This window comes from Neovison vison, chromosome 7 (genome assembly GCF_020171115.1).
Source record: "Neovison vison isolate M4711 chromosome 7, ASM_NN_V1, whole genome shotgun sequence".
NCBI lineage: Eukaryota > Metazoa > Chordata > Mammalia > Carnivora > Mustelidae > Neogale > Neogale vison.
In genome coordinates, this window is record NC_058097.1 from 16201026 (window position 1) to 16466735 (window position 265710).

At 39.5% G+C, this 265710-nt stretch overlaps 2 protein-coding genes, 1 long non-coding RNA gene, 1 other non-coding gene and 1 pseudogene across 7 annotated transcripts; 1 reads left to right on the plus strand and 4 right to left on the minus strand.

The window, feature by feature from the left end:
* Positions 1 to 1658: 1658 nt before the first annotated feature.
* NFAT5 (nuclear factor of activated T cells 5) lies at positions 1659 to 116910 on the minus strand. Of its 4 annotated transcripts, XM_044255823.1 has the most exons (15): positions 116560 to 116910; positions 114765 to 114818; positions 68142 to 68267; positions 52547 to 53105; positions 46982 to 47174; positions 43557 to 43747; positions 41082 to 41254; positions 33057 to 33191; positions 32879 to 32931; positions 25645 to 25777; positions 19919 to 20002; positions 14248 to 14396; positions 10978 to 13480; positions 10078 to 10321; positions 1659 to 9394 (listed from the first exon to the last, which is right to left on the minus strand). In XM_044255823.1, the coding sequence occupies exons 1-14, from the start codon at positions 116630 to 116632 to the stop codon at positions 10086 to 10088; spliced, it is 4662 nt and encodes a 1553-aa protein (XP_044111758.1). In that variant the 5' UTR covers positions 116633 to 116910; the 3' UTR covers positions 1659 to 9394; positions 10078 to 10085. The 4 variants fall into 4 exon arrangements, with proteins under 4 accessions (XP_044111758.1, XP_044111759.1, XP_044111761.1 ...); XM_044255824.1 differs by lacking the exon at positions 114765 to 114818; XM_044255826.1 differs by lacking the exons at positions 114765 to 114818; positions 116560 to 116910 and adding an exon at positions 53557 to 53618 and having other exon boundaries at positions 68142 to 68203.
* Positions 116911 to 181391: 64481 nt separating this feature from the next.
* On the minus strand, positions 181392 to 185584 carry LOC122913756. The gene is made up of 4 exons (XR_006385734.1): positions 185289 to 185584; positions 185041 to 185132; positions 183438 to 183535; positions 181392 to 181460 (listed from the first exon to the last, which is right to left on the minus strand). It is a non-coding gene; the product is annotated as an uncharacterized LOC122913756 (long non-coding RNA).
* A 17688-nt stretch (positions 185585 to 203272) lies between these two features.
* Positions 203273 to 244378, minus strand: LOC122911293 (cytochrome b5 type B). Its single transcript, XM_044255828.1, has 5 exons — positions 244115 to 244378; positions 221720 to 221848; positions 221170 to 221199; positions 211221 to 211249; positions 203273 to 206948 (listed from the first exon to the last, which is right to left on the minus strand). The coding sequence occupies exons 1-5, from the start codon at positions 244274 to 244276 to the stop codon at positions 206858 to 206860; spliced, it is 441 nt and encodes a 146-aa protein (XP_044111763.1). The 5' UTR covers positions 244277 to 244378; the 3' UTR covers positions 203273 to 206857.
* Positions 221948 to 227008, plus strand: LOC122914613 (annotated as a pseudogene).
* LOC122914896 lies at positions 235765 to 235879 on the minus strand. Its single transcript, XR_006385959.1, has one exon. It is a non-coding gene; the product is annotated as a small nucleolar RNA SNORA17 (small nucleolar RNA).
* Positions 244379 to 265710: the final 21332 nt, after the last annotated feature.

The window sequence follows — 265710 nt, forward strand, 5'->3', positions numbered from 1 at the left end:
GTCCTGGGATCGAGTCCCACGTCGGACTCTCTGCTCAGCAGGGAGCCTGCTTCCCTTCCTCTCTCTCTCTGCCTGCCTCTCTGCCTACTTGTGATCTCTCTCTCTCTGTCAAATAAATAAATAAATAAATAAATCTTAAAAAAAAAAAAAAACAAACAAGGGGGCACAAAAGGATCTGGGATCTAGCAAACAAGGGCAGAATAGCTAAGTAGTATCAGGACTAGTAAGGTTAACAAGGTTAACACTTATTAGGCACTTACTGTGTGCCAGGAACTAAGTAGTTTTTACATGGATTAATTTACTTTGTTCTTGCAATAACCCTAAGGGTTTTATTTTTGTTTCTGCTTTATAAGTAAGGAGATGGAGGAATGGAGAGGTTAAATAACATGTGCAGGGGCCAGAACTCCACTGAGGTGGGCAAACTCAAGAGCCTCTGCTTTTAAGTACTACACTGTATTGCCTCAGCTGAAGCAGGGACAATGGTACCATGAAAGAGAGCACAAGAGTAGCTACCAATACTGTTCTTTTTTTAAAAGATTTTATTTATTTATTTATTTGACAGACAAAGATCACAAGTAGGCAGAGAGGCAGGCAGAGAGAGAGGAGGAAGCAGGCTCCCTGCTGAGCAGAGAGCCCGATGCAGGGCTCGATCCCAGGACCCTGGGATCATGACCTGAGCCGAAGGCAGAGGCTTTAACCCACTGAGCCACCCAGACGCCCCCCCCCGCCAATTTTTTAATTAAAATTTTAGGTCACTAACATACAGTGCAATATTGGTTTATGGAGTAGAATTCAGTGGTTCCTAACTTACATACAACACCCAGTGCCCACCATAACAAGTGCCCTCCTTGATACCCATTACCCATCTAACCCACCTGCCACCCTTTTTGATATTTATACTTACTGAATTTCATTTCATTATCACTCCTTTCCAGTGCTGTTGAAGTCAATAAATACCAAAAGAAAACTTTTAAACACATTTAAAACAATGGTAGCATTATTGAAATATATATAGTCTCCTAAAATGACAAGTTGTGTTTATATACATCTGGGTATGTTGAAAATTCAGTCACTTTCATAGAATCAACAGACACAGTCTGTATTTGGTAAGAAGGTATAAACATATGATTTAAAGCACTGCTTCTGAAGTTTCATATATTTTTTATTTATATATCATATTTTTATTTATATATCATACTCATATCTATGTATCATCTGTATCTGTGTTTAATATCAATTACATTTCTCCATAGTCTAGTAGGTGCATATAGATTTTTTTTCTCATTTCAAATACTGCTAGTGGTATGTTATATATACACCACATTTGGTAAACACCAATTTATATATTTGGAAACAACTGACAGAAGAATGACAAAAAGAGATTATTGCCTCTGGATATTTGACTGAGGGCTGGAGAGATTTCATTTTTAGCAAAATTACCTTTGTGGTACATGATCTGCTACCACACTAAGTCACTTTGTATTGCTGGCAAAACTACTCGGCACAAAGTAAATGCTCAAAATTAGATCTGTATTTCTTACCTTTTTCCAAATGATTTTATAACTTCAGCCACATACTCATGTTGCTCAAAACTGACAGTCATGGATAAGAATTCATTCACAAAGTTTGAGGAAAAAAGACAGTTACCCACTGCAAAATGAAAACTTTCAATGTTTTATTTTTGACTGCAGCTGTTTACAGAAATATAGTTGCGAGTATACAAATGTTCCAATAGAAGCAAAATATCTTTTTAATATTTAACAAGTTATCACAGATAGCTAAAAACATAGATGCAAATGAAATTCCCCCACAGAACAAACTGAAAATATCTGGTGTCAGTGCTCTGAAATCCCAACTATGAAAGCCATATACACAAAAATGTAATCCTTATATCATTGCAGGACAATGGAAGAAGGCAGTTCAGTGGTTGACCAGTGTGCTCAAGCAAAATAAAATAAAAGTAAAAAATTTAAATGGCAGAATGGTAGCTAAAGCACTTGAGAACAGGTTCATGAAATATCTGCACTATGTTAATTAAAAGACTACGTAAAAGAAGTGCATAAAACTCAGTAAAATTTGACCAAAAAAAGTAGCCACTACTTGGAGCTTATCACTTAGAAGGGAGCAAGGTGAGCAGATACATTCATTAGCTCAAAAGAAATTAGCTCAATGTCACTGGAATCAGTTTAGTAGCTACTAAAGTCATAAACACTTCAGTGCAGGACAGTTCTTTATTGGACACATTAGTCTGATTCCAAAGCCACACTCAAACATCTGAGATGGGGGTGTGTGTGTGTGTGTGTGTGTGTGTGTGTGTGTGTGTTGTCCTGAGGTTCATTAGCTAAAATAAGAAGCAACCCCTATAAACTATAAACCAAATTACTTCCGGGGAAAAAAAGAGAGCAAGGATGATATGGTTAAACACAGGTCTTTTAGAAGAGATATTACGAGTTGGAGTCAAATAGAATTGTGGTAGAATTCTTTGGATATAGGAATATATTATGCAATAAAGTGGGGTAGAGGGGAAAGGGAATAAGAAAGAAGGAATGTACCTAGAGCATCTCCCCACAGTTTGCCTATGTATTGCCAGCACCAAGGTTTGTAGAGTAAGCCACTTATATTTCCACTGCTAGTATTAAGCAAAGACAGCAGTGGTGATATTTATAAAGTGAGTATACAATTATTTTTATTTTGAATGTGCATTTTTCTTCCGTGAGTTAATTAATTGGGTGATTTGTAAACAGTGGAAGGAAGATTACAGCAATAATTATGGAGGTACTGAATACACATGGAGATTAAAATGACTAGATAAATCTACTTATCTTGTTACTTTATATTTACCAGAGGCATACAACTGAGAAAGGAGAAATGCCCAGATTATATAATGCACTGTCTTGTCCAATATTTATTTTAGTAAATAATGCTTGTCTGAAACGTTAAGTTCCAAGAATAGCTATATCTGTACTGCATCGGTTCTCATACAAACCAAGCTACTTTTAAATAAGTTTTATCTATTTAAAAAAGAAATTAAATAAGGTGCTTTGTTGACCTGGCCAGTTATCTTGTTTAATATCTCAGATACAAATATAAATACAAGGAATGATATTCTGAGAGTTGGTCTAGCCAGACCAAAATTGTGGTCTGCTGGTAAAGAAAGAGGCAATGAAAAGAAAGCTTATATTATCACTGCCCACAATGTACCCATTTCATGGATAAACAGGAGACTTTAGCACCCGTCAATTGTTTTAGCTACTTAAATATCATAACAATTAAAAGAAATATATAAGATTGCACCTATATATTTAAATCAGTCATTTAATGTAAACTTTTTAGTAAATGGTAGTAGAATGCTAAACTAAGTTAACTGAATTATCAAGAACTAAACTGTTTATGTACATAAAACATACTATATTTCTATAGGCAGTACTGAGAATAAATTATCATTGCCAATAAATGATTATGGATAACCAGGTTAAGCTGAATGTATATAAAGAACAATATACAACTATTTGTATGACTAGGAGGGAACCTTTCTAGATCTTACTGTATAACATTTACCCCAGTGGTTTTCCAATGAGCATACATTAGAATCACCTGGAGGGCTTGTTAAAACACAGAATGCTAGGTCCCATGCAAGAGTTTCTGATTCAATATGTCTGTGACAGGGCCCAAGATCTGCATTTCTAACTAGCTCCCAAGAGATACAGATGTTGGCTGGTGGGCTGAGGACCATACTTTGAAAACCACTGGTTTATACTTTTTATGTAGAAAACTCTATACTACAAGGTTCTTATAAACATGACACAAAATATACTGGAAGAGACCTGGTTTTAATTAAGTCTCAAACATATAAATTAGTAAGCTGAACATTTAATATTTCTAAAATGATTTGCTGAAGTGTAATCATTTCCTCATATAGTCAATTACATTTCAAAGTCTTAAGTAATACTATACAGTCATTTTAGAAAATATTCACATAATACTTATACCAAGCTGGCTATCCAAAATAAAAGGGACATAAAGAGTTAAGATGTATTCATTAAGAAGGAATCATCACTATACAGCATTCTTGACTTCTTTGGAATGATTAAAGTGCATAATTCTTTTGGGTACTAAGAATATTGCATAAAGGTTTGTAGTCTTCAGAGCCACTAAGTCAAAAAAATACTCACATGGGGAAAGCAGCTCTATCCCAAAGCTACTGTTATCCTGCCCTCTCGTTAGGCACCACCACTGCAATAAGGAGCTAGAACAGAGGCAAAATTAACAAAAACCAGAGGGACACTCAAATCAACTGTATTCTGTTGAAAGGAATCATTACCTTAGTTCTAGAGGGATTTCAATATAACTTCTTTATTTCCTTTGACACAATTTTTCATAAAGATTATGAAGGTTCTGACAGGAAAAAGGTGCACTACGATGAATTACATGGCCTTAACTAGTTAGAAAAGTTGATGTGACCAGCTTTTACCTAAACTATGTGTAGTGATTTATTTTCATCCATCTGAGTAAGATCAGAGAAGATGCTTTAAATACTTCCTTCCTGAAATTTATCTACAATCATTTGTGTACATGGAGTCTCAAAGATAATAAAATTTTCATTAGCATTCAGGTAAGACCTATCATTAGTTGATCAAGATGAAGATAAATTTAGATAATTTATATAAAGCTGAAACAGTGTAATTCTATATTACTTACCATCCCTCAAAGGAACAATTCTAGCAATGTATCTTCTCTGTTACTCTTAGGCCAAAGGGAGAAATTTATGAAGTTGTTTTCTACAGTAATCAAAAAATGGAGAAAAGAATGGCTAAATGGAAAAATTGAAGTTGGAGCTATGAAATCATTTGTGTATTTGTTTTTGGCAATAGTGAAAAATGAAAATACAAGAAAGGGGCACTATCATGGCAAAAAGGCACTTTTTCCATAAGCATTTGATTTAGATATAAAATATTAATTAAAAAAAATTTCCTGAAAGTGGAGTAAAAATAGAATTTTATTAATAAATGAGGCTAGAATGGCATGGGAAAAAATGGGATTAAAGAAGTAATTAGAGCACTGGGACAATTCACAAGTGACACTATGTTACTTTGATATTTACTGCATTCTGCATTATGAACATTATGTCCATGATTTAGTTTTAGTGACACAAATAGGCAGAGGAGAAAACCTCTTTTTAATATGTTATGAGATTCTACTAACCTAACTTACTAGTGCATGAACTCTGAGCTATTCTTCTAATAAAGCTGCCAAACTATATAGTTTCTGTCTCCACAGAGTCCCTCCTTATAACCAAAGCTGTGCAGATACAACACGGCTGCACTGAGCAGGGATGAAGCCTGTGGTCATGAAATCGAGTAAAGCTAACAGGCCTCATATAGTTTTTAATTAATTAGAAAAAAAATCAACTAGGAAACAGGTATTAGAGTTAGAATTAATTGTTCAAAAGGATTATTATCTTCGTTCTAGATGGGTTCAGATATAATTTCTCTCTCATTTCCTTTGACAATATTTTTCCTAGGCAGATTAACTGAAGTTGTGATGGACAAGAAATGCACTATAATGAAATTCTCAACTACAGCATATACAATATTACCAAAAAAGAAAAGGAAGGAAGATCTTTCACTAATTCCGCTTTTACAATAAAGCCCTTCAAAAACCTGTTCTAGGGAGACTGGTAAAAACAGATATGCACTAAATAACAGTACAATACTCTAATTACAAAGGTAACATGATAAAGCTCTGAAGCAAATATGACTTCTACTTATCTTCTCCCATGTTGGTGTGGATATATAATGGAATGACAATAAGGAACAACACACACACACACATACACATGCACACGCACACATGCACACGCACACACACAGACACAGATAAGCTCCAAGCATTAAGGTGAGCTGCTAAAAGCAAGAGGAGTTGAATGTAACAATATAAAGGAATAAAAAAGGTTCATAGTTTATTTAGGTCCTTCTGCCATAAATAAATTTAATAAATTGTTGCTTCCAAGGCCCAGGCTAGCTCTTGGAATCTCTCCCATTTGTAACAGTAATCTGGAAATTGTATTATTAGCACAAGTATCAACCACTGACCACTGAGCTAACTCTTCAGTAAGAAGAGAAATGCTTTCTGAAACCAAATATTCAGAATGCTGTACTTAACATTGACCTTTAGGGGTAAGGAACATTAAACAATGTTAAAAAAAATTATCATTATTGAATAAGAATATGGTAGCATAGCACAGCCCTTGTATAAATAACCACAAAATTTATGAAAATAAAAATAGGGTTTTCTGCCTCCATCCAATCAAGCCACTATACAGTTCAGGTGTATGTTCTGTTCTAAACTTAGATACTATTAAACAGAAAATTGGTCCCTGGTGACTTGGCATTGGCAATCAGCATTTTACAATGATAAGCCTCTTGCTAAACAACAGAACAGAAGTCAGCACACAAGCCAGTCTTCTTGCCACCACTTCATCCACAGAGCAGTGTTAACAAACATTTTAATTGGAACTTGGTGAACAAATAGACTTCCTGAGTCTCCTGTGTAATCTCTTAGAAAAAAAGTCAGAAAACTCAGAAATAAACTTACAGTATTTTATTTCTACTTCTTATTTTTATACCTGCCGGGTAAGCTACCTCTTTATAACTCTGCAATTAGAGTTTTACATTTTAAAACTGAAGCACTGGATTGTGTGGCTGTCCTTATAACCTGAACTATATTGGGTAATTTTTCCTGGGGTGGGGAGAGATGATATATTGAGGAAAATGCTTTTGGTTCAGAGAATTTATAAAGTAGCTCTGGATATTACAAGATGGGGAAAATGTTATTAAAATTACAAACATGGGATTTTTTTTTAGTGTCATTATAAATAAAAGGCATAGAATACAGAAAGCCAATTAATAACAGTAACAACAATAAAATATTAAATATATAGTGAGCAAGGGCTGAATGGCTCATTCTTGTGAAACACCATTTGACATAACTGCCTAGATGGGTCTCCTTACTCTTAACATTTTGCTGAGTGAAAGATCCAGCAAACACACAGTAAGCTGCCTTTAGCCCACTAATAACATCAAGGAACTGCCTGATGGAATGGCCACAGATGAACAGGTCATATGTTTCAGAAGATACTTAAATACTCAATAAAGACATAACAAACCCCCCCCCCCACTGTTATCAGACGCCACGTTGTGGTAGAACATCAGACAAACTCACAAATTTAACCACAAAAATGTGTGGCAAAAAAAGAATAGTTTATATATATGTATATATATAAATTTCTATATTTATGCCAATGTACTCACTCAGTACAAATAGCAAAATAGTATACCATTTCCTAAATACAAAATATAGCTTTCCAAAAAAATGAAACACACATTAGATATAAACCATCCAAAACTTGAACGATTGAAAACTGTATTCAAAAGTAAATGACCCAGAGTAGGTCTCTTTCTGAAAAGTTCCCTTCATATCGGCAAGAAGCCTGTACTACTGAAAACGTAATTCAATGCCTCTCAATCAGAGAGAGAAAGAAAGAAAGGGTTGGGGGTGGAGGAAAGAATATATAAGAACAAAGAGAAAAAACAGTGCTCGCTTCGGCATCACATATACTAAAACAAAGAGGAAAAAACAGATTAGAAGAGCACATTCAAAGAACTAAGGAAGACCACAAAAAGGGGGAAAAATCTGGCTGTATAAACAAAACCAACACCACAATTCCACAAAGGTCAACTAAATGTATAGGATAGAAAAAAATTAAAAACAAACAGAAAAGTAGCCTTCAACAAACAATTAACAGGCTATTTTTTTGTACACTTAAAAAAATAAATGAAACGGACATGAATACCAAAACATCTTATCTACATATAGAAGCCACACATAATTTGGCCTTAAACTGTATTAACAGCTTTCTACATGCCAAAAGGAAAAAAAGACATAAGCATGTGTCCAGACAACAGGTTGTAGTGAGAAGAGAAGTGGGCATCCCATGGGTGGCAAGAACACCCAGAACCGTATAACTAATGCTACAACTGCAAATTCTGGAGTGTGTAATTTTGCTCTCTATAGATGTAACACAAGTTAATTCTTCATTTTAAGTCAATGATATGACCCTGTAAAGCCCAAGGCTTGTGGGAACCATCAGATAAGTGACCACTTCAAACCATAAAGCACTGAGGTGACAAGTGAATTACACTCACTGCAGTTCAGGGAGAAGTGATGTTTCAAGAAATTTTAGTTTGTCTTTTTTTTTTTTTAAATTAAAATGTACACTGTTTCCTATTAGAGGGAAATTTTGAAGACTTCAGATCAGCACCGTTCATGGAAAAAAATGCATTGTTTCTCAGGAATCAGCTCCCCTCATGCCTGAAAGGGTAGCCCCCAGCCCCAACTGTGCTGCAGGAGTTGCTGGGTTACCCCACACCAAAGTGGCCTTTTCCTTTAAGTTGTTACAGGGTCACAAAGCTAACAGTATATTACTAATTGTCTAAAAAAAAGTGAAGAAGAGGGGGAGAAGAATATAAATGAATATAAAAAGGGAACATCGGTCCACGACTGGGATAAGAAGAAAGCAGACTCAAATTGCTATGTCAGTTTTAACTGCTGTAGGAGGATATCAGAACATAATTTACCACATATTATCCTCTTCATTTTTTGATAGAGCAAGATAATTATTATTCTATGCACAGTTATGGCTAAACCCTTTAAGAGAAACACAGAGAATTAACAACTCTCTGAAAAATAAAATCAATAACATTCGGTTTGTGTGTTGTCTGCCTTTGTGATAAAGAAGCCTCTTATCTGTGTAGAGCTCTTAATACAGCTTACTTATCAGAATGTTACCCCTTCAGTTTCTGTAAAAGCTGAAAAAATATTCCTTCACTTTGGCCAATAGCTGTGCTTTTTATATTGAAAAATCACAGCCTTAGTTTTAGTTACTACTTGAACTTTCCTTTTTTTAAAAGCCATTACTTGACTAAAACAATGCAGGAAATAAAAAATGAAAAAAGAATGAAAGTAAACATGACATTATGAATTACTTTCTAATAGCAATAATAACTGAGCAGTCCAGCTTTCGGATTTAAAGTGTACTTTTAAAGAAACAGTGCCTAGGAAAATAGCAACAATTAATTCTGTCAGCTGGAAACTCAAATAGATTCTCAGTCATCACTGTTATTAGGAATATAAAATATGAAGACGTTACCAACGGTGGCTAATCACTGCAACAGGCAGCACTGATGTGCTCTTTTGCAGTAAGAGTAAAATCTACCCATTTACTCAATCACAGTTTTTCATACTTTGTTTTGTTTTTAAAGTAACAGTTCAAAAATCCTCATGGAATCACATGATCTCAGGACATCTTGGAATCAGAATTTTCTTCATGGAATTTCTAAAAAAGAAGGAGAAGTTGAATATAACTCACTAGTGAGTGAAATCATTTAGAAATTTCCCATTACCCTGGATGTCCCCAAAGTATATTATAGTACTATAAATGATACTCCATTATATTTATACTTCCACAGACTTTTCTAACTCAGTCTATATTTCTTGAGGAAGGGAGAAATGAGATGTAATTATATCCAATATATAGTACATTCGGTGGATGTTCGTTGGATATTCTGTCATTCCACAGCAAAGAAACTTAGCAAGAGAAGGATAGCCTAGTACTAACAATACAACTACGAGCTATCATTCAGAGTAACTTATGCAGATCAAAAAAAGTGCCATCTTGGGACCTGGGTAGCTCAGTTGGTTAAGCCTCTGCCTTAGGCTCAGGTCATGATCTCGGGGTCCTGGGATCGAGCCCTACATCAGGCTCTCTGCTCAGCGGGGAGCCTGCTTCCCCCTCTTTTTCTGCCTGCCTCTCTGCCTACTTGTGATTTCTCTATCAAATAAATAAATAAATAAATAATTTTTGGGGGGAAAAGTGCCATCTTGTGAGAAAGTCGTATTTCAAAAGAGGAGGGTCTAAAATGTGTTATTATGTAAACCCAAATCTGATACAGTTTATATAAGAATAATACAATCTATCAATGCTTTTCAATAAAAAAAAAGCCAAAATGCAATACTTACTCATCCAGTTAAAAGGTGCCAGTCAAGTTGTTCCCTTGGTTTTGCAATGAAACAAGCAAATCAATCTTTTCAATGTTCTGGTTGGCGTTTATAGAGGATGCTAGTGAAGAATTTTCTGGTATTTGCTGAGAAAGAAGTGTTGTCACAGGTGGCTGGCCCTCATTCTGGGGTTGGCCTGGCTGACTTATGGCCATCAACTGATCTGGCAAGGTAGCTGGTCCAGAAGTTAAAAGCTGACTACAGTCTGCAGAGACATTTAAAATAGAGAAGCTACCTGATTAGTTACTTTCTGTTAGGATTCATAAGAAGCTATTTATTAGTTGCCGGAGCAAATTCATAATTGTGCTTATTCAAAAAAGAACCAAAAGGGAGGCACGTGACAGCCCCCCAAAAAGGTTTTCACCAAACGGTACTGGAATTCATCCCAGGTCTCCTCTAAGTGATATAAAATACAACTTTGCTTCGTTAATCTTAAGGTCTACACATTTTCCTTGGTATATAAACATTAAAGATGAGTTTCTACCTCCTTGGAAACTACTTGCTTTAAATGGCAGAGACATTTTGTCATTCTTACTTCATTTTCCTTTCAAGTTTATAGATTAAAATGGCAAACACATTCATTTACATTCATGACCACATTTTGTCCTCCCAATATCCTTTTTGAGTAAGTACATAATATTATCACCATTTAAGATATGGAAACTGAAGCTTTTGCAGGTCACATAACTTGTCCACGATCTCATAGTATATAAGTGGTATAGCTGGGACTTGACTCAGTTTTAAGTATAATCTGTGCTCTTAAGACCCCTGTGTTTTGCTTCCTTTTAATAAAAATAATAATGATCTGACCATTTCAACTAGTAACATTTAAGAAATAAGAAATCAGAAAGAGTTTCTTACTATTTTGAATGCCAAATAAGAACATTCCGGAAGTCTGTTGAGATGAGCCAGGAGAATTCTGTAGTTGGTTCATTGTGCCTCCAGTAGTGTTGTGAAACAAAGTTGCCTGTGGCTGAGGTGAAGATGTGGCTCCCTGGATTCCAGGCATGTTGTTCTGAGGGGAATAAAGAGGAGACTGCTGCATGTCTTGTTGGTTCATACTAGTCTGCAAAGCAGACATGGATGCTGGAGAGAGGAACAGTGTTACTTGCTGTTCTTGAGAACTGGGTGACCCTTGGACCAACTGAATCTGAGGAGAGGTATGGAATAAGGAGGTTTGTGGCGACTCAGACTGGGTAGGACCTGGGTTCTGAAGAGAGGAAACTGGAGGCTGGTTCTGAAATTGCATGGGCTGCTGCTCTTGATTCATTGGAGCCATATTATTTTGTTGGTGAAAGATGGATTGGTTCTGTTGCTCCTGATTAGCCATTGGATTCTGACTTGGGTTGAACATCATGTTTGGTGGTGGCTGCTTTTGAGATGCCATCGTGGCCATGGTGTTCTGATTACTGAACAAAATGCTCTGCTGCTGTTGCTGCTGCTGCTGCTGCTGTTGCTGCTGCTGCTGCTGCTGCTGCTGCTCCTGGGACGGGGAGTTACTCTGGATAGCGACTATCGAGTGCTGAGACTGGAAGATTGTTCCTTGTTGGTTCTGAGGCATTGGATTAGGAGGCAGGGAGCCCAGCGACACTTGAGGTTGGAACATACCTTGCTGGGAGGGTTGTGCCTGTTCCTGGGAAAGCATAGGGGTCTGGATGTGTGATATTGGAGCCTGCTGTTGGAAACCAGCTTGCTGCTCAGTGTTAGATGTTGACTGAAGTGGAGAAATGGAGTTCTGAGCTGCAAAAAATGAAATCTGTTCTTCTTGGGCTACTGTGTTACTCTGAAGATTATTCATTGGACTTTGGGAAAGAAACAGGTTGGCCGACTGCTGGTCTTGAGGAACAGAAGAGCCCTGGAGCACAGCCATGGTACTCTGAGAGTGAAACATTGGAGGCTGCATTTGTTCAGAGGACGTTGTAGAAGTCTGACTATGGACAATAGGACTTGGGCTGTGGAAAATAGAACCTTGAGTTTCCTGGGAAAGGTTCTGAGCATCAGCAATAGGATTTTGAGGATGAAAAAGTGGAGCCTGTGAATGAGAAGACTGCTGCAAAAAATTCCCAGACTGGAGTGACATCATCTCATTACCTTGCTGGAATAAACCATTACCTTGCTGCTGAGTACCATTATTCTGTACACTCATCATACTTTTCGTAGATGAAAAAAGGTTAACTTGAGATTGACTGTCCCCACTATGTTGCATTTGGACCATGGTCTGAAAGACACTGTTCTGAATCTGCTTTGCTTGTGCTCCAGGTTCTTCTCCATCTCCTGAACTTGATGTCTGGAACATGGTCGTGCCAGGGGTTGCAACCTGTTGTGTGGTGGTTGTAGTAGTTTCATTTCCAGAAACTGCAGGTGGAGAAGAAAACAATTCACACTGCATTTGCATGTCCTCATTAGTAGATAACGCACTCATGATGTGAGACGTCTGCTGGTAAACTGGAGATTGCTGAAGGTTCCCATTTGCTGACGCAGGGGAAGGAAATAGCTCGGACTGGATCTGGGCAGCCGCCTGACAAATACTCTGCTGCATCTCCATCACCATCGCAGCTGATGATTCCATCACTTGTTGCTGTTGCTGTTGCTGCTGCTGACTGGATAATGTGTTTTCAGTCGGTGGATGAACACTTTCAGCTCTTCCAGCTATTAAATTATCTGGTCTAGTATGGACTGCTGGTTCTGTTGAGGAAAACATTCCAGGGCTTACACTATTTTGAATTTGACTGACTTGTTGAAAAATGTCTGCACTAAGCTGTTCTTGAACATTCTCATTACCATCTGGAGCAGAAAATAAAACTGAAGATAACTGTTGTTGTGCCTCTAAAACTTGTTGGACCAAGTCAACATTCCCACTGCTGCCACTGGCAGTACTGCCTGTAAAACTTCCGGCTTGCAAATGCTGAATCGTATTCTGTAGTTGACTCACGCTATTCGGTGATGGGAAAATATTGGATGAAATCTGCTGCTGTAAAGTCTGTGCTTGTTCTTGCAGTGGTGACTGCTGCTGTGGCTGGGATGATTCAGTCAGGTGTGACAAATTAACCACTGTACCATCTGACTGTAGCACTTCTCTAGACTGGGTTTCTCTGGTCTGAAACTGGGTTGCCTGCTGCAGTAGTGCATCACTGGTGGGCAACTGACTAGAAGCAGAAACTGCTGGAAAGGTACCAGGCTGTGAAATGTCCTGTGTCTGGATAGTTGTCAGGGTCTCTGGGTTGTATGTCTTAGGCTGAATCTGCTGCTGCTTTTCATTTTCAGAAGGTAAGTGGGAAGAGGATGACGATGAAAAAGACCCATTTCCTGCTATGTTAGAGATATTTTCTAATGTTTGTTGAGTTGATCCAACTGTCTTTGTAGTCTAAAAAATAAAAATCCCCAAATAATATGTCTATATAAATATTAAATTAACTCATAAGATACTTCAAAAATTATTTTTCTAAAAACATATGTTTATGCAGGACCAATTTTCCACTCTACCTTATTTTTTCAGAAAACAGGTTAAGACTAGGATCCTCTGATGATACCATGATATCTGACTGTCATTAGGATATCTTTCTAATATATGTTATAAGTACAGATAGCCAAACAAAAACTAATCAGTTTTGACTAAATCAGTTTTGACTAAAAACTAATCAGTTAGACTAAACTAACAGTCAAACAAAAAATAATCAGTTATTGATGTGCTTAGGACAGGAAGAACACATTAATTCTATTGTTCATGAATTAATAGTAAATTTAAAAATACTTCCATTTTGTGGATCAATGGTAACATTTTGGAGGGAAAAGAATAAGTGAAAAAGGAAAGGGAGTTACAGAAAAAGACTGGGGGGGGGAATGTCTCCAATTCCGAAAATACTACACCTACACTTTCATTAATACCCCATACCCCACAAGTCTAGCTAATATTAATTCTTCCCTTTCCAAGGTATATTGGAAGTCACTTTGCAGGCTATTTTAATAGCATGTTAAATCACTCTGAAAAGCAAAACTCATTACCTGCATCTAAATAGAAACACATGTGAAATAAACAGGAAAAGTAGAAAGCACAAACATGGAGAGAAGAAATCAAACTAGCAATTTTTATAACTGAGATGAAGATGTGGAGTACTAAACAATGTAACTCACCTTAAAAATAGGGGAAGATCTTTTTTCTGCTGTTACTTCCATTGGAGTAACATCTTCACTCTTAATCATACTGCTTGATATGAGTGGAGTGATCAGAGCATTAGGAAGAATATTTACCTTATCTAAATTACAACCAGTAGTTTTCATTGCTGTACACAAACACACACACAAAAAGAAAGAAAAGTTTAAAATCACTAACATCATCAACTATTTCATTCTATGATATGCTGATGCTTTGTCATGATTTAAATGTCTACTTTTTGATGCTATGCTGGCAGCATGAGATATAAAACTGGTGTATCAAAATGTGTCCTCCCTTTTTTGAAGCAGTAGAGGCTTGACGACTTCTGATAGGAGCCTGAATGAGACTGGGTTAAGTATCAACAAACCTACATAGTTCAATTATCAAGCTATATTCCTTAGGGTCCTTTCAAAGTACCATGAATTACATTAATCAACATTTCCACAATATATTAGAGGATACAGCTTAGAAATACCCAAGGTAAAGCTACTCAACTACAACTCTCCTCTTAGCATACGGTTGCCTGGCCACATAAAGTCAAAAACATTTTAAGAGCTACAGGATTGTCTGAACATTTCTCTCCTCTACAGAACTCAAGTGCCTCATTAGAATATGCCACCAAGTAACCAGACAGATTTGCTTTTCTAGCTTAATGTCTTAGAAAACTTGTATACGCTAAGTTGACATAAGTACATTTCCCTTTCATTTTTATTTTTTAAAAATATTTTATTAATTTATTAGAGAGAGAGAGAGCACACACGAAAGAAAGAGAACGAGAGAGTGAAGATGAGCAGGGGAAGGGGGAAGGGCAGTAGTGAGGGAAAAGCAGGCTTCCCGCTGAGCAGGGAGCCCAAGCCCCAGCCTGACACTGGGTTCAATCCCAAGACCCTGGGATCACAACCTGAGCCAAAGGCAGAAGATTAAACCTACTGAGCCACCCAGGTATCCCAGCACATTTCCCTTTTAGACAGGACTTAAATTATTTTTTCATTTCAGAAATTTAAAACTATTTTAGGTTTATCAATTAAATTTCCAAAGCAAAACCAGCAAGTATTTTCTACTTTCTTCTACTCCAGTTTGCAGAAATAGTTACAGATTTACACTAAGGACAGGTAATCCATAGCAGATAAGGTGGGTTCTACTATTTCATTATATTTATTTTTTGTCCTTGATTCCTTTTCTTTGACTTCTTTTTTGTCTAACATCTGTGCGACTGGCACTTAGTGCAGCCTACTAGTATCACTAATGATAGTCTTCTGAACAGAACACCTAGCCAAATTCTGACCTAAGAGTTTACCACTACTTTGAAACCCTATAAAGAAAAACACAAATTCCCCAGAAGGCATAGCTGTTAAACTTCTTAATTTAATACTGAGAAGAAATATTGGCTCTAAAGAGGACTTTATTTATTTATTTATTTTTAAAAATATTTTATTTTATTTATTTGACAGAGAGAGATAGATCACAAGCAGTCAGAGCAGCAGGCAGAAAGAGAGGGAAGCAGGCTCCCTGCTGAGCAGAGAGCCTGATGCAGGGCTCGATCCCAGGACCCTGAGACCATGACCCGAGCTGAAGGCAATGGCTTTAACCCACTGAGCCACCCAGGCACCCCCAAAGAGTACTTTAAAATGGCACATGGTGTATGAACAGGATAGCTATCTTTGTAATAACTTGATTTTAAAATATTTGAATTCTGGTCTTCAATTTGTCTTACAGCTAACTGGCTAAAAACAACTCCTGTGGGAACTGATTATCTTCAGGGAGAGGGAAGTGCTCACTTAACTTCTGATATTCTATACTTTATTACTTTGAAAAATGGTTCATTTACTCAGGAGTTTTCAGGCCTATTTTCACCTAGATTCAAAGCAACTCACAATCCAATTTTGACTGAGAAAAAATTTCAGATCATGTATACAAGGCAGGTATTTAAAAGTATTTTAGAGGGGTGCCTGGGTGGCTCAGTGGGTTAGGCCTCTGCCTTTGGCTCAAGTCCTGATCTCAGGGTCCTGGGATCGAGCCCTGCCATCAGGCTCTTTGCTAGCAGGGAACCTGCTTCCCCTGCTCTCTCTGCCTGCCTCTCTGCTTACTTGTGATCTCTCTCTCTCTCTGTCAAATAAATAAAATCTTTAAGAAAAAAAAAGTTGTTTTTTTTTTTTTTTTGGTGTGATACAAGACAGACTGATCTGTTAGTTCTGGTTTATGCAAAACCTGTATTGGGCCCTCTTTGGTTTTACTGTTAGTACATCAGGCTCACGGCTACTTGGCAGTTGTGGGGCATGCAGTGGGTTACCGTATCAAGTTCTGCTATTGCTACTACACATGTGGGTGAGGGATGAGTCAGCCCCCAGATTTTGCTAGTGGATCAGCTGCTGTCACTAGGTATAAGTCATGCCACCAAGACTCTGCCAGTCTTTGCTTTTCCTAGTTTTCAAGAGCAGGCTATTCATGCTTATTTATTGATTTATTCTTGTTCTCTGCGCCTGTTGCCAGTTCTGGGCCACAGACTTCTCTGGTGCCCAATTCGGAAAAAAGGTCGATTAAAGAAAAGCCAGGAAACTCACTTGGTGTCAATCTTCAAGTTCTATGGTCCCTAGCCAGTCCACTTTCTTCTCTCTATATTTCAAAGTGCTTTTATGATTGCTCAATTATTTCCCAGGTAATTTGGTAGATTTAGACCGGAGGGACAGGGAAAAATAAATCTATACTATTATGTCCCAAAACCCACAACTATATCTTTAATGGATGTGTAAACAATATTAAATGGCTTGAGAGAGTTCATCCTATCTTTCCTTCCTACATTCTCATTATATATTTATGATCCTTTACAAAGTATCAGGCACCGTTTCAGGTTCCAGTGATGATTAAGATGGATAAAGTACTACTGCCTGGAAATTACATTTTAGTGAAGGAGGGGAAAAAAACTCCAAACATGTGAAGTGTGTATTATTTAAGGGCTAGGGAAGAACTTTTAAGCAAATTCAGAAAATCTACAAGGTAAATAAGATAGACATATTTAATCATCCAAATAGCAAACTGAATTTGTGAAGAATAATGGTACTGATAGTTTATGCCAAACAAATTATTTATTTATAAATAAATAAATAAACTTTTATTTTTATTTATTTACTTATTTTTAAAGATTTTATTTATTTATTTGAGAGAGAGAGAGAGAGAAAGCATGAGAAGGGAGAGGTCAGAGAGAGAAGCAGACTCCCCATGGAGCTGGGAGCCTGATGTGGGACTCAATCCCAGGGCTCCAGGATCATGACCTGAGCCGAAGGCAGTTGCTTAACCAACTGAGCCACCCAGGCACCGCCAAACAACTTTCAAATAGTGTTGACTTCCATTCATGCCAAATAATCTTTGAAACTTAGAACAGTCTTTACTATAAATTAAATGACAAGTGAAAAATTTAAACCAATGTTTAGTACTCAATTTAATTTTTTTAATTTAATTTTTTATCTTCAAAAAATTAATCATGATTTTAATTGATAAAACTGTCAAATAAGGTTTGAATTGTGAAAAATAACATGTGTGTTTCTTTCTCTTTAACTTAAAAAAAAATTTTTTTTACTTGTGTGTTTCTTATCCATTTTTTTAGCCTTTTAAGATTTTGACCAAATGACTAAATCATTTATTACTGAAAATTAAACATGACATTTAAAACCTTCCAACCAGGGCACCTGTGTGGCTCAGTTGGTTGAGCTACTGCCTTCAGCTCAGGTCATGATCCTGGAGTCCTGGGATTGAGTCCTGCATTGGGCTCCCCGCTCTGCGGGGAGTTTGCTTCTCCCGCTGACCTCTCTCCTCTCGTGCTCTCTCTCATTCTCTCTTTCTCTCTCAAATAAAAATATAAAATCTTTAAAATAAATAAATAAATGAACCCCTTCCAACCTTCAACTCATTATCTTGTATGAGAAATTTCACATTGTATTAGATTAGTTACCCTTCAGTCTGATACTCTATGTAAGTACCATCAAAAATTTTTGGAGGGGCGCCTGGGTGGCTCAGTGTGTTAAAGCCTCTGCCTTCAGCTCTGGTCATGGTCCCAGGGTCCTGGGATCGAGCCCCACATTGGGCTCTCCGCTCAGCGGGGAGCCTGCTTCCTCCTCTCTCTTTGCCTGCCTCTCTGTCTACTTGTGATCTCTGTCAAATAAATAAAATCTTTGAAAAAAAAATTTCTTTGGGGGAGAAAAAAAAAATTGGAGAAAAGCAGGGATGATGAAGTTGGCAAAAAAAAAAAAAAACCCACAAATATCCTTAACTTTCTTTAATGATTCATTATTTATAGATTTATTCATCTAATAAACATGCTTAAATTATTTTTGCTTAGATGTGTTACCTTATGCACAAGAGCTCAACCTATCCATTTTTAACACTAGGTAAGTCACCTTAGGCAAATTATTTAACCTCTCTGGCTGGAACTTTGGTTTCTTCATCTGTGAAATGAGAATAATAAATTATCTACCTCATAGAATTTGGAAGATTAAATGAGATAGTTCCAGTAAAGAGTATGGCATATTGCCTAGCACTTTAAAATACATTCGATAAATGCAATGGTTATCCATTACACAGATTTGTAAATTTTCCTATAGTTGAATCAGATACATTTTGCGGTTTACTTACTACTGCATAATTCCTCACCAATCTACTCTGGAAGTGTTCATGGTCAGAAATTAAAATGATAAGCTATACTGAACATGTTATATATACAAATGCTGAATTTTACTACTGACAATATAAAAAAAATCCATTGTATTTGATTAAGTATTTTTAATTTTAAAATTTAATTTGATTTAACCCATGAATTTCATGGCAGTAAAAGATAAATAATGGCTAGAATTATAATAAATCAATGGCCAGTATGTAATTGACATCTTCATATGTAATGGCAAAAAAGCATCACCGGTGAGTATCTAGTTGTGTTAGAAATCTCTTAAGAAAAAAATTTAATCCCTTCTGGCTCCTCTGCCACCTGAGGTATCATAGGCTGGGCACAGTGTGGTTTGCATGCTGGAAAAAAAAGAAAAGAAAAGAAAAGAAAAGAGAGGAAGAGAGAGAAAAAGAGAGGATGAGAGAGAAAAAGAGAAGAAGGGAGAGAGGAAGGAAGGGATGGAGAAAGGGAGGAAGAAAGACAGACCTAATCTCTTTTACATTAAAACATCCTGAAGATATCTTCATTGTTTCTTGGGACTGGAAGGGAGTAAATAAAGATGTCAGAAGGAAGAATATTAACTAAAAAAACTAAAGAAACTTTGCAAATACTGAATTCTTTCAAAACAGTTTAAATTTTGGTCTCTTCAATTTCAAAATTCCAATGTCAAGTACTAATTTTGGTAGCAAGAAGCTTTATAGACTCTATTTTACATAAATTATTTTATTTTATATTTTAACGTTTTTAACATTGGAGAATAAAAAACAAAACAAAAAAACCTCCTCTACTCCAACATATACTTTAAAACAATTTGTTCATATGGTGAATAAAGGGGAAATACGAGTTGGGAAACAAGTTTCTGCATTCAGTAAAGTTAAACAAATATTTATTTTGTGATATAGAAGATACCCTAAGTGTTCCCAGTACACAAAAGAAAACATAATGGTAAGAGTTGCTAGACAAAATAGCATTTTTGGAAAGAAACGAGTTGGTACCTTTCATGGCCTCTTCAAAAGAGCAAGGTCTTGAAGGACTAGATATTTCTTTCTTCACATTTACATTCAAAGCACCAGCTGTTGCTATTAAAGCAAAACAAAACAAAAAGATTGATATATTTATTTAAGCTTTTCTTAAAAAAATATGTATCTTAAAAATCTTTAATTGAAATACTTCCCATAAAACATTATTATTTTTTAACAAAAAATCTAAGCAGAAATGAGTCATTTTTTTTTGTTTGTTTTATTGTTTTTCAGATTTTATTTATTTGTCAGAGGGGGGTGGGGGGGGCCCACAAGCTGGGGGAGCAGCAGGCAGAGGGAAAAGCAGACTCCCCGCTAAGCAAAGAGCCCAATGTGGGGCTCAATCCCAGAATCCTGGAATCATGACCTGAGCCAAAGGTAGACACTTAACGACTGAGCCACCCAGGCACCCCCAAGAAACGAGTTCTTATAACCACCAATCTATGCCCTAAAATTCAGCAACCAAATGGGCAGTAGCACATGCTCACTTATGAAAACAAAAGCAACAGCAACTTAAAAAAAATTCTCCTTATAACAGTATTCATGTTGATATGTGATGAGCAGAACACTGTTATGAAACTTTTGTTTTTCTTTAAGTAGGCTACATGCCAGCATGGAGCCCAATGCTAGGCTTGAACTCATGACCCTGAGATCAAGACCTGAGCTGAGATCAAGAGTCGGATGCTTGTTTAATTGAATGAGCCACCCAGGCACCCCGAAACTGACACAAAACTTTTATGTATTAATTAACTTATTTATTTATTTGACAGAGCGATCACAAGTAGGCAGAGAGGCAGGTGGGGGTGGGGGGGAAGCAGGTTCCCCACTGAGCAGACAGCCCAAAGCGGGGCTTGATCCCAGGACCCTGAGATCATGACCTGAGCCGAAGGCAGAGGCTTTAACCCACTGATCCACCCAGGTGCCCTGACACGAAACTTTAAAAAATTATCAAATATAGTGTAATACCAGATAACAAAAATTCACCATTCATCTACATAATTTACTTTAAAAAACTAATTGAGAAACATGTCAACTAACTGAACTAAATTTGAAAAAAGCTGATGAACATAGAGAATATGTAACATTACAATTATTCCTTTTGTAAAGCCTTGGAAAAAATAATCTTTGTATATTATTAATGGAGAATCGCTGGACTATTACATCTAGTCATATCAACTACAGCTACTATGGCAACTTAAAATTTAATGGGCCTAAGAATAGGGTTTAGTTCTGAAATGATAAAGTTAAATAAATTCCAAGTTTTTGCTTAAAATGCTTATATAGTAATTTTTAAAAAGTATTTTAATTTCTATTTTTCAATGAATTTATTTTATATTCCCTAACTTATTCAGAATGGGAAATGAGTCAACTTACTTTCAATTTCTTTTAAATTTTTACTTTTATTGACTTATTTTTAAGTAAACTGTATACCCAATGTGGGCCTTGAACTAATAACCCTGAGATCAAGTGTGGTATGTGCTACTGACTAAACCAGCCAGGGGCCCCACCTTATTTTCTAATTTCTTATTTTCGACATGACAATGTGAAATGATATTTATAAAGAGACTATAAAGAGCTAATTAATTGTGAATAAAAAGACAAAATGTGCACATCTAAGAATGAAGTTAAATAACTTATCTTAGTGTGCTACATAGGTGGTCCAACAAACGACATACAGAGAATTGAATGGAAAAGAAATTCACAGACAATTTTATTTTATTTATTATTATTTTTTTATTAAGTTTTTTTTTTTTTTAATTTGACAGAGAGAGAGAGAGAGAGATCACAAGTAGGTAGAGAGGCAGACAGAGGGGGGAAGCAGGTGCTCCCTGCCGAATAGAGAGCCCAACGTGGGGCTTGATCCCAGAACCCTGAGATTATGACCTGATCTGAAGGCAGAGGCTTAACCCACTGAGCCACCCAGGCACCCCCACAATTTTAAACCATAACATTAATTCTAGCAATTACAAATTTTATGTATGTATGTATGTATGTATTTAGAGAAAGTGCATGTGTGAGCGGGGTGGGAGGGGCAGAGGGAGAGAGAATCTCAAGCAGGCTCCATGCCTAGTGTGGAGCCTGACTCCGGCTTGATCCCATGACCCTGAGATCATAAACAGAGATGAAATCAAGAGTTGGACAGTTAACCAACTGAGCCACCTAGGTGCCCCAACAATTACAGATTTTAAAACAGAAAATAATCTTTGAAAACACTTCAAATTTTCACTTTTAAAATCAAGTTTTAGTCAGTTGTTGGTCACAGCAACAACAACAAAAAGCATAAATTTTACATCCCTCATTTCTTATAGAAATCACCACTGCTGAGTCACTACAAAAAAGAGCTAATGTGATTTGTGTGTCTTAACAGAAGGAAGTAAAAGCTTTGGTGACTAACTAGCAATGAAAGAAAGTTTTACGACCCTCTAAAGTATCTAAATGCTTGAGAACATGCACATGCAATGTGTTTTTTCAGAGTACTAGACTCAGAGGGCTTTAGAGAGGCTCATGTCTGACAGTGTGCGCAGAGCCAGTTTATGTTCACTTGAACCACTGCCCTAATCCTACTTTTAGACCATGTACAAGGACCCAAGATCCCCAAATTTTCTGCATAACTATTTTAGCCTATGTGTATAGTCTTGGGCCTATAGAGTGAACAGAGCTTGGAAACACTGGTTGGTACACAAAGGCACCCTAGGGATAGAATGAAGCTAAGAAAGGGAAAAGAAGAGGGCACCTGGGTGGCTCAGTCGGTTGGGAGACTGCTTTTGGCTCAGGTCATGATCCTGGAGTCCCAGTGTCAAGTGCCGTATCAGGCTCTGATTCTCCCTCTAACCGACCCTCCCTCCTCTCATTCTCTCACTCTCAAAAAAACAAAAATTAAAAAAAAAAAAAAAGAGATGTGCGCCTGGGTGGCTTAGCTGGTTGGGCATCTGCCTTTGGCTCCAGTCATGATCCCAGGGTCCTGAGACAGAGTCCCACATCGGGCTCCTTGCTCAGAGGGGAGCCTGGCTCTCACTCACTCTGTCCTCGGCTCCCCCTGCTTGTGCACTCTTTCTCTATCTGACAAATAAATAAAAATCTTTAAAAAAAATAAAAAAAAAAAGTGGGGGGGGGGAGAAGACTGGCAGGCTGGGGAATCCTTTTTCTTCATGTTGCCATATTTGGTCTAGAACTCCCAAGCATTCTGATAACCCTAAATTCAAATCTTGCCTTCCAGGTTGATATGAAAGTATCTTAGCCAAATCATAACTTTTAAATATTGAGACAAATAGTATAATGGTTGCCATTTCTACACTGACTTGTGCATATTAGGGTAAGCCTAGTTTTTGCTGTTAAATTCTACACAACTGAATATTCAAATGTTTAACTACAGTCCCAAATGAATCACAACAGCAATTAGTTTATCATAATGAAATGGTGCAAATTTTCTATAACCACGTTTTCCCAAAATCATATTCTCTATCATGTATACCTCTAATGATTATATTTTATAAAACACAAAAAAGTGAAATTATAGGAAGACTCTTTAATTAGCTATAACATAAAGGCAGAAACTGAAGCATAAGGTCTTATTACAAAGCTTGCATACTATGTATTTATTTAAGAGCTTCTGATACCAAATGTTATATTGAATATAAAATATGAAAGGAAAAACTTAAAATGTGGCCAAAGATAGCCAATTAGTATATGTTGTAAAGCAGAAGACTTAAAAGTTGTTTAATCTGACAATTTTCAACGGGGGATTTCTTTTATTTTTTCTTTTTAAAGATTTTATTTATTTATTTGAGAAAGAGACAGTGAGAAAGAGCATGAGCGAGGAGAAGGTCAGAGAGAGAAGCAGAATGCCCATGGAGCTGGGAGCCTGATGCGAGACTCGATCCTGGGACTCCGGGATCATGACCTGAGCTGAAGGCAGTCGTCCAACCAACTGAGCCACCCAGGCGTCCCTCAACGGGGGATTTCTAATCATCAGCATGTATTACTAATAAATGAGGATTCTTAGTGTTAATACTAAGTCCTGATGTTCTTCATAATTGATTAATAAAAAAAAACAAATAGCCATAAAACCTCAGTATTCTCAGGACTGTAAAATCTTTTAAGGCTATTCCTCGACCACACATATAAACTTCCCTCTTCCCTTCCACACAGATGATAGAGAAGCTCATTAGGAAAAATGTTTTTCTGTATCAATTATGCCAGCTTTCCCCCAACATGAATAAGCTCCTCATCACAAAATATATTAAATGCCACTATTTAAGTAATTAGCAGGTACTAAAATGCTTTAGGGCGCCTGGGTGGCTCAGTGGGTTAAGCTGCTGCCTTCGGCTCAGGTCATGATCTCGGGGTCCCGAGATCGAGTCCCACATCAGGCTCTCTGCTCAGCAGGGAGCCTGCTTCCTCCTCTCTCTCTTTCTGCCTGCCTCTCTGCCTACTTGTGATCTCTGTCTGTCAAATAAATAATACAATCTTTAAAAAATAAATAAATAAAATAAAATGCTTTAAATACCATTAGTTTAAAGCCAAACTTCCTTGGATTTTTGAAACCTTCCTAGAAAGAAAACAGCCAAATATTTGATCTTTGAGTATCTACTCTTTCCTATTTTTACTGAAACTATTACTTCTAAACTTTGCCTTTTCTGTCTGAAAATTTTACTGCTAATCTTTTATTCTGAAACAAATATTAATTTCATTAATGCTATATACTGTGGCATACTTTTGTAGCAAAATAGTGAATAAGCAAATGCTGTGAAATTCAGACATGATTTTTTAAAAAGGGGAGAGGTGAGTGATAGAAAGTAATTGGTAAGACTAGATTAACTGTCCCAGCTACTGTTTCCATCACTTTCTCTTGCCAGGACTCTTTTTCCCCTGCCACCTTTATTCACTTTGGACTTCACTGACTCCTGAAACTATTTGGGAATAACATAAATGATAAGCTTACAAATATGGAAGAACTGCTAATTCTGAAGTGTGCCCGAGACTGGAATGAACTGAACCAATGGTAAACATGGCAGAAACCAAGCCTAGGTCAATGGAACTTGTGAAGAGTTTCATTTTCCAAAATGTTCTCCCCACTTTTGCCAGGAGAAGGCTTTCCTTCTCTAGACAACTAAATGAATGTAGGCAAAAAATTCTTGCGATACTTCTTACCCAGAGATCTTCTAAACTTATAAACATTTCAATTGTTCTAAATGCTTGAAATTATATTTAAAATACTCATCAACCAGCAGTCTTTTGATATTTTTGACTACACAAATTAGAAATTATTACGTGCATGTAACTCTTTGTGATTTTATCATTTATCATTCCAAACTTATCTCTCACTTCTCCCAAAATACATCCTATAAGCCAGACACAGACCGAAGTATTATTTCCCAAGGTTGTCACTTTGAACTTTCCGCATGTAAGAGCTACTTAATGAATGATAATTCTTAGTAAGAAGTAATCTACATGATATAATTTTGAAGATATAATTCTTTAAAGCGTTTCTAGTTTTTCTTTTTTACTATTAGAGCATAGGCAGAAAAAACACCTAAGAGTAAAAACATTATTTGGTGGCCATCTTCTTCAGAAATAATGCCCTTAGTATCAGTTCATCTCAGCACACAACTTTTTCTTTTTGGGTTGCTGGTACTCATATGCTTCCAAAGAACTAGAAATTAATTATTGATTTTAGTTCAGAATTTTTTATTTTGACATACCTGGGTCTGGAGTGTAAGTGAATGGCTGAACATCATGAGATCTTCCAGCATTGGTCACTACATATATTCCCACTGATACCGGCAAAGTTATATGTTGGTCATGATATGGGGGAACCTTCACAATAAGATGATTCTAAATTTAAAGGAAATACCAAGAGTTAAAAAAAAAGCAGCAATATTTAAATTAAAATTTTGAAATAATTATAATTAAATACATTTCTTGTTAGCTATAAAGTATAAAAACTCTGACTGGGAAAAAAAATGCAACTTAAAGCTCAGGTTCACAAGCATCAGGACATTAACCTTAAAATTGCTTTTAATGTTTTACAATGGCTTACAAGGTGCTTCTCCTGTCAACTTTATCTTTTTTCAATTCCCCCCCAGGCTTATTATACTCTGACCACACTGACCTTCTCAGTCCATTCTTTTAACACACTAAATTCATTTTTTTTTTTTTAAACCCCACAGTCATTACAACTTGCCGCTTTCTCCCATTGAAATATTCTTTCACCTCTTCAAAGGCTAGTTCCTTACTCATTTTCAGGTCTTATTCAAAATCTTACCTCCACAGAGAGGCTTTCATTCTATTTAAAGTAGCACCCCTTCCCAATCTGGTCACATAATCTTGTTTATTTCTAAAATAGCATTTATCACCACTTGAAATTACTGTGATTATTTGTTTGTTTTTTGTCTCTCTCCAATCACAAGAATTTAAGCTCCATAAGAACCTAGGGTGTTTTGTTCTTTGTTCTATATCCACTGTTAAGCACTTTACACCAAATACACTCAAATGTATTTGTTGAATAAAAGAATGAATAAATTTTGAGAAAAAAATATGTCCACCAAGCACAATGTCAGTTATCATATGTTTTGTAAAACATTAATTGTGAGATGTACTTTGCAATGCAATTCACAACTGCTTCCTAACCACTTTAATTCTCATTTAAAGTCAAATAGATGGGGCCCTTGGGTGGCTCAGTGGGTTAAAGCCTCTGCCTTTGGCTCAGGTCGTGATCCCAGGGTCCTGTGATCAAGCCCTGCATTGGGCTCTCTGCTCAGTGGGGAGTCCGCTTCCTCCTCTCTCTCTGCTTGCCTCTCTGCCTACTTGTGATCTCTCTGTCAAATAAATAAATTTTTTAAAAATCTAAAAAAAAAAAAAGTCAAATAGAGTTCAGTGTACCCAAACTCTAGCAAATCAAAGTTATTTTTTGTTGGATTAGTGGCAGAAGAATCCTCATAACATTCATAAGTCCTTCATCAGCACTCATTCAAGGAGACTCCACCTTCTTGAAGGAGACCATGAACCATATATGAGTTTTGCTCTTCTTCCCTAGTGTATTACAGTAATGGGAAGGAATATTAAGGGGCAGTGATTATGTTTTCTTACTGATGATGTGATATGCAAGAGACCAACGTTGACAAATGAAAATGACAAGAGTTTGATGACATTTTTTTTTAAAAAAAGATTATTTATTTATTTGACACAGAGAGAGAGAGAGAGATCACAAGTAGGCAGAAAGGCAGGCAGCAGCAGGCTCCCCGCCGAGCAGAGAGCCCGAGGTGGGGCTCGATCCCAGGACCCCGAGACCACGATTGGAGCCGAAGGCAGAAGCTCAACCCACTGAGCCACCCAGGCGCCCCGATGACATTTTTTATTTAGCTAGACTCGAGTAGGTGGACTCGGCAGACAGATCAAATGACAAGTGGGGTCAAGGTCAAGGTTTCCATTTCTGTGCGCTTAATTTGTTTCTATGCCATCTTAAAACACTCTCTGAAATAATCACATTACAAATAAAGAAACAGCTTCTCATTTATGGCATTATGCGTCCTAAGCCCAATTAGCTATTTCCAAAAAAAAAAAAATCATTTTTAAGACAGGTGAGAAAACATATATTTATGTGTGTATCCATAGATATTGAGGAACAAAAGTCTGAAAGTACATATTCAAATGCACCTGAGGTCATCAAAAAACGTATCTGCACTGATCCAACTTCTAATAAACAGTTGTAAAATCCCGTGTACTCTTAGTGTTACTCTTTAGTTTAAACACTGTAACTATGTCACCTACAGTTAAAGAGATGGCTGAATGGATGGACTTGTGAGGTATCTTTCTAGTCTTAAAATTATTTGGCAAATTCTGTAATTGAAATTATTATTTTGAGTAAGATCTTGTTTCTTGGTAATCAGTAATGGAATTAGTATCTAAAAGTCAGATGCATATTTTATTTAAAAACTTTTATTCCACTTGCTTTGGAGAGCATACTTAAACAAACCTAATTTGAAACCTTTAAAAAAACAAATGAACCTATTTTGATACTATTCCTTTGTACTCCCTCAATCTGATTCTAGAAATCCTATAAGTGATTTGAATTAAAAACTAAATCATGAATAGTGATAAGTTGTTTTTAAATACTACTTTAAGAAATTAAGAGCAATTAACTATCATTAAGCTAGCAGCACTATACAGATAAAACATACAAAGGGTTGGGAGGCCCTTGGAGCAGGTTCAATGTTCTCTAGGGTAAAAACAGAAGCAATCCTGGGGCACCTGGATGGCACAGTAGGTTAAGCCTCTGCCTTCAGCTCAGATCATGATCTCAGGGTCCTGGGATCAAGTCCTGCATCAGTCTCTCTGCACAGCGGGGAGCCTGCTTCCTCCCCCCCCATCCTTTGCCTGCCTCTCTGCCTACCTGTGATCTCTGTCTGTCAAATAAAGAAAGAAAAATCTTTGTAAAAAATTATGAAAAACAGAAGTAATCCCAATTTTAATTTCTTAGAAAAATCTGCTTGGATACAAAATAACAATTTTCTTCCTCTCAGCAGATAATCTTTTTTAGAACTTGTAAGCAATGGTGTTATATATTTTTCATTCTCCTAAATGATAATTTATCACTGCCACATTCATTTTGCAGTTGGAGATATATATACCTATATATAATTAAAGACACGTAACAAAACAAAATTCCAAATAAAATCATTTGAAAATATATAACCTCTAAATTCTCAAGCCTTTGTTTCGTCTAGATGTTCCCCAAATTTCTGAGGATTTCTTTTGACATTTCTTTCAAGAACTGTCTTTCCAGGGTGCCTGGGTGGCTCAGTGGGTTAAGCCACTGCCTTCGGCTCAGGTCATGATCTCAGGGTCCTGGGATCGAGTCCCGCATCGGGCTCTCTGCTCAGCGGGGAGCCTGCTTCCTCCTCTCTCTCTCTCTGCCTGCCTCTCTGCCTACTTGTGGTCTCTCTCTGTCAAATAAATAAATAAAATCTTTAAAAAAAAAAAAAAAGAACTGTCTTTCCATATTTATACTAAAAAATCCATCTTCTCCAAAACTCCCAAGTTTCTCCTTATTTTTTAATTCTCTCCTTCTAAAGAATATAATAGAACTCAGAAAACTAAGGGTTGAGAAATAACAGTCTACACACCTGTGTTTTTGAAACACTAATGCCTGTTTTACATTTTACAAAACAAGTTATTCTTCGAATTGTATACTTCTTGGTTTTTAATAAGACCATATCTAGCTCCTAGTTCCCGTCTTTAAATCATCTCTGTATTTCAAGCCGTGAGACTCTCCTGCTTTCTTTCAAAACCAACTTATCTTTAAGACTGTATACACACACACACACATACACACACAGTCTTAATATGTGTGTAGTCTTATATACACACACACACACACATAGAGACTATATATATATCTAAATATATGTAAAATATATGTGAAAGAGATCTCTTAGAGATTAATCTTTAAGATACATATCTTTTTGTATATATTTAACAGGCAATTTCTACAGAATTTATCTGAAATTATTAAAATGGGAATAGATATAATGACCCTGTGCCTACCACATTTGGTATACATGTGCCTGAGACATATTATGGCTTTGCATAGAAGAGTCAGATATTAAACAAATAAGTGTTTTCCCAGACTTCATTAATCTCAAATTTTAAGTCTGTTTTTAAAGTTTTATTCATTCTTAATCTTTACACACAACATGCAGCTTGAACTCACAACCCTGAGATCAAGATTCACAAAACCCTCTGAGCCAGTCAGGCACCTTTTAATTTTTAAATTTAAATAATAAAAAAGTTTAATGTCTGAGGAGTTGATTTTGGAGTTATAAATGAATAGTTATCACAATTATTCATAATGGCAATCTGCAAGGTTCTTTAAATGGTCTTTTCTACTATACCATCTTCTGGTCATGTTTTAATAACACAGAGGTCCTTTCAGCTTTTCTGTATGGGCCTGGTATTTCTTTACTGACTACAATTTTCTCTTCTTTTGTTTTCTGAGTACCCTTCCCTCTAAATGTTTAATTTTTTAAAATTTTATTTTTCTAAGCAATCTCCACACAGAGGCTCAAACCCACAATCCTTAGATCAAGAGTCACATGCTCCCTAACTGAGCCAGATAGGCACCCCTAAATGTTTAATTTTTTTTTCTTTAATATAATCCATTGGATCAAATTCTTTTTATCTTCACTGTGATCCCATTCTAAAACATATCCCAGAAAGTCCCTTAGGAAAAAAAAGACAGCTTGCTGAAAAAAATTAAAATTTAAAAATGAACAGCACAACCACAGAATTAATGGAAGATCATATTATGTTTTAGTTTGTTATACATACTTGCTTGCAAAAACCCCAGGACCTCTAGATATAGCCACCAAATAAGGACATTAATTCCTTTCCATTCCACCATGTCTTATTTTTATGATTATTCTTCTTTAATCTATTGTAGCTGGCATAACTACCCTGAAAAAAAGTGTTTTAAGAATATTAACTATCCCATGCCTCAAAGGTAAAGAAGGAAGGAAGGAAAGAAGGAGAGGGGAAGAGAGAGAGGAAGAGTTAGAGGATGAAGAGGAAGAGGAAGATGTGGAAGAGGAAGAAGATGAGGAGGAGAAGAAACAAAGATTTCTTACCATTAGGTTCTACATGAGACAGCAAGTTAAGACTATAATTTGTTGGGGCTATCTTATCAATATTTTGTATAATTTATAGGGCAAGTTTCTCAGTCTCTAGAACTAGCTATAGGATAAGGTAAGGAAGAGAAATTGTAACAGAGCATTACAAGTAAAGGAGTTTACATTAATTTAACCAACTCATCAAAAAACAAAACATGTTTATGGCACACACAGAAGTATTGCATGGAAAAATTAAGCTTCAGTCAAGACCAAAACTATAGGCATGTAAGAGCCTGGTTGAAATTAGGGTTTGAAGTACCCTCAAAAAGAATAAGGAACCTCAGACCCGAGTCCTCATTTTCTTCAAAGTGAATAAAATGAACCAGCAAGCTTTTCATGAGTATCTGTTGAGTGCTTAATAGTATGAGGAACACGTAAGAGTCATAATACATTGTCCCTAACTTCTGGGAGTCCTCGAAAGGAAGCCACTCTTGGTTCATGGGAAGTGAGAATGGTCTGTTCAAATAAGTTATATAAGAAATCATAAAATGTCAGAGTTAGAGGGAACCTCTTAAATAATTTAGTAAAAATTCATAGATTAGGAAACTGGGGCACAAAAGTGACTTGTCTTATTGAGGTAACCAAGATTGCTAGTGACAAAGCAAGTGCTATAACTTCAGTTAAGACAGAGATTGCCCAACAGTGTATGTGACAAAGGAATGACTGTTACATCCTATTATCTCCCTGTCGCAGCATGTAGTAGCATAAAGACAGAGGAAAACTTTCTACATAGCATCTGTCTAGGTATGTAAGAAGCTCCACTTTAATAGGATACTATTTTGTGAAGAATTAACTTTACCCTATAGTTTAGTTTTTGCCCCTGGCTACTGAAAGGTAATCTCTAAGACCTTAGAAACTCCTGCCTGATAGGAGTATTTCTGACAGGGGACTTTGATCACTGGACAGTCCAACAATGTGATTTATGAAGGGGACTTTGCAATGTCATATCAGTTCCAACCTCTGGTGGAACTGGAGACTAAAGATTAGCTGCATGGACAGTATGTGACCGAGCCCTAATAAAAACCTAATAAAAACACCAATGGCTTGGGTGAGCTTCCTTACTGTTAATACTCTGCATATTATCACACATGGATGTGCTGAGTGTAAGGCATCCTGAGGACAACAAAAGCTTCACCTTTGGGACCTTCCCAGACCTTGCTCTATGTTTCTTTCCCTTTGGCTGGTTCTGATTAGTGTCCTTTTGCTATAATAAAGCTAAAATTAAATATAATGTTTCCTGTGTACCGTGAATTATTCTAGCAAATCTAAGTGGGGAGTGGGAAACCCTAAGTTTGAAGCCAACTGTTCAAAAATGAGAGTGGTAAAAAAAAAAAAAAAAAAAAAAAGAGAGTGGTCAGAAGACCCCTGAACTTGTGGCTGGTTAGTATCTGAAATGAGGGAACACTGTGCCCTTAGCTTTGAGTATGGCAATGTATTTTACTGGATACATATTTTAAAATTTATTAAAAAAAAAATACAAAGGAATAAAAAAATTTAAAAATTAAAGATTAATCTGTTTTGATAAATTGGCCAGTCTCTAATTTTTGCCTCTTCCATCTCTCTACTTGTTTTCATGTGCTCTTTTCTACTCCTATCAACATTTTACGGTAAATTTTAGGCTTTAGGTACTTTACACATTAGTTTATTCCTGCTCTGCTGTTCTCTGTCTGTGATCCACACCTATATACGCTACTCTTCTGCATATGCGTTCTATCTAATTTGTTAAAAAATTTGTCCTTTTCTGCGAGTCTCAATTTCTGTAAGTTTGGTCCTATTTGTTCTACATTCTAATTCTTCAATCAGTTTTTTATCCTTGTTTTTAAGCTCTTTTTCCTCATCATTTTGAAAACAATACAGGGTGAGGTCCTACAATACAGACTCTTTTGTTGTAAATTTAACAAACAATGCCTCTGTGAAAAGGTAACTAACAAACATAAAACCCCTGACATAAATAAGTTTCCCTTTGATAAACTAAATATTAGGCTAGGATAATCCAAATCCTCAGAAAAAACAAATATTAGGAAATAAATGTTTCATTTATTAACAATTATTTACTAATGCTTCAAACTTTTTAAAAAATAGAGAACTGTCATTTATTTCTAGCATTAGTATAGTTTTCAGCTACAGAAATTCAAGAAAGAATGTTAAATGATTTATATAAACCACACATAAAGAAGAAATTTAATCTGTTTGATTCAGGAAAATTTCAGAACAAAACTGAATTTCTCAGAGAGTAAATAATTAAATGACAAAAAGGCTTAAATAATACCTGATGAAATAATTCCATGTCAATTTCAGCTTCTGACTTCCAAGAGTTTTCATCTGATTGAAATAAAAGCAGTAATTTATTAAAATTTTTAAACTTTTTTTATTTTGTAGCTATTATTATATCTTTAAAACAAAGCAGAACGTGCAACAATCTTCATACCAGCGTTATGCCTACTTACCAGAAACATTTTCTTGGAAAATAACTTTAGTTCCTTTCAGAAAGTTCTTGCCAATTAAAAATACTTCTTCCTCTCCTTTCACTGAACAGCTATGCAAGCTTTTCTTTAAGATTTCTGGCACTCCTGCTGGCTGAGCTGTGGGTACACATAAGCATTCCATAAAAAGAACCACCAACACTTATTTCTTTTCTAAAATCAGTTCCTGAAATTGTCTTTGTTGACCCTTGAATTTAACTTCCTTTACTCTGCAACTTAACTTTCACTCTAACAGAAAAAAAAACAGGAAAATCCATACTAATTTTTAATAACTCTGGTAAGACTTTGTAGGGATGGACTAATGCCTAAGATGAGGTTTTATATGTCATCTTTGTTTTATCGTTATGTGAATAACAAACAAGTTTTAAGATGTGCACTAGTCTTAATATTTTTAAATTTTTTTGTCTCAATATTTTTTAAAAATTCTATTTAAAACAAGCTTTTCCCACAATCCTAACCTCAAAAATGTCAGCTATGTTTTTGCCATTACAAGACTTCTGAGGCAGTATCTGCCTCTAGGTGGTACTGAGGGCTTCTTTAAGGATCTACACCCAGGATTCAGGCCCCACACCAAAAGAACACCTAGAAACTGACTGAATCCAATTCAGAATAGTTTTTTCTACCAGAGGATCTCCCTGAACTAGGATAATCTGAGGTTAAAAAATAAAACAATTGAAAAACTAGTGCATAAAGACTAAGTAACCACTATTAAAATAAACAAAAGAATTGTAAAGTACTGAGGGCACAGATCTAATGAATAAATTACAATTAGCCTACCAACTTTCTCATGCCAGGATTTCCTTAAGAAAATTTAATAGGTATTAATTAGCGTAACAGTTTCCTAAGTTAAGTAAATCTAGGAAAATACTGGGTTAAAGCAAAGCTAAATGAACAAAAGGATTTCTCCAAGTATTTAATATTCTGATAAACACTATAAATATCCAATAACGAACATAGTATATAGGTTCCCCAATATATTTGACTCCAAAAACATTCTTCCTTTCAAGTGCCTGGGTGAGCATCTGCCTTCAGGTCAGGTTGTGATCCCAAGGTCCTGGGATCAAGTCCCACATTGGGCTCCCTGTTCTATGGTGAGTCTGCTTCTCATCCTGCCCCTCTGCTCGTTCTCTTAATCCCTCTCTCTCTCTCAAATAAACAAAATCTTAAAAAAAAAAAAAAAATTCTTCCTTATTGACACTTAAGGACTAGTTTTCTACCAAAATACTCTGAAATGCTGGCATATGCAAATAAATACCTTTTAAGTATCCAAAAAAACTGTTCCCCAGGAGGTTAAGCTCTTTCACATAGATTATTACACTATCTGTTGTTTTAGTAAACCCTCACAACATAAGCACTGCAAAGGTAAACTAAATTTGGCCTTGTATAACTCACCATCTTCTAAATTAATTAGAGTCCACTGCACTACACTTTAGGAAAAGTTTAACTTTTTTCTCTTAGACACTTACATATTTTAATAGTTAATTTTATCCTTTTAATAATATCATATGGGAAATTTTTATTGTCAAACTATTCACTGCCCCTCTTTCTCTTGGTCCTTCCTTGTGGAAAGGCTATAATTCTTGTGCCACTCAGGTCAGGACTGGCCATGTGACTTGTTTGTATAATGAAATGTGAACTGAAATAATATGCCAGTTCCAAGGAAGAGCTTTTATAACCTTACATGGTTCCATTTTTTCCTTTTTCCCCTCTACTACGAAAATGTCAGAGAGAGGGAGGGAGGGAGGAGCAGAGGGAGAGGGAGAAAAATGTAGATAAGGGCAGCTTCTTCAGCCTGGATCCTGCAGTGAAGAGAATGGCCCTGCTTCCAAACCATAGCCAGTATTATCATAAAGTGAGAGAGAAACAGAACTGTTGTTGAGTGCCACTGAGTTTTTTGTTGTTGATGTTACTGCAGCATCATTTAGCCTCATATACTGGTACAAACAAGTAAGTATCCTGTGCTTATTAAATATTTAGATGGCAAATGATACTTTCAGCAATGTCTAAGAGTTTAAAAGAAATTGTGAATGTATATCCATATATACTGGTTAGAAACTGTTACTGGTCAAATACCGGCAATTATATGCCCTCTGTAAATGAAGAATTAACTGAATTTATTTACAGCTTTTTAGAGTAAGAGTGGAACTCAAGAGTTGTTTTTATTTTTTTTTATTTTTAAAGATTTTTTATTTATTTATTTGAGAGAGAGAGACAGTGAGAGAGAGCATGAGCGAGGAGAAGGTCAGAGAGCGAAGCAGACTCCCCATGGAGCTGGGAGCCTGATGTGGGACTCGATCCCGGGACTCCAGGATCACGCCCTGAGCCGAAGGCAGTCGTCCAACCAACTGAGCCACCCAGGCGTCCCTCAAGAGTTGTTTTTAAAGGACATTCAAGAAAAACATAGTAAATTTTTTTGGAAAGATTTTTTTAAAGTAATCTCTACCTTCAACATGGGGCTTGAATTCACAACCCCAAGATCAAGAGTTGCCATGTTCCACTCACTGAGCCAGCCAGGTACCCCAGTAAATATTATTTTGATTAGAAAACAATAAGAGATGAAAATTATATGGCTATATTGTATTAACGAAATGAATGGAAAGTATACAACCTTTCCCCCCATTTTCAAGTACTATGTGGAAATTCCACTCCACTGATGCTTATCAAAGCTTTTATTTTTTCCTATCTCATTTTTTCCTATCTCATTTTTTCCTTTTATGTATTATAGGCATATGATGGCCAAATGAGGCTCCTTGGAGGATACATGATGTATATATCTTCTATATATTTGTATTTACATTACACAAAGAACTAGTCTGTCATCTGTCACTGTTCAAGATAATTTAACTTTCAACCTCTGACCTTAGAAGGTCTTTTCTACTAAAAAGTTTAATGGTTACCTAACAGCCCCATACTAAACAGAACCAAACATACTAAACAGAACTAAACTACCATACTAAACAGAACCAAAGTCAGTGTTATTTAAGCATTAACTATTTTATTTTATCTTTAAGTAATTACTAAGCCAGCTCTTGAAAGTGATCGTACTGCTTAAAAAACTGTAACACAAAAAAATCAGCCAATTAAAAAAATAAAAATAGCAGCCAATTCTCTGGTACTATAAAAACAATGTGCTTCTAGATGCTTTTCAAATAATAGCCTCAAAAATAAAGCTGAAAAAAATTAATGAATATATGAATATATGTAGGAAAAATAAAAGCAAATATTTCAACATGCCAAAAGAATTAGTAAATCTTTTTAATAATATCTCTGAAGAGAAGGAAAGTTTACTCAAGGATATTATCCTTTTCCTAAAGTTGTGGGATACAGAGAAATAAGGGAAGTAGAAACTTATGAAATTCAGTCAGATTTAATTCAATATATATTATTGTGAAGAAAGCCTAATTAATTTTGTTAGATCTTAAAAATTAGCATAGGAGGGAAGATACTAAAAAAGTATGGAAATTGATATTCTTTTTTTTTTTTAAAGATTTTATTTATTTATTTGACAGACAGAGATTACAAATAGGCAGAGAGGCAGGCAGAGAGAGAGAGAGAGAGGAGGAAGCAGGCTCCCTGCTGAGCAGAGAGCCCGATGCGGGGCCCGATCCCAGGACCCTGGGATCATGACCTGAGCTGAAGGCAGAAGCTTTAACCCACTGAGCCACCCAGGCGCCCCGGAAATTGATATTCTTAATTTGATATAGTATCACCACATAATGCACACAATATAAAAAAAAAATGTATACTTGTATTGTCTAGAGAAATAGAAATAGGTCAAGAAAATAAAAGGGGATAATTCTTCTATCCCCTTAAAAACAAACAAACAAAAAAAACAGGTAGTGGATCTAATGGTCATTGTGTGCTCGCTTCGGCAGCACATATACTAAAATTGGATCTAATGGTCATTGTTAAACCAGCAAGTAAAAGCAGACCTTCTTTTTCAATGTCACAAAGCACAACATGAATTCTGGCAATAGGCCTTCTTTCCACGGAGTGTCTCTAGCTGGAAGATCAAATGTCTGCTTCCTCTCCTCCCTTCCACCTCTATCACCTTTTGGCCCCTATTCCTCTTCTACCTCCCTCTCATCTTCCTGTTTCCCTCTACCTCCCATTCCAATTCTAACCCTTCTTACTAACCTATTTCCTTTTCACCTCTCTTTCTATTCCATTTGCTTAAACCTATCAAAAAGGTTATATTCATGGAAATAAACATAAACCAGGAACCCATAATGGAAATTCTTTTGTAAAATTTTTTAAATAAAAGGATTCTGGGGGACCTTTCGCTGTGTATTATTTTTATGTTTACTTTTTCTCTTCCCTCATATGCCCCCCTCTAAAGTCTAAGTGTAGGCCTCAGGCTTCCTAAAGTGGACAGGTTAAAATATTAAATTCTTTAGCTCAACACACAAGTTCCTATAAAACAAATCTTGCCTAGCTCTACTACCTTCAAATCTTGCCACTTCTTCATAATACACACACACACACACACACACACACATTTAGAGAGGGAGAGACAAAGGGAATAGCAGATGGGGAGGGAAAGAGGGACAGAGGGAGGGAGGAGCAGAGGGAGAGGGAGAAGCAGAATTCCTGCTAAGCAGGGAGCCCAGGACCTGAGCCGAAGGCAGCCGCTCAACCAACTAAGTCACCCAGGGCCCCTATTGGAAATGTCCAGAGTAGGCAAATCCAGCAGAATCCAGTAGAAAGTAGAATAGTGGTTTCCAGGGTCTGGGATAACAGGGGAATGAAGAGTGACTGCTAAGAGGTACAGGATTTCTTTTTTTGGTGACAGTAAAAATGTTCTAAAATTAGATAATGGTCACAGTCATACAACTTTGTGAATATGATAAAACTGTATATGTTAAAAGGCTCAACTGCATGGTATGCAAATTATATCTCAGTAAACTATTATAAAAGAAAAAAGAGGGGCGCCTGGGTGGCTCAGTGGGTTAAAGCCTCTGCCTTCGGCTCAGGTCATGATCCCGGGGTCCTGTGACCTCTGTCTGGCAAATAAATAAATAAAATCTTTAAAAAAAAAAGAAAAGAAAAGAAAAAAGAAAACTATTATGGGAAAGCATGAACCTAACTATATGCGAATTTAAGATACTAAATGCCTATATACTGAACCTTAATTATAAGCTATACAACTTAAAATGTATATCCACTATTATGTTAAAGTTGATAAAAATTAATTCTTTCCTATATATATATTTTTAAAAGATTTTATTTATTTAGTTGACAGACAGAGGTCACAAGTAGGCAGAGAGGCAGGCAGAGAGAGAGAGAGGAGGAAGCAGGCTCTCTGAAGGGTAGAGAGCCCGATGTGGGGCTCGATCCCAGAACCCTGGGATCATGACCTGAGCCGAAGGCAGAGGCTTTAACCCAACAAGCCACCCAGGCGCCCCTCTTTCCTATATTTTATGGGAGCTATCAGCTCAAAACAATGAACAACAAAAAAATCAGATTTTCTCTTATTTACCATTTCCTACTCTCAACAGTTTTATCCCTATTCTATTACATAAAAAATGAAAAGAATCATTTCTATTTTATTAATAACAGAGTTGTTTTCAAGATCAAATAGGATAATGTAGTACTCTTATTTTAGGAAACTCCATTAGATTAATACTCACTAGAGAGGAAAAATGACTTAACTACAGTGGATTTGGAACCAGGGCTTAGGCATGATTAGCCCAGTCTTCTTTCCTCCCTCTTCTGCAACTGCCTACATGCACAAAGCATACATTTTATTTAAACTTTTTAAAAAATATTTTATTTACTTATTTGACAGAAAGAGAGAGAGAGTACAAGCAAAGGGAGTGGCAGGGATAAGGAGAGGCAGGCTCTTGCTGAGAGCCTTGTCTTGGGGCTCCATCCCAGGACCCTATGATCATGACCTGAGCAGCTGCTCAACCAAATGAGCCACCCAGGTGACCCAAAGCAGACATTTTAGATGGTTTGTACCAGTTGGTAAGAGGCCTACAACTATAGAAGGCTAAGAAGCCTACAACTGCTCTGACTGGATTGATAGATATACCCTACTCTGGGATGAAAAAGTCCTCTTCCTAACAGTTTTATCAGTAGTGAAATTGGCATTATCATCTCAATTTCTCAACTCCCAAGTGTCTAACTCCAATTATAAGGTAAACATTTATTAATTTCCTAAGACCTCAGCATATATGAAAGTGCTTTAAAAACCACAGAGTAGGGGCGCCTCATTGCTCATAGGGTTAAGCCTCTGCCTTTGGATCAGGTCATGATCTCAGCGTCCTGGGATGGAGCCCCACACTGGGCTCTCTGCTCAGCAGGGAGCCTGCTCCACAACCCCCCCCCACCCCGCCCCCGTCTCTCTGACTACTTGTGATCTCTGTCTGTCAAATAAATAAAATAAAATCTTTAAAATATATATATAGGGCGCCTGGGTGGCTCAGTGGGTTAAGCCACTGCCTTTGGCTCGGGTCATGATCTCGGGGTCCTGGGATCGAGTCCCGCATCGGGCTCTCTGCTCAGCAGGGAGCCTGCTTCCTCCTCCTTCTCTCTCTGCCTGCCTCTCTGCCTACTTGTGATCTCTCTCTGTCAAATAAATAAATAAAATCTTTTAAAAAAATTAAAAAATTAAAAAAATTTTATATATATATATATATATATATATATATATATGCCACAGAGTATAAGAGAGAGAGAAAATAAAACTGTGAAAAGTAATATTGACATTAACACTGTAGATTCATCTGTGTTGTCACGAATGGCAAGACCACATCCTTTTTGGTACTCCTTTCTTTCAAAGAAAGTATTGTTCATGTTATTGAATCCAGTTTCTCTAAGCAGATGAAGAGTGACAAATAGTCAACTAGAGGAATAAAAATAAATATTCTACACCTCCATAATAAATGACTTCTACAAAAAGAAATGGAAGGGACAATTTAGGTATTCAAGGAAAATCCCCCAATATGAACTGAGATCTATATTAATTCATAAAAAATCTAAACTACACCAATAAATCTCCTAGGTAGGGGACATGGTTCATTAACATAATCTCTTTCTTTAACCATAGTCTTAACCATAACCCAGAGGCTATGGTTAGGATGAAATGAATTGTTTAAACTTGGTTTCAGCATTGCCATTCTAAGTGATTATAATGACAAAAGAGCATAGTGGTTAAAAGCAGAGGCTTTGAATCCTAGTCTTACTATTTGCTAGCTGTATGACCTTGAAGGAGTTATTTAACCTCTATAAGTCTCAGTTTCATCAACTATAGAATGGAATCCATACAAGGTAAGCCAAGTTGAGCAAAGTAAGAATCTTATTTCCCACTTCCCAACACTGTAATTTAATGCCATAATTTGTAATCAGAACTCCCACTACTGTATATTCATTCACAAAGTTCTGCTTACCTTAGTGTTTCTTATGTTCTAATAGAAAATAGACTTAGGATCACAGCAATTTACCACACAATAAAGATACACAAAAAAAATCCTTTGGATTTATAATTTACTTCAAGTAAACCATTCAGAGTACATTTTCTTAAGCATGGAGCCCAACAACGGGGCTTGAACTCATGACCGTGAGGATCAAGACCTGAGCTGTTATCAAGAATTGGAAGCTTAACCAACTGTGCCACCCAGGTGCCCCTAAAGTACTTTAAAAAAAAAAAAAAAAATTCTAAGCGGGCTCCATATCCAGTGTGGGGGGCTTGAATTCATGACCCCGAGATCAAGAGTGACACTCTCCAGCAAATGAGCCAGCCAGGCGTCCCCTCAAATTACTTTTAAAATTAGTATGGGATAATAGGGAACTATAAAATACTATACACCTTTAGAATTTTATTTGATATTATCCACATTTTAGTCTAGAAAATTTAACTACAGCTTTTTAAAATGTTTCAAGTTTTGCAAGATCACAAGCTAGAACATATGATACATCTGAAATTTAGAGATGTCTGCAAATTAACAGAAAACAAAAAAAAATTTCAATACATATTTTCTTACTTACTACATAAAATCGGAGAAGAGGGTGTTTGCAGTGTCAAAGTGGAGCCATCTTTCCTCGTGATATTAACTCTAAAAACCAATCTGGCACGAGTGCTTTTTTTCTTGGAACCAGCAATTCCTATTCTGGCTTCAACATCAGCATTCCTCAATTTCAATATCCCTACGCAGTCCACCCTAACACACAAAGAAAAAGACATTAACTGATATTTTCTGTTTTATAAACAGTACAATACTCTTAACCAAATATGCCTCTTTTTTGGCGGGGGAGGAGCAGGGAGGGGAGAGAGGGGAGGAGAGCGAGAGCGAGAGCAAGAGTGAGAGAATGAATCTTTTTTTTTTTTTTTTTGGAGAATGAATCTTCTTAAGCAGGTTTCACGCATAGTGTGGAGCCTGACACAGGGGCTCAGCCATAAAACCCTAAGATCAGGACCTGAGCTGAAATCAAGAGTCGGATGCTTTACTAACTGAGCCACCCATGTGCCCCAAATAAGTTTCTTTAAAAAAAATTTTTTTTAATTTAATTATTAATTTTTTGAAAATGTAATACAATCATAAATTTCCAAATTTAAAAAGCATGGAAGGATGAATTCTGAATATTCATAATTCTTGCTGAATTTTCATTCATAATAATAGTGGAAAAATAGTAAAGCAAAATCACTATTTCAAAATCTGAACATAAGGGTTTATAAGAGATACTTTGACCATTTAAAATTTTTAATTTATTTTTTCTATTTTTTTTTAAGATTGTATTTATTTATTGGAGATAGAATAAGCAGGGGAGAGGCAGAAAGAGAGGGAGAGTCACAATCCCCATTGAGCAGGGGCTCAATCCCAGGACCCTGGGATCATGCCCTGAGCTGAAGGCAGACACTTAACTGGCTGAACCACCCAGGTGCCCCTTAATTTATTTTTTTTAAAGCATGCTCTATACCCAGTGTGGGGCTCAAATTCGCAATGCTGACATTAAGAGCCAGTCTGGCACCCGGACTGCCATTCAAAAAAAAATAAGTGCATCCTCTATTTTTGCAAATTCATATATTAAAATAAAAGGAATGAATTTTACTAAAAAAACAAAAACCAAAAAACAAAACACACACAAACACAAAACTAGCAATTGTCTCCAAAAGAAGAGAACACTATATAGCCATTAAAATATATGCTATTAAAAAAATATGCTATAAGATAATATTTACTATATGGAATATGCTGATGGTAAGTGAAAGCAAGGTTACAAAACAATGGGTACAGTATTATTTCAATGTTACCAGAAAAAAAGAATGGAAAGATACATATCAAAATAGTGGTTACTGGGCACTTGGGTGGCTCAGTTCGTTAAGCGGCTGCCTTTGGCTCAGGTCATGATCCCAGGACCCTAGGATAGAGCCCTATATTCGGCTCTCTGCTCAGAGGGAAGCCTGTTTCTCCCTCTCCCTCTGCCCCTCCTCCAGCTTGTGTTCCCTCTCTTGTTGGCTTACTCTGTCTCTCAAAAAAAAAAAAAAAAAGTAGTTATTTCTGGGAAGTTGGCTTTTGAGAGGTATGTTTTTAGTTTTTTCTTATTCATTTTTCTTTATTATTTTTTATTGTTCTGTATTTGACTTATAGTGAATAAGCACTATTTTTATAACCAGTAACTTCCTTCCTTTCTTCCACTACATATGTTTATTTTTACAATTTTCAAAAGTTAAAAAATAAGTCTTTACTAAATATTTTTCAAAATTTTCCTTTCCAATTAACCTCTTACTAACCTATTCAAAATGGCTTTCAAAAGGAAACTCAGAATTAAATACAGAAATGTCATTGGCTATCTAATACAAATAATTACAATATAAGTGTACCCCTTTTCAATATATCTGCTGCTGTTATGGTTCAACTTTAGAATTAAAAGACCTTAGCAAAAGGCTTAAGGGAAAAATTTTTTAAATTTAAATCATTAACACTTTTAATATTTTTTTCGGCAATGAAAATCCATAAGATGAAAAAACATACTCTTTTTTAATATAAGAAAATAAACACAGAAGGTGAAATAAACACAATATGCTTTTTCACATCAAGATGGGTCAAGGTACCACAAATGGTCTATCAAAGTTTCTAATGCAAACACTAAGAAAGCAGAATTTAGGGGGGGAGAAAAGGCAGAATTTAGGAGAGCAAATCAAATTGTCTGTAATTTTTATTTTTTAACGTTACTTTTATTAATTCCAAAAAGTAAGTCCATATTATTTTTTAAAAAGTCAGCATTCCACCTGGCTTTTATTTCCTTGCCTTTCATCATGGGAATTCCACGGCAAAGGGCAAAAGAGTCCATTTTAACCTATTACCATTCTGCAATAATCTATTTCTGTATTTGTAAATGTTTAAAACATTTTAATAAAATATTCAAAGTCTTATTTTTTTTTACACTAAAAACTAAAATTTTTTTGAGCCCCCTGCAAAAGTGTAATGTATACTGAAACATTTTTTTATAGTAAGTACTTACGCCAGTGTCATGTTGTTGCTTGGATCAAGACCAACTTCTATAACAGTAGTGCCTTCAATGTCCACTTCTTTACAGGGAGTTGTATTTCGCCCAGTAACCCTGCAGGCCTGATAAAATCCATGTGGTTTCACTCGACCAGAGTCATTACCCACAAACACTTGCAACACTACGGGCTCATTATGGCCTTCCAGCTGGAGTGAGATAACATGGAACATAAATTAGCCTTTCAAATAATCTAACTGTCCAATCAAACACTTAAGACCAAGTCCTATAACTGGATAACAATAAGGAAATAATTTAAATCCTCAAGAAAAACAAAAGTACATTTTCATAAAAAGGAGAGTTGGCTAAGTTTCTGTAGGAAATCGTAAGTTTTAATTCTGAAATAATCATACTTTGAGGAAAATTTATATGTTTAATAATAAATTACCATTTATAATTAATTTGTACAACTAGATGCAAATGAATACAGTCCTTTAGGTATTTATAAATTTATGGACTGCCAAAGCATGTGGGTTATTTAAAATTCACCACCATCACTAATGGAAAATTCACTAAATTGTTTTACTGGCATCATTAATATTACCATCAAATGAATATACATACTGAATTTTTTAAGTCTTTTAATAGTAAATAGGAAAGTGTCTGAAGTGCTCCTATATAAATAAAAGGGAAATGGGGCTCATCTGCATAGATTAGCAACACACACACCCCATCATGAAATCATGGGCCAAAACATTATAGTTTGGGGGTGCCTGCGTGGCTCAGTAGGTTAAGCCTTCAGCTCAGGTCATGATCTCAGGGTCCTGGGATCAAGCCTCACATGGGGCTCTCTGCTCAGTGGGGACCCTGCTTCTAGCCCCTGCCCCTCTGCCTGCCCCTCTGCCTACTTGTGATCTCTCTGTCAAATAAATAAATAAAATCTTAAAAAAAATTATGGTTTGAAAACTGTTAGTTTAGACCAGGATCTATGGGTCCTTTCAGGTCTCTAACAAGCCTTCATAAATTATAATTTGTATGGTGAAGAATAAATAAATATTTAAAACATCATTTGGGGAAAAATGTTTCCAATGCAGATTTTTGTTCATGTTTATATAGTTAAACACTGGAAGAGCTAATACAGAATGCATAAAGTCACAAAATAACCTGTATACCAAAAGGCTTTAAAAAATTCATACATCTTTTCTAACCCAGTATGGCTCTATCTCTGTGAAAAGATATCAAAATGACGGAAATAAGCAGATAAATAATCTACTCAAACCACTAACAGTACCTAGAACAGTGTCTGGCACATAAAGGGGTGCATATTTGTTGAATGAAAGAATAAATAAACTTTTGAGGTCGGGCAATTCACTCCCTATCACAGACAATCTAATAATACTTCTTTTTTTTTTTTAAAGATTTTATTTATTTATTTGACAGAGAGAGAGATCACAAGTAGGCAGAGAGGCAGGCAGAGAGAGAGGAGGAAGCAGGCTCCCCACTGAGCAGAGAGCCCGATGTGGGGCTCGATCCCAGAACCCTGGGATCATGACCTGAGCCAAAAGCAGAGGCTTTAACCCACTGAGCCACCCAGGCGCCCTCTAATAATACTTCTGACCAGAGAGTACTTAAAGCATAAAGTCAGAGCAATTGGGTTAAAAATACTCACCAAACTATCAACACTTCTCGTTAAGACAAATATTTACAGAAAGCATAACTGAAATTTCTTATTCACCTATTATTTGTCCTGACTATGAGGGACTAAGTATGGGTTGGTGTGAAGAGTAGCAGAGGGATAAAGAATGATGTTGTTGAATATTAACCAACCTTATAAATGGCCACGGACAGGTTTCCTGACCCCAAGATTCTACCATATTTTATTAAAATTTAAAATGAAAGGCAGTCCAACTGAATACTGTTCAACTAACATTTTCACAAACTGCATTTAACATGAATTTACTATGCCAAAATTCCTCCCTGTTTAATGTTTTATAAGAAACAGAAACACTTATTAAATATTCCCCACCCAACTACTTTTTGGTTTGTCTTCAAAGAGAAATATTCTAACAAAGTTTCCCAGGTGCTGAAATTTAAGCTTCTTTTTTTCTTTCAGTCTAAATTCTGAAAAGATGAAGATCCAGTTGATATCCTATTTTTTTTTAAAGATTTTATTTATTTATTCATGACAGACACAGAGAGAGAGAGGCAGAGGAGAAGCAGTCTCCCTACTGAGCAGGGAGCCCAATGTGGGACTCAACTGCAGAACCCTAGGATCATGACCTGAGCCGAAGGCAGATGCTTAACCATCAGAGCCACCCATGCACCAATGATATCCTAATCCTTTCTTTAAAACATAGATTTTAGGGGCACCTGGGTGGCTCAGTGGATTAAGCCACTGCCTTCGGCTCGGGTCGTGATCTCAGTGTCCTGGGATCAAGTCCCGCATCGGGCTCTCTGCTCAGCAGGGAGTCTGCTTCCTCCTCTCTCTCTCTGCCTGCCTCTCTGCCTATTTGTGATCTCTCTCTGTCGAATAAATAATAAAATCTTTAAAAAAAAAAAAACAAAAAAACATAGATTTTATTTATTTATTTGACAGAGTAAGAGAGTACAAGCAGGCAGAGAAGCAGAGGGAGAGGGAGAAGTAGGCTCCCCACTGAGCAGAGAGCCTGATGTGGGGCTCGATCCCAGGGCCCTGGGATCATGATCTGAGCTGAAGGCAGATCATGCTTAACCAACTGAGCCACCCAGGTGCCCCAATATCCTAACTCTTAAACGAAGACTTAAATTATTTTCTTTCTTTCTTTTTTTTTTTAAATATTTGTTTTGTTTTGTTTTGTTTTAAGATTTTTTATTTGTTTTTTATTTGACAGACAGAGAGGCAGGCAGAGAGAGAGAGAGAGAGGGAAGCAGGCTCCCTGCTGAGCAGAGAGCCCGATGCTGGACTCGATCCCAGTACCCTGAGATCATGACCTGAGCCGAAGGCAGCGGCTTAACCCACTGAGCCACCCAGGCACCCTGACTTAAATTATTTTCAACCAATTCTTTTCTGAGATTAACAGTCCTGATTTCTTTAGCCATCTCAAAACCTTATTTTCCAAGCTCATAATAATTTCTACAATATTTCTTTGAATCCACTTTAAAATATCTTCTTAAATATTAAGTTTGGGAAGAAGTGAATACAGGTGCTACCAATGTCAAATGTAAGGAGAACTTAATTCATGATTTTCCAATATTTATCAGAATACATTCTTACTTCCTCTTGGATCTAAGCTAAAATTCAAATGAAATAAAAATAACAATATTGGGCTTACAATCTAGTTAGACTTTTGTTTTAATTTCCATTATATATATCTAATAATTCTACTATTCTATTGTAGGCAGCTTTTGCTGGTTAAAAACAAAACTGGAGAAATTCTTTGTATACTGAAAAATAAAATAAGTACCTTTACTGTAGGAAAGCCTTGCTGTGTTCTGTCCTTTACTGAGCCACGGCTACCCTCAGTCAGGTACCGAGCTCGGTGCTGGGTCTCAGGCTGTACAACTATCTTCAGCTCCTTTCCTTCACTTTTAACAGGATACTGTCCACACAACATAGGGCTCTTCTTTACTCCACTTGCTTTTTGGTTTTCCAGTGTTCTGAGAAGTCAAAGCACAACATGGAAAAAGTATCAAAATGAGTTTTTTCTACAAAAGTCATCTAAGATAAAGGAAGAAACAGAATAGGCAGTGACATTAAAAGCAATTAATTATCTTACTGACAATACAGCCTAAAGGAAGATACATTCCATAAGCAAAGTATCTCTTAAAAGTTTTAAATAAAATTTAACTATACAAGGCCAAAATAAAAAATGCATATGTGTGATGGGAAGGAAGACTGAATGTAATAAGCCAGGACTAACAGGTAAGAGAATAGCTGATGTCATTATAACCTTTCACATGGCACTTCAATCAAAACAAATTTTAAAGCTACAAGATTAACTATCATTATTTTCTAATCAGACTTGCAAGGCAAAAGATATGTGGGGGTAAAAAAAAAAAAAAAGATATGTGGGGGTAGCAAAAAGAAATAAACAGAAGGCCTTAATAAAACAAAACTACATGTAGCATACATATTCTTTTGGAGCTCTTTCTCAGTAATTTTTCTGAAAAAATTATAAAATATCAGTAACCCAATTTGTATTGGGAAACTAGATTTACTCTAAACTATCTTTCTTAGAAGTGTAATTTTTCAGAGTATTTATATTTGTGATTAAATAATTAAAGACCTTAGCATATAAAATCTTTATAACTGGGCTTTACAGATAGGAAATCTATTCTTTAAAACTGTATTTCTTTAAAACTGTATTTAAAACTGTATTTCAGGCATTTGCTAGTGGAACGTATGTTCAAAGAAAAATATTTCAAACAGTGGTTAGGGCTTTAGGTCAATACATTTAATCTGAAGCACTGCAAATATGACAAATACAAAACAATACTATTAGTTCTAAAATAGACTTAAAATTATCCATGTACATTTTTTTTAAAGATGTTATTCATTTACTTGAGAGAGAGTGAGTAAGAGAGAGAGAGAGAGAGAGCATAAGCAGGGGGAGGGGCAGAGGGAGAGAGAGAAGCAGACTCCTGGCTGAGCAGGGAGCGGGGAACCCGAGATGGGGCTCAAACCCAGGACCCTGGGATCATGACCTGAGCCAAAAGCAGACAGTTAACTGACTGAACCACCCAGGCACCCCTATCCAAGGGTATTTTAAAATAGAGTCAGGGGGGCTCCTGGGTGGTTCAGTCAGTTAAGGTTGGACTTGGTTTGGGCTCAGGTCTCAGGTTCCTGAGATCAACTCTGTATCGGGCTCTGTGCTCAGCAGGTAGTCTGTTTCAGATTCTCTCCCTCTTCTCTGCACCCCCCCCCAAATGAATAGATAAATCTTTAAAATAAAATAAAATAAAATGTCATGGCCTATAACACTTTCTGTATGACTCACATTGAAAATACAGGAGCCAAGAGATGACTATGGACAAAAATATCCAAAAACAAATAGGTCCCAGGAGGAACATTATGAATCAAACAAAGAAGAGCAATGGTGGCTAAGAAGCCTTAAAAATGGCCCTAATGTTTAACCCTTCATCTCTAACCAAGTTGTTGCCTCTATTATCAATAACTAAAGGAGGAAATACCATATTCTCAATGGAACTAGGGACTGGGGTGAAACTCATGGCTAGGAAAGGGAAAGAAGAATGGAGAAAAGAAGGAATGCAAAGGAATGCACTAACACTGACAAGGTAAGTAGGAGAGTTCTGAGGGCTAGTACTGTGCTCCACCATCTTCATATTCCCTGAACCTTGCACAATTCCTAAAACCAAAGGTGCCAAGAAAATAGTCGTTATTGAAAGCAAATAGGAAAAAACAAGGAACAAAGAAAGGAAAGGAGAAGAAAAAAAGATAAAAGAGTATCTATTATAATATTAAGATGAGAAAGACTGGATCCTAACTGGCCAAGGAATACCATATTCGTTTAAGTTTGACAGACATAAGTCAAAGATTACCTGTGTAAGTCATTTAAAAGGCCCTAGAAGAATACATTCTACGAATCAAAGAGTTGAAACTGGAACAATGGGCAACAAATCCTATTTTCATCATTCTGGGTAGAAATTCAAACATTTGCTTTCAATACAATGTGCTCTCAATACATTTGCTCTTATCTATGAAAACCTACAATGATATCATTTTTTACCTATTTTTAAATCAAAGCAAAAATATTCACTTACAGAAACTATGTAAAAATACTCCCCAAATATTCGTTAAAAAGAAAATATAGCAAAATGCTAAAAGCAGTTCTATAGAGTGACTAGATTATGGCTGATTTATCCTCTCCTATTTTTCTGCATTTTTCCAAGTGTTTGTAATTAATACCTATTAATCTTATAATAAGAAAAGGGAACACTTAGTTTGAAATACAAGGAAAATTTAGCATATGTCAATGAACTACAAGATATAGTTTTTATATTCACTTATTCTAGCCAAGCTAATATTTATGAGGATAAACAGATGAAAATGAGTTTTACTATTTCAGTAAAACAAAATATTTCATTTGGGATGAAGACTGCTAAGTGAGCTGACAAGTATACATATTCTTAAAGAACAGTCCATGTAACCAAACAACTTCTGAAATGAAACTTTGAAAAGCCCTCAAAACTATCCTTATCCTCTAAGGCTCAAATGTAAAGATGGAATATATATATATATATATATATTTATATATATATATACACACACATATATATAGATATAGATCTTTAGACACATAAAAACAAAGAAAATGTCAACTAATTCTTGGAAAAGTAGTCAATGAAATTACTAATTTTTAAGGCATGATGTTTGAAGAACAAACAAGAGAGGAGCAGTTAATTGGGAATTTTACTTTTAAATGGATTTAACGGGATTTTACTTTTAAATGACATCTAAAAGGTAAATCCACTGTTTTGGCCTACTCTTCAGAAGTCTCAAGATGACATTCTAATTCCTTTGGGTTACATATCCTTCTGGTTGTCTATGTCACAAAAAAATAACTTCCATTACGAAGTGCCTAACGAGGATGACATAATGTCTTAATTTCTAGAAATATCTATAAAGAGATATAGGGCTACTGATTCTCAGGATGTTTAGTTGAAGAATTTAAGAATGACATGGCTAGAAATGTTTAAATACTAAGTAGCTCCTTTTCAAATGATTTTGTTTTCTTTTTTTTTTTTAAAGTTTTTTTTTTTTAAGATTTTATTTATTTGACAGAGAGAAATCACAAGTAGATGGAGAGGCAGGCAGAGAGAGAGAGAGGGAAGCAGGCTCCCTGCTGAGCAGAGAGCCCGATGCGGAACTCGATCCCAGGACCCTGAGATCATGACCTGAGCTGAAGGCAGCGGCTTAACCCACTGAGCCACCCAGGTGCCCTGATTTTGTTTTCTTAACAAACTCTTTTATATAACATTTTAACTATACAAAAGTTGTATTTTCATCTTGAAAATCAACAAACTGCTGTTACAACATATTTTGAGACTGTATTTCCTATAGTGTAGCATTATACAAATTATAAATTTATGACACATTAGATCTAAGGCTAAATATACCTTATTCCTGAAAAGATTTATAAATTTCTTTCATGTTTCTAACACTTTTCATTTTGAAGAATATAGGATGTTAGTTTGAGATCCTCTTAATAACTGTTTTGAAAAGATACATTTATTTAAGGTTTTATCCTCTCCTTGATATAGTTCTTACAAATTCAAAATGAAAACTTCTTCCATCATTTCTATTTGCTAGTGCCAAATATTTTTCCATTACCTAAGAAGCTGGACATTTCTTCTGCTGCTTGATGAGTTTCTGTTCCATGAATTATTTCATGAGAGATTTTGTCTTGACAAATGTTATTATACCTTCCCTGGGTAACCTCAAATCATTTCTAAGATATATCTATCATACAAAAGCAGAAGCAGAAAAGATGTAGGTCAAGATATTCTCTTTAATAGGAACTGCAAACCATGTGTGTTGACTAACCCTATTGTCAAAATTTTGTTTGTTCTTTATTTGGACCGTTAACATTTATTTCAATATAAAAATGAAAATCTCTCTTCTGGAACTTAAAAAATTTTTTCTGCATTGAAGCCCAAAAAATACCCATATTTAATGACTGATATACATGAGCCTTTTAAATCTGTGCTACTATGTTTCAGAGCATTATTTTAAAGGTACTATGTTCTAGAATTGACTCTGCTAATGGCAACATTTTAGGAAAGGGAATATCTTGTTGTTTGCTTTTTTTAAGATAATTTCCTAATCTGGACTTTCTAAAAAGAAAAAACATTTAAATGTTTATTTTTATTTAACTATATCACTCCAAAGGAGTTCTAAATGAGAGGAGAAAACAGTATAGAATAATTATGCTTACATGTTAGGTAAATAGTAGATAAATGACGTAAAAAATGTACTGACAGACTAAGAACAAGTTTAATATACATTAAAAATATTCTCTATAATACTCAACCAGATATCTAACTGAAAAGGTAAGAATGAAGTCATGAAGTAGCAAACCAACCTACAGCTTCTCCATCACTCTTTGTAACAAACTGAAATTGTAGGAGGTTCTGGATCAACTAAAGAACCATATTCTGCCTCCCAAAAAAGTAATCTCTCAAAATCCACTGAATTAAATTTTATCAAATTATGTTGAATGTATTACAGGAAAATCTAATTTAAAAAGTGTAGGAATTAAATATAATAAAAGTACTAAAGGAATTAAAGTTAAAAATAAGTCACAGTACCCTATACTATAGCCACTGAAATATATTTATTTTCAGATATATTTATAGTGAGTGTTGTGAACTGGCACAGATGAATGAAAACTCAAACATGTACCATGATCTGTTCTATCACCCTTCTAATACATAAACCCAGAAAAAGAGGAAAAACAATTAGTGATATACATTTTTTTTAAATGTCAGCACAATGTATCAAAGAAAAAGCTTAAAATAAATACATGAAACTAAATGATAGGAATCAAACCATCAATTTAGTTTTTTCTTGTTTTCATCAAAAGAAAAAAAGTCTAAAATCCTCATAGAAATGGAAATGGGTTGAACCAAATCAGGAGACAACATGAGAGAACACAAATTAGCCCTTTTCAAATGTTTTGAGTCAACTAGGGCCATTTCACTCAAGCTATTTGTCTGAGTAAAAATATTTTTAAATCCATTTGAAATTTAAAGGTTATTTCAAAACAGATTATTTTCTACTAATCATACCCAGAACAAGATACCTATTGCTAAAATCTATTAATATGTTTTCCTCTAGTGAAACTTGGTAATTTTAAGTTTGAATTTTCATGTATTTCAATGATAAAATCAGTATCTTTGGTTTATATGCACACTTGGGTTGAACAACTATAAAAACTGGGAATAATTTATTTATTTTTTGTTTTGTTTTGCACAATGGTGATAGAACTTTAAAAAATGTGAATACCAACCCATTTCCTGCTTTTGAGTTGCCTTTGTTGTCCGTGGTAAGCTGAGAAAGCACATAGTGAGGTGCTTTGGCACTGTCGGCATCAAATATATCCATATTAGATTCTTCACAATCTCGTCGTTTGACCCCCGGCCTCTGCTTTGGATTTCGTTTTCGTGATTTACGAGGTACCTCAGTGTTATCATTGTAGGAACTGGTGCTCATGTTACTGAAGTTGGAGGGGGAATCCTCCATCCACATACTGCAGCTCTGCTCTGATTCCAATCCACACCCCTCATCCTGGCAGGACATCCGACTGTTATCCAGCAAGTCCTCAGGTGGTGGTGAGATGTACAAGACTGTGTGCCTCTTCGGTGTTGATGGATGCTGCTGAACTGTGTTACTGGTTAACTGCTTTTCACTTACCCCTCTGTTACTTACCCCCAAGGCTGAGGAGCAGCTCTCCACTTGCATAGCCTTGCTGTCGGTGACTGAGGTAGAATAAATGGTAGGGCTGGAAGAGGTGGTAAAGGAGCTGCAAGCACCGCCCATGGAGGAAGAGGAGGGAGCTGAAGAAGCATCTGCGGTGTACAATTTAAGAGTAAATACACTATACATATTTTCACCTATGCTGGCTAGCAGTCCCATTGAAAATGTGATTCGTGAACTGATTGTTTTTCCCCAAAATGAATAGTTGGAATTTGGTTAAGTTTTAGAATATAAAGGCTTCAAGCAATACAAGGCCTAAAAAATGCAATTTTAAAAAATGCCCAAATAGTAATATTTTACTTTTGTTATAATTGATAGATTTTTAAAAATCTAATTTAATGTTTTAAGTTGTAAAGCAAGAATAAAGCTTTTATTGCCTCAGCTGGATGTTCTTGTTGAATTTTAATCATTTAAAATAATAAAGAAAACCCCAATATGAAATATATGCTTGTGGTCCACATTCAATGCCAATTAAATAATCCATTATAGAATTTGAAAAGTGGGACTGTGCTTAGCCACAAAATATTAAAATAAGTTTCTAACCTATGAAGCAGAGAACTACAGGTCATTTTTAATGCAGACACTCCCTGCTTCAGAGGCAAATCCTGGAATAAAAATATGAGAAAATAAATGAGAAAAGAGCTGCTGATTGATTATTCCAGATATCAATTATAAAATGAGAAATAAATAGAAAAAATATATAATCAACTGAATTGGAGGCAAAATGGAACTGGTACCGTCACTATGATTGTTGTAAAATCTAGAATAAAAGTGAAAAAGTTTGATTTGGACTATGCTGGGCAGTGGAAGATAGGGAAGTCAACCACTAAGGGTATCCAGAAGTTAGAAATGGCCGTTCAAAACCATAATACCTAAAATAAATAAATCCATCCTTAATGGCAGAATGAAAAGTAGAGTAAGGACTGATTACTGGATGGATTTCTTTCACAAAGTACTTGGTACACACTCGGCAATTGGCTCCCCTATTCATTTCCTCTCTCTTTAAAGGGCCTGCTTGATTTTAACTATTAAGGGAATTTCTTAATACAAGTAACAGTAACTTTTATTGACTGAAGCCTAACAGAAAATTTTAAACAAAAAATTCTAGTGCTGAGGAAGCACTAGAATCAGTTTATATAAAAAGGTCTCTTACAAAGCCATTTATTTGTTATGCCTAGCAAAAAAAGAATTAAGTAGATCTTTATAAAACATGTGGCAACTGGCAGAACAGCTTGTTGAAAAATACTAGTACTTTAATCCTTTATGGCACAACCTTAAACACACACTAATAATGTTAAGGTTGGAAGTTGTCAGTTCTAAAATTTTAGAAATACCGTTTGATCTTGTATGAGATATGGAAAGGTTCATAATCATACACACACAAAACTAAAAATAGGTTAACATGTGACAGAGAACTAACAGATATGTTTAAATCTAAAATTAGTTTTTATCTATAGCCAAGTGTGCCACTGTGTTAAAGTGGCAGGAAAAAACTTAAAACCAATGTACAGTCATTGGAATTGCAATATTCTTGTCAATTATACTGCAAACAGTGAATGTAAGAACACCAGTGTTCAGATAATCAAAAGCCAAGTGCCAAAGATCTATTTTTAAATTAAAAACATGTACCAGAACACTTAAGTCATTTGAAGAGCTAAATTCACCAATAATTTTTCACTGCTGTCAAGGCTGAAGAGCACAGTAATTAATATCAGCCATTAATGATGTGATCTACATAATGTCATATGGAAATATTATTCCAAGCTACCAAAAGTCAAAGAACCTAGAGCAATTAGATGATACCAGTTCCATTTTCCAGTCTGTATCCTTGTCAAATGCAGTAGCTGAAATTGGAAAATTCAGTCACTTTAAACTGCATTCCAATTTAAAGAAAAATTTATCAATTTCATATCATGCATTAATGCAATGTTTTCTTAGTAAATAAATATTTTAAAAGATTTGTAAGAACTACAAAATCTAGATGCTAATGTCAGTGACAGTTTAGGAGCTGATTTGTAGCCACTTTGGGTTTAAACAACAAGTTTTTTCCTTGTTTTTTTGAAAAATACTATAAAAATTATTTTTAAAAAATAGAAAAGGTATTATATATAACATTCCTCCATCTGTTCCAACTATTGGCAAATATGAAACTAAATTTTTGTGTGTATATAAGCCTATGTTCTTTATCCTCAGAGAAATAAAAGTATGCAGCATGCAGTCTTTGCAGTAGTACACACAAAACATGCAGCATGAATGCTGTGAACGTGTATTTCTATAAAGCAGCTTTCCCCCACCCACACTTTTTGAATCTAAGTATCATGCACATGAGAATGCAGAATATGAACATCTCAGGGATCCCTGTCCATGACAGATGGAAAGTACTGGTGAAAAGCAATCATGAACTCAAAAGTAAGTTATGTGATATTCATGAATTTAATATGCAAGACATAGCCTAGCATTGCTCTTCAAGGTATATATGATTTTATCTTGCAAATCTTATCAAAGCAATCATGGTTATAAAACCCAATTGGTATAATCAAACATAAATGTCTGTTCTGGGACAGGTATGCCAAACTGTGATCTCATACCCTACAAAAATTAAAATATTCTATACATTTTACTTGGAGACCTAACATAACAATTTTTATATTTTACCTGCAGTTTCCTGGATATACTTACTAAATAAAAAAGTTCATTAGCACAAAACTATGAAACTGAAAACATAAACTCTGTCAGAAGACAGTAGTAAGCATCTTTTAATTAAAAAATATTACTTTGAAAAGCCTATCTCAGTTTGAGCCTAAATTATAAAAGATCTTACTCATTTTAAGACTGTAACAAGTAAGACAATTTTTTAAAACTATAAAACTCTTTACAACAACATCACTGTTATGTTGATAATGACGATAATGATATATAAAATCCTTCACATAATATTTTATATTCTGGTTAGCAAGACATCACCTAAGTGAAATAATAATGCCAAGTGAGGTGAAGTATAACATGAGAACTATGGGCCCTTTCTTTGATCTTTCTTAGACCCTCCCAACACCTAAAACAGTACCTTGCATGTAGTAAAAATTTAAATTTCTTATTAAATTGATTTACTGGAAGCCACTATTTGATAACTATGTTGAATTATATTAAAGTTATATTGGTCAAAAAATGTACCCACATGCCCATGATGAACACATCAGGTTTAAAAAAAAGGATTTACTACTCAAAGTGCTTAAAATACACCTCACTATAATAGCGCTATCTGATACAGGGAAGGGTTTAGAAGTAACAAGAGTTTAGAGTTAACTATTTGCTACTTCTACAAAGAGTGTGCTAATAACTTTCTTTCTTGAAACTATAAGCCAAATTATTACTTGTGTGTTAATCCATAAATTTACTAAGAATAAAAAATCCTTAATATTATCTATTAAAAATACATTGAATTATATCAAAAACATTTTAGATTTCTAAACACAAATTTCTTATTCCCAAGCAATTCCAGAAAAACACTCAAGAACATTACTGGGAATACTGTAAATGTACTTCAAATATCTACAAAGACCTTTCAGTCACTGTATCATTAAATATCAAGAAACAGCTTAACTGACTTTCTACAGAACTAAAATGCTAATGTAATCCTGCCTCATCTATATATTCTTTTTTAAGTTGTTATAAACTTTGTTATAAACAAAGTATGTTAACTACTGTTCCCCCATTTTTTGGTTTTGAGTCTCCATTTTTATGTTAAAAATGTATACACTATATTTCATTTCTGCATATTAAAAGTACAAAAACTCCTAAAATTTTTTTAATAATTGATTTTCTAAGCAGATTAGTTGTAATGTATTTCTATTTTAGAGCTTTATAATTTTAATGTTTTGATTTTCTTTTTTTAATTCAAATTCAATTACTTGACATATAATATATTATGTTTCAGGGGTATATAGATCTCTGAGTCATCAGTCTATTTGTTCTTTTAAATCCTTTATCAATCCTTTGCAAAGCTCTAAGTTTTTCTTAAAATGTTTTCTTAAAATTATTCTCTTATCCATGAATAAGTAACACATGAATAAATTTTTCATATTTTTCTTTTATGAAAAAATTATCTTTGAACCTATAAGAATTTTTATTTTTCTTTGACTAGAGAGCATGGTGAACCAAAGGGAAACCATTCTACATTTATTAATGAAAATTTACAATTTCAAAAGAATACATGAATTTTAAAATGTGTAAGTGAAAGGAAGTATCACATCTATAGTGTTCTATGTCTAAGTCTAATAATTCTATTATTAGCAGTAGCCAATAACTAGAACAAATGCCTGTAATGCTGGTGAATATAAGTTGTATATTATATTCTCTTAAGAACTGATGTAATCACTAAGGTTCACTACGAATATTCAAAGTAGCTGGGATAAGGAGAGCGGCAGATAATGCCTACATCTGTATCTTAAAATTTCCAAGTATTAATTTGATTAGAAAGATGAAAATGGACTTTTAAATGATACCACATATAGAAACTTGTGTAGATTTTATATATTCCTTACCTAAACTATATTTTAAAATTAAGAACTATTATAGTTCTAGTTTTGTGAACCAGAAATTATTAGTTTTGTGAACCAGAAACTATTTTAATTACCACATCATTTTGGTGCTTAAAATACCATTTTAAAAAAGGGATAACACTTTACATGGAACTAACTAAACTTTTTATGGAAAGCTTTGAAATTGGAAACATTCTTTAAAGTCCTCAAAAGAAACAAACACCTTCACATAATTTAAAATATGTGACAGAAATGGTATTTAACTGAATTTCCGAGATAAAAATGTGATCCCTAGCATTTAAATATGCAAATATATTTCATAACTTTCCAACATCAGGGCAAAATCAGTTGAGCTTCCTAACAAAGTCATTAAAACAAAAGCCATAATTATTTTTTTCAAATTTTAACATTTTGTAAGTGTGCTTAAGTGAACCAATAGTGGAACGGAGAAGGAGTAAACCATTGACTGTTCAGAAAATAATCTTAAAAAACAATCCAGATATTTGGAAACATTTCTGGTCTAAAACACTATTCAACCTTAATTATCCTTTTTAAGTATTTCATTTTCTTTCTGGTAACAATGACTTCACATCTAAAGATCTTGCCTGATAAAAGTCACCAGATACAAGGACATAATTTTAGATCAAAGAAGAAAGATATTGAGAGAAAAAAATTATAAGGCCAACATTCATGTTGCTAAGGGACTGAAAAATCTAGAACACACAAAGTGGCTGCAAACCTGCTTTGTCAACACCTTACATGCCAACCTTCGTTTTCTACTTTCTTCTTCTTCTTATAGTATTAACGTAAAGTTTAAAACTTTACAAAAAGTTTTTAGTTTCAATCAGTATCAATCCACTATTTAGAAATAAAATAAGGAAGGAAGGAAGGAAGGAAGGAAGGAATGAAGAAAGAAAGAAAGAAAGAAAGAAAGAAAGAAAGAAAGAAAGGACGGACTTATGAAGAAGTCTGAAAACGAGACCGACCTATACCCTGGGTGAGATTGGATGGGTTAAGTGTCTCTGGCACTATTTGTCTTCACTATTGACAGACACTGTCACACAACCCACCACACGATGCCTGTCTCTGAATGGCGAAGCTAGAATGCAAGTTAAGTGTATTAATAGAAAAAACAACTAGCATCCCAGCATATAAAATAAGCAATCCAGATTACTTTACCAAAAACAAAAACAAAAAAAAAATTGTAGGATTGATCATTTAATTTACATGTTTAACAATTTCAATTTCCATTTGTACTCTTCCCACCCAACATAAGCTTACATGCCATAATAAGCAATGTTTTAAAACAAACTTTAAAAAAATAAAATTATCAATATCCAAATAAATGCATGTGGAAAATTTCTTACCCAAAATTTTTGTTAACTCATATTCACCAATTTGTTGTCCTGTTCACTAATGCAATCTAATCCATAAGCCAGAATGCCCTCTCTCAGGTGTTTTTAGGTTGTGCCTTTACCCAAATTCCTTTAAAAAGTAGAAGAGAATATACTCTGACCAAAACACTCAAGCAGAAAGAGGTATCTGTATTTTATTTTATTTTTTTAAAGATTTTATTTATTTATGAGAGAGAGAGTGCACGCGTCTATGCAAGTGCACTCAAGCATGAGCAGGGGGGTAGAAGGAGACACACAGACTCCCTGCTGAGCAGGGAGGCCTATGCAGGGTTCAATCCCAGGACCTGGGAACCTGAGTCTAAGGCAGCTGCTTAATTGACTGAGCCACCCAGGCACACCAGAAATACCTGCATTTCAGCAGCAAAAGAATCTTTTCATTTCTCAGGCCAACTTCCACATATATCCTCATACCCCTCAAAAAAAGTTACCACTTTTTCACTTTCAGATTAGATATGTACATAAAACGTTTGATCCTAGAGGGTCTATTTTAAAAAATAATTAGCACTGTTGCTGAAGCTGAAAAGCATGTTATTACCGATTTATTGGAAACCATCTTTTTCTTCCTCAGTCCATCAAACTGCCAATCAGCATTCTAATATTACACAATTATTCTCCCATTTTTAATCTAAATTCTCCTAAAATAATTATTTTTACCTTGTGAGAGTACGGGGAGGGGAAGAGGTAAAGGGAGAGAGAGAATCTTAAGCAGGCTCGATGCCCAGCACAAAGCCCAATGCAGGGCTTGAGCTCACGACCCTAATATCATGATCTGAGCCGAAATCAAGAGTCAGATGCTTAACCAAATGAGCCACCCAGGCACCCCTATTCACAGGATATTTGTTAAAGAATGTGTCCTAAATAATAAAATGCTCACAAAATTTGTCAGTGTCCTGATATTTATAGCAATTATTTAAATATACCTTTTGTCCTCTTCAATCCTAAGTATTTAAGCACAGTGTAAAATATGTACTAGGTATATATTATGCAATTTGTGGTTTTTTTTAATTTTTTTAAATTTTTTTTTCAATTTGGGGTTTTTTTAATTATTATTTTTTTTAAGATTTTATTTATTTACTTGACAGAGAGAGACACAATGAGAGAGGGAACACAAGTAGGGGGAGTGGGAGAATGAGAAGCAGGCTTCCCCCTGAGCTGGGAGTCTGATGTGAGGCTCGATCCCGGGACCCTAGGATCATGACCTGAGCTGAAGGCAGATGCTTAAACCAATGAGTCACCCATGCACCCCTTAAATCCTTTCCTGTTGGAAAAGGAAGGTGTTTTCTACCATCCAGTGATTTAAATACTACTGGATGGCATCACTGGTCAATACTGGATGACGACACTGAAGCTCAGAAAGAATCCTTTACCTCAGAGAGATTAAACATAAAAGGGAATAATTATACTAGGTGATAACTATATTTATTACATTGTCAAAGAGCCCAAGTACAGGTTGAAGAAGAAAAAAAAAAACTATTTAACTATTTTACTCCTTGAAAGGGAATGTTATGTTAAGACAAAAGCAGAGATTATCATTATATTAACTTAGATATGAATTAGAGAAAAACAGTTCTGAACAATGCTATTTGGAGGTCACCTCAATGCTTTATCATGTAATACATTCTAATATACTTAGATTAAATAATAAAGGTATTTCTGTCAACTCTAGTCCAATGCCTTCTCATTTTTTTAAGAGGAGACCAAAAAGGGAAAAAAAATACTATTTGTATCATTAAAATCTAGTAATTTAATTACTTGGGTTCTACACCTGTGCCTGGATTAGAACAGATATTAGGATCCAACTGTAGACAAAACAAAGTGTCAAAAAAAAACAAAAAACAAAAAACAAAGTGTCTCAGCAAAAATCAGAAGATAAGTTATATATGACTCTATCAGAAGTTTTAATACCTGATCGTGCAAAAGTATCACTTCATTAAAAAAAAAAGGTGGTAAAAGAATTCTAGGAACTAGAACTCTTCAATAGTCAGCTTTTAGAATCATCCCTTTGGGATATGTCTGTTCTCCCCATGACTCACCATCTTCTATCAATGTCTCTTTTATATACAACGACTCCTATTAAGAGAGTGTCAACATGAAAGAATAAGTCAGAATGTAAATATTATGGCCCATGTGCGGCTCTACCTTGGCTGACAGGCAGAATTTCAAAGGTAAAAAACAGAGTAGGTGAGAATGAAAACAAACAGGCAAAATAAGGTTAAAAACTTATTTTTATTAAAATAAGACCTACTTTTTAATTTTTTTTAAAGATTTTATTTATTTGACAGAGAGAGATCACAAGCAGGCAGAGAGGCAGGCAGAGAGAGAGAGAAGGAAGCAGGCTCCTGGCTGAGCAGAGAGCCCAGTGTGGGGCTCGATCCCAGGACCCTGGGATCATGACCTGAGCCGAAGGCAGCAGCTTAACCCACTGAGCCACCCAGGCGCCCCAAGACCTACTTTTTAAAACCTTACAAATGAGAGGAGAAACTCATGTGGGAGGAAAGTCAATGCTTACTGAATAACCACTAATTATCAGGTAATGTTAAGTATTTTATATATCTAACTTTATAACCTTAAAAAAAGTTGGTATTAGTGTCTAGTTATAGAGGTAATTTTATAAATTTATTTAATCTCCACAAAATTCCATCTATATGATAGAAATGATATGACAGCAATCAGAATCAAGTTAGAATCTTATGATTCCAAAAATCCATACTAATTTTATTATATTTTATTTGTGGGAAAAATAAATAAATAGAAATAAAACAATAATACATATGTGGGAGGATTATATCTAGATTATGCCCACACAGGCTTGGCACTTTGAGGTGACTTCTCAGTTATTTTTAATTTAATTGACAATAACACCTTTTTATGAAGAAATGACATGCGGGAAATGAATTTTACCTCAGTGGACTATAAATACATACTACTGATGAACACCTACTTGAATTTATTGATGAAAAGGTAATGTACCCTTCACTTATGCCAAAAATAAATTCATCAAGTGTCTAATACATCTCATGTCTTTATTACTTTTTTTAAAGATTTTATTTATTTATTTGACAGAGATCATGAGTAGAGAAGCAGGCAGAGAGAGGAGGAAGCAGGCTCCCTGCTGAGCAGAGAGCCTGATGCGGGGGCTCGATCCCTGGACCCTGAGGTCAGAACCTGAGCCAAAGGCAAGGCTTTAACCCACTGAGCCACCCACGTGTCCCCCTTTATTACTTCTTAAGAGCATAGTTCATTGAATATTTTGACTTATTTTAATCATCTGCCAACATGGTGTTTTTAAAAATTATGAAATATTTAAAACACCCATGTTTCCTCTACTCACATTTTAGCCAATGCTAACATTTTACTACATGATTTTATTTATTCATTTTTTTAAGATTTTATTTATTTACTTATTTGGGAGAGAGACAGAGCATGAGATGGGGGAGGGTAAGAGGGAGAAGCAGACTCCCTGCAGAGCAGGAAGCCCGGATGTGGGACTCACTCCTGGTACTCCAGGATCATGACCTGAGCCGAAGTAGTAGCTTAACCAACTGAGCCACCCAGATGCCCTTATTTTATTTTTTAAGATTTTATTTATTCCACAGAGAGAGCAAGAGAGGACATACAGAGGTGAGTAGCAGTGGGAGAAGCAGGATCCCCACTGGGCAAGAAGCCCGATGCAGGGCTCAACCCTGGGACCCCGGGATCAAGACCTGAGCTGAAGGCAGCCGCTTACCCAACTGAGCCACCCAGGCACCCGATTTTATTTTTAAGAGAAGAAATGTTAACAGAAACAGGTGAAATCTTTTGCTGTGCCCTATCCTAATCCATTCTCCTCACTTCTGCCCCAGCTGGACTAATATTTATATAACTTCACTGTATTATTTTATAAAACTAATTGGTTTTTTTCTTTAAGATTTTATTTTTATTTATTTGAGAAAGAGAGAGCACAAGCAGGGGAGGGAAAGGAAGAAGCACACTCCCCTACTGAGCATGGAGCATGATACAGGGCCCAATCGATCACAGAACTCTGAGATCAGAACCTGAGTTGAAGCCAAACACTTAACCTTAACAGACTGAACCACCCAGACACCTCTATACAACTGTTATAAAACAATTACTTATGGCAATCGGTATGGCCACACCTTTTACTTATGATATTATCTTACTGGTGATATAAGAAAGTAAGCCCACTTCTATCCAATAATTTATTAATGTGAAATTGTACAAAACACATAAAAATAGAAACTATTTTGTGTATGTATTTTGTCCATTGAAAGTTGAGAACCACTGAGTGGTTTTAAAATGCTAATCTACAGACTCAGGTAATAAAAAATGTACTTTTTCCATCAGAAACAGAATAAATCAAAATATTTATAAAGTTGTTCTAAAAATGATCACAAGGACAATAGAAAGGCAAACATTTAAGGAATAAATCAACAGGCATGTGTACTTTTTGTCAATGGTAAATTATAATATAGATAGCCTCCTGTATTCTTACTTGTTTCTGAATTTAATCATTATGTCCCAAGTTTGCTAATGCTTTTCATTTTAATAATGTGATGTTAACATAAATCTATGTATACATACATACATATTTCTATATGTATAAATGTATACCTTTGGATTAACAATATAATTTCAGTAGAAGACAGAATGAGGAGTAGAATTTTTAAATCTACTTGCAACTTTTTTGTAACTAGAATCTGACTTCCCTCTGGAAGTGGTCCAGTTTTCTAGGAAAAATAGAAATAGCCAAATGGAATAACCAAGATCAACTCGGATTTTAGCTCACAATATCAATACACAGGTTACATAGGTGAATCACCTTTCCTGCTAATGAGCTTTGGGTTTAATTTTAGGAGTAGTATATTACATAAATGGCCAAAATTCTGAAATATGTTTACATAGTTAACTTAGGACAGCAATCAAAAGTAAATTTGCTCCTCAAAATGTATCCAACTCAAAAAAATACAAATTACATAACTGTAAATACTTTCTAGCACTAGTAAATAAATTATAATTCAATGGACTATGTCATTCTGTTGCTATGAATCACTGTTATTAAAACTTAATGTTCTCCTAGAAATCATATTCCAATTTTATAGATCTTGAAACTTCCAGAATTAAAGGGGTAGATGGCTTTTCCAACTCAATATCTTACACACGGCTTTGTCCAGGAACTACTGTTATCTAAGTGAAATAATAGCATACAATCCCCTGAAGTATAATGGCAAGAAGAAAATCTTAGACCCCAGCAGGAAAGAAGAAACGTCTCTCATGCCTGGAAGAACTGAGATATGATGATATGCGAACTGTCTAGCCCAATTTCTATTACGCAGTAGGAACTCAAAAATGGTAACTTACATTTTCTTCAACTCATTTTTTTGTACTGCTCTGTTGTTATGGATGGTTTAGAAATTCTTATGATTTTATTAGATGTCTAAAACAAATGAAAGCATAACTGTTCTTTGATAACAGGACATTAATGTAGCTCTCTTGGATCCTCTCCTCCAATAGAAATAAGACTCAATTAAGTTCTTTCAGTATAGACAATACCTGTTAGCTACTTGTGATTTACTAACTGCTGTGGCATAAAATTCAAAGCACTATTTAATAGGTTTCTCTCTTCCAATGGAAAAATTTATTAAATGGATCACTTCACAGATGGTTATAAACTAAAATTACAGCCTTTAAAAACCTCCAGTGATCTAAATAGTGGAGATATTCAACAGGTATTTCTATTATACATGCTTGATCTGTGTGTATACCTGTACAGGTTAAAAAGTGCACAAGGATCAGTATCCTGAGACTGATTTATTTGACAGAGAGAGAGATCACAAGTAGGCAGAGAGATAGGCGGAGGTGGGGGTCAGGGAGCAGGCTCCCTGCTGAGCAGACAGCCTGATGTGGGGCTGGATTCTAGGACCTTGAGATCATGACCTGAGCCTAAGGCAGAGACTTTAACCCACTGAGCCACCGAGGCGCCCCAATAAGTAAATTTTTAAAAATACGTGATTGGTTATACAAGCTATTTATCAATAAAGCTGTTATTTAAGAAAAATGCCTGCCATATCTCTTTACAGAAACTCCCTAAACTCTGGTGTAACTGTTTGTGTTAGTTCTTCTAAATTATACTTGTATTTTAGTTCTTTTAACCTAAACTATATGATTCCCCCCCAAAAAAAAACAAACAAAAAGAATCCTTTCACAAGACACATTTCTTGAGCAACTCCTTATTTTGCCAAAAATGCCATTAATTCATTTGGATAACTTTCTTGTGTTAGGAAAATGGCCCCTTTCTTAACTACAAAGAACCTACAATACTGTTCTGAAAGTCTGTGCTTCTAAAACTTATTCATTCACATACCAAACCTCAAACTCTTAACTACCTTTCTAAACCTCAAACTTTTAACTACCCTTCTAATGGGACAAAAGCAGAGGTCTTCAAAAAATGAGAAGGAGTACAAATTTCAGACTGGTGATTCTCAACTGTATCTCCCACATTTTGACACTTGGCCTGTGGAGAGGGGAGGAGTTGTGTAGAAGTAAGCCCTCTTTCCCCCAGCCCCAACCTGGAACTTACCCGATAAAATGATGTTACTGATGGGAGTATGAAAAAGTGTGAATAGTGCAGAGGCAGAAAAAGGTTTGAGATACTCTTTTATCCAATATTCTGAATTGTGGATTAGCAGCATCATGTTTACTCATTCCCTTAGTAATATGTGAAGGGAAAAAAATCTAGATTGGTGAATCTGAGAAACACATTTTAAATAATTAATAAAGACTGTACATGAAAACCTATATGCCCAGCCTCTAAATTTTCAAATTTAAATTGATTTAGAACTTGTGAAACACAAACCTTTATAGCAGAACTAGAAGTCTGTTCCCACCAGGCCCTCATACCTGATAGCAGCCAATCCGGCTCCTTCAAAACTCTGAAGAATTAACTACATCAAGAGTCATCATTTTTATACATTTCATATTTAAACAGCAAATGTATAGATTAAGAATAAAACTCATAGAAGTCTAAATTAATGTGCCTTTCCCTAGACATCACGTCTTTTGGCCAGGAAACACTGAATAACTGGCAATTTACTCCAAAACCTTTCGATAGTTATGTCACTGAAGATATTCAAATGTCAAATAAAAAAGCAATACTATTAAGATACCTACTAACTGATTTCCCTATAATATTCTGAAATTTAAACTCTCTTACCTATAATGTTATATGACAAACACTATTCTACTAATAAGACAGAATCCTAGAATAAGATTATATTGGTTACTAAAAGTAAAAAAAATTACAAATGACTTGGTTTTAGATCACAGAAACTTTCTGTATGTGAATATAAGAAAGCTGTCAATGTTACCTCCTTACACTCTTCACCTTCTTTAGAATGTCAATAACTTCTCAATCTAGTCAGAATTAATTACTTCAGAATACTTCCTTTGGTCAATTCTCTTATTTTCATGATTTTTCAACTCATGCCTTTCAATCTAATTTATCTGGAGAGAATTTTCTCAAATAGAGGGAAGGAGGGAGGATCAACATTCTATTAGTGACCCAAATTCAAGAACTTTCAATATCTATATATACAAACTTGAAATTGAGTTTGGTATTATTTTAAAAGGAAGTGCCCTTTTCCAAACCTCGTTGACATTTTTTCAGCTTTTAAAAGGAACTGGATCTACTGTCAACAGATGTTAAAAAGCACAGAAGAAACAGACTTTTAGTTCTATATAGATTCAATAAGTCTACAAAAAATAATCTCAAAAGATACAAAAGAAATCAGTTAGTCAATTTCTACTTGTGGATTTAAAGTGAAATATTTCATTAAAAATCTTTTTTTTCTTATTTTATCATTTGATACAATTTTTAAATAATATTTAAAATTTTAAATTCCAGAAAAAATATTCAGGGACATTTTAGAACCCAGTGGATATAAAGTAAAACCAGGTCTTCTTACCAATTTGATTACTAAAAAGATCACAGTTAAATCCACAGAATCTGTTAGAAAATGTCTGGCAACACATGAACAGTGAGCAGGGCTGATAAGTTTCTTTGCTATGTTTAAAGTTTTCCTGCCCTCAATCAGGAAGGCTGCACACTGAGTACATAGCTCAGGGAAAAGATCTGTACACAAGGTTAATGGTACATTGGTTAATGCATACAAGAAAAATATATGAAGTTCTAGTACAGTACCAAATCCTTATTTAAACCACAACCTTCCACTTCACTGTTCTTTTTGAAATAAAATGAATTTACTGAAAACAACACTGTGATGGATTTTAAGTACCATTTAAAAGATGAGAGGTATCACTGGATAAGAAACCTCTACTTAGAGGTATAAAACTTCAGAGTATAATTTTTGTCCTTTTCTTTTTTAAACCGAACATACTTAGCAGTGTTTAAAACCCAACTAAAAAAATAAATACAGTTGGGCAATCTAATATTATTGAATGCACTCATTAATTTATCAATAATCAAGACTTTTTTCTATTTGTTTATCCATCAATCTGTTATTCTGGTTCATTAAAAAATGGAACCAATTTTATACAAAGTGTATGATTTGAGAGCTGAGCAAAAATTAACTTGATAAACTTCAAACATTATTTTCCATACTTTTCCACTGATATTACAAAATGTCTTTACATAAATATTACATTTGAATCTTCCATTACTTTCAAATGAATTTAAAAGAAATCTAGAGTCACATGTTTTTAAATGTAGGGAAAAGGTTATATTACCACACTACAAACAGAAAAGAGACTTGAGTACTTGAGTCCTTTTTCGGATTGTACAAAATAAAGCATTTTTCTCTTTCAGCAAATTTTTTAAAAATAATAATTAAATAGGGACTCAATGTAATTTTCTATCCATAGCTTGGTATGTAACTTTTTTATATGCAGTCAACAAAAGAGCTTCAAGCTTATTTCCACAGTTGAAGATAAGCTCCTAGAAAATAAATGGCACTAATAGTTGTGCCAATGTGAAATTGTAAAAAATAAGAATTATATCAGGAAGTGTACACTGAAATATTTTAAGGTTAAAAGTGTATTTTTAAACCTCTTAAAAAAAACCCTCAAATCACACTCTTTTTGATATGAACTTTGCCAGCACTGTTCATGTTGGCCAGATAATACACTAGTTTTCTTTAATAAAATAAAATGAAATGCATACCAGCAGCAACTACAGCTGGAGGAGGCGAGCCTGCCTCACCACCACTTGTCTGACTCATTGATGCTACAGATGTTTCTCTAGATGGAGGCAACTGTAACTCCTTTGGGAGAAGATCATAGACAGATTCTGTAGGAGGAAGGAGAAAAAGGTTTTAAAAGAGTGTAAGTCAATAACCTAATACATGAACATGAAATTAATAGGTCTTTTCACTCAGGAAGAAAACTATATTATTCACACACACACATAAAAAGAACTCCATATAACTACTGTTGTAAAGAATTATTAGCAAATTTTTTTTATTATTCAGTTTCACTGAAGAGTGAATTTTCCATTAGTTCTGTCCCCTGTTTTCTTCTTGGTCTCTTCCTTTATATTAAAGATGCTAAGGCTATTGGGGCGCCTGGGTGGCTCAGTGGGTTAAAGCTTCTGCCTTCAGTTCAGGTCATGATCCTGGGGTCCTGGGATCGAGCCCCGCATCGGGCTCTCTGCTCAGCGGGGAGCCTGCTTCTCCTTCTCTCTCTGCCTACTTGTGATCTGTGTCTGTCATATAAATAATAAAAATAAAATCTTAAAAAAAAATTAAAAAATAAAGATGCTAAGGCTATTAAATTTTAGAACTGAATAAACTCAGATAAAATATAAGAAAGTCAAATAACACAAAATGGTACAAACTCTTTCTTTGTAATAATAAGAGTGTAACTTATCATACTCTTACCAGCTTTAAAATGGCTTCTCCAATGAGACCACTAGTCTAGCTTTACTCTTCTACCCAGCACCTTATAGCAAATACTTTAATTCACTATCATAATGCATTTTTCTCTCCCCCAAAAAGCTAAACAAGGAATGTCATAGCTCAAGGAAATAATATATTTTTATTCTGAGCTATCTCCAAACTCTAGAAAGGTACAAGTATAGGATACTCTTAAATCAGAAAGGATAAATGCCTAAATTAGACTATAATTACTTCTTTTTTTTTAAGACTATAATTACTTCTATGTTTGTTTTTTTAAGATTTTGTTTGTTTGTCAGAGAGAAAGAGAGAGAGAGAAAGGAGAGAAAGCGCAAGCAGGGGGAGTTTCAGGCAATGGGAGAAGCAGGCTCCCAGCTGAGCAAGGAGCCCAATGCAGTAAGATGGATACCTCTATCCAAGGACCCTGGGATCATGACCTGAGTGGAAGGCAGACGCTTAACCGATTGTGCCACCCAGGCATCCCTATCTTTTATTGTGTTCATATATCTTTTTAAGGTACTTTATAATCACTGTCCATAAATTTACGTTTATATCTACTATTTTAAAAATTCTTTTATAATTATTATTGTATGGTTTGGGGCACAAATTAATTCTCAAAATAACTTTTAAAGGTAGTAGAATCAATGTTGGAAGGAACTTCTAATGACCACTTAGAATCATATGCTCATTTTCAAAAGAACAGAGACATAGAGTTTAAGGAACTTGCCCAGTATTCCAAGAAATCCAACATTCCAACAAATAAAAAAGACTATTTATTAATCATTTGCATGAGGGATTAAAAAACAAAGGTAGCTCTCTAAGACATTTTATCCTTGATAACAAACAATACTTTTAGTTTACTGATCACTGAATATATATATACTTTGATCCTTCCAATTAATCTTTGAATTACATATACCAACTTTGACATGGATAGGTGTAAGGAAGAATGGCCTGAAAGAAAGCTAAAACTAGAAGTTTTACAATTAAATTATCTTTATTCGCAACACAGAATCAACTGAAAATTGTATTTTGAAAAACTCTAATACCTAACACTTGGAGAACCTAATTAAAACAGAAAGTCCACTATCATAGGATATTGGCTTTAAAACAATAATCTTTCTCAATACATGCCGAGAATAAGACTTCCTTATGCATAAAAGAGAAACATACTCAAGTCCTTCCTTTTTGTCCAAACAAACCAAAAGGAAATATGAAAATAAAAACAGCTTAGATAAAAAGAGAAAGGATCTATCAAAATGTATTTCCATCAGGAAAAAAAAAAAAAAGTCCTATTAATAGTCCATCACCAATAGCACTTTACTAGTTTAGTAAGTATTTCTCCACTTCTTTAATTATTAAATAAGTCAAAACAAAACAAAACTGTGTGAGTTGAAACACTTTACCTTTCCCAAATAAGTGTATAAAATTGAATCTATATGAGAGGTATAAATGCAATGTTAATAAAAATACACTGTAAAGTAATTAAATATTAAGTAATTAAATATAAAGTAATTAAATACTTATTATATCTTAGCTCTCCGCACAATCTACCCCCTAAAACAAACAAAGTAACATGCAAGGTAAATTAGAAGGAAGCATGGACTCATTCCTTCATCAAAGGTATTTTCTGATTAACTGACTCAAGTGTTCGGAAATTAAAGAAGTCAGAAATTTTATCATATCTACCCAAGGGAAGTAACATTTAATACAGTCATTACCATTATAGGCTCTGATTTCACACATAACTGGGTTGGCTCTGTTACTCCAAACAATCTCTCTAAGACTTAAATCCTCATTTAAATTTTTCTTTTGCCCCATTATCTTGAATAAACTCTCCCCACGCTATAATTGTACAACCCAACCACATATACTGGCCTTACTCTTAAATCTGCTTCCCATAAGACATAAAAAGATTATAGGAATGTAAATTATGCTGTTAATACTGAAGTCATTTACTCCTAAATTCAATCCAAATTACAGTTTTACAGAATGAAAGATCTCCTGAACAAGACCATAGATACTTTAAAATACATGAAATTGAGGGGTGCCTAGGTGGCTCAGTCATTAAGTGTCTGCCTTCAGCTCAGATCATGATCCCAGGGCCCTGGGATCGAGTCCTACATCGGGCTCCCTGTTCAGTGGGAAGCCTGCTTCTCCCTCCCCCACTTCCCCTGCTTCTGTTCCCTCTCTCGCTGTGTGTCTCTCTGTCAAATAAATAAATAAAATAAAAAAATAAATCCACGAAATTGAAAAATAGTCCTAAGTTGGTACTAACCACTTCATGTTAAGACATTTTATCTATTTTCCTTGTGTTATCTTTTAAACTAGTTAAATAAGGAAGGAATGAAATTCTAGGTTTATAAGCACATACTATGAAGACCAAGACCAGGAAATCCATAATGAAAAGGCAGTTTCTTGAGGAAAGACTTCATTAGAAAACAAAAGTAAAATCACTTCTAGATTTCTTTCTTTCTTTTTTTTTTTAAAGAAGAGAGTGAGAATGGACACAAGCTTTCTTTTTGGGATGGTAAAAATGTTCTAAAATTGAATTAAGGTAACAGTTACACAACTCTGTAAATAAACTAACCACTACTGAATTTGTATATTTTAAATGAGTTAATTTCATGATATGTAAATTATACATCGGTAAAGATGTTTCCAGAAAGAAAGAGAGAAAGAGAAAGAAATAGAACAAGTACAAGTGAAATTGCACAAGAGCAAGATATGTCTCTCACTGTTCCTAATAAACCTCTGGATAAAAATATCTCTTCACATAGCTTCTATTTGTGAAAAGTGAAATTATGAAGGCCAAGCTGTACACTAATCTAATTTGCTTTTTTAAGGCTCTTCTATTAGAGGTCAGGAAAATGCCACAGATATAGTTATCCTAAATTCAGTAAAATATCTGACGAAAATCTTACAAAGTTCTCATAACCACGATGAAGAAAGGTAGGCTTAATAAAACAGATGGCTCTGAGCAACAGCACCCAAAAATGTATGGGTTCAACCTGGAAGGAGGTGGTTACTACATCAAATTTGCGAATAACATAGGCTTAAGAGATCAAATTTGCGAATAACATAGGCTTAAGAGAGATATATTGTGCTTCATAATTCATCAGACTATACCACACCGCAATATCTACCCAAAGGAATAAGTGAAATTTAGTTACGATTAATTTAACAGTTGGTAAAAATTGTTCCTGTACAATGTACTGAAAGGCACTTTCTCTTTTTTTTAAATTGAGAAATAATTTTGCTTTTGTTTTCTTTTTTCTTTTCTTTTTCTTATTTTAAATAGGCTCCATACTGGGTGTGGAGCCCAATGTGGGGCTTGAACTCATGACTGTGAGATCAAGACCTGAACCAAGATCAAGAGTTAGATGCTCAACTAAGTGACCCAGGTGCCCCTTTATTTTAAGTAAACTCTATGCCCAGCATGGGGCTTGAACTCACAACAAGGGTCCCATGCTCCACCAACTAAGCCAGCCAGGCACTGTTTTCTAAGGAATTCTTTCCCTGGTCGACCAGGATTGAAGTGACTATTGTCTTATCTATGTTTTCTATTTATGTTGCTAATAATTTATGCATTAATGTTTAACCAACTCACTTAACGGTTCATTATGAATTTCAGTTGACCAAAACCCCAAGTAAGTGCACTGCTTAAATATCTTTGTAGTAGAATTAGGACAGGTATGAAATAACTTTATGAATAAATAAACAACTTTGTTATCTGTAACAATACAAATAACTTTGTTATTAGTAACTTTTGTTATTCGTTACTTGTAACAAATAACTTTATTAAGAGAAAAAAATTTTTTGAAGATTTTATTTATTTATTTGACAGAGATCACAAGTAGGCAGAGAGGCAGGGAGAGAGGAGGAAACAGGCTCCCTGCTGAGCAGAGAGTCCAATGCCAGGTTCAATCCCAGGACCCTGAGATCAGACCTGAGCCGAAGGCACAGGCTTTAGCCCACTGAGCCACCCAGGTGCCCCTGTTAACAGAAATTATTAACATAAGTATATAAAAAAGTGTATGAAAACTAGGCAGAAAGGGAAACAAGCTCAAGCTCAGAAGATCAAGAGTGTCTTACGTGGGCGCAATACTGTAGAGCCTAGGGCTATTAGGAAGAAGGAAGAAATGGAGGAATTAAATGATTTTCAGATTCTGAAAGCAAACCAGTGTTTCCCAGTGTTGGGTGGAAAGGAGAACAATGTAAAAATGGGCTGACTGGCTGGTTTGTTTGCTTGGTCATTCAGTAAACTCTAATTGATCCATTTATGTCACTGATTATTTTCTGGGTCAATTTGGTCTTTTAAATTCTTCAACACCAGCTATGAGTTGTTTCACTATACTGCGTCAAACTCAAAGTAGACAGAAATCGTATCCTGAGGGCACAATGCAGTGAAAGAGAAGGGAAAAGTTGGTAACTTAATGGCGCAGCTTTTTTTTTTTTTAATTTTCTCAGTTGGGAAAAATGTTCCCTAACTACTGATAATCCAAATTCCATTCTCTACTGTATCGTTCTATAAATTCTTCAGTCCCAAGAAAAGGTGAAAAGACCTCAAACCCTCACACCCTCTCATTTTCCCCAGAAAGGATCTAGGGAGACAAAACATAGGAAACACTTGAAAAAAGGCATGCTTTTCTTGCTCTCTCTCAGCAAAATAATATTAATAATACAATTACCATTTATTAACTTTTTGGGAATGGCTCTGGCACTGTGGAAAGCTCATTATATACATTTTAACTTAATTGCAAAACAATCCTGTGAGGTAGGTTTTACAAATAAAGACTCTGAACACTGTGCAACAGTAAAAAATGAAAAACAAACATGATACAAAAAAAGAAAGGAACGATAAATGTAAAGTTCATTAGGACAAAGGTTTCCTTTGATGGGGAGAAAGGAGACAGGACAGAAGAGGAACTGAAATAAACTGGGCTGGACAGTGGCTCACAGATGTTCTTTTACGAAAAATACAAGAAATCAGTAAATACAAAAAAAATTAAGATTATGCATGGATAGTGTGTAGCTTCAAAGACTTGCTATAAGATGATCTGCTAAAAAGAACTCTGCAACTTATCAGTCCTTTGTTGGAATTTGTGTCCTTACCTAACCCTCTTGACCTGCCAGCTAGCATTCAATGTTCAACTGCATTAGGGTTAGAAACTAAAGAACAAATTTGTCAGAGAGCCCACTTACTTTTTATGACTTTTCTGAAAGCTTTCTTACTACTTATGGGTAACAAAATAAATAAAAGTTGTACACAACTAATACTACAGACTTAACTGCATGCAGAGATAAATGCTAAAAAGATAGGAAAGGAAATAAATTAGAAATAAATTGTTTCTTTTTAACTATCGCAGAGATAAATGCTAAAAAGATAGGAGGAAAGGAAATAAATTAGAAATAAATTGTTTCTTTTTAACTATCAAGCAAGCAGCCATAAGTGAAAATACCTGTGGTAAAAAGGGTATTACTTTGTTCTGGGAATGCTTTAAAATTTCACAAAAAATAAACTAATGATTCAGCAGAGATACTAGTTATTGAAATAATGACTGCTTCCTATAACAGATGCAAATACTATAATACTGAAAAATCCATTTATAAACATTTGTACCTTATTTTAAAAATTGGGTAAATACAAAGCTAGTATAGCACCTCAGAATTAAAATTTGACTTTCAAAAACTCCTTGCAAATGGTTTGGGAACTACTTGCCTTACCCTTCCATCCCTCTATTAACTATCTCAAAAAGCCAGTGAATCCCACAGCTATGGTTTCATGTCAGACATTCTATAACAAAATGCCTGGCACCTCCACTGTGCCAACACAGTTCTGCATTGAAGAGAGACAACATTCATTCTGTTATAAACACTTCAGGCTTGACAGTCATCATACTTGGCATCTCCACTGGAAAAATGTACGGGCAGCGGGTCTACTGGATATTTGGTTTCTAAAAGATTATAAAGTTATGAATAGCTAGTAGGTGATGCTCTTTTTTAATGAATTTTTCTCATCTAAGTTCAAGTCAATTAATAGTTTGCTGTCACGTATTTACTTAATCATATCACTTCTTCCTGAATATATTTTATTACTGTTTTCCTAAAACAATCTGGTATTTTAATGTATTTTAAATTTATACAGCAGTACAAATTATATCAATTGTGAAATAAGACTAATTTGAATTCCACAATCATTTCAATATAACACATATTTTTCTAGTACGTATTACTTTTCACCTAAAAACTTCACAATTATTTTCATAGTAATTTCTAAACATTTATGAACAGAATGGAGGATGCTTGGGTGGCTCAGCCAGTTAAGCAATTGCCTTCCACTCAGGTCATAATCTCAGGGTCCTGGGATCCAGTCCCACATCAGGCTCCTTGCTCACCAGGGAGCTTGCTTCTACATCTCCCTCTGCCTGCTGGTTCCCTTGCTTGTGCTCTCTCTCTCTCTCAAATAATAAAACCTTAAAAAAAAAGAAAAGAAAAGAAATACAGAATGGAATATACTATTCAACTAACCATTTTGGTTATCTAGATTCTGAATTTACTGAAACTATGAGTAAAGTCTGTCCTAGAAGAAATAAGACTTTAAATGTCATATCTATGACATAAACTATTGAGTAAAACATTTATGGCTATTTACAATTTCAAAGATCTTATAAGAATGCTTTTTCAATAGAGCTTTAAGAACTGTGGAGTTTGGACAGAGTCCCAAGGAGGGATATGAGGAGGATCCAGGGCTGGTGTCAGAACCCTACTTGGGTGAGGAGGCTATCTAAGGGGATATTGGGGGAAGTGGGTAGCATGGGGTTTCAGAGCTAAAACAGGGTGAAGAAAACATTAATGGAGAGGGGAAGAGAGAGAGAGAAGAGATAGCCAAGTGCAGAGTCTAAGAAACGTAAGGAAATTATCTGCAGCCTAGTGTGTGCTATCAGAGCCATACGCTGTAATGTACATACACTTAAAATTGAACTGAATGTTTACAAAACCAAAACTGAATAAACATCTCTTTCACTGCCTAACAGCTAACCATATCATATAACCTTATATTTTAGTTATTCCTTTTTAAACTAAAATAACCATGTACTTATCAATGCATATAATAATCTATCATCAAAAGGAAATAAGTAGAATTAATATATTATTTTATCTATATTGTGTTTTTAATTCTGAAAAGACAGTTAATAAATGATTTGCTTGCTTATTTATTTATTTGTTTTTTTGTTTATAAAATTTTATGTATTTAACAGAGAAAGACACTGTGAGAGAGGGACTACAAGCATGGGGAGTGGGAGAGAGACAAGCAGGCTTCCTGCCAAGCAGGAAGCCTGACACAGGGCTCGATCCCAGGACCCTGGGATCAGGACCTGAGCTGAAGGCAGCCACTTAGTGACTAAGCCACCCAGGCACTGCCCCCCCCAAAAGCTCATTTATTAAGCACAGTATATTCTTTTAATTAAGCACAGTATTGAAATGCCAATTATGTGCCAGGCATGGTAACATAGTAAACAGAGTTCCTAACATCAGTGTTATTTCTGCATAGAAATAACACTGCATAGACCTTGCATTACGAAGTAGTTCAGAAGTTTTTAAAAAAAGAAAAACCCAATTTTGTCACTACTAATTCATTTTGTGTTCATTGGCACAGACACTAAAGTGACCCGTGTCTGCTTTCAAATAGCTTATAGTCCAGTGAGGTAGACTGCAAGTACATAAATAACCAATCAGTACCAGACATAGGTATTGTATGTGAAAAAAGGAGAGATTAAATAAAAAGAGAGCTGGCCAAGAATGGTATGAAATGAATGAATGAATATAGTTTTGTGAGATTAACCTAAAATTCACATAAAAAGCACAGAACATTAGAGGTAGAAGTGATGAAAATATTCAGCATAACCCTCAGTTTTTACAGAGAAGAAATTATATTTCTATTAGGTTATGACATGATTAGTATAGCTAAGATTGGTTTAAGGTAGATCTTCAACAGAATAGCTGGCTGAAAAGAGAAATCCTTTCCCCAGAATTTCTTTTCTTTTTTTAAAGATTATTTATTTATTTGACAGAGAGAGAGCACAAGTAGGCAGACTGGCAGGCAGAGGGAGCCAGAGAAGCAGGCTCTCCGCTGAATAGGGAGCCCAATGTGGGACTTGATCCCAGGACCCCGGGATCATGACTTGAGCTGAAGCCAACCACATAACTGACTGAGCCACCCAGGCACCCCTCCCCAGCATTTCTGTCTATGTAATTAGAATAAAGGAATGAATATTGTGAACGAATGAGCAAATCATCTATTTTGACTGATTCTACCCAATCATATGATTTTTTTATATGTTTTTAATTTATTTGCAGAGAGAAAGGAGAGATCACAAGCAGGCAGAAAGCCAGGCAGAGAGAGATGGGGAAGCAGTTTCCCTGATGAGCAGAGAGCCTGATTCGGGGCCTGATCCCAGGACCCTGAGATCATGACCCGAGCTGAAGGCAGAGGCAACCCAGGTGTCCCCAATCACATGATATTAATTCTTGTTTCTATCCCCAAAATCTCAGTGAGGGAAAACAAAACAAAAATCTATCTAATTTTCCTTGTTATCACTACCAGAATGTTGTACCACTTTAACTAAAAGTCATATTTTCTGCAATATTTTCTACTCCAAATACCCTATTTCCCCTTATTTCATCTTCTAGTTTCTACCCTATGATCACCTAAACTACCATTTTCTTTCTTTCTTTTTTTTTAAACTACCATTTTCTTAATGAACAGATTAAAAACTATTTTCCATATTTTAGGGTCCTCATTTTCAGTGACTTAAAAAAAGTTATTTCCTATCAAGTTTCTTCTTCTGTATTCATGTAACATGAATTTTTTTCCTCCCTCAAGCCAATATTAAATAAATCAACAAGGCTCACTTTTTCCTCTCTACTCCACACAAGGATTATCAACAAACAAAATATCCAGACCTCATACTTTTAGAAGTAAGCTGATTGTTTAGAGATCAAAAATATCTGTCTGTCATTAGTGGCAAAAAACAAATGAGCAAGTTCATTACTTCTGCCTCTTAATTTGAGACAGTGGTAACAACAAGGAATATCAGAACTGCATTTGGATAGACGTATTCTTTTTCTCCTGAATGAAGATGCCCTGGGATTCCATCGCAGACTTACTGTATAAGGGTTTACAGTCGGCAGGATCATACAATGTGCATTTTTTATAAAAGATTTTATTCATTTATTTGACAGAGATCACAAGTAGGCAGAGGCAGGCAGGGGGGTGGGGGAAGCAGGCTCCCCACTGAGCAGAGAGCCCGATGCGGGGCTCAATCCTAGGACCCCAAGATCATGACCTGAGCTGAAGGCAGAGGCTTTAACCCACTGAGCCACTAAGGCGCCCACAATGTGCATTTTTATAGAGTTCCACAATTGATTCTGGCAAAGAGCTATTACTTTAAAGCATGAAATTTCACCTCAAATATTCAGGCATGAATTTTGCTATTTATTTTTTTCCCCTAAACAGTAGAAAAGAATACTAACAAAGACCTGAATGATCCTCTACAGATTAAATTTTAAACTTTAAAGAGAAAACAATTATATTTATCTATCAAGAAAAGGAAATGAGTGTTATCTATCCTTCCTGACTAAAATGACAACTGCTATTTCACTTGGCAGTAGATAATTTTAGATATTTGATACTTATATTTGATACAGGCAGACCTGAACAATACATAAAATAATAAAGCAAATTAGCACAGTTCTTATTATTTTGGACCTGACAGATATTAACTAGAATTACCTCTTATGGACAAAACCCAAAGATTCTCAATGAGTAACATTTTGACGGCATATGGTAGTCTTCCAGATCATCTACCTCCTGGCTACTCTCTAAATACAAATAACATTTGTTATAACATGAAAGTTCAATACTTTGTTTCTTGCAAATAAAGAATAGCCTGATTTTGATGTAGTAACTAGATGTCACTTTACTGATACATAAAGACACTTTTTATTAATTGTGATAATCATCTTCAGTTATCATTTACAACAGCAAATGAAAGGGTAGTTCACGCAATCTTTCCTGCCATGATGTGGTCCACAGACAAAAGTAGAGAAAGAGCTCTAGAAAATTGAAAACTGCTCTAAAAATAAACTACATTTGATAACATTACAATTTAGAAATTATAAAATACTTTTACATTTATAATCATAGTATTGATATATGTGAAAAGTGTCTTGACCATAAAGTTATGTATAAATAAAACAATTATTCCTTGGGCGCCTGGGTGGCTCAGTGGGTTAAGCCTCTGCCTTCAGCTCAGGTCATGATCTCAGGGTCCTGGGATAGAGCTCTGTATCAGGCTCTCTCCTCAGCAGGGAGCCTGCTTCCCCCTCTTTCTCTGCCTGGCTCTCTGCCTACTTGTGATTTCTTTCTCTCTGTCAAATAAATAAATAAAGTCTTTTAAAAAAACCCTTTAAAAAAACCCATAATTGGGGCGCCTGGGTGGCTCAGTGGGTTGAGCCGCTGCCTTCAGCTCAGATCATGATCTCAGGGTCCTGGGATCGAGTCCCACGTCGGGCTCTCTGCTCAGCAGGGGGCCTGCTTCCCTTCCCCTCTCTCTGCCTGCCTCTCTGCCTACTGTGATCTCTCTCTGTCAAATAAATAAATAAAATCTTTTAAAAAAAAATAAAAAATAAATTAAAAACCCATAATTATTCTTACTGAAAACTGCTCTAAAAATAAACTACATTTCATAACATTACAATTTAGAAATTAAAAAGTACTTTATATTTATAATCATAGTATTGATTATATGTGAAAAGTGTCCTGACCATAAAGTATGTATAATAAAACATAATTATTAGAATCTTATAGATCATAATTTCAGAATAGATTGTTTTTCAGTGTTTTAACTTTTTATTAAAGCATAATACATACATATAGTGAAGTAGATATAACTTAACTCTTGAGTTTGAAGAAATTTAAAAAGTGAACACAACACATCATAACTACCACCCAGCTGATTAAGCATCTTTCATGCTTTGTCTCAGGTACCAGCCCTAGAACTAATCAATCTTCTAACTTCTATTACCATAGATTATAGTTTTGCCTATTTTTAAACTTTATATAATAAAAGAATCATAAAGGAGATATCCTTTTGTGCCTAGCTCCTCTCACTCAGCATTGTCTGGTGTTTATTGATACAGCTTACAGCAGTTCATTCTTCTGCATTGCTATGTATTATTCTGTCTTTTGAATATTCTATAGTTAATTCATTCTGCTGTTAAATGACTGAGTTGTTCATAGTTTCTACCTATTACAAAAATACTGCTATGAACCTTCTCACGTGCACATATATGTACTTCCCTCGGATACGTACTTAGAGATAAAATTGCCAGGTCATAAGGTATGTGTACACTCAACTTTAGTAGATACTGCTAAATAGTTTCCCTAAGAGGTAGCATCAATACTCTCATCATCAATGTATGAAGTTTGGCTACTCTACAAGCTCAGTCATAAAGAAGAGTTTTTATAATTTTTTTATAAGCCATCTTATAGAGATGGAGTGATACCACACTGTGGTTTTAACTTGATAACTAACGTTTTTGAGCACCTTTACAAATGTGTATTGGCCATGTGGTTCTTTTCTTTTTTTTTAAGATTTTATTTATTTATTTGACAGACAGAGATCACAAGTAGGCAGAGAGGCAGAGAGAGAGAGAGAGAAGGGGAAGCAGGCTCCCCATTGAGCAGAGCGCCTGACGTGGGGCTCAATCCCAGCACCCTGAGATCATGACCCAAACCAAAGGCAGAGGCTTAACCCACTGAGCCACCCAGGCGCCCCAGTTATCTTCTTTTTTGAAACAGCTGTTCAAGTCCAAATCTTATACCCGTATTTTAATTGGGTTGTCTTTGTTTTGTTTTGTTTTTTTGAGAGAGTGAGAGAGAAAGCCCAAGCATGAGCTGGCAGTGGGGGTTGGGGGGGAGGGGTGTAGAGGGAGAAAGAGATATTCAAGCTGTGTTCAGCAACGATTCCTTGCTGAACACAGAGCCCAACATGGCCCAATCCCATGACCCCAAGATTATCACCTGTGCTGAAATCAAGAGTCAATTAAGGGGCCCCTGGGTTGTCCTTTTTTTTTTAAAGAAATTAATTTATGAGTATGTTATATATTCTAAATACAGACCATATGTCAAATATACATATTGTAAATATCTTCTCCCATATGTGCCTTGCCTTTCCACCCTCTTAACGGTATCTTTAATAAACAAAAGTTCTTAATTTTAATGAGGTTCAGTCTATCAATGTTTTCACTTGTGGTTAATGATTTTTATGTTCCACTCAAGAAATCTTTGCATATATCCCAAGAACATGAAGATATTCTATATTTTCTTCTAGCTTTTTTTTTTTTTTGCTTTACCTTTCATATTTATATCCAACCAGAATTGGTTTTGCTGTATTATGAGGCTGAAGTCAAAGCTCACTGTCTTCCATATGGATATCAATTGATTCACCAAGGAATGTTTGTTTTCACTCCAAAAATGAAGTCTCAGAGACATTCTCTATTGGAAAGATGGGAGTAGACACAGTTTTCTCTACTCCTCCAAGTTCAGCTAAAAGCCTGGACATTACATACATTTTTAAAGAACACACATAAGAAGACTGAAAAATGGAGAAAAGAAGGCAGACCAGCTATGGATGGTGGGACCCAGGAATGATAGAGCAGTGGATGCCTAGGTTTTCTTTTTGCCTCATGGATGTTGGAGAGGCCAATAACCTGGGTGCAAACAACAGAATGGGTGCAATGACAATGGTCAAACAACAGAGACCACCAGTCATTTCTGGATCAGTTCTGACTTACTGATTTTTCTCACTATGAACTGTAATTTTCTGCTTCTTTCCATGACTAGTACTCTTCTATAAAATAAAACAAAATTTCAGAGTACCATGGCAATTTCTGATTGGATGCCAGACATTGAGAACTTTACCTTACTGTGGGCTGGATGTTTTTACATTCTTATAAATATTCTTGAGCTTTTGGGAGGGATATGATTAAGTTACTTGGAAACAGTTTGATCCTTTTAGTTCTTGCTTTTTTAAGCTTTGTTAGACATGACCAGAGCCTGCCTGTTCAGTCCAGGGTTCATTTTTCTTTACTACTGAAACAAGACCCTTCTTAACACTACCTAATGTTCCCTGAATTAAAAGGTTTTCTAGTCTGTTTCTACTTTGTATTAGTACAAATGGGCATTATATCCAGACTTTTTCTGAGTTCTGAGCACTGTTCTAATCCCTCAGTTTTTCCTCAATCTTGCATAGTTTTTGCGAACACAGGTAATAATCACTACTCAAATGAATATTCAAAGGAGACCTTCTGCTGATCTTGAGAATTCTATGTTCATTTCCCTCCCTTCCAGTACTCCACCTGAGAACTGTAGGTATCTCGGCTTTCCCAGTCTCCTAGCTTTACCTCAACTCAGGAGACCGGTGAGCTCTACCTGGATTGCCCCTTTCTGCATCACCAGAGCCTAGAAACTATCTTCAAGGAGTAAGGGCACTTGTAGGGCTCATCTCATTTGCCCTTCACCCCCTTTCATTGTCACTGTCTTTCACTGTCTAAAGGTACATGTAAAGAGAACCAATATTTCATACATTTTATCTCTATTTAGTTGCTTCAGGCAGGAGGGTAAATCTAGCCCCTATTACTCTATCTTGGCTAAAAGAAGCGATGCCATTGTAATTTTAACCGATATCAATATGTTCTTTGCTCAGAGAAGAAGAATAACAAATATCACCATGTTCTTGACAACCTTCAATAAATTTGAAGATGTTTCAGATTACTTAAGTAAATATTTGACAAAAATTATATGTGCCCTATGTAAAAGACACTGAGTTAAGCCCTTTGAAGTTTAAAGTACACGATTTGAGTTTTAATCTTGTAAACATATAAACTTTGCACATAGAGACACATATAAATATACCTTTTGTATTTTTTTTCTTTTCAGCGTAACAGTATTTATTGTTTTTGCACCACACCCAGTGCTCCATGCAATCCGTGCCCTAATATCCACCACCTGGTTCCCCCAACCTCCCACCCCCCGCCCCTTCAAAACCCTCAGATTGTTTTTCAGAGTCCATAGTATCTCATGGTTCACCTCCCCTTCCAACTTCCCTCAAGACCCTTCTCCTCTCCATCTCCCCTTGTCCTCCAGGCTATTTGTTATGCTCCACAAATAGGTGAAACCATATGATAATTGACTCTCTGCTTGACTTATTTCACTCAGCATAATCTCTTCCAGTCTCGTCCATGTTGCTACAAAAGTTGGGTATTCATCCTTTCTGATGGAGGCATAATACTCCTTAGCGTATATGGACCACATCTTCCTTATCCATTCGTCTGCTGAAGGGCATCTTGGTTCTTTCCACAGTTTGGCGACCGTGGCCATTGCTGCTATAAACATTGGAGTACAGATGGCCCTTCTTTTCACTACATCTGTATCTTTGGAGTAAATACCCAGTAGTGCAATTGCAGGGTCATAGGGAAGCTCTATTTTATACCTTTTGTATTCTAACACAAGTGAAGATGTCAAAGAAATTAGACACAGTGGGCACCTGGGTGGCTCAGTTGGTTAAGAAGCTGCCTTCAGCTCAGGTCAGGATTCCAGGGTCCTCGGATTGAGCCCTGCATCGGGCTCCCTGCTTATCCCTGCTTAGCAGAGAACCTGCTTCTCTCTCTCCCTCTGCCTGCTACTCTGCTTACTTGTGCTCTCTATCTCTCTGTCAAATAAATAAATAAAATCTTAAAAAAAAAAAAAAGAAAGAAATTAGACACAGTAGTCTATGCCCTCAAAGAACTGAAAATCTAGTTAGAGGGGGACCTGGGTGGCTCAGTGGGTTAAAGCCTCTGCTTTTGGCTCAGGTCATGATCCCAGGGTCCTGGGATCGAGCCCCGCATTGGGCTCTATGCTCTGTGGGGAGCCTGCTTCCTTCTCTCTCTCTGCCTGCCTCTCTGCCTATTTGTGATTTTTGCCTGTCAAATAAGTAAATAAAATCTTAAAAAAAGAAAATCTAGTTAGAGTAAGGCCATATATATATAAAACATTTAGAGAATAGGAATAGATTATACATTAATGGCAATGATTATAATTTAAAATCAGAGACAGGTGGCCAAAATCTTGAATAATCAATAAAAGTCTTGAAACATTCTGAGTCAGATCTAGTAATATAACTAGTACAAACCCATGGTAACACCAGTCTACAGCAGTAATCAATGATCATACATTCAGCCTCCAAAATCTAGTTTTGGTTGTTCATAGCAGCAGGAGTGAAAACTAGGCTATTAAAATGTATACTTATGTTGTGGTGCCTGACTGGCTCACTTTGTGAACTATGACTTTTTATATTGAGGTTGTAAATTTGAGCCTCATGTTGGGTGTAGAGATTACTTAAAAATAAAAGCTTTTAAAAAATGTATACTTGGGCACCTGGGTGGCTCAGTGGGTTAAAGCCTCTGCCTTCGGCTCAGGTCATGATCCCAGGACCCTGGGATTGAGTCCCACATCGGGCTCTCTGCTCAGCAGGGAGCCTGCTTCCTCCTCTCTCTCTGCCTGCCTCTCTGTCTACCTGTGATCTCTGTCAAATAAATAAATAATCTTTTTTAAAAAAAATGTATACTTATATGATAGTACACCTATAAAGTAAGACAACGGAGCACTAAATATTTGTTGAATAAATAGTAATGAGTGCCTATTTTATAACCCTTCAACTTTACCACTCCTCATTCTCCTCTTTCCCTCTACACCCTCAGGACACAATGATCTTCAATTCTTCAGCCAAACACTTCTTGACTTTTATTTCTTTGCAAATGCTATTGCTTCTCCCTCAGACACTTACCTTACCAAAGCCCCTTTCAACAGTTACTTCTTCCCAAAAAGCTTTTCCTGACCATTCCAGTCTTAATTAAGTGCCCCTTCCAATATTTCCGTTACCAGAATATTTATCATACACTGTTCCACAATTGCCAGCTAATCTACATGTATTTCCTATTAGACTATTTACATAACAAGGACAGTGGCTGTGTGAGTCCTCACTCTCAGCAATAGCACAGTGCATGGCACAAACAGACATCATTTGATGAGTGCATGAATGAACAAGAAAATAGAAGGAGTGGGAATATATAAGATTAATCCATATAAAAAATGACCATATAAAAAATGAAAAGGCAGAAGGATCAGAACAAGAAAAGAAGCCAGGCAAGAAGCTACAGTCAGAGAAGAGTCTGACGAGTGCAGTGTCAAAAAAAGAACAGTCTTGGGAGTGGATTGCCAAAAATGAAAATGCCTCATTCAGTTCAAGTAAGGAAAAACTCAGAAGAATGCATTTATTTGATGTGGCAAAAGGTATTTCTTGATACTTTTGCCAAAGAAGTATCAAGGGAGTGATGGGGAGAGAAGCCAGAAGGCAAAAGACTTGAAGACCAAATGGAAGTGAGGAAGTAAATGCAGTGTAAGCAGAAATACAGACTATTATTTTACAAAGTCCTTCCAAAGACAAGGAAAAAAATACTTAAGGGGACAGGACCAAATAAACGGTTTACTTTATTTTATTATGTGGAAGAAGAAACTGTGTATGTTTGATAGTGTAAGGGAAATGGCCAGGCATAAGGAAAGTCCTGAAGATCTGAGAGGACATACAGAAGAGATTTAATTAAGAAAAATGCCATTAGGGAAAAAAAAAAAGAAAAAAAGAAAAATGCCATTAGGGTTTGACAATTGTAAAATCCTCACTGGATCTCCTAGAAAATGCTTGCATGCTAACAAAGGGTTAAGGAACAACTGGGTGGTGAAGAAACTGAGATCAGTATAACAATGACTAAATAAAACTTTTTTCCAGGGCATTTTTATAGGATTATACTACCATAAGGAATTCATTTTCTTTTTTAAGTACAATTTTTAAAAATTTTATCATGTAGAGGTACCTCCATAGAGCTCAAAGTTTAAAAGTTTGACAACTACTGTCACAAGTAAACAGAAACATGGAAAAAAATAATGAAAAAGAAGAGATGGAAAATATTAAAATGAAGTAACTGTCATGGAATTAAGTCCAAGAAGTTGGGGGAGCCTTAGAAAAAGACTGGACATTTCTTCCACTGACAGAGAAAAATAAAGTAGAACATGAGAAAACTCCCCAAAATTTTTGAGAGGAAGAGGTAAAAAGTTGAGGGACTTCAGTGGCATGGTTTCAAAATGCTGTAGAAGAGAATTCAATTATTCCTGTTTGCCAGTGGCTGTGCTACAGAAGCAGATGCTTAAGAGACATGTAACAAATCCTTCTATACGTATTCATGTTTAAATAGCTAATTATATCATATAGAAAAATTAAGAGGTTAAGACTCAGGGGAAGTAAGTTCTAATACAAAAGAGTATCAATATTATTATTTCTTGATCATAAGGATTGGTAATTTTCTTGATCCCTTTCCAGTGGCAATTTTTTAAAAAGATTTTAAAAGCCACTGGGTGGCTTGGTACCCAGTACTGCTGAGTACAGAGCCTGATCTCGCAGCCATAACCCTGGGGAAAACCCAGAGTCAGAAGCTCAACCAACTGAGCCACCCAGGCACCTCTCAGAATACTATTTTTAATTGATTATTTACTAGTCTATCTCCCCAACTAGAAGATAAGCTCAATCAGGATAGGAATCACTTTTTTGTCTTTTACCATTATATTTGTAGTCAGTCAGCAAATGATCATGGCAGAGATTAAAGAAAAAAAGGAATGGATCAGAAGTCGGAATACTTTTTTTTTTTTCTAACCCAGCTCTCCAAATGATGAACAGGGTCAACATGGGCAAGTCTCTTTATCATTTGGGGTTCTGGTGTATTTTATTTTATATTTTTAAAGACTTGATTTCTGGGGGTGCCTGGGTGACTCAGTTATTAGGGTGCTGGGATTGAGCCCCACATTGGACTCCCTGCTCAGCAGGAAGCCTGCTTCTTCCTCTCCCACTCCCCCTGCTTGTGTTCCCTCTCTTGCTGTGTCTTTCTCTGTCAAATAAATAAATAAAATCTTAAAAAAAAATAAAAGATTTGATTTTTCAAGAAATCTCTATCCCCCTACTGAGGCTCAAATTAACCACCCAAGATCAAGAGTTGCATGCTCCACCAACAGAACCAGCCAAGGCACCCCTGGTTTTATTATATAATATGGCGATGATAACAATACCTTCCAGTTGTCAAAAATATTAAATAACATAGTGTGTATCAATGCACTCTACAAAGTTATGTGCAAAGTATGATACAACACTAGTGTAAGCTATTTACTTGAGCACTCTCCTATAATGTATATAATCCTACTTTTATTTATCATGACATAAGGCCAGTCTATTAAAGTTATACTTTTCTTAAAATGAATTCAAATTTGTAAGATATACTAGAAGCAGAATAGTTCCAACTGCAGGTCTTAACCGTTTCAACTAACAAGTAGCCAATTTTTCTGAACTTTAAAATTAAAGTAGTCAAGAGCTAATAGGTTAATGAACAACTAGGAAGACTGGGATACATTCAGCCCACTAACAGCTGTAGCTGAAAACAGTATCTGGGGACAGAAAGTTCTAACATGAAAACAGGTTATAATACAAGTTTTCATGTTTTAAAAAAATTCTGATAATCTTTTATGCTTATACTGTACACAAAATGACATAGTTTCTTATAATAATAAACTTAAAACTTTAATTTACCACTGCCTTCCTTTAATTTGCTTCCCTTCCTCATCCTATTCCATATACCTACCAGTTTGGGGATTACACCGTTTTAATCTATATGCTCCAAATCACTTTGTTAAAAACGCCACCGTGCTACAGTACTAGAAGTGAATTAAAGTTATTCCACTGGCAAATGCCATTGCCAATTTGCTTCTTAGATGTTTAGTGAAACTAGAATATCTTCTGGAAAGATACAGGAACTGAGTAAAAGTCACATTTTATAAACCTGGTCAGTGAAAACAAAATTCTGACTAAGCCTCTGTTGTTTAATTCATTTATTTATATTTAGTAAGAGTATTGAGTACTACAGGGCTGCAGTATTCAAAACACTACGGAAACCTAAAACTAGTTTATTCATTTGGGGAACCAATATAACTATTTTTTTTTAAAGATTTTATTTATTTATTTGACAGAGATCACAAGTAGGCAGAGAGGCAGGCAGAGAGAGAGGAGGAAGCAGGCTCCCCGCTGAGCAGAGAGCCCGACGCAGGACTCGATCCCAGGACCCTGAGATCATGACCTGAGCCGAAGGCAGCGGCTTAACCCACTTAGCCACCCAGGCGCCCCGGGAACCAATATAACTAGAAAAAATGTTTTTAAACCTGGCATTTTGAGACACCTGGGTGGCTCAGTGGGTTAAGCATCTGCCTTCATCTTAGGTCATGATCCCAGGGTCCTGGGATACAGCCCTGCATCAGGCTCCATACGCAGGGGGAGCCTGTTTCTCCCTCTCTCTCTCTCTGCAGTTCCTCCTGCTTGTATTCTCTCTCTCTCTCTCAAATAAAGAAATAAATAAAATCTTACAAACATAAATAAATAAACCTGGCATTTTGGGGTGCCTGGGTGGCTCAGTCAGTTACGCATTTGCTTTGGGCTCAGGTCATGATTGCAGGGTCCTGGGATGGAGATCCACATCAGGATCCTTGCTCATCAGATCCTCTCCCTCTGACTGCTGCTTCCCCTGCTTGCGCTCTCTATCACATAAACAAAATCTTTTTTTTTTTTAAGATTTTATTTATTTGACCGACAGAAATCATAAGTAGGCAGGAAGGCAGGCAGAGAGAGAGGGAAGCAGGCTCCCTGCTGAGCAGAGAGCCTGATGCGGGGCTCGATCCCAGGACCCTGGAATCATTATCTAAGCCAAAGGCAGAGGCTTTCACCCCCTGAGCCACTCAGTCGCCCCTAAATAAACAAAATCTTAAAAAAAAAAAAAAAAAAACCCTGGCATTTCATGAATCATCACAAAAAATAAAATTGCCATTAGTTTTGAAATTTTAAAAAGGTTTACATCTCTAAATTACCCAGGCAGGAAAAGGATGTGACTCCATTCCCATACCCGTGCCTTTTTGCCCAGCTTCCAAATCCCAAGTATAAACACTACTACATTCCAAAAGTAAATTATTCCACTCCATTCAGAGACAAACCTAAGTAATTGGTTGAGTAATTGATGGCAATGATGGCATATCCATATCAAGAAATATAATATGGCCATTAAAAATAAAGATAAAGGGGCACCTGGGTGGCCCAGTGGGTTAAAGCCTCTGTCTTTGGCTCTGGTCATGATCCCAGGGTCTTGGGATGGAGGCCCACATCGGGCTCTCCGCTCAGTGGGGAGCCTGCTCCCTGCCCCCTGCCGCCTGCTGCCTGCCTCTCTGCCTACTTCTGATCTCTATCTGTCAAATAAATAAATAAAATCTTTAAAAAAAAAGATAAAGAGGGGACCTGGGTGGCTCAGTGGGTTAAAGCCTCTGCCTTCGGCTTAGGTCATAATCCCAAGGGTCCTGGGATGGAGGATGAGGCTCTCTGCTCAGCAGGGAACCTGCATCCCCCCTCACTATCCGCCTGCCTCTCTGCCTACGTGTGATCTCTGTCTGTCAAATAAATAAATCTTTTTTAAAAATTTTTAAAAATAAAAATAAAAATAAAGATCTACTCAGACCATAGAAAATATACCGTTGAGTAAAGCAGGCTCTAAGTAATATAAAACCAAATGAAAATAATCTCACTTATGTAAAAAATATGTATGTATAAAAATATAATAGTGGTTGTCTAAGAGATGAGAATTTTTGTGATTTTTACTCTATATTTCTACATTATTTAAGTTTTGCAATAAAAAAATAAAGTATGTTACACTTCATTTATTAACCTAGAATGGTGTTCAAAATATACTAAAAGATAAAAACAGGTTATAAAATTCATAATATGATCCTATTTTATTTTATTATTATTTTTAAAAATATTTTATTTAATGACTTGTCCTTAAAAACTTTCTTTCAAATATATATATCTGATTTTTTTCTCAAAATATCTTGAGCAAATTGGAGATTCACATTCAAATGTTTAAAAGAACCAGCATAGTGAAAAACCTTATTTCATATAAACTTCATAATAACCCTGTTAAAGAGGAAATAAGGATAAAAGGATGAAATGAAATACAATTAGCAAAACGTAAAACTGATATTTAAATACGTTTCCTGACTATCAATTCTGTACTTTTTCCACTACCAAACAGGTAACTCTAGATTAACAGAACTACAAATAAGATACAACTGGAAATAATTTTTCCATGGCGGCCAGTCTGGAACCAACTATCTAACGCTTTTCCACTTCATCTAATCCACTTAGGAAAAAAAAAAAAATTAAGCCTTAAAAGACAGACATCCTAAATTGTACAATCCTTAATAAAGAAGAGAGGCTGGCAGTATTAGTTTCTCTTACACTGGCACAAATCCTTGTTTTCAAACCCAAAGAAACTTTGGCACTGTTATTATTCCTACAATCAGATAAATCAAGAAACTACCCTAAAAAAAATGGCCACAAAGAATGCCAAAATGACCAAAACTGATGTTTATTCTCCTTTATTCGAAATGTGATGTTTTCTACTTTTTTCTTTGGCACTAATAATGACCTTTTAATAAAAGTATGGTTTTTATCCTTTCAAAAAAAGATAACGCAGCAACGGTATTCCAATAATAATAATTATTATTATTTTAATTATAATTATTATTATTGCAGCAACTTACATTGCTTATGCTAGGCACTACTCTAAGCACTTTACTTACATTAACTTATTTAATTCTTGCAACTCTATGATGAAAGCTCTGTTATCAACAGCATTTTACAGATAAGAAAATTGAGGCAGAGAAGTTAATGAACTTGTCCAAGCTGTCACACCTAGTGAACAATATAACCAGAACCTGAACCCAGCAGTTCTGCTTCAAGGCCCACATCTTTAACCACTATACCCACTGTCTTCTCCAAGTTATTATTATCATGGGAGAGAATATAATAAACATATAAGAGAAGTTTTTCCAAACTGCCTTAAAATTCTATGTGGCCAGAGCATAAGAATGTTGGTGTTAAACAAGAACACTGTCCCCCTGAAGTGAAATGTTAAACATTCCTATGAAGTTGGACATCAGATCTTGGAATTGGACCTGCTGTAAAGCAGAGAATAGGGTCCCACAACATAACTTCTGTGTGACCCTTGTTTTTAAGGAGAAACTGAGTAAGGCAAAAGTCTACAGTTATTTAGGTAAGTTGTTAGAAAACACAACTTTGAGACAATGAGAGACTCAATGTCTGTTTACCCTTACCTTAAAGGCAGCCATAAACATAAAAAGTATGTTTAAAAAACTGAAAAAAACAATTATATGGGACAAACCTTCTTATCCTGTCAGGGTAAGGAATTAAAAAAGCCAGGAAAAGATACAGAACATAAACTATAGAACATTTAACTTAAAATATGAATTTGTCTAAACCACTTTAGAATTTATTTTTTTCTTATAATTTTCTAACCTGAGACAAAGTAACTGTTATTACAATTTTCCACAATTTACAAACTGAAATTCAACTAAGTTTTATTTTAACAATACAAAGAAGAGTACTGTTCAGTATTGTGAAACACCTCTCCCTGAAAAATCCTGAACTTTTCCTAACACAGTTTTTCAAAGATTTATTTATTTATTTGACAGAGAGAGATCACAAGTGGGCAGAGAGGCAGGCAGAGAGAGAGAGGAGGAAGCAGGCTCCCCGCCGAGCAGAGAGCCCGAGATCATGACCCGAGCCGAAGGCAGCGGCCCAACCCACTGAGCCACCCAGGCAATGCTCAAACCTCAACTTATTAGGAAACCATTTTGTTTCCTTTGTATACCACAGCCTAACTGCCTGAAACAAGATTTGTCAGTTTATTGTTTCATTCGGAATAGTTGTATCTAGTCACCTGTCACTTAGCACTCATTAAAATCTGTACCAAGAAGATTTACAAAAGCCAAAGAAGAAGGTTTTTAGATACCTAGAGTATCCAAGAATCACCTATGTGCGTGTGGTGGGGGCTCTAACTGCACTTTTGGTCTCCTTGCTCCAGGGGCCCCACGAGGCCCAGGGTGGCCACCTGCCCCCAGAAACCTGTGTGCTGACCAGGCCAGGTGGCGAGGCCTTGGCTTGCTTGTTTGCAGGACAGCGAGAGCACTTCTGTCGTCTTAAAGGTTTTTCTGATTGAAGCTTCAATGGAGCGTTATTTATTTATCAAGGCCTCTTTGGCAAGCTTGGGGCACCAGCAAAGGGTAGGAGGGATGTGGGACCGATGCCCCAACCCCTTATGCCCCTGAGCGGGGCAGGGGTCCCTGAGCTATTCTTAGCCCTACTCCGAAGGAGCTGAGGCCCGAGCGGTTTATTTATTGGGAAAGTGAGGGAGGGAGACAGACTGACTGACTGACTGACTGACAGCCATGGGTGGATCAAGGGGGTGGTCCCTCCCCAGGGGGTCACTGCAGGGCCCCAACTTCCCCCCAGGATGGATGTGAGATGGGAAAGGTGAGTAGGGGACCTTCACTGACAGGGTGGGCAGAAGGGGTGGGTGAAGGGTGCCACTAGCCCAGACCACGGGGTCCCTCTGCCCCACTTGTTGCTCTGCCCCCTCAATTTGCACTTTGATTTGCCTTCCTAACCGCTCTGTTCCCTCCTGCTTTGGTTTTAATAAATATTTTGATGGTGAAAAAAAAAAAAAAGACAAAATATACAGGGAACACAAAGTAACAAAACAAAGTATCAAGGATAATAACTTTGTGCAGCTGAGAGAGAAAGATAGGGATAGAAAAACAGAAAGTGAGAGACTTCTCCTTTAATTCCTGGAAATGGAGAATTCAAGAGCCTTACCTTAAAGACTCAATGGAGTGATCTGAATCTTCTGAGATACAGACTCTGCAAACTACATTTCTATTCAATCTTAAATACCAAAATTAGGGATATTGCTTTTTACTGTCTATTCCAAGTATTTTTTTTTAAGATTTTATTTTATTTATTTGACAGGTAGAGAGATCACAAGTAGGCAGAGGCAGGCAGAAAGAGAGGGGGGAAGCAGGTTCCCCGCTAAGCAGAAAGCCCAACGCAGGGCTCAATCCCAGGACCTGAGCCAAAGGCAGAGGCTCAACCCACTGAGCCATCCAGGTGCCCCCTATTCCTAGCTATTTTAACTGATAAAACTTTAACTCTTATTTTTTCAAAGATTTATTTGAGGGGCACCTGGGTGGCTCAGTCAGTTAAGCATCTGCCTTCAGGTCCTGGGATGAGCCCCAAATCCAGGTCTCCGCTCAGTGGGAGTCTATTTCTCTCTCTCTTCCCTGCTCATTCTATCTCACTCTCTCTCTCCGCCAAATAAAAAAAAAAAGTCTTTTTAAAAAAATGTAATCTCATTTTTTTAAAAAAGGTTAAAAAATACATACACAAACACATACATACATACATACATACATACTTTTAAAAGAAGATTTGCAAGAAAGCATGCACCTACTCAAGAGAGTGGTGGGGAGGGGGCAGAGGTAGAGAATCTTCAAGGAGACTTCGGGCTGAGTGCAGAGCCCACTATGGGGCTCAATCCCAAGACCCATGAGATCATGACCTGAACAGAAACCAAGAGTCAGATGTTCAACCAACTAAGCCATCCAGGAGCCCCCTTTTTACTCTTATTTTTATTAAATGTTATCCTCTGAATTTCTCACCTGAATTTTATCTATGTTTAAGGATTTTAGTAATCCAAATGTAGATATGCCACTAGGACAGATAAGCACATCCACATTTGGATCACTAATATGGTATTTTTCTCACAGGACACACCATCCAGTCCCTTTATAAAGAGCTATGTTTACTGCAATCCATTATCGCTGCAAAATACAATCAATAGTCAAGTAGATGAACACTGTCTTACTTAAAAGGAAAAAGGAAAAGGAGAGGTCTAACACACTGAGAAAGACCTTCCATATAGTGCTCTGGTATATCTTTGTTCAAGAACCAGGTAGAGGTGAATATTCAAATAGTTCTTAGTGGAAGAAGGCCTCATATTTTTTCTCTACTAATTTCCCTCTAATTTGGCATTTCCAAATGGACGGGTTTTCTTTTCTGGGCAATATTTAGGGTTCAGCCTAAAATGATTTTTCCAAAACAGTTTACTTCTCATAGTTCCCTTTTTCTGTTTCATTTTGCTCATTCAATAAAGAACAGCTAAATTTCACTTCTAAGTCTGTTTGATTTGGGATATTCCGAAATACAACTGGCTTCCGTGCAGGTTGACAGTTGATGTTTCTGCAAAGGTCTAACAAGCTGAAGAAAGACTTCCTGGTATAAATGTATAAGAAAACAAAACTCATGTAAATTTAAGGGAAAACATACTTTTGGATTTATACACAAACAAGCAAAAAAGTATGGTGAGAACACAATTACTCAGTAGCTATCTTTCAGTTCTAGTTTACCTTTCTGTTTTTAGAATTTGACACCATATCCCTCCTGAAGCTCGCTACCACAAGCAACCCATTATAACTCTACCAACTGCGTATAGGCAACCAACCCTGATTATAGAATTTTCTTCAGAGTAAGTTTGTTTCTATAATTAGGGGGAAATACTAAGCTTATAGGTCAGTCAGGGTATCCATCAATTAAGTTTTCACTGGTAAAAGCACCATTCATTTTACAAAAATTATTATGAATTACCAGAGTGCCTAATTTATACCTAAAACATTATTTACTCATAAAACCTACTTGTGCACTTATTAATACCTGTTTACCACTAAACACAAATACTGATCAAGATTAATTTACTACATTTAATCCTGTTCATATTCTCTCATTTATTCTCAAACGAAAACCTGAACTATACCAATAATCTAAGAAAACATTTTAATATAGAAAGCATTTTCATAGTTAAGGACAAATAATAAATCAAATTAAAGAAAAGGAAATTAAATACTTCAATTTTCACACAAAATAAATACTAAACTACCCAACAATGCCTCTTACCCAGGCCTCTGATTAATACAATTATACCTATATTTAACCTAGCAGTTATCTAGGGTCCTCATTAACCTCTACTAATGTCTAATTAATAGTACAAATACAAAGAGAATACCTTTTTGAGACTTAGTAGGGTTTATAGTTTCCATAGCTACAGAAATGTGTCTCACTTCACTAATGCAGCTCTTCTTCTTCCTGGCTTTCTGCCACAATTCTGTGACATTTATTGGAAAACTGCAATCTACTTGCTACTATTAAATATAAACATTTGCTTTCCAGAAATCAACAAAATGAATCAACGACGCATATTAATAGTAAAAATTTTTCAATCTAAACAATTGTGTCTACTTCATGAATTTTTCACAGTCATCTGTAGTCTAGATTGGCTCATCAAAATTTTGTTTTTGATCATTCAAGATATAGCACAATCAGTGATGTTCTAGGTCATCCCACTCATATTTTAAGCTAAAGACTTTGGGTCCCATATAGAAAGCAAGAAAAATTCACATTTTATGAAAACAAAAGGAAGAAAATCATAAATGATTTAGACAACAAAAATACACTCTGTTAAATGGGAAAAAGTCTTTTTTCCACATGCCACTACACAATCACCTCTGTTTCAGTAACTTCACTGAAAAAGTTACTATATCTCAGGCTCCTAAAATTACTTTTTTCATATATATATATATGGTAAAATAAATATAACATAAAATTTACCACTGCATTTTTTTCAAAAGATTTTTTTTTTAATTTTAGAGAGAGACAGAGAGCCCATGTGAGTGTGAGCAGGTGGGAGGGCAAGAAGGAAAGGCAGAGGGAGAGAAGCGTACTCTCCACTGAGTGTGGAGCTCAATGTGAGACTTGATCCCATGACTGAGATCATGACCTGAGCTGAAATCAAGAGTTGGACATTTAACTGACTGAGTCACCCAGGTGCCCCTTATCAGTGCATTTTTTTAAGGGTACAACTCAATGCTATTAAGTTCACTCACAATGTTGTGCAACCATCACCACTACCCATTTCCAGAACTTTTTCATCATCTCAAATATAAACTCTGTACCCATTAAATAGTAACTCACTACTGCCGTCTCACCATAGTCCCTAGTGACCACTATTCATATACTTTCTGTCTCTATTCTAGATACTTCATGAAATCATACAATATATGTCCCTTTTGTATCTGGCTTATTTCTTTATCTCACATGTTTTTGAAGTGCATCCATACTGTAAGATATATCAAAATTTCATTCCTTTTTAAGGGGAAATAAAATTCCATTATCTGTACAACACCATACTTTATTTATCCATTTATCTGTTGACGGACACTTTAGTTTATTCACAAAATTGTGCAACCATCACCACAATCAATCTTATAACACTTTTAATCACCCTTCCAAAAGAAACCCCAAACCCTTTAACTATCATCCCCTATCCTCGACTTCCACTCCTAGGAACCACTAATGTATCTTCTGTCCCTATGGATCTGTCCCTTCTGCTCAGTGCAGAAGATATGACTATTCTGTACATTTTTTTTAAGATCGTATTTATTTATTTGACAGACAGAGATCACAAGTAGGCAGAGAGCCCAATGCGGGGCTCAATCCCAGGACCCTGGGACCATGACCTGAGCTGAAGGCAGAGGCTTAACCCACTGAGCTACCTAGGCGCCCCTTCTGTACATTTTCTATAAATGGAATCCAAAAATATGTGGTATTTTGTGATTGGCTTCTTTCACTTAACATGCTTTCAAGATTCACCTACATGGCTCTGTTGCTTAAGCGTCTGCCTTTGGCTCAGGTCATGATCCCAGGGTCCTGCTCAGCAGGGAATCTGCTTCTTCTTCTCCCTCTGCCTGCCACTCCCCCTGCTTGTGTGCTCTCTCTCTCTCTGTGTGTCAAATAAATAAATTAACTAAATATTTTTTAAAAAGATCCATCCATGTTGCAGCATGTATCAGTAATACATTCCTTCTTATGCCAAATACTATTCCATTAAATGGATAATGTTTTGTTTATTCATCCATTGTTCAGTTGATGGACATCTTGGTGGTTTCTACATTTTGGCTATTAAGAATAATGCTGCTATGGGCATTTGTGTACAAGTTTTTATGTGTACAGATGTTTTCATTTCTGTTGTGAATATATCTAGAAGTGAGATGCTGGATTATATGGTACTCTACGTTTAATTTTTTGAGGAATTACCAGATTATTTTTTAAAGTGGCTGCACCATTTACATTTCCACCAGCAGTATATGAGGTGATTTGTCCACATCCTTGCCACAACTGTTATTATCTTTTTGATTATAGCCATCCTAGTGGGTATAAAGTAGCAGTATCTCACTGTGGTTTAAATTTGCATTTCTCTAATGACTAATAATGCTGAAAATCTTTTCATGTGTTTATTGGTATAGTTTGTATTTTTATTGTATCAGTGCTTTTATATTAAAACATTTATACAGGGGCACCTGGGTGGCTCAGTCGGCTAAGCATCTGCCTCTGGCTCAGGTCATGATCTCAGGGTCCTGGGATCAAGCCCCACATGGGACTCCCTTTTCAATGGGAAGCCTGCTTCTCCCTCTTCCTCTGCTGCTCCCCCTGCTCATGCTTTCTCTATCTCAAATAAATACATAAAGTCCTTAATAAATAACACATTTATACATTTAGCAATATTTATCATTCCTTCCTTCCACATAATATTTTTTAAAAATCTGTCTATAGGGATGTCTGAGTAGCTCAGTTGTTAAGCCTCTGCCTTTGGCTAAGGTCATGATCCCAGGGTCTTGGGATCAAGCCCTGCATTGGGCTCCCTGCTCAGCTAGAAGCCTTCTTCTTCTGTTCCTGCTTGTGTTCCCTCTCTCTGTATAAAATAAACAAACAAAATCTTAAAAAAAAAAAAAGTCTATAAATAATATTACTAAGTCTTACTTCTCATTCACTTACATTTATATTTATGTTTAAGGTGAAGTTTACTCCTAGAATATAAGTTAAAAATTATAAGATTAATTTAATAGTCGCTGAGGACCAGGGTTTGACAGAAGTGATTTCACACATGCCCATATACATATTCCACTTCACTCTACTAAATTCCCAGGAAAACTGGGGCACCTGGGTGGCTCAGTTGGTTGAGTGTGACACTCTCGGGTTTCAGCTCAGGTCATGATTTCATGATCGTGGGATGGAGCCCCACGTTGGGCTCCATGCTCAATGCAGTCTGCTTCAGATTCCTTCTCCCTCTCCCACCTCCCTGCCCCTCCCCACTCAAACTTTCTCTCTCTCTAAAATAAAATCTTTTTTTTTTTTAAATAAAGTTTTGTTTTGTTTTTTAATTTGACAGAGATCACAAGCAGGCAGAGAGGCAGGCAGAGAAGCAGGCTCCCTGCTGAGCAAAGAGCCTGGGCTTGATCCCAGGACCTGGGGATCATGACCCGAGCTGAAGGCAGAGGCTTTAAGCCATTGAGCCACCCAGGTGCCCCTAAAATAAATAAAATCTTTTAAAAAAAATTCCAGGAAATCCATGCCAATACAAGTGAGAAAGCTAGGTTATGTAGAGCTGATGTGGAGTAAAAAGGTCTACTTCCAATTCTACAAAATCACCTCACATCAACTGGTTACTCTGTTCCATGGGGCATAGAATTTCAAAATAAAATAACCCTCCCAAACAAAGAGAAAAAAGTAATGTTGGGAAAAATTATATTTTTCTTTTACATTTTCTGATAAAGGTAACAGACATTTTCTTGCCATAAAATTAAGATCACATCTCTAGCTTTCTCAATTATCCATGATGGTCAACCTATTATCTATTTATTTAACTAACCATTCTAGATTCTATTTTTTTTTTCAGTTGTAACATGTAAAAGGTCCACTAAGAAAACTTCTACCCATTATATATATTACATAGTTATACATTTTGTCCTAAACCTATTCCATTCAAACTTCAGGAGAACTTTCTTGAGTATTTTAGATTCAGAGAACAAACCTCCATTTTCATCTTTATTATCTAAGTTCTTGTCTTTACAGATTAAATAGCTACAAGTCTACAGTTTTCTATTTGTTGTAATTTTAATGTAATTGTTATTCCAATTAAAGCTTTCTACATGGCTGTGTATAACTAGAACACAATCCTCTCAGACTTCCAATATCATTCCTTCCTTCTTTTCTGGATATAGTTCTCATTCACTCAATATTTATCAAGTACCTTTTAGATTATAAAGCACTTGTGTCAGATGCTCTGAGAATTCAAGGTATAATTGCTGGCCTTGAGAAAATTACCACCGAGTACAACTTTTTAAACAAAAGTGGACTTTACTATATGTCGTTTATGGTTTACTACAGCTTTAATTCTATGACTGACTAATATTTTACAGTCAATTATTTCATCATAGTTTGGGTATCTTTTTCTGAATAGATACATAATCTAGTACTTCAATAAATACTAAAGCTCTCCTAAGTTTTAAGAGACCATTCCTCAAATCATTTCCAATTTGCTAACACTTAAAAATGATTAAAAAGCAAACACTTGGGACACCTGGGTGGCTCAGAGGGCTAAGCCTCTGCCTTCGGCTCAGGTCATGATCTCAGGGTCCTGGGATCGAGCCCCGCATCGGACTCTTTGCTCAGCAGGGAGCCTGCTCCCCACGCCCCCGCTCTCTGCCTGCCTCTCTTCCTACTTGTGATCTCTGTCAAATAAATAAATAAAGTCTTTAAAAAAAAAAGCAAGCAAAACACTTAAAAATAAATGTTTAAGAAGATATGTAAAACTTATACCTTGAGAACTACAAAACACTGTTGAAAGAAACTGAAGGGACATCTAAATAAAAGGAAAGATATCCCATGTTCATAGAGAGGTAGGTTTAATATTATTAAGATGGCAATACTCCACAAACAATATTCCTCAAAATAGATTCAATGCAATCCCTATTAAAATCATAGCTCACTTTTTGCAGAAGTTGACAAGCTATTCTTAAAATTCAAATGGAGGGGAGATGGGGTGGCTCAGTCAGTTAAGCATCTGCCTTCTGCTCAAGTCGTGATCTCAGGGTCCTGGGATGGAGAACTAGCTCCGGGTCCCTGCACAGCAGGAAGTCTGCTTTTCCCTCTCCCTCTGCCCCTTTTCCCTGCTCCCGCTCTCTCTCTCAAAGAAATACATTTTAAAGATTTAAAATTAAAATGGAAATTTAAGGGACTTTGAATAACCAAAACAATCTTGTAAAAGAAGAACAAAATTGGAAGACTCACCCTTCTCAATTTCAAAATATATTTCAAAGTTACAGTAATCAAGACAGTATGGTACTGACATAAGGACAGACAGAAAGATGAATGGAAAAGAATTGAGACTCCAGATATAAGTTAACTCAAAATGGATGAAAGATCAAAATGTAAGAACCAAAACTATAACATTCTCAGATGAAAATATAGGTGTAAATCTCTGTAGCCCTAAGCTAGGCAACAGTTTCTTAAATATGACACAAACCATGAGTAACAACAACAAAAACAGATAAATTGCAGACTTAAACAAAATTTAAAATGTTTGTGCATCAAAAGACACTATCAAGAAAGTGAAGGGATGCTTGGGTGGCTCACTTAGTTAAGCATCTGCCTTCCACTAAGGTTGTGATCTTGGGGTCCTAGGATGGAGGTGGGAATCCCTGCTCAGTGGGGAGTCTGCTCCTCCCTCTTACTTTGCCCCTCCCCCTCCCATATACGCCCCCTCTCTCTTTTTCTCTCTCTCAAATAAAATCTTAAAAAAAAAAAAAAGTAAAAAGACAACCCACAGAGAGGGAGAAAATTTCTGCAAATCGCCAGCTGATAATGGATTTGTATACAGAAATATAAAGAACTCTTACAACTCAACAATAAGAAGACAAGTGATTCAATTTAACAATGGGCAAAAGTCTTAAGTAGGCGTTTTCCCAAAGAAGACATACTAATAGACAATAAACAAATGAAAAGATGCTCAAAAGTATTAGTCATTAGAGAAATATAAATCAAAACCACAAGAGACTTCATACCCACTATGACATCTTTAATCAAAAAGAGATAATAACAAGTGTTGACAAGGCTATGAAGAAATCAGAACCCTCATACACTGCTGCTGAAAACATAAAATGATGTAGCCACTGTGGAAAGCAGTTTGGCAATTTCTGAAAAAGTTAAAAACAGAGTTATAGTATGACCCAGCAATTCCACTCCTGAGTATATACCCAAAAGAAAAAAAATCTGCACACAGGAAAACTTGTACACAAATGTTCATAGCAACACTGTTCATAATAGCTAAAATAACCCAAATGCCCATGAACTAATGAATGAAGAGTCCAAAAATATTCTTCCATAAAAAGGAATGAATTACTGATACATGCTATAAAATGCATGAACCTTGAAAATATAATGTTAAGTGACACAAAGAAGTCACAAAAGACTATACATGATCACTCTAATACGAAATGTCTAGGAATAGATAAATCCAAACACAAAAAGTAGAGAGGGCTGCCACGGGCTGGAGGAAGGAGAACTGAGAAGTGACTGCTAAATGAGTAAAGTGTTTCTTTTGAGGGGAATGAAAATGTTCCAGAATTATATACTGGTGCTAGTTGTATAACATTTTGAATGCACTAAAACCACCAAATTACATACTTTAAAATGGTTAAAATGAAAAACTTTATGATATATTAATTACCTCAATTAAAAAAAAAGATAATCAGGAGCCAGGTCTTTAAGAATTTTGCATCTTTTTTTTTTAAGATTTTATTTATCTATTTGACAGAGAGAGAGAGAGAGAGAGAGATCACAAGGCAGAGAGGCAGGCAGAGAAAGGGGGAAGCAGGCTCTCCGCCAAGCAGAGAGCCCGATGTGGGGCTCGATCCCAGGGCCCTGGGATCATGACCTGAGCTGAAGGCAGAGGCTTAACCCACTGAGCCACCCAGGTGCCCCAAGAATTTTGCACCTTTTTTGTGTGTGTGTGAATTTTGCATCTTTATTAAAGGATTTTAAAGCAAGCAATATGATTAGATTTATATTTTAGGAAGACAAATCCTGTACCACATTGTGCTATGAATGCCTAAATCTTAGTATATAAATGTAGCAACATCTGATTTGGGTGCTCAGAAGCTTATGCTAAGGGACGCCTGGGTGGCTCAGTTGGTTAAGCGGCTGCCTTCAGCTCAGGTCATGATCCCAGCGTCCTGGGATCGAGTCCCACATTGGGCTCCTTGCTCGGCAGAGAGCCTGCTTCTCCCTCTGCCTCTGCCTGCCACTCTGTCTGCCTGTGCTCGCTCTCTCTCCTTTCTCTCTGACAAATAAATAAATAAAAATCTTAAAAAAAAAAAAAAAAGAAGCTTATGCTAATAAACTCCTGGTTCTTTGCTACATTATGGGTAAATATGTTTGTCAAGTAATTTATTTCTAGATATGAATTTTTATTATATTTGTTTATTTTACAAATACTTACATAGTGCTTACTGTATGCCAAATACTATTTCAAGTACTTTAGAAATATTAACTCATCTAGTCTTCATAAGAAATCTAACAGTCTATTATCACCACTTTGTAGAACTGAGTCACAGAAAGGTTAACTAACTTGCCTAAAATCACACAGCTATTAAGTAATGCATGGTTCTGAAACTGGGTTTTTATTCACAAGCCTGATAAACAGATAGAACTCTGATTTTTCTACTTATTATCTTTACCATTATTTTTTTTTAATTTTAGTTATTTGTCAAGAGAGAGCACAAGCAGGGGGAGCGGCAGGCAGAGGGAGAAGCAGGCTCCCTGCTAAGCAAGGAGCCCAATGCAGGACTCAATCCCAGGACCCCAGGATCGTAACACTACCTGAAGGCAGATGATTAACCAACTGAGCCACCAAAAGGTACTGTACCATTTTTAATTCCTATGAAAACACTTCTTCAAATTCAACTTCCAACTCTTCTGTTCATGTGTTCTCAGTTAAGTTTGAACTGAGTTTTTTTCTGTGCAGAATTTTTTGTAATGGATTCTATCCATTCTTACTAAGTTCACCGAAAAACATTTTCAAGAAAGTTATTTTTTAGGGGCGCCTGGGTGGCTCAGTGGGTTAAAGCCTCTGCCTTTGGCTCAGGTCATGATCCCAGGGTCTTGGGATCGAGCCCCGTGTCAGGCTCTCTGCTCAGCAGGGAGCCTGCTTCCCTCTCTTTCTGCCTGCCTCTCTGCCTACTTGTGATCTCTGCCTGTCAAATAAATAATAAATAAAATCTTAAAAAAAAAGAAAGTTATTTTTTAGTTTTTACTTACTATATTTTACAGTATAAATGTACCATTTGTGTTTACTGTAATAGACCAGTAAGTTAGCTAACTAGTGACATTCTGTTCTTCAACTACTTCATTACCCCATTTAAAAACAAAAAAGCAACAATGGAGCTTATTAAAGGAATTAAGTAGTCATTTTATCCAACGTATCTGTTATTCAGGTAAAAATAAACTAAGAAAATGAAATGCTCTTCAAAAATAATTATAGGGGTGCCTGGGTGGTTCAGTCAGTTGAATGACTGCCTTTGGCTCAGGTCATGATCTCTGGGGTCCTGGGACTGAGCCCCACATTGGGCTCCCTGCTCGATGGGGAGCCTGCTTCTTCCTCTCTCTCTGCCCTAGCCCTGCTCGTGCTTGCTCTCCCTCACTGTCTCTCAAATAAATAATCTTTAAAAATTATTATTATTATAAAATTCAAGCGATATGTTTACATTTTACATTCATTTACTCTACTTTAGCCTAATATTCTAGAGAATATGGTTTAACAATACATAGTAAAAGGATATAGAAAAAGTTAGAGTTCACAAAACAATTTTATAAAAATTTACTCCAGTAAAATTTTAATTTATAATTTCTAAAGTCCTAGGTACTTACAAATTAAATATTTAACTTATTAACACTAATTTATTATTATTAATTCCACTTTACAGTGATATTTTTCAAGTAAAATCTTCGTTTCAGACTGAAAACCTAATAAGAAAGTTACTACTTGGAAACTGGAAAAAAGAGACACTACAAAATCTTAAAGACTTCTAATTACAACTTTATTATGAAGAATAGCTACTTGTTAGCTTAAACTTACATTTGGATGCTTCATTGCTATTACATACTTTTAAACCCGAGGCATTTTAGTGACTTACCTAAACAACTGTAATGAAAACTTAATTCAAACAAATACTTAAGTTGTGTAACCAGGTCCCATCAACAAACATTTAATTGTTCCATTATGTTGCTAACAAAGGTATTTTATTATTATTATTTTTTAAAGATTTTTATTTATTTATTTGTCAGACAGAGGGAGAGCACAAGCAGGCAGAGGCAGAGAGAGAAGCAGATTCCCTGCTAAGCAAGGAGCCGGATGCAGGACTTGATCCCAGGACTCTGGGATCGTGACCTGAGGTGAAGGCAGCCCCTTAACCAACTGAGCCAGCCAGGCATCCCAACAAAAGTATTTTAATGTCTAAGGTCCAAACTAGCAGTATGGTATATAGTAAAAATGATTACTGGGCAACTTGAATTTTATTCAAAATACAGTAGAGTTAAGCACAAGATAGTACTCACTTTATATGTGACAGAAAGCTCATTTTGATTTTGTCCGTTACACTTAACCTACAGTATTGCATACCCACTACGTACTCTTCAACTATATACCTCTCTCCAGACTTAAACTATTTTACAAAGAAATTTTAAAGCTCTAAACTTCGATTTTTAATTATCTGGTATGGGGCAAACTATATGCTCTGGTATAAGTTGCACAGAAGTTTTTTCCTATGAGCAAATAAAAGTTAAAAGTCAAGCATATTAGGTGCCTGGGTATCTCAGTCAGTAGGCAGCTGACTATGGTTCAGGTCATGATTCCAGGATCCTGGGATGGAGCCCCACATCAGGCTCCCTGCTCAGCGGCAAGCCTGCTTCTCCCTCACTCTCTTCCCCTACTTGTGTTCCCTCTCTCGCTGTGTCCCTCTCTGTCAAATTAAATAAATAAAAATCTTTTTTAAAAAAGTCAAGCATATTAATTTCATTTTCTAATCTAGACTGTATTACAAAACCCTTTAAAACATTGTTTATTCACATACAATATCTTCTAATGAGCTATAAACTATATGTGGCCAAGATCCATGTGCAAATTCATTTTTTTTAAGATTTTTTTTTTTAATTTGTTTGACAGACAGAGATCACAAGTAGGCAGAGAGGCAGGCAGAGAGAGAGGAAGCAGGCTCCCTCTTGAGCAGAGAGCCCGATGCGGAGATGTGGGGATGCGGGGCTCAATCCCAGGACCCTAAGATCATGACCTGAATTGAAGGCAGAGGCTTTAACCCACTGAGCCACCCAGGTGCCCCTGCAAATTCATTTTAAGTGAGTGAATAAATATAAATATCATGACTAAGTAACCTATACTTGCACATAAACATGAAAAGTCATCCCTAGAAAATTACACTTGGCTACATTATAAAATACAGTAATGTAAAACAGAATAAAAAATTTCATTATTTTTAGGTCCTTTGAAAAAATAGTTTTCCATTTTAGAACGTTACAGTGGTTGAACAAACAAAAGTTGAAGAGAAAAGAGCATATAGTGTATAAATCCATTAATATGAAATTCTAAAAAAGACAAAACTGATTTATTTTAAGAAAAAACAGACAAGTAGTTGCCTGAGGGCAACTTGCCAGTTGGGCAAGACTGACTACAAAACAGCAAGAGGTAACCTACCTAACAGGGTGACTGAGATGTTCTGTATCTCATCTATGGTGATTACACTGATGTGTACACTTGTTAAAAATTCATGGAACACCCTAAATTGGTAAACCTCTGTGCTTCTATATAAAGACGATCTGTTATTTAAAAAGAGAGAGAGAGAGAGAATACAAGGACTAATCGCAAAAACCAACAAGCAAATGTAGAAAGTACCATGAGAAAATGGAGATATGAGTAGAACAAGATTTTAGAAAGAGGGACAGTGCAAAGAAACTAAGTAAATTAATAGGGCCCAATGCAGAGTATCACTACTGATACAGACATTTTATAATTTCGTCCTCTAACATTGTGTCAGTTATTTTTTCCTCTTAACTCTTAGGTAAGCAAAACAGCTATTAAAGTCTCTACCGAAGAAAAGGAATGCTTACACAATTTTCCACAGGGTCTCAAACAAAACTAGAACTAAAATCCATATTTTCTAATGCCTAACACAAAATTTTCAGGAAATTCATGAACAATGACCAACCACAGCATGAAAAGAACTAACTCCAAGAGCTCTATTAGTACTGTATTCTCTGTTGCTCATCTCCTTTCAAATTTAGCTAAGCTCTGAAACACATTAGCAGAAATAAGGTGCAATGATTCCAGGCTTCCATAAAACTAATGCCAAAGAAATGATGAGTCCCATGGCATCCTCCATTTCTCAAGTAATTCTCCTTTGGTGATGGTGTGCTTAGCCTTCCCCTACTTTTCACTTCTGAGTACCACCATCTGTCAACACAGAGGTGGTACAATCTTAAAGACACTCACCCAAGTCAGGCCATGATTTGCTAATTTCCAGTGTTAATATATTTCCCCAAAAGGGTCATCATTGTATTCTTAACTGATTTCTATCTGTGGCTTATAGAATTTCTTACTTTATGGAGGCTGTTTAGCTGAAGAACCCTATACAAAGCACTCTTTTTACACCATATGAACAGTGGTGTAATTTTAGTAGGGCCCAAAGTGTAAATACCAATTATCAAATGTTTATACTAAAGAGAGTCAGGATAAGCTCAATACTCTGTGGTAAAATAGTGAAAGTTTCAAATTCCAGCCTCCCCGATTAACTACACGACCTTGGGAAAATAAGCGAATCCCTCTGTACCTCAGTTCGCTCATTTATGAAATACAGATACGGACACTATCTCAGAGGATTTTTTCTGAGGACTAAATGTGAAAAATATCTGTAAAATTCTGGCACACATAAATTGCTCAAAAAATGTTTCCAATTACTAGCACTGAATTTATTAATCTTTCTTTACCAACACTGTTTCTTTTATCATGCCCTACAAATGTTATTTTAAGTAGATGTCTTAAAACTAAAACTAAAACTAAAACTACAACAACAACAAAAAAACCCACTAAACTAAAGCTAAATTTATAAAGGTAAGAGTAATCAACAACTTAGGTCACTCTTAGAAACTTTTTCTGTTCTTGCCTCATCTTCAAAAGAAGATACCAGAAAAAACCCAAAAAACAAAAGACACAACCAATACCAATACCAAATTTACTAAAAAACTAATTGTAACATTTCTGAATGGGGAAAAAAAAAGATTAAACATTTATGGCTGGGCAGCACTAATTCTCATCACCTATTTATCAAGTAAGTATTAAGAGAAAAAAAATTATTTTTCAATAGTTATTAAGAATAAGTAAACTGAAAATGTCCACGTAGCACATCTTTAGTTTCAAATCATCAAAAATATAGATCCTTTATCACAGCACCAGGTTTTATTTACACTTGGAAGCTAGAATCATTATCTATAGTTAAACCATAAAGAAAATTTCTACCTTTTCACTCAAGTACAGGTTTGTAATTAGTGTATTATACAGTTAGTTTTTTTAACCTTGATTTTTATTAAGACAACAGCAAATAAAAGACACATGAATCTCTTTTATGTAATTTGAAATAAAATCTTTGCAACAAGACAATAACATAAATTAATAAGCAACATTTCTACTGAAGAATGTCTTACAACTTAGAGCTAACAGGACTATCTTCTCTCACTATACAATAAGGTCCAAATGACACCTCAGATTACTTTGATCTTTTATTTTTTCTAATCACCTATTATTCGTTATGGACTATATAATCTTTTTTTTTTAAGATTTTATTTATTTCAGAGAGAGGGAGAGGGGAAGGGGCAGAGGGAGAAGCAGACTCCTGGCTAAGCGGGGCGTCCACAGTGAGGCTTGAGGCTAAAGGCTTGTTACCAGGCCCCTAGCATCATGACCTGAGAGGAAGGTAGACACCTACCTGACTGAGCCACCCACCCACCCGAGCCACCCAGGTGCTCCTATGGACAATACAATCTGAGTCAATCTTTTCTAATATAAAGTGGCTATTTTTTATAAATAATATTAATCGCAATAAGAAATGTTTTTCTATAAAATCACTTTCAAGTTTTAGGGGACTCTGGGAATAATTACAGTAGTGTCAAGAGTGAATTAAGAGCAAGCCAAGAACCATCTGATTAAATATGAATTTCTATCCTCTTGCTGTAATAAGCAGCAGAATCTAGTACTGAATGAAAATAACAAAAACAGAGTTTAGAAAGAGACACAAAAACAAATAGGAGGAAATCAGGGAGATGGACAGAACCAAGAAGTGAGGATGAACTAGGTATGGATGACTTACAATGTTTGGACTTCATTTCCATAATGACATTTTTAGTTACTGGGTAAGGATCTATGGATATTAATAGATACTAAACAAGAAAAGAATCCAACAGATTATTTTTAATACTAAATATTTTCAAAAAATCCTTTCCATTAAGATACCTTCATACATTTCATCATTTGAGAATTAACGGCTTAACTACCCTACTTACACCAGCTCTATGAAGAGAAATAAATCAGGCTTAATGGCAATCCTGAAATATTCCACAAAGTCAGTAAAACAGTTACTATTTTTAGGATTTTCATTTTGTGAATTACAAAGTATAATTATGCATAGTACCATATCAAATGGTGTGACAACAGTAACAAAAAAAAGTAGTTTATGGTCCCTAACTCATTGTAATATTTCACATTTTCTTTTAAAAATCCTCCTTTCAGGGGCGCCTGGGTGGCTCAGTGGGTTAATCTGCTGCCTTCAGCTCAGGTCATGATCTCAGGATCCTGGGATCGAGCCCCACATCGGGCTCTCTGCTCAGCGGGGAGCCTGCTTCCCCTCTCTCTCTGCCTGTCTCTGCCTACTTGTGATCTCTCTCTCTGTATCAAATAAATAAATAAAATCTTCTTTAAAAAAAAAAAAAAATCCTCCTTTCAGGGGCGTCTAGGTGGCTCAGTGGGTTAAAGCCTCTGCCTTCAGCTCAGGTCATTATCCCAGGGTCCCGGGATGGAGACCCGTGTAGGGCTCTCTGCTCAGTGGGGGGCCTGCTTCCCCTTCCCCCCTTCCCCACTCCCCCACCACAGGCCCTGCCTGCCTCTCTGCCTACTTGTGATCTCTATCAGTTAAACAAATAAACTCTTTAAAAATTTTTAAAAAATAAATCTTCCAGTTTCAAATACTTAATATTAAGACTGCCTCACATTGGTGTTTAACTCTTATTTAATCAGTTTTTAATTTAGTCCATCATATGTAATCTCTTAACACCTGCTTTTAAAAACATTTAAAAATTTTAACCTATTATTTTTATTACTCTATTTTTTACCAACTTGCTTATGTTATTTTTCCTGTTTTATCTGATTTTCTACCATCTTATCTTACATCTCTGTATTTCCAGAATGACCTGTTACTCGTATTCATTTACTTTAGTTTAATTTTTATATCAGTTTTTTATATGGCAAATAATACATGCCAAAATCAGTATTTTTCAATACAGAGCGTTAAGAAATGACAATTTTTCTCTGTAGTTCAACTTTTTCTCTAGACACTCCAAAGATTCCTAGCCTTCAAATTTGAACACACTAACTGTAAACCATTTTATTTTTTGTTCACTATATATAAACTTACTTCTTTATTTTTTTTCCTTTTTTTTTTTTTTTAAAGATTTTATTTATTAGACAGAGATCACAAGTAGGCAGAGAGCAAGCAGAGACAGAGAGGGAGAAACAGACTCCCTGCTGAGCAGAGAGCCCGATGTGGGGCTCGATCCCAGGACCCCGAGATCATGACCCGAGCTGAAGGCAGAGGCTTTAACCCACTGAGCCACCCAAGCGCCCCTAAACTTACTTCTTTAAAGAAAGCAGGAAAAATGAGGGGCACCTGGGTGGTTCGGTGGGTTAATGCCTCTGCCTTTGGGTCAAGTCATGATCCCAGGGTCCTGGGATGGAGCCCTGCATGGGGCTCTCTGCTTAGCGGTGAGCCTGCTTCCCACCCCCCTCTCTGCCTACTTGTGATCTTTGTCTATCAAATAAATAAATAAATAAATAATCTTTTTTAAAAAAAAGGTATCAGGGAAAATGCAAAAATAGAATAAAAAATAAAATCTTACAGTATATACATTTGTACAGGACTTTTTCTATGTAAGTTACTTTTAACATAATTGCAACAGTACCTCTTTTATTTACTTATTTCATTAAGAGTCTCCCATGTAATTATGGTGTCATCAGAAACATTATTTGTATTATTGCATTAAATAAATGGACCCTTTTCCCATTGTTAGGCAATTACCACATTAAATAAAAAGGTAGTAGCAGAACCACATACGGTGACAGATTTTATTTTTAAGATTTTTTACTTATTTATCTGACAGAGAGAGAGATCACAAGTAGGCAAAGAGACAGGCAGAGAGAGGGGGAAACGGGCTCCCCACCGAGCAGAAAGCCCAATGGGGCACTCAATCCCAGGGCCCTGAGACCATGACCTGAGCTGAAGGCAGAGGCTTAACCCTCTGAGCCACCCAGGCACTCCTATAGATGTTAATTAGATTTACTGTGGTAGTCACTTCCCAATATATACAAATAATGAATCATTACATTGTGAAACTGAATTATGTCAACTTCCTATTCTTTAAAACACACACACACACACACACACACACACACAGTAGCAGGAAGAACCAGCATTGATATGTAGGATAAAAGCAAACTTAACTGAATGGTAAACAGATTTTTATTTCTTTGAGAGAGACAGACAGAGATAGAGAGAGCATGAGTGGGGAGGATAAGGAGAAGTAGACTCCCACCAAGTAGGAAGCCCAATTCAGGGCTCTATCCCAGGACCCTGAGATCATGACCTGAGCCAAAGGCAGACACTCAATGTACAGAGCCACTCAGGCGCCCCTTGAATCTATTTTTAAAATTTTAAAGCTCCATAACACTCAACTGCAAGTTTTCCAACCTTGTTTCCTAAAGAGAGACCTTACATTTGGAAAAAATACGTCCTTCAAAAAATTTAACAAATTATATAGGATAGTAATCAAATTCCCCTTACTCTGGGTTGAGTTTACTACTAAATGGAAATCTAGACTACTGACAGAAAGTATACACACATATTACTAGAAAATACTTCTCAGGACGCCTGTATGGCTCAATCAGTTAAGCGTCTGCCTTCAGCTCAGGTCATGATGCTTGGGGTCCTGGGATGGAGCCCCACATGGGACTCTGCTCAGCGGGAAGCCTGCTTTTCCCTCTCCCACTCCCCCTGCTTGTGTTCCCTCTCTCATGGTCGCTGTCTCTGTGTCAAATAAATAACTAAAATCTTTAAAAAGAAAAAAGAAAATACTTCTTATTATATAACAGGGAGTCAATATAATACAATACAGTAGTTAATGAGCATAGACTACAGTGAGACTACCTGTGTTGAAATCTTGGCTACAACTTACCAGCTATGTGACTCTGGGTAAGTTACTAAACCTCCCCATGCCTTAGCACCCTCACCTGTAAAATGGGATAATAATAACCATCGCATGGTTGTTAAGAGAATTCAGTGAGTTCATATTTATAAAGTTCTTGGCATACAGTAAATGCCATGTAAGTGGTTGTTCAGAATTTTTAATTAAGCTAACATTTATTGAGCACTTACTATGTGTTAGGTTAAATGCTATAGGCATGAATTTGCCTCAGATAATCTTCACAGCAGCCCATGATGAAGATACTACGATTATCCCCATTTAAAGATGAGGAAATTGAAGCACAAAAAGATCACATGACTAAGCCAAGGTCAAGCACAAACGCTGAAACAAGGATTTGAACTCAAGTCTGATGCATGACCTATAATTTTAACATAGATTACAAGGTACACTATACATTAGAAGCAGTAGCCTCCAGCTGTGCTTTAACTTAAAAAGAGGGCAAGGAGAGGAGAGACTTTACTGAAATAAATCAGAATATGTATTTCCTGGAATAAAGTAGGGTATTTTAAAAATTAATAAAGAAAGATCACTATAATACAAAAGCATGTATATATAAAGTAACATGATGTCTGATATTTGTCTTAAAATAAAATAGCTTCAGGAAAAGGTGAGGATAAAAGAAACAAGATCAGACATGCATTGATAATTGTTAAAAGCTTGGTGATAGGAATACGGTGGCTCATTATTTTATTCTCTCTACTTTTGTAAATTCTAAATAGAAGTAGGGTGCACAGATTATAAATACTTTCATTACACAAGCAAACAACTTTCTTATGATTCCCTGTATCAAAGCCATAAAACGATACTTGATATTTATACATTTTACAATGTATAGATAATCTGTGAAAGGATGGTCTCACTTCAAAAAACTGAGGATCTTCTCAACCAAAATAAAAATTTAATAAAAGTATTTAAGCACATACATATAAATATGCATATTAAATGGCTATCTGCATTTCCATCAACTTGTTAAAAATATTTGCTGGACTAATTAACACTTTCTTTTTTCGTGTCTTGCTTCTGCCTGATAATCTCTATGATTATGATACTCTCTGGTCTGTTGCCCAGAAAACGGATGGGTTTGTGACAAAGAGGAATCTATAACATGGTCATAACTGGACAATATGAATAAAAAACAGAAATCTGCTTCAGTAAGAAACATTTACAGGGGCACCTGGGTGGCTCAGTGGGTTAAGTCTCTGCCTTGGGCTCCAGTCATGATGTCAGGGTCCTGGGATCGAGCCCCGATCCCCACATTGGGCTCTCTGCTCAGCGGGGAGCCTGCTTCCCCTTTCTCTCTCTGCCTGCCTCTGCCGACTTGTGAACTCTCTCTCTCTGTGTCAAATAAATAAATAAAATCTTAAAAAAAAAAAAAAAAAAAGAAACACATAAAATGTCTTGCCTCAAATTGTAGTTGATTTTTTAAGAGTTGTAATTGGAGGGCACCTGGGTGGCTGAGTGGGTTAAGCCTCAGCCTTTGGCTTGGGTCATAATCTCAAGGTCCAGGGATCCAGCCCCACATCAGGCTCTCTGCTGGGCAGGGAGCCTGCTTCCCCCTCTCTCTACCTGCCTCTCTGCCTGTGATCTCTCTGTCAAATAAATAAATAAAAATCTTAAAAATAAAATATAATTTAAAAAATTTTTAAAAAGTTGTAATTTGTTTTTATACTAATAGATATCAGTGGGCTTCTGTTAAATATAAATATAATTAATAATTAAAGAACATTCTATATGCTCTAAATTATAGTCAAAAAAGCTAGCTGATACTAAAAGGAAAACTCAACATTTATTAAGCCAGACACTATACTAGGCATTTTCATACACATTACCTCTGTAAACTTAAGAGATTATATACATTTTTATAGAAAGAATATTAAAGTTTAGAGAGGTGAAATAACCTGCCCAAGGCCACAGAGTTTATTAGCAACTAAATTGCTATTCCAACTCAACCTCAATTACAAAATCCATTCTTCCCACCACTGTATCAGACTATACCATATGGGAGGCAAACATCTAAACTCAAAAAAACTTAAACATTTATGGCCTTTTTTTAAAAAGATTTTATTTATTTATTAGAGAGAGAGCATGAACAGGGGAGGGACAGAGGGAGAAACAGGCTCCCCACTAAGCAGGGAGTCCCAAATAGGCCTCCAACCCAGGACCTAGGGATCATGATAGGAGCCAAAGGCAGATGGAAGGCAGATGTATAACTGACTGAGCCACCAGGCACCCCTTTATGGCCTTTTTAAAGTGGACCACAAAATGTTTAAGTTACCGGTTACGTATTTATTTTACAGTGGCAGCTTGGGTTTAGGTAATGAACTACAGCTAAAACAAAAAAGCATTATGTTTGTTATTGTGTGACTCTTTTCCCCCAAGTCTCTTAATTCCAGCCTCAGGTTACTCATCTCTATAATGGGGAAATTAATATCCTTACTGTCCAACTACAGGATTACAAAATTCAAAGAGGATATGGAAAACAATTTCAAAAACTACAAAATAGAGGGGCTCCTGGTTGGCTCAGTCAAAAGGCATGTGATTCTTGATCTGGGGGCTCCTTAAACTTGAGCCCCACATTGGGTGTAGAGATTACTAAAAATAAATAAGCTTTTTAAAAAATTACGTTAGAAACCCTACAAAACACAAATAGAGTCTTTTTTTTTTGGCCTTAAAATGCTGAAAACAACAGTGTTTCTTTTTTTCAATGTAAAGTTTTCTAAAATAATTGTCAGCTATTTAAATTCTACACCTTCTATTAACATTTCCAGAATATGTCTCAAACTTTTTTTCTAAGCATATTCCAATCATCTCTTTCTTTGGCTTTCCTTAACCTTTAAAATAATGCAACAGTAAAGATACAATGCTTTTGAAATAAATAATTAACATTCTGTTTCAAAATGCTCAACATATAAAAGTTCTAAATTCTGAATTTTCAAACAAAATATGTGTTTGGTGTCACTCTTTTAGTTATACTTATGATTATGATGATTGAGCCTTTTCATATTCAGTTTATGTATAAGAAGATAGAATTAAGATCTGGAATTCCAAAGCAGAACACCCAACACATAATTTTTCGTGATTTTGTGGGGGGGTTTTCAAGGCTTCTCAAAGCAGATACAATAAGCTAACAAGCACATCAAACACAGCAACAAAATCCACTGAAACATTCAGCTGCTCTAAAAGAAGGATCAGGCTCTTTAGGAGAATACTACATTGTATGAGTTTGCAAAGTTTCACACTTTCTCATTTAAACTCCATTTCAGAGAAAGCCTTTGCATACTCACACAATATGCTTTAAAATGGCACTTTGCTGACCTTCCAATAGTCCAGCTCTATGAAAATTCTGTGATGGGTGTAACTTCAGAGTATCTGAAAAACACAAAAAGCATTAAGTACTTTTTATGCTGAATGACTTAAGAAAGAAAAAAAGGCAAGGGTGGCATAAATCTCTTACATAACTGCCATGTATTTTTAAGAGCTAAAGCCCATATCTGTGACTATACTCTGCAAAAGAAGATGGAATTGCCTCTACACTGGTCTCTATGGTAAACTTCGATTTTCATAAAGCGTTTGTTTCATGGAAAATTATCTGATGATTACTGCACAAATGGTGTTAATGTCTTGACTATTTTTAGCACCCAACTGTACCACATTAGCCCTCTTCTAAGAATCATCTCTTGATATCATCTTTTTCTTCTGACACTCAAAACTACAATATCTCCAACTACTTCAGGTATGATGCCTGAAAAACATCCTAGAGGATGGTGACTGCCAGCTAAAGTCATCAGAGCTACAGACAATGGCTACAGTTACTAAGTAGGACTCTCTGTACAAACCCAATCGTCAGTCTGTAAAGTCCAGTACCTTCCAGAGTAAACCATCTCACTCTGATTTCGCTTAAACAATTAACATTTACTAATGTGAAGCTGAGGTCCCCCTTTCTGGAGGGGGTAGAATCAGCGGATGGATACATCACACCCAAACTGAAGAAACGCTGGATTTCTCAGTAAGGAGGTTCACAACGGCACATAATTTCTTTTAATATGGTGAAATGAATAGCTAATAACCCACCTACGTCTTTTGCCCCTCCCAGGGGTTTAAAAAGTGGTGAAGAGTGTAGTGGGAGCGTTCTGGTTTGATGCCCCTTGCACAGGGAACCTGTTCTAACACATTCTTGTGGAGCCCAGTATAGGAATTTAAACCCGGTAAAGATCAACTCAAGTGTTCATATCGTAGATCCCGGGAATCCCCTTTAGGCCTTGGCCAAAAGAGTTTAAAAACGGGAATCTCTGTCCAATGCCCCCCTCCCTGCAAGGAGTCCTGGAACGGCAACGAAAGAGAAAATTCTCAAAGGACAGCGTCAGTGCCTGAGCTGGTACCCCTGGGACAGGAGAGGAATAAAACTAATCCAGAGAGAGCACTCCTATCTTTGTAAGGAGAGAGGAAGATGTAAGTCATTAGAATGCCACAGAGGTGGAAAGAGAGAAAAACAGAAAATTCGGGCCCATTCCAGCAATAAGATGACGAGGAAAGGAAGAACGCCTGGTCGAGGGGGGCCGTCCCAACAAGGGGAGGGAGTGGACTAGGCCGGAGGGAGCTGGGGGTAGAACGACGGCGCACAAACAACCTGGAGGGGGGAGAAAAATGGTGCCCCTGCACCCAGAACCGGCTCCGAGCCAAGCCGCCCGGTTGGGGGCAACTTTGCTGGGGAAGATGGCCCTGGTAGGGGGGCCGCGGCGCACCGATCGCAGCGGCCCCAGCACCGGGCCCAGTCTGGGGGAGGGGGGAATCCCTGAGCGGGGGAGGCCGGGACCAGCCGCTCGAGGAGTGTGGCGGGGCCGGACACGCCGAGGGACTCTCAGAGCGACTGGTGCCGCAGAGACCCGGGGCCGACGGCAATTGGGCTCCGTGCGGCCGGCGGCTCCGCGGGGGAGGGGCCGCCACTCCTCCCCTGCCCCTTCCACCATCACCCGACACCATCAGCCTCTCCCCACCCCCCTCAAAACAGGCCCGACCGGCCCGGGCTGGCCCCCACCCCCGACGGGGACCCCTCTGGTTCCCCCCGGCCGGGCCTCCCCGCCCCCACGCCCCAGCCCCCAGCCTGACTCACCTCGCGAGTACAGGGACTTGGGCGATTCCAGGTCTAGGTCCGCGCTGAGCAATGAGATGAAGTCCGAGGGCATCGCAGCTCGACCCAGCCCGGCCCGAGGGCAGCGGGAGGGGGGGAGCGGCGGTGGCGGCGGCACCTCCTCTCCGGGACCGCGGGCACCGAACCGGGGGCGGCGAGGCGAGGGCGGCTGCTGCTGCCTCCTCCTCGAAGGCAGTGACTTCCACCGGGCCGAGGACCGAGGAAACGGCAGCGAGGCGGAGGGGAAACTCCACGGGGACTAATTCCCGGCGAGCCAGGAGGGGGGTTCAGGGCGGGGAAAGGGAGGGGGGGAGAGCCAACGGGTCCGTTTCGTGCTTCTCCTCAGCGAAAACTGACGGTCGCCGCCACCGCCGCTGCCGCTGACAGGAATCTGAGCCCCGCCCCCCGCGGGGCACTGCGCAGGCGCGGAGGGGGGCGCCCCAAAGCCTGGAAGAGCTAGGGCGGCCGCCGGAGGGCGGGGAGACGCGCCAAGGAACAGCATCAACAAGGGCTTCGCTTCCTGCCCGCGCGGCCGCGGCTGCTGTTTCCCAGCCGGGAAAGGGCCCCGCCAGCAGGGAGGGAGGCAGGGAGGTGTCCGCGCCTGGGGCCCCGGGGAGGGAAAAGGTATTTGCGCCGACCTGGTGGCGGCGAGCCCGAGGCGGCCGGCCCAGCGCCGAGCTGAGCTCAGGAGGAGACGGACCTGAGGGAGCCGAGGTGACTGCCGGACGGGAAGGACCCCAGAGTTGGGTACGGCCGGCCTGGGCGGACTGGCTTGGGGTCTCGCAGGGGAATGGAGTTTCGTCTCTTGGACAACCACCAGTCCTTTAGGGTTTCATAGGAGTCTTCACCTTGAGTTGGCCGACGGACTGTCAAGCTCATTTCTTAATTAGGAAATGACAGACCATATCTAAAAACCTCGAGTTATTGGTTGTTTTTAATTAAAGTACCTTCGTCCTTTCCCGTCCCCAGTTTTGTCTCCCCTCCCCCATCCTTTAGAGGCTGAAAATCCGAAACAAAACATAAAACCAACTTTCTGATTGTGCTGGGTGGCCGGGTTTATTCGGAGTAGGAGATAAAAGGCTATTTAAAAATTGGATCCTATGAATCCACCTGGTTGTTCTAAAGGAAAAAGGAAAGAAGCACAGCGAAACGCCACTCTTCCAAAACCCTTTTACTTTTTTAACCTTTGGATTAGGCGAGGATGGAGGAAAAACACATTTGAGTTTCTAATATTATGTTCATGGGGCCAAAAGTTTCCGTTGCAAAAACTGAAAATCCTCACCTACACCGCAGACCGTTTCCTGACTCTAATAGACTTCTGAGAAATTTTTAATCAAGTTATTAAAATATCAATTGGAGTGCAGGGTATGCATCTTGGGAAATAATTTTAATCTTGTGTGGAATACTGATGCCAGCAATCTCTGGGCAACGTTTTTAAGCTATTAGATTTGGGGTGCCTGGGTGGCTCAGTCGCTAAGCATCTGCCTTTCGGCTCAGGCCATGATCTCAGGGTCCTGGGATTGAGCCCGGAATCTGACTCCCCGCTAGGCGGGAAACCTGCTTCTCCCTCTCCCATTCCCCCTGCCTGTGTTCCTGCTCCCACTATCTTTCTCTCTGTCAAATAAATAAATAAAATATTTAAAATAAAAAAACTATTAGATATGATTTTAGTTTTGCTACTTTATCTACACAGATAGTTACAAATCATAAAAATTTACTCTTGTGTATTTCATATATATTATATAGATATATAACTGGTATATATACAAGTTATAAGTATATATATACAAGTATATATAATCCAAGTATATTTACAAGTGTACACATACACACACACACACACACACACACAAGTTACATCTATCTATATATGATGTATCTATCTATACAATTTATAGAGCCTTTTCCCCAGGGAGTTGGGCCATTCATCTGGACTTGGAGTCCTGAAGATGGGGAAGAAACTCTCAGTGAAGGAGGTCCCAATGCAGGTGTCTCTGGGGTGGGGCTCTTTGTAAAGCTTTACCTGCAGACCTAGAATTTAAACTTGTGTCATCAGAGTCTCCCTATCTTTCCATCTGAACATTGGATTCAGGTTGCCCAATTATCTTCACTGCATTCTGTGCAGTAATGAATCAACCCTGTGAACATTTTCTTCCTGTCAGAGGTAAGAAAGCTTTTCAGAGCCATCCCAAGATGGCAAAGCAGAACAGGAAACTACTCTCAAATTTCCATTGCTACTATATGCTGTTGCAACAAGTCCCAAGGGAAGTCCCTTCATAACTCGTAAGAGCCTAACTCATTTGAGAGGAAGATTCAGTCAAATTGCCCAACAGGCCAAGGCCTTGGCCAAAGCTTTTGAATTGGAGCAAACACCTGATGGAGACCCACACCCCCACACACACACTCTCCAGCCATTAGTCAATACAAAATGTGAGGAGAGGAAATTGCGACTTACCAGGCAGAACCCCAATACTAAAAAGTTGGGTGCATCACTCTGATATATCCCTTTGCCCCAGACCTATGTAATCATTCAACAAACTTAGGATATAGGAAATCCCCAGTGCTGTTCTGACCCTAATTAACAAGTCAAGAATTGGCAAGGCCTCTTCCTTCCCCTTTCCCTCAACACTTCTCTGCCCTTTTGGGCCTTCCCCACCCCCCCTCCATGAGTGCTTTGTTGTTTATGTTAATCAGATTTCCCCTGGGTTGGTAAAACCCTGTAAAGAGGGGGGCCTCCAAGTGTGACTTGACCCAGAGTGAATTCTCCTAGATGGATTCTTTAGACTCAGGCCTCACCCCATCAGGCCTTGCATCAATCATTGATTATATCTCAATGGATATTTGAAAATTCAGTGTTCCTCTCATTTCCTTTTACAGAAATACATTTTTTGAAAAACTGTTTAGATGGGTAGTTTTCATGGCCATGCTTTGCAACAGCATGGAGATCTAGATTTCGTGTTATCCTTAAAATTTCAGTGACTAAAAACACAAATTCATTAGTAAACATGTGTGCTCTGCTCTGATCACAAAATATAAGACCGGCCTGACATTCAGTTATTAAAAATAACTATCCGATCAGTGAATTACATGCTACCCCCATTTCCAAGGATATTCCCTCTGTGTAGTCATTAATGTCTCTTTACTTCTTCTATTCAATCTTTGAAAGAATCTCATGTTATATTTCAAAAACCACCCATTCCTCAAATATACACCTTCATAAAACTTTGTGCGCAATAAAAAGTAAAGCTTTAAGCGTGTAAAATTTGTAAATTTCCTCTCATTGAAAATTACAATAGGATTATGGAACAAAACTTAAAGCAGATTTAGTAGTTTGTAGAATTCCTTTATATCGCTTCCCAGTCATCATATCACATTCCCAAGTTACTTGATTAAAATTTCACAAGAACCCAGATTCAACTACAAGGTTGTATAGATTATGCAATAGAGTGGCAGTCTTTATACTTGGTGGTGTGTTTTTAACCCCTCCTGGACCTGTTTAGGCACTTAGTGAATTGTGTTGCTGGATCTACTCTAAATGAAAGAGGTTCAAATATCAACCACTGAAAAGGAATTAAATAAACTCATACAGAACAGAGGAATGCGTTGTCACAAGATAATCTTTGTCATTGTAATACAATTAAGGCTGTTAAAATAATTTTGGTCACATGGATATTGTAAAGAAACTGCTAAACAAACACAAGCTCTGAAAGGAAAATTTCCAGAGCAGTTCAAGTCATGGACAAGAAAAAATTTTAGACCAAAAATGATCTCTGCTCCACCTTGGTGCACTCCTTAATAATAATGGAGAATTGGTGGTGGTGGGACATAGCGATGAGTGCATTTGTGCTGAAACTGTAAACAAAGTTTGATTTGATTATGATTATGTGTTGATTTTCACCCTTAGAACATGTTCTAGCAAGTATTTCTCTTTTTAAAAATATTTTATTTGTTTATTTGATAGAGAGAGATACAGTGAGAGAGGGAACACAAGCAGGGGGGAGTGGGAGAGGGAGAAGCAGGCTTCCCGCTGAGCAGGGAGCCCAATGCAGGGCTCCATTCCAGGACCCTGGGATCATGACCTGGGTCAAGGTAGACGCTTAACGCTGGGCCACCCAGGTGCCCCTCTAGCAAATATTTCTGAAGGCGAAATTAGTTTTGATAGTTTTGCCATTGGATTTAGAACATTCTCACTCCTTACATCTTTCACTGCCCAAATCTGGTAATCAGGCATCTAATTCACTTTGATGAAGTACTTCTATACTTTACGACTGGGTCGGAGTCAGAGTTGCTATCCAGAGTCTTAGACCAGTTCAGTCTCTTAAGATCTAGAATAGTTGCAAGTCCTGAGCTACAGAGCCATCAGCTTGAATTGGGAGAACTTGGTGAACAGTGGAGAAAGGAGAGAAATTTTAATGGGAAATTAGAAACCCCTGACCCCATTAAACCAAGAAAGGAAGGAGAATGTCTCTAGGTCATCCCAACAGTAGTCAGGTTGGACTCATGTAAACTGCATTCAAGTCTTTATTCATACTGGCTTTGACACCATCATGTTTGCTAAGATGCTCTTTCCACATCTAATCATAACATGAATAATCTAGTAGCCTCACCTCAGCTGTGATATTAGTTTGACCAAGAGTATGAGTTAGAAATGGTTTTACAGGGCTACCTGTGTGGCTCAGCTGGTGAAGCGTCCAGTCTGACACTTGGTTTTGACTCCCGTTGTGGTCTTGGGGTCATGGGATCGAGCCCTGTATCAGCTCAGCAGGGAGTATGCTTGAGGTTCTCTCCATCCCTCTCCCTCTGTTCCTTACAACCATGCTCTCTCTAAAAAAATAAATAAAATCTTTAAAAATGTTTTATTTATTTTAGAGAGAGAGAGAGACAGAAATAGTGAGAGCACCAGTGGTGAGGAGAGGGAGAAGCAGGCTCCCCACTGAGCAGGGAGTCCGATGTAGGACTCCATCCCAGGATCCCAGGATCATGACCTGAGCTGAAGGTAGATGCTGAACCAGCTGAGCCACCCAGGCACCCCTAAATAAATATATTTTTTAAATTGTTTTACAGTTTCCTATTACCTTCATTCTTAACTCAGGGAGCTTTTTTTTTTTTTTTTTTTTTTTTAAGATTTATTTGAGAAAATGAGAGAACACACATGTGCACACACTGGGAAGAACAGAGAGAATCCCAAGTAAACTCTGGCCTCAACTTAGGGAGTTTTTTAACCTGAAGTCCATGGATTTCTTTCAAGGGATCTGTGATCTCTTTAAACTTGTATATAGATTTTTGCAAGCTTGTATCTACATGCACTTTTCTCCAAAGGATGAAAGTCTTGGAGTGCTGGGGTGCCTGGGTGGCTCAGTCCACGGAGCATGGAGCTCTTTTTTTTTCCCCCCTTAAGACTGTATTTATTTATTTGAGAGAGAGATTGGGGGAGGAGGAGAGATAGGGACAAGCTGAATCCACACTGAGCACAAATCCTGATGAGTTGCTCAACAATCACACTTCCCTGAAATCATGACCTGAGCTGAAATCAAGCGTTGGAGCTTAACTGACGGAGTCACCCAGGCGCCCTACATAAGGGTCTTGATGTCGAGGTTGTGAGTTTGAGCCTCACATTGGGGTAGAGATAACTAAAAAATAAAATCTTAAAAAATTATTTTAAAAAACCACAAAGGAGGGGCGCCTGGGTGGCTCAGTGGGTTTAATCCTCTGCTCAGGTCATGATCCCAGGGTCCTGGGATCGAGCCCCGCATCGGGCTCCCTGCTCAGTGGAGAGCCTGCTTCCCTTCCTCTCTCTGCCTGCTTCTCTGCCCTACTTGTGATGTCTGTCAAATGGATAATAAAATCTTTAAAAACAACCACCACCACCACCACCACCATCACAAAGGATGAAAGTCTTTAACTTTCATAAGATTTCTGGAAAAAAAAAAATTCATTACCCAGAGAAGATGAAAAAAAAAAATTCCTCTATATGAAACAAATCAACTCTTCCCTCTTTCCATAAATGGGCTCTAGAAACTATGCTAGGTGCAGGAAATACAAAGCTCTTACAAAGATGAATATAAGAAGTCAACTGTCAGCCTGATGTGGGAGACGACCTTTAAACAAACACACAATGCATTGTGACAGGGGCTATGCTAGAGTTTTGTGCAGGTACTAGAAACCAATTACCTTTCATTTTATTAGTAAGCTGACAGAGGGAAGAGGAAGGAATGCCATCTAACACACATCACTTTCTTCTCTGCCCCTTATTCCCCCCCAGGTGATATCTCTTCACTCCAACCACAATTTCCTACAGTGGCTAAGACAGGCTAGACAGTTGCAGGGCAAAGTCCTGACATACAATTGTTTATATTGTGAAGCATCTCAGCTATTATGTGTTGATACAAATATTTCAAGAAATACCTGGGCTTCATTGGACTTTGTCAGTGGATTGTCAAAGAAACACTGAGTATCTTTCTTCAGCTTTGCTGAGGATTATAGCTGACTATTTAGGTTAGGGATGCAATGATAAATTAATTGAAATGGTCATCCACCACTAAGCCCAGAACTGAAGGGCGAAGTTGAAGTTCTTGGAGAAACTAGACTGACTTTAGAAATAACATATTCCACCTGAGAAGCATTTGTTTCAGCTGAATAAGGAAATGGGGACCGCTCCAAACATGGGAAGAGGCATGCGAGGGATCTGCCCACATCTGTTAGAAGCTAATTATAAGACACGAGGCTTAGAAACAATACTCATTTATGTATTCATTCACTTTCTCTACCCGCAAAGAATCTTGTTTTTCCTTCAGAGTCCAGCTCAGATTTTACCTCTCTGAATTCACTCTGAACATTTCTAAGCAATATGGATTATTCTCTGGGTTTCCATAACATTTCATCCAAAATGTTAGTAGAGCAATCACAACAATGAATTCCAGTTCACGGGTCTCTCTCTAATATATTGTGAACACTTAGTTGTATAGTCTTTGACAAGGTCAAAAAACATAAAACACATCCTTGCCTTAAACAACTTCTGATTGATTTTGAGCACATCACTTTAGCACCCACACGGAATGAAACAAACTCTCTATTATGCCATTTGTTGATATTGTACTAGGAATTTGACATCCGGTACAGGTTAATAGAATAAAAGAAGAAACTGGAAAGTTAAGACAAGGTTAGAGGTGAAAGACCACAAATAAGGATTTTGTTCTTTATTCTATAGGCACTGGGGAGGTATTGAAGGTTTTGGAGGAGGGGAATGATGAGACCAGAGCTTTTTTTTAAGAAAGTAACAGAGACAGCAGTGTGGAGAGTAAATTGGCAGCAGAAAGCCCAGCAAAGGCCATCATGAGGCCCTGAAAGGTAAAGGCTGAAAACGTGGAAAGGAGGAGTTGTTTATGCAAGACATTGTGGAAGTAGAATCAAAAGAACTCAGAAATTGCTTAAATGTTGAGCGTGAGAGAAAAGTATAAGAATAGTTAAGAAAAGGAGATAGTGAGAGAAGTTTGAAACATCATCAACAGGATCTTCATCGTTGGAGTCCAGTAGTTTAATGTGCTAAAAAAAAAAATACTTAACAGATAAGCAAACACCACTTAAACATGAATCACCCAGGAGACTTTATACTTTGGTACATGGAGCAGCAAAATCTCTGACCAGAAAAGGAATTATCCTAGATTTAGTTTTTACCACTAGGAAAGCCAAGTAAACATAACTTGCTGAATCTCAGGGAAAGAGTAAAGGGATAAGAAGCAAATCTGCATGGGCACGTGTTCCCGGGGTTCACTCCAAATATACTAGAGTATTAACATATAAGCTTTTAAATGTTTATTTTCATAGTAACTAAATATGGAAGAATTTCAAGAATCCTAAAGGTTAACAATTCTTCCAAAAAAGAAAAAAGAAAAAGAGCCTGTAGAGATAAAAACAGCCCTAACGTCTTTAAAGAGCTTCAATTTGCAAACCTTCCACTCGTGGAAGTCTTGGGTAATAATGGACCTAAGGTTTACGCTGTAAGGCCTGGACCAAGGACCAGAGCATTTAAAAACCAGGTATAAAACCGACTGAGGGAACTCTGAACTTCCCCCTGACCACCTGAGCAGGAACCACAAGGAACACATAGCTGGTCTGCCCTTTGTAGTTAGTTAGTCTAGTTTAGTTTATTTAAGCGATCTCTACACCTAATGTGGGGCTTAAACTCACCCACCCTGAGATCAAGAGCTGCATGAACTACTGACTGAGCTACCCAAGCACCCCTGCCCTTGGCAGTTATTAAATAAATATGCTTTGGGGCTGTAGGAGGAATATGATAAAGGGAAATCCAGAAAGAAACATTCAGCAAGAGAAAAACGCGAGAAAAGAGCTGAAGCAGAGTTGCTCCAGTAGGCCTCCCTCTGGAAGCAAAGCGGAAAATGTAATTGGTAGAGTGGCTCACAAGCAGTTCCACCCCCGCCCCCCAAAACCAACTTGGTCTGCAGTACTGAGGGCCATCTTTGAATATGATGCCCAGTGAATTTTAATTTTTTCTTGGTAGATGTGGTATTGTCTCTATCATATTTATATAGCTTGGTGGTCAACAGCTACCGAAGCAGTATATAATCATTTATATGATCCAAGGAAATATCTGCTAGATCTGTATTTCTCATGAATGTTGCATGTACCTATTTTTGTTAAATCTGACACTACTCAATGAAATGGGAAATGAATGGACTTGAAAAACAGGAGTCCTAAGTTCTAGATCTAGGCACTGAGGCTACTAGGATGTCCACTGCTGGAATGTCCAGCAGGTAGTCCTTTCTTCAGGGAATAGTTTGTGTCTTCCCTCTGGACTTAATCCTGGGAGGGGTTAGGCAAGAGCTGCTGGCTTCCCCTTGTTCCAAAGAGGATAAGAGCCCGTCTAGAGCGGAGGGAGCGAAGAAAGCACTGCCAAAAGACAGAGAGAAAAACCCAGAATCTGAAGAAAAAAAAAAATCATTTGAGTCTCTGGAGGAGGCCACACTGGCCTTCAGTGATCTGAAATGATCAGTTCTTTTCCCTGCTTAAGAGGTTTGGGATTGGGTTTTCTGTCCCTTCAAAGTAAGGAAATCTTAACTTGACATAATCTGTCGGGGTTATGGAACTTTCTTGGACCTTCGTCTCCTCTCTGTGAAATAAGTGGGTTAGATTATTTATCAGGCAGGCATTGTGTCTGGCTGCTAGCAACAAACTTAGAGGTTTTAGTTTTCTCCACGAGAAGCCTGGATTAGGCAATCCAGGCTAATCTCAAAGACCCACAATGCCATTAGGCACACAGACTTTCAAGGTGGCCCTTGTTCTCATGCCTATGAGATGTCACCTCTAAGCAACCTGTTTGCATTCTAGGTCGGAGGAAGAAAGAAGGGTAAAGAGGCACCTGGGTGGTTCAGTCAGTTGGAGGTCGGCCTTCAACTCAGGTCATGATCTCAGGGTATTGGGATCAAGCCCCATGTGTCAGGCTCCAGCTCAGTGTCGGGGGTAGGGGAGGACTCTGCTTCTCCCTCTTCTCCCTCTCCCTCTGCCCTCTCACACCCCCACTTGTGCTTGCTCTCTCTCTCTCGCAAATAAATAAATAAAATCTTTTAAAAGAAAGAAGAGTAAAGGGCAAAAGGGTCAATTCTGGTCCCTGTAAGACCCACACAGTGGCTTCTATTTACATGTCATTGGCCAGGACTATATCACATGATCACTCCATCTGAAAGGCTGGGAAATGTGTGGGGTTTTTTTAGACATGTACATTGATGCCCTGAACACAATTGGGGGTCAGTTGGCAAGGAAGAGGGGTAGAACAGATGTTGGGTAAACAATTTCAGTATCTGCTGCAGACTGCAAAAGGTAACCTCCTTCTTTGTAATTCTGTCATCCTAATCTTTTTTCTCTTTTGGTTTACCTCATCTTTTTTTTTTTTTTTAAAGATTTTACTTATTTATTTATTGACAGAGAGGGAGAGAGACACAGCGAGAGAGGGAACACAAGCAGGGGGAGTGGGGGAGGGAGAAGCAGGCTTCCCACTGAGCAGGAAGCCCAACGCAGGGCTCGATCCCAGGATGCTGGGATCATGACCTGAGCTGAAGGCAGATGCTTAACAACTGAGCCACCCAGGCATCCCTACCTAATCTTTTCTTAATGAAAAGAGTTAAATGTTTTCTGGGAAGTAAGCACATTTTTAAAATCTCAAATTTTGAAGAAGTAGAGGTCCATCTCATAAAAGAAATGATAATAGGTACATATGAGATACCAGGTTATTAATCAAAAGCACTTCACATTTATTAATCTCATTAATCCCAACTGTTCTTTTTTTTTTTTTTTTTAAAGATTTTATTTATCCATTTGACAGAGAGAGATCACAAGTAGTTAGAGAGGCAGGCAGAGAGAGAGAGGAGGAAGCAGGCTCCCTGCCGAGCAGAGAGCCCGATGCGGGACTCGATCCCAGAACACTGGGATCATGACCTGAGCCGAAGGCAGGGGCTTAACCCACTGAGCCACCCAGGCGCCCAATCCCAACTGTTCTTACCCCTTCCTTCACTGAACTAAGTTGCCTGTTCTTTCTTTCTCACTTCCAGCACTTCTCAGATGATTTCATATCCTCATCTTTTATCTTCCCAAGTAAGTTGTAAACTAGGATAGAGCAGAGCCTGACACTTAGCACAATGCTGGATTTGTAGTGGACAATCGAGAATGGTCATGCAGCTGAATGAATGAAGGAATAATTGAGATCTGAGTTTCTATTTATTTTCTCTCTTCAGAGCTCTGTTCTCAGTGCTTGCTTGCTAACTGACTGCACCTCAGAGTCATTGCCAAGGCAATTTGTATCCGAGGAAGAAGGATTTAGAAAGCCTTGTATTTTCTAAGTCCACGCCACCCCTACATATTCAGCTCGCTGTGGGAGTGAGCACCGGACCACCTCCCTTCACCTAGCTGCTTCACCGAGGCCCCTTCCCATTTTAACTGATTAAAGGTCTTACCTTCAGGAAATTCTTAGGTTTAAATTAAATTCCTTACAAGCCATTTCCTCTTCCTTTGCTAAGCTGACAGAACATAGCAAGTAACATGTTTGTCGATGTTTATAAAGGCCTGAGTAGGTTTTCTTTTTTAATAAAATGTATGTGGGTGTTTGATACAGCAAAAGCAATGCATTCCTTGTAAAAACTACAAATAATAGCTGAAAATATAAGTAAGAAGGTAATAAATAAGAATTATTCAAAAACTTGGGGTGTCTGGCTGGCTGAGTTGGAAGAACACAAAACTCTTGTCAGGGTTCTGAGTTCAAGCCCCATATCTGGTATAATGTTAAATAAATGTTAAAAAAAATAATTGTTCAAAAAACTCATAAACCACCACAGAGAGAAGATCATTTAGATCTATCTTTCTGGAAATTTTTAAATGTATCTTTACCTGTATATACAAAAATTGACTACACTATGTATTCTGTTATCCTGCATTGCTGATGTAACTGTGAACATCAATACACATCAGTAAATACTTTTTCCTTTTTAAAGATTTTACCTATTTATTTGAGAGAGACTGAGACCAAGGCGGGGGCAGGGGCAGAGGGAGTGGGAAAAGCAGACTCCCTGCTGAGCATGGAGCCTGGATTCACTCTGGGGCCTCAATCCCAGGACCCTGAGATCACAACCTGAAGCAAGTCAGCCATTTAACCAATTGAGCCACCCGGGCACCCCCACATCAGTAAATATTCTTAATAATGTTTAGATGGCAGAAGAGTATTCCATTATAGAATATATCTTAACTTACTAACCAGTCCACTAGTTTTGGCATTTAATTTGTTTCCTTTTTTGAAAACCTCTGTAAATACCACTGAAATGAACATCCTCACAGCTAATCTGTGCTTTTAGCATTTTCTTAATTATTTCCTCTGGATATACCCCTAAGTTTTAGTTTTGATGAGCAGTAAGGAGAAATGATGTATGAAACGAAGGAGACTGGAAGCAAGGCCAGAGAGGATATTTAGCCTTGTTTTAGGGCTGAAAATGTGTTTGGCTTGCAGGTTCCAGGGCTTACTCAGCATAACATAATGCAACAATTTTAAAATATATTCTTGTGGCACAACACCTGGGAATCTGAGCTCTCTGCAGAATGCTGCAGCAACGTAGATAAGGGAAACTTAAAGCACAAAACATATAACCTCATGCTATATCAGATACCTTCCTCTTCCAGCATCTAGTACAGACAGGCATGAGGTATCCATTTCAGAAAAACACATCAGAGAGAAATTGAATTAAGAAAGTTGGCATATTAATTAATAATTTTTCTATCTAAACTGGTAAAAGACTGGCATGATTTGATTTGGCAGAGCTCAAAAAGTACTAGCGCAAGTGAAAAAAGCAGAATATTTTATTCCAAATCTCCTCTCTGCCACTTATGAAATGCATAAACATCTTAAACACTCTGAAATCTCAGTCTCCTCCTCTGCAAGATGGCTTTATAATAGTGCCTTTGTTATTCACGGAGGTATGCCTGTGAATGACAAAGATATACCTCTTTGGTGTATCTTAGGGAGAAAATGAGCTAAGTTGTGAGAAATTCCTTTGTAAAGTGTAATACTAGAACACAAATGTTTTGGTAATTGTTATTGTAATTGATGGAAAAGTCCAGACTGGGGGCGGTGGGATAGGTGGCTTAGTCAGTTAAGGGGCAGACTCTTGATTTCCGCTCAGGTCATGATCCCAGAGTTGTAAGATCAAGCCCGGAACTGGGCTCCACACTGGATGTGGAGCCTGCTTAAGATTCTTTCTCCCTCAGGTGCCTGGGTGGCTCAGTTGGTTAAGCAATTGCTTCTGGCTCAGGTCATGATCCTGGAGTACCAAGGGATTGAGTCCGGCAGTAGGCTCCCTACTCAGCAGGGAGTTTGCTTCTCCCTCTGCCCCTCCCCCATCTCACATTCTCTCTAATGTGCTCTCTCTTTCTCATTCTCTCCCTTTGAAACAAACAAACAAATAAAATCTTTAAATATATATATATATATTTAAAAATTTTTAAGTTTCTTTCTCCCTCTTCCTCTAACACCTGCCCTTACTCTCTCTCTAAAAAGAAAGAAAGAAAGAAAGAAAGATTGATTCAGACATTAATGGAACTGAGTTCTTCACAAATACTGGACAGCATAAATGCAATCCTAAATATAAGAATTTCATGATATGACAGCATTCAATTGAACCTATCACCAAATAATTATTTTATAGAACCAAATACTACAATCAACCTTCAAAAGGTGAGATTGTCACAGAGTAAAAGAACTCTTAGACTCAAGGGAGAGGAGACATTTATTCTAGGCACTTTCATTCTTATTGTTTGGTAACTTATTCTTACATGGAGACTAAAAGGATCTAAACTTTAAAAATAAGTAATTTTTTTTAAATGCAAAAGGTATGTCTATACCTTTTTTTAAGGTCTATACAATGATCATAACCGCAAAAACAGAGTATATGTACAAGGACTGAAAGACAGCAGGCAACAGTAAGAATACTCGCACTTAAACGGAAGATTTACTTTGTAGGTTTTCTTTCTTTTTTTTTTTTTGTAGGTTTTCTTTAAAAAAGTTTCCTTACCCATAATACATCACTTCAAATAAATGTTTTAATGTATAAAGAATAAGCAGATTTTCTTCTTTGTCTTATTTTTTCTTTTTATTTCTTTACAGTTTATAAATACCTGGGCAAATCAATTTAAAGAAATTCATCCCAAGTTGAGAATTTAGGGTTTTGTGCCCCTTAAGCTGTTTATTCTCACCCAGCTTTCAAAATGTTTGTAATGAGGCAGAAAACATATCATTCAAATCTATGTTTTAGAAGAATAAATTCAATCTCTCTCTCCTGGTTAGAAACAAATCATAAGAGGGGTTCCTGGCTGGCTCAGTTGACTGAGCATGCAACTCATAATTTCAGGGTCATGAGTTGAGCCTCACATGGGGCATGGAGGCTACCTAAAAAAAAAAAAAAAAAAAAAAACAACAACAACAATGAAACAAATCACAAGACAAATGTTATAGGTGAAGTGGAAAAAACCTTGTATAGGAGACAGAATTATGGTTATCTCAATCAGTCATGTTGTTATTCAAGATGGCTCTTCTATCTCAGCTATCTAGAATGTATACCATTAACAGAAAGAATAGGAAAAGGAAAGGGAAGAGCATTCCTCTTTCTTTTAAGACATGCACCACCTCTAGGGACACCTGAATGGCATAGTTGGTTAAGTGCCCAACTCTTGGTTTTGGCTCAAGTCGCGATCTCAGGGCACTAGATCGAGCCCTGTGTCAGGCTCTATGCTCAGTGTGGAGTCTGATTGGGTTTCTCTCACCCTCTCCCTCTGCCCCTCCTTTCCACTTGCTCTCTCTCTCTCTCTCTCTCAAATAAATAAGCAAATCTTAAAAAAGAAAAAGAAAAAAAGGCATGGATCACCTCTAATTATGTCTTAGTAGTCAAGGCTTAAAGACAACCACATCTACTAACTGCAAGGGATGCTGAGAAATGTAGTTTGCAGTTATATGATCAGCTACAAATCTGAGGTTCTATTACAATAAGAAGAATACAACAGTTAATGGGAGGCAGCTATCTACCAAAAAAATGACAGTAAATCTATAAGAAACAACAGAGTTAATGGTGAAAAAAATAGATGCATTTCATTAAAATAAGAAACAAAACAAGGATGCTTTCCTCTCTGTGCTGCTATTAAACACTGTCCTAGAGATCCAACCAATGCAATTAGAAAAAATAAACAAGAGGGATAAGGATTGGGAAATAAGAAGGAAAAATCTTTGAAGATTTTTCTTCAAAAATCTTAATAAGAAGGAAAAAAATCTTAAAAATAAATAAATAAATAAAATATTTATTTAAAAATAAATAAAAAAATAAAATAAGAAGGAAAAATCTTTTTTACTTGCAGTTGAAATGATTCTCTATATAAGAAGTCCAAGAAAAACATTCAAATAGTTCAGCAACTCACTGGGAAGGACAACATCCAAAAATCAATAGTGTTGCTAATGATAAAAAATACAATGTATAGTAGCAATAAAAACTATGAGATACCCATGAATAAACAGACAAAAGATAGAGAAGACTTAAGGAGAAATTTATAAAACATTATTGAAGGATATAAAAGGCCACTTACATAAATGGAAGCTATACTATGTTCATGGACAGAAGGACTCAAGATCTATACTGGGTCTATAAATTCATTAATCTATGTCAGTTGATATATAAACTCATTGTATTACCAATCAAAATTTCAAAAGGACATTGTACTGGTCTTTGTAAATCAATCATGAATTTTATACAAAAGAACAAATAGCCCAAAAATAGCAAAGATAATTCTGAGGAGAAAATAAGGAAACTACCAGACCTGACTTGACCTATGTAAAAAGGTCTGACTTGATTGATCTACCAGGTCAGTTAAGAAAAAAATTTATCATAAAACCATATTTTTATTTTTTATCTTCTATTTTTATTATTTTTTAGAAGATTTAATTAATTAACTTATTTGACAGAAAGAGAGAGCCAGAGAGTACAAGGGTAGGGGGAGGGGAGAATGGCAGAGACAGAAAGAGAAGCAGGCTCATCACTGAGCAAGGAGCCCCACACCGGACTGGATCCCAGGACCCTGGGATCATGACCAGAGCCAAAGGCAGATGCTTAACTGACTGAGCCACACAGACATCCATAAAGCCATATTTTTTAAAATAATTCAATGTTTGTTTAGGAATAGACAAACAGATTAAAGGAACAGATAGCCCAGAAACAGCTTAACTACACATGGAAACTTGGCATAAAATAGAAATTGCATTACAAATCAGAGGGGAAAATGGAAAAACTTAATAAATGGTGCTGGAACAATTAGCCACTTACACAAAAATGTAAAATAAATTATTCCTTACCTTATACCAGATAAAAATAAATTCAGAGTGGATTAAAATTTTTAAAGGTAAGAAGTAACATGGAAAATTGTTAGAAGAAAACAGAAGAGTTTTATGACATCAGAATAGGGAAAGATTTTCTAAACAAGACTCAAAAGTATGAAGAATAAAGAAAAGCATTTGATTACATTAAAATTCAAAAATATCTGCCAGGTCATATTAATAGCATATCATAATATACTGTAGAAAATATCAAAGGATACCTACAAACTGAAGATGGTTGCAACTCAACACAACAAACAAAAACATTAATAGGTTACCCAACAAAAGAGTAATACACTGAGTATCTATAAATTCTGACAAATCATTTTTAAAAACCATAATTTTTAAACAAAGGTAAATAAGAAATTCATCAAAGAGAATTTGGATGGTTAATAAACATGGAAAAATGGTCAACCTCACCAGTAATTGGGGTAATGAAAACTAAAACAACAAGGAGATACCATTAGGAGTAGAAAAAATTTAATAGACCTTTTATTTTCAGTTTCACATTCTACAGAAAATTTGAGAAAATAATATTGTTTCCACATACCTTATTCCCAGGTTCCCTGAATGTTAACGTCTTATATTGCTGTGGTACATTTGTTACAATTAATGTATGGACACTGACACGTCATTATAGAAGTCCACAGTTTATTCCAGTTTCCCTAGTTTATCTAATGTCCTTTTAATATTCCAGGATCTCATCTGGGATACTACTTTATATTTAGTCATCAGATATGCTCCATAGTCTCCTCTTGACTATGACAGTTTCTCAGACTGTCCTTGGTTTTGATGACCTTGACAGTTTTGAGGAGTACTGGATAGACACATTGTAGGACATCCCTCTAGTAGCTTTGTCTGATGGTGTCTGTTTGTTTGTTTGTTTGTTGTAACTAGACTGGGCAATAGGATTTTGGGAGGAAGACCATAGGGTTAAAGTGCCATTTTTATCATATATCATATCAAGAGTACATACTATCAAGATGATTTATGACTATTAATGACCATGATCATCTGGGTGAAGAATAGAAAAATTTTTAGATCTTGTGGCTCAGTGGGTTAAAGCCTCTGCCTTCAGCTTGGGTCATGGTCCCGGGGTCCTGGGATCGAGCCCCACATGGGGCTCTCTGCTCAGCGGGGAGCCTGCTTCCTCCTCTCTCTCTGCCTGCCTCTCTGCCTACTTGTGATCTACAAATAAATAAATAAAATCTTTTAAAAAAATTCTTTTTTATAAAAGACTTGTTTATTTATTATTTTTAATAATAAATTTATTTATTTATTATTTTAAGATTTATATATTTATTATTTATTTATTTATTTGACAGAGATTTGGCAGAGATAAACAGTGAGAGAGAGGGAACACAAGCTGGGGGAGTGGGAGAGGGAGAAGCAGGCTTCCTGCCGAGCAGGGAGCCCAGAGTGGGGCTCAATCCCAGGACTCTGGGATCATGACCTGAGCTGAAGGCAAACGCTTAATGATTGAGCCACTCAGGCATCCCAAGATCTTAAAATCCTAAGTGTAATAAGGATGCAAAGGAAAGGAAATGAGAACTTTCATACACTTCTGGTGTTTATGGAACTATAAAGTGACAAAACAAAAAAAAACAAAATGAAATTTAGAAAACCCTCACTTTGTGTAGAAATTTGGTAATCCTTGTGAAGTTGGAAGTGTCTATACTCTTATTGTTTTTTTAGATTTTATTTACTTATTTGAGAAAGAGACGGAGAAAGTGAGGGAAAGAGAGCACAAAGTGAGAGGGAGAAGCAGACTCACTGCTGTGCAGAGAGCCCAACATGGGGATTGATCCCAGGACCCTGAAATCATAACCTGAGCCAAAGGCAGATGCTTAACTGACAGAGCTACCAGGTGTCCCAGGAAGTGCTTATACTCTTGAAATAGCAATTCCACTTCTAGATTTGAAAACCTCTCAGTCACATGTATAAGCATGCAATGGACATGTTTATTGCAACATTATGTGTAATACTGAAAAACTGGAAGGTGGGAATCGTTGAAGACCCTGGATCCACTGGTACTTTAAGCCTGACCAGCTTCCAAGCAACCAAGAGCTCTTCAGTTAGTGATCAAATAATATTCCATGTTAAGCCTGCTTGAGATGACTTTTCTGTCATTTGTAACCTTACTGAGTTCTAATTGATACACCAAGATTTTAATGTCAAGTTCATCCAAACGCACATCCTGTTTATTTTTCCCCCGAAAGGAAAAGTCAGCATCTACTAAGCAAAGACTAAAACCCTAGACTCTAGACCCTAAAGAATAATTAAGCCACAGTGACCAACATCTCTAAGGTTTACAGTCTACAAACTATTCCTGGCAGTCTTGATCAAAGCACAAAATCAATAAACAAAATAAACATAGTACTTGAAATCAATGAAAAGAATTTCATGAAGTGATGTCTCACAAAGTCTACAAAAACCAGCTCAAGATGAAGGGTTTTTTTTTTTTTTAATCTTAAAATAAGAGACATTTCAAATATACAGGGAATAGATGCCATACATCCATCACCCAGAGAACACATTCAACATTTCCCTATATTTGTTCATTTTTTTTTTTTAGAAAGACATAAGGCATTATACATAATACTGAAGTCTCATTAACCATTCTTTTTCCCTCTCTCCTTTCCCATAGTAACCACTGTTCTAAAGTTGGAGTGTATCATCCCATGATTGTTTTTACACTTTTACTGCATATACGTATATCATTGTTTGGATTTGTCTTTTCCTATTACTAGTGAGTTTGAACACATTTTCAGATATTTATTGGCCATTCAAGTTCCTCTTATGTTTATTTCATTTTGCCACTTTTTCATTTGGGCTGTTTGCCTTTTGTCAGTCGTTTATATATCCTGGATACAAATCCATTGTTGTTTATATGTGTTGCAAATATCTCCTCCCTATCAATCATTTATCTTCATCTTGGCTTATGGTGTTAGTCATACAGAACTTCCAAGGACAGTTGAAAGAAATTATTATTTCTGAGTTAATGGTGAGAATATGGGTGTTTGGTTGTTGTTATTCTTTGTACTTTTCTGTATTTTAAAAACCTTTCAAATTATAAAAGAATTTCTAAAGAAAAATGGGAAAATAGTGATGTATGCTTTTATTCTTCCTTCTGCTTTTCTATAATTTCCAAAGTTTTTGTAATAAGCACATCTATAATGGGAGGGAAACCACCAAAATATTTTTTGTTCTAAAGTTTTGTTTTTAGCCAACTTAATCCTAATATTGGGGGGTAGTTAGTATCACTTAAGAATCTACACAGCTATCTTACACATTTTTTAAAAATATTTTATTTATTCATTTAAGAGAGAGAGAGAAAGCAGGAGCAGTGAGGAGAGGCAGAGGGAGAAGCAGACTCCCTGCTGAGCAGGGAGCCCAGTGTGCTCCTCGATCCCAAGATCTGGAGATCATGACCTGAGCTGAAGGCAGAAACTTAACCACCTGAGGGTGCCCCTATCTTATGCATTTTTATAAATATTCTTATTAATATACACCCTACTATTAAGTATCTACAACTATATAGGTGATGGAAAAGTCCATATTGTCCTAAAAATAACCCCCACTCAGATAAGTGGCTTAAATCCTTCTCATGAGCTTGGCATCATGCAGACATGAGTCATGGACAAGATGTCAGTAGTATTGTTTCTTTAATACTACTAGAATATATATGTGCCTGCATGTGTGTGTATTCTGATATCCCGAATTGTGGTTACTGCTCAGAGACAATGAACACATTCAAAATTAGTAGAAATGAGGTATTTACTGAGATTAGAGTAGGTTCCTCTTACGATCTGTTTTATCATTCACTGCATTGATATTAACAGTTGGGTAACAGCAGGTGTGAGTGGGTAAAATGACTCTAAATCACAATCACGTGGGGGAAGTTAGAAAAATTGAGCGTAGCATGGAAACCTTTTTACTTTTGTAGCTATCTAAGCAAGCAAAGCTTGAGTTTCCAAATCTAGTGACAGATTTATTTTAATGTAATTGAATAATCGGAGTTTTCCACTGTCAGAAACTTTTATCCACTTCATTACTTAGAGGATTAAAAGAAAATTTGATCTGGTGTTTTATGGAGCTTTCTCTTCCCAGGGACCCAGAGAGTGAACGACTGGGAACATATGACCCAGGATATTATCTGTTTCTGCTGCATCTGACTGAGCACAATATATACTAGAATCACCATCAAAAGTTTCAAGTCTGCCTCTCACCTCCATTGGCTCAGAATGACTGAGGTTCTAGAACTGAAATCACTGAAATCACTGAATCCCTCTCATTTTATAGGTGAAAAAATTGGGGAATAATTTTAGCAGGAAGTAATAAAATTACACTTACGAATATACTATGACCCAGAAATTCCACTCTTGAGAGTTACCAAGGAGAGGCCAGAGAAGTCATTCAAAGATGTTCATTGCAGCATTGTTTGTAACAGAAAGGAAGAAAGAGAGAGTGAGAGAGAAGAGAAAGAAAGAAAGGGAGAAAGAAAGAAAAACAGTTAGTAGGCAAATGGCCAGTAAAACATAGAAGAGTCATACCACGAAGCACCATGAAGTAGATAAAAGGATTGAGCTACATCTAATTGGATAGAGGTAAAAACCAGAGTGATTCAAAGGGCCAGGTGGCAGAAACCTCTGAAAAATATATATACATAAAAAATCCATTTAACAATACTATTTTTATATGAGTACAAAATGTATGATATGTGATATGACTGGTTCTACAAATCTTCTAGAATGTTTAGAACTGTGTCGTCCAATACAGTAGCCTGTGGGCACATGTGGCTATTGAAATTTAAATTGAGTAAAGAAGCATTAGCCACATTTCAAGGGTTTAGTAGCCACATTGGGCTGGTGGCTACTGTATTGGACGGCACGGGTAGATACAATTTCCATAAGCGCAGAAGTTCCTCTGGACAATGCTGGTCTAAAAAAAAAAAAAAGCCAAATTCATAAGATTACATAGCTGAGTAGTGGTAAAACTAAAACAGATGTCAGAAGACCACTACTGAAATGTTCTTGGCATGAGGGTTCCTTTGGGTCATTTGGGAATGGATGAATGGATAGATAGATGGATGGATGGATTCATTCATTCATAATAATTTAATTACTACATATTAAGCCCTGGGTTCAGTCATTGGAAAACAAATTTCAACTGAATGCCACCCCAGCCTCAGAGGACAGACAAGTGTCAGTCATCAGCTGTCCACTGAATGCCTTTTCTTGGCAGACCCTGTATGAACCCTAGGGTCAGTGGTGAACAAAACAAAGTTCCTCATGGAACTCATAATCCACTGCAGGGTTTTCAATACTGTGGACATTTTGACAGGTAATTCTTTGCCGTGGGAGCTGCCCCGTGTATTACAGGATTTTTTTTTTAAAGATTTTATTTTTATTTATTTGAGAGAGAGACAGTGAGAGAGAGCATGAGCGAGGAGAAGGTCAGAGAGCAAAGCAGACTCCCCATGGAGCTGGGAGCCTGATGCGGGACTCGATCCCGGGACTCCAGGATCACGCCCTGAGCCGGAGGCAGTCGTCCAACCAACTGAGCCACCCAGGCGTCCCATATTACAGGATTTTTAACAGCATCCATGGCCTCTGCTTACTAAAGACCAGCAGTACCCCCACTCCAGTATGAAAACCAGAAATGTCTTCAGACATTGCCACATGTCCCCTGGGGAACAAAACTGCCCCCATTGACCACCACAGGGAAAGAGACACATTAATCAAATTATAACAAGTAATTAAACAGTAGTAAGTGTGCTGACTGCATGCAGTGCTGGGAAAGTGAGGTGCTTTGAAAATATTCACCAAGAGCTTGAGCTAATCTTTGAAGGGTAGATGAGGGGTGTTTCCCGGTGATGTGACAATACAGTCTGCTCTGTTAGCCAAACATGGACAGAACTTGCCTGCCAGGGACATGGTTCTGAATAAATAAGTCCATGCCAATGGTCTGGGGCAAAGGAAGTCAGATGTTCAAGTCCAGAGATGTCAGGTTTCTCTAAGAAAGGTAAGGGGTTTAGATACATAATTATCCATTTCAGCACCTACTACCTAAGGTTCACTGAACTGGCACAGTTTAGGCTGGTGGCCATGAACTTAAGACTAAACCAGCTGGTTTAAAAAAAAAAAAATGGAGGCCAGCTACAGGTCTTGTCTTTTTCATCAGAGATTTGGGGGTCATAAGTAATAAAGCAAAATGAGAATCAGGATTTACATCTCTCCTTTGTCCAAGAATTTGAACAAAATCTCCCTCTGCTCTACTCCATTACAACAAAAATAAACCCTAGTAGAGAGAAATGGAAGAGACTTGTTAGATCACCAAATACCTCCCTCCCCAGGGGCCATGGTAGTTGGGAGTCCCCTGCTGGAAGAAGTAATCAGGTCTTTAACCATTCCTTTCCTTAATGAGGCCGAAAGGGACTCCTTGGAGCTAAGGTATCTATTTTAATATTTTGAGAATTGTGTTTACTTTAACGTCTTCATTTTATTTTTCTCATCTAGAGAATAGTGGGCCTGGACTGCGAGAGAGGGGTCCTGGCAATCACTGACCCTACCTGTTCATTTTATATATAAGGAAGCTAAGGCCTAGAGAGGGAAAGCATCTGGCTCAAAGTTACATAGATAGTCATTGCAGTCATTCTCCAATCTCTCTCTTTCTTTTTTTTAAAGATTTTTCCTGATGATTTTATTTATTCATTCGACAGAGAAAGAGCACAGTAGTGGGAGCAGGAAAGGGAGAACCTGGGACTCGATCCCAGGACTCTGGGATCATGACCTGAGCTGAAGGCAGACGCTTAACCGACTGAGCCACCCAGGCATCCCCATTCTCCAATCTCTTGTTGATCTCCTTTTTTCCTTACATTCAGAAACAACCAAAGAATATATAATATAACATATAACATTATATTATAATGTATACATATATGTGTATATACAGAACACAGTCTATATTATATTATATATAATTATATAAAATATATACTACAATATATAATAAATGTAGAAAATATATGTATAGTCTTTTTTATTCTCAAATATAGGGAAATATCTATTTATTATGTAGGTATATAAATATTTTATATATAAATTCAATATATATTCAATATAAATTCAATACAGGTAAATGCAGGTACAGGATCCCAAAATGGAAAAAGGATATTAATGGAAAAACCAGTGAAGTCTGAATAAAGTCCACAGTTTAATAGTAATGTACCAAGATAAGTTTCTTAGTTTTGTTTCTAGTTCTGACAAATGTTCCATGGTCATGCAAGATGTTAACAAGAAGGGAAACCGGATAAGGAGTGGAAGAAAACTCTGTGCTGGGGCTCCTGGGTGGCTCCATGGGTTAAAGCCTTCATGATCCTAGGGTCCTGGGATCAAGCCTGAGCCCTTGGCGGGGAGCCTGCTTCCCCCGCTCTCTCTGCCTGCCTCTCTGCCTACTTGTGATCTCTGCCTGTCAAATAAATAAATAAAATCTTATAGGAAAAAAAAAATAATTAAATAATAAACAAACAAACAATAACAAAAACGGGGGCCTTGTAATTCTGCCCCTAAATTCTAATCACTTTTAATACCTCCATGTTTTTTCAGGCATTTTCTTTTACATTTATTCAAACACACATAGTTTTAAAATATTGTACCTCATTAAACCTTTTGAACAAGGATATGAAATGGACATTACACTCAAATGAGAAAACGGACGCTCAGAGCTGGTAAGGAGTTGGCTCAGGGCCCCTCGTAGATGTCTGGGGCTAGACTCAAAGCAGATCACCTAACTCCAAACTCCATGCTGTTCCCGGAGTCCCCAAGGCTGTGCCCCACACAAGAGCACTGAGCTCATGAGGAGAGTCCCGGCCTGCTCTGTGCTTCCAGGTCACACGCTCTGACAAGGGCCACATCTTGTTGGAGGGTCGGGGCTCCTTTCCTTGGCACTAAGGCTCCACAGGGACCAGCACCAGCCCTCCTCTTTCCCTCTCTCCTATGCCCACAGGATGGTGAGGCCGGTCATGGCCACGATTGTTGTGGAATACAGTGAGTGTGATTCGGACTGTGTTTTGCTTTGCCCGTGGTGAGGGATGGGAACAGGGGTGTATTCTGAAACATCAGGAAACATACACGCAGAGCATTTCATCATTCATTACAGCAAGCCCGTCGTCTGCTGATGATGGCACAGATTTTGGGTCCGCTCGTGTTCACCAATAGCAGGATTCAAAACACAAAATATGTTCAGCTCTCTTCCCCAAAGCAATGTGCTTCGCTTGCCAGGAATGGAATTTTCACACATTTAAGGTCAAAGTGAAATTTCTGGGAGGGATCTCAGTGAATCATAAAGCTGGTTACCACGTGCAGCAGCTCTGAATAGGAGGAAACTGCAACAACAATACGCTGAGGTTTTCAACACCGGCCTGTGGGCAGTTCAGGATCCCCAGCCCTGGGTGACCTTCCTAGCAGAAAATTCACCTTTGGTTAAATTAGCAGCCGCATTCTGGATAATTCACTGGCAAAACAAACTGTGCTGCCCCTTAGCAAGGAGGACAGGACACGGGGTATTAGCCTAAGCCTGTGCCCAGCCCAGCAGGAGCACTTCGATGAGCTCTCATTTATTCCTCACATCCCTCTGTGAGGGATGGACTCTCACCATCCCCTTGTCACAGGTGGGGACACAGAGCCCCAAAGAGGAGAGGTCCCTTACCTAAATGTCACACAACTACTTAGCAGCTGAGGAAGATTCTAATGCAGATGTGTTTGGTTCTCAAACAGATGTTTTTTTAAATGTTTCAAAGTAACTGTGCAAACAAACTATATGTATATTTTAATCTCTTAAACTTGAAAAAAAAAATCACTCCTACAGCATATGCTATCCCCACACTGTGGTTTATATTCTGAGACCAGATGGTAAAATAAAAACCAACAGTCCTTTCCAGCACTCACTCAAATTCTGGTCATACTTTTCTACACTCCAGGCAGAGCTAAATACATTTGATGTGGCACCCAAGGAACAGATTCCACATTTTAGGCTTGGTATGATGTGTTTACATTGGACCTGACTTTCACTAAGATTTGCCCCATTCTCTCTTTAGTAAATAACTGTAATACCAACCATCATTTATTTATGAAGTTATCTTTCCTAAACCTAAAAAAAATTTTCAAACATATACATGATTTGAAAGGATGTCACAGGGAACACTCATATTACCCACCACCTAGAACATTACCATTAACACTTTACTATACCTTTTTTATTATTTTTAATAGGTCCCAAGTACTCTGCATGCATTCACTCACTTAATCCATGAAAAACTCTGAAGCTCCTACTATAATTACTCCCATTTAAGAGGAGGAAATTAAGGCTCAAAACTTAAAGTGAGGGGCACCTGGGTAGCTCAGACAGTGAAGCATCTGTCTGCCTTGGGCTCAGGCCATGATCCTGGGGGGGGTCGTGGGATCCAGCCCTGCATAAGGCTCTCTGGTCAGCGGGGAGGCTGCTTTTACCCTTTCCCTCTGCCTGTTGCTCCCCTCTGCTTGTGCTTGCTCTGTCAAATAAATAAGTAAAATATTAAAAAAAAAATGTTAAAGTGACAGACAAGTTTGTTTACAAAACCACAACTCTAATTATATTCACAAAGATGGAGGTCAACCTGAGCTGAATTTAATGAAATTTTATTAGTTCAGTTAATATTGGAAATTTGTTTTCTGAAACAGAGAAGCAGTTTCCAGGTATAAAGCTCAGCAAAAAAGGGTCTATGTGCTAAATAAGAAGGGATTTGTTCTTTCAGATTTCATAGTTGGGGTATTGATTTTTTTTTTCTTAAAAAAAAGTAAAGCAGAGATACAGACTCAAAGATGTTCACTACAGTGTTATTTAAAATGAGAAAATTTGGAAACAATCTAAATGCCCCAAATTAGAAAAACAGCTGACTATGGTATGCTCAGAAGATGGCATCTGATGTAAAAGTTAAAAATTGTTTATTTGCCTCATACAAATATTTGTCAGTCTCGGGGTGCCTGGGTGGCTTCAGCTCCAGTCATCATCTCAGGGTCCTGGGATTGAGCACTGTATTGGGCTCCTCAATCAACAGGGAGTTTGCTCATCTCTCTGCCCCTTCCCTTGCTCTCTCTCTCTCTCTCTAATAAATAAATAAAATCATTTAAAAACAAAACAGAAAAAAATAGAAATATTTATCCATCTAGCATGGGACATATGGGCACAATCCAAATGTAATCACGATAGTCAGGAACATAAATGCTAAGATTGCATATCATTCTCTGGCCTAAGAAACAACAGATTGAGGGGCTCTTGGGTGACTCAGTGGGTGGCTCTGGAGATGAAATCAGAAGATTTGGTTGAAATCCCAGCTTTGCAGGAGTGAAACAATGGATTGAGGGGCTCCTGGGTTGCTCTGCCTTTGGGTCAGGTCATGATCCCAGGGTCCTGGGATGGAGCCCTGCACTGGGCTCTCTGCTCAGTGGGGAGCCTGCTTCCTCCTCTCTCTCTCTGCCTGCCTCTCTGCCTACTTGTGATCTCTATCAAATAAATGATAAATAAAATCTTAAAAAAAAAAACTTAAGATATAACAGATTGAATATCAGAAACAGAAAGGCATAGAATTCCAGGAACAAAGGCTCTGCAATGGCCCCATTATCTGGATATGTATTAGGTGCCTTCACCCCAGTCATGTAAGGTACCACACAGCACAACACCAGCATCCTTCATTGTGCACACATCTGCTGAGTGCTTATTAGAGGAAGATACTGGAGACTCACTGGGGGAGAGAAAGGATGCCTTTCTCTGGGAGGATGGCAGGCCGTACGGGAAGTAATTGCCTTATCTGTACTCTGGGTTACATCAAATGACGGGTTTCAGAAAGACTCTTCCATCTGTTAATACTTAGAGTAATGACTCTCCAACAGGGGCAATCTTCACGCTCCTCTCTCCCCCAGGGACATCTGGCCACGTCTGCAGACACTTGTGCAGTGGGAGTGGTTGGCGATGCCAGGCATCTACAGGCAGAGGTCAGGGACATGGCCAACCACTTAAAAGGCAAAGAACAGCCCCCTCGCCCCATGTTGGTAGTACTGATGAGAAACGACTTCCAGGAACTCTCAGAATTCTCTTAAAAGTTACCGAGAAGGAGAAACCTGGAGGGGGAAGGGTGTCCCCAAGAAGGTGGCAGGTCTATGGGCATGTGCATGCAAGGAGGCAAGGACAAGCCCGGGTGATTATGGAGGTGACTAGGCAAACCTATGTGCAGGGACGGTCCCAAGTTACTGAGAATTCTACTCCAAAAGTTAATTTGTAAATTGCTTCTTTGGCATGTCTTGGGTCTCCTGCCTGCCTCCCTCCAGAAGGAGTCCATATGGTGAAATGAAAGGCTCTGGAGATGAAATCAGAAGATCTGGTTGAAATCCCAGCTTTGCAGGAGTGAAAACCATCTCACTTTTCTGAGCCCCCATTTCTACTTTTGAGAACCGGGGATGGAAATGCTCCCCTTCCCTCCACAGAGATGAGAGTAGGTGTTTGAACATGCCTGGCTCTCGGCAGAGGCTCAAAGGTAACACTGCCATCTTCCCTGTTTGTATGTTCACAATGTATCATTAAGTGAAAAGAGTGGTTTGTACAAAAGCTGTATGCCTCCAGTTTTTGCTCAATTCTGAATATCCGAAAACAGTCTAGAGGTAATTGTATCATAGGGCTATCCCAAATCATCCCTGAGTGAGGAGACACAAAACTAAAGTAAAACAGAAATAAATATATTACCTTTGGAATTAGGTAGAAAGTACATGTTATTTCAACTCTTAAAAGTTATTTTTGTCAAAAGATACTTTAAGAAAAAAAAAGATATTTTATGATATGAGGAAATACCTAGGATACAATTTTTTTTAAAAGAGTATTTATTTATTTATTTGACACAGACAGAGTGTGCACAAGTGGAGAGAGCAGCAAGCAGAGGGAAGAGGGAGAAGCTGGCTTCCTGCTGCGAAGAGAGGATCCCAGGACTCCGGGATCATGACCCGAGCAAAAGGCAGTTGCCTAACCAACTGAGCCACCCAGGAGCCCCTAGGATATATATACATTTTTTTTTTAAGATTTTATTTATTTATTTGACAGACAGAGATCACAAGAAGACAGAGGGGCAGGCAGAGAGAGAGGAGGAAGCAGATTCCCTGCTGAGCAGAGAGCCCGATTTGGAGCTCGATCACAGGGCCCTGGGATCATGACCTGAGCCCAAGGCAGAGGCTTTAACCCACTGAGCCACCCAAGTGCCCCTAGGATATAATTTAAACAAGAATAAAAAGCAAGGTAGAGGGGTGCCTGGGTGGCTCAGTGGGTTAAGCCTCTGCCTTCGGCTTGGGTCATGATTGCAGGGTCCTGGGATCGAGCCCCACATCGGGCTCTCTGCTCGGTGGGGATCCTGCTTCCCCCCTCTCTCTCTGCCTGCCTCTCTGCCTACTTGTGATCTTTGTCTGTCAGATAAATAAATAAAATCTTTGAAAAAAAAAAAAAGAAGAAAGAAAAGAAAAGAAAAGTAAGGTAGAAACTGTATAGAGCTGTGCTGTCCAGTATGGTAGCCACAGCCCAATGTGGCTAGTCTGAATTGAGATACACTACAATGTAGAAAAAGAAAGATTTCAAAGACTCAAAGAGATTGTAAAATATCACATGAATAATTTTAATAGTGAGGGGCACCTGGCTGGCTCAGTCGGCAGTGTGTGCAACTCTTGATCTCAGGGTCGTGAGTTCAAGCCCCACATGGGGTATAGAGATTACTAAAAATATAAATAAACTTTAAAAAATAATGTTAATAGTGAGTAAGTGAAGACACGATTATAGCTTGGGTCTACCTCACGAAATAAGATATAATGTTAAAAGTAATTTTTCCTCTCTATGTTCATTCTTCTTTAAGGACATTACCAAGACATTTAAAATGACACGTGTGGCTCACATTTGTGGTTCACATATTCCTTTTCAATAGCGCTGATGTAAACAATATAAATTTGACTGTATGATGAAAAAAATGCAGAGGAAAAAAAAAAAACAAAAAAACCCAGAGTGGAAAAATACCAAACTCATCGCTATGACTGAATCTAAATGGCAGGATTATGGGTGACTTTCTCAGCTTCCTTACACTTTTCTGTGTTTCCCTAATGTTCTATGGGGTGCAGGGTTCCCTGTTATAATCTGGAAAAGGGCAAAATGAGTCTAGATTTTCTCCTCTTTTCCAGGGCAAAACCTGTTCTTTCTCAAAATGCATTATGTGGGGACTGCTATTTTGTAGGTTGAAAAAAGGATTTTCTAGCTGGCCGCCTGTGGCCCTGGGGAGAAGGGGAAGGTCTGAGCATCCTGCTCCCCGCTCTCTGTGGGGGCGGGGCGATCTTGGGGGGGGGGCTTCCCCGCAAAAAGGGAACAGAGGGTGTGAGGAGGGTGAGGAGTGGCTCTCGGTGGATGCTCAGAACATCCCTGGGCAAGGAAATGAGTCATCCAGTGAGTCAGCCCCACCACCCTGCTTTCATTCTCGGTATTGTTCCATGTCGCTGCCCCTGTGTCTGTCACCCTTTCCCCTGAACCGCGTGTGTGGCCTTGCGTTGGTCCAGGCAGCCCTGGCTGAGAAGGGCTCCTGGCTGCTGAGTATGGAAGGTGCGTCTTTCCCAGTGTCGCCTGTGGACACACATCATCTCCTTTTGCCTTCATCGCTGCCTACTCAACACAGGTGGGAGCAGCGTTCTCATTTCAAAAATGAGGAAACTGAGGCACAGAGGGGCTAATTCCTTGGCCCGGGGCTCACACCTAGGAAGAGGGTGAGAGGTGAGCCTCCAGTTCAAGCTGGACTCCAGAGCCTGTCCTCTGAAACGTGGCAGGCTCCTATCCTTCCCAGAGCGCTCACCGAGGTCCCCACCAGAGCAGACTGGGAAGTACTAAGCCGCGTCTTTCCACTGCCCTTTATTTCAGGGGCCCGGGGTCCTTGTGTGGGCTGCACACTCCAAGCTTAGGTGGTCTGCTTGCCGTCTTCCTAAATCTGTGCTTGGGAAAGGGTCTGGGGCTGATCGCAGACATGTACACCAAAGTATGACTTTAGGCCTGTAGTGACACCCCCCGGGGAGCAAGGCCAGGTGAAATCCTACTCCCCGGTGAAAGACTGGAAGGAATTTAAGCCAGTGGGAGGCCCAAGAGGGCGATATCCGGAGGACAGGAAGGGTGTTTACCATTCCGCTCCCTCCGGAGAACAGGAGCCCACCTCCTCAAGGAGCCAAGGCTTGCCTTGGGGCTGTTAGCAGGGTAGATGGCGCAGGGCCGGGGAAGCGAGCTCCTGTGACTCGGCAGCGGCCGCCACAGAACACCGCCCCCTCGCAGATTCCACCAGGGCAGAGTCATGCTTAGGCAGTAAGCATTCTCTGCCTTGTAAATCTTTTTGATTTTTAAAAATAATGTAATGTCTGTATGTGTAATACATTCACATGGCTCAAAAATTATATAATGGTTACAATAAACATTATATATATTATTATATAATTTCTGAACCATGTGAGTGTATTACACACACGCACACATATACACACACACAGAAGTTATTTTTAAAAAGTCTTCCTCCTACGGGGTCCCCATCTGCCCCGTTTCTCCTGCACCCCCATACTGACTGCTGTTATTAGCTTCTTGGGTATCTTTCCAGAGTTTCTTCTTATATTTACAAATAAATACAAATACACACAGACACACAACCCACCACCCTTCTTTCTCTACACAAGTTGCAGGCTCTTTTCTCAAAAGTAGAGATGCTGCAGAGAAGAGCACATCGTTACCAACACTTCAGTGAAAAGGGGTCCATAGGTATTTTCTTCTGGGGAGGAACTGAATGACCTGGGCCCTTTTCCTTTGTTTTCACTTTTTTAAAAAAAAGATTATTTATTTATTTGACAGACAGAGATCACAAGTAGGCAGAGAGGCAGGCACGGGGGCGGGGGGGAAGCAGGCTCCCCACTGAGCAGAGAGCCCAATGCGGGGTTTGATTCCAGGACCCTGGGATCATGACCTGATGAAGACAGAGGCTTTAACCCACTGAGACACCCAGGAGCCCCTGTTTTCACATTTTTAAAAAGTCACCTTTTGTGAGTTGGGACAAAGGCACACAGTCGTGGAGCGGAGCCACTACCACAATCAAGACACAGAACAAGTTCTCTCCTGCCCCTCTCCAACCTTCCTCCACCCCCATCTCCAGCCCTTAGCAGCCCCATCTGCACCCCCAGCCCCCAGCCCCTAGCAACCACTGATATGTTCTCTGTCCTGATAGTTTTATTCCCCCCAGAATGTCATGTAAAGGGATCATGCCGTATGTAATTTTTTGTGTCTTACAGACTCGTGTTCGACTGTATGGATGTACCACACTTGTTTATCCGTTCATCGGCCAAAGGACATTAGGGTTGTTTGCAGTTTGGGACAATTATCAGTAGAATTTCTATAGACTTTCATATATTGGTTTTTGTGTGAACGTACATTTTCATTTCTCATTGATCAATATATAGGAGTGGGATTATGGGGTCATATGAAGAGTGTGTATCATTTTTTTTTTAAGATTTTTATTTATTTACATGACAGAGATCACAAGTAGGCAGAGAAGCAGGCAGAGAGAGAGGAGGAAGCAGGCTCCCTGCTGAGCAGAGAGCCTGATGTGGGGCTCGGTCCCAGGACCCTGGGATCATAACCTGAGCGGAAGGCAGAGGCTTTTAACCCACTGAGCCACCCAGGCACCCCATCATCTCATTTTTAATCCTTACAATATTGCCAGCTCATTCCCAGGGCAAATCAGAAGGCCAGCGTGTTTTGGGAGCCTGTCTCCCACATCACCCACCAGATAAGCGGGAGAGGTGGGATTTGAACTCAGACCTAACAAAACACCAACTTCCTGCTTGTAACTTTGAGGTAATGCTGGCTTTTTGCCACCCTGTTAAAAGGGGTCAGCGACATCTAGGCGTATGGGCTAAAGCCACAGATAAAACCCAAACCTCACTTTCTAATTTTGGCTCCCTTACAAGAAGTCAGTCCTCTGGTCACAAGGAAATCCTAGTGGGGTCCCTCTAGGCTGGTAGTACTCTGTTGCCTCAGGAATATTAGCTTTCCCAAAGGGAATGGTTCCTCATGTTTATGAGTGGGTAAGGAATGCACTCTTAAAAAGTTTATAGTTCACTTAACATGCATCATCTCATCAGAGAACGATTTCACGAGGGGGTGGACCTGTCTTTCCCTGGAACCCACCCACAGAGCCACCGACACCTGCTGAGCCCCGTGCAGAGGGAGCCCGTTTGTGACCCTTATTATTTCACTCTCTTCTGAGCTGTACACCCCTCCCTTTGTGCAATGACAAGCTGGCAATTCCAAACGCCCTCCCGGCACGCCTGGATTGGCAGGGTGGCGGCCTGGAAAGGGCACGGGGCCCGGGACTCCAGTCCTTCCCTCAGAATTCTGTCTGGCATCAGGAAGGCTGCTGAGAGCCCAGCCGGGGTCCCAGCCGCAGGCAGGGAGTCCGCAAATGTCAGTCCCCTTCCCTTTCCCTGACAGAGAGACTGGGACCCCACTAGCAAGCAAGCCACTGGAGGGGAGTCCCTATCACCGCGTGCTGTAGCTTTACGCAAGTTGCCTCCCTACCCTGAGCCTTTAGTTTCCCCATTCATAAGCACAGACCAGGTCCAGGTTCACTGTATAGAATGGAATTATAAATGTAGCCTTTTAGCCTAAAGAAGAGGAATTAAGGGAAAACCCCCTTCATCTCCTGACTGTCTAGAAGGCCCTGCCCTCTCCAAGCAGAGAGAAAAGTTTACAGCCACAGAGTGGCTGGACGTAGCAGGGAGAAGCCTGAATCCTACTGATCACGTAAGGCCAGGCCCGCACAGGGAGCTGCGGGAACGCCTCAGAGATGGACTCTGGGCCTCACACTCATTGTAGGGGCTTGTAGTCTCTCTGAAGTGGGAATAACAATGCATCTTCCTCCTTGCAGTGAGGGTCTAGGGTCTGGGGGACATATGTTCCTTGCTTAGCTATCTCACTGGATTGTGTGCAGGTAAAGCGAGAGTGTGTGAGCCAGAAATCTCACATGAGTTCTTCTGGCCCACACATAGGGTGACCAACTCGTCCTGATTTGCAACAGAAGTTCCACATCCCAGAAAACTCCTTAGTCCCAGGCAAACCAGGACAGTTAGTCACCCTACCTACACACCCTTTTTTTTTTTTTTAATCAAACTCATAGCCAAAGTCCAAAGTTTAGAATTTCACATTAAACATTCTAAATGCCGGGGCACCTGGGTGGCTCAGTTGCTTAAGCATCTGCCTTCAGCTCAGGTCATGACCCCAGCGTGCTGGGATCGAGTCCCGTGTCCGGCTCCCTGCTCAGCAGGGACTACTTCTCCTCTCCCTCTGCCTGTCAATCTGCCTACTCATGCACTCTTTCTCTGTATCAAATAAATAAACAAAATCTTTAAAAAAATAAAAAATAAATAAACATTCTAAATGCCTGGAATCCCTTAAAAACCATAGGATCTGGCAACTCTGTCCCATATGCACACATGGAAAGAATGGGCCCGGGCTGAGTGGAAGAAGCTTCTCTTAGAGGGACCAAGCACTTGCCACTTTGCCACAGTCCCCATCACTCCCTCCTGTCTCACACACAACCATCAACTTCACTCATCAATATTAGCTACAGCACTGAGGTTTGCAACACTTGGTGCAAACTCACTTAAACCTCTGAAGAGCCTAAAAATTTATGACAAAACTTTAAAAAGTTGTCCCTAGGGGCACCGGAGTGCTTCGGTCAGTGAGATGTTTGACTTTGGCTCAGGTCATGACCTCAGGGCCCCACATGGGCCCTGTTCTCAGCGGGGAGTCTGTTTCTCCCTCTCCCTCCCTCCCCCATCTCCGCTCCTATGCACTATCTTGCTCTCTCTCAAATAATACATAAAATCTTTTAAAATACATGCATACATACATACATACATACATACATACATTTGCCCCTACATTGCTCTTTTTCAAATGGTCCAAGATAGGAACAATTTAATGGCTATAGAGCACCCTCAATTTTCTGATTTTTTTTTTTGAAGATTTTATTTATTTGAGAGAGAAATTGTGAGCGAGAGAGAGAGAGGGCACAAGTCAGTAGGAGGGACAGAGGGAGAGGGAACTTAACCAGCTGAGCCACCTAGGCGCCCCTTCACTAATGTTCTTCATTAAAAACAAAGTAATGCAGACCATAAGAATCTACATTATTTTGACATAAAACTTAAAACTTACTATCTGAACCCCAAAAGTGGGGTAAAAGGATGGGTAGTGAGTAGTGGTGGTATTCTCTTTTCTACCCATTGGAAGATCCAGTTAGAAAAATCCTAGGGAAGAGTTCTGATTGGCCTGGCTTAGTTCCTATGGCTGTTCTAGACCAATGAGAGATCTGTTCCCAGAAGAAAGGAGGGATGGGTGTTAGGCCACAGGGTGGAAGCCATAGCCACTAATAGGTGGGTTATGTGGGTTGAAATGAGCTCCAGGGCCTTCCTGGCTGGAAAGCTCTTCTCTGCAGTCTAGTTTTTTGGTACCAGTTACAGTAATCATGATTGCTTGCAATGTGCCAGGCACTGTTTTAATTGCTTTGCAGAATTCTCTCATTGAATCGTTTCATCGACCCTCTAACAGAGTTTATTATCCCTCTTTTACAAATGAGGAAACTGAGACACAAAGTCGTTAAGTAGTTAGGCAACTTGTCCCAGTGGCAGACGTGGGCTGTGACTCGGTGGTCTGGCCCGAAATCCTACGGCTCACTGGCAGCACAGCTGTGCCTCTCTGGAGAGAGCTGTACACTAGGCTATAAAAGATCCGTCACAGATGCCTGTGTGCTGGCAGTGCTCCAAGGTGTGACCACTAATGGTGTGGCTTTCCATCTGTGAGCACGGGTGGGGGACTGGGTGAGAGGTCCCCCAGATTCCTGCCACGCTTGCTGCCTGTGCTGGGGAAGCCGGCTTTGATCTGCCTCTGAGCCACTAGGCACAGTGCTATCTGTTCATCTAGCCCTCTGCCAGCCAGCTTGGCCCAGACTCCTTCTGCTGCATTTTTGCTTCTCACCAAGCCTGCATTCAGTGACCCGAGCCCTGCATCAGGAATCAGAAAAGTCATATTTTGATTTTTGTGTTTTGTTACGTGTTTCTGGTCCTGGCTCTGTCTCTATCAGAATACAAATAGCAGTGTGTTTAGTTGTTTGTCTGGGTTGCAGGGGAATTCAATTCATTCTGACAAATGTGTCGTGAATTTCTTCTCTGAGCCTAGCTGTGAGGACAGGGTTATGGCAATAAATAAGAAGCAGACTCTGCCCTAAAATAATAATAATAATAATAATAATAATAATAAATAAATAAATAAATTAAAGTTAGGCTACTTAAAAAAAAATTGCTATCTCTAAACTGCTCTATTCCAGATTAGGCAAAAGTTTTCTTTTCTTTTTCCTTTTTTTATAAAGATTTTATTTATTTGACAGAAAGAGATCACAATCAGGCAGAGAGGCAGGCAGAGAGAGAGAGAGAGAGAGAGAGAGGAGGAAGCAGGCTCCCCACTGAGCAGAGAGCCCCATGTGGGGTTCGATCCCAGAATCCTGGGATCAGGACCTGAGCCAAAGGCACCCCAAAAGTTTTCTTTTCTTTTTTTTAAGTAGGCTCCACACTGAGCATGGAGCCCAGTGTGGGGCTTGAACCCACTACCCTAAGATGAAAGCCTGAGCTGAGACTAAGAATTGGTTATTTGACTGAGCCACCCAGGTGCCCTCAGGCAAAAATTTTCTTCCTGGTCTGGGTCCCTTCAGTTTCTGACTATTTCAGTTCTTCCTATGGACCACAGCCGGTCTGCCTTTTTTTTTTTTTAATCAATTTTTAAAGATTTTATTTATTTATCTGAGGGAGAGAGAGAGACAGGAAGGGATCACCAATAGGGGGAAAGGGCAGAGAGAAAAAGAGATCCCCCACTGAGCAGGCAGCCTGATGCAGAACTCCATCCCAGGTCCCTGGGATTGTGACCTGAGCAGAAGGCAGACAACCAAGTGGGCCAGCCATGCATCCCCCTCTAACTGCTTTAAAATACTGCTTTCCTTCCTAGCTGGTAAGTCCTTTTTTTCAACCCCTAGGAATAAGTCCAACCTTTAAATCAGGTTCTGCTTATGTCTCATAGCCTTCACCCTTTACCACCACCACCAGCTGAACTGATTTGTTCCCTGCATGGCTAACCAGCAGCAATTAGGCTTGTCTATCGCTGCCCTCCCATCCATACCCCTACTTTGACATTGGCCTTTATCTGCAGTTCCTGGTAGGGTTAGGCTGCCATGCTTTCATCAAATGATTTGTTGGGGCACCTGGGTGGCTCAGTGGGTTAAGCTGCTGCCTTCGGCTCGGGTCATGATCTCGGGGTCCTGGGATCGAGTCCCGCATTGGGATCTCTGCTCAGTGGGGAGCCTGCTTCCCTCTCTCGCTCTGCCTACTTGTGATCTTTCTCTGTCAGGTAAATAAATAAAATCTTAAAAAAAAAAAAAAAGATTTGTCTTCTGACCACAGCTGATTGGCTCTGAGTGATCACCTGACTCAGGAGTATCCATCCATAGATTGAAGCAAGCCCATCAGCTTCTGTTTCCTCCAAAGTCTGACCTAATGGGCTCAGAGAGCAGATGGAAATGGCTGGCTCTGGAGCAAGAGGGTATTGCATGAGGGTGTCAAGCTTGCACCAACTACGGTTCTAGTAAGAAAGGGAAGCAGGGGAATGGAGCATACAGAAAGGGGCAGAGGTGAGAGACCGCCCATGAGGAACACAGAGGGAGAGAAAGCGAGAACCAGCCCAGTCTACCAGGTTGAGCCCACTCCTGTCCCTTTTGAAGTCCAATTCCTTAGCCTTAGATGTCTAATATACATTTTAACAGTCTCAGTTGAATTGAGCAAGATGGACATGGCCTGAATTTCTTGCAGCCAAACTGGGACTAGAATGTCAAAATATTTCATTCATTCCATGACTACCACAGTTAAAATAATAAAGTGCAGATATTCCACTGATCCCAGCAGATAGAATACCTTTTAGTTCATCTTTATATCCCCCTGCCTTCCCTTGCCTAGCACATGGTCCCCATTCGGTAAAAGCTTGATGAAGGAGTGAAGGAATGTTCATCTCGAAATTTCTCTGCCTGGTTTTCCAGCCTCCCCCATCTGGCCCCATATCTAACCTCATTTCCCACTACTCGTCATACACACCCTTCACTGTGGTTAAACCAGTCTCACCAAGAGATCCGGCCATTTCTCTGGGCCTTTCCTCATGCTGGAATGCCCTCCTCCCTCTTCACCTATTTATTCTTAATATCACCCCCCTCCTTCTGCATTCATTCCTCAAATACTTACTGAATGCCCACTCTGTCCCCGGCATTATGCTAAGTGCCGGGCTACAGCAGAGAACAAAACACACAGGCTTTCTGTCAGCATGTTGCTCATTGTCTCACGAACCTTCTTAAAGAGCCCCCACCTCCCACTCAACTCCCTCCTCTCTTACGTCTTGTGAGATTCATTCGGACTACCTCACACTGTTGTTTGTTAACAATTTCCCTCGAATTTGCTTTGCCCACCAAGCCTCCTCCGGCAACCTGGGTTTTATGTGTCTTGAGGGCGGGAGCTCGAATTTTGTACTTTTTCTATTTATATTTAGGTGGCCCAGCATTGGGGACACAGTGGGCACCTAAAAAATCATTCTTCACTGCCTGCCTGTTTGATTGAAAGTGTCTCCTGCCCTCTTGGCCTGGAAAATGGAAGGACAGAGAGGTATTTGTCTCTCTTTGCAATCCCGGGAATAAACATCAGCCTGGGTTTCAGCTGATCCCAAGAACCCTGGCCGTAGAGCACCATCTAAATCCAGGGTAGAGATGAACAAATAGAGGTTTTATTTGTTCTGTTTAATCCCGGGTACTCTGGGGGAGGGCTACACAGACCTCCTTGCCACAAACCTATGCTAACAAACAAGAAGCCACTTCTTTGGCCTCCTGTATGGTGTCCTCTTACCTACGAGTCCACCCTCTGGTCTCCAGCCCTTCTGAAAGACACCTTTCAGCTCTGCCTCTTTACTGGGTGGGAGGGAGAGAAAATAGGGGCACTAGATTTCATTCTCTCCCCAGACATAAGCAAAGGTGGTTCATCCCACACGGAGCCCAGCAAGCTCTCACCACAGCATTTCTCTGCATAAAGTACCTTTTTGAAACACAAAGTTACTCTTTCAACTCAGGAAGGGAAAAAATAATCCACTAACCAACCCCAAGACCTGCGCTTGGCCAAAATCCTGAATTCGATGACAGGATCGGAGTGAATCACGTCTCTCTGCTCGGACGGCGTCAGCGACAGGCAGCTCGGAACTGTTGGGTCCCCCAGCAGAGGCCTTGTGCCACGTTTGTGCCTAATTCTGATTCCCTTTTTTCTTGTGAGCAACCGCCATCTTAACTAACGCAGGACAGGAATTAGGTTCAACCCAACTGGTTGAGTCTAGGGACTGACAGTTCTGAGAGGGAATCTGTTACAACGTGAGGGGCTATTCCTTTTGTGCCTAAAGCTCAAGCCCAATTCTTTCCCTCTCTCTGTCACCTGTTTGAGATACTCTATAATACCCTTGGCATGAAGTCTCAGCTCATAGGTATTCTAAGCTTTACACAATAAGTAGCACCTTTTGAACAAAGTTTTCCTAAATACCCTGACCTTGATAAACATTATGTGTGTTCTTTAATTAGATCCTAAAACAACCCAAGCAACCCTATGAGGTAGGTGCGATGATAATCTCTTATAGATACAAAAACTGAGACCCAGAGAGGAATCTCTGTATTTCAGACATAGAAACCGGGACCCAGAGAAGTAGACTAGCTTATCTAAATCTAATAAGTGACTTGGACCCAAGCCAACTGACTCCAAAACCAGTGCTCTCCAGCACTATGCTAATATTCTTTGTTCTCATCTCTCTGAGGATTCTCCATTCTCCAAAAAACTGAAGAAAATTCTATCCCCTTTGAGATGTCTGCAACCCTCTCTGGCCTTCCCTAACCTGACTTACTTCCTCTTACCACTCTGAAATACCCATTCGCTCATGTAGCAAATATTAAACACCTATATAGGCCAGGCCTGTTCTAGGAGACTCAGCAGCAAACAAAACAGATTAAAAAATCCCTACCTTCATGGACTCTACATTCTAGTGGAGGGAGGGAGGACAGATACTACAGAATATAGAGGTCACCTGGCTGGCTCAGTTGGTAGAGCAGGCAACTCTTGATCTTGGGGTCATGTGTTCGAGCCCCACATTGGGCACGGACCTTACCTTAAAAAAAGAATATAAAGACATGAAACTATATGTATAGTAGGTGACAGTAAGTGCTAAAAAGAGAAATGAGACAGAAAAAGGAGATTGAGAATACCTGAGAAAGTATACAATTTTAGGCAGGGTGGTAAGGGCAGGCCTTACTGAGAAAGTAGTACCAGATTTAAGATCTATGGTCATGACAGTAAGCCGTGTGGGGGAAGGGCATTTGAAATGGAAGGGCAGCTGTGAAGGCACAGAGGCAGGCGTGTGCCTGGTATGTTCAAGGAATGGCAAGGAGCCAGTGTGGCTGGAGTAGAACAAATGAGGGAAGACTAGTTGCACAAGAGGTGAGAGAGTGAAGGAGAAGAGGCTGGACTCCAGAGCCTTGCAGGTCATGGTCAAGGTGTTGGTGCTCATTTAGAGTGAAAGGGGAAGCCACCAGAGGGTTTTGAGAAGACTTGCATTTTAATGGTGTCCCTCTGGTGTTTGTGTTGAGAGCAGGCTGAAGGGGACAAGGTTGGGATGCTATTAATAATCCAAGTGAGAAAGGATGGAGACTTAGACAGAGGGCAGTGGTATCAGCAGGCAGGTTCTGGATTTATTTTGAAGTTACATCAGTAGGACTTCCTGACACATTGAAGATGGGAAGTGAGAGAAAGAGAGAAGTCAGGAGTGACACCCAAGTTTTTGGCCTGAGCCTCTGTAAGATGGAAGATTTATTAAGATATGGGTGGAGGGACAGGTGTGAAGGAGGGACATTCGGAGCTCAGTACTGGATATGATAAGTTTGAGATGCCTGATTTAAGAGCTACCTAAGTAGGTGGTTCAATAAACATTTGTGGAGTCCAGGGGAGAGATCTCACTGGAAACACAAATATGGAAGTTACTGGGGTGTGGATGATATTTTTTAAGTCAAAATTTGAGTGAAATCACCCAGAGAGTCAAAGTCGCTAGGATGGTGAGGTCTAGGGACCATGCCCTGGGGCACTTTAACATTTAGAGGTCAAAAACATGGCGGGAAGGGGGGGAGGGGCGGGGCGCGCCTGGGTGGCACAGCTGGTTGAGCATCCAAATCTAGATTTTAGCTCAGGTCATGATCTCAGGGTCCTGGGATGGAGCCCCCGCTTGGGCTCCCTGCTCAGCAAGGAGTCTGCTTCTCTCCCTCTGCCCCTTCCCCTGCTTGCTCTGGCTTGCTCTCTCTCTCTTTTTCTCTCTCTCTCTCTCACAAAAATAAATACATATTTCTTGAAAAAAAAAGATGAGGAGGAACCAACTGCAGACTAAGAAGAACAGATAGGGAGGTAAGAAGAACCCCAGAAGTGGTTCAAGGAAGAGAGAGAGATCAATTGTGTCAGATGCTTCTGATTGGCCAAGTAACAAGAGGACTGCAAACTGACCCATCAGATAAAAAGAGGAAATGCTTAATTAAATAGTTCTCTTGTTTTGTTTAGATGTGTATTCATATAGCCTTCTCAACTGATGGCAAGGTAGAGAAGAACAGGGATTGTTTCCCATTCTGTACCCCGCTCCCCTCCCCCCACCACACCTCTCCTTTCCCTCCTGCAATCTACCACCCCCACCCTTAAACCTGACTTTGCTGGAGTCTGGGGGTTGACTTACCAGCCAAGGGAACCTTAGTCCTGAGCCTAAGTACCAGAACAATCTTTAAGGCAAGTCACTGCTTCCCAGATTTGGTGAAGGGAGTAAGTTGCCACTACCATTTTAAAGAGAAGAGGATGAAGAAAAAAAGTTGGGGGGGGGTGATAAGGCAGGGGTTGTCGGCACCTGGTGGCTCAGTTAGTTCAGGTCATGATCCCAGAATCCTCAGAGTGAGCCCCACATGGGGCTCCCTCCTCAGCAGGGAGTCTGTTTGTCCCTCTCCTTCTCACCCTGCTCATGTTCTCCCTTGATCTCTATCTCAAATAAATAAAATCTTTATTAATAAATAAAAATAAAGAGAAGAGGACGGAAGGGATAAACTGAGGGTAGTAGAAGGCAAAGATGCAGACGCCAATGTAGGAGGAAAACAAATTTTGCTTTAAAAAAATGCCTCCAGCAATTGCTGTCAGGAAGCAAAGGAATTTATCTGGAGGCTGCATGCTCCCCGATTTAGATCAAGTCAGTCATTACTGAGCCTTTTCCAGTTGGCTCCATCCTGGAGCCTAGACGAGGGAAGGGGTTGAGAACAAAATTCCTCTGCACTGAGTTTTCCCTGGCAGGTGAGAAAGACAGGCATGTCAGAGCCTGGGAAACAGGAGACAAGAGGTGGGAGAAAGATGACTAGCACAGAATTCCCAGAGGCGGGGCTAGACTAAGGAACCCGTTTTAAGAGTGGTGAGGTCTAACACCAACGTCTCTGAACTTTTTGTTTAAGTAATAGATCTAGAGGGGAATGTGCACCCCTGAATGAATTTTCACACACCCATCTTACCTGCACTCTAGTCAGGCACCCGGGGAGCCCCCAGTCACGCTCTCTTCCGGTCGTGACGCCACCCAAGGACAATCACTGTCCAGACTTTGAGTAGCATGGACTAGTTTTGCCTGTTTTTGTACATTATACAAATGACTTGTGCCTTTTGGCACCTGACTTCTTCAGTTTCACGTTGTATTGGTGAGGGTCATCTACAACCGTTGCCTACAATCGTCCATCTTAGAGCCTCATGGCTGTAGACCATTCATTCCATGAAGACTGTGATGGTTATAGTATTGGTTTATCCCTTCTACTGTTGATGGGCATAGCAATCGTTTCCATTTCACGACCATTACAAATAGTGCTGCTACAGATGGATTTGGACCTGTCAAGTATTCACTTTTATCCCCCAACAGTCTATTTGAAATAATTACATAATCTACATCCTATATAGGAACGACATATATTCTAAATTAATATTGTACTATATTTGCTTTATCGCTTATCTATCCCTTCACCCAGCGATAACCCCATTTCCCCTCCCCCCCCAACTTTTGATGGATTACAGTGCAAGGTGCACTTTCATTACATTTCACCCCAAACATTTCAGTATATCCATCACTGACAAAAATTCACTATTTATTCTTTGAGGGAATATTTTACGCAAAGTGAAATGCATTCATGTTAACAGCATTATTCAATGAGTTTCTGAAATGCATATATCTGTATAACCCAAACCCCTATCAAAATATAAATTATTATCATCCAGAAAGGCCCCTTTAGTCAATCTTCCCCTCCCCCCACAACCACAGTATTACCATTCTTTCTTTCACCATTGATGAGTTTGGCCTGCTTTAGAACTTCATGTAAATGAAATCATACAGTATGTACTCTTTTGTCTAAAGCGTCTTTCACTCGGCATAATATTTTTGAAATTCATTCATGGTGTTGCATGAATAAGTAGTTTGTTCCCATTCATTGCGTGAATATATCACAATTTGTTTATACAACCTCCTGTTGACTGACATCTGGGATATTTCCAGTTTGGGGCTTTATAAAGAAAAATGCCATTATCATTCTCATACTAGTCTTTTTGTAGACATATGCTTTCATTTCTCTTGGGTAAATATCTAAAACCAAAATTGCTGGGTCATAGGGGGTATGTTTAGTTTCATCCCAAACTCCCAGACCTTTATTTCAAAGTGGTTATGTGATTTTACACTCCCACTAACAAAATAGGAAAGTTAATATTGTTCACTGCCCTTGCTCACGTTCGCTGTTGTCCATTACTTTTAATTTAGGCTATTCCGGTGGGGATATAGCCGTATCTCGTTTTAATTTGGTTTTAGTTTGCTTTTTTTTTTTTAAGATTATTTATTTATTTATTTGACAGAGAAAGATCACAAGTAGGCAGAGAGGCAGGCAGAGAGAGAGAGGAAGGGAAGCAGGCTCCCCGCTGAGCAGAGAGCCCGACGCGGGGCTCGATCCCAGGACCCCGGGATCATGACCCGAGCCGAAGGCAGAGGCTTTAACCCACTGAGCCACCCAGGCGCCCCAGTTTGCATTTTTCTGATAATTAGTGATACTGAGCACGTTTTCAAGTGCTCATTGGCCATTCATCTATCTTCCTTTGTGAAGTGTCTGTTTGAATTTTAGCCATTTCATATAGGGCTAGTTGTCTGTCTTGCTCTTGAATTACAGGAGTTCTTTCTAAGTTTTAAGTATCAATCCTTGGTCAAATAAATGTTTTCTTTACAAATAATGTCTCCCAGTCTATGGCCTGCCTATTCATTTTCTTGAATGGTCTAAAAAAAAAAAAACTTTGCTTATCAAGTCATGAAGATGTTGTCCTAGGTTTTCTTATAGAAGTTTCATAATTTTAGTTTTTTTTAAAGATTTTATTTATTTATTTGAGAGAGAGCATGAGAGGGGATAAGTTCAGAGGGCGAAGCAGACTCCCCGCCGAGATGGAAGCCGGATGTGGGATTCCATCCCAGGACTCCGGGACCATGACCTGAGCCAAAGGCAGTCACTCAACCAACTGAGCCACCCAGGTGCCCCTAATTTTAGTTTCTACCTTTAGCTGTATGATCCATCTCATATTAATTTTTGTATATAGTACAAGATAATGATTGAAAATTTTTTTCCTTCCTATTGATACCCAATTTTTCCATCATTATTTCTTGCAAAGACTCACCCTATTAGATTGCTTTGGTGCTTCTGTCAAAAATTAAATGACCACTTAAGTGTATTTCTGAACTCTATTCTGTTCCAGTAACCTACTGTTTGATCCTTATGATAGAATCCCACTGTCTTAATTCCTGTAGCTTTACAGTAAATCTTGAAGTAGCACGAGTCCTAAACATACTTTTTTTTTTTCTTTCGGTATTGCTTTGGATACTCTAGGTCCATCACGTAAATTTTAGAATCGATTTGCCCCCTTTTTTTTTTTCCCCCCCAATCTGTTATTTAAGAGAGAATTCGGCGAGGGGTGCCTGGGTGGGTCAGTCAGTTAAGCTTCTGACTCTTGGTTTTGGCTCAGGTCATGATCTCAGGGTCGTGGAATCCAGCCCCTTGCTGGGCTACCTGCTCATGGAGGAGTCGGCTTCCTCTCTCCCTCTGCCCTTCCCCCTGCTCATGTTCTTTCTCTCAAATAAATCTTAAAAAAAAAAAAGAAGAAGTCGGCTAGGATTGTAGAGACTGTTGAATCTACATATCAATATGGGTGGGACTGACAAGCTACTACTACTGAGTCTTCCAAGCTGACAGGGTATACACCTGCATTTATGAGGTCTTCTTGAATTTCTCTCAGTGATGATTGTCAGTTTTCAGTGTACAGGACTTGTCTTTGGTCAAACTCATCCCTAAGCATTTTGGTTTTTGATACTATTTTAAGTGGAATTTTTTTTTATTTCATTTTTCCAACTGTTTGCTGCTGGTATACAAAATTACAATTGATTTTTGAAATAATAACCCTGCATCCTGTCAAGTTGCAAGTGCCAGTTACTAACTCTGTTGTAGATCCCTTAGTATTTTTTTTTTTAAAGATTTTATTTATTTATTTGACAGAGAGATACAGCAAGAGAGGGAACACAAGCAGGGGGTGTGGGAGAGAGAGAAGCAGGTTTCCCCGCGGAGCAGAGAGCCCCATGGGAGGCTGGAGCCCAGGACACTGGGATTATGACCTGAGCCGAAGACAGCCACTTAACGACTGAGCCACCCAGGTGCCCCCTCAGTATTTTTTTAAAGATTTTTTTTTAAGTAATCTCTGCACCCAAAGTGGGGTTCAAACATACATCCCTAAGATAAAGAGTCACATGGTCTACCGGCTGAGCCAGCCAAGTGCCCCTTTTAGTATTTCTACATAAACAATCATGTCATTCTCAAATAGAAGTTTTATTTCTTACTTTCCAATTTTTATGTCTTTTGTGTTATTGCAATGACTAGGATCTCCAAAAGATGTTGAAAACAAAAGGTGAGAATATACTTGCCTTGTTCATAAGCTTAGGGGGAACACATTCAATTTCACCATTAAATATGCTGTTAGCTCTAGATTTTTGACAGATACCCTTTTTCACATTAAGGAAGCTCTTTTCTGTCCCTAATTTGCTGGAAGTTTTTTGTTGTGTTTTTTTGTTTTTTTTTTTTAATCATGAACAGATGTCAAAAATTTTTTTTTCTGAGATTGTCTTTTTTTCCCTTTTTTCTGTTAATATGGTGTATTACATTGATTTTCCAATGTTAAACCAGCTTTGCATTCCTGAGGTAAATCCCGCAAATTATGATGCATTATCCTTTTCATATATCCCTGATTTTGTTAACATTTGTCTAGGAATTTTTGCATCTATGTTCATGAGAGACATTGATTTTTAACTTCCTTCCTTCTTCCTTCTCTCCCCGCTCTCCCTCTTTTAGAGAGAGCTAATGTCTTTCAAGTTTTGGTATCAGGCCTCAAATAACAAACTGGGAAGCATTCCTTTCTTGTCTATTTTCTGGAAGAGTTTTTGTAGCATTGGCAATATTTTTCTTAAATATTTGTCAGAATTCACCAGTAGACCGTCTGGACCCGGATCTTCCTTTGAAGGAAGATTCTTCATAATGCATCCAATTGATATTCAGATTCATTCAGATTTTCTCTTTTATCTTATGTCAGTTTTGGTAAGATTTAATTTTCAAAGAATTTGTCCATTTCATCTACATTTTCCAATTTATTGGCATGAAGTTGTTCACAGCATTCTTTTTTTTTTTTTTAATTTTATTTATTTATTTGACAGACGGAGATCACAGAGCAGGCAGAGAGAGAGGAGGAAGCAGGCTCCCTGATGAGCAGAGAGCCCGATTCTGGGGCTTGATCCCAGGACGGTGGGATCATGACCTGAGCCGAAGGCAGAGGCTTTAACCCACTAAGTCACCCAGGTGCCCCTCTTTTTTTTTTTTTTTAAAGATATTCTTTTAACAGCCTTTTCATATCTTTAGTGTGGTGATATGCCTTCTTTTGTTCCTGATATTGGTAGTTTGTCTCTTCTCTTTACTGGGGGGACAGGGAGAAGATTGTCAGTCTGGCTAAGGTTAATTAATTTTGTTGCCTTTTCAAATAACCAACTTTTGGCTTTGTTAAATTTATTTACTGTTTATCTTCTTTCTATTTTATAATTTGTTATTATTTACTTTAGGTTTAGTTTGCTCTTCTTTCTCTAGCTTCTGAAAGTGAAACAGGTTTTTTTTTTTTCCAATTTTAGGTTTTACAGCTATAAATACGTCTCTAAGAACAAACTGGGTTTGTTTCACCTTGCAAAATTTGGTTATGTTTTATTTTTATAATCATTCAGTTTTCTGTATTCTCTGAGATTTTTTGGACTGTTTGTTATGTTGAACAGTGCTGTTTAACTTTCAAGTATTTGGGGTTTTCTACATATGTTATTATTGATGTATAATTTAACTCCATGGTGGTCAGGTAATATACTCTATATGATTTTAGCCCTTTTCAACTTACTGGGATTTGTTTTATCACCCAGAATATGAGCTACCTTAGTGAATATATCAGGGGCACTTGAACTTGAAAGTAATGTACATTCTGGTGGGTGCTTTGTTCTATAAATATTAATTAGATCAAGGTGGTTGAAAGTGATGTTCAAACCTTTTATGTCTTTACTGATTTTTTTCTAGTTGTTTTTTATAATTGCTGAGTGATGTTAAAATGTCCCAACTATGATAGTGAATTTGTGTATTTCTCCCTTTAATTCTCTCATTCTGTTAGTTTTTCCTTCATGTATTTTGAAACTCTATTATGTATGCTTATTATACCTTCCTGATATTTATTATTATGAAGTTTCTTTTTTTCCTCCAATGAGAGTCTCCATCTTAAAATCTACTTCATTTGATATGAATTTAGCCACTTCAACTTTTTCATATTTACTCTCTGCACACTACATCATTTCCCATCCACTTCCTATCAACCTGTCTGTTAGTACTGTTGGGTTGTATACTTTTTTATCTATTCTGACAGATTCTGCTTTTTAATTGTAGTGTTTTAGACTAGTAATCTTTAATGTAATTACTGATAAGGTTGAATGTTGGTCTACCATTTTACTGTTTGTTTGTTTTTTTCTCTTTATCCCCTGTTTGTTTCTCTGTCCCTCCTCTCTTGCTTTCTTTTTGGGTTAATTGAATATTTTTTAGAAATCTACTCTCATCTATAAATTAGCTTTTTTTTATACTTCTTAGCATTTTTAAGAAATGGTCACCATAGGGGCGCCTGGGTGATTCAGTGGGTTAAAGCCTCTGCCTTCAGCTCAGGTCATGATCTCAGGGTCCTGGGATGGAGCCCCACATCAGGCTCTCTGCTGAGCAGGGAGCCTGCTTCCCCCGCTCTTTCTCTCTGCCTGCCTCTCTGCCTACTTGTGATCTCTCTCTGTCAAATAAATAAATAAAATCTTTTTTAAAAAATGTGAAAAAAAAGAAATGGTCACCATAGAAATTATCTCTCTTTAACATTTCACAGTCTATTTAAAATTACTATTGTGCCACGTCATGCAGAATAAGTATTAAGGGTTACATCTATGTGAGTTATGAAACTCACAATGTTAAAATGTTTGCTTTAAGCATTAATTAGTATTTTTAAAAATGGAGAGAAAATTGGGTTCTTATATTTATTCTTCTATATACTATTTCTGGTGCTCCTCATTCTTCCTGAAGGTCCAAATTTCTACCTGGTATCATTTCTCTTGCTCTGGGGAAAAAACAAAAACAAAAAGAAAAACAAAAAAACCCTTCCTTTAGCAATTCTTAGAGTGCAGATCTAGTTCTCTTAGATCTTGTTTATCCATAAATGTCTTTCTTTACTTTTAAATGGTTTCCTGTCCAGGAGTATGCTGTCCTGCCCTTCTCTGTTTCCCACAAGACTTCAGGAAGAGTCTGCTTCACAAGAAGCCTGGTTAGTGGTGCTATGGGGAGCATGGGGCGAAAAGCGAATGTCGGGGCAAAAAGCTTTGCCCAGAGAGAACCACAGCTAGAGGGGCAAGAAGTCCAGGAGAGATGGGGAAGCAAGGCAGCAGAAATTAAGAACAGAGGCAATGCAAATTGTCCTTCTTTCGACATGACAGCATCCCAAAGTTTCTGTGGCGATGCACACACTTCCAAGCCTCTCTGTTGGATGTTGGAGGCAAAGCAACCTCAGAAACACGGAGCATTTGAGGACACTCAGGTTATACAAAAGACAAGTTTAATTCAACTTGACAAGTATTATTAAGTGTGTAATGTGTACTTTCAGTCCTCTGGGCCTTCATTAGGACTTTTCAGAAATCTTACTTTTCAGTTGGGGAATGTGCAGACTCAGCAGGAAAGGTCCCTTCCCATTGGTCCATGGGGGTCAGCTGACTCCATGACTCCCCCTGGGAAGTTGCTCACCGGCCAGAGGCTGCCAGATGTGTCCCATAAACAGGTAAACGTGTCAAAACACAAAGAGTTGAGAAAAGCTTCCTCTCATCACCGGTGATCCTTGAGAAAGAACTTTCCCTGAGACACGGTGGCTCAGCTCACCAAAGCCGGGCATGTCTGGGGCGCATGGTGTGGGAACCTCTTTCTAGCTTTCCCTGGGAAGGAGCCATGCCCACTTGCTGGGCTAGGGCAGGGGGAGGGAGGAGGGGCACTCGCCTCAACTGCAAAATTGGAGAGGGCGCCAGAAATCTCAGAAATCAAGATAAAGAACATTTGACTGCAGTATTTTTCTTTGAAAAAAACAAAAACAAAAACCTGATATTAAAAAGCTCTATGATGAACAAAATATTAAAATTTTCAATAAGACCGTGTGACTCTGCTCTTGTGTAATTCACATCACTTGCCACCTCCTGCCTGGTCCCACCCACGCTGGGCCCTGCCTATACTTAAAATGTTGGTGTTTCCTTCATCACAGATCTTCTTGCCTTAATCTTGAGTTAAAAAAAAAAACAAAACATTCCATTAAAATGGCCTTTATCTTGATTACTGTGGTTTTTGTCATTCCCTTAAATTTGCATTCGCCTTTCCTTAGTACCAGCTCTGAACACCCCTAAGAACCTCTTCAAAATCTCCCTGGCCACTCCTCCAGCCCATCAAAAGAAATTCCCCAACCCACTATGATGATGAGAAGGCATTTTTTCATATATAAATGTAAAAAGCTTACTGGCAATATTAACAAGAGCCAAAGGAGGGATGTGGGTAAACTCCTGGCATGGTTCATTGAGCAGTTTTATAAGCAGGAGTTTTAACAGACTTCTAGATCACAGGGTAAAAATTCATCAACTAAAATGATCTTACATTTCTTCACTTAACATAAGAGACTAAGAACTAAGGCTGAAAACACAAGAGTTTGAGTATATTTTGTTACATGGGTTATAATGCACATTAATGGACTATGTATTCATGGTTTCAATTGGACGGAATAATTAAATATCATCTCTAAAACTTCATGGTGGAGTGTGGTCAACATGGGTGCCGTTCATAAAATACTAAATTCCTTTTACTCAGTCCCAGTGCATGTCATTAGAAGCAACATGAATAACAGTGAGAATTCCAGATTGTGAATCCCAGTTAAGGTATGTTTCACGCATATCAATTTGAGCAAGTCTTAAATTGCTCCCGGGTTTCACTTTTCTCATTCTGTAAAAGGGGGCTACAAATTTAGCTTAAATACCATGTTATTTTAAAAAAATTTTAATTGCTTGCTCCTTTTGTTGAAGTTTTGTTTTTTTTTTTTTGAAGATTGTTTTATATTTGAGAGAGAAAGAGCACACAAGCAAGCACTGGCCTGGGGGAGGGGCAAAAGAGGGAGAAGCAGACTCCCCACTGAGCGGGGAGCCCGATGTGGGGCTCCATCCCAGGACCCTGGGTTCATGACCTGAGCCAAAAGCAGATGCTTAACTGAGCCACCCAGGAACCCACTGGCTTCTTTATTTACGCTAAATAATTATAGGTCCTCTTGATTATTCCTGGTGTCTAAAATTATAAAAGCTAATTTTGGGGAAAGAAAGAATTATTTCTAAAGAACATTTTGAAAAGGGAGACAGGAATAAATATAGCCAAATTTTGTTTTAAAGAATAATGATTACAAAATTTTCTGGAGTCCAACAAATTGGTATGCATATGCCAAATGTGAGAGGCAGTGACTACTTCTAATCTGTAACCTAGTAGAGTTCAGAACACATGTTCTGAGGGGCACCTGGTTTGCTCAGTTGGTAGAGCATGTTACTCTTGATCTCAGGCTCACAAGTTCAAGCCCCATGTAGGGTGTAGAGATTACTTAATAGGGGTGCCTGTGTGGCTCAAAATTGGGCGCCTGCCTTCGGCTCAGGTCTTGATCCCAGAGTCCTGGGATCAAGCACCGCATCTGGCTCTCGGCTTGGCAGGAAGCCTGCTTCTCCCTCTCCTACTTCCCCTGCTTGTGTTCCCTCTCTTGCTGTGTCTCTCTCTGTCAAATAAATAACATCTTAAAAAAAAAAAAAGGTTCAGAAGAGGTGTTCTGGGCTAAAACATCAGTGAGCTGGAGTGATTTAAAAAAAACAAAAACAAAAACAAAACGGGGCGCCTGGGTGCCTCAGTGGGTTAAAGCCTCTGCCTTTGGCTCAGGTCATGATCCCAGGGTCCTGGGATCGAGCCCCACACTGGGCTTGCTGCTCGCCGGGGAGTCTGCTTTCCTCCCTCTCTGCCTACTTGTGATCTCTCTCTCAAATAAATAAATAAAAATCTTTTAAAAAAATAAATAAAAACAAGAAACAAAACAAAACAAAACAAACAAACAAAAAACTGGGCTTAACATCTCAGTTAAAGCTCCAGCCGGTGGAGGAGGAACACTGCACTTGCCTTCATTTTTGGGGGGATGGAAACATCACATTTTCTCCAGGACTTAATGAAGAATCCAGGTTCTATTATTAATTTCCTCCCCAAATCTAATCTTGTCGGGATTACAATTCATGATTCTGACTACATAGCATTTGGAAGTTTAGAATTATTCTTTAATTATTTTAGCAGACTACCCCCTTTCCTCCTCATTTTCAGTTCCCACCTTGTAGCCAGGAGATTCTCTTAGGACCTTTGCCAAGAGCCCAATAAAGAGACATTAATACCTCGGAAAGAGCAGGAATAAAACTCTTATAAAGTCCCCTGTATAGTATGTCTCTTTATACTTCTGTAACGACTTTGTCGAGCTATAACTTGCACACCACATAATCCACCCATTTAAAGCGTACAACAGAATGGCTCTGAGCGTATATACAGAGTTGTGCGACCGTCACCACAATCAGTTTTAGAACATTCTCACCACACCGAAAAGAAACCTTGTACCCAGTAACGGTTAGCTCCCATTCTCCCATACTCTCCCTCCTGGCAGCCACTAATTCACTCTCTGTCTCTATCAATTTGCTTATTGAGGACATTTCCTATAAATGAATCATCACGTGGTCTTTTGTGAGTGGCTTCTTTCCCTTAGCCTGATGTTTTCAAGGTTCATCCATGGTGTAGCATGTATCTGTACATCGTTCCTTTTTTTTTTTTTTTTTTAAGATTTTATTTATTTATTTGACTGAGAGAGAGAGAGAGCACAAGTAGGCAGAGCAGCAGGCAGAGAGAGAGAGAGGGAGAAGCAAGCTCTCCACTAAGCAGAGAGCTCTATGCGGGGCTCGATCCCAGGACCCTGGGATCATGACCTGAGCCAAGGCAGCCACTTAACTGACTGAGCCACCCACGCACCCCTACGTCATTCCTTTTTATGGTTGAATAATATTCCACCCTGTGGATGTACATTTCATTAATCCATGCATCAGATGGTGACCATTTGGGTCCTTTCCACTTTTTGGCTGTTGTGCATCATGCGGCAGTGAACCCAGAGTACAAGTTTTTGCTGGAAATATGTATTCAGTTCTCTCGGGTATGGATCTAGAAATGGAATTGCTGGGTCCTATGCACCTTTAAAATTTTCAGTGGAATAATGTGATAATGATCTCTTCCTGCATAGAAAACTATCCCAAAGTTTCCGGGCATAAAATCACAGTAATTATTTACTATCTCTCACAGTGGCTGTGGGTCCAGAATTTGGGAGTAACTTGAATCGGAGGCTCTGGGTCCAGGTCTTTCACGAGGCTGCAGTAGGACGCTGGTCAACGCGGAAGTCCTCCGAAGGCTTGGCTGGAGCTGCGGAATCCATTTCTCAGATGGCTCGCTTGCAGGTGGCAAGGCAGTGCTGGCTACTGGCTGGGCCCTCAGTCCCTCTCCATGGGGTCTCCCCCACAGGAATGCCTTAGAGTGTCCTCAAAGTAGCAGTGTTCCTCTAAAACCAGCTAACCAAGAGACCAAGGTGGAAGCTGCATTATCCTTTATGTCTTCGCCTCAGAAGTCAGACTCCGCAGCTTTCACCACATTCTATCATTCACATAGGCCAGCCCTGACTCCTGCCAGAGTGGATCAACAAAGGGGAAGAGGGGAAGACACCAGGGGAGGCAGGTGGGAAACGTCTTGGAGGCTGGCTACTGCAAGCAGGTTGACTTCAAAGCTCTGACCTCTGTTATTCCTGCAGACAGGATCCAAAGTGATAGATCCCAGGCAAGAGATCAAAAAACAGGGGTCAAGACTGGAGGACCGTTGACAGCACCGTGTTTCACTCCCTCCAGTGGGGGGATTTAACAAGCTGCGGGGGAGCTTCCTGACTCTCCCACTGGGGAGTTTGAGGAGAAGGAGAATCTGAGTGCACTGTGTAATAGAAAGATAAAGAACTCCAAGCCCGCCCACTGTTCTTGGACTATTGCCCTAGGTATTTACCTCTGGAAGGGCCAACCCTTTGTCTCCCTATCTGCATCAGCAAAATCTTCCTGGAATGTCATTTGGGTTATTTGATCCTGTAGTCCAATCCATGTTCTCTCCTGGCAAATCAGCAAGGACTTATTAAGCATCTACTGTGTACCCAAGAGCAAATCCTAGGATCATTTGAGACTAGTGTAGATGGATACGCCAAAAATGGACAGGCATGACCAAAATAGATTGTTGTCAAACCCACCTGTCTTGAGGCTTCAAAGGCAAGAACTGAAAAGGACTTTTTTTTTTTTTTTGAACCAGTATTTAGAGAAGTTACTGCCCCCAAAGAATGCTTTCAGACTGATTTTCACTTAGAAAACTCCCGAGGACATGAAGCACAAAGAAAGATCAAGGAAGCATTCTAGAGACTTTAAGTGCCCGGACAGCAAAATGTAATGTTTATCCTGGATTAGATCCTGGATGGGGGGGAAATGGGTGGAAAATACATTACTGGAAATTGGTGAAATTAGAATACAAACTGTAGATTAGATAATAGTATAAGATCGATACCATGTTAATGTTTCTGAATGTTTTAATTATATGGTGTTTATGCAACAAAATATATTTGTTCTTAGGAAATACATATTGAAGCATTATGGGGTGAATGTGTCTACCGCTGTTTCCAGTGGTTCAGAAAAAAATTCTGCATATACATATGGGCACACACACACAAACCCACACACAAAGAAAGAGACAACAAGCAAATGCCGCAAACTGTGAACAGTGAATCTGGGTGAAGGGTATATGGGAATTTTTTATATGTATGCTATGTTTGCAGCTTTTCTGTGAAACTGAAATCAAAATTACTTCAAAACAAATATATGTTTTGAAGAGAAAAGGAAAGCTCAAGACTCTTCTGTAAAGAACAGGATAGGCTGCGGTATCATTGTTCCCTCACAGAATGGTGTATGGAAGAAGTCAAGGTCAGCTGGGTGCCGATTACCCACATGACTAAGGCAGTGCTGTGTTGGGTGCTGGAGGTGACAACTGTCTCAGCTGACCACATTTCCTGGCAGTAACTTAAGAGTCCAGGGGTGCCTGGCTGGCTTAATCAGTGGAACATTCAACTCTTGATCTCGGGGTTATGAGTTCGAGCCCCACATTGGGGGTCAAGATTACTTAAAAGTAAAATTTTGGGGGTGCCTGGGTGGCTCAGTGGGTTGGGCCTCTGCCTTTGGCTCAGGTCATGATCTCAGAGTCCTGGGATTGAGCCTCATGTCGGGAATCTCTGCTCAGCGGGGAGCCTGTTCCCCACCCCCTCTGCCAACTTGTGATCTCTCTCTTTTTCAAATAAATAAATAAATCTTAAAAACAAAATATAATAAAATCTTAAAACAAAACAAAACAAAACCAACAACACTCCAGCATGACCAAAACTTTACACTGTCCTGTGACCCCACAGGCAGCCCCTGAAAGTGACAGTCTCCGCTTGCTCCAGCCCTGACTTCCGGATGGGCAGCCATTTCAACAGCTCCTCTGAGAAATCCCAGGTCGGGCAAGGGCACTGCTTGCCCTCCTGCTCCCCAAAACTGAGTGCATCCTTCTGCTCAGTTGGGCTCTGGGCTGGAAGGCAGAAACTTCTCCTGTTCCCTCCACATCAGAGGCAGCGTGGCCAGAAAGCCATGGCAGGAAAGCCCTCCAAGATTCCAAGAACATCTCAGAGCCGGAGAATTAGCCAAATGTCTTAGAACTGGTCCGGAGTAAGAAACCCCTCCACATAGCACCGTTTAGGCTCTGATGTCAGGGGTCCTGGGTCCATGTTCTGAGTCCTGGTCCACTTGATGAGTCGGGGGCAGCTGGGAGCTCCCTGACTTAGGAGAAACAGATCCCATCAAGGCCCAGAGGATGCTCACATTGAAAAATTGGCCCTGTGGCCTTCAGAGTTCACAAAGTATGAACACATGACCTCTACCAATTAGTTTCAAGTCCCGCCAAGCCTGGGCATCACCCTCTGCCAGCCAGAGCCAACTGAGTGGCTTCCAGTGAGCAGCGAGAGCAAGTAGAAAGGCCACCAGCCCTAGGGGCTTCAAAGAGGAGGAGGTTGGGGAGATCCCCGACAAGAGACTCAATCACAGAGCCCTGATGAGAACAACAGGAGAAGAAGGTCTTTCTAGTTCCCATGAAAGGAGTTACCAGACTGTGATGGTTCCAGGCAAGCCCACAGCCCAGCCACCACCTGCTGGGGACAAAGACCTTTCTCCTCCAGCTCCGACTCTCTGATGTGTGTGTGTGTGTGTGTGGGAAAGACCAGCCTCCCACTGTTTGCCATTCACAGAGGATGTTCTTGGCTTTCCTCGTTACCTGAGACCCGGCAAAGGAATCACAGGCTCAGCACACAGCAAGTTCTCATGAAGAGCAAACACTTTCCTAGCACTTTCCAAGTGCCAGGAACTGTCCTAGGCGCTTTGCAGATAAGTCATGGGACACCCACCCCCCGGTAGCCCTACGAGGGGAGTACTCCTATTATCCCCATTTAGCAGGTGGGGAAACAGAGGTGAGAAAAAATAAAGAAACATGCCCAAAGTCACTGACCTAGTAAATAATGAAGCCGGGCGGGGTGGGTGCCTGGGTGGCTCAGTGGGTTAAGCCGCTGACTTTGGCTCAGGTCATGATCTCAGGATCCTGGGATCAAGTCCTGCATCAGGCTCTCTGCTCAGGAGGGAGTCTGCTTCTCTCTCTCTCTCTCTCTCTCTCTCTCTGCCTGCCTCTCTGTCTACTTGTGATCTCTCTTGGTCAAATAAATAAATAAATAAATCTTAAAAAAATAGTAATAATAATGAAGCCAGGATTTGAACCCCGGCTTACACCTGTGCTTTCAACTACTTTCTATGCGAGGCCTCCTAGCATGCTTGATGTTCTCCTCCCAAAACCAACAGTTGAGGAAATAAACACTCCTATTTCAAAAACCATATACAGACAGGATGAGATGGAGAAAGGGGTCTGCAGAGCAGGTTGATGGACCCTAGGAAAGGGCAATGGGTCTCACCGTTACCTGGGGTACTTGTAATCGGTACCATCTCAATATCTACTCATTCATCCTCTTCCATTTAGAATTTAGGGTCTACTCAGGGTTCGGACGAGAAGAAAGAAGAGAAGCACAACTTAGATAATGAACTGAAACTGGACAAAGAGTGAAAGAGAGAGAGACCGCGGCTCTGGGGCTGAGTGAGTCGTGCTGAGGTCAGCAGCAGGGTGGAGGGCCACAGCTCCCAGAAGCGTTCCCTGGCCACACGCCCCCTCCCCCACAGGTTGGGGGTCCCCCTCTAAGGACACACAGCGTCCTTATTGTAGCACCTTCCACACCGGGTTGCAGTTTCCTAGGTGCCTCTCTGCCTGCTATTCATTTCTGTATCCCCAGTGCAGGGCATGGACTAGTCATGCAGTGTTTGTTGAATGACTTTTGGAGGGAAAAGGCCGTGAGGGAAAAGAGCTCAGATGCACCAAGGGGAAAGGAGCAGGAGGCTCACCTGAGCAGCTCAGGCTAGAGCAGGGCTTCCTGAACTAGAGGAAACATGACAGGCACATAGGGATCTGTGAAAATGCAAATCCTGATTCAGTAGGCATGGCGTGTGGCCTGAGCTTTTTTATGCCCAACAAGCAAGCTGGCGATGATGCCCCACTCCTGCTCCCTGGACCTGACCTGGAAGGCCCTTGATGATCTCTGGCCCTTCTCAGCCCCCAAGGAGCCTCATTCCATGCTCAGGCCCCCCGTCCTCTGCCCCTGTGTTCCCTCTGCTGCCTCTCACACAGCCTCAGCCACTGGTCCCGTGCGCCGTCCGGCCCAGATGCAGGTCTGAAGAGCATCTCTCCAAATCCCTGCAGTTCCCACAGTGTGGCCCATGGGTCCCAGCGTGGGCTCAGGGAGGGGCTCAGTGAGGGGGCTCCTAAGGTCGAGGATCTCTCCCAGATCACCTCCCTCAGGTGATCACAGGATTACAGGATCTCTGCTCACCGTGGCCTCTTTGAAAAGTCTCCCTGCAGTCCTGCGATGACAAAGGTTTGTTCAGGAGCTAAAGAGATGGCTGAGATGGGGGAGCGACTTAACGCCCCATAATCCTCCTCAGCATCATCCCTGCCTCCTTGAACCCGGTAAACAGCAGTGTCCCATCCAGCCAGGTTACCATCCTTAGCAGGATAGGGACATAAGAAAATTCTAGAACTACCATAGGGAAAAGGCAAGGTTTGTCTTCTCAGGTGGGAGGAGGGACCCCTTCCCTGCCAGTGATGCTCTTTTTCTTCAGGATGCTGGTCTCTTACCCTTCTGCCTTCTTAAAGGATCTGATGCCATCATACATGCTGAACTGTACGTGACTGACAAGACTGAAACACATCACTTGTGAGGGCTTATTGTTCTCGGTTTGCTCCTCTACCCTCAGCCCACATCCATTTTCTAACCCTGCGAGGCTGGCCCCTTGGGCCCCCTCACCCTCTGGCTTCCGCGTGGGGGTGGGGGAGTGGCCGGCCAGTAGGGGGCACTGCAGGGAGAGCTGAGCGCAGGAGAGGAACACCGCACTGGCCAGTGGCTGCCTCTCCACAGCCTTGTTGGCCCTCCACAACTCATTTTTACCAGGCCCTTCCACCTTAGCGTGCTACCCGCTGCCTGCCGTCACACATCCCGGAGCACCTCACCAGCCCTGCTGGCTCCTTCCATCCTGCCCACGTCACTGTCAATAGTCCTGTCACTGTCTTCTACTTTAATTGTCAGTTAAACCCTTTCGACTCGGCCTTCTGTTTTCCTGCTAGGATTCTGACTGATGCAGAAAGTTGCATTTTTACCAAGTACAGGGTCCCAATGTGGTTTAAGCCAAAGCAATGATGCTCTAACAGTAAACTGAGGGCTAGAGGGAGCCCAGAAAGAAGGTATTTTTGAGGGGGGAAGGGTGCCAATGTTTCTCAGTGCCTTGAAATCTAACTACATCAGGGCCTGCCTGGGAGTTTGCTTCTCATTGTACTCTCTGCAGCCATCAGGAACTGAGCAGCTGCTGTGTACCCGACCCGGTGCTTGGGATTGTGGGAATCAAGGACGACAGAGACCAGGCCACATGTCCCAGAACCTCACGCTCAGGGACACTCCGGCCGGGGCAGGATGAAAGGCCTGGAATGGAATTGAATGTGACAGGCAGCCAAGCAGGGCAAAGCCTCAGAGATAAGGGCCTAATCAGAGTTCAGACAGAGAACAGAGGCAGAACGGCAGGCGGAGGCTTTGTTCCAAGGCTGGGGACCTGGGAGGACCCCGCAGGGTCGGGGAGAAGGTCACATGGGACCTCAGAGCACTGCAATGCAGTCCATCCACAGCCTCTGCCCAGAAGCCAGAGAAGGCCCCTTTCTGCAGCCTCCTTGGAGGCTCACACGGTTTTATTTGCTCCTCCTCTAGGCTCTTACTGGGCATCTACTTGACTCCAGCAGCTCCCACTGATCCGGTACTGGCCCCGCACACAAGCTCATTCAGTCCTCCCAACCACCCTGTGGGTGGGCGGTATTCAGCCCTTTTTATAGCTAAGAAAATTGAGGCTTGGTCCAAGTGCCTGGCCCACAAATTTATAAATAGACACCGAAGGGGTCAGAATCTGAATCCAGACTGCCTGGCTCTGAAATGCGCTCTCTCAAGCACTGACTTATACACCGTGATTTCTACCTCCTATAGTTACAGCAGCGTCTACAACGGGCCAAGGATGGTGCTGAACACTTTGGATGGAGTCTTCACAGCACCCCCCTGAGGTAGGGCCTAGTATTACCTCCTACTTTCCAGAAGAAGACACTGTCCCACCAAGAGAGTGACATCACTCTCTGCAGGGTCATGGTGCAGCCAGGCTTTGAACCCAAGAGACTAATTCCAAGTTCATGCCTCCAGCCGCAACATTCCTCCAGAGCACAGCCTAAATTGTTATTATTATTATTTTTTAACAGACCTGATTTTGTAGAATGGTTTAGATTTACAGAAAAAACATGAAGATAATTCGAAGAGTTTCCTAAATACTCTGGTTAGGACTTTTCAATAGCATGTTGAGTAAAAGTAGTGAGAGTAAGCATCCTTGTCTTATTCCTGATCTTAGAGGAAAAGCTTTCAGCTTTCACAGTTGAGTATGCTGGCTGTGGGCTTGCCACAGAAAGCCTTTATTTTGTTTTAAGATTATTTGTTTATTTATTTGAGAGAGAAAGAGAGAGAGAAATTGAGCACAAGCCGGGGGAGGGGCAGAGGGAAAGGGGGAAGCAGACTCCCCGCTGAGTAGAGAGCCTGATGCGGGGCTGGATCCCAGGACCCTGAGATCATAACCTGAGCCAAAGGCAGACGCTTAACCCACTGAGCCACCCAGGCGCCCCTTACGTTTTTATTTTAATCACCAGGCTCATCACAACAAGCACACTCCTTAATCTCCATCTCTATTTCCCCCATCCTTCCACCCACCTCCCCTCTGGTAACCATCAGTTTGTTCTCTCCATTTATAGTTAAGCGTCTGTTTTTTGGTTTGCCTCTCTCTTTTCTCCCTTTGCTTATTTGTTTTGTTTCTTAAATTCCACATACGAGTGAAATCATATGGTAGTTTCTTTCTCTGACTTATTGCACTTGGAGTTAGACCTTCTAGCTCCATCCATATAATTGCCAATGGCAAGCTTTCATTCTTTTTGAAGGCTGAAAAAACACATGGTCTTTATTATGTTAAGGCACCGTCCCTCTATACCCACTTTGTTGAGAGTTTTGTTGTTGTTGTTGTTGTTTTTTAAGATTTTATTTATTTATTTGACAGAGAGAGATCACAAGTAGACAGAGAGGCAGGCAGAGAGAGAAGAAGGGACGCAAGCTCCCTGCTGAGCAGAGAGCCCGATGCGGGACTCGATCCCAGGACCCCGAGATCATGACCTGAGCCGAAGGCAGTGGCTTAACCCACTGAGCCACCCAGGCGTCCTTGTTGAGGGTTTTTAGTCATAAATGATGTTAACTTTTATCAAATGCTTCTTCTGCATTTGTTTAGGGGATCTTATAGCTTCCACCTTTCATGTTGTAAGTGAGGTATATCATACTGATGGATTTGCATATGGGATATGCATCCGTGGAATAAATTCCACTGGACCCACAATGTATAACCCTTTTCATGTATTGTTCAACTTGGTTTGCTAATATTTTGTTGAGGATTTTCCTCTTCTTGTGGCCTCCTTGTGTGGTTTTGGTATCAGGGTAATGTTGGCCTCATAAAATGAGTTTAGAAGTGCTCCCTCCTCTTCTGTTTTTTGAAGGAGTTAGAGAAGAACTGGTAATAATTCTTTAATAAATTCTTTAAATGTCTGGGAGTATTCACCAGTGAAGCCATCTAGACCTGGACTTTTGTTTGTTGGAGGTTTTTGATTACTGATCCAATCTCTTGACTAATAATTGGTCTTTCAGATTTCCTATTTCTTCATGAAATAAAGACAAATAACATGATCTCACTCTTATGTGGAATCTAAAAAATGAAAGAAACGGGTACCTGGCTGGCTCAGTCCATTCAGCATGAAACTCTCGATCTTGGGGTTGTAAGTCTGAGTCCCATGCTGAGTACAGAGATTACTTTAAAAATAAATAAAAATTAAAAACAAACAAGCAAACAAACAAAAACCAAACTTATCGATACAAAAAACAGAATGGTGGTTGCCAGAGGTGGGGCTGGCAGGATGGTCAAAAGGTACAAAAAAAAGTTGCCATACATCCCAGGCCCAGTTTCCCTTACTGTGAACGTCTTATGTTAGAAGGGTATGTTTGTTACAATTAACACACCAGTGTTGATACGTCATTATTCACTCAAGTCCATACTTGATTCAGATTTCCTCAGCTTACCTACTGCATTTTGGGGTCCCGGGATCCCATCCTGGACACAATATTACATTTAGCCATCATTCTCCTTGGGGCCCTCTTGGCTGTGACAGTTTCTCAAACTTTCCCTGTTTTTGGTGACCTTGACAGCTTTTTAAATTGTGGTTAAAAAGAAACACATAAAACTTACCGTCTTAACCATCCTTGAGTGTACAGTCAGTAATATTAAGTACATTCAAACTGTTGTGCAATACATCTCCAGAATGTCTTCATCTTGCAAAACTGAAACTCTATACTCATAAACAACAAGTTTTTTCCCCAATCCCCAGCCCCTGGTAACCACCATTCTACTTTGCGTTTCTATGAATTTGACTACTTATTTTCTTAAGGTTGTTTGTTTTTTTGTTGTTGTTTTTTGTTGTTTGTTTTTCCCAAGTCATCTCAACACCCTACATGGGGCTTGAACTCACAACACCAAGATCAGGAGTCACACACTCCACCAACTAAGTCAGCCAGGGGCCCCACCCTCCGACTACTTGAGATACCTCATTTGGATCTGGAATCATACAGTATTTACTTTTTTGTGACTGGCTTATCTCACTCATTATAATGTCAACAAGTTTCATCCATGTTGTAGCATGTGTCAGCCTTTCCAAGGCTAAATAATATTCCATTGCATAATAGACCACATTTTATTTATAAGGTCATCCATCAACAGAGAGTTGGGTTGTTTCCACCTTTCGTCTGTTGTGAACATACGTAAGCGAGAAACCGCCATATTGTTTTCCATAGCAGCTGTACCATTTTACCTTCTTACCAACAGTGTACCAGGGTTCAAATTTCTCCACATCCTTGCCAACACTTGTAATTTTCTAGGGTTTTTGACAGTAGCCATCTTAATGGATGTGATGTGGTACTTACTATGGTTTTGACTTTCATTTCCCCAATGATTAGTGATGGTGAGCATCTTACCGTCTGCTACTGGCCATTTACACATCTTCTTCAGAGAAACATCTACTTAAGTCCTTTGTCTATATTTTTCTGCTGCATAATCAATGCATATGTCACAATTTATTCATCTGTTCTCCTGAAGATGGGTCTTTGGGTTGTTCCCGGTCTTGGCCATTGCACATAAAGCTGCTGTGAACATTTTTGTAGAAGCCTTTTTGTGGGTTTATGTTCTCATTTCTCTTAGATAAATACTTTTTGTATTTTTGTACATTTCTGTATTTACCAGTGCTTTGGACCCAGCTGGTACTCAAAAAAAATGGACTGAGGTAAAGTGAACTGAGTCACAGAACTAAGAGCTCTGAGGTAGCAATAATCATTTCATATAACAAAGTGCATTTCCTATAAAAAAAGTTTCAAAGTTGAGCATGAATACCAATAGCACAGGCCAAATAAAAAGAAAGGACATCTGAGGTAGACTTAGTGATTCCGTTAAGAATTCTGAAAAAAGGATAGGCTTTGAAGAAGAGCCAAAACATGGGGACAATCAAGAAACTTCCTCCAACAAGGGACAGAGCCTTCTCTCCCCCACGATGACTGGGCAGGGAGTCCTAGAGGGGGTCCTGCTGGAGTCACAACAGAGAGCACAACGTGGGGGAGGCAGGCCCAGCCGGAGCAGAGATTGTGATGCCCATAATTTGTTAGAGAGATTTTCTTAGGATGTTTTATACTTGTCGAGGAGCATTAATACTCTTTGTTTTTTCCTCTCTAAATCCACTACTGAATTGCCACACTGAGAGAGTCTGTCCTGGCCAGGATAACCCAGAACAGGACACAGTCCAGCAACCTTTTCTCCTTGGCTCTAGAAGATGTTTGTGTGTAGTCAGGAAACCTAAGTTTCTACCTTTTTTTTTTTTTAAAGTTTCTACCTTTAACTCCCTGTGTGTGCCTGTCTCCAAAGCTCCTTCCAGCTCTGAAATACTATGACCTAGCAACTATATTTCTTTCTTTAGTAAATATTTTATTTATTTTTTTTGGTATCCATAGTTTATTATTTTTTAATTTTTTAATTTTTATTAACATATAATGTATTATCAGTATTTATTTATTTTTTAAAGTAATCTCTACATCCATTGTAGGTCTCAAACTCATGAGATCAAGAGTTGCATGATCTTAGGACCGAGTCAACCAGACGTCCCTCTTCAATATTTTTTTTCTTATTACAGAAGTGTATGTGTTCACCATAGAAAGTTAGAAAGTATAATAAGGGAGCAGAAGAATATAAAATATAATTTCAGCACCCAGAGCTCTTATTAACATATACTCCTTCATAGAAAAGTATGTGTTGTGTGCCTGCCATATATGAGTAATTTGAAATACACCTAAGTTACATGTATTTATATTTAAATTTTATATTTATTTACATATATTTATATTTTATATTTAATTTATATTTGAATAAGCTCATCCTGCTTTGTAACCTGCCTTTCCTGCAACAGAGTTGTGAACATATTCCCACGTCAGTAAATACTTCCCTACAGCGTTCCGGTTTTTCATTAATAAACACTCTCGGAGCTAGATTTTGAACAGAGTCATCACCATTTTTTTTAGACAATTCCTAGAGGTAGAATTACTAGATCAACCAGTAATCACACTTATGTGTTTGGGCAACTAAGGTGGTTGGCACCGCAGCCCTTCTTTACACCTTTCCACTCACACGTACACACTGAACAGGGTGTAGAACTGTGCTGTCCATCACAGCAGGCACTAGAAACGTGTGGCCATGTATATTTAAGTTTAAATTAGTTAAAATAAAATAAATGATTCAGGTCAACTGCCCAAGCCACATTTCAAGCATATTTCAATGTAACGAACAGTCATGACAGTAGTTCAGAAAACACGTCCATCAACACACTAAGTGCTAGAAGATGTCACTAGTCCAGGGTGCCTGGGTGGCTCAGTTGGTTGAGCAACTGCCTTCAGCTCAGGTCATGGTCCCGGAGTCCTAGGATCAAGTCCCACATCGGGCTCCCAGCTCCATGGGGAGTCTGCTTCTGCCTCTGACCTTCTCGCCTCTCATGCTCTCTCTCTCTGCCTCTCTCTCAAATAAATAAAATCTTTAAAAAAAAAGATGTCACTAGTCCAGAATAATGTTCAACTGATGTTAATTATTGTTGTTTTCAGGTGGAGAGATGTGGGGGAATTTTCCTTCTTATATTTCTTGGCCCCTTTATAGAGCATTTATCATGGACTCTTTTACATTTATTATGTTTAAAAGCGTCTTCCCTTTGGAGGGCTACACCTCATTTCCACTAGCCACCTGGGGATATTTGATTATGGGAAATCTCCAGAGCGCTTATGTCGGGTCATTGGTTTGAACCCCCCCCTTTTTTTTAAGATTTTATTTACTTATTTGACACAGAGGGAGAGAGAGACAGCGAGAGAGGGAACACAAGCAGGGGGAGTGGAAGAGGGAGAAGCAGGCTTCCCCGCTGAGCGGGGAGCCCAAGGCATGGCCGGATCCCAGAACCCCAGGATCATGACCTGAGCCAAAGGCAGATGCTTAACAACTGAGCCATCCAGGCACCTTAGGTCATTGGTTTGAATTCAAATTTCCTTCCTGGAGATGGAGCTAAAAAGAGTTGTATTAAGAATCTTTATATAAGGGCGTCTGGGTGGCTCAGTGGGTTAAAACCTCTGCTTTTGGCTCAGGTCATGGTCTCGGGGTCCTGGGATCAAGCCCCGCATCTCAGCCCCTGCTGAGCAGAGAGCCTGCTTCCTCCTCTCTCTCTCTGCCTGCCTCTCTGCCTACTTGTGATCTCTCTCTGTGTTAAATAAATAAATAAAATTTAAAAAAAAAAAAAAGAATCTTTATATAGGGGTGCCTGAGTGGCTTAGTTTAAGCCCTGTGTCAGGCTGTGCGCTCAGCATGGAGCCTGCTTAAGATTCTGTCTTCCTTTCCCTCTGCCCCTCCATGCCTCTGCTCACACATACTCTCTTTCTTAAATTAAAAAAAAGTATATATGTGTATATGTATGTAAATTTACTTATATATGCATAGAGAAATTTTTGGAAGGATATATAAGAAATTAGAAACATTACTTACCTATAGCATGGGGAGTGGGTGTCTGCAGATGAGGAAAAGAATGGGAAAATTTCCTATGTGAATGCATCACCTATTTAAAAATAGATAAAAAATAAATTTAGGGGTACCTGGGTGGCTCAGTGAGTTAAGCCTCTGCCTTCGGCTCAAATCATGATCTCAGGGTCCTGGGATGGAGCCTCGCATCGGGCTCTCTGCTCAGTGGGGAGCCTGCTTCCCCCTGTTTCTCTCTGCCTGCCTCCCTGCCTACTTGTGATCTCTGTCTGTCAAATAAATAAAATCTTTAAAAACAGTGAATTTAAAATACATCTTTTTAATAGCACACCATCGGTAAAAAAATAGTAGGCAGTGAAATTCCTTCCCCTGAAGGTTATTGGCAGGTTAGTGAGACTCCTTCCAGACTGGAGTCTGTTATAGACAATCCCATATGATAACTTTATTGTATAAATAAAGAATGGAATGAAAAAGTGTGCACTCATTCCTTAAACATCACCAGAGTCCTAGCTCCCGCCCTGTTAATAAGAGCTAGAAAGAGGGCTTCTAAACCTCCAGGATGTCCCACTGCCCCCTCACCTCTGCAGGGGCCCTTGCTAACACTCGATGTCTCTTTTGAAGGCCCTTGTGTCAGACCCATCCCAGGTGATTGCAGAGCTGGTGCCAATCATTGGCCAGCTGTGGAGGTTTCCATGTGGGTTTGCCCCACTGACCTTGCAGACCCGTCCCCTTTGCATCTGGCCCTCTCCCTTCCTCAGGTGTCTCTTTGTGCACACCTTTCCAAGGCACTGTGGGTGAAGGGAGTGTGGAGTGTTTCCACAGTATGGGTGGAGCCTTGGTGTAGGAAAGAGGCGGGGACACGGGGCAGGAGTCACTTCCAGGCCCCCTGTCCTTCAGGAGGCCAGTAACAGCCCATTAACCTAGTCCTCTTGTCCAAGTTCAGTTCCAAATCCAATCCCAACCTCCCACCTCGTGGGACACCTTTCTGAACCTTTCTTATGTCTTTGCATTTTTGCAATGGGTTTGTCACGTTGACCTTGGAGAGTCCATTCCCTACTTTTTTGCTGGGTGCATCATGGTCCCTATCTTTATTACGTTGGGGAGTGAATAAGGGGCTTTCGTAGAGGACTGAATGGGCCTGGAGTCAGTATAGGAAGGACGTGAGGACATACAGTGTGAGTCATCCACAAGTGTCTCTGGTGCTCTTGGAATTCACCACCCAGGACCAGGACCAAATAGAGAAATCCCAGTTGTGGGGAGCGGTATGTCCCCTCCCCGAAAGGCCCAGTAACTGATGTAGCTTCAAAGGCTATTCTCCTGGCCACACAAGACTGAGACCAGCAAATCCACAGAGACAGAAAGTAGATTAGTGGTTGCCAGGGACTAGGGTTGGGGGGACGGGAAGAGGCTCTTAATGGGTACGGGGCTTCTTTTTGGAGTGAAAATGTTCTGCAATTGGACTGTGGTGGCAGTTGCTCTGTGAGTATACTAAATACCATTTTAAAAGGGTGAATGTTATGAAACATGAATTGCATCTCAATAAAAAACTAATTTATCCTTCGTGGTCTAGTGGTTAGGATTCGGCACTCTCAATAAGAAATCGATTTAGGGGGTTGCAAATCTATTGAGATCTAACTGACGTGCAATGAAATGCAACCATTGCAAGGCGGAGTTCAGTGATTTTTGGCCAAGACACGCTGTGCCACCATCACGCTCATCCAAATACAGAACTTGTCCATGACCCCCAAAAGTTCCCCTTGTCCCTTCAGGGCTTTTTTTCAACAAAAGTGAATAGAACACAGACCATCAGAATTCATCATACACAGTAAGGGTATTACTTCATGAAATGTATGTTTCTGCTACATTTAAAGATACACACGCATCATAAGGTTGTGGCGTGGGCCACAGTCAAAAAAATATAGAAATTCCCACAGAAACATGAAGTACCATGCAATGCTTTGTGGTGGCTGTAGAAGGCACTCAGTACTCGCTCCGATGGTCACTATGTCTGAGAATGCTGCCAAGCATATCATCTCATTGAACCCTTCCAACTTACCTGTGCTGGCAGCTGGCTCCATGAGATTCCGAAATGCACCTTCTTAATGCCTTGGTTTCTTCCTGATGGGCTTGTAACTCCTGCTGAAATGTTAAAGCCTGGAGGATAGAGACGGTATCTGTCAGTCAACCTCCATGAATTCACATGAGCACAGCGTAAGTACTAAGAAATGAAAAAGAGACCGAGTCCTCTCTCCACGGAGCTTGCAGCCATGCAAGCCACCTCCATGGAGCTACCCAGTAGGTAGCACCCACCAGAGAGCTAAAACCGCCACAGAGAGGGTCACAGGGTCCTGTTGCTCTTTGTCAGCCTGGGTGTGACCCCGGGTGTGATGGGCTGGCTCTTCCTACAGGCAGGCCCTGGGAATGTCACCCCAGCCTTTCTCTGGCCCAGTCCCAGGAAGCCAGGCCAGGTGGAACGTGCCGGGCCCAGTCTGTTCTGGGTTGCTCTGAAAGGCCCAAGACAGGAGTCTTAGGTGATACACACAGTCCTTAGGCTGCTGGAGGCCCAAGCCCAAGTGCAGGGCCTTGCTGGAAAGCTCAGAGCCCTCCAGAACCCTCTAGAGTCCCTCTACCAAGAAATTGGCCACAGAGCACCAGAGGCAGGATTTACAGCACAGAATTCCTTTGTCATTAAGGTCTTTGTGAAGATGTCTCCGTGACACACAGGTAACACCTCCAGTTTGACTGCAAAAGGGGCAAGATGGAGAGCATAGGTTCTACCTTCCTGTTAGCCCTAATTGATTTCACCCAAATTGATTTACTGCTAATGAGCCTGTTTGACTCAAGACCAAAACTTCTTCTTTCTTTATTAGATTCTCTGGCATCATTAATCTTCTGACCATCAGGGACTGTCTTAAAACACTATTCTTAAACATCACTGCATTCAGTACACCCCCGTGGTCTGGAAAAGTCAGCAGACCCCCAACAGAGACCAGCTTTCATCCCAGGAGTAGTGAAAAACCCTGGGAGTCTCGGGGTCCTTCAGGCTCCTCAGCGCACTCACCTGGTCTCAATGGCCAGGGCTGATGTGGAAAGTACTGGAGTCACACAGACTTGGGTTTGGATCCCAGCTCTGTCCCTTATTAGCTGTGTGACCTTGGGCAATTTACCTAACCTCTCTGAACTTTGGTTTCCTCATCTCAAAAAAAAAAAAAAAGAGAGAGAGAGAGAGAGAAAGAAAAAGAAAAAGTAAAAGAAAAAAAAAAGTGAGGCTAACATCCAAAGCCTTGCAGGGTTATTGTGGGATTACGTGAGATCAAGGTATGCAGTTGGCACTTAATACCTATCACCTCTCCTTTCGTCCTCTTGCCTGCCAAGGAAACTAACATTCTGCAGAGACAAGAACAGCCAAGCAACTTTCTCTTAAGGAGGATTTGTATCTTTGTTATTGTTTTTCCTGGAAGGGGATGAACAGGAAACCTTGGACTGGCAAGAACATCATAACCTTGGCCCTTCTCAAATGTATTAAGGGGAAGTTTCCATGGGGTCTTAACCGCCATGCATTCTAACACAGTATGCACCACGTGTGTTCACTTGGAAAACAGTCCTCCTCGCTCCGACCGCGGCACCCCAATAGGTCTGAGCCACCATCCCCCACTCACCTGGACCCCTCATCGGCCTGGGCCTCATGTGGCCTCCACTTCTGCTCTTGCTCTCTCAAAACACGCTTCTCTCCAGGCGGCCAGTTCTACAACTGCAAAGGAGATCACACCAGACGCCAGCTCTAGCCTCTCCGTGCTCTTTCCACGCAAAGCCCGCAGCGATCTGCCCACCGCCTGCCTCTCCCCTTCCTCCTCCTCCCTCCCCACCGCCGGACTGCGCCATCCACGAGCGCTTCTCTTCTCCCCACCCCGCACGCCTGTTTGTTCCAGCCTCAAGGCCCTGCAGCAGCTGTTCCCTCCACCTGGAGTCTCTTCCTCCTGATGGATGCTTCCCTTTCAATATTCAGGCTTCGGCTTCAGGGCCACCTGCTCAGAGAAATCTTCTCTGATCATGGAGGCGCCACCGTCACGTCTTTCACTTTGTGGTACTTATTTTCATCCTCACACTTGTCACCGCCTAGAATTCTCTGGTACCTTGTCTGTCTTATTCACCATGCGCCTCCTCCCGCCTGGCTCCGACCCCAGGTGCCTAGAACACCGCCTGGCCCGCGGCAGGTGCGCGATTCGCGTTTGTTACATAAACGAACCCTTTTGTCTCACCCTTGAAGCATAAATCAATGATCTTCAGGATGGTCTCTCTTCAGAGGAGAGCTCCTAATATGTAAGTGTCTAGACAGTCCTTTTATTTTTGGCAATTTTGGCAAAGTGACTTGCTTCTGGAATTTAACAAAACCAGACAACGCCTGTCTCCCTAGTCTCATCCAAAGCTGTGCCACCTCGTCCAGAATCTGCACAGACTCCTGCAGTCTGGCCCTTCCGTAATAACTAGGCATGGATGAGACAAAAGTTTGACGAATCCCACTGGGATACTCTGCTGCCTGAAAGACTGGAGAGCTACCGGACTAGGGCTTCAAGCAAGAGGCAGCTTGAAGCTAGAGAAGGCCCCTGCTCCTCAGCGGCTGGACACATGGGATTAATTCAGGCAGAAGCCGGGCAAGAAATACTGGCCCCTGAGAATGCTAAAGAAAGGGAATTTTAAGATCCAGACTGAAAAGAGAGCGTGGGTGGAGGTGTGGTGGGGGGAGTAGGAGGGACTCACCCTCCTTAATCAAGGGATCTTCCCCTGCTAGGATTGATATTAAATGTTAAATTGGGACAGGTGCGCACACATGCGTGTGTGTTTTAGGGAGAGGGTCTATGGTTTTTTTTTTTTTATCAGGCTTGCAGTAGGATCTGTGTCCCAAAAGTTTAAGAGGCACAGATCAAGAAGGCATGCAATTAAGTTAAAGAATCATCTCCATCCTAAACATGACCTGAACTGGAACAATCACGAGAAAGGAAAAGTGCTTTGTGCTCCAAAGAAAACAACAGCCATTTCCAACAGGAATTGGCTGTCACATTCTCTGCACTTGGAAAAAAAAATCAACAGAGCATCCGCCCAGCCTGCTCAAGGCCCATCCCTTAAGCCCAGGTCTCTGGGGAAGTCAGTGAGCCTTTGTTTTGCAGTCTGTGGGCAACTGGCTGGGCAAGGAGCCAGAGGGGAGAGACCTCGATGGAAGGAAATACGGGATACAGGGATGTACCAACCTGTGCGGGCTAGAAGCACCCGAAGGTGGACTCTGGCTGATGCCCCAAAGCCCACTGAGTCAGGAAGAAGGCGCTAGTTATAGACTCCGTTCTCTGATGAGGTCTCGATGGGGCTCCAGGGAGGATGCTGGGTCTGCTTTGCCCTCTGGGTGCTCCGACGCATGACCTATTAGTCACAGGCCTGGGTGCTTTTCTAGGTCGGTTTTGGACCCTTCAAGGTTGACAGGCCTACCTGTGGCCATCCCAGCTACTGGACTGGCGCTCCTGCCTCTTCAAGGCGATGTGTCCCATCTGGTGTGCAGAAAGGACACTCCCTTCCCCTGGCCCTTCTTGCCTCTGTGAAGGGAGAACCTGGGACGTGGCAGAAGTCCCGATAAACGCTGGGAGGAGAGCCGCGGGCAGACGGCAGGCCCCGAGCCAGGGTGCCGTGCCAGCCCGCGGTGTAACCTCCAGGGAGGGCGCAGTCCACACACGCCCCGGCTTCAGAGAGGCAGGCCCTGGGTGTCAGCCCACAGCCCGGGCCTCTCCGCTGAGTCCCATGGACTCACACTCAGACTGCTGTTATTTTTGGATGTTTGTATACGTTCTATCTTTAATACATCCGGGGGGATTCTTGAGGTCCTTTCCTAAATCTGGTTCTCCTCAGAAGAATCAGGCTCCTCAGAAGAAGACAGGCTCCCCTGTCTCCATACCCAGCCCCTTCCTCACCCAGCAGCGCGTCCTTCGGGTCGCAGCTCAACAGCACCTCCTCCTTCTCCTTGCAGAGACCTTCCCAGGCACGAAATCCAGTGTCGTCATACCCCCCACCCCCCCACACCCACACACCGAGATGCTCTCTCTCGTGTCAGCCTGTTTGCGTCTCACATTCTGTAACTTTTATTTTTCTGTACGTCTCGCCACTCTAATGTCAAGTCCATGAGGACCGAGAGTCTCGATCGGCTTCTCCCGAGACACTCTGCAGCCTTCTCCTCGGTCCTCCGGGCCTGAGGAGGCTGACGATGAGGTCTGCATTGCCCAAGCTCCCTTCACCCGCCGGCAGCTGCCGGGAGAGGGGACCGTGGGTGGGCGGCCCTTCCCTGCCACAGCTCCTCCGCCTTCTCCTACAGTTCTTGCTGGATTCCAGCGCCGCCCTTCTCCCCTTGCCCTCCCAGGCCTGGGGTGGGGGGCGTGGCTGCCATCTGTAGCCAACCCTGAAATGCCCCCCTTCCCCAGGGATCTCGCCACCCTCGTACTTCTGCAAACAGTCCCTTCATGAAACTCTCCTCAGTGCCCAGTCTTCAGTGTGTCACCTGATACCTGACAATGGCTCTGACGAACACAGGGGCCAAGTCTAACTCCCTGACCGGCGTCTCCCACCTATGGGCTAAGGGATGTCTGGCATACATCAGGTTCTTAATAAGTGACTTTTGAATAAATGAATGCATAAGGATACTATGTTTTTATTTACATTCTTATTCAGATAGCATTCAGATACCGCAAAACTCACCCTTCTAATGTCTCTAACTCAGTGATTTTTACTTCATTCACAAGCATGTAAGACCATCGGCACTCATTCCAAAACACTTCCTCATCACTTCAGTAAGAAACCCTGTGCCCGGGACGCCTGGGTGGCTCAGTGGGTTAAGCAGCTGCCTTCGGCTCAGGTCATGATCCCAGCGTCCTGGGATCGAGTCCCACATCGGGCTCCTTGCTCAGCAGGGAGCCTGCTTCTCCCTCTGCCTCTGCCTGCCATTCTGTCTGCCTGTGCTCCCTCTCTCTCTCTGACAGATAAAATCTTTAAAAAATAAAAAAAAATAAAAATTAAAAAAAGAAAGAAACCCTGTGCCCATCAGGGTCACCCCCTGTCCCCCTTCCCCAGCCAGTGGAGACCACAGTCTATTTTCTGTCTCTGTACATTTGCCTTCTCTGTACATTGGACACTTCCCATAAGCGGAATTACGTAGTATGTGTCTTTCTGTGCCTGCTTCTTTCACTTGGTGTCCTGTTGCCACATGCAGCAGCATTTCATTCCTCTTTATGCTGAATAATCAATAATCCCGTTGTCTAGAGAGACTGCATCTTATTTCATCAGCTGGACGGCCTTGAAGGAGGTTTCCAGCTTTTGGCTATTATGAAAAATGCAGCCACAAACATTCATGTACAAGTTTTTGTGTGAACGCATATTTTCATTTCTCTTGGGTGGGTACCTGGAACGGAAATTTCTGCGCCACGTGGTAACCCTATATGTTTAGGTTTTTGAGGAAAGATACTTTGTTTTAAATCTTTCCACGTCCCGCTTTCCACAGCTCTGCACTCTCTTCCGCCTATGGTCCCAGGTGTTGGCATCTGCCTGGAGAAGACCCCAAACCGACAAGAATGGGGAGCAAAGGGGGTCTCAGACACCAGAGGTGCACGGCGGGAATGCCTCCCCGTCCTGCCCGAGACATCCTGGCACTCCTGCACCAGGATATCCAAGCAAGGATGCTCAAAGCCACATCACAGGCGGAACATCGGAAATAACCTAATGCTCGTTACCAGTAGCGTGGGTAAACATGGTGGGAAAAAAACAAATGGATTAGAGTTCTGCATAACAGCAAAGAGGAACCTCACAAACAGTGCAGGAAAAAAAAAGTTGCAAAAGAATACGGGCCGTTTCACTTACATAAAGTTCCAGAGCAGGTAAAACAAAATCATGTAGTTTAGGGATGCATTATGTAGGTGGAAAAACTATTACAAACCGTTTCAATGGCAAACAGGATATTGGTTACCTCTGGCAGAGAGACGTGGCGGGGTGGGGCTCAGGAAGGTCTTCCAAGCAGGAGCCTGTTGTGTGGTTCCTGTCCTGGGTGAGATACACAGAGGGTCACGTGGAGTTATTTTTAACTGACCGACCCACACACTATTCTGAAAATTTTATTTCACCATTTAAAGGACAGACAGAACAGGACCTCAGTCTAGATGTCAGGAGACCCAGACAGAAGATTCCAGATCAACTTGACCGTGTTGAGAGCTATGTGGCACTAGACAAATTATTTAATCTCTCTGCCTCAATTTTTTTCTAATATGGGATAATAATAACTGACACTTATCCAGGTCTTCCTATTTCTAAGCACCATGCTAAGTGCTATTACATATGGTAACAGTGGTTATTTTGTGTCCCTTGGGCATAAAAAAAAAAACCCCACATAACTGAAGGCAAGCTCAGCAGAAAGTCTTACAAGCGCGCGAAAATGACTTACAGAAGCTAAGGGCAGGGTGCAGCCAGGGCACAGACTCTGGGAGCTCAGTCTCTCATGGCTGCCTTTCTCTCCATAATTGTTGCATTCTTTTCTTTTCTTATAAACTGCATCCCAGCCCACCTGTGAGGATACGACCACCCAAAACTCTCAGGTTTTTATCTTTTCCATTCAAGACACCCGCCAGACTGGACTCTCAGTGCCAATTATAAGCTCCCCAGAGAGAGAAATCCTACTGCTTTAGCTTGGATTCAGTGTCCACCCCTGACCCAGTCAACTGTGGCAAAGGGGCAGAGTCACACTATGCAAAATGCCTGCTAGGGACAAACATCATGAAACTAAACGGGACTATGGGTTGCTGGCAGTTGGCCCATGGAAATCTCATTCTGTAGTGATGCCGAGTCCTACGAGGGCAGCTCCTCAAAGAGAGGGAAGAGACACTGGAAGAACAGGTGATCCAATGGCAACTGTTATTTAACCAACCCTTTAACAACCCAATGAGATAATGTCGATATCCCTATTTTAAAGATGAAGACTGAGAATCAGACAGGATGGACACAGGGTTTCTCAAGAGTGGCACCACTCACATTTTGGACTGAACAATTCTTTGTGGTGGGGGGGCTGTCCTAGGCATTGTAGGATGATTAGCAGTATCCCTGGCCTCTACCCACTAAATGCTAAGGGCACTCCTCCAGTGGTGACAATCAAAAAGATCTCCAACGTATGGCTCAGTCAGGTGGCTAAGTCGGGTAAGCATCTACCTTTGGCTCAGGTCATGATCTCAGGGTCCTGGGATGGAACCCCCCAGCACTGAGCATCCTGCTCAGCACGGATTCTGCTTTTCCCTCTCCCTCTGTGCTCCCTCTCAAGTTAAATAAATAAAACCTTAAAAAATATATGTCTCCATGCTATGAGATGTCTCCTGGACATCTACATAGACTGCACAACGGCCCTCCACTAGTAAGACAGAGACAGGAATCAAACCCAGGTCTCAGTGACTCAAGAGCATTCTTAGCCACTGTCTCTCCAAGGATCAGATCTAACTTCCTTTCCTCACAAGGCGGTAATGAGGATATAGAGACGTGAGAGCACCCAGAAGCTTGGTGGAATGTATGGTCTCCACATTCTTTTAGTGCTTCCAGTTCTGTGGATCCGTGTGGCTGCTCAAACAGCACAGGAGGTTTTATCCCTCAGGAATTTGAATTCCAAGGGCCTGACGATCAACCAACCGTACTCATTTAGTTTCATGATGGGATTCCTCCTCAAATCCTCTCCCTCATGAAGAATGGTATTCTCAGCGTCTTGCTCGTCACATGGTCAGTTCCACTCTCCACCCAACCTGTGATTTATGGTAACTTTGCTTAATAGTTTTCTTCTAGAGGAGTCAAGTCCTTCTCCAGATTATTGGGTCCCCAAAGCCCATACATTCTTCTTCCACCGAAACAAAAGCAAAGCAAAACAAAACAAACACCTAGCAAAGCACGTTACATCTCTTTCTCCATGAATTCAAGGTTTCAGCAACCTGAGCTACATAAGGTCCGTGACTGCATTCTTCCAAACCCAGTGGTTTCCTTGGAGTGGATCTCCTGGAACTCAAAGGCCTCTCTGAGACTGTGACTTGACAAAGCCCTTCATCGACTGACTCTGATCTGTTAGTTTTTATTGTGACTGAATTCTAAAAATGATGCAGTCCTTCATTTGCAAGGTTTGAGGCTTTCCCATCTGAACCAAAAAGGAAAACATGTTGGCTGAGATTAGAGGGGGTTGGCCACACACTAGTGACAGCAGGTCTTTACTGTGAGCTTCTGGAAGTCTATGAAAGCAAGCATGTCCCTAGCTTAATTTGGCTGCCTCATAAAATGACCACAATATGGCATTCATTTCCATCCAGTCAAGATATAGCTTGTTTGGAAGCCAGGTTACAATGTAGTATTTTTCAGTAAACTTTTTAAATTGAAGAAGGACTTCTGAGCAGAAAGGCATACAAATCACACACACATAGTTTGATGAATTTATCTTAAAGTACACACACCCATATAACCAACATCCAGATCAAGAAAGCACTAGCAAAAAAAAAAAAAGAAAAAAAAAAGAAAGCACTAGCATTCCAGAAGCTCCTCTCAGAATTCCCTTCTGGTCACTATCCCAACCCTCTCCCTAACTATAATTTTAATCTGATGACCTCCATATTTTTTACATATCTGATGGCCCAGACAATTATCTCTGGAGGCCAAGGTTAATCAGAAGCTGGGAGGATTATTTCTCCATGAGTCATTCTTCTTAAGAATAGTTCATCAGTGAGGATGCTTCCAGCTGCAAGTAATAGAAACTCAACTCAAACGGCTTACACAATAAGAAAATTTATGATCTCCACAAAAATGGGAGTCCTGCTGTAGCGTGAGCTTCAGGGTTAATTGAATCAGCGCCTTGAGTCAACCAAGTCCCATGTTCTTTCCATCTCTCTGCCATCTTGGTGTTTGCCTCATTCTCTGGCTGGTAACAGGACAATGCAGCACCTCTTTCTGTGACTCTCTCTTTGGAGGAGAAACTTCTTCCAGACGTCTCCACCCACTGGTAAGGATTCGGTCACAGGGCAACCAATCAGACCAGGAGACAAGATTGCCCAGTTTGCCTTTGACTTATCATATGGGGTGAGGTGGAGGTTGAGAAGTCCACTCCAGTGCCTCCTGTGGAACGCCATGGAATACTCATGGAAAATGTAGGGCCCAACTCATCTATAAGCATGCTTTATAATGCTGAATGGTAACAAGGGTTGTAAGTCAACAGGGGAGGTTTGTGGCTGGACGTACTGGTGGAGATTCAAGGTTACAGGTAAGTAACTTGCTGTGAGGAAAGAGTAAATTGACCGTGGCAAAATAAACAGAGCAGCTCTTGCCCTCTCTCTCCTCTGAACGTCAGCGATCCTTCTTCTCTGAATTGCCTGTTTGGGCACTAAGTCATAAACATCATTTTAAAAGTCACTGGGATAGTGTCTCTTACCAGGTATGTTAATCACGAGACACAATGTTTCCGTAGACACTTGGGACAAATCCCACTTCATTACAAATCACATGCTGGTGACCAGCACACACACGGGGCACGCAATTTAAATGCTACCGGGTGAGTGAGTCACGGCTCCTCAAAGGACTTCAACTCCTTCCTTTACCCTGATAATACAACATCCAGTCCTCCTAGACGTTTGACTATTCTCTATATCCATATAAATGAGTCATACATATATGTCTTAATCTTCATTTGCATCAAGTAGCTGGAAATGTAACATACTGACATCCCCTTTGTCACTGTGCTAGGCACATAGTATCAGAACACCAGGGAACACCTGTGCTGGAATCCAGCATCAAAGAAGATCTGGGTTGGAAAGCGATACGTATCAGGGAAAAACAATCACAATAATGATGTACAATAGTCAGATTTTTTGCGTTAAATGGTAAAATGTGTTTGTCTGTGGGTGGTACGACAAATAGTGGATAGGTTTCAAACATAAGGTATTACACTGGATATGTATGTAAATTTTATCTATATATATGTACCCCAATAATTTTACATTTTGTAAAGAAAAAAAGAGTCTCTAAAGAATCATTCATAGTGGATAAATAACACAACTGATACTGGTCTCAGCACCAAGGAAGAATGAAAACAAGGGCAATTCCAATTGAAGAGTAAAAAATCCAGCATCTTTCAGAAAAATACATACCACAAAACTAATAGTCTTGAAGATACTTTTTCATAAATGTTTCTAATTTTAATTACCACTATATTTATAAGGCAACATACCAGCACAAATATTATAATATCTAAATGTGCATTCTAATTTGGGAAAGGACATTAAACACACTTGAGCCCAACGGGCCTAACCTCTTCCCACTCCCCGTTTCAGAAAATGTCTTCTTTTTTACTAAAGTAAAAATGTAATATCCTGAGATCATCAATCATTTTAAATGTGTTTTATATCCTACAGCCTTCCAATTTTAGTATATGTGCTGCCGAAGCGAGCACTATATCCTACAGCCTTCCAATAATCCCTGGAAGTTCCAATGTTCATTCTTGTTAGAATTCTAGTTCTTTCTCAAAAATGACATATGAAGCATATATATTTCACTATTCCTTTGTAGGTCAACTGGGAATGTGTCTTTTTTTTTTTTTTTAAAGATTTTATATATTTGAGCGAAAGAGAGAGAGATCATGAGCATGAAAGCGGGGAGGGGGAGAGAGAGAGGGAGAAGCAGACTCCCCACTGAGCAGGGAGGCTTGATCCCAGGGCCCAGAGATCATGACCTGAGCCAAAGGCAGACAATCGACCACTCACCCAGGCACCCCTGTGTCTTTTATTTATAATCCCAAACTACCCCAGCTTGCTTTTTGGCTTTTTTTTTTTTTTTTTTTTTTTGAGACAGTGAGAGCACATGTGTGCTCACACAAGTGGGGTAGGGACAGAGGAAGAGGAAGAAAATCCCAAGCAGACTCCCCATTAAGCGCAGAGCTGGAGGCGGGGCTCGATCTGACGACCCTTAGATCATGACCTGAGCCAAAACCAAGAGCCGATGCTTAACCGACTTGGCCACCCAGGCACCCCCTAGGTTAGGCCTTTTGAAAAGAATTTGAGTATTTCACAATGCCAAAACCCAGTAGAGTCAATGTAGGAAATACAGATCTTCTAGTGAGGATCCCAAATGATATAACCAAGCCCATTAGTTTGCTTGACAAAGGTCAGACCAAGGTTGTAGATTTTAAGAAGAATGCTCTTTTCTGCCACACCAGCAGAGGGCACATTTTCTACTTCCCCACACAGTAGTTCCCCCTTCCTGGCAACTAAGTTTCAAGATTCCCCAGAGCATGCCTGAAACTGCAGATAATGGCCAAACCCTATATGTTTTTTTCCTATACATACCTACCTATGATATAGTTTAATTAACAACAATAATAGCTAATTTAAAAAGGCAATTTTAACAATCAACTGTAATAAAAATTATGGGAATGGGGTCTCTCAAAATACCTTATTGTACTTTACACACCCTTCTTCTTGTAATGATGTGAGATGATAAAATCCCTACATGACAAGATGAAGTGAGGTGGAGGACAGAGTCATGGCGACACAGAGTTAGGTTATGACTGACCTTCTGACCCCACCTCAGAAGCAGGATCATCTGCTTCCGGACCGCAGCTGACCATGGGTAAATGAACCCGCGGAAAGGGAAACCATGGATGAGGGGGCAGGGTTGGGGATGACTATAACTCCTCCAACCTACTACATGTGTTCTGAGCACCTACTGTGTGTAGAACATTGCACCAAGGAAGGAAGTAACGAAGTACACTGCCCAATCCCCGCGCTCAAGGACACTCTAGTCTAGCTGAGACAATTCACACAGGAACTAGTCCTGCACCAAAGAATAAAAATTGCCATACATGTGACAGGCACTCAGACAAGGGAGAATTCAATGGGTGGGGGTAGGGGGGGGTGGGGAGTAATTTGAAGTTTCATAGAGAAAGTGAGACCTAGCATTTGACTGCAATCCAGGAATGATTCATCTAGGCCAACGCGGTAAATATGCTGCCCATCCACTGCCACTTGTGTGTCCGTGGCAGGCATCACTAACCATGGCTCCCCTGCCCACAGAGCTCAGACCAAACAGTGCTCTTGCAACCCAGGCCAGTCAACAGGAATCAAAACTCATGACAGAACCCATCTGGCAATAGGAATAGGGTGGGAGATGGATATTCTGGCTCATGGAAATGAACTTTCAAGGATACAAAAGGTAGGGAAGGGCATGGAGGAGACAGTAGGGGTATGGCTGGCTGAGAGCAGAATATCTAGGTAATAAAATCTGATAGGTGGTATCGGGTCAAATCATAGAAGCTAATGAAAACTTTGCAGTTTTTTTTTTTTTTTAACTTCGCAGTTCTTGAATAAAGAATGTGTTTAAGAAAGGAGAGCTTGGAAGGAACAGGGATAGCAAATACGTAAGACTGGTGCACTCACTTTTTAAAATAGTCTTGAGAAAAAGTCCACACCTCTGAGTAGACTTCGAGGTGGTAATTCTTCTCATGAACCAAAGATTACCTAAGTGTCCTGAACTGTAGGTTAGAAGACACATTCCTTTGGAAGGCATATTGCGCTGTGTTCACGTCTACGGTGCTACTGTTCACAGACACGGATTTCCTGATTCTTTGTAAATGATCTACTTTTTCTCTTTGGAAGCTGTCAGGAGAGTGGTTCTCAACGGTCATCATGAGCCAGGTTCCCCTGAAAAAAAGATTCTGTTTTCACTGATCTGTGGTAGGGCCAGATATGGGCATTTTTTAATGTTTCACGCTAATTTCAGGGTAATCAAAGTGTTGCCATGGTCTGAGGTCTTGGACTTTATTCTTATCTCTTCTGTTCTGAAATTCCACAAGGATAGAGGTGGGAGTCCTTTTTCCTTATGCTGCTGAGCATTCGGGCGCCCTTTCCAGCTCAAACATAATAATCATGAGTTCTGGGATGTTTTCTTGTATTATTTCTGTGATGGTTTCTTCAGAGTTCACTTCCAGATCTCCTACTGAGTTGGGTATCTCTCTGTATATACCTCTCACTTTCCACCTTTTCCTTTTAGTTCTATCTTGTGGGAGCATTTCTTCATTTTTATTTTTCCAACCCCACTATTGCTTCCCTTTTTATTTCTGCTCTCATTAAAAAAAAAGCGAAACAAAAAAAGGACCCAACCAAAAAACTTATTTTGAAATAGTCTTGGGTTTACAAAGACTTACAAAGATAATACAAAGTTCCCATATACTCTTCACCAGCTTCCTCTAATGTAGACATCTTGCATAACCAACGTAAAATTATAAAAACCAAAGAATTAACATTGCAAAAGTGCTATTATGTACAGACTTTATTTGAATGGCACCAATTTTTCCACTGGTGACAAGGAAAAAGGACATTTCCTTTTTCTGTTCCAGGATCCAATCCAGATTCCCAAATGGCATTTAGCGGTCATTCCTCCTTTGTTGTCCCCCACCCCCCAACCCCAATCTGTGACAGTTCTTCAGTCTTTCGTCTTTTATGACCCTGACAACTTTTGATGAATACTGGTCAGTGGTTTGGTAGAATGCCAACCAATTTGGGTCTGGTATTTTCTCATGTTTAGATCAGGTTATAAATTTTGGGGAATCCAGCAGAAGTGATGTGCTCTTTCCAATGCATCATTTCAAGGGTACGTGTTACTTACTGTTAGTGATGAATTTGATCACTTGGTTAAGGTGCTGTGTGCCAGCTTTCTTCACGTCAAATAACTGCTTTTCTCTTTGTGATTAGTAAATGTTTTAGAGTAGATACTTTGAGGGTATGTAAATAAATATCGGGTTTCTTCTTAAGCTATTTCTTACTGATTTTAGCATAGCCTCACATTTGTAATTTTTAGAATTCTTCTCTTAATGTTCCTTTTTAAATAGTATCCTATGTTTGTCTTCAAGGATATAGTATCATCTCTCTTAAGTTCTCAGGGGTCTTTTTGGGTTGCTTTTCTTCTGCTTTATCTCTTCCTCTGATTTTTCCCTATTTGTTTTGGTCTTTATTGTGTTAAGGCTTTCCGAAAATGGCTGATGGCCCTTGACTATCCACTCATATTCAACTGTTAAGCAAGGCATTATAAATCTTTTCAGATGCTTTTGATTGAAGGATTTCACTGCAGGGTGAACATGGGGAAGCCACCAAATGTCACTCTGTAGATCTCTCAAACTAGTGAGTTTCTCCGAAAGGAATCTTCTTATTGTATTCTAGGAGCCAAGGGGTGAGGGTGGAAGGGGTCTCTGCAATTTGTATGAACTTCCACTTAATCTCCACTTTCAATTCCACACTTGACACTGCCCTCGGCTTTGTCTTGTGACATCCCATCAGAGTGTTCTCAGGTTCAACTGTGCCCAGGATTAAATCTCAGAGGAGAGGAACAGCTGCCTAGCTGTGGAGGCTAGGTTTGGCAGAGGGTGTGTGTGTGGGGGGCAAGTCTAGCTGTCTTCATTCTTGTTGGCCTTTCTTCCTCCTCCTATACTCTTCTAAGTTCATTGGTCTTCCATCTTCCAAAAATGTCTAGAGATCTTTCATCAACTGAAGTGTACTCTCTCATTCACTTTGTCTGTATAGATTTGTATCTTTCTTTATTCTTTACTCTCATTATTTATGTGGCTTTTGGAAGGAAGCAGAGATAAACAAGTTTATTCAAACTACTATGCTCAATCACAACCCCATTTTTTTTCCGGGTGATCAAAAAATAATCTAAAGGGGTACCTGGCTGGCTCAGTCAGTAGAGCATGCGACTCTTGATGTTGGGGCCACGAGTTTGAGCCCCACGTTGGGTGTAGAGGTTATTTAAATAAATAAACTTAAAAATAAACTACGGGCGTCTGGGTAGCATAATTACTTAAGCATCAGACTCTTGATTTTGGCTGAGGTCAAGATCTCAGACCACTTATGAAGGTCAATATCAACAGTCATAAGTTCTATTGATAGTCTATCCATTATGTGATAAAAATGGCAATTCAGGGAGACCTGGGTGGCTCAGTGGGATAAGCCTCTGCCTTTGGTTCAGGTCATCATCTCAGGGTCCTGGGATCGAGCCCTACATTGGGCTCTCTGCTCAGCAGGGAGCCTGCTTTCCCACCTTCCTCTCTCCACCTACTTGTGATCTCTGTCAAATAAATAAAAATCTTTTTAAAAAATGGCGATTTATCCCCGTAGCCTTCCTTCCACCTCCTACCCCCTCCCTGCAACCCTAGGACCTTAGTCTATTATAATAAAAATATCAAGTTCCAATAGACTGCATCCTACAATGTACCTAACCAGTAATCCTCAAAATTGTTAAGGTCATCAAAAACAAAGAGTCTGAGAAACTGTCACGGTCAAAAGGAGTCACAGAAAACATGAAGACTAAATGTGATGTGCTATTCTTAAGTTTAAAAAAAAAAAAAAAAAGACATTATGTAAAAAGTGAAGAAATATAAATAAAGTATGGACTTTAAAAAATTGGTATTAGTTCAGGGCACCTGGGTGGCTCGGTTGGTTAAGTGACTGCCTTTGGCTTAGGTCATGATCCTGGAGTCCCTCTGTACTATCTGCACAATTTTTCTGTAAAATTGAAACTGTTCTAAAAAATAGAACTTAAAATATTCATATGAAACCAATAAATACTGGCAGCTGAATCTATTTACAGAGAAAACAGGACGGTTTGTGGGCATGCAGGAGTGAATGGGTTTTCTGGTTATTTGTAATGTGGGCAACACTGGGATTCATCTTAAAATTCTACTTGGGAGTCCTAGATAGTTCTTCAGCAAATTTGGTTATGGCTGTTCATTCAGAGAGTGTGCCAAATCATACTGAATCTACCTAGTTTTTGGCTGAGCTTAATGTAGGGTAAAACTGAGAGTTACAGAAGACCCTTCCTTCAGAGATCATAGTTCATCACTGAAGACAGTTGAATACACACCACATTCACACACATGTGTGTTGTGTGTGTTTGAGTATAGTATCTGCCTTAGGTAACTGCTTCCCTTATGATCCCCCTTATTCAAACCTGGGTCCCCATGCCCTTGATGGGCCCAGAGTGGACACTGGGATACTATCTGGCTGACTACATTCTCATTTCTAGGAATTCACTTCCATCAGGCATTTGGACTGGAAATTAAATGTAGCCCTCTTGATTGCTATTGATCTTCTGATTTCTAGTCCTAGTTTCTCCCGAAGCCCAGCTATGCTTCCCACCATCAGATATTCGTAACTGATTCGTAACAAGTAGATTCCCTTCTACCTATATTAGTTTAAATAGGTCTCTTTATCTCATTCTATGAATAAAAAATAATTGGGGGCACTTCAGTGGCTCAGTCCATTAAGCATCTGACTCTTGATCTCAGCTCAGGTCTTGATCTGAGGGCTGAGTTCAAGCCTGACACCAGGCTTCACAAGGGGGGGGTGGAGCCTACATGTAAAGAAAAAGGAAAAAAAAAAAAAAAAAAAGGAGGGGCACCTGGGTGGCTCAATTGGTGAGGCCTCGACTTTGGCTCAGGTTGTGATCTCAGGGTCTTGGGATTGAGCCCCATGTGGGGTTCCCCACTCAGCATGGAAACCACTTCTCCCTCTCCCTCCACTTCTCCCCCAGCTCGTGCGCTCTCCCATTCGCTCTCGAATAAACAAATGGAATCTTTGGGGGGAAAAAAGGAAAAGAAATAAAGAATCTGTGTAACTTTTTAAAGTGAAGAGCATTTCTTTACAAAGATACTTAGACATAGCACAGAACAAAAAAATGAGTTTCTGCCTTATGAGAGCTAGGGTATACTTTGGAGGCAGAATCCTTACAAAGACATCATTACCAAGGCAGGCATTTAAGGTCAGATAAATTGCAGAGGTCATAGCAGTCAGTATGTGGGTCTCAGAAACCAAATTTGAATGAGCCTAAGACATGAAACCAATTTACTGACTCATACATGAAAGCTCCAGGGGTAGAAATCCGCCTTAAACGAAGGTCAACAAAGATGTTCAAACAGAACTGCACTAGTTTACATGGATGGTCCAGCCCATAAACAAATCGGCTTTATTTCTTCCAGATGTTTTCTAGGACAGACTAAAGCGTACATTTTTGTACCACAATACTTTAAAACAAAGAGAAGCATAGCAGAGGTGTTATCTTAGAATTTATTAGTAAAACATAAGGCAAAGTTGTTCAGTGAAGGGCAGGGCAGAGGTTAGGATAAGGACTAAGGAAAAACTCCAAAGAGATTTTTAAAAGGATTTAGGAAAAAAGGGGTTTGGGGTGGGGGTCTGTGCTCTTATAGCTCCCCTGTTTCTCTATTTGTTTCTGATTATCAGACTTTGGGGCAGCTGTGTCAGTGGGCAGATTTGCTAGAAGCTTCAGTTATACTGGGGACACCATTCTGTTGCTCTGTGACATACCACCACCTCCCCTTTCTGAAAAACTCCGATTGAGGAAGCCAGGGGGGAAAAAAAATCTCAGAAGGAAGCTTCCCTAAGGAAAAGTGAAATTCGAGCACCTGGATTTTTCATTTTTCTCTTTCCTGGTCCATGGGGTTCTAAAGTTAACATCAAGTGTTTCAATGACAGAGATTAGGACCCAGGAGCAAACAAGAGGAAGCTGCTTTGAGGCTGGCAAACAAACAAACAAAACAAAACAAAAAATGCCATGTCACACTTGTAACAAACAGCAGTTGTTATGTGTTACGTTGTGCATCCTTGAATCACACTTCAACTTGAATCATCTTTTCATGATGTAACAATCTCAAAAGCTAGAAATCACAGGGTATGTGACATAAATTGAAGGATTTCCACTTCTCAGATACCCACATGATTTGTAGAGAAGGTTCAGAAGAGGCTACTTTCGAGCCCACCAATTATCAATTACTTTCCACTTAAAAACTATAAATTTAGGGGCAAGTGGGTGGCTCAGTTGGGGATCTGACTCTTGGTTTCAGCTCAGGTCAAGATCTCAGGTTGTGAGACAGAGCCCCACATCATGCTGCACACTCCGCATGGGGTCTGCTTCAGGATTCTCCCTCCCTCTGCCTCTCTCCGTGCTCATTTACACATGCTCTCTCTCTCTAAAATAAATAAATAAATCTTTTTAAAACAGTTGTTTCTAATAATGTAGTTCAAATCTGAATTCGCATTAACTGTTTTAAGAAACTGTTTTTGCAAGGGATGCAAGGACCATTTTATTTTATTTTAAGATTTTATTTGACAGATAGTCAGAAAGCACAAGCAGGGGGAGGCAGGCAGAAGGAGAGGGAGAAGCAGGTTCCTCACTGAGCAAGGAGCCCAGTGTGGTACTCCATTGCAGGACCCTGGGATCATGACCTGAGCTGAAGGCAGACATTTGAAAGCCACCCAGGCATCCCTATAAGGATCATTTAAAATAAGTTGTTTCCAGTGAAACAACAGCATCTCTTCAACAACGAAGATTTTTCAGGGACTCCTAAGACAGTGGCTATTTTTCAGTAATCTACTAATTCAGAAAAAATGATTATTACTGATCCATTTCATTGACAGTACACAGAAACACCTATATATAGGAATCAGTAATAGATATACCAAGCACATTATTAACTCTTCCACAGTTGAAGCTTATTTTTTATATGAGAACCATCAACAGAGGAGATGGAGAGTTTAGGGCTAGATTTGGATCTAAATTCTAGCTTTCATCTTAGCTGTGTGGCCTTAGGCAAGTTGTTAGTAAAATTCTAATATCCCCATCTACTGTGTAAGGATGCTATGAGGGGATGGATCAGAAATGCTATCACACGTACTGCATAACATGTAGTAGGGGGCACACAAATGATAAAGAGTGTTACAGCTGTATTTCATGTCTCATTTGACAGCAACTCTAGTCTTTCCTGGATGCTTTATAAAAGAACTAAGTTTTTTAGGGGCACCTGGCTGGCTCAGTTGGTGGACAGTGCAACTCTTGGTCTCGGGGTTGTGAGTTCGAGTCCCACGTTGATGTAGAGATTACTTAAGGGAAAAAGGTCTTAAAAAATTAAGTTTTTAAAATGCTGGAATATATGTGATTAAGCTGAGCAGTCCTTTCAATACATACTACAGGTATCTATTAAGCTCATCAATGTTAGGTTACCAAAAACACCGACAATTACCAACAGTTTCGTAGACCATGTGGGTATTTCTTACCTTAAATTTACATAAATGGAATCACAATCTTCTACCTCAGGCTTTCAAGAATAAATCAGCATTTGTCAAGCACCTGCCAAATACTCAGTATCATGAAGAGTCAGTCATAATAATTATCACGACTAGGGATTAAACATTAGATTCAAAAAGCAGTAAGAATGGGCCTACCCTTTCCTGTTGGTAATTCATGTGACAGTGAAATAACCAAGCCCGAATGAATGATGTCTCATTAGTAATGTTAGAAGGCTATCAGTATGTTTTAAAGGTAATTATAAGAATTGTTTATTTCCCTTATTTAATTAATATGGTCGCTAGAACTTCAATCTGAATGTTTAATTTTCCCCAACAGTTTAGCTATTTCCAAGAAAAACAATCATTTGAAGACTGGCATCGCAGATAACAAAATATTATTGCCTTGTACTGGCTTCTCTTTACCAGATGGTTTCAATAAAAACAGAACTCCCAACTGGTCTACTTGGTCGCCACTTCACATCCATTAACACAGTAAAAGTCTAGATTTGCCTTTTGTGATTATCAACCAAGCAACTAACTTCAAAGAGAGAACAGAAAGAATATCGAAGAACCACAGAACTCCCCATCAAGTTACACTGAGCACCTTATTAGCACAGAGATAGGTGACTTTCATGCTTCTTAAATTCTTTTCTTCCAGAACACCTAAGGACTACAGAGCCAACACTTCTGCTTAAAAAAAAAAAAAAAAAAAATTAATAACTGTAGTCAGGGCAAGAAAAGGAAAACAGTATCTTTATTGTGTGTAGTTCTAACAAACATTCACTGTGTGCACATTCCAGCAGAAAGAGACAAAGATCTTTGTTCAAAATATGCTGAAATAAAATAGGTAAACAAACTCCATTATTGAATACACAAAAGGAATGTTAATATTACTCATCCACAGTTGAGGGTGAAGTAAAAAGAAAGGAAGTTAAAAAATCATAAACATTTTGCTGAACGAGCACATGTAGAATATAGGTACAGGAAAAGAGCAGCTCCTAAAACTTATGAGTAAGATGCTAGATATTGGTAGGTAACTTGACAAATACCTCTCACTGCTTTCTGAAATCACCCCCCCAAATTCCAAACCAGGCCCTTTCAGAGAACAACAGCCAAATGTGAACTAAACTCCCCATTACTTTTGTGATATTTGGCAACAGAATGAAATGGTTTAAAAAAAAAAAAAATCTCTTGTTGAGACAAGACATGTCTGATTTCATTTCTCCCAGGGAAGGAAGTAATAAACGTTAATGTTCTGCATTTCAATCTCCTAAAATGGAATTTAACCAGATAGGTATCACTTGAGATTTGAAGCACCAGATACCATAAGTAATGATATACTTGGCCTATAAATATAAAGCATTTCTCATTGCTCCACATCGGAATTCCATGAGTATAAACTCAACAATGCTCTTATCTCACAACATATGCACTTATGGCAACTGCTAAAGGAACTTGAAAGGCTCAAATTATAGGTTCCAATGAATTTTTATTTCTGCTTAAGAGGTCGCAAAAGAACTAAACACCGTACACCTTTGTCCCCACCGCTTCTTGTCTTTACAGACGTGTAGTCGTTTAGACACCGAAACCAATTACTAAGGGACAGGGGCTAGCAAATTTTGGAGACCTGGCACTCCCATCCCCATGCGGGTGGCACACGTTTTCCCTCATCTCCTCCTTTTGTCACCTCCAGCCATCATGTGCACAGCATAGTATGAGGCGGCAGTTGGGTCCTCCTCGGGAACGAACCACCCACCACCCCAGAGACCAGCTCTCGGGGGCCCCGCCAGCCAACAGCATCTGACTCCCTGTGCTCTCCAGAAGGGTTTTCGTGACCAACCGATGTCCAGATTGTTTCGAGAATTTGAGCTTACCTCTTAAAACAGTCAAATTTGATGGACTTGGCTAACATACTGTATTATTTTACTGTTTAGAAAAACCACTGCAAATTCGCACACCAGCTCTAGCTTTTGCCTGGCTGTTGATGTAGACAGTGAAAGGACCCAAACGGGTGTTTTCTAATACAAAGTGACATCAGGAGTAGATCAAAAGAAGCCCTGGGTGTTGGATGGATTTCATGGACGGTAGAGACAAAGTCTGAGAATCTTTTCTTCTGGCTTCAAGTAAAAACAAGTCCAGATATAAACAGGAAAAGACAACCAATATGACAGAGAAAAACATACCTTTTGTGTTGGTGTTTGCCCTAAAAAACAAAAAAAAAAAATAAAAACAAAAACACCCCACCAATTTTACTTAAGACTATCACTCTTTAACATTTCTTATAAGCCAGATGTTTTTCATTTCATTTTGGAGACTGCCAACATATTTTTAATTGATCCAAGTTATCTGCTGGCTTAGTTTCAGCCTGAACATTCCCTTTCCAGCTCCTCAATACTCCTTTGTTCTTTATTTCTACCCCAATGTGGCCCATGTAATCATGCAGCTTAATTATTATAGCAATTATATACCAATTTTTATTCAAGGCAGCCCTTCCTTATGCCTTCAAATGGGAGAACCATCAATAGTCACGCCACTTTTGTTACATAATAACAAAGGTTTTTCTCAATGAAGTGTCTAAAAGTGGCATTTTATATAAAATATTTTCTAAAGATAAAAGTTTGACTATTCCCACATCCCTGATATGTAAAAGTCTGCCAAAAATCCCTTAAAATTTCTTCAGAACATCAGATCCAAGTGTGCAAATACAAGGTTAATATTATTTTGATGAATTCTGAATTCACTCAACTGCAGGACATGGGCTGAACCTTTTCTTAAATAGTCTGCATGGGCAGACACCGCTTTGCAGGGACACATACTGAGTAGTGTCCATGGTCTTTGTGGAACCAAGCTGCCCCTTGCTGCACAGGACAACGGCTCAGAAGCAGGCTGGTAATCCTTAAAAGATGGGGAGAAAAATCACACAAACAGTTGTTGGCAGAAAACAGCCTGTACACTGTCTCCTCAGGTTCTTCCACAGAGGGGAAAAAAAGTAAAGTCAAATAAGCCAGAGAAATTCCTGAACCAAGAAGAAACACTCACGTAATTCTAAATAATGACCTGCTCTTCAATTAAACACTCATCTAAGGAATAAAACTATTCGTTGGTTGTTTTTTTTTTTTTCTTTTCCCCCTCAATGGAAAAACAACAAAACCACAAATAGGAGCCACGGAGGTAAAACCCGGATGAAATGGAAAACATTCTCTTGTCACGCACTCCCCCTTTCGAAGGCCACTTTACTGCTGAAGTTCATTTACTGGAGCTAACAGAAGATCTGATCCTGTATCTCTGATCAAGTTGGACTCTCTTGCTTTTGTAAAACAGAGAAAGAAAACATTTGCTAATCAATCAATAAAAAAATCCCTGGTCAAGTTCTACAGAGAGAATTATATAAATTTGTATCTCACCAATAAGACAGTTGTGGGGGAAGAAAGAAGACAGCTAGAAAGTGGTGCCACATGAAAGTAGGGCACAAAGTCTTTGGGGGTAAAGAAAGAAAAGAAAAGAAAGGAAAGAAAAGAAGGAAATCTTTGGTGCTTTTCCTGAACTCCTGTCCTAAAGTAGTGTCTTCAATATTTTGTGAAAGAAAAAGGACTAGGAATTCATTCCATCACCCCAATTCACCTCTCCCCTTCCCTCTTTCTCTCCACTTTCAAGAAATACAATGGAAGCACAGTTCTGCCCAGCACCACTTGGCGGACTTGGGGGATAGCAAGAGCTACCTGCTGCACTAGTTCGGGGTGGGGTGGGGGTATTTCATGGTCCTTCCTAGTTTGAACAAATAAAAACAAGAAACGAGATCATTTGGCAGGTGTGTTTTAAGTCACAGGTGTGCAACTTTACTTCATTAATTAAACCCTTTATGATAAATAACAGAATTAAGTCAGAACTAAATATATATATATACATATATATTTACTTCAAAGAAAAATGGAAGAAGAAAAATCTCAAAACCAGAGTGTGTTGCCCTGTTAAGAATATCTAATATACATCAAAGAACTGGAAAGCAGGCATTTTTACCAAAGTACAATGTCACTAGGACGTATGGATTGTAATTATAAAACCAAGTCTGGAAACACGAAGGGGCTGGTGAAGCCAGCGGAGAGGGGCCACTGGCAGGGACACAGAACAACAAGCAGGTGCTGTGGGAGTAAGGCTCTGGGAAATGGAGGACACTGGCCCCAGGTCTGGGGTGGATGTCTGGCCAACCATCTGGGCTCCAAGGGGGTAGCACACACCCGGCAGGATTCGAGAAGAGGGCCTCCAAACAAGTCTCTAGCGCGCACTCCCAATGGATATGCTTTCCAACTTCCACATGGTCTCCTCAGGAAGATTTGCTTTCCGCCATGTAGTAACGATACAGGAAACCTAAGGCAATAGCGCCTATGATAGGCAAAATCCAGTATGACCAGCAACTAGAAGTGGGGGGAAAGCAATGAAGCCGTGAACACCTGATGCCAAACATTTCCTATCTTTCAACAACCACATTTTAATATTTTTATGAGCAAAGAGTTTTGATTTACTTTGGGAAGTTTAACTGCTTTTATCAACCAAGTAACAGGAAAAAAATAAAAATCTAGACTGGCATGATAATATTAAACAATAATTTTAAAAGATTAAAAACAATGCATAGTATAATACTAAAAAATACATACATACATACGCCTCTTTATATGTTTTTACAAAGACAAGTAGCGGTTATTTCTGGATCATGGATGGCTTAAATTTTTCTTCTTTCGGCTTTGTTATTCACATAATCTACAATCAACATTTTTAAAGAGGAAAAAAGCCACCATTTTATAGATATGGTTACAAATTTAGAAACAGTATCATCTAATACAACTACTGGCAATGTTATATCTGTCTCACATGTATTTCCTAAATTTAATCCTCACAACAACCCTATGAAATAGGTACTACTATTACTCTATATACACAGAGAATACAAGCCTTGCACCCAAAATCATGAAGCAAATTGAGCCAACCAGTCTGATTCCAGACCCATCCTCTTAATCTCTAGTTAAGTTTGGACACTAACAAGGATACACATCCACACAGGACATACTGAAAAGTTAAATAAATGGCATTTGGCTTAAAAAAGTTTGGGGTGGGTGCCTGGGTGGCTCAGTGGGTTGGGCCGCTGCCTTCGGCTCAGGTCATGATCTCAGGGTCCTGGGATCGAGTCCCGCATCGGGCTCTCTGCTCAGCAGGGAGCCTGCTTCCCTCTCTCTCTCTCTGCCTGCCTCTCTGTCTACTTGTTATTTCTCTCTGTCAAATAAATAAATAAAAAAAAATCTTAAAAAAAAAAAAAGTTTGGGGTCCCTGGATGGCTCAGTCAGTTATGCAACCAACTCTTGGTGTTGGCTCAGGTCATGATCTCAGGGTGGTGGGGTCAAGCCCTGATCGAGCCTGCTTGAGATTCTCTATCGCCCTCTCCCTCCTGCTTTCGCTCTATTAATAAATAAATAAATCAACCAACCAACCAACCAACCTTTGAGGGGAGGGAACAAAGTCAAATAATGTCAAATAAATGGCAGTTAACATGAGAAGTCCTATAAGAAACTCTCCTCAAGAATTCCACAATAGTCGTCACTCTCCTTAAAAAAATTCTTCTCTATTCAGCTCATTAGCACTGTTCGTTTCAAAGTGTAATTTTTCCTTGGTCCAAACATAGACAGCCTTGGTATTAAAAGGTTTTGAGGGCAATAAAACCAGCTGAGTTTCGGTAATAACAATGATTCTCCTTGCCTAAACATGCCTGGCATTTTGTACATTTTAAGTAAAGTCGAAAGCTGCCCCAGAGAAGTTGAGAATGTCAGCCAAGGAGCTTTGTGTAAAGCGAACTGGCAGGTACGACAACACTGTGGCACATGGGAACTTTGAAGTAATGTCCCCAGACATTAATCAATGCAGGTATCTTGGAGAACCACAAGAGACAACAGCAGGTTCCTTGGGAAAACACGGCAAGAGAAATTCTCCCGTACAAAAGACTGAGAACGGTTGACCAGCAGTCTTCAAACAATCTGTAACACGTAACTGTCACTGGGGACAGAAACAGAGGAAATGGATTTAGGCTGCACCAAAACAGTTTTAGGTGCAACAGTAACTTCCTAGCCTAGACAGAACTCTCTTTTGTAGATTTGCTCAGGTTACTGTACATAGTTGTAATTCGTTTTTATTCTTTGTAGTATTTAGTACTGCACTTTAGGAATATACCAGAATTTTACTAATATACCAGAATGGATTCAGTCATTTTATACTATTATTTTTTGGATTCATTTTATTTTATTTTATTTTATTTTAAAGATTTTATTTATTTATTTGACAGGTAGAGATTACAAGTAGGCTGAGAGGCAGGCAGAGAAAGAGGAGGAAGCAGGCTCCCCGCTGAGCAGAGAGCCCGATGCGGGGCTCGATCCCAGAACCCTGGGATCATGACCCGAGCCGAAGGCAGAGGCTTTAACCCACTGAGCCACCCAGGCGCCCCTGGATTCATTTTATTAAGGAATGGTTATTTGGGTTGTTTCCCCAGTATCTTGCTATCTTGAATAATGTTGTTATGAATATTCTAGTATGTGTTTCCTGGCATATTTGTGCACCCATTTCTCTTGAATAAATCCTGAGAAATGGAATTTCTATGTCAAAAGTTATTAGCATTGCCAAATTTACTAGATAATGCCGAACTCTTTTCCAAAGGGACTATACCCATTTATGCTTCCCTAAGAGGGGTTAAGAACCTTGGCAATCCACTTCATTAACAACACATTTTGTTTGTGGAATTTTCAATTTTTGCCAACCTGGTCATCGGGAAATATACCTTATGCTTTTATTATTGTGCAAGCCCTGGGGGACATGGGGAGAGGGAAAGAATCTCAAGCAGGCTCCCCACAGAGTAAGGAGGCAACTAGGGGTTAGTTCTCACGACCCTAAGATGGTGACTTGAGCAGAAACCAAGAGTTGGACAATTAACCAACTGAACCACCCAGGCACCCCTCCCTTAGGATTTTAATTTGTATTTCTCTGATAACAAATGAAATTAAACCATTTTTTTCGTGTGCCTATATCTGGGTTTCTTCTTCTGTGAAGTGCTTGTTGGAGTCTTTTTCTCACATTCTACTAAATTTTTAAAACTGATTTGTAGGAATTCTTTATGTATTCTGTATAATAATTTTTTTTTTTTTTTTGAAGATGCATCTATTTGGGGCATGTGGGTGGCTCAGTGCTTAAAGCCTCTGCCTTCATCTCAGGTCATGGTCTCAGGGTCCTGGGATCAAGCCCCACATTGGGCTCTCTGCTCAGAAGGGAACCTGCTTCCTCCTCTCTCTTTGCCTGCCTCTCTGCCTACTTGTAATTTTTGTCTATCAAATAAATAAATAAAAATCTTAAAAAAAAAAAAAAAAAAAGATCCATCTATTTATTTTAGAGAGAGTGAGAGAAAGCACATGAAAGGGGGCAGGGGCAGAGGGAAAGAATCTCAAGCAGACTTCCCACTGAGCATGGAGCCCGGCACTGAACTTGATCTCATAACACAATGACCTGAGCTGAAACCAAGCTGGACACTTTACTGTGTCCAACTTGGACACAGGTTGGACTGAGCCACCCAGGCATCCCTGCATGGTAATTCTTAACGAGTGTTATGTGTAGCCTAAGAATACTGCAACTTTATGGCTTGTGTTTCCAAATTCTTTCCGGAGTCTTTGGCTGAGCCTTAGACCTTAATATTAAGGAAGGCAAATTTATTAATAGTTTCCTCGAAGTTTAAATTTTTAAAATTCTCTGTCCTCCACTACGAATTAAAAAGAGGCTATACTTTTATGGGGGGAGGGAAGAACACAACATTTTCTCAAACTTTCTCTGAAACCCTCAGAAAGGTAAACAGTTTTATAAAATATAAATATAAAATATTGAGATTTTTTACAAGCCAAGGATTCCAGAATCATCTCAAGAACATTTAAGGGATGGCAAATGTATACCTTTCAGAGCTCATGCTATTCTATTGCTAAACCACAGCAAGGGATATTTGAAGTAACCACTGAAAAAACCCAAATCCCTGAATACACGTGCAACACACATTTTTTCCTTCTATAAAATGCACCCACCTTACAGAGTGGTTTTAAGGATTAAATGAGATTAAGTTTTGAGTGGAAGCTGCACAATGGGGCTCAGGTACAGAGACTGTTGGCTTGACTTAACAGCAGTTACTTGACCCTGCATTGGCCTCTCAACCGAATGTGATTCCAATTTATGTCACAACGTGATTTAAAAATTACTCAAAGCATGAACTTTTGAGATTACTCAAAATGAAGTGTCAAAATTAGTTTTATAAATATAAGAAACTACTGAATCTGCAGTAATTTTGGCCAAAAGAGAGTTAGCTGTTGAACTGTACTTTTAAAAAATTGAAATATAGTGAATACATATCTGAAAATATAGTAACCCCGTATTACATTAGTTTAAGGTCTATGACACAGTGTGATTCGACAAGTTTATGCCTACTCCGCGATAACCACGAGTGTAGCTAACCTCTGTCACCACACAAGACTTTCACAATACCCTTGACTATATTCCCCACTTTTCTTCCCAAGTCAAACTGTGTTCTGAAGTTATGTTATACATGTATATTTACGTAAGAATCTCTGGCCAGACATTATGTTGAGCATAAGGAAGTCCACTAAGGATATACTCACCTTTTGCACGGGGCATCTTTCGAAGGATCCTGAAGAAGATTCACATTCAAAAGTAACCAAGAAAAACAAAGAAGATTAATGAGTATGCAATTCTTCCTGAATATCTACATAAACTTGGCAGCTAATAACAGAACTTCATCTTTCATGCAATTTGAGGTTTATACACCTAATGCACTGGAAGGACCAAGAATTCTATTTCTGGTAACATACTGGTACTTCCTAGTGAAGAACAAGTAAGGAGAGCACTGAAAAATGGCCTAATCTTTTTTAGATGTTAAAAAAAAGTGGTATTGATACAAACTATACTGAACTAACTACAGTCACAACGATATGCAATGATATGCCAATCAGCTGGGCTTGCCACTGGCAGTAGCCAAGACCACATTTTCTGAAAACACATTTTAAAAATCAAAACTTGGGTCAAAAAAGATCAACTGTGAAATGCTCCAGCGTGTGCAGATGGTTTCTTCGTGGCTTATAGAAATGAAATGGGGGCGCCTGGGTGGCTCAGTGGGTTAAGCCGCTGCCTTCGGCTCAGGTCATGATCTCAGGGTCCTGGGATGGAGTCCCGCATCGGGCTCTCTGCTCAGCAGGGAGCCTGCTTCCCTCTCTCTCTCTCTCTCTCTCTCTGCCTGCCTCTCCATCTACTTGTGATTTCTCTCTGTCAAATAAATAAATAAAATCTTTAAAAAAAAAAAAAAAAGAAATGAAATGGTTACTCTTGGAAACCGTCATAATTAGGAGTAGAAACCCTACAGCTTGTTTAACAATGAAATGGGAAGAACGGAATTAAGGGGAAAAATATCAAAATAACCTTAAAAGCAAAATTTGGGCAATAAAAAGCAATGAAGTACTGATCCATGCTTCAATATGGATGAACCATGAAGAAAACATGCTAAGTGAAATGAGGATACAAAACACGATTATACAAATATTATAGAAATCTGTTTGTATGAAGGTTCAGCATAGGCAAACCTAGAGGCAGGAAGTAGATCTGTGGTTCCCTAGGGCTGGAAGGGTAGCCCTGGGGCAAGGGAGTTGGAAGGGAATGGGAATGACTGCTAATGCTATATGCTTTCTTTCTGGAGTGATGAAAATGTTCCAAAATTATTCTGATATTGTGATTATGGAGGCAGAGCTCTATGGAAATACTAAACCCCCTGACAGGTAGATCTTAAAGAATTAACTGGATGGTATGTGAATTATATCTTAAAAAGCTGTTATCAAAATTTTTAAACCCAACTTGAGTAAATATCAAATGAAGTTCTGGAGTCCATTAATTAGCTGTATATACAAAAGGCCTGCTAACTTATTACCAGAGGTTAGCAGGGTTTAGCATACAAACCCATTAACATAGGTTACTACTGCCCAAAATACCCTCTTTGCCAATATGCAGAAGTATGCTCCGGTGTGAACACAGAATATTAACTCTGTTTAACCACAATTTTCAGTAATCAAGAATTTCCAAAAACCCTACATAGTGGTGTAGATACTTTAGAGCAGATCATGAAATGAGTTTTAATCTCATATACCCAAAACACTGCCATGCAAATGAATACATGCCCCAAACCCGAAAGAAATAAGCAGCAAATAAACTACTGGCAAATATAACCTTTCATAAGAAGTTTCAGATAAACCACATTAATAAACTACTATACTTCTTTGAGACCTTGATGATTATTGCTATCTGGGACATTTCTAGTAGAGAACATCATGAGTCAGATTAATTAAAACATGTTACAAGTCACTCTTTGAGAAATAAAGCAAATGTTTTATAAATTTGGAAGGTGGTGCTTGTAGTATTTATGGTAGAGTGTGTATCAGATTAATTTATAATGTTGCCTTTTAAAAGATTCCATTACAGTAGCCATGAAATAATTGAATTTCATTAAAAATAGGATGTCTATGGTCTTTTATGCTTTATCCACGATTTATGCTTTATACCAATGATTTTGGAACAAAAAATGTATAGTCAGTATTAAAAAATCTGGGATAATTTGAAAGGCTTACATGAAAGCATTATAGAGTAATATATGTGTTATGTTTAATCTGTAGTCACAGTAAAAGCCGATATTCATAGTACTGGATTCTCTAGATTTCAAACCTTTAGCTTCTTTTACAACTAAAAGCCTGGCACGTGTGCTAACTGGAATGAACCTCAGACAATGTGGAAAGCAACTGAGAAAAGAAAAAGACCAGAAAGAAGACCAGAATATGCTCTAACTCTAATAGTTTCTAATAAACACTAAAAAAATTTAAACATACTTTAAAAAAAAAAAACAAAACTAAGTACCTCAATTCCTGTTTTAAGATCATTCCATCCCTGGAGGCAAAAAGACCAACTTCCCTACCACTGGAGGAAAAAGAAGAGAAAGAAGTGGACCCTTTCTTTAGGACACGGACAGCCAATTAAATCCCAAACTACAATGACTCCACTTCTAATCAGCTATAACGAAAGAGTTGTTTAAGGCACTGCTCTGAGAAGCCAAGTACCTCAGCCAAGTTTGGAAAGAAGCCAAGTAAGTTATTTTTAATTTAACAAAATGAAAAAGAACAGACTTTGTTCACCCAAAACCTCCCACCCTGCCATTGTCTCTATGCACAGCTCCCCATTTCCACTCCAAAGCTCTGTGCTCAATCTAATGGATTTGTAAGTGAAATTCCTACAGTTTATGATTGACTTTAACTTACCCCTTTGTGTGTTCAGGCATATCTGGTTGGTAATGTTCTTGCCCACATCTTAATTTACATGCAAGATTTTTGGTCAGGAGAACAGTGACTGCTCAATCCTTGGCATGGAAGGATTATACTGTACGATTTTAGTTACAAGGGAGCAGATCAAATTCCAGATTCTACCAAAAGCCTTACCAAGTAATTAATATGCATGTTTCTGGGATATACTTCCAAACTACCAAACTGTTTTAAGTCTACTCTGATTTTAGTTCAAAATTAACAGAAATGAACTGTTTGAATAAATGGTTTCTTAAGTTCGAGGTTAATTAAGGTGTTAATTCCCTCATTAAATAAACAAACATGGGCTCTGAGGGTGAAAGGAAATATTTCCTAATATCTGAGTAGCCTTTTTATTACGCTGCTCATAAGTGAAACTGTCTACAGTCTTCAAGCTCAATGCTAAATTGGTTTCCTCACTTATAAAATGAAAGGCTCAAAGCAGATATACTCTAATTCTAAAGCCGTATTTAATTAACTCAACACAATTTTCTGACCCAAGGGCATTTTCACAAAATCTACAATAGCAGCGTTCTAAAAGTTAGAGGGAAGGAAACACTAGTCTTCCATGTGTGGAAAGATTGAAGAAGCACTACCCACATGCAGATTTTTCTATCTTACACCTGGTATAAGATACTCTTACAGAGTATCTATATTCTTCTAGATACTATTCCAAGAGGCATTGTACTCAAAGTACGGACTCTCTGATATGGTTAAGAAAACGACAAAGAGGGCACCTGGGTGGCTCAGTGGGTTAAGCCGCTGCCTTCGGCTCAGGTCATGATCTCAGGGTCCTGGGATCGAGTCCCGCATCGGGCTCTCTGCTCGGCAGGGAGCCTGCTTCCTCCTCTCTCTCTGCCTGCCTCTCTGCCTACTTGTAATCTTTCTCTGTCAAATAAATAAATAAAATCTTAAAAAAAAAAAAAAAAAAAGAAACCGACAAAGAAATGTAGTAATTGGCAAACATACAGGAAAGGATTTGGGGGTCAGTGGGCATGGTTTCACTATGAAAGCTGTTTTTGAAAAAACATGGGAAAACACATGGTTAAGGAATAGTGTACTCTATCAAAAGAACATAAACATAGGAAACAATACACCAGAATTAGGATTACGATGCATCAAAATATATAGATAGGGCATTTATAAAGTAAACCTTTAGCCCCAATAGTTTAGACTTTCAGACGTTTAAATAAAGGGGAAATCTATTGCAAGGTATGTAAGAAGCTTTTTTTTTTTTTTCTTTTTTCTTTTAGGAGCTTACATTTTAATTCCTAAACTAGATGCTTGCTATGCCAAGAGGATTCCAAGTATTTAAAACTGGAAAAAGTGGATTTTTAGCCACATACCACCTTCAGTGAACCTTGTGAATATCTGGGTGGTCCAACAGTTTTTGTAGCTTTTTATTTAGAACACTTTGGTTTCTATGTGGCCAGTAACTTATGAAAAACAACTTTGGAACTTTCGGTTTCAAACACTATTGGAAAGGATTTTCCCCCCATGATACAATGGACTTTATAGCATTAACACTCACAATATGAATTTCAGAATTAATTTCTTAAAATCTAAAAAGTCTGACTACTTAAATACATGACTTCAACATATTATAGTCCCAACTAGGACATGGCCATGTGTGGATCTAGAGGATCTTCTCTTTCTAGAGAGGCTCTAATGTATTAATAATTAATAATTACTGTTTTATTAAAGGATGTATCATCCCTAGAGCCAGCCCAGTCAAGTAAAAAATATTTCCCTGCATATAAGAGCAAAATTCAAAGATGAAAAACACCCTCTAAGATAAGTTTCTGTACGACTGTCTCAAGAACCCACTGTGATAACATATATAAGACATCACTGAAGAAAATAACTCAAAATTCAGAGTAATTTCTACTGGGACCAAAGAAGTGAAAAATGTGTTCTAACACTGGAGCGCTGATTTGAAAAAGATGTTACCTTATCCTTCCAACACCTTCTTTCGCAAAACTACACACTACTTCTAAATAAAGCGTCATGAGAAGACATTAATCCTTGAGATGCCTCAGCAATGGGTATTTTGTTTTACAAGAGGCATTTTGCCATTACACTCAATGCTTTATTTCAAAATATTATGTTTCAAAAAAGAAATGTCAGGTGAAATCAGGAACAATGAATCAACCATGCAAAATTATCTGGTAAAGAGCAATCACTGCTTGTCTGAAGGTCATCTGCATAATTGTTCCAAACATTAATGAGCCAGCTTTTACGTATGACAGGAATATTCAACAATTATTTGAAGGAAATTTTTGGTATGATGCAACCAAGTAACTGCATTACATAATTACAAACAATGTATTCTTTTTAGTTTCTCTCCCATAAAAGAGAAGGTAAACTGAATATTATGTATGTATTCTAAAAAACTGTTGTATAACAGAAGTCAGTTGCATCAGGAAGAAAAAAAAGTCTACTTTTATTTTTTTAGTTTTTAAGATTTTATTTATTTATTTGACAGAGAGAGAGGGAACACAAGCAGGGGGTGTGGGAGAGGGAGAAGCAGACTCCCCGCTGAGGAGAGAGCCCTATGCAGGACTTGATTCCAGAACCCTGGGATCATGACCTGAGCCGAAGGCAGACGCCCAACAACTGAGCCACCCAGCCGCCCCATGTATCTTTTATTTTATTTTTTAAAAAGATTTTATTTATTGGGGCGCCTGGGTGGCTCAGTGGGTTGAGCCGCTGCCTTCGGCTCGGGTCATGATCTCAGGGTCCTGGGATCGAGTCCCACATCAGGCTCTCTGCTTGGTGGGGAGCCTGCTTCCCTCTCTCTCTCTGCCTGCCTCTCCATCTACTTGTGATTTCTGTCAAATAAATACATAAAATCTTAAGAATAAAAAAAAAGATTTTATGTATTTATTTGACAGACAGAGATCACAAGTAGGCAGAGAGGCAGGCAGAGAGAGGAAGAAGCAGGCTCCCTGCTGAGCAGAGAGTCGTATGCAAGGCTCGATCCCAGAACCCTGGGACCATGACCTGACCTCTAAAAGCAGAGGCTTTAACCCACTGAGCCACCCACACGCCCCATGTATCTGCTTTTAAATGCAACTTATAGATTGCTTCTAACATATGTGGAATTTACTAGAGTTCAAAAATTAATTCTTAATTTAAAAAAAATGAAGTTTAAGTAACATGTCAAGTCTTTATGGAAACAATCTTACTTATTTACTTAAAAAGGTTTTATTTAGTTACTTGAGAGAAAGAGCATGCAAGAAAAAGAACATGGGTGCAGAGGCAGAGAGAGAGGGAGAAGCAGACTCCCCACTGAGGAGGGAGCCAACGTGGGCCTCAATCCCAGGACTCTGGGACCACCAGTCGAGTAGAAGGCAGATGCTCAAGTAACTGAGCCACCCAGGCACCCCACAATCTTACTTGTTTTTAAAAGACACATCAAATTCCGTTAAGTATGGTAAATGCCATCTCATCAAAATTCTTGTCTACAGAATACTGTTAAACATCAATCACCAACTGCACTGTATGTTAAGTAACTAGAATTTAAGTAAAAATTTGAAGGAAAAAAAAAAGAGGATTTCTTGTAGAAAAAAAAAAGAACAATCACTAAGATAAAAATTTTAAGTAAAAAGAAACAATAGTATGTGACTTTTTTATGGAGGCTATGGTTGGTCTGCTTATCAACTGAATCATCAGTGGATTGATCTGTCCACCCATTTATATTTCTGGATGCATAGAATCTCTTGGGAAGAGAAAACAAGAAAATGGTAGCTGGCTACCTCTGAAGAAGAGGAACTGGGAGACTGAGAATTGGAGATGGAAGGCAGTCATTGTATATAAAAGTATATGCATATTACTTGTGTATTAATACAATTAACATAATTATACATAAGCAATAGGTATTATTTATATATAAGATGTATATATAAAAGTACACTTTTTAAAACTATTTCAATTTTTTGGCATGTACATTATGTACTACCCATTCAAAAATTTAAATGGGATAATGGGGGCACCTGGGTGGCTCAGTGGGTTAAAGCCTCTGCCTTGGGCTCGGGTCATGATCCAGGGTCCTGGGATCGAATCCCACATCCAGCTCTCTGCTCTCCTGCTCCCCACCCCCCGCCCCCGCCTGCCTCTCTGCCTACCTGTGATCTGTCAAATAAATAAATGAAAATCTTTAAAAAAAATAAAATAAAATAAATGGGATAATGGTCAGGTTACTGAGTCTGCTCATTGTAATGATACTTGAAGCAGCTGAACTGTCACCTAGGTAATATCTGCTGATAAATGAATGAAATGACTACTTTTGCCAGGTTAGCGTGTGTATGTACCTCATCTCCTCAAGTGCTGGCAGCTCAAACCGTGAACCCACAAGGGAACCCATGACCCAAAGAGAGGTATCACGAACCACAAATGTGTCTAGCTTACTTGCCCTACGATAGACAGGCAGACAAAATGGCACAGAAAACACTACATGTTTCTAAGGTGAATTTCCTTACTCTAAAGCAGACCAAAAGAACGTTAACTCAAGAAACTCAAAAAGGAACAGAAGTCTGATGACTCTCAGCATGGGGACTATTCCAGGGAGAAAGATATTCAGAGACAAAAAGGTTGGTAATTCTAGTTTTTTATCTACCCCTGAAGCAGGTGAGAAAAACATCTGCTGGCAGACCTGTAGTTTCTAAGCTTTTACATTTTAGTTTTGTACTATTTCAGGGCTTCAGAACTCAGGCATTATCAATCTAACAAGAAAACAATGGTGACCATCAATTATCTACCTCTGTTGTAGCAAAAGCAGTGTGAAAGGTAGTTGCCAAAAAACTGGGGAAAGGTTCCTGATTTATACTCTGAATAGCATGTTCTGGGTGGTGGGTTTTTTGTTGCTTTTTTTTTTTTTTTTTTTTAAATTTTGCATGGGCTGGGGGCTAGTTTCAGGCAGGGAAGCAATGGTAAGCTATGGGGGTGGGGGAGGAGAGAAGTGGAGAAATGAAGGAAGGTAAAAGAAAGAGAAGGAAAATGAAAACTCTGTCCCCTGAGGCAGAAGACGCCTCTTAATTAGGCTTTAAAAAATCACTTCTTTGTAGAGGTTTAGGAACCTGTAACCAAAAGAAAGTGAAACCAAATGAAATGAATTTTACATCCTTTATTTCATGGTAAGAAAAATTAAGAAAGGGGACTTCTACATCCTAGATTCAGAAGTGCTTATTTACAATCTTTATAGGAAATAAATCTGAGACCAGGACTTTCTTCCTGGGACTGAAGTGAGGCTCTGTGAAAACCCACATAGATGGCCTTGAAATTTTCCCCAAAGGTTTCCTTGCCTGATCTGCCTAAAATAAAGGAGTGTGACTGGAAACACTCTATAACTACTCTCCACTTAATGGAGACAGTCCTTTGGGTAAACAGACATGAAGAAAACAGCTTCAAATATACCGCCTTTAGTCACTGTTTATACCAGGCAGGTGCCAAACTACATTTGGAAACTTCTAAATTAATACAGAATTCAGTGAGTTGAAAGAGGTCCCCCCCCTTATTTCTTATAAAAAGTCCAAGGCTCAAGAGATTTAATTTAGCTGAGACATATGTAAAGTTTTCAAATGAAAAGATGGGTACATCACTTAGCAAAAAGTCTGGTGCTTGGCTACCTGGGTTACTTAAAGTGCAAATTCCCAAGTCCCGTTTCCAAAGATTATGAATCAGCGGTAGTGGAAGCCCAGGAAATAGACATTTTCGAAACATGCCCAGGCATTCCAACACAGGTGGTCCAAAGGACAGAATCTGAAAAACACCACTCTCCATTCCTAAGAATGGTCCTCACCACATACTGAACTACCAAGGAAGAAAAACAGCAACAAGCAGCAATTTGTGGGGTGCCTGGGTGGCTCAGTGGGTTAAAGCCTCTGCCTTTGTCTCAGGTCATGATCCCAAGGTTCTGGGATGGAGCCTCACATCAGGCTCTCTGTTCAGTGGGGAGCCTGCTTCCCGCCCCCTCTCTGCCTACTTGTGATCTCTGTCTGTCAAATAAATAAATAAAATCTAAAAAAAAAAAAAAAAAAAAAAAAAGCTGCAGCAATTTGTAGACTTTTTGACAATTCTAATGCCCAAAATATTTTCTACTGTTTCAGTAAAGTACTCTCATGAATGTTGTGTAGAAGTGGGCTGTGGTTCCTAGACACGAAGTCTATCTCTGGTACAAATGGGAATATCCCTTGAGTGAAATGTTTACTTTAACTGAGACCATAGTGTTTCCCAGACACCTTCAATACACTCAGCAAGGCGACGCGCAGCTCAAACTTTACCTTCATTACATGCGCTAGGAGAGGGGGGGAAGACAGACCAACCAACAGTGCTCTAGAAGCATTTAAAGATCATTTCATCCCCCTTCATGAATAATTCAACAATTCAGAACAACAACACGGCAGACAGTCAAGCAATCTCTTGAGTTAAAAGAATTCTTCTGTCGAGGCCAACTTTAAGTGCTCTACCCAACAAGTTTAGTAATTCCAGCTCAGCGAGGCAAGGGAAGCAAGAAGCTCTAAAGCAGAAAGTTGCTACCATGATGTTCTCTCATTGCAACTAAACTGCTGTCCCTTTAAGTGAAAGGGTAACCTGAGACCTTTGTGAAGGAGGAAGTCAAGAAAAAGCCTGAAGCAGTAAGGGAAATAATAGCCCCGCTTATGGGAAGCTAAAAGGCTTTCATATTTTGTGCTTGGTATGTTATGCAGAGCACATTAAGGTTTTCAAATATTTAGTCTTTTGTTTTTGCTGTATCACGGGAGTAAGCGAAATGGGAATAGGCCTGTTTGAGCCTGAACACGGGAAACAGGGACAGAAAGGCCCATTCTGGTCAATTACTTCAATCTGTAACTCTGAAGACTTAAAAGTGAAAATCAATGTTCCAATTATTTTGCCAACAGAGAATTATTATCACCTGTACTATTTAATGTAAGAATAAGAATTACTTTTTTACAATTGAAACCACTGGCTAGAATTTTTTTTTTAATGCAAATAGAAACATGAACAAAATGTTTGCTATTGTTCAAGACTCAGCTATTCTTTTTTCCTAAGATGGCACTGAGTCCAAATTCCTGGAAAAAAAAAAAAAATAGGATTTTTTTGCCTGGGCGGGAAAAGTAAACACTTTCTTGTTAAGATAACTTTTTAAAAAGCCATTCTATTGGAGTTAAATAGAAATATAAACATTTGAAACACACAAGAGAAACAGATGACTTCTTACCTTGCTACCACTGTCAGGTTTAAGGTCATTCTGTTAAAAAAGGAAAACAAATAACATTTTAAGTCATTTCCAAATGCATTCTCACTCTGGGCACTATGTGTTTGTTTCTAACCTTAGACCATGAGACTACACCCTTGGTAGCAGAGAATTCTCTGAGAGACATCAAGATCTGTAGAAAGGCAGATGCTTTCTCCCCCGCAACTCTGAGCCTATCAGGGTCCCTTGTTAGAATGTCCATAGCTACCACCTTTAGCAAGGAACTTCCAAGAACCACCAAATCATTGTTTCAGGTAGAGATGTAACTGCGTTATAAAAATCAGTTAAAAAAAACTCCAAAACCATTTCTCTTGACTTTTCAGATAACTACCGGTGTTGCTTCACATACAAGAAGCCCCATCTCAGCACAGCAGGCAAAATGATTTGGGAGAATACATAGGCTGATGGTAGGGATGAATGAATTTCCATTTTAATATTTCATTCCCTCTCCTGTGTTCTGTGGCTGTTCAGCAGCTTTGTCTCTGTATGCGCTCCTCGCCCGGCGCGTTCTTACCGGATGCACATCACCAATGTAGTACTGCTTTAGCATCTCTCTGGCATCAGAGGAGTGGCCTACATCTTCAAAGCTTTCACTTGCATCTGCACCAGCTTGCTCCAGCAGAACCTCTTCTCCCCCAGGATGCTACAAAGAAAAGATATTTGCTGAACACAGGGCCCTCTGAAGTGAAAACTCATGTACGTTACTTTTCCCCCTTCTGCTCCTTTTTTTTTTTCTTCCTTAATGGGAGTCGTGGGAAAAATCGACACTGTATGCCACCTGACAGGACTCAATGGGAAGAATGTAACATGACTGCCGATATTTGTACAAAAATGTATAATACTGGCATAACTGTGAAGAAATCTAGGACAACAGCAAATTCAGAGAGATTCTACAAAAGGACCGACCTGTGCTCACCAAAAATATCAAGGTCAGAAAAGCTACGGAAAGCCTGAAGAAAAGCCGCAGGTTGAAGGCCAGCAAGACGGGACAACTGGGAACAACGTGTGCTCCTGGCTTGACCCTTTTTGCCAACATTATCAAGACAGCCGCAGAAACCCGAATGGAGACTCTGATCAAGGAGTGTATGGAATTCTTTATTCTACTCCTGCAACTTTTCTGCAAGTTTGAAATGGTTTCAAGATAAAAAGTTAAGTAAGTGATACCAAAATAACTGCCTTTATACCCAGGAAGTAGATTCTGTCTATAACTGACTAGTTCTATTACCCTGGACAAGGTACTAAGAAACTGAAAGGTCTTTGCTTTCCTGTTTATAAAATGGAGATAACAGGAGTAAATATTTTCACTACTATTCTATCAAATGAGATACAAATATGAAATATTTTGTACTCAGAAAGAGAAAGGTATAGTTTATATGTTACCACCTGTGACTTTAAATATATATTTATTTATACATTAAATATTAAGTTGATAGTAAATTAATAAATTTTATAAATATTAAATGTATAAATATAAATCAACCTCTCTCTCTCTCTCTCTCTCTCTCTGAAAAGAACCTAGGGGCCAGGAAAAAGATTTTTCACTATATACCCTTTATAGATTGTTTTACCAAATGAAGTACCACCTATTGAGAAAACAAATATTTAAAAATTACATTTAACACAGTCCCTGACTTAAACATTTACTTACAATGAGTAAATTTAGAATTTATATTAAAGATTTTTTTTATTTATTTATTTGACAGAGAGAAATCACAAGTAGATGGAGAGGCAGGCAGAGAGAGAGGGAAGCAGGCTCCCTGTTGAGCAGAGAGCCCGATGTGGGACTCGATCCCAGGACCCTGAGATCATGACCTAAGCGAAGGCAGCGGCTTAACCCACTGAGCCACCCAGGCGCCCCTAGAATTTATATTAGATGACATATCTAAATCTATGTTTTTAAAATATTAAGTGATGCTTTTAAGTAGTTTTTATTTAAAAAAAATTTTTTTTAAAGATTTTCTTTATTTATTTGAGAGAGAATGAGTGAGAGAGAGCATGACAGAAGAGAAGGTCCGAGGGAGAAGCAGACTCCCCAAGGAGCTGGGAGCCTGATGCGGTACTCGATCCTGGAAGTCCGGGCTCACCAACTGAGCCACCCAAGCGCCCTTAAGTAGTTTTTATTTTAATAACCTTTTAAGCAGGAGTATTATCATGCTTATTTTATTTTTTTAAAAATATTTTACTTCTTCACTTGACAGACAGAGATCACAAGTAGGCAGAGAGGCAGGCAAAGAGAGAGAGGAGGAAGGAGGCTCCCCGCTGAGCAGAGAGCCCGATGTGGGGCTCGGTCCCAGGACCCTGGGATCATGACCTGAGCTGAAGGCAGAGGCTTTAACGCACTGAGCCACCCAGGCGCCCCTCATCCTTATTTTAAATAGAATTTATTTCTTTATTTGGAGGGGGCAAGTGGGGCAGTGATGGGCAAGCACAGGGAGGGGCAGAGGGAGAGGGCGAAGTAGACTCCCCACTGAGCAAGGAGCCCCCCTTCGGGGCTTGATCCCCGGACCTAAGCTGAAAGCAGGCACCCAACCAACTAAGCCATACAGGTGCTCCACAATGTGCTCTCTATGCCTCAACTGTGAAGACAGTTTTTCCTTATAATACATCCCAACTATTATGCTGCCTTTCAGAGAGCAAAAGGATAACAAAATCTCTTAGCAGCTTGAGATATTTCAGGAAATGGCTGAATTTATGACTTCCTGCATGGTTTTATCTACAGCTACAAAGTATTTTCATTTTCATCAATCTCTCACCACTTATAAATAAGAAAGAAAGTGCAACACTTGGGGTGCCTGGGTGGCTCAGTCATTTTAAGCTCCAACTCTTGACTTTGGTTCTGGTGATGATCTCAGGGTGGTGAGATCAAGCTGGGCTTGGAGCCTGCTTTTCATTCTCCCTTTCCTTCTGCCTCTTCTCCCACCACCACTTGTGCGTGTGCCCTCCCACAACTGCCACACTTACACAATTATATATAATATACAGCCACTGTTTTTACTATATTTTCAGTGTACACACACACACACTGCATACTGTATATTTTACTGTATATTCAATACTGTGTATTTAATACTGTATATCCATTTCAATCATTATGCTATAATTTTTATTGAGTACTTATTTGATAAAGTAGGCAGTGATAAATAAAAGTTTTCATGTTTTTATAAAAATGAATTCATATCATATACGGTGTCTTATAGCCTGATTTTTTTTTTTCACTGAGGCAAGGAAGGTTGGAGTAGTCAAAAAACCCAAGGTTTACTACCTTTCACTTCAATATGTGGTTTTACTACAGATGGTTTAGAACAAGCAGATGATTTCAGGGAAACTTGGTGACTATTTTAGAACTCTATAAACTTCAGATACTCTTTAAAATCAAATGGGCAGGGCGCGTTGGTTAAGCGGCTGCCTTTGGCTCAGGTCATGATCCCGGAGTCCTGGGGTCGAGTCCTGCATCGGGCTCCCAGCTCCATGGGGAGTCTGCTTCTCCCTCTGACCTTCTCCCCTCTCATGCTCTCTCCCCCTCACTCTCTCTCAAATAAATGAGTAAAATCTTTTAAAAAATAAAATAAATCAAATAAAATCCAATGGCAGGGGCGCCTGGGTGGCTCAGTTGTTGTGTCTGCCTTCAGCTTGGGTCATGATCCTAGAATCCTGGGATCAAGACCCCATCAGGCATCCATCAGGCTCCCTGCTCAGTAGGAAGCCTGCTTCTCCCTCTCCCACTCGCCCTGCTTGTATTCCCTCTCTCCCTGTCTCGCTCTCTGTCAAAAAAATAAATAAAATCTTTAAAAAAATAAAATAATAAAATAAAATGGCAGGGGTACCTTGGGTGGCTCAGTTGGTTGAGCACCTGACTTTCGGCTCAGGTCATGGTCTCAGGGTCATGAGTTTGAGCCCTGTGAGCGCACAGAGTCTGCTTGAGATTCTCTCCCTGTCCCCACCCCCCTGCACTCTCTCTCAAATAAACTAATTAAAATAATAAAAATAAAATAAAATAAAATGGCAATGCAGCTGAAGGCAGTGCACTAGGCCTGAGGCCACAGCACTGCCATGGCCAGTTCTGGAACAAGGTAATGTCCAGGCTCAGGGCCTGGCCTAGGACTCTGACTAGGCTGGCTCTCAATAAATAAAGCTGGTGGGAGAGGTGCCTGACTGGCTCAATCGGTAAAGCATGAAACCCTGCGACAGGGTTGCACACTGAGTGTGAAGATTACATAAAAATAAAATCTTTAGGGGGTGCCTTGATGGCTCAGTCAGTTAAGTGCCTGACTCTTGATTCCAGCTCAGGTCATGATCTCAGGGCTGTGAGATCGAGCCCCGAGTCTGACTCTGTGCTGGGCATGCAGCCAGCTTAAGATTCTCTCTCCCTCTCCCTCTGTCCCTCCACACCTAATAAAATAAAATAAAATAAAATCTTTTTTAAAAGGGGGGGGCGCGTCTGGGTGGCTCAGTGGCTTAAGCCTCTGCCTTCGGCTCAGGTCATGATCTCAGGATCCTGGAATCTAGCCCCACATGGGGCTCTCTGCTCAGCAAGGGAGCCTGCTTCCCCCTCTCTGCCTACCTCTCTGCCTACCTGTGATCTATCAAATAAATAAATAAGATTAAAAAAAAAAAGGATAGCAGGGGGCACCTGGGTGGCTCAGTGGGTTAAGCCACTGCCTTCGGCTCAGGTCGTGATCTCAGGGTCCTGGGATCGAGTCCCGCATCGGACTCTCTGCTCAACAAGGAGCCTGCTTCCTCCTCTCTCTCTGCCTGCCTCTCCATCTACTTGTGATCTCTGTCTGTCAAATAAATAAATAAAATCTTTAAAAAAAAAAAAAAAAAAAAAGATAGCAGGAGCTGCAGCTCGACTCCAATGTGAGTCTCTAGTGGCCCTGTCCATGTTCACCATCACCGGCTCTGTGGGCATGATCCACCACTATGTGTCCATCCTGCTGCTGAGTGACAAGAAACTCACCCAGGAGCAAGTATTTGACAGCTGAAGTCCTATTACATAGCATAGTCCTCAGGGAAAATGGAAAGAATATTCCCAAACAGTCCTTCTTGACATGAAAATATTACTTCCAACACCACAAAGGACAGATTTTTCAAAAAACTAAAGAGAAAACAGTACTACCTTCTCTTATGACTGATTCCACTATGCTCACAGACATGGTGAAAGGGAATTTAACAAATGTCATCCCAATCATTCTAACTAGTGAATGGATAAACATGACATGCTCAGGCTTTGTTACAACCAAAGGCCTATTTCTACTGATGCTGTTTTTTAAGCCTATGCTGTAGGAAGGAATTCAACTACTCACATTAGCTGCATCTGAGTACATGCTACGTCCTGGTAATTCTATGTATTTGGGATTCAGAGCATTTATTCTTTCATTCTGGGCCAAAATGAAGCCAATGACCAACCAAGAACAATCCAGGCAGGCATGCCTGGGTGGCTCAGTAGGTTGAGCATCTGCCTTTGGCTCCGGTCAAGATCCCAGTGTCCTGGGATCAAGCCCCGAACTAGGTTCTCAATCCCTCTTCTTCCTCTCCCTCTGCTTCTTCCCCTGCTTGTGCCCTCTCGCTCTGTCAGGAAAATAAATGAAATCTTTAAAAAAAGAAAAAAGCAATCCAGGCCAAGATGACTGGAGCAGCCACAGCCATGCCCATAGACAGCAACAAAGCTTTCAAGGCAAAATGGAAAGTTCTGGAGCTAACAGGCTGTCAGTGGGCACTTGCTGATGTCAAAGAGGAGCTCATGGCCAAAGATCTCCACTTTGAAGGCATGTTCAAAAAACAATTGTAGACCTCTATTTATTGAAGCAGCGATTAGCTCTGTTGGGAACAGAGTAGCCCGTAACCTTGTAAGCTGTTTAAGCTGGGCCTCTCAGAATAAAAAGAACACGTGAGCCCGTGGGCGTGCAAAAAGGTCCATTTTTGTCTGAGCCAGGTTTCCCTTTATGTTTGAAACTGGAGGAAATGATTGTGTTTGGGGTGACTTACAAGGAAAGAACTATTTTTTTTAAAGATTTTATTTATTTATTTGACAGACAGAGAGAGATCACAAGTAGGCAGAGCAGCAGGCAGAGAGAGAGGGGGAAGCAGGCTCCCCGCCAAGCGGAGAGCCCAACGCGGGGCTCGATCCCAGGACCCCAAGACCATGACCTGAGCCAAAGGCAGATTAACCCACTGAGCCACCCAGGTGCCACATGGGGAAAGAACTATTTTTTTTCGTGTATTCATATTTAGCTATGTGCAGGGTTTTTTTTTTTTTTTTTTAGATTTTATTTATTTATTTGTCAAAGAGACAGATCATGCAGAAGCAGGCTCCCCACTGAGCAAGGAGCTCGATGTGGGACTTGATCCCAGGACCCTATGATCACAATCTGAACTGAAGGCAGTGGCTTAACCCACTGAGCCACTCGGGCGTCCCAAGGGAAGTAACTATTTTTAAAATGTTTAAAAATTTCCTTCTGGGGGCACCTGAGTGCCTCAGTGGGTTAGAGCCTCTGTCTTTGGCTCAGGTCATCATCTCAGGGTCCTGGGATTGAGCCCCGCATCGGGCTCTCTGCTCAGCAGGGAGCCTGATTTCGCCTCTCTCTCTCTCTGCCTGCCTCTCTGCCTACTTGTGATCTCTCTCTGTCAAATAAATACATAAAACCTTAAAAAAAAAATTCCCTTCTGGTGACAACAGAAATGAAAGGCAAAAAAAGGGGAAACTCAAGCTACTGATAAAATATAAAAATTTAGCAAAAATTCAATTTTTGGAAGAAACATTAACAATTATAATACTTACCATATACAATCAGCCTGACATCTAAATCACAGTAAACTCTGGTTTTCTTGGGATTCAGATAGCTTGAATTTTTAAATCTAATTTATGTATTAGTATTTAATAACTTCCTTTACAAAACTAATAATTTTATTAATGAAAATTTACTAAGTATAAACAAAACAAATATCCCTGCATTGCTCATTTTGAGCCTACAGAATGACACAAAGAGCAAAGGTATCAAAACTTAATTCAAATAAATTATTTTTCAGAATGAATACTCAGGGCCAAGATAGACTTAACAAACCTTCTATGTCTCTAAAAACTGTCCAGGGAAAATTGATGACCCTGTGACACTGTGGTATTCTCAAGTGCCTTAAGGAATGATCATTTACAGGTTAAATGGAATATTTTTCATGTGCATTCAGAATACATCAAATCAGTTGAAAAAAAAAAAATCAATGTCTCTGTCCTATACTATGGTGACTCAACTGAACTAAAGAACCAGTCATTCTGGTTAAGAGTTTATACATCATTTTAAGAAGGTAGAGAGGGCAAGTGCTGCCAGAAATATAGAGAAAAGTTGCCCAGAAATAACTGTCTGGATTAAATGTCCTGGGGAAGTGGCAGGGTGCCATTCCTGAATCAAGAAGTGAATGTAATTTGCATGTTGAGTACTGTAATCAAAAGTGGATGACTCTTGACTCTACAAATTAAACCACTTTGTTTTCTCTTTAAAAGGCAAATCATTTTTATAGAACTAGAACTGGGGAGGTCAGAATAAGATCTGGGGATCCAATTAATGTCAATATCCTGGTTGTGGTATTGTACTACAGTTTTTTATTTTAAATACTTGATTTACTTATTTGAGAGAAAAAGTGTGCATGAGCACACATAGTTAGGGAAGGAGGGGCTGAGGGAGAGGGAGAAGCAGACTCATCAATGAGCAGGGAGCCCAATGAGGGGCTATCCCAGGCGCCCCTGTACTATAGTTTTACAAAATGTTATCACTGGGGGAAATGGGTAAAAGATACAAGGGATCTATTATTTTTTACAAGTACATATGAATCTACAATTATTTCAATGAAACTTTTAATTAAAAAATCACATTGAATTCCCTAAGTATATACCCAAAAGAAATGTGTATAGATATATGAACTTGTATACACACACAAATGATCATAGCAGCACTATTTGTTATGACCCTAAACCTGAATACCCAATGCCTGGGCTGCCTGGGTGGTGCAGTCCATTAACTGTTGGACTCTTGATTTTAGCTCACGTCATGATCTCAGGGTCATGAGATGGAGCCCCACATCACGCTGTGCACTCAGCAGAGAGACTACTTGAGATTCTTTCTGTCCCTCTCCCTCTGCCATTCTCCCCTTCATGTGCTCACTCTCTAAAATTAAAAAGAAAAAAAAAGAAAGAAAGAAAAAAGAAAATCCAATGACCATAAGTAGAGTACAAATAAATCCATATAATCCTACAGAAGAATCCTAATCAGTAATGAAAAAGACAAAACCACTGCCATAACCAATATCCACAACACGAAAGAACACAAATGGTGTACAAAAAAACACCAGAAAGAAAACAATATACTGTGACACTCTCAGGGCGCCTAGTGGCTCAGTCAGTTAAGCAACTGCCTTTGTTCAGGTCATGATTTCAGGGTCCTGGGATGGAGCTCCCTGCTCAGCCAGGAGTCTGCTTCTCCTTCTCCCTCCCTCCCCACCACTTGCGCGGGTGCCTGCGCACGCTCTCACTCTCTCTCTCTCTCTTGCTCTCTAACAAGAAAATAAAATCTTAAAAAACAAAACAAACAAAAAACCTGTGACTCTCTCCTTTGTAAAAAGTTCAAAAACAAAACAAATCTACAGGATTAAAGTCAACAGAGTGGGTACCTCCAGGGATGAAGAAGAAAGCAGTGATTAGGGGGCACAAGGAAGTGTATACAGTTCTTTAAAGATTTTATTTATTCATTTTTTAAAAGATTTTATTTATTTACTTGACAGAGAGAGATCACAAGTAGACGGAGAGAGGCAGGCAGAGAGAGAGAGAGAGAGGGAAGCAGGCTCCCTGCTGAGCAGAGAGCCCGATGCGGGACTTGATCCCAGGACCCTGAGATCATGACCCGAGCCGAAGGCAGTGGATTAACCCACTGAGCCACCCAGGCGCCCCTATTTATTCATTTAAAAGAAAGAACACAAGAGCAGGGTGGCAGAGGGATGCAAAGGGAGAAGCAGACACTGAGCAGGGAGCCCAACACAGGGCTCAATCCCAGGACCCTAGGATCATGACCTGAGCCACAGACAGAAGCTCAGTTGACTGAGTCACCTGGGAGCCTCACATGCTGTTTAGTTCTTAGACTCCAAATGGTGGTTATCCAAATGTGTCTGCTTACTAGAGTGAGGTCATATGACTAAATCTCAGGAATTTATAATTAATGGGAAAATAATTTCCAAAACATCACATATACAACTACCCTCAAATGATCTTCGACAAGGGATGCCAGAACCACTCACAATAGGAAAAAGGCAGTCTCTTCAATAAATTATGGGAAAAACTGGATATCCACATACAAAAGAATGAAGATGGACCCTTATAACACAGACAAGATGGACCCTTATAACAGAGACAAACATTAGCTGAAAATGGATTAAAGAACTAAACATTCATCCCAAAACTATAAAACTCCTAGAAGAAAAGCTTTAGGAGAATGGATTTGATAATGCTTTACTGAATATGATACCAAAAGCATAGGCAACAAAAATAAAAATTGACAAATGGGAGTACATCAAACTTAAAATTTTTTATGCACCAAAGGACACGACCACCAAACTGAAAAAAAAAACCTACAGAATGAGAGAAAAGATACGTAAATCAAAAGGGGTTAATATCCAGAATACATAAAGAACTCCTAAAATTCAACAACATTAAACAATGTGATTAGAAAACAGGCAAAGGACTTAAGTAGACATTTCTCTGAAGATGATCTACAGATGGCCAGCAAAAATATGAAAAGATGCTTAACATAAGTAGTCACTGGGGAAATTCAAATAAAACCAAAATGAGGCCACATGCAGAAGAATGAAACTGGACCATTTCCTTATTCCATACACAAAAATAGACTCAAAATGGATGAAAGACCTGTGAGACGGGAATCCACCAAAATCCTGGAGGAGAACACAGGCAGCAAACTCTGTGACCTCAGCTGCAGCAAATTCTTGCTAAATATATCTCCAAAGGCAAAGAAAACAAAGGCAAAAATGAACGAAAGGGACTTCATCAAGATAAAAAGCTTTCCCACAGCAAAGCAAACAGTCAGTAAACCAAGACAACTGACAGAATGGGAGAAGATATTTGCAAATGTCTTATCAGATAAAGGGCTGGTATCCAAAATCTATTAAAAATTTATCAACTTAGGGGCGCATGGGTGGGTCAGTGGGTTGAGCCGCTGCCTTCTGCTCGGGTCGTGGTCTCCGGGTCTTGGGATCGAGTCCCACGTCAGGCTCTCTGCTCAGCGGGGAGCCTGCTTCCTCCTCTCTCTCTCTCTGCCTGCCTCTCTGCCTACTTGTGATCTCTCTCTATCAAATAAATAAATAAAATCTTAAAAAAAAAAAAAAAAACTTATCAACTTAGGGGCACCTGGGTGGCTCAGTGGGTTAAGCCGCTGCCTTTGGCTCAGGTCATGATCCCAGGGTCCTGGGATTGAGTCCCGCATCGGGCTCTCTGCTCAGCAGGGAGCCTGCTTCCCTCTCTCTCTCTCTGCCTGCCTCTCTGTCTACTTGTAATCTCTGTCTGTCAAATAAACAAATAAAATCTTAAAAAAAAAAAACTTATCAACTTAAACAAAGGACAAATAATCCAATCAAGAAATGGACAGAAGACATGAACAGATTTCCCCCCCCACCCCAAAAAACAAAACAAAAACAAAACAAAACAAAAAACCAAATGGCCAAAGACACACGAAAAAATGCTGGAGTCTGCTTCTCCCTTCCCCCTGCCTGCCACTCCCTTCTGCTTGTACTCTGTCAAATAATTAAATAAAATCTTTAAAAAAAACAAAAACAAACCCTAAGGTGAGTATCCTGTAGATAGCATCTTCTGAAATCCTGTATTTTTATTCATTCTGTCAACCTCTGTCTTTTTATTTAGGAATTAAATCCATTTAGAGGCTCCAGTATGCCTCAATTAGTTGAAACTTTGACTCTTGGTTTTGGCTCAGGTTGTGATGTCAGGGGCTTGCAATTCTCTCCCTCCCTTATCCTGTGTCCCTAACCCCACTTGTGCACATGCATGTGCACTTTTTCTCAAATAATCCTTTTTTTTAAAGGAATTTAATCCATTTACATTTAAAGTAATTATGGATGAGGAGGGACTTAACTCTCAAAATTAAAAACTTCTGTACATCAAAGGGCATTACCAAGAAAGTGAAATGACAAGCTACAGAATGGGAGAAAAATATCTGCAAATCTAATAATTAATAGAGGATTGATATCCAGAATATACAAAGAAATCCAACTTTAAAGCAAAAAGACAAACAATTCAATTGAAAAATGGGCAAAGAACTTGATTAGATAGTTCTCCAAAGAAGATACACAGAGGACCAGTCAATACATGAACTTTAGTCATTAGGCAAATACAAGTCAAACCACAGTGAGGTACCAGTTTACACCTGGCTAGGATGGCTGTAAGTAAAAAAACAGTAAGCGTTGGATACAGTGTGGGAAAACTGGAACCCTCATTCACTCCCTGTGGAAATGTAAAATCCTGCTGTGTAAAACAGTTTCGAGTTCCACAAAAAACACAGTATAGCTGTATGACTGAGAAATTCCACTCTGCAGTGTATCCAAATGAACTGAAAACAAGCACTCTGATAGATACTTGTATGCCAATGCTCACTGCAGTCTTGTTCGCAAATAGCTAAAAGATGGAAACAATCCAAGTGTCCACTGATGAATGGCTGAATGGACAAACAGAATGCAGTATATATACATATAATGGAATGTTATTCAGCCTTAAAAAGAAATTCTGACACATGCTACAACATGGATGAACACGGAAGACATTATATTAAGTGAAACAAGCTAGATACAAAAGGGCTAATATCGAATTATTCAATTTATATGTGGTACCAAGAATAGTCAAATTCATAAAGACAGAAAAATCGAACAGTGACTACTAGGGGCTGGGGGCGGGGGCAATGGAGTTATTGTTTAATGGCTACAGTTTCACTTCGGGAGGACGAAAAACTTCTGGAGATAAATGGTGGTGAGAGTTACACAATGACATGCATGAACTTAATGCCACAGAATTGTACAATTAAACATGGTTGAAATAATCAATTTCATGTTATGCATATTTTACCACAATAAAAATTTTAAAAACCAAAACATGTTGAGTGAAAGAAGCCAGACACGAAAGGACCAATATTTTATGGTGCCATCTACTCGAAGTACCCAGAATTAAGCAATTCTAAAGAGACAAAGCAGACTAGAAGTTATCAGAGGAAGAGTGATGAGGGGGTAGTTATTGCCTAGTGGTAACAAAGTTCTGCTTGAAGTGATGAAAAAGTTTATAAACAGTTATGAGTGTTGATTGGTTGTACAATACTGTGAATGAAATTAATGCCACGGAAGTGTACAACTGAATAAATGAAAAATTCTGTTTTTATGTTTTACCAAATAAAAAATAACAAAACTAGGTTATACATGCCTACAATTAATATTAGCCAAAAACTTACTTTTGTCTGAATCAGAGAAAAACAAAACAAATGAGACCATTAAGAGTTTCTTTCAGGGGTTAACCTGAATAATCTACATAGAGGCCCTACACTATTCAAATCTATTGGAAAATCATAAATTTCTCCCCCTTTTTATTCAGTAAATCTAATAGAAAAATCTCCCACTTTTTCTAGGACTTGCTTTGCTTTTAAATCTCGTATGAATTTACCAAAAATTTATTTTGACTTGGATAGCCTTTATGTTTTAAGACTAATGGACCTTGTCCTAGCTTTTATTATGTAAGTAGTTACACAATGTTACAAAGAAAATGTTTTAAATAAATGACACTACAACCAAAATCTAAACTTTCAAAAGGGACAAAACAATGACTGTGCTCCATTCATTTCTCTCTCAGTCCAGCAATAATCAAGTGAAATACTTCAAAGATACAAAGGAAATTTTGTAATGTCCCCTAGTGAAGGATTTCAATCCGTTCATCTGTCCAAAGCCTATGTGGTAGGGAGGAAGCCTTTTGGTTCTTTCTTAAGTTCATTTACTAAGTATTATTGAAAAGAAGAAGAGGGGCGCCTGGGTGGCTCAGTGGGTTAAAGCCTCTGCCTTCGGCCCAGGGCTTGATCCCAGCCCTGCCCGCATCAGGCTCTCTGCTCAGCAGGGAGCCTGCTTTCTCCTCTCTCTCTCTGTGCCTGCCTCTCTGCCTACTTGTGATCTCTGTCTGTCAAATAAATAAATAAAATCTTTTAAAAATGTTTTGGGAAAAAAAAAGAAGAAGAAAATTTTGTTTTAATACAGTAAAGAAAGAGGGCAAATTACTAACAGAAAATATACTTTCAGATTACTAATTTTATGCAAAGGATAGGGGTCAGAGGGCAGAAAAGAAGAGAATGCAAAGGACAGGGAATAAAAATCATAATGGGAAAAAAATTACACAAATTCTCTATGAGTGGAAATCCCATAATGATGTAATAAAAATGCAGCAATAAGGATATGCTAAAGACCACTAGGCTTAGAAAATAAGATCTAGAAACATTCAGATTTGGAAGCTGCAAAATTAAGCTGGGTGATGAAAAGAACCGATACCCAAACAGATAGACAGAATATCTCATCAAAATGAGATATGGAGATTAATTCTGGACAGGGCAAAACTACTTTTGAAACAACAGTCTGACAGGGCAGAGAAAGATGACAAACCTGAGTGGTGAACAGGAGGAAACGACGGGGTCCACACGTTTTCATTCGCATTCGCTTTAAGAGCCCAGTAAAGTAGTGGTGTCATCTAGGAGAGGCTAACATGATCGCTGCCAGAAAGGGCGAAACCTGGGCAGTCAGACATCCCTGCCCAGGGATGAAATCTCAGGTCTTCAGGTCCAATCATAACTTATCCCCACCAGATTAAATCCCACTACCATAGATTTTCACAATTCCTTAGGTAACTTCATAGTATTCATTTATGACAACCGTCATTATTTATTTGATGTCTCTGTTAAACTGCTAGACTATAAGCTCCATTAGAACATCGACTGTGGTTGATTTTTTCATGGCTGTATTCTAGAACACAGTATGCTTAGTGAGTATGCATAGTGAGATCTACAGAGAGCGCTCACTCTGCCCTCCTTCTGTCCCATTCGCCAACCCCCCCCAACCCCATCTCATGCCCACATGCAAAACAAATAAATGAAAGACAATTTGGTCATCAGAGGATCTCACCCGGGCAGTACTGGAGGTTAAATTTTGCCTCATTTTATTTCTAGCTTTCCCTAGGACTAACCACTTACAACTATTCAAGAAAGTATTTCTTGGGGCTCCTGGGTGGCTCAGTTGGTTAAGCATCTGCCTTTTGCTCAGTTCATGATCCTGGGGCCCTGGGATGGAACCCTGTGTTGGGTTCCCTGCTCCCTCTGCCCCTCCCCCTGCTTGTACTGGCAATCTCTCTAAAATAAATAAATAAAATCTTTTTAAAATAAAGTATTCTTCCTATAGATTTGTTAATTTCACAAGCTAGATGACAATCAAATTATACTTTCTTTTCACCAGCCTTAAAGAAATGAGTAAGAATTGTTATTAGGCAGGCTCTGAAGATTTCAGGGGTACCGTCAGTACCCTGATATCAAACACAGCCTGTGTTCTTTCTTGCATGACAATGACTTGTGAACAGAGCTCATTCTCTCTCACAAGCCCAAGACATCCAATTTACCTTTACATCTTCAGAGCACCTGTCACTTAAGCACTCAAAAGATGCTACAGGGAACAAGTAAGTTTTATTACTAATAAAAATAACTTCATCAAACATTCAGTGGCCCCTAACACTTACTGAGCTCTTTATGCTAGGTGCCACAAGACTTTATATGCATTATTTATATCAACTGTCGTTAACAACTCTGTGGAGTACATACAAGTATCTCTATTTTATAGATGGGAAAGGGCCCTGACAGAGCTATTTGCCCAAGGTTATACAACTACTAGGTGGTAAAACAGTAAACTGAACCAGATATTCGGACCCCAAAGCCAGTACCCAGACATTACAATTATATTTCATCTATACGAGGAACCAGATTTTCTTTATATATATTTTTAAAATTTCATTTTAAGATTTATTTGCCAGAGAGGAGGAGAAAGAGAGCACAAGCAGGAAAATGGCAGGCAGAGGAACAAGCAGGCTCCCTGGTAAGCAGGGAGCCTGATGCAGGACTCGATCCCAGGACCCCAGGATCATGACCCGACCGGAAGGCCCACGCTTCACCAACTGAGCCACCCAGGCGTCTCCCAAATTTTCTTTAAAATACACCACTAAGTGTGGCTCCTGTGTGGGTTACCAGGTAAGTGGCCAACTCATGATTTAGGCTCAGGTACTGATCTCAGGTCAGAGGACTGAGCCCTGACTCAGGCTCTGCGCTCAGGACAGTGTGCCTGGGGGGGCGCCTGGGTGGCTCAGTGGGTTAAGCCGCTGCCTTCGGCTCAGGTCATGATCCCAGGGTCCTGGGATCGAGCCCCGCATCGGGCTCTCTGCTCAGCCGGGAGCCTGCTTCCTTCTCTCTCTCTCTCTGCCTGCTTGGGATCTCTCTCTATCAATAAATAAAAAAAAATCTAAAAAAAATTAAATAAAAAAAAAGGAGGACAGTGTGCTTGGGATTCTCTCTCCCTCTGCCACTTCCCCCATTCATGAGCATGCTCTCTCTCTCCCTACATAAGTAAAAATTTTATAAAAGATTTTTATTTATTTAGAGAGAGAGAGATTGAGAGAACAAGTGGGAGGAGGGCAGAGGGAGAAGCAGAGTCCCTGCCGAGCAGGGAACCCAACTTGGGACTGGATCCCAGGACCCTGCGATCACTAACTGAGCGGAAGGCAGACAATAACCAAACAAACTACCCAGGCGCCCAATATAAAAAATCTAAAAACGAAACAAATCACTATTAAGAAAACGAAATATGGACATTTGGGAGGGTATGTGCTTTTGGGTAGATTGGAAGGGAAGGTGAACCATGAGAGACTATGGACTCTGAAAAACAATCTGAGGGGTTTGAAGTGGCGGGGGGGAGGTGGGAGGTTGGGGTACCAGGTGGTGGGTATTATAGAGGGCATGGCTTGCATGGAGCACTGGGTGTGGTGAAAAAATAATGAATACTGTTTTTCTGAAAATAAATAAATTGGGGAAAAAAAAAAAAAGAAAACGAAAAGGCAAAAGACTGGGAGAAAAAAATCACGATACATATAAGTTGACCCTTAAGTAATGTGGGGGTTGGAGTGCTATTGAACCCCATCCTCTACACATAGCTGAATATCTGTATATATTTTTGGACTCCCCAAATACCTAACTACTATTAGTGTCCTGCTTACCAGAAGCCTTACCAATAAAATAGTCAATTAACATGTGTTTTACATGTTATATGTATTACACGTGTTCTTAGAATGAAGTAAGCTAGAGAAAAGAAAATGTTACTAAGAAGATCATGGGGTGCCTGGCTGGGTCAGTTGGCAGAACATTTGACTCTTGATCTCAGGGTCATGAGTTCCACATTGGGCATGGAGCCTACTTAAAAAAAAAGTAAGAAGATCATAAGGAAGAGAAAATACTATGCTGGAAAAAAAAAATCCATGTGTAAATAGACCTGTGCAGTTCAAACCTGCCATTCATGGGTCAACTGTATCTGAAAGGAATTGCATCTAGAATGTATGAAAAGGGGCACCCGGGTGGCTCAGTGGGTTAAAGCCTCTGCCTTCGTCTCAGGTCATGATCCCAGGGTCCTGGGATAGAGCCCCACATCCGGCTCTCTGCTCAGTGGGGAGCCTGCTTCCTTCTCCCTGGCTGCCTCTCTGCCTACTTGTGGTCTCTGTCTGTCAAGTAGATAAATAAAATCTTTTTAAAAAATAAATAAATAAATAAATAAAATATTCAAGAATATATCCTTGAATATATTCAAGAAAACAATTCAATTATAAATGGCCAAGATAAAACAGACACTTCACGAAAATCCATACAAATGGCCAACCATACCATGATGATACCCAGTTATCATTCGTCATCAAGGATATGTAAGTTAAAACCGTAATTTATATGCCAGCACAGCACATACCCTTTAGATTGGTTCAAAGAACAATGACCGATACTGTGTGTCAAGGAGGGTGGGGAGAACTGGAAAACCACATTTGCTGGGTGTATAAACTGCTGATACATAGGAAAAAAACAAAGATAAATCTAAGATACGTGAAGCCAAAGACACTAGACACAAAAAAGTGATACCTTTGTTCTACAGTGTTAGAAATAGGGGCACCTGGGTAGCTCAGTGGGTTGCCTCTTGATTTCAGCTCAGGTCACGATCTCAGGGTCTCAGGATCAATACCCAAGATGGGAAATCTGCTTGAGATTCTCTCCCCTCTCCCATGGCACCCCACCCCGAAGTCAAAAAATAAATCTTAAGGGGCGCCTGGGTGGCTCAGTGGGTTAAGCCACTGCCTTCGGCTCAGGTTGTGATCTCAGGGTCCTGGGATCGAGTCCCGCATCGGGCTCTCTGCTCAGCAGGGAGCCTGCTTCTCTCTCTCTCTCTGCCTGCCTCTCCATCTACTTGTGATTTCTGTCAAATAAATAAATAAAATCTTAAAAAAAAAAAATTAAAAAAAAAATCTTAAAAAGTAAAGGGATGGGCTGTTAGAAGTTAAAAGAAAAATTACAGGTAAAACACTCAGAATAATAAGTACCAGTGAACACTATTTGTACTACTAAAACAAATCAATGAATAGATACTATAATTCAATTAAGGAATACTATGATTGGTGTCCCTCACTGGCTCAGTCAGAGGAGCCTACAACTCTTGATCAGCATTTTAAGTTCAAGCCTCATATTGTGATTACTAAAAAAAATAATAATAATAATAAAAAAAAGGAATACAATTCTTTTTCCATATTTATTTGTACACATTTGTATATACTGGTATATACACAAAAGATGCAGAAAGATTCAAACAAATCCTTGGGATAGATAAGAGTTTTACTTTCTTCCATTCTGTATCGCTTTTCCCTCCAACCTATTCTTGACTTCTAGCCGAAAATAATCTACTGGAAAAGCAAAGTGCTTCAATGTCACTCCCATCTTAGGCTTCAATGGTTTTCCAATACATTTAGGATCAAATCCATACTACCTACTCTCCCTTGCCTGACCTGGGTCCCACCAAGCTCTCTTGCCATTCTTGATCTTCACTGGCTATACCACTGCCACAGCTGCTTTCAGTCCCACTGATGGGCCAAACTCTTGCTTCACTCTGCAAATGCCTCAGAATGTACTTTTCTCTTCCTGAAGCCAGCTTCTTCACCTCAGCTCTATTAAAAGTCATCCCACAGCTTTCCAGATCACACTTTTTTTTTTTTTAAAAGATTTTATTTATTTGGGGCGCCTGGGTGGCTCAGTGGTTAAGCCGCTGCCTTCGGCTCAGGTCATGATCTCAGGGTCGTGGGATCGAGGCCCACATCGGGCTCTCTGCTCAGCAGGGAGCCTGCTTCCTCCTCTCTCTCTGCCTGCCTCTCTGCCTGCTTGTGATCTCGCTCTGTCAAATAAATAAATAAAATCTTTAAAAAAAAAAAAATATTTTATTTATTTATAGGCAGAGAGGCAGGCAGAGAGAGAGGAGAAAGCAGGCTCCCTGCCGAGCAGAGAGCCCGATGCGGGGCTCGATCCCAGGACTCTGGGATCATGACCCGAGCCAAAGGCAGAGGCTTTAACCTACTGAGCCACCCAGGCCCCCAGATCACTTTTAATAAAGTAAGTCTTCTGGAATGCCTGGCTGGCTCAGTTGGTAGAGCATGCGACTCTTGATCTCAGGGTTGTGAGATCAAGCCCCAGACTGGGAGTAGAATTTTACTTAATTAAAAAAAAAATTAAACACTCATTTTTCTTTCTCAATTCCTATTTGCTTCCTTTGCAGAAAGCACCTTCATTGAGCATCTTTCTACTTCTGTTGTCTATGGTCTTTCCTCAAAGAGCAGGCTCAAGAGGACAGGACCATATTTTTATTTGCCACCAGGGCCTACTACCATTGCACCTGGTAACAGCTAAGGAATACCTGTTGAATGCTATCTCATTTGTAAGGCAAGCCTTATAGCAATATTCCCACTTATACCCACAGCCACTTAAAAAATACCCAGAATTGGGTTATGGATGTTGGGGGAGGGCATGTGCTATGGTGAATGCTGGGGAAGTGTGTAAGACGATTCACAGACCTGTACCCCTGGGGCTAATAATACATTATATGTTAATTAAAAAAAAATTTTTTTTTTAAACCTAGAAAACTGGGGCACCTGGGTGGCTCAGTGGGTTAAGCCGCTGCCTTCGGCTCAGGTCGTGATCTCAGGGTCCTGGGATCGAGTCCCACATCGGGCTCTCTGCTCAGCGGGGAGCCTGCTTCCCTCTCTCTCTCTCTGCCTGCCTCTCTGCCTACTTGTGATCTTTCTCTGTCAAATAAAGAAATAAATAAATAATCTTAAAAAAAAAAAAAACCCTAGAAAACTTTAAAATATCACAATGTGATATTTAAGTTATTCTTTTCAGAAATGGTTATTTATACATAAGATAAAGGCTTCCAAACTTCTCTGACTTGTAATACACAGTAAGAAAATTAGAATATTAACTGAAACAAAGGATCACAAAATCATAACTACCCTTGCTAAGGGAGCTGTACTTTGTTATCTTCTAGTCAGTGTCATAGACAGCATAACCATTTTTATGTGCTCTTTCTATATTACTAAAAGTGGAAAGACAATGATGAATGATGTGTACTGCTGCAAGGTTTGGTTTTTCATTCATGATTTCAATAAATTAAACCAGTACTACTAATTCAAAAATGCAAAATTAATGTTAGGGGAAAAATAATCCAATTCAAAATTATCACACTCAAACTCCTGAATAACATTATAACCACATTCACTTAAAAATAAAAAAAAGGCAACCTACAGACACAGGATTTTTCAGATTAGGAACCCCTTTATAAGGATGAACCCCAAAGTGATTTCAGATTATAAAGAAAGAATGAGAACTGGCAGAGGTCTCCCATCTCATTTAATACCAATTCTACTCTTCCTGACCTACAGGCCAAAAACCTTGGTGCCATTTTTGACGACTTCTCTCACTCTTCAAATCTAATGCATCATTAAATCCAATTGCCTCTACCATCAGAACACATCCAGGGGCACCTGGGTGGGACAAACTAGTTAAGGGACAAACTCTCGGTTTTGGCTCATGTCGTGATTTCAGAGATGGAATCCCACATCATGCTCTGCTTAAGACTCTCTTGCCTGCTCCCCTTGCCGTTCCCACCCCCACCCTGACAAAATAAGCAAACCTTAAAAAACAATAGCAACAACAACAAAAACCCCACACATCCAAATCTGAGAGCTCTCACCATCCCTCATTGCCACCAGCCTGGTCCAAGCCACCGCTACCTCTGACCCAATCTACTTCAACAGCCTCTTAATTGGCTCCTCAATTATCTCTTTGCCCTCCTCCAGTCTTCTAAATCAAGCAGTCAGAGTGATACCATTAAACCAGGAAGCAACATCACGACACTCCCCTGCTCCAGTGTGGGTTCGTTCTTAGCCCACACAAAGTCAAAACCTTCCTACAACCTGCAAAGCGGTACTTGATCTGCCCTCACCTAATCATGTTCACCTCCTCTCCTACTACCCAGCCTACTACCCAGCCACTCCGGCCTCCCTTGTCCTCCAATACCACCAGACGTACTCCCGCCTCAAGGCCTTCGAACCTGCTCCCTCTAAAAGTCATGCTCTTCCAACAGATAACCACATGGCTAGCTCCCTTAACTTCCTTCTGGCCTTTACTCTAGTCATCTTAATAAAAAACACTCTGGGCATCATACCTAAAATTTCAACCCCTTACCCTTACACCCTCACCCCATATACGTATATCTACAATTCTCTTCTCTACTTTATTTTTCTTCTTAGAACCTACCACTATGTAACACAGCATGTATTATAGTTACTTTTGGCTTATTGTCCACTCCCCGCACATCAATCTCCAGAAGGCATAAATACAGCATATTCACTGCTTTATTCTAAGCACCTAGAACAGTATCAGACACCTAACAGACACTTCAGATTATACCACAGACAATTCAGATAAGTATCTGAATGAACAAGTGAATGAATGAATAGCCTTGGAATGAACAAGAATACAGGAAAAGAGAGACTAGAACAGGTAAGTAAGAAGAGCTAACTGCAGGTCAAGAGCTGTGGCTCAAGATTCGTGGGCGGCTCTGGCATACCTGTGATGTCTCTGTCTCTACCAACATTGTGAACCGGGTTAGCAACCACTACTCAATATTGAACTAAGGTCCACGACAAGCACTGAGTGTTCCATCCAAGTTCATTATGTATTCTAAATCAATCCAGAAGAAATTGAGGGGAAATGAAACCACAAATGAAAAACATCATTACCTACCATTATGAACTATGCTTTAACAGGCTACAACCCACAACTTTTAACTTACCATGAGGCATACACCAAAGGACTAAGCTAAGGGTAGAATTGAGAAGTAATGCTATGTACACAAGAGAAATCAAGGGATCTATCGAAATCAGATTCGGCCACTCATCAATCAAAATCTCTGCGAACCTGTTTCTCATTCTGTTAACATTAAGGATCACTACACCCAAGTCACTCTCAACTAGTTATCCATGGATGAAATAATGAGAAAGTACTTTTAAAGTACCCTTTAAAAGCATAAAAGGCCATAACGCATTCAAATACAAGTTACTAAATTCTAAGATGTTAATCTACTGGCCATTAAGGTTTATTAAAAACAATGTCCTTTTGGGAAACTTTACATTTCAAAATTTTTTTTATAGCTTTATGAATCTGAATATAGAAAAAATATTTTACTAGTATACTTGATTCACGGAAAGAACTAACAAAAATTAAGTTTTTCTCAGTTACAAGGTTATACTGTGAAGGAATTTCCAAGGAATTCACCCCAAGATTTTATTACCCAAAATGATACACACCAAAAAAATATATGTGTTAATATGTGTATATACATAAATACCTCAAAGTCTCATGGACTGGGGTTTGTGGACTGTCTGTCAAGGAGCAAGAGGGAACTTTTCAGGGTGATGGAAATCCTCCGTCTTAAAAGGGAGTGTGATTATGTGGATGAATACATCTGTCAAAACTCACTAAACTGTACATTTTAATTGGGCACAATTTCTGTATGTAAAGTACACCTCAATATGTTTAGACAAAAGTCTATCCTATTTCCTTAAAATAAATAACAACACTCAATTGCACCATGGTCTCAAGAACTTTCACAATGAGATCTAATGCAACAGGTTTGAAGATTTAACAAAGAGGGTGAGTCAAGGACTATAAAAGTTAACTCATGACCTTCTGGCCTCAAGGTCAACTCAAATTAATAGAAAATAAAGGTAGCATAATCAGAGGGTAAAAAATCTGTTTCTCCTCAGGAAAACCTGAAATGAATTACTTCAGAGGGCCCAGTGGGAAGAGCACAGGTTCAGAGCCCTTGAAACCTAGAGTGGAATGGTTATAGGCTGTTAAGCGTGTGACCTTGAGAGTCCTCAGTCCCTGAGGCTCAGTTTCCCTTTCTGTAAAATGGGGATAATGACGGCTTAATGATGGCTTAAAAGTTTGACCTAGCGAACAGTTAAGTATTTAATATAAGAGATGCAATACATGGCGTTATTGAAGGCTGCAGAATTTAGTGCTGGTTAGAAATGCATGCAGAACTAAGGCCCCTCTGTTTCCGTCTAGGGGAGCTGTGGTCCCTTCCGTACGTCTTATAGCCCTCAGACAGGCTTCACTTCCCTCCTACACACACCCTGCAACTTTTCTGGTCCGGACCACCCCTCACCCGTGCAGCTCCCAAGGGCCGCCCACCTCCCGGGCCCCACCTCGTTGAGGAAACGGGTGATATCGTAGACTCGCCCGTGGATCACCAGCCAGATCTCCTTCGTGGAGTTGCGCTTCGCCACTTCCTCCAATCGATAATAGGTAACGGAGTTCTCGACCCCTTGCCTTTTCCCATCGCTGTCGCTTGCTTCCACAGTCGCCATTGGGCCTGAATTACCTCTTCTCCACCACTAACCGGGTTCCGAGGTTAACTTCCTCGAGGTGCACCTTCTGTTCAGTCCTCCCCGGCTTCCGTAACTAAGGCCCTTACGGTCGTCGGAGGGATCCTGGCAACAGCCAATCACGCTTCCGAGTAGTTCCTGGTTCGTTTTTCTTTTTACCAATGAAATAACGGATTCAGGTTTAAGTCCCGCCCCCTTTCCGCCCAATCCTTGGGGCGTAGGCCTGGTTCGAGGTCCAACTAACCAATCAGGATCGTCTATCCCTCCAATCTCACCAACCGGGTACCGTGATTTTGGAAAAAGGCCTAATGGAGACCGGTTGACAGCGGTTACACAAGACAGGTTTCCCTTTCACTTAGTGTAGCGGCCTGCGGAGTCCTGGAAGAGAGGGCCGAGTCTCCATTTTCCCGTTTCCCTTCTTTTCCCTTCCCTTCGCCGTGACCTCTCCGCGCGAAGCTTCTTTCCCCCACCTCCCGTGCAGCCCGTATTCCAGCCCGGGTTAACATCTTTTTTTTTTTTTTGCAACCTTCAGGCTGTGACCGGACGACTCAAACGTCTAAGTCTCATTTTCCTCACCAGTATAATGGGCGAGATAACCCATAATAATAATTAAATGAGAACGTGTATCTCCACAGCGCTAGGCACACAGTAATCAGGCACGAATGAGAGTGGTGCTAAAAAAGGGGGGGGGGGGGGGGGCCAGGGTCGTAATTCGCCTAGGCCATTGACAGGTAGCTTTCCAAGTTTTTGCCACTACTTATAATCTGATTCAGTTATATCTCCAAGTTGGGAAAGGCGGATCTCATTTTTGAACGAATTTCTGGTGATCAGAACAGAGCTATGCTATTTTCGTTTCTTAGTGTTCTAAAATAAAATTCACCTCAACTATTCCCATCTAGGGATCCCAGCATTTGGGGATTCCAAGCTTGGTCGATGTGCAGTGTTGTAAGCTCCTCATTTTTAACTGCCATTACAACTGACAAATTGACATGTAATGCCCTTTTCATCCTGTCACTCTCCCAGACGCTCCACAATCCATCATCAACCCCTTTTACTAATATTTTCCACCGTTCCTTTTATAAGACTTGTGTACCAGCCACTGACTCCTAAACCTGCTGTTAATAAAACCACTTCTGTGATCATACCAAGTACACCGACTCTCTTACTTCCAGTGCCTACTCACTTTCAAGCTCATCCTGAAATTCTTTTTCAAAAACTCTGCTGGCATTCCAGCCTCCATGGTCCCATCCTCTACAGCACCTAAGCATATTACTATTTCAGGAAACCCCCCTGTATCTGTAAATCTTAAGTTTCCATATCTTACCTCCCAATTGAGACTGAAAAATATGAGAGAAATCCCGTATGATTCTTAGGATATTCCACAAACTAGATTCAAAGACTTAAATTCATTTCAGAGATATTTACTGAACATTTCCTATGTCACAAGTACTGTGGCAGGCTTGAGGATAGAAAAGCAACATAAGAAATAAACATTCTGAGGGCACCTCTGTCTGCCTTCAGCTCAGGTCATGATCTCAGGGTCCTGGGATCAAGCCCCACACGGAGCTCCCTGCTCAATGGGGAGCTTGCTTCTCCCTCTCCTCTGCCCCTCCCCCTGTCTCTCTCAAATAAATCAAATCTTAAGAAAAAGAAAGAAAGAAAGAAAGAAGCCTTCTAAACCAAAAACGTTTACATACATATACATTTAAATTCTTTTTTTTTTTTTAATTTTTTAAGATTTTATTTTTTTATTTATTTGAGAGAGCGAGACAGTGAGAGAGAGCATGAGCGAGGAGAAGGTCAGAGGGAGAAGCAGACTCCCCATGGAGCTGGGAGCCTGATGTGGGACTCGATCCCGGGACTTCAGGATCACGCCCTGAGCCGGAGGCAGTCGTTTAACCAACTGCGCCACCCAGGCGTCCCTACATTTAAATTCTTGTTGGCGCCTGGGTGGCTCAGTTGGTTGGACGACTGCCTTCGGCTCAGGTCATGATCCTGGAGTCCCGGGATCGAGTCCCACATTGGGCTCCCGGCTCCACGGGGAGTCTGCTTCTCTCTCTGACCTCCTCACTCATGCTCTCTCTCACTGTCTCTCTCTCAAATAAATAAATAAAAATCTTAAAAAAAAAAAAAAGAAATAGAGATTTGTTCCAAATGTAATGGGACACAGCTCTGAAAGCATACTCGTTAAATGAATAATTCACAATTAACCCCAGTGTGCACCTGAGGCTGTTTTAGAAATACAAACTCTAAAAAAAATACAGACTCTAGGGGCGCCTGAGTGGCTCAGTCGTTAAACAACTGCCTTCAGCTCAAGTCAACATCCCAGGGTCCTGGGATCAAGCCCAGCATCGGGCTCCCTGCTCAACGGGAAACCTGCTTCTCCCTCTCCTTCTGCCCCGTGTTCCCTCTAATCCCTGTGTCTCTCTCTGTCAAATAAATTAATAAAATCTTGAGCACCTGGGTGGCTTAGTGGGTTAAGCCTCTGCCTTTGGCTCAGGTCATGATCTCAAGGTCTTGGGATCAAGCCCTGCATTGGGCTCTCTGCTCAGCGGGGAGCCTGCTTCCCCCTCTCTCTGCCTGTCTCTCTGCCTACTTGTGATCTCTCTCCCTGTCAAATAAATAAGAAAAAAAAAAAATCTTTAAATAAATAAATAAAATCATCTTTACATACATATATACATACATACATACAGATTCTGGGGTGCTTAGGTGGCTCAATTAGTTAAGCAGCTGCCTTTGGCTCAGGTCATGATCCCAGGGTGCTGGCTGGGGAGGTACAGGGGTGTGTGTGTGGCAGCAGTTGGTGCTTCTCCCTCTCCCTCACACCCCTCCCCTGGCTTGTGATCTCTCTCTCTTCTCTCTCTCTTCCTCTCAAATAAAGATCTTTAAAAATACAGATTGCTTCTTGTCCAAACAGGGGAGTCTCTTCTTCATCTCAAAATCTTGGCTTGCCTCATTACTTACTCTGACCAACTGATTGTGGCAGAAGTGATGCTGCGCAAGTTGTGAAGTTTCATCTTCACAGGTAAGAACCTTCCCCCGAATGAGATCAAGATGCTGGAAATAAGCCTGGGATTTAAGACCAGCCATTTAAACTCTCAGCAGAGCCCACCCCTTCATCCACTTGTCAGCTCAGTGTGAACACTGAGGGAGCCCAGGCTTACTCAGCAGAACTGCCCAATCAACCCACAGAATTGTGAGAAAGAATAAAACATTGTTTTAACACAATTAAAAAAAACAAACATGCAGATTCCCAGCCCCATCTCCAGAAATGTAGGCCCAGTGGGTCTGGATGTAAAAGAAGCAGAAATGAACATTTTTTTTTTTTAAAGATTTTATTTATTTATTTGACAGAGAGAGATTACAAGTAGGCAGAGAGGCAGGCAGAGAGAGAGAGGAGGAAGCAGGCTCTCTGCTGAACAGAGAGCCTGATGAGGGACTCGATTCCAGGACCCTGAGATCATGACCTGAGCCGAAGGCAGCGGCTTAACCCAGTGAGCCACCCAGGCGCCCGAAACGAACATTTTTAACAAGTATCTGTGATGACTGATGCAAGTGATTTGTGTATAACTTCGGGAAACCCTGAATGTTTTCTGAAGCATATATGTCTTTATCTCACATGCAATAAATTAGTAAAATTATACAGCATTTCCTTTACTATCTCCACCTTTCAGAAACTGGGCCCAATCGTGTTTTTAAAGACTCTAAGATGATAGTATAAAAGAACTTGTCAACAAAGGGAAGGGTTAGAGAAATATATTTGGAGTACCATAATACCAAAAGCAGGTTTTCAGAGACTGGGAAGAGAAAAGTTGTTTGGGATTCCTTTTGTAACAGTAACATAAAACCCACAAGTTTCCTCAAAGGGATGGAGTTGGGCAAGGAGGGAAGCAGTACAGGCAAGAGTAGAGCCAAGTTATCTCTTCAGAGGGCTACATAATGTAGGTAGGGTGATGGGACCTTCTGGGCCAGGGCTCCCAGCTAGCAGACTACTTGAGACCGGTGCAGAGGCTGTCAGCTCTACAAAAGATCTTTTGGGAAGTGAGCAATGTGGCCTAAAGGCTGGAGAGCCCTTCCTGAGTGTTTTGAACTATGTAAAACTCCTGAGGAGGACAGGAACTGCTCCCATAAATGACTAAGACTGAATATGTCATCATCCTGGCAAGTGGAATTAGGATCACATTAAAGTGGTTTTTTAAGTAATATTTAAATTCCTTTTTTTAGAATTTCAAACAGGTACATTGAAAGGATAATACAGGGTGCCTGGGTGGCTCAGTGGATTCAAGTCTCTGCCTTCAGCTCAGGTCATGATACCGGGGTCCTGGGATCGAGTCTCTGCTCGGCAGGGAGCCTGCTTCCCTTCCTCTCTCTCTGCCTGCCTCTCTGACTACTTGTCATCTCTGTCTGTCAAATAAATAAATAAAATCTTAAAAAAAAAAGAAACAAAGAAAGAATAATACAATGAACTCCCATATCCTTTTAACTTAGATTTAGAAACTGTGAATCTTTCCATATTTGATTTCTATTTATTATTGCTATTGTTGTGAATTATGTTCAACCATTTCAGAACACGTTGCAGACATCATGACCCTTTACCCAAATAATTATGTATCTCCTAAGAATGAGAACATACTCTTACATAACCCCAGGTGTCCCAAATAAATAAATAAAATCTTAAAAAAAAAATAGACAAATCACTGGAACAGAATAGAAAGTTCAGAAAAGACCCGCATTGATATGGATAATCCATTTTCAAGAAAAACATAAATATAATTCATTGGGGAATTATGTTTTCATCAAATGATATTGCTACAATTATGTGTGACTTGGAAAAAAAGGAGATCAACAAAGCTACCTAATATTAACCAAGATTTTTGAGTGGCAGAGATAGGGACTTCAAGCTAGACTTTCTGTCTAATGTGTGGTAGTTGTGAATATGAATTTAATAATCAGTACATTTAGGCCACCATCTTTTCCTGAATCAGATTCAGTCTGATTGGGGCGCCTGGGTGGCTCAGTGGGTTAAAGCCTCTGCCTTTGGCTCAGGTCATGATCTCAGGGTCCTGGGATTAAGCCCCACACAGGGCTCTCTGCTCAGTGGGGAGCCTGCTTCCCCTCTCTCTTCCTGCTGCTCTGCCTGTGATTGCTCTCTCTGTGTCAAATAAATAAATAAAATCTTAAAAAAAAAAAAAAAAAGAATGCAGCATCTTAAAAAAAAAAAGTTCAGTAAAGGGGAGCCTTGGTGGGTCAGTCGGTTAAGCATCTGCCTTCAGCTATGGTCATGATCCCAGGGTCCTGAGACTGAGTCCTGCATTGGGCTCTTGCTCAGTGGGGGTCCTGCTTCTCCTTATGCCTGCTTCTCCCTCTGTCTGCCACTCCCCCTACTTGTGCTCTCTCTGACAAATAAATAAATAAAAACTAAATAAATTGTGGAGGCCAAGAAAAACAAGGCTGTACCCACCTTGAGTCTAGTCCTGACATAAGTACAGCCATCTTGGCAAAGCAAAAGCTGGCACCTTGTACCCCCTCTCCCCACGCTCCCCTCCCCTCGGTAGTATGTTTGACATTCCTCAGCCACCCCTGGCTGCCCTAAAAGAAAAACAAATAGTTAACTTGCAGAGATCACAATCCTGCAAGACAGGGGTCTCCCTTGGTTTACAGATGTCCTAGAGATTTAACAATAGCCCAATTTCCAGAGGCAAATAACTCAGTTCCCCAAGCCCTAAAGTCACCCACCCCACCATAAAACTGAAGGAGGCTGAGGCAGAAGGAAATGGAAATAAAGTTAAATTTCTTCTAAACCCAAATCTCACTAACAAGGACACTTGATAGGGGAAGTGTGAAACTTTATCTCTAAACCTCCAAGATAGTGTCCACAATCATTCCCAAGCATATGACCCACTAATATACATCTAAAGGGTATCATGAGAAGATATTTATTACTGGCAATAAATAACCTTTCTCCCAACAATAGCTAGCCCCTCAAGGTCCTGGAGACCTTGCTTCCAAAATTCCTTGGAGACTAACCTCATCCCCTTTGTCCTCACCCACCACCAAGTCCACACCTACTCTGCCTTTAAAAACTCTGACTGTAATCTGGTTCTGCGTCCAAGTCGCTACTCCACTGCGTAGGGTATACTTGGGCCCAAGCTAAGCCTGTCACCTCAGGGTCAAAGTCCTTACTCCACTGTGTTGGGTGTACTTGGGCCCAAGCGTAAGCTTGTCAAATAAACCCTCGTGTGATTGCATCGGTACTTGGCTCCTTGGTGGTCTCTCAGATGTGAAAACTGAAAACTCGGGCATAACATAAATAAGATGTTGTCTGTAGATTTTTTTCAGTTGATTCCCTTTATCAGATACGAAGCAGAATTCCCCTATATTCCCAGTTTCCTTTTTTTTTTAATCATAAAAGGATATTTAATCCTTAAAATCTAAAAAAAAATATATATATATATATAATCCTGTCAAATATTTTTTCTTCATCCTTTGGGATGACCATATGATTTTTATCCTGATAATATGGTGAATTATCTTGAATGTTTTTCAAAAACATAACCATCTTTGGATTCCTGGAATAAACTCCACTTAGTTATGATGTAGCCTTTTTTATATATTGTTGGATTTAATTTGCTAGTGTATTTTTAAAAGATCTTTGTATCTATATTCATGAGGAATATTGGCTGTAATTTTCTATTCTTGAATGCTTTGACAGTTTTTTCCAAGCTTTTTGACAAATATTTACTGAGTAACTACAGCTAAGTACTGTGTCAATATGAGTATTAAACAAAACTCAACACAGTGCCTGCCACAGACAGTCCTCAGTATATGATCGATATTTTGGAGTTACTACTTCTAGAGGCTATAAATGAGACCCACCTCTTAAAGAAATTTATTAAAAGGAAGAAGGCACCTACCATACAAAACTTTTTTTTCTTTTTTTTAGGTAGTGTCCATGCCCAATGTGAGGTGTGAACTCACAACCCTTAGATCAAGAGTTGCATGCTCTACCACTGAATGAGCCAGCCAGACGTCCCACTATATAAAACATTTTTTTTTAATTAACATTTTACTATTGCTGTTTTCATGTATTAGAAAATCTCCTCTCAGGCTCTCCAGGAGCATGCTCTGAAATTTATCTCAGCTAACAGTGGGATCAGTGTGTGAGAATCTGCTCTAGGGAAGTCGTTATTTACCTTGTAAGCTCATTCTACTGTTTTTGGATAAATAGTGGAATTGGAACAGGAAACAGTCAAGGAAAACACTGTGCATGCTCCATGAGAATAAAGCAAGAAACAAGGATTCTGTCTCATTTTTTGCAGACATCAAACACACCTCCTGTGTTCTCACACCTTTTTGTTGGGGGAGGGTTCCCCTTTCCTGTTCCAGGAATGGAATACAATGAGGTAGCCCTCAAATCTGCTCATGCCCTTCTCAGGGTATTATGTCCCCTGGCAACCTATTCTCTTTCCCTGCCAGAAGGAAGACAAACTCTTAAAGCCATCACAGTCCAACATTCTCCTTCCCTTCCTAGAGCCAGGCCCAGGTCACTAGTGTCAGGGAATTTTCAGGAAGTTGATGCAAAATGAGAAGCTCAAATTCTCCAGGGTATGGCCTCAGGGGTTTGGTTGCAAGCATCCTAGAGTTGTTCCAACGCTCAGGTCAGCCAGACCTCCCTGGCCTGTTGGGTGGACTCTTCTGGAGCTTCCCCCAAGACCCTCCTGTTCAGTCTTATGCCAGTGGGGCCCAAACCCCAACAGCCCAGCCCAGTTTCATTTCCAGAAATGAAAGAAACTATCACTGTGTAAATAGCTATTAATGAGGATGGTTTCTACCCTGGGTTGGTTCCCCTGGCTTCAGAACACCCACTTTTTTTTCCCTTCTTATGTTTGTTTACTCTTTTTTTTTTTTTTAAAGATTTAATTTAATTTATTTATTTGACAGAGATTACAAGTGGGCAGAGAGGCAGGCAGAGAGAGAAGGGGAAGCGGACCCCTCGCTGAGCTAGAGCCTGATGTGGGGCTCTATCCTAGGATCCTGAGATCATGACCGGAGCCAAAGGTGGAAGCTTTAACCCACTGAGCCACCCAGGTGCCCCTGATGTTTGTCTACTCTTAAAAGATAATAAATAGGGGCGCCTGAGTGGCTCAGTGGGTTAAGCCTCTGCCTTCAGCTCAGGTCATGATCCCCGGGTCTTCGGATTGAGCCCCGCATCGGGCTCTCAGCTCAGCAGGGAGCCTGCCTCCACCTCTCTCTCTGCCTGCCTCTCTGCCCACTTGTGATCTCTGTCTGTCAAATAAATAAATAAAATCTTTAAAAAACAAAAAAGGTAATAAATAGGGGCACCTGGGTGGCTCAGTGGGTTAAAGCCTCTGTCTTTGGCTCAGGTCATGATCCCAGGGTTCTGGGATGGAGCCCCGCATCAGGCTCTCCGCTCAGCGGGGAGCCTGCTTCCCTTCCTCTCTCTCTGCCTGCCTCTCTGTCTGTCAAATAAATAAATAAAAATCTTAAAAAAAAAAAAAGGTAACGAATACATTCACATGTTTCAAAAAGAAAACATGTGTATATAAATATATATGTGTGTATCTATATATACTATATATATAATATATATTTATGTATTATTTTTGAGGGGCAAGAAAGAAAAATTTATTGAGCGATAGTAAAAAGCTCTGAGTGAAGGAGGGAACCAGAGAGGTTGCCCAATAAAACAAAACAGAGTCCTAAAATGAATTCAAGAAAAGAAGACATGTTAAAAAAAAGAGAGAAGGGTGGAGCCTGGCTGGCTCAGTTGGTGGAGCATGCAACGCTTGATCTTGGGGTCTTGAGTTCGAATGCTACGTTGGGTGTAAAAATTACTTCAAAAAAAAAAAAGAATAGAAGACGTGGTAAAAATATTATCTCAAATCACTGAGGAAAGGGGGGCCTTTTACAGTGTTGAAATAAAATAATAATGATTAAATAATGTTTTTCCAGAAATTTTTTTTCTGGAAAAAAATAATCTGACTACATTCCATATGCCAGAAGAAACCCCGCTTGACCCTTTAAGATTTAAACATAAGAAATGGGTGGCTTGGGGCACCTGGGTGGCTCAGTGGGTTAAGCTGCTGCCTTCGGCTCAGGTCATGATCTCATGGTCCTGGGATCGAGTCCCACGTCGGGCTCTCAGCTCAGCAGAGAGCCTGCTTCCCTCTCCTTCTCTCTCTGCCTGCCTCTCTGCCTACTTGTGATCTCTGTCAAATAAATAAATAAAAGCTTTAAAAAAAAAAAAAAAAAAAAGGAAAGAAATGGGTGGCTCAGTCGTTAAGCATCTGTCTTCACCTCAGGTCATGATCCCATCATCCTGTGTTGGAGCCCCAGGTCAGGATCCCTACTCCATTCCCCTCTGCCTACCCCTCCTCCTGCTTGTGCTCCTGCTCTCCCTCTCTCTCTCTCTGTCAAATAAATATGTAAAAATCTTAAAACAAAACAAAACAAAAGACAAAAGAAATGGGGGAAAAGGGTATTATTCTATCTATTCAAAGCTCAAAAATGGGAAAGGCAAATACAACAACAAAAGTACAAGTGACCAAAAAGAAGAGAAAACTGAGCTTCATCAAAATGAAAAACCTCCGTGTTGCAAACAATACCATTAAAGACTGAAGAGACAAGCCACAGACTGGTAGAAAATATATGCAAATCACATATCAGATAAGGGATTTGTATCCAGAATACATAAAGATCTTTTACAATCAACAATACCAAGAGGACCCAATTGAAAAATGCACAAAGGATCTGAATAGACATTTCGGCAAAGAAGCTCTACAAATAGCTAATAAGCATATGAAAGGATTCTCAATATCACTCCTAGGAAAACGCAACTCAAAACCATGATGAGATTCTATCCAGTGGCCACAGTAAAAAAGACAGACAATAACAAGTGGTGGTTATTCTGAGAACCTGTAACACTCCCACGCTGCTAGGGTAAATGTAAAATGGAGGGTCCACTATGGCAAACAGTTCAGCAGCTCCTCACCAAGTTACACAGAGAGTTGCCATAGGATTTAGCAATTCCACTCCTATGTATATACCCAAGAAAAATGAAAACTATGTGTCACACAAAAACTTGCTTACGAATGTTAATAGCAGCACTGTTCAAAATGCCAAAAAGAGGAAACAACCCAAACGTCCATCAACTGATAAATGGGTAAAGTATGGTGTGTCCTTGTTATTCAGCAGTAAAAACAACTTGCTGAAACATGGATGTATCTTGAAAACATCATGCTAAGTGAACGAAGCCAATCACAACAAACCACAGACCGTATGATTTAATTTATGTGAAATCTCCAGGACAGGCATGTTTAGAGACACAGAAAGTAGAGTTAGTGGTTGCACAGGGCCGAGAGGATTGGGGGGTTGGGGATGACTGCCAACAGGGTGGGGAGCAAAAATGTTCTAAAATTAGTTTGCATGGTGGTTAAACATCCCTGTGACTATACTAGAAGATAGTGAATTACACATTTTCAGTAGGTGAATTACACAGTATGTGAGTTATATCTCAATAAAGATATGGGTGGAAAAAACAGACAAAACTTAGAGACAATGTTAGAAGTCTGGATTAGTGGTTGAAAAAGGGCAGGAAGAGGGGAAAGCAGAAATATTTTTTTTAAATATATAAAAACTAGAATAATTCCCAAATGTGGAGTCAATGAAAGAATGGATGTAAAAAGACATTCAAACATTGAAGTTTTTTGCATCGTAAGGTTCTTTTTGGTAAAGATAATCTAGTGCATAGACTGGATGATGTCACTGTTTTTACTTCAATCTACTGGACAAAAGGCCACTTTGAAAAATCATGTTTCCATAAACACAATTTCCTGTATGCTGGTTTTGCCCTAGAAATTCTCCAGTTGTCTTTGGTCAACGACCTTTATTCAGTCAGTAGAGGATAAGTAAGTAGCAAATCTCCTTGGCGATTAGACTAATGCTAATAGATTTTTGAAGTCAGCTTTATTAATCATCATCTACACATAGTTAAGTAGAAACTTTCTCATCTGGTGCGGCTGGATAGGTAAACAATGGCTATGGATTAAGCAATAAATTTTTAAGCTTATTTATTTAGGTAAGTAATCTCTTACACCCAATGTGGGGCCCGAACTCACAACCCCAAGATCAAGAGTCTCATGCTCTTCCAACTGAGCCAGCCAGGCACCCCTAAGTGATAAATTAATAAAATCAGATAAGGGGTAGTAGAAGGGGCAATTCTTCAATTTTTAATGGCCCTAATACATTCACATGCCTCAAAACTCAAAAAACAAAAAAGAAAAGTTGGGGCACCCGGGGGGCTCAGTCGGTTAAGTGTCTGCCTTCAGCTCAGGTCGTGGTCCCACACTTCTAGGATGGAGCCCTCAGTATGGCTCCCTGCTCAGCGAGGAGCCTGCTTCTCCCTCTCCTCCCTGCCTGTTCGCTTTCTCGCTATCTCCTTCTCTCTTTCTCAAATAAATAAATTTTAAAAATCAATTAAAAAAAAGTAAACATCTCAATGAAGAGTCCTTGCCCACCCTTCTACCCATGTTCCAACCTCTTTCACTCACCCACCCCAGATAATCACTTAATATTTTTTGTATATCTCCTTCCTGAGTTTTTCTATGCAAATGCTAGTAAATATAAATATTTATGCTTAGCTTACTCACTTTTATATAAAAACTAGCGCAGTTCTATGTCTTGCTTTTTTTACTTAATGACAACTTGGAAATGTTTAGATAGTAATACGGAGAGAGCTTCCTCATTTATTTTTACAGTTGGATAGTTTTCCATAGTTACTATTCATTGTTTGATATGAATGTTTCATAACTTAACTAGTCTCTGACTGGGAAATTTGGGTTTCCAGCCTTTTGAAATTGCAAACAATGCTACAGTAACCTTGGTCTTACATCATTATATACACGTAAAAGAACTGGGACTTCCAGGTCAAAAGCATATGCATTTGCAGGATTAGCAATGGACTGATTTATATTTTCACTGGTGATGCATATAAATGACAGCTTCCTCACAGCCCCACAGGGCATGTTATCAAAGTTTTTGAATTATACCAATGTGACATTTAAAAAATGCTATCAGGGGACACTTGGGTCGCTCAGTCGGTTAAGCATCTGCCTTTGGCTCAGGTCATGATCTCAGGGTCCTGGGATCAAGCGCCACGACAGGCTCCCTGCTAAGCGGGAGCCTGCTTTTCCCTCTGTGTGCTCTCTCTCTCTCTCTAATAAATAAATAATAATAAATAAATAAATAAAACAAATATATCTTTATAAAATAAATAAATCTTTAAAAAATGCTATCACACTGTAGTTTTTTAAAAATTTTTTAATTTTTATTTATTTATTTTTTTAAAGATTTTATTTATTTATTTGACAGAGCGAGATCACAAGCAGGCAGAGAGGCAGGCAGAGAGAGAGGAGGAAGCAGGCTCCCTGCTGAGCAGAGAGCCCGAAGCGGGCCTCCATCCCAGGACCCTGAGATCACAACCTGAGCCCAAGGCAGCAGCTTAACCCACTGAGCCACCCAGGCGCCCCACACTGTAGTTTTTATTTGTATTTCTCTTCCTATGGGTGAGGTTGAACATCTACATAGTTAAGATTCAGAAAGGCATTTATCAACTTTCTATCTAGATCAACTCCTGAAAAACAATCCTAATAGCCAAGAATTTCTTTTGAGTTGAGATTATTTATTTTCTACATACCAGGCATGAGCTTGCCTTATGGGATACTCCCTCTACCTGGAATGGTTATCTGTCATCCCGACTTCACATTCATATTTCACCTCTCTAATCTCAAGGTCAGTGTCACCCCCTTGGTGAAATTTATGTGAGCCACCTCGTCCTAAGTGACTACCCATTCTAATATATCGTTCTGTTTTCCCTTTCTCCATAGAACTCATGGCTACACACATTTTTCTGATTTACATGTTGGTTGATTTATATGTCCACCACTATAGCCCCAGTATCTTGGCACATAGTGGGTGTTTACTAACTATATGCCCACCTTCTGGAATGAGGGAGAAGGGGTTAAGTTTCTAAACAGAGTTTCCTGAAACTGGAGTGCGGGAAAGAAATTTGGCTTTGCCACTAGATTAAGAATGCCTACGGGCAGCCCCTAACCCTGAAACTTTATTCTTAAAGCGTTTTAACTTCATACTAACTCTGAGCCGTGGACGTGAGACCCACCCATGGTTAAGAGTTCAGGTTAGGTTTGGGACACTGGGATATTTTCTTTTATCCATAATCACTGGATCAAGGCCTATAAATCAAATAGTTAAGACACAAAACACAAACAAGGTCGTAATTTGTTTCTTCCTGCCCTCTGTTTTTCTTGGCATGGAAAAACTCCAGCTTTTCCTGACTGGGGATGGGTAGTGACACTGGGGGGTGATTCATTAAAAGTGGCCTGAGTAACTGGCCTTTTATTTCTTCTCATTCTTTCCCTTTATTGTCCCAACTCATGTAAGGAAACACATTGAATAAAATAATTCTCCTGCTGATAAAGAACTTTCCCTTGACTCTTTGTTCACTTGCAGTTACATGTTCCCAGAATCAAAATCTTGGTGCTAGGGAGGCTGAAGTGGCTAAGAGTGGATGTGATGTGTATTTCTGGTAGAGAAGGAAGGCCATGAGTCCTGGCTTATGGAAGTTCCTTCTTTTGCCTCCTTTTCTCAACAAAGTTTCCTATTTTATTAGGAAATTATTCCAGTCCCCGGGGAACCTGGCAGGAGTTAGGTGAGGCTGTGGGTAAGTCTGAGAATCTTACTTCCCTATTTCTAAATTCAGTGTCACAGTATCAGTACTTTCCTCTCAAATGAGTGCCATTAATGTCAACCATTCCTAAGTCCAGAAGAGAGGAGAAAATATTCAATTTTATATCCAAATATCAAAAAATATTCAATTTAATAATCGTACACATAGGTCACAATATTAAGAGAAATTGCAGAGTATATTATGTTCATCTTTTACATTATATACTTCTATTTTATTTGAAATTTTTAAATATTTTTTTAAAGTAAAGGATAATCTAAAAAATATGTATAGAAAAAGGCTGGACAATAAGAGACTGAAATGCTAACAACAGCTATCTTCGGGCTGAGGGCTAGCAGTGGATTTCCGTTATCATCTTTATCCCTGGCTACAACTTAGTAGTTCTTTTCACAAATCGTGTATTACTTTTGTGATTAAAAAGAAATAATAATAAAATGTTGTTACATTTAATTTGGTTTGTGTTGTCCCAACCTCCTGTACCTTTCTGTGGAAGTGGAACAATTTATTTTCCAAGAGGTGGGCACAGAAGGACACAAGTGGGACTATGATCGGGGTCAGGGTGACGCAGTGGAAAAATACCAGTGATGCCTCACCCTCAGCATGGTTCTGGTGAAGGCCACTATTAAGCCACCCCTCCTTTGGTTTCTTTTACCACCTCCACGTGAAATAATCCCAGTTCCTCTCACCTGCTGTTGTAAATCTGTTGTCAATCTGGGAGCTTGCTCCTAGCGCCTCACGGTCTCTGTAGATTCCTCGGGTAACCAGCTCCTTCGCGGGGGATGCATCTAGGAAGGGGAGAGTGACAAGATGAATCTGTGGGTCCCTAATGTTCTAAATTGGTGGTTCTTGTCCATTTTTGAGAAGGGGACTCAACAGACAGCATGCCTCCTCCCTACTCAGGCTCTGGGTCCATGAGGGGTCTGGGTAGTGAGAAGGTAGATTATCTTGTTCTATGGCTACATGTTAGGTTGGAGACTGTGACTCTGGCAAGAGCCCAAGAGGCTTCCTTGTGTCCTAATTAAACAGACTTTCCTACCAAACCTGAGCAGCAGTGGACCAGGCTGCCCTCCTTGTGTGGAGTGAGACAAGAACTTGTGCGTCCTCCCAGGATCATGGTCGTAAAAGACCAGGAAGAAGACACTGACGACTCATGCCCAGTTTCTCTTCATGTTCTTCCTTCTCTAAGCACAGAAGGAGAAAGGGGGAAAGAGAGGCCTAGAGCATTAGCGTTGATGACCCTCTACAGGAAGGAAATACCTGGAGGGGAAGAAAGTGTTTTCTAAAAAGTTCTTACTATTTCTTGGATTATAGAACGCTTTGAGGATATGAAGCGAACTATGACCCACCACCTCAGAAAAGTGCACATACCTGTTGGACTTTGATATTAGTGGTTTATATCTACCTGTCTTTCCCTTTCTTTTACAACCCCCATTTTCCTGTAAGGACTGTTTCCTGTAAGGACTGCTAATTTCTGCGAAGCCAGCAGGAGGTCAATCAGTGTGCCCCACTTCCCCTTGCTTACAGGTGAGGCCTGTGCTCCATGCTCATTTCCAGGGCCCTGCTGTTTCAGGAACCAGCACTTGATTTAAAGGAGCCAAACAGGGGCGCCTGGGTGGCTCAGTGGGTTAAGCCGCTGCCTTCGGCTCAGGTCATGATCTCAGGGTCCTGGGATCGAGTCCCGCATCGGGCTCTCTGCTCAGCAGGGAGCCTGCTTCCCTTCCTCTCTCTCTGCCTGCCTCTCTGCCTACTTGTGATCTCTCTCTGTCAAATAAATAAATAAAATCTTTAAAAAAAAAATAAATAAAGGAGCCAAACAAGGACGGAGAACTCAGGGTGTGGGAAGTCTCCTTTATTCGAAGAGTTCTGAACTGGAGAAAAGCGAAGCTTGAGGACTATTCTGTCTAACAAGTTCAGAGAGTCTCAAGAATACAGCCCAACAAAATGGAAAGGTGCCCTCAGGACATCATTAAACCCTTGAATCTGGTCATAAATGACACCTCAACAAGCCACTTAATTTTCTCTCCACCCCCACTCCCCAGCTCCGTTTCTGTTCTTTGTAACGTATGTGCCTGCATGGAACTTGGCCTCCACTTCCCAGGGGTGGTCAGACTCTGAAGCCCATACCTCCACTGGACCCTCAGAGTTCTTTCTGGTAGTGATGCCCCATATTAATTTGAAAACTGATCAAGCACTCCAAAAGATTCAGATGCATCTGATAACTGAATTTGTGGCCACAGTACTTGGCTTCTTCACGTTGGCACCATTTCTGCTTAGTAACAACTCGGGAGCCATATTGAAAGCAGAAGTAGCACTGGTGTGTTAGAATGTGGAAAATGCTAGGAGAAAGGGACTCATCCTCTTTTTCTTTTTATACTATCCACCAGAGTTGCAGGTGGAAAGGATTTGAGAAAGAGAAACCCACCCAAACCAAAGAGGATGTGGGGGGGGCAGTTAACCTGCAAAAAAGGCACTAGGAATTTGATACAGGGTGGTATAGAAAAAGCTCTGGGATAGTAAGAGCTTACATTTTATTAAGCATTTACTCTAGGCTAGAGGTTACACTAAACACCTTACATGCATTATAACCACTCTAGGTGGTGGGTGCTATCATTATTCCCACTTTGCAGAAGGTAACACTGAGACTGAGAGGGACTGGTCACTCACAAGAGAGTCCGCCAGCTCCACAGCTTGTGAAGCCCGATTCCATATCAGAAAGTCCCGCACTCCTAACCACCACGTCCCTCCCGTTTAGCTAAGGACCTGGGTTAGAATCAAGATTCTAGCACTTGCTGGTTGAGCGACCTTGAGTAAATGAGCCTCTCTGAGTTGCCTCACCTGAAAAATTTAGATATTGTATTACATAACTTCATCTCTTTCAACTCCAACATTTCAACACATTTTTCAAAAATTTCGAAAAATTTTAAAAATCCCCAACTCCCCAAATGAAGATTTGTATAACTGGTCTATGCTTTCCCCCTCAAGACCATATAGATTTGTTTTCTCAAGGATTTAGGATCAAAGGGCTCCTTCAGGTTATGTATTTCTTTGAAATGAATTCAAAGGCGTGCATTTTCAAAGTGTAGGGGGAACTGGAAAGCCTTCATCCTTGCTGAGTGAATCAGCATCCCGGGAGCACAGGTGACAAGTCCTGACCCATCCCTTCACTGTCTGATAAGCCCAAAGGTCACAGCTCTAAACTTGACCCCACTTTTCCTTCTTCCTGTGCCTTTTGTGGGTTTTCTGATAAGGTGCCCTAAGTCAGCTGTGACCCTGTTTTCTCTCTCTGCAAACATAGTCCCCAGGGCGTGCACTCTGCCTGTGAGCTCCCCAGCTGCTTCCAGCTCTCCCTCTGCCCACAGCCCTTTAATTGCTGCATTCCAACAAATTAGCCATGTGACAGAAGATTATTTTTAACTTCAATAGAGCAGCTCCCTCTCTTTTAATATATCATGCTTGGCCCACATTCCCTCGGTGAAAAGGGCACGGCTACTTCTGAGAACTTTTAATTACTCCAATTGTTTGCAAACCCCTTAGAAGCTTAGTAAAAAAAAAAATACGTTTCTCTCTCCATTCCCAGTTTTCCCATTTCTTATTTAATGGGAGCTGAGGCTGAGTCCAATCTAGGGACTTACCAGCTTCAACAGGTCTCCCCAAATCCTCTCCAGCCCCCTCCCACCTGTTCTCCACGGAACTTTTTTTTTTTTTTTTTAAAGTGCAAATCCACTGGGAGGATGAAAGATGGACAAGTTCCAGAGTGACAGGGACTCCCCGACTCAATGCCACAGAGAGCCCGGAAGATAACAGGAATGGAGGGAGGTTTGATGGCCCCAGTAAGACTGAGTCCTCAGCCCCTCCTAGGTCTTGGGATCCTCCAAGAACATCCTGATAATTGAGCTTGAGCTTGGGTCTGAGCCTTCCAAGTTTGAGAAAACCACCAGAACAGTAAGCATCTCAATGGCCATCACATGGACCAAAGACCCGTATCCAATTTTTCTGAATGTCCTAACCCCCAGGTACTTCTCTAATCTCAGGAAGCCAAGTGGGCTGTGTGGCCAAAAATGACTGGGATTATATCACCCACCTCCACCCAGAAAGGTAGAGATTGAGCTGCATTTAAGTTTGGTTCCCCCCCCCCACCACCAAATTGAGAAATGTGCAATTTCTTATACGTGAGTTTTGCAAAGTAGCGCAGACAGGTTATATCAGTATGGGACCATTCCAGCCATTTGCTATGCTATATGTATTTTGACACACAGTGAATTATAAAGATAGGGGTGTGAGAGAGAGAGAGAATGGGTATAGTTGAATGTTGGTAAAAGGGAAAAAGTGTCCCAAGCAGTGGGAATAGCACTTATGCAAGCTGTTGTGTGGGGAAAAAGCATTGTGTTTGGGGAATTTAAAAAAAAAGGCCAATGTGACTGGAATCTACAGAGATTAACTACGCTCCCAAAGCCCAGTTCTCTCAAGTTTTTAAAATTGAGCTATATTTTACATAAAATAAAATGCTAACATTTTAGTGTATAGGTCAGTGAGTTTTGACAACTGTAAACACTGCTACCCATATCAATATTCAAACTTTTCCATATCTTCAGAAAGTTCCCTGGTGCCCCTATCCAGTCAATGTGCCCAACCTCAGCAGTTGCTATTCTGATTTCTATCACCATGGATTCAACTTGTTTGTCCTTGACTTATCATCATAAAAATGGGACGACAGGGGCACCTGGGTGGCTCAGTTGGTTAAGCGACCCCTGCCTTCGGCTCAGGTCATGATCCTGGAGTCCTGGTATCAAGTCCCGCATCGGGCTCCCAGCTCCACGGGGAGTCTGCTTCTCCCTCTCACCTTCTCCCCTCTCATGCTCTCTCTCACTCTCTCTCAAATGGATAGATAATTTTTTTTTTTAATGGGATCATAAAAGGGCGCCTGGGTGGCTCAATGGGTTAAAGCCTCTGCTTTTGGCTCAGGTCATGATCCCAGGGTCCTGGGATTGAGCCCAGCATCGGACTCTCCGCTTGGCAGGGAGCCTGCTTCCCGTCCTCTCTCTCTGCCTATTTGTGATCTCTGTCAAATAAATAGGTGAAATCTTAAAAAAAAAAAAAAAAGGGATCATATGTACTTTATGTGTGTACTTCTTTCTACAATACATCATCTGTATTGTCCTAACATTTCCAACCTGTATGGTGTTTTTCTGTTGGATTTGCAGGAATTTGTGAGTTTGAGCCCCACGATGGGTATAGAGCTGACTTAAAAAAAAAAGTATATATATATATATATATATATATACACACACCAGAATAAAATCCCTGCCTTCATGGAGCTTCCATTCTAGTGATGGGACAGGAGAAAAAATAAACAAATAAAAAATGTATGTCATTAATGTAAAATGGGAGAATAAAAGGAGGGGAAGAAAACATAAATGTATTCTTTTATTTCTATTTATTTAATTTTTAATTTTTTTATTTGTAAGTTCACTTTATTTTTTAAAAGAGACTATTTATTTGTTAGAGAGAGAGAGAGGCAAGCGCACAAGCTGGGGAAGCACAAGCATTGGGAGAGGGAGAAGCAGGCTCCTGGCTGAGCAAGGAGCCCAACGTGGGACTCGCCTCCAGAACACTGGGATCATGACTTGAGCAGAAAGCAGACCCTTAACTGAGCCACCCAGGCATCCCTATTTTTATTTTTTTAAAGTTTTTTTTTTTTTAAAGTAATCTCTATACCCAACATGGGGTTCAAACTCATGACCCCAAGATCAAGAGCCACACAGTCCACTGACTGAGCTACCTAGGCACCCCACAAATGTGTTCTTTTAAAGCTGCATAAAGTACCTATCTCAAAGAAGACACCCAGAAACTGACAGGCCCAAGGAAGGGAACTGGGCCTCTGGGGGAACATGGGCAGAAGAACAAAGTCACCTTCTGCTCTGTGTATCTTCTGAATTTATAAATGATTGAATGTGTTATCTAATCCAGAATTAATGGATATAATTACAATAGTTTTGTTAAGTTGAAAGAAATGTTTGGCAGTATTGCCAAGCACCTGGGCCCTGAAGTTGTGGGAAATGCCTCATGGCGTTTTAATCAGGGCAGGAGGAAAGGGCGGGCTCCCAGCTGTCACTCAGGACAGTCAGGAACCAAGTTGTACCATCACTCCGGTAAGATAAAAGAGCCACTGAGAGGACAGAAGGAAACAAAATGGGTCTTGAGTCACATTTGTTTCAAGGGTATTTATAAAAGGCTTAGGCAGCTCCTTCCTAAATTTGAATTAATGTCAAAAGAGAATCATTTCAGGAAGTGTTGAGTTCCTCTCTTCAAACTTTCTGGGACCATCCCACACTGGTATGAATCACATAGACCCAAGTTCATTCACAGGGAACATCTGTGTGGAGGGAAGTCGGGGAGCACAATAAAGAGATCATCTGACACTGAACTTGGACACCTATTGTCTTTTTTCCCAGCTTCCCTCAGGATGTTCATTTCTTTGGTTATATGGGAAGGAAGGTCTATAAAATGCTTATGGTTATTTTTTGGGTTTATTCATATAACATGTGAAAATGGCAGTTTGGAAGAGGAGCATGACTGAACTCTGCATTCTTTGTGAATGTTTATATTCCAGAAGCTTTGCAGAGTTGTTGGAAAGTTGCTTTGTGTTTTCTCTCTCCTTGTGGCTTCTAGTCAACCAAACTGCGTAAAAAAAGGGGGGGGGTTGCCGAGCTGGCTCCCCCTCGTCTACTCGAGATTCTCTCCCTCTCCCTCTGCTCCTCCCCTCATGTGCTCTCTCTCTCAAATAAAGAAATGAAGTATTTAAAAAACAAACAAACAAAAACCAAAATGATAAAAAAAGTTCAGCTTCAAATATTAAGTTTAAAATTATTTATCTTATCTCAATAAATTACCTCTTTCAAAATCCTACCATTGTTTTCCCTATATTTTCATTAACTTTTAATTGCTTTAATATAGGAATACAACCTTCCTTTAAAAAAAAATAGAATGTTGCAGATAAACTTTTTTTAATAGAATGCTTCCTCTTTTTTAAAAAATTTTTTAAAGATTTTATTTATTTATTTGAGAGAGAATGAGTGAGAGAGAGCATGAGAGAGGAGAAGGTCAGAGGAAGAAGCAGACTCCCCAAGGAGCTGGGAGCCTGACGCGGGACTCGATCCTGGAAGTTCAGGATCATGACCTGAGTCGAAGGCAGTCGCTCAACCAACTGAGCCACCCAGGTGCCCTGCAGATAAACTTTTGGTTCTCCTTAGTAATTTTCCATAATGCTAATTTAACTGGCTTCGAGTGTGGCTGGCAAATAATTACCATATGATAGTGATTCTAATACACAGCAAAGTATGAGAATCACTTGTCTAACTGATATAGGACCCCAATGTTCTTGGAAACTCAACACTAGAAATGACAGGAAATACATATTTAAAAAATATAATAAATGGTTTAACTTCTTTAAGTGAAGGGTAAGATTTGCCTTTCAAAATGGATTGCATTTTAGCCAAAATGTTTCAGTGAACTTTTGGATTGTGCAAATAAAAAGCTAATATGCCATTCTAGAATGGAGACAATGAGATGCTAAGATTGTCATATAAAAGTTGTCATTGTTGTGGGCATGTTGCATTTCTGTTAGAGTATT

What these genes read in the sequence shown, in the direction of transcription:
- NFAT5 (XM_044255823.1), bottom strand. Translation starts at nt 116,632, where the DNA reads ATGCCCTCGGACTTCATCTCATTGCTCAGCGCGGACCTAGACCTGGAA. An exon ending in TTTTGAAGAGGCCATGAAAG is followed by an intron (nt 14,397 to 19,918) that starts GTACCAACTCGT and finishes GTTTGTGTACAG; the next exon opens with CAATGAAAACTACTGGTTGT. An exon ending in CTTATTTGGCATTCAAAATA is followed by an intron (nt 10,322 to 10,977) that starts GTAAGAAACTCT and finishes ATGTCTCTGCAG; the next exon opens with ACTGTAGTCAGCTTTTAACT.
- LOC122911293 (XM_044255828.1), bottom strand. Translation starts at nt 244,276, where the DNA reads ATGGCGACTGTGGAAGCAAGCGACAGCGATGGGAAAAGGCAAGGGGTC. An exon ending in TCACCCGTTTCCTCAACGAG is followed by an intron (nt 221,849 to 244,114) that starts GTGGGGCCCGGG and finishes TTTTCTTTGTAG; the next exon opens with CATCCTGGGGGAGAAGAGGT. An exon ending in AACCTGACAGTGGTAGCAAG is followed by an intron (nt 211,250 to 221,169) that starts GTAAGAAGTCAT and finishes AATCTTCTTCAG; the next exon opens with GATCCTTCGAAAGATGCCCC.